This window comes from Protomyctophum bolini (genome assembly GCF_963924005.1).
Source record: "Protomyctophum bolini genome assembly, chromosome: 7".
NCBI lineage: Eukaryota > Metazoa > Chordata > Actinopteri > Myctophiformes > Myctophidae > Protomyctophum > Protomyctophum bolini.
The window spans coordinates 20,358,350-20,646,707 of record NC_137868.1 but is presented as its reverse complement, the minus strand read 5'-3'; the positions used below and the strand labels follow the sequence as shown (position 1 = coordinate 20,646,707).

Genomic DNA, 288,358 nt, shown 5'->3' with positions numbered 1-288,358 from the left:
CGAAGGATACCGAAGGACATACACAACCCACCGAGACGGTTTAAATGGTTGTATGCGGCACAGACGGGCGAGGACCGAAGTCCAAACGCTCGGCAGCCACATCCAGCCAGGACCAAAGCAGAAGGCGCCCCTCTCCCACTCCCTTACGGGTGTAGGCCAGGACGCCTCTACTTTACTGTGGGGCCTTGAGCCCACGCGGGCCGGGCAAAGAGTGGTTGTACGCAGTGTAGATGGGCGAGGGCCGGAGCCCAGACGCCCGCCGACCAAGCACAACCCGGAACTCTAGATTGGTGGTATATTCCCTCCTAACGGAGGAGCCTTACCCGAATCGGGTTACGAGCGTAAGGCGTCCCTGCAGAGCCCAAAGGGTTGCAGTGAACGTTAGGTCACCGCACTGCCCTCCAAGAGGGTGCGCCACAAACGTTGCCTGCGATCCGAAGATCCTAGCAAACATGCGGGCTTCATGCGGATTGACACCGTGCTCTTCCCCCCGACCGAAACGAGGCGAACTGCCGATCGAACAAGGCGGACACCCCCGCACCGACCCCCACGCAAGCCCATGGGTCCCCCACCCGCCATGGCGGGCAGGCGGATCCATGAACGGCATGCCGGATCAAGCAACGAGAGCGCCCCTCGCATCCATCAACAACCCTTGCGGGCACAGTTCGGAAATACCACCAAGAAGGAGCAGAAAACCCCGCTCCGCACCCAAAGAGCACGGGTCGGGGAACTGCTTAAGGGGCCTCGAGCCCCCGCGGGCCGGGCAAAGACTGGTTGTATGCGGCACAGGCGGGCTCGGCCAACTCGGCAGCCACATCCAACCAGGGAAATTGTCTGACTACGCTGCTTCCCATAAGGGATGGCAATGAAGGTCAAATAATTTAGGCACAAGAAGTTTGAGGTGACCTCATGGGTAGGAGGACACCTCGGACCCGCCGGCCACCGCCGCGCCCGCGAGGGACACTGATCGACTGATCGACAGTAACAGTAAAAGGAGACAGGAAACAGCCGTACTGTACTGTACATTATGTGTTGCATGTCGTTATAGGTGAGCCGTACTGTACTGTACTGTACTGTACTGTACATTATGTGTCGCATGTCGTTATAGGTGAGACGTAATGTACTGTACTGTACATTATGTGTCGCATGTCATTATAGGTGAACAGTACTGTACTGTACTGTACATAATGCGTCGCATGTCGTTATAGGTGAACAGTACTGTACTGTACTGTACATTATGTGTCGCATGTCGTTATAGGTGAACAGTACTGTACTGTACTGTACATAATGCGTCGCATGTCGTTATAGGTGAACAGTACTGTACTGTACTGTACATTATGTGTCGCATGTCGTTATAGGTGAACAGTACTGTACTGTACTGTACATTATGTGTCGCATGTCGTTATAGGTGAACAGTACTGTACTGTACTGTACTTAATGCGTCGCATGTCGTTATAGGTGAACAGTACTGTACTGTACATAATGCGTCGCATGTCGTTATAGGTGAACAGTACTGTACTGTACTGTACATAATGCGTCGCATGTCGTTATAGGTGAACAGTACTGTACTGTACTGTACATTATGTGTCGCATGTCGTTATAGGTGAACAGTACTGTACTGTACTGTACATTATGTGTCGCATGTCGTTATAGGTGAATCACTCTACATCTGAAATGAGGGGGACGAAGCTCAGAGGCGCTGCGAACCCCAAAAGCGGAATCACAAGGATTCCGAAGGACAATTCCAATCTGAATTCAAGGGGACGAAGTGCCTAGGCACTGCGACACCCCAAATGCGGAACCACAGGGATTCCGAAGGATACCGAGGGACATACACAACCCACCGAGACGGTTTAAATGGTTGTATGCGGCACAGACGGGCGAGGACCGAAGTCCAAACGCTCGGCAGCCACATCCAGCCAGGACCAAAGCAGAAGGCGCCCCTCTCCCACTCCCTTACGGGTGTAGGCCAGGACGCCTCTACTTTACTGTGGGGCCTTGAGCCCACGCGGGCCGGGCAAAGAGTGGTTGTACGCAGTTTAGATGGGCGAGTGCCGGAGCCCAGACGCCCGCCGACCAAGCACAACCCGGAACTCTAGATTGGTGGTATATTCCCCTCCTAACGGAGGAGCCTTACCCGAATCGGGTTACGAGCGTAAGGCGTCCCTGCAGAGCCCAAAGGGTTGCAGTGAACGTTAGGTCACCGCACTGCCCTCCAAGAGGGTGCGCCACAAACGTTGCCTGCGATCCGAAGATCCTAGCAAACATGCGGGCTTCATGCGGATTGACACCGTGCTCTTCCCCCCGACCGAAACGAGGCGAACTGCCGATCGAACAAGGCGGACGCCCCCGCACCGACCCCCACGCAAGCCCATGGGTCCCCCACCCGCCATGGCGGGCAGGCGGATCCATGAACGGCATGCCGGATCAAGCAACGAGAGCGCCCCTCGCATCCATCAACAACCCTTGCGGGCACAGTTCGGAAATACCACCAAGAAGGAGCAGAAAGCCCCGCTCCGCACCCAAAGAGCACGGGTCGGGGAACTGCTTAAGGGGCCTTGAGCCCCCGCGGGCCGGGCAAAGACTGGTTGTATGCGGCACAGGCGGGCTCGGCCAACTCGGCAGCCACATCCAACCAGGGAAATTGTCTGACTACGCTGCTTCCCATAAGGGATGGCAATGAAGGTCAAATAATTTAGGCACAAGAAGTTTGAGGTGACCTCATGGGTAGGAGGACACCTCGGACCCGCCGGCCACCGCCGCGCCCGCGAGGAACACTGATCGACAGTAACAGTAAAAGGAGACAGGAAACAGTCGTACAGTACTGTACATTATGTGTCGCATGTCGTTATAGGTGAGCCGTACTGTACTGTACATTATGTGTCGCATGTCGTTATAGGTGAACCGTACTGTACTGTACATTATGTGTCGAATGTCGTTAAAGGTGAACCGTACTGTACTGTACTGTACATTATGTGTCGCATGTCGTTAAAGGTGAACCGTACTGTACTGTACTGTACATTATGTCGCATGTCGTTAAAGGTGAACTGTACTGTACTGTACTGTACATTATGTGTCGCATGTCGTTATAGGTGAACCGTACTGTACTGTACTGTACATAATGCGTCGCATGTCGTTATAGGTGAACAGTACTGTACTGTACTGTACATTATGTGTCGCATGTCGTTATAGGTGAACAGTACTGTACTGTACTGTACATTATGTGTTGCATGTCGTTATAGGTGAACAGTACTGTACTGTACTGTACTGTACATAATGCGTCGCATGTCGTTATAGGTGAACAGTACTGTACTGTACTGTACATTATGTGTCGCATGTCGTTATAGGTGAACAGTACTGTACTGTACTGTACATTATGTGTCGCATGTCGTTATAGGTGAACAGTACTGTACTGTACTGTACATTATGTGTCGCATGTCGTTATAGGTGAACAGTACTGTACTGTACATAATGCGTCGCATGTCGTTATAGGTGAACAGTACTGTACTGTACATTATGTGTCGCATGTCGTTAAAGGTGAACCGTACCGTTACTGGGTTAACGATCCCCATTTCCTGTCAGCCTACTTTCTATCCCTTCATAAAAAAATAAATAAAGGCGAAAGACACAAAAAAAAAAAAAAAGAAAAAAAAAAGGCCTGTCTTGGTTTAAAGCCCACTCACCACGACAAGGTGCAGGCCGAGAGTGGGGAACACAGCACAAGAACACATAATAATAATATATTTTTTATTTATAACGCACTTTACATTTGAAGCAAATCTCAAAGTGCTACAGGCAGAAAAATGTAAAAGAAAAATAAGAATAAAACAGTTAAAACAGCACACACTTTATGAGCAGTCCAAGTAGCATGACTGTCATTAGCAATAGTGGTTAGGAGTCATCTGTTGTAGTATGTGATCTGTCACTTAATATATAGCTTCTGTAACCCTGAGAGAAAGAAAGAGAACAAAACAAAAGAAAAATGCTCATTATTAGCAGGTTGTTGTTCTTGCTTACTGTAAATTGTTCTGGATTACGGGCCTCTGTTAAATGCTTAAATTGTACATTGTTGATAAAATATTATAAATATATACAGACCTTGCTGTGTGTGTATATATTTAATATTATTTAATCAACAATGTACAATTTAGGCATTTAGCAGATGCCCTTAATCCATATAGTAAAGGTAATAGTTACCTTGCCATGATGGGAGTCCAATGAATGATGGGAAATTAAATGAAATTCATAGATTGGCTTGAAGAAATGAAATTCGTCAATTGTTTCATTGAATGAAACACACGCACACACTCTCCTATACACGCATGCACGCGTGCATTAACATCCACACCACCACAACGTCCTAATAGCTATAGGGTAATACGGTACGGAGCTGCACTACGGTAATTCATATGTTAATTTATGTCACTAGAAAAGTGACACAAATTCAACGTTTGCCACGTGGAAAGTACTACAAAAGGGGGTTAATCAAACAGAAACTACAACATTTGGCCAACCTGGCGGGAAGGAAAGTACAGGATAGGGAAAACATTTGGCCAACCTGGCGGGAAGGAAACAACCTTGGGAAGGAAACAAGATATTCAACAGTTGGTACTTTGAAGAGATGTGAAGAGATGAAATCTGAAACCTGAAACTAGAGAAGAGAGAAAACTAGACTAAAGACCTTGGTAAGGGAGGCCGGGTAGCAGAGCACAATGGACGGGGGTCGCACGAGGGACCGCTGGGTACGACCCGGTTCCTGCACAACCCAGTTCCTGCACGACCCGCCTGCCCATTATGCCTGATTATCCCAGATTCAACCCATACCCCAGGGAGAACTACACTATAACTGACGTAGATCCAGCGTCGTCCAGCTCGTAGATTTAATGTTGTCAACGTCGGGCCCCAAATTCAACATGCTCGTAGATTACACGTCGCGTCGGGCCAATCAAAAACAGATTCAACACACACACGGCAAACACATGCACGCACACACAGACACAGACAACCCCCCCCCCCACACCCACACACACACCCCCACACACACCCTTAGGCCCATCACCAAGTATTTGTGATAATCGCAATACTTTTGGGATAATAGTCATAATCGCTCCCATGTTAGAAAGTAGTGGAAGTAGCAGATCTAGGAGCTCAAAACTGTTTTGATCTCATAGATCTGCTACTTTCACAATTCATGTATTTGTTTTTGCAATTTAAATAATTTATTAATACTTGTGACAGGCCTAATGTACCTCAATGTACCAGCTTGAGCGGTACATTTGCATGGGGATTCCAGACAACATAGCGCGCCCACTATCGTTGACCGGGCGAGGAGACCCCCCAGGCATCTCGACCCTATCCCCGGCGTTCGGAGGTCACTCCCCTGGCGTTCCCAAGGAGCATTCCAGACATCAAGGACAGCCGGCATAATTTTCCTTAATAAATAATGCCTATAAATAAATAAACAAAAAAACAACAAAAAACAAGTGTTAGAAATGACTACACCTGTACGTGCCCATCGGCCTACTTGAGAACGATGCAACTAGGGAACCTAATAATACCCGTTGTCAACTTGTCATAGCACCCGTTTTAACGGGTCCCTTTTGTGCCCTTACTGTATATGGAGGTCTCTACTGTATCTGTCTGTCTGTGCCTGAAGAGTGCAAACTGACTGGAAAAAGTGGACTGGTTAAGTAATCAATTGGCAAGTGTGGGGTTGCCATGGCAATCAATTGGCTGAGGCAGAGGCTGGAAATTGCACAGGTGAGGCCGGGGGCTGATTGGGCCCACTGGCAGAGCCTGACCAGGTGTGCTATGACAAGTTGAAAATAGCCGATCTACAAGCTCACAACAGCTCGCAGTGCAAGGTATTACCACTGCAATGCTGTAGCTAAAGAAAAAAATACAATCTTTCTAACAGCAATGCAATGATGAATACTATTTAAAGGTATTCATAAGCAGTGTTGGAATAAATACTCTCATTTCTGACTTGAAGGACAACTTTAGTTGTTTTCAACCAAGGTTCATGTTTTAGGCTCTGATTAGAGAAAGTAAAAGATGAGTGTTAATTTGTTCATTTTAATTTGCTGCTTTCTTTCGTTTTAAATTCGAACATGGGGCTAGAAAATGTTATGATGATTTCTTTAATAATATTTACTATAGTCCTACTAGACCCCTGGAAATGGCATCTGGCCTCAGAATATCACGGGATCAACTGAATGTGAAGGAGGATACTGGGGGGGGATGCCATACTGTGTGTCATAGGCTCAATATGTCAGTTTGTCACCTCACCCTTGACATTCAACAGATCCCGTGATCTTTTGTGGCCAGATGTAATTGTATGGGGTCTAGTAGGACTTCACTATAGTGTAGGAAAACAAATCGCTATAACATATTTAGCCCCATGTTCGAATGGCCCCCGCCCATGTCAAAAATAGGTAAAATCGCTAAAACTAAAGAAAGCAGCAAATGAAAGAAAATGTATGCTCATCTTTTACTTTCTCTAATGACCTAAAAAACATGAACATTGGGTGAAAAAATAGTCCAGAATTGTAAATGTACAAAATATTTGGTTTTAAAAATTTACATAAAGTACCAAAAGTAGAAAGTATAGTAATTCTACAGAATGTCCCATTACAAGTTTTCAAATGTGAGCTTGTAGATCGGCTACTTTTGTATACATGTATACAGGACTGAAGTGGTTAATGCATGTTTTGTAATAAATATTTAAAAAAATCTGCAAAGTAACTAGTAACAAATGTTTTCAAATAAATGTAGTGGAGGTAGAAGGATAATATTTGGATCCCAGATGTAGTTGTAAATGAATGATTGTCCTTTTGATCAACGTTTGCCTGTCATCTCTCCTAATAGGTGGTACCAACATCAATACAGAATGGATGGAATTGTGGACAAAATATTTTATAGAAGTGTATATTTGTTAGTCTCTAGTCTAAATGTTCTGGTGAATTGAAAATGGTGGACCCTATTGTAAACAAGTGTAATGCTGTCCACAGTAACAGTCCTTGTGCTTTCATGTGAAATGTAGCCATGCTGCAAAACTGTTACTTCAATCAATTTTATCCGACACAACAAAACATTCTAATAGCCTATATATATAGTTTTGGATCCGAGTAATTCTCATGATCTCATCAAACGGTGGTTCCGTGGCTCAAATGGGTCTGAGAGGCTAAATGTAGCTCTTCTCAACAACATTGACGACACAGGCGGTTCTTTATGAACGGGCATTTATTGGGCATTCTTCTCATCCCAGCTGTTCCATGCCTGGTTAACCATGCCCACACAAAGAAAACAATAAACACACAACACAAACAACCAGCGAAGCGCGTCACGATACAAACATTGACCAAACAAACAACAAATGTAGAAAATGCGCGATGCGCAGGCGAGCGCGTCCATCAAACAAAAACAACGCAACAAACACCAATCCAAACACAACAATATACCTCGTTGGCCGGCGGCCTGTCGCGGAAAAGGCCCCTGCATCCCGAGTTGCTTAGAGTCCTTTGAAATGTCTCTTTGACTTAATGTTCTTATAACTTTAGCAGCGCAAACGCACTACACTGCTGCACGCGTAGCCTACTGCTTCCTTGTGCAGACCAGAGTCTGAATGAGAGAGACACGGCTTATTGCACCACCTGTGTGCAATGGCAGGCAATCACGCATCAATCAGTCAACCATCGTCCAGTGTTGCTACTGAACTGACAGACAGAGAACCTGGCTCTGCCTCAGAAAGTTATCATCACATGTTTTACATTTTAACCTTAAATTAAATCAATTATGAACCACATATTTATTGTAGGCCTACATCGTGAAATTGCTATGAATTATTCTTTATAAACGTATGACCACCATGAGCTGTTGTATCCCAGCTATTCCAAAGCAAACACTTCAATAACAGCACTTACAAATGTCATCAAACGGTGGTCCGTGGCTCAAATGGGTCTGAATTCTGATGGCTAAATGTCATCAAATGGTGGTCCGTGGCTCAAGTGGGTCTGATAGGGCTAAATGTCATCAAACGGTGGTCCGTGGCTCAAATGGGTCTGATATAGGGCTAAATGTCATCAAATGGTGGTCCGTGGCTCAAATGGGTCTGATATAGGGCTATATGTCATCAAATGGTGGTCCGTGGCTCAAAAGCAGAATAAATAGGCTAATGGACCTTGAAAACCCTGAGCTAAATAAGCTAAACAGTAGCGTAGCCCAAGCCAACACCTGCAAACACTCGACCCACCTGATTTTGATAGACCGCAGAACTGAGGACTTAAGTTTCCACAGCTTCTTGTTGTAGAAGATTTTTTTGTTGTTTTTCTCCAGCCTGATAAAAACAACACAGACGGCCTACTCGCTGTCCATGTCAATTAAATGTTATGTTACGAGTTATTCATTAAAACAAACGGCATATTGTAGCAACAAACACTCTAGCAGCGTGGTGGTGTTGGCGTGTGGTTACACCAAAGGGTGGCGTGAGCGACCTGAGGGCGTCCCGTGCACCGCAGCTCAAGGAAACCCCCCCTCCCCGCATGCACGCACAAACGCACGCGCGCGTGCACACACACAAACACAATGTATTTATGTATTTATTCATTCATTCATTTCATGACAGTAAAACTGAATTGGCTGCATTGAAGTGTATGATTCAACTTTTCATGGTATATATTATGGCTTATAGTAAAAAGGCATGACGAAATATTAAAGAAGAGTAAAGCTCCAGTTGCCACGTATATTGCTGTACTGCAATATATTTTGATGAGAAATATTTTTTTATGGAATATTTTATATTGGGTAAAATATACCCGCGTGTTTGGTGATGGTGTATAAAAAATATGTTTAGTGTTCTAGGGTTAATAATAAGGTAACAAACATTATGTCATATGAATGTAACAGTGTTGAACTCTGCTGTCAGATGACAAGTCAACATTGGTGTATGGCGTCTCGCCGAGAGGCTAAAGCGGGGAAACGTTTTAGCTGTCAGACTCGCTCGCTGCTTTAGTCGTTGTCTGCATGAGAATCACTGCTCCAGGCCAGGGTACTGCTTTTGTTATATTTTATTAAACTTAGAACAAATACCACAGTGAATCACAGCATAATGAAAGCGATTGCGGTCAACGAAGTTGGACCTTCCCCGTTCACCCCCTCTCTCCTTCCATTCATGAAATGCCGCCTTGCGAACAGCTGACTTTACTATGAGTGACGTAGGCTAGTAGCACGCAACACCACGTGACCCATATAGCTGTCACCAACAATTGGTTACATCATTAAAGGGACACTTCACCCTATTTGCAAAATAATATATGTTAATGACGTTTAGAGGATTTAGAACACTTTCCTGGGGGTCTTTATGTGTGCAAGAAGCATTCTTTGAATGGATGGTTCTTACTGGCCCACCCATAATGGTTTGAATGGTGCTTACTGGCCCACCCATAATAGTTTACTTTGAATGGTTCTTACTGGCCCACCCATAATGGTTTGAATGGTTGGATGGATGGATGCTATTGGCATCAACAGTAGGATCACATAATATAGGCTGTTGTTTGACCAAACAAACGCAGGCCAAATACAAATCAAACAGTACACACACACACACACACACACACACACACACACACACACACACACACACACACACACACACACACACACACACACACACACACGCGTGTGTAACAAACAAAACAAAAAAATAATAATAATAATAAAACCCTCTGGAGAATTATTTCGTCTATGATCTCCAAGTTTGACCGTCCGGGGGTCACTGCAGGGGGTCAACTTTCAAAATAACTCTTGCGGCATCGTACTCCGATCGGAACTTTGTTAGTTCATGTTCAGCTCAAGACCGTCTCCCAACTTTGCTTCGTTATTTCTGATACTTTGACAGCTTTGAATGAACGGCCAGCGAAACTAGGCCTACTGCTGTTTTCGCTTGTTTTTAAACGTGCGTGTCTGGCAGGCAGCCGCCCTTAAACCCATCGAGAAGTTAAGGGGGTGGATCATGGATGCCATGTTTGTCAAATTACTGTCACTCACAGACAGTGGACTTTCTTATCTCTCCGACAGTAATCAAATAGTCCAACAGCTTTCCTCTGATATAATTTCCTTGTTAGAGGCAACTTTAATTACACACATATTAGATGTCACTGTCACTGTTTAGCTTATATCTCTTACGTCATCACTGAGAGCTAGTCATACATATACACACCATGTACTCTGGTCCCAGTTCTCAACGATGACGTAATGTTGTAACTGGTCTCAGCAAACCAGGCACAGACTTACGGTTGAAAAAAACTTGGCTTCACTTTTTGGAACCAAGTAACCACAGTATACTGCTAATCAAATTACAACTACATACTCTGTATGTAGTTGTAATGTGATTTGTAATTTGTAAATCTGTGCCTGGTCTGCTGGGACCAGACTACACAGATGACCATATCTCTTACGTCATCACTGAGAGCTAGTCATACATATACACACCATGTACTCTGGTCCCAGTTCTCAACGATGACGTAATGTTGTAACTGGTCCCAGCAAACCAGGCACAGACTTACGGTTGAAAAAAACTTGGCTTCACTTTTTGGAACCAAGTAACCACAGTATACTGCTAATCAAATTACAACTACATACTCTGTATGTGGTTGTAATGTGATTTGTAATTTGTAAATCTGTGCCTGGTCTGCTGGGACCAGACTACACAGATGACCATATCTCTTACGTCATCACTGAGAGCTAGTCATACATATACACACCATGTACTCTGGTCCCAGCTCTCAACGATGACGTAATGTTGTAACTGGTCCCAGCAAACCAGGCACAGACTTACGGTTGAAAAAAACTTGGCTTCACTTTTTGGAACCAAGTAACCACAGTATACTGCTAATCAAATTACAACTACATACTCTGTATGTAGTTGTAATGTGATTTGTAATTTGTAAATCTGTGCCTGGTCTGCTGGAACCAGACTACACAGATGACCATATCTCTTACGTCATCACTGAGAGCTAGTCATACATATACACACCGTGTACTCTGGTCCCAGCTCTCAACGATGACGTAATGTGGTATCTGGTGGGACCAGATTACACAGATGACCATTTCTCTTACGTCATCACTGAGATACAAATCCAACTACAGATTTCGGAAGTATTTTAGATCATGTATATTTCAACAAATTTGAAAGTATTATTACAGAAATTGAAGTTAGAGACACATATTACTCTGATCATGATTTAGTATTAATATCACTATAGTACAAAATGAAATACATTTAAAACAATTGACAATTTACAATAAGTAATAAAATAATTATACTGTATAATATATTTTAATTCAGTTTATATACCTTTTTTTTCATCACATATCAATGATTCATTTTTCTGTAAAAAAGTAGTTAGGTAGCAAATAGTTACACGTAATGATTATACATTTCAAACGTTCCTTCACAGAGATACTGAGATGTGATAGTTTCCAGCGGTGCACTCGGCAGAGTGCAGTTCTAGTTATTATTATTATGAGTAGCTGTCTGCCTGCCTGCCCAATTGTCTATGAGTAGCTGTCTGTCTGTCTATGAGTAGCTGTCTGCCTTCCTGCCTGTCCAATTGTCCATGAGTAGCTGTCTGCCTGTCTATGAGTAGCTGTCTGCCTGCCTGCCTAATTGTCCATGAGTAGCTGTCTGTCTGCCTGTCTATGAGTAGCTGTCTGCCTTCCTGCCTGTCCAATTGTCCATGAGTAGCTGTCTGTCTGTCTATGAGAAGCTCATCCATGCCTTTATCTCCTCTAGACTGGACTACTGCAACGCCCTCTTCATCGGGATTCCTGGCAAACATATACAGAAGCTGCAATACATTCAGAACAGCGCTGCCAGGGTCCTGATGAAAGTCCGCAAGCATGACCATATCACACCCATCCTCCTCACATTGCACTGGCTCCCCGTTACAGCCAGGATCCACTACAAGGTCCTGCTGATCACTTACAACTGCATAAACGGACATGCCCCTCCATACCTACAGGAACTAATCACCCCTCCAAAAACATCCTCCACCCGCACCCTCAGATCTGCAAACAAACTCCTACTCCATGTTCCCGATACCAAGCTGCGCACCATGGGGGACCGGGCCTTTTTCTCAGCAGCACCACGTTTGTGGAATGGCCTCCCCATAGACCTGAGAGTGCCACAGACTGTGGAATGTTTTAAAAAAGGCCTGAAAACCTTCCTGTTCCGGAAGGCCTTTTTATGCTGAGCTGTTTTTGCACTGTTTTTTGTTAAACCTGTTTTTAACCTTTTATGATATCATATGTTTTTTAAACCTTGTAGCACTCTGAGATTCCTTGTGAATGAAAAGTGCATTATAAATAAAATTATTATTATTATTATTATTATTATGAGTAGCTGTCTGCCTGCCTGCCCAATTGTCTATGAGTAGCTGTCTGTCTGTCTGTCTATGAGTAGCTGTCTGCCTTCCTGCCTGTCCAATTGTCCATGAGTAGCTGTCTGTCTGTCTATGAGTAGCTGTCTGCCTTCCTGCCTGTCCAATTGTCCATGAGTAGCTGTCTGCCTGCCTGTCCAATTCTCCATGAGTAGCTGTCTGTCTGCCTGTCTATGAGTAGCTGTCTGACTGCCTGCCTGTCCAATTCTCCATGAGTAGCTGTCTGTCTGTCTGCCTGTCTGAGTAGCTGTCTGCCTGCCTGCCAGCCAGCAAGTTGGTTAACAGAAAATAAATTGTTATGGCTGAGTAAAATAAAATACAATAAACACAATTTGCCTGAAAATAGATTACCCAGCTATGACCTTTTTCATGAAAAAAATGAGTAGTGATATGGCTGACTGAGTAAAATAAAACAATCTACCTGAAAATAGATAGCTATAAGTGAAGAGCAATTTCCGCAATTTCCGCAATTACCATTTCCGCAATTTCCATTTCCGCATTTCCGCAATTTCCGCAATTTCCACAATTTCCATTTCCACCATTTCCGCAATTTCCGCAATTTCCATTTCCGCAATTTCCGCAATTACAATTTCCGCAATTTCCATTTCCGCAATTTCCATTTCCATTTCCAACTATTAATGGCAGCTGGGTTTCATCATTCAAATAAAATAGAATTCTGTCCGTTTAGCTATAAAATTATGTCAGGGAATAGGGATACACAGTATATGTCTTTCATTTGCATTGCATCTCCCCCCCCCCCCCCAAGCTTTTATTTTCGTTCGAGTAATAGTACAACTCTAATAGTATTACTTATAATAATGTAATTAAAGATAACTTCATTCAGATTTATTTATTTTTATTTCATTTTCCAGATTTCTTTTTCTTCTTTTTTTTAGATTTTCATTGGTGGGCCAGTCATAATGGTCCCGCGGGCCTGTTGTGGCCCGCGGGCCTGAGGTTGAGTATCACTGGGCTAGGGTAAGTGCTACGGGCCATGATGGAGTCTGAAAAGGTGGCTTTTCAGACTACGGCGGAAGATTGGGAGTGAGGCTGCAGTTATGATTTGTGGTGGATTATTCAGAACCCACGTCAGTCTTTGAGAAATAATCGAGGTAGAGTGGACTGAAACAATGATACTTTATTACAAGGGTTGTTATCCTTAAAATACTACCCCCTTCTCCGCTCCCTCCATTGGCTCCCGCGGTCACTGCCCGCACAGAATACAAAACTGATGCTGGCATTCAAAGCAACCAAAAGTATGGCTCCCCCATATGCACGCATGATCGAATCCTACAAACCCTCCCGCGCACTCGGATCAGCCAACGCGGGGAAGCTGGAAGTACCTTCACAGTACTAAAAACGCCGGGACAACACTCCACACGTCCCAAACTCCTCTCCCTTCTGGCTCAAACTATGGAATGCACTGCCCATTACTGTAATGGGATTTTGAAGATGACAATACTGTCTAACTGCATTAACATGAGTCATCACAGACCACCTATTACTAGAACATTGGACCTTGTTTGACCATGTCTACTTGACCATGTCTACTTTGCATACGTGCACCTCCCTGGGCTTGGTATAGATCTGGTTTCAGCATTAACTCTCAATCACTTATAATACACACATGCTTAGATTTATGGAACTGAACTGGGTAATCGATAAAAGCTGGAATAAGCAAGCACAATCCGAACAGATACCATCCTAATGATACCCCTGCCTTAAGTTCTTAGACACATGGGCAACAGGACCTTTGACCATCTAAAGCCAGCCGTTGCTAGAACCCCCCAAACAAATGTTCTAAAAAGGCATTAATGGATTTTGAGGCACATTTGCCCAACATAAATGTTTGGAACGTCTTCATTCCAATGATGCAGGCATGTAGCATAATGCAATGCAATGTACAAGCTCTATGCAACATGCTTACATAATGTAATCCAAATGACTGATATCAGTCCCACAACCATTAATATTGAGTTGCAAGCAAGTCTTTTCACTGTAACCCAGACAACTGTAGTCGTCATGTAACAGAAATGGCCTATTTGTAAATGTATACAAATGTCTTAACCATGCAGTTAAGTTTAAATTCACCAATGCCAGCCTTCACCCACTTGGTCAATGTTCCTGTTCCTCTGCAAAACTTAAGAAATACACACAATTCTGTTTGCTTAAGTTTTATTAAGCTCTTTTTTTGTTGCCAAAAAGCTGATTTATAAAAGGTCAGTGAACAAACCACAACATATTCAGCCAATGAACTTTAAAGTGGCCGTGCTTAAAACCAGTGACAATTAGTTCAGATGGTGAACTTACAATGTTTTAAAACGGCATCGTAAAAGATTAAACAAATGTATAACATTAAGGACCACTTCACCACTTTTCAACCTATCTTCATATAATAGTTTGTTAGTTTGTGTCTCATAGGAGGGCTGTGGGCAGTTTAGAAACAGTCTCCAGTGACAATCATTAGGCAGATTTTTTTTTAAACAAGATTTGTTACAAAAGGTTTTAGATGTATTATCGAATACGAGAACGATGGCTTCCAGTTTCGCATTGGAACTGTAAGACTAGAAATCCTGCAGTTTCTATTAGCTTGTATTCCCCATCGATGATGTCACTGGAGGATGGTTTCTGAACTGACCACAGCCCTCCCATGAGAGACAGACCGAGTAGAAAAAGAAATAATAATAATAATAATAATAATAATAATAATAATAATAATAAATTTTATTTATAACGCACTTTATATTTGAAACAAATCTCAAAGTGCTACAGATAAAAATAAAAAAATAAAAATAAGAATAAAACAGTTAAAAACAGGGCAGCTTAAGAGTCCGACTGGGCAAATGCCTTACTAAAAAGGAAAGTCTTTAGTCCCTTTTTAAAAACGTCCACGGACTGTGGTGCTCTCAGGTGGTCGGGGAGGGCGTTCCACAGCCGAGGGGCAGCTGAGCAGAAGGCCCGGTCCCCCATGGTGCGGAGTTTGGTTCTTGGTTGTTTGAGAGTGTTAGATGTACCGGAGCGGAGGGAGCGGGTGGAGGCTGGGGGTTCAAGGAGTTCCTTTAAGTAGGGGGGGGGGCGTTGCTGTGGATGCATTGGTGGGTGAGGAGGCAGACCTTGTATTCTATCCTGGAGGAGACGGGAAGCCAGTGAAGGGAGTGGAGTATGGGTGTGATGTGGTCGTATTTTCGCACTCTCACCAGGATCCTAGCAGCACTGTTTTGGATATACTGGAGCCTCTGGATGCTCTTGCTAGGGATCCCGGTGAGAAGTGCATTGCAGTAGTCGAGCCTTGAGGAGACAAAGGCGTGGACAAGTTTTTCAGCATCAGGGAGGGTGAGTGTGGGGCGGAGTCTGGCAATGTTTCGGAGGTGGAAGAAGGAGGTTTTGCAGAGGTGTTTGATATGGGGGTCGAAGGTCAGGTGGGGGTCCATTTTTACACCCAGGTTGGTGACTACAGGTGAGAGGGGGATGTCTTGGCTGGAGAAGGTGATGCTGGTTATTGGGGAGGATTTGACCTGGTGTGGGGTGCCGATGATAATGGCCTCTGTCTTGGAGCTGTTGAGTTGTAGGAAATTGTCGGTCATCCACGCCTTTATCTCCTCAAGGCAGGTGGTTAAAGTGGATGATGGTGAAGATGGTGACGACAGGGGAGCAGAGGGGAGTGGGATAGTCCTGAGGTAGAGTTGAGTGTCATCAGCGTAGCAATGGTAGGATATGCCATGCTGGCTGATGACACGACCAAGGGGGAGCATATAGAGGGTGAAAAGGGTGGGGCCAAGGACGGAACCTTGGGGCACGCCACAGGTGACAGGGTGTGACCGTGAGTGGGCACCGCCCAGGGAGACACGCTCAGTTCTGTCAGTGAGGTAGGAGGTGAACCAGTTAAGTGCAGTGTCGGTGAGTGGAGACGGTTGAGGAGGATGGTGTGGTCGACTGTGTCAAAAGCTGCGGATAAGTCCAGGAGGATGAGGAGGGAGGGGGAACCATTGTCAGCTGCCATCAATGAGGGGGCTTATGGCAGTTATATGGGTTTTTAACAGAGCTGTGGGGAATGGGTCGAGGGCGCACGTGGAGGGTTTCATCTTGTTGATGATGGCCTCGACCTGATGGTGTGATGTGCTGGCCAAGCAGTGGAGAGGCTGGAGGATCCCTGGCTGTAGGGAGGTGGTCGGGGGAGGGGGGGAGGGGCTATGTGGGGTAGTGGTCAAGGCAGGTGGAGTGGATGAGTGAGATAGGGCGGAGCGGATGTTATTGACCTTTGACCTAAATGAATCGAGGATGTTGTTGCACTGGTCCTCTGTGGTGTCATAGCATTGCACCATTTTGTCATGATTATTAGGACCCATTATATGAAGATAGGTTGAAAAGTGGTCCTTTAACATGTTCTGTAATAAACACAATGTTATTATATACTTAAACGAAAATACCATGTTTATAAAACTTTTCCTTTTATCATCCCCAGCCACTTTGTTCTAGCTGCCTCTAGCCGTAGCCAGACCTACCAGACAGCCGCGGCCGTTTTGTCTGTCGGCCAGCGTCTTTTCAGACAGCTGGTGGATGGAAATTAAGCTCCACCCGCTGTCTAAAAACCCAGAAAAGACGCTGGCCGACAGAAAACAGCTGTCGAGTGCCAGATGCCATTTACATAAAATCTACTTAAAATAGGCCTAAGGGTTCAGTTACACTGGTCATGTGGTCGGATTCTGCCAATGCTTTTCAATGGGAAAGGAGCCTTGTTGGGCAGAAATGGTCAGAATGTCAATAAACCGCTTCATTCCCATTGAAAAGCATTGGCAGAATCTGACTGCACAGGCAGAAGCAAAGGCCCCATTTACACTGGCAGCCAAATCCAGCCTGAATCCGATCTGAGCCACATCCAGATTGGAATCAGATTTGTTAAAATGAGTCATGTGACCCGTTACTCATTTAAACCAATCAGATTTCAATCTTGATGTGACAGATCTGATTCAGCCTAGATTTGGCTTCGATGGTGATAAGGCCATACTGGCCCCATTCAACAGTATGATACCGGTTGAATGGGGTGGATTTGCCTGCCAGTGTAAAGGCCTACAGTCTGAAATTCAAAATAAAACATTAAACCAGGCCAAATCCAGTCTCAACTGATCGCAAACAAACCAAGAGGTCTTCTTTTAGAAGCATGTAAGAGGTGTAGTGGTCTGGGATGCGTAAGCGCATCAAGCAAGTACTAGATGATGGCAGGTGGTTACGTCCATTTGACCGGACAATCTCGATTTTGAGGGAGCCGGATGGCACCTGCACCTCCCAGCCGACCCAGAACCTCATAAGGTCCCGCAAAGTATCTGGGGAAGCTGAAGAAAAAGACGACCTTTTATTACAACGAAACATGTAGGTAAATAAATATTATTTATGTTATGTTATGTTATATTATTATATTAACATACCTTCCGCCACAAATGTCCGGAAGAATCCGCAGATGGTGGTCAATGTGCCGCGTGCAACGTCTTCATCACTGTCGTCACTCTCCTCCATTCCTGTAGACTGGCGCTGGGGCCATTTGATAGACTGTAGGACACCCTGAAGAGCATGCACATCCAAACCATTTTAAAAAGCCATGAGCAGGGCAGCAAACAAGAATGAAAATAATTAAAGTCTGCATACTGGAATATGCGCCAAAGGTAAATGGTTTATTATTCTGAGGAAGAGCCACCTGACTTGAAACGTCAGTAACGATGGCAATAAACCATTTGGAGCAATTCCTGAGAGCGATCGGTGAGCAAATATCAAGCGCTTGCTCCATGTGCGCCCAACCATCTAGACTAGAAAGCACGTTGGCTGGGCCAGCTAGCATTAGTGATCATAGTCGATTGTCAACTTACATGTGGAGTGAGGATCACCGCAGACTCTGGAGGGAACAGAAGTGGAGCAACATCTGGCCGCCCAACCAGTAGTGGCATAATGCCGGTGTCCTTCAACCCTCTCCTGAGTTGCCTAATCTGAGCATTTGCTCTGCCAAGCACCTGAAATAGTTAACTATAGTTAGATCACTCTACATTCATTGTTAATAAAAAATAGGGCCAGTTGTGTGTACCAAGCTTAAACTGAACTGTGCTCGCAAAAAACAAGAATCATTGCATTTAATAGAAGGTGCTACCCCAAGTGGTCAAAGGCGGTATTGCTGGTCAGGTGCAGTTTTAACAAAGATGGTTTGACTGAAAGTAGCACATTCTCCAACACATGTAGTAAAAAAAAAAGAACGAACATCTGACAGAAACAGATACATACAGCATGATTGAGCAGCTGCTGGAACAAAAGAAGCCGGTTTGTGTCCTTGGTTGGCACTGGGCAAAACCACTCCCGACACAGGTTTTCTACTCTTGCAGAGTCCTCTTCACTCCACTCTTCCTCCTTCAGCAACTGAAACAAAGTATCATTAACATACATGCGAACAAGAAGGCACTGGAGCAGCGCAGACAATTTAGGCCCTTAGTTTATTATAACAGTTATATCAGTTATATCATTTTACTGGGGCATCTAAAAGAAAAAAACTCAGAATAAGAATTGTGATGTTAATTTTAGAAAAGATCACAATAATTATTCAATCATTTCTTCTTCAATATACTGAATTGATGGTACAATTATAGATATGGGACCCACCCATGTTTTCCTATGAATTATGTTAATCTTATGGAAGATATTGACTCACCAGAGCCATGGTTTCCCTGTGTTCCACTTCTGGACAGTCTTCTAAGCAGAGCTTTGATTTGGCTGTTTCCTTTGTCCCAATCAAGGCATCTACCACTGCAACACTAAGCCCAGACAGGGTAGGACCGCCATGGACTGCAGAATGACCAATTATCCTCCCAGCCATAATAAAGAAGTCACTGTCCACTAGGGCTGTGGCCAGTGAAGGTATGAGGTGGTCGGTCTGTCCCTCGAACAGTGCAGTCACTGGTGCATTTCCTGAACAGTACAGATTAAAAAAAAGTACATCTGTTCAGTCTGGTTCCCATGTCGCTTAAGCCTATTGGTTGTTTATTTAATAATGTGCTAATTAAATGTACAAACCCAAGTTGAGTTGAAATCCATGTTTCAATTTTGAAACGGCTGATGACAGGATGTGTCTCGCAACACCCACCCCAACAGCAGCATCCCCTGCAAGAACACAATTTATATACTAGACAGCCAAGTATTTTTGTCTAACAAAATTCTCCCTCTTGAAAATAATTCACCAACAGGTTAAAATTAATGTAACCACGCAGATGTGGCATTCGTGCCATACATAATACCGTAGGTCAACTATGCCATGATTATCAGGGCATTATAGAAATGATATAGATAGTCAGAATTGGCACGAGGTTCCACAGAAATTGCATATAGAATAATGGAACATGTTACATTTGTCAACCAATACCTATAATGCGGCACTTGAACCGTGCTGTCCACATCTTCTTCTCTCGTGCATCCTTGTAAAAGGAAATGAGGCAGCAGTCCCGGTCCTCATCACTGTCTTTCACATTCAACGCAAGCAGGAGGTCTGGCTGGTTCTCTCCTCCTCGTATATATATATAATATACAGCTGCATGGCTTCTTGTGGTGTATCCGCCGTTTTCCATGCTTTTGAGAGACAAGGATGGAATATATGTAATTAATGCATAATGCAGCCGTTTATCAGGTACAAGAGAGATTTGGCCTCCACTCTACAACAGTGTTGCTTCCTTACCGGCTGCTACTAGCGCTGAAAGTTCACTTGCAGCTGCAGATGAAGAGCTGGAGGCTGCCGACGTGCCTGGGACCTCCCTATCCATTGTGGTGTTGTAGAAGGATCTGTCAACAAAGATAACATAATAATAACAAAATAGGTTGGCTACCCAAACCTCCCCTTTTTCTGTGCATTTAAGTCAAATGGTTAAACTTCTTCCTATGCTAGGGAAAATATAATTTTGTTTTCACATTGAAATACAAAGACAAATGACAGTTCTTACATTTCTGCACAAACACTGCCATGGCTTGGGAGACTAGACATTGGGAACTCCTGCTGGCATATAGGGCACACCTGAGAGAATATTGACACAAGAAAGGTATTAAACATCACACCTTAGTGATGTGTTTCAATTTGTTTCAAGTATATTACATTTAGCAACACTTACTCCTTGCTCTTCCGAGTAATTATGATCAAGGTCCTCGGGCTCCTCCTCCTCCAGTAATACTACACTCTGCTCCTGTTTTGTTACACATTGTTAACTCAATATAGTGCTTTCGTGCATATTATAATAGAGCATTAAAATCAGTTAACATGTTTTTGATTTATTGAGTCAAATTGTCATTGTGACTGCGATCATGGCATTCAAACGTAACGTTACAATCACAACACACAAATCACCTTTGGTGCTGGTTTACACAACTGTGTGTGCAGCTGCAACATAAATGTGCCACAATTGATGCATGGCACTTGTGGCATGCCAGCAAACTCGGCCGCATCCAAAGGAAGCGGACTGGTGTCTAGGTTTTCTTGGAGGGGGACCAAGAACAGCACAATCTTCCCATTATTTGACGCCTTTCGCAGCAGCTTCCCCGTGTAGCCACTGTTGGAGTCCATGAGGACTTGCCCTAGCTTCCGCTGTCCACTGCCTCCTAAACCAAAACATAAAATCATGTCCGTATGATTGCATGCATTCTGCCCATTGCTGAATGGATTCTATGACCCAGGACCTGCAGTTGGTATAAATGTACTTTGCCAGTGCTCTGTGTACTACAGTACCTCCTCATCTTAGTCCTCTAAACAGTTTCTACACCATCATGAACTGACTCCATCATTTGATTGTGTACTGCTCAAGTTATACCATCAATACCACCACATCTACGAGTGGTTCAAACAGACACATTTGTGAACTTGTAGATCTGACTATTTGAACTACATGTATAGTAAATGTGTTTAAAAAAAAGCATAAGTTTAGGCGACATGCAAGATAAGTGTCCTAGACTCTCCTTCCTAGATCCCACGCTGTGGCTTTGAACTCATAAGTGACACTGGATAAGAGCATGTACTAAATATATATATATATATTAAAGAAAACTAATACCTGTTGCCTTGTTTATCAGCCATCTTCCCTGGAGGGGCCGAAGTTTGATAAACTCCTCCTCGATGAGCGACTGTACCTGAAAATATATTAAAGAAATTGTTGTTAAGTGGCATCATCTTAAAATACAAAAAGTTCAATAGTAATAAAGTAATAAAGTAATAAAGTTCAATTAAGCCTATGAAAATGGCATGTTCATGTATTAATTAAGATCAAATTAAGACCTCTGCATGTTTCCCATCCTCTGGATTGGCAATGACCCTTTTGCCTAAACCAGCCTGGACCAGCTCCAGCTCTTGGGCAGGCTTGGGGGTCACATCTGTGGGTCCCGGCAGGACGCATATTGTTAGGTCTAAGACCTTGACAGGAACCCCTGACGCAGGTTTACAAAAGCGGCTTCTTCCTCGCTTCATCTCGCTGAGAGACTGAAGCGACTGACTTGAAAAAGGAGAGAAATATTAAGACAACCATTAATGAAACTGAATTGAAAAACATGTGAAGAGTCTCATACTGGATGGCCATGTCTGAAGTTTGTCATCGTGTTCACTTCGGTCTTACCTCTTCAACTTCTGGTTGACCTGGGTAGGCACTGGTACAGGTAGCATCTGTGTGGAGGTAGCAGAAGGTGTGGTGGTGGTGTGTCCACTTTGAGCGGGTGCAGCAGAAACTGGGAAGAGTTCCTGGGACCTTCTTAATGCCACCAAAAGGGATTGTGCCAATGTCTCCACCTCTTTCTGAAATATTAATTAATATTCAAAATGTTAATACTAATATGAGAATATTGTTCAGTGCAATATAACTGAGCTGCAATCTTGATTTAACCCAAATGTTACCATACATTTATAACTAACAGATCTGAAGTTCAATTCTGTACATGGCTAGAAGAGGTAGGTGCTAAACATGTTTTACCATCAAAAGTGCAGTCTATAAAACTACCTCCCCCTGGCCTGATTGAGGGGAAAGGAACTGGTCAGAATAACGTGTCCCTTCCAGTTCCACGCGCTACGTCCGGCCAGGGACATTCCCCTCTGTCAGGTGAAAAGAAGCAGCTTGGACTCCTCATGCATAGGAAGCATGAGGTCAGTCTGCTGCCCCCCAGGTTGGCAGAGGAAGTGTAGCACACAGGATTACATTAGATAATTGGCACTGGGTGCAAAAACTGGGTTGCAAAATCGTGGGATTAAAATTGAACTGTCTATTGAACTGTTCCAAGTCTCTTCTTAAGACTTTTTTCTATGGCTTTTGATCATTCCTGATTTAGTGAATGAATTCATGTCTTGTTGCCATGTGGGTGCACATGCATACTTGTTTTGATGTTTTTATAAATTATGCATGTTTATATATGCATAATTGTTTCTGGATTATATTGTGTAAAGCACTTTGATCAATCTCCATCATTTTAAGTGCTATATAATAGACTAGCATAATAGCATAATAGACAACATTACTCTGTAAGACACGTGGGCAACAACCAACAGTAGCCAGACCAATGACAACTGTTTGAATGAACAGCCTTAATGACCATTGATAACTCCTTCCGTGTCTGGCTTTGAACAATAAAGCAAGCTGCTTGATTTTATGCAATGCTTCGTGCCAATATCTCTTTTGTATGAAGCATTCAATATTAATGTAAAAGGAGACATTGAACTTGAAGTAGACTAGTAGAATATTGAAGGACTGTAGGCAGGGCCCAGATATCCCTATAGTACCTGCAGTGCATGGTTCTTACTTTTCTATCTTTACTTAAGTTAAAAGAGAGGAACTCAATTCCAAGTAACTACTTACTAATGAAGGCGGTGGTCCCTCCGTCAGTGGTTTCCCTCCTTGTCCAGCCATTTATTCTACAAACTTGGGCAACAAGTTGTATGAAGCATTCAATATTAATGTAAAAGGAGACATTGAACTTGAAGTAGACTAGTAGAATATTGAAGGACTGTAGGCAGGGCCCAGATATCCCTATAGTATACCTGCAGTGCATGGTTCTTACTTTTCTATCTTTACTTAAGTTAAAAGAGAGGAACTCAATTCCAAGTAACTACTTACTAATGAAGGCGGTGGTCCGTCCGTCAGTGGTTTCCCTCCTTGTCCAGCCATTTATTCTACAAACTTGGGCAACAAACTTGGGCAGCGAGTCCGTCCACTCCAGCACTCCTCCAGCGACTTCACTAAGTTGACTGCAGTGGCAAACAGATTCCAACACTACAACCTTGTCGTCAATCTGTTGCTAATTGCATCCAAGTTTTTGGATACGGGAGGCAAACGAATTCCCTCAAAACACAGTTTTCACATTTTCACACATTTCACATTTTCACACATTTCACATTTTCACACATTTCACACATTTCACATTTTCACACATTCACACATTTCACACATTTCACATTTTCACACATTTCAATAAGTTTGTGCTTTTATTCAGATCTATTCTCTTTGCACTAAATTAAACCATAATTTTTATGATAGCACGTATGCATTATGCACGTGTGTGTGCGTGCGTGCGTGCGTACGTTGGCTAGGCCCACATGGGGGAAGGTGTCCATGGTCATGACCGTCTCCTCTCCTGTCCGGTTCTCCAGTTGTCCCTTGAGGATACGAGCAGCCGTGTAGGTGGTAATACCCATACCTGAGACACACACGCACACACACACACACACGCACACGCACGCACACACGCACACACACACACGCACACACACACACACACACACACACACACGCACACACGCACATGCACACGCACACACACACACACACACGCACACACGCACAAAATTATCACACAACTAGAACTGCACTCTGCCGAGTGCATACTTGCTTGTTGCACACTAGTAGGCCATAAATGGCCAACTAGTGCGCAAGCAGAGCGCGCAAGTACTTTCGACCGCTGGAAACTATCACATCTCAGTATCTCTGTGAAGGAACGTTTGAAATGTATAATCATTACGTGTAACTATTTGCTACCTAACTACTTTTTTACAGAAAAATGAATCATTGATATGTGATGAAAAAAAAGGTATATAAACTGAATTAAAATATATTATACAGTATAATTATTTTATTACTTATTGTAAATTGTTTTAAATGTATTTCATTTTGTACTATAGTGATATTAATACTAAATCATGATCAGAGTAATATGTGTCTCTAACTTCAATTTCTGTAATAATACTTTCAAATTTGTTGAAATATACATGATCTAAAATACTTCCGAAATCTGTAGTTGGATTTGTATTTAATTGTTTAAAGCCTAATCTTGACATGAAGGTCTTTATAGTTATATCTTTTTCAGTATAATGGTCTTCATTGAAATCTCCTATTATCATAATTGTGGAAGTCGGAGATGATAGATACTTTACCATTTTTTTGAGAAATGTGTTTAATTCCGAAAGGTTTGTTTTAGGTGATCTGTACATAAGAATGATATATAGATCTTTATCTTTTACATGTATACATACGTGTTCTACTTTTTCTAATATCTCGATTTCTTTTTGAATTATTTCAATGGCAATATCTTATTTTATAGCAAACATAACCCCCCCACCTATATCATATTCTCTGTCATTCCTGATTGTTTTGTAATCTTCCGTATATTTGGATTTTCTAGAGGTGATTGTCGTAATCGTATTATTTTTGATCTTTTTTGGACTAAAGTCAAGTATATATAGAGATCTTATCCTTTTCACTCGACTGAATGCTACATAGGCTTGTCCCGGGTTAAAACGTGAGCCCTTCATAGATACGACAATCTCTTGTATAGTTAAACCTTGAACCTTATGAATAGTTAATCCCCAAGCTAATGTCAACAGGAATTGAAACCTATTTGTTGATCCTGTTCTTCTGCCTCCATGGAAAATTATAGCTTCATGTGCACATGTGCATACACAATGCCAAGGGCAGAACGGAGCAAGGAATGAACCGGTAACCTTTTGGCCACATTTTATCTCTCAAACAGTAAATCTGTGGTCCTGTCCCGGTTGGTGCTGTGAGACAGCTTACTCCTACAGCAGCACAAGCTGACTGGATTATCGTGTGGAAAATTGCATTGCTTCCATTTTCCTGGTGGAGCAATGAAATAATTCGCGATGAAATCGCACACCGAGACGATATCAATCTGTGAGATTTGGATAAAGGCAACGACGGCCATAGAAAACCCAATAACAAACCCAGGGAATGAAGGAAAAAGACATAATTGCATTTTACAATCCCCGACCAGCCCTGTAGAGAGAATGTTTGGCAGCCAGATATAATGCGGCGTTGACCCCACCCTGACTCCTTGGCTTTGGCGAACGGGGACACCCCACAGCAGTGGCGTAACATAGGGCAGTGCAGCCAGTGCAAAGCACTGGGGCCCAGCGCCCCCTAGGGGCCCATGAGGGGAAGGGAAGAAAAGAAAAGAAACAGCTGACGGGCGCTGTTTTGTGAATACACACACACACATACACACAAGCAGAAGGGGCAGCTAGCTGAGCTATGGGAACAGGAGGAAGACATGGAACCTGGTGTCTAGCAAGGCGCTAGGCACAGCTCATTGGTCAGTACTCTTCATAGGCATGCAGCAGAGCCAATCATTATGCAGTATCATATCTTAGCAACTATTTCACCACGCTCCGGTCCACAACATTGAAAAAACAAATGGACGCTGTTGTTGACAGCCAACTTAAGTGCCAACAATCTTATCAGAAAGTTCTAGTAGTGAGATAGAACTAAAAAAAGAAGAAAAACGAAGTGCAGAGCTGAGTGGGAAAAATATTCGGTGTATTTTTATGAAACAAAAGCTTTGCAGTTTCAAAGTGGATATTCAAGCTTTCCCTACAGCTGCAATGTTGGTGAGTTTAATGTTGTTTAATGCAAGCAGATGCAAATTGATGGTCACTTTATATCATTATAATAAATCTAGAGTTGCAAATTGCAAAGGACTGTGCTGTCATGTGCCAGTTAGCCCTGACAGGGACACATATAGTGGCATCATTTACTGATGTTTGCACTGCATTAATGTTATATCTCACCATACCTGTCACTGTAGAGTGCAGAGCACTCATTCTCCAAGCTAAAGTTGATAAAGACTTATTTAAGGAGCAGCATGGGACAAGAGACTCAGTGGACTGGCTACGCTTTCTATTGAGAACTGCAGAGCGAGGGCTTTGGACCTGAGAAGCATCATAAATGACTTTGCTGAGTACAAGGCCCGTAAGGTGACCTTCTAATAAGTGAGTACATCCATTCCATGCTGTGGTTTTATAGTGGCATATAATGAGCTGTGTTTTTTTATTTTTATGTTTGATAGTTTGGAGACATCAGGCTGTGGTAGTTTTGTTTTTGTGCCCAAGTCAGGGCAGGTTGTTTATTGATGAATATACTGTATGGACACTGAGCTTGGCAGCTGGTGCTGTCTGCATGTGGTGCTGAAAGGCTGGTGCTAGTGTGATTGATTGAATTTTTTTTTTTTGCAGAATTACAGTACATTTCAAGCACAAACTCAATACAAAGACTGTTAACTTACTCAATGCTGTACCATATGTTCTCATGCCAATAAAGCCCCTTTGAATTTAATTGAATAATTTAATTGTGTGGCCGGTCACCGTGACCTCACCTGTAATGTTAGTTTATACCTATTGTGTGTGTGTGTGTGTGTGTGTGTGTGCGCGCGCATAGGCACGCGCACGCACACTTGTTTATGGCGGTGCCGCGGTGGTGGGGGGCCTACAAAATATTCTCGCACCGGGGCCCACAATGACCTCATTACGCCCCTGCCCCACAGTGTAAATTCACTCCCCTCCCCTCCCCTCCCTCAACTCTCTCTCTCTCTCTCTCCCCCTGTCCAGCGTCACCACCGGCAGCTGTGCGTGTATGCAGGTGACATCATTACTGGGTGGGTGGACACTGGATCTCGCAGAGCCTCTGACAGCCCCCCCTGACAAGCCACAGGCGTCTCAAACTCCAGGGGCCAGTGGCTCGAGTAGAATATACCAATTCAATATCGGGTTATATTAAGAACCCCCTATGTACTTATTACGGAGCTGCCACGGTGAAGCCTGTCTCCGTTAAGCCAGAGAAGATGAATACACCACATATGGGTGCAATCATACACCCACGGGGAGTTATATTGAACTTCATGTGGTTAGTGTCAGATATATTCTCATCCACAGCACCTTTGCACTAAACCTTACAGTGGATTCCCTATACCGCATTCCAGGCGCAATCTAATAATAGCCATTGATTTAATAATGAAGTCACTTACACAGATATCAGACGCTGAACTGCAGCGAGTTGATAGAGAAGTTGCATTGTGTTTGCATAATATCACGTTACTTAAGGTGTGAGTGTCTGCATGGAGCATAACACATTTATTACAGAAGGAAGAGGAGACAATAATTAACAAAGAGTGCACTCATATTTCTTTTTGGGGGGGTGGTTGCTGATCTACAACTGACAATGCGTCACGATGCGACAACTTGTGGGGATTGTGGATCTGCACTTTTTGGTGAGTTGACACCGTGTGTGAAGTATAAATCAAAATTAACCGTGCTGAATAAACTAGGCCTGTGTTAAATGTTAAATGCCTGTAATTTTCCACTTTCATCCCCGTGGGTGGGCTGGGTTCCTTATACCGGTGTCTTAGATAAGACTGTGGGCTGTTACATATTATGGAAATGAGTTCTTTTCATATAATAACTGCTCCTGCCGTCCATATACCGTACCTCATGGAACTATAATTCCCTGTCGATGGCTTGCACATGACTGCACAATGCTCCTTTTAACTACTGTCCCTGCAGCTCCCAAGTACAGCTTATTAGAACATTTTACAACTCCATTATGGGAGGGGAGTCTTCATAAGTACCACTATAAACAGAAGAGAAGATTATGTGTCCCTGTGATTATGTGCACATCAGGGATAAAAATTATAAAATGTTGTTTCTGTTTCTATAGCTATCTGTATCTGATACAGAAAGGAAGGGACAAAACAGTGAACTAAACATCAGATTGTTTTTATTTTATTATATATTTTTAAATTATTTTACCTTTGTCACTTTCTCAGTGGGAGTTTTTTTTATTCTTATTTTCCTTCTTGGTTTTTTTGGCCTGCCAACACTGAGACTACACCATTTACAGAGGCCCCATAATGGGGGCCGAGAGGACGTAATTAGAGTAGCTACAATATGAATTATGGCCTCATAAATCATTCTGGTGGGAAGGCAATAACATACACCCAGTGAAGTGCCAGCAAACAATGGCCTATAATTATCCGCCAATTACCTGGTTAATAATGCTTTTCCAGGGCCGGTCTGTTGACCTGTCGCTGAGATGACAGCGGCCATAATGGATTCGTTAACGAAGGGGTCTGGGGTGGGGTGGTTGGTGGGGGTGGCTTAGACAGAGATATACACTGGAGAATGAACGCAGTACAAGCCAGAGTGTTGATTTACATAGGAGATGTAGCCAGAGAGTGTGTGTGTGTGTGTGTGCGTGCGCGAGCGCGAGTGAGCGTGTGTGTGTGTGTATTTGTGTATTTGTGTGACAGTGTGCATGCGTGCATGTGCGCGAGTGTGTGTGTGTGTGTGTGTGTGTGTGTGTTTATATATGGTCGTGGGGAATATATCATTGTCACGCTGCCAGGCACACAGCCCACATTCCGTCTGACAACAACGATAGATTTCCAGTGCAGGACATGTCAATGCTTATTGCAGTAGGCTATAGGGGCTGCTTTTTATGTATCGTGAAACTGTCACTCGCACAAAACACGGAGCCCTGCATGTTACAGTAGGCCATATGGTACTTTTTTTTTTAACAGGAATAAAAATGATTTACTTTTGTTCTACTCACTCTCATCTTTATGGAAACATATTTTGTTTTTAGATATTTTATTGGAATCAGAATTTATTCAGCATTTTGTTGTACTTGTGCCTAAAATCGTCATATGGTGTGACATGACAATAATTGTTTATAAAATGAAAATGGAGTACACCTTTCTTAAGTTTCTCACTTTATCAAAGTCCTTTATCATAACTAACCTGTGATCCACTATAGTTTTGTGAAAATTTATTAAATCTGTATATTATTTTCGTAATCAACACTCAATGTGAGGCCCATGTTATCAGTCTTTCAATATATTTTGTATTTATTGTGACAAAACTTTCGCTAAAATTACACAAATATTTGTGACTCTTCCTGATACTATTTGCTATGTAATCCATAAACATTAATGGTCATCATTAATAAAGGTATGATTTTTTCACTATTTGGAACGTCACACCAAATGATTTAGTGTCACACCGTATGATCAGATCTTCATTTTTCAAAGCAAACTGTGTTTTAACCTACTTATTAGTGAGTACTGAACTTTACAGATTGATTAAACAATTACTCAGGAAAAACAGCAACAGGAAAATTGCTTTAACATTGAATAACATGGCAGTGACTGAATAAAACAAAATTAAACACAATTTATTGTGGATAGTTGCAAATTTTAGGTGAAAATGTTTAAAACAAATGTTTAAATGGACAAAAGAAACATGGGACTTTGTTATTTATTGTTCTATCTGTAGGAAAATAAAGTTTGTATCATATGGTGTGACAAAAAAGTCATATGGCGTGACAGGCAGACAGTCACACCATTATGATAAAGTGTCACACCATATTACGTTTTCTGCACTTAACATAACCTTGAGGCTACTAGCTACACATTAGCATGCTAACAACATGCAACAAAGCAACATAGATTTACATGTAATTATGACCAAAAAATCTAATACCTTTAGCTTTTTTAATGAAAAAGGTGTCACACCCATAAACACTCGGAAGAGTCGCATTGGTCAGCGTTCCAACAAGATCGTATTTCATGAAAATGTTAAAATGATAATTCACCACAGACACCTGTCATGCTATTGTAATGCAAGTGCTGAACAGTCTTACTGAAGAAGTACCTCTCTATCCCAATGGGTGTCCAAACAATTGCCTGTTGAAATTTCCCAAAATGGTGTCACACAATATGATTTTGGTTTGGGGGACAAAATCCTTTTGATCAGAAATGACTGAAAACATTATGCTTGGACTTTGAAAAGATTAGGCTCACATAGACATCTATAGCCTATTATATTTATGGATTTTTTCCTTAGTTTTATTTAAGTTCCTACGTTGAGAAACAAGGCTGGGACAGTCGCACCATATGAGTTTTGCTGTGTTTGGTTGAAAATTCTGAAGAAATGAGGAATGAAATGTTTTAATCTTGAGTATGTGCACATGAAGCATAATGTCCTGCACAATATTCAGAAGGTTTTTGACAAATATATTTTTTATTTATACATGAGTGACACTGAGGACAGCCAGGGACACCATGTCACGTCACCCACCCACGTACATTGTGCACATGCCCTTCGGTTTTGAGAAACGGTGAAAACTTGTGGCAGGGCGTGAGTTACATAATACTTTAGTGTGACATTAATTTCATCCAAATAGATTTATTTCTTTATTATTTTGTTCAGAACAACAGCTGGGTCCAATGAGACCCCCCCCCCCCCCCCCCACACGCCACCCAATGGCTGAAAAATCTACGCCCCCTCAACTTCTTTTTTCATGTCCAGAGGAGGAAAACCACCAGTTTATTAATTCATATTTTTAATTGAATTTCTTCCACAATTTCTCCGCTTAGTTAATCTCTGCAGTGGCCTGCGGGCGGATGATTGGCGTGTAATTACTGGCTGTTGGCTCAGACGAGACCCAATATGTGCTTTCTCTACGGTTCCGCTCTCTGTGCGCTCCCCGCTGTTGAGGGAGCAACAATCTCTTTTGTTCATCTGCACCCTTCTCCCCTTGTTCTCCCTTCACCACTCTTCTTTTTTTTTGAGTGGCACTAGCTAGCGCTTTTGGTTACCGTCCACAAACTTCATCTTAAACAAACATTAAATTCCCATTGACAATGAATGGAGAATTCATGAGAAAATAGTCATAGTGGGCTATATCTTGCGCCTCCCCTTAACCCTTATCCCTAAACTTATTTGCCATTTTTTACTATTTTAAAAAACCTTTTAAAATAGTTCAAATAGCTAGTTTAACTTTTTTTTTTTTTTTTCAAAATATAAAAAAATGGCAAATAAGTTTAGGGATAAGGGATAACGGTGGCGCAAGATGGAGCCCAGTGTCTATTTTACCTCATTAAATGATGTACGATGATAAGAGCGCCCATCACTTCACACATGTGTGATTTATTTATTTATTAATTATGTCAGTCGATGTCGATCAAGGTCGATCGATGTCGATGTGCACCAGGGCTGCCGAATCAATAACAACGCAGCTTTGGACGCACATATAGGCAGATGTCTGGAAATCCACCAAAGAGAACTGGGAGGTGAGGCACGTTTCACGAGTAAGTATACATATTGTATGTTGACAACTTCTAGGCTATGTGTCCTTTATATGTATCTTTTCCCTTTTTGCTTCCTATATGATGAATTCCTGTTCTGTTCTTTAACTACATAGAAGTGTCTATTTGTATATATCTAAATGTTTTGATGAATTGAACAATGTGGACCCTGTTGTAAACAAGTGTAACGCTTAATTGGGTCGTCCACTCACAGTTAACAGTCTTTGTATTGAGTTTGTGCTTGAAATGTACTGTAATTCTACAAACTGTTAATAAATATTTCAATATCAATATCAATCAAAAAAAGGGTACAAATATGCTAAACCATGAGTCATCATGGAAAAGGAGTGTCAGGGTTTAGCATTTTGTGTATCAGGTTTTCAGTTTTGTGTGTGCAGTTTTGAGAATGCCATTAGGTTGTGAAAAACGTGTGTTAACAAAAAACTATAAGTTGCTTCCTGATGTTGATTAAACATCATCTCATCATTTTAATATCAATGATCCCGATACATTTTGTCGACAGACCACCATTTTGTATCAACAATTGTGAAACCCCCAATGCCCCATACATGATTTGTGTGCAGGTATTTAAAATGTTTCAAAATCATTTCACTTAATTGTTTCTCTCGCCAAATCTGCACGGTTGTAATAATTTCCTCTGCCAGTCTATCAAGCCGGGCATCAGTCGGAGTGAGAGAGAGGAAGGGGACAAGTTTAAAAACTCCTCCATTCTTAGAGGCCACGTGTTAATAAAAAAGCCCAGTAGATAAGAGTAATTACCTCTCACTGTGCTTCTGCGACCATGCTGGCGTAACGCGTCCACAGAGAGAGGTCTAACTCTAGTCAAGCCTTTACGGCCGAAAGATACATTTTGTTTTTAATTAGTGTACACCCTGAGTGATACACCAAACGCCAGGCAGAAAACCGCCCCCTCCCGCCTCAATAAAACACCCCTCCATATTCCATTCCTCCTCCCTCGCTCACTCACTACGCCTCTCTATCACCTGCCACATTAGCATAAGTAATTAGAGATTCCTATATTTGCCTGCATGGAGCTTCGCAAATTTAAAACGAATGTGTTGATCTCCTTTGATTCGTCTGTAGTCTGAAGCTGCCTGTCATGTACAATTAAGATAAGACGTAGTAGGGGTGCTTGATGGGGGAGGCAGGGACGGAAACGGTGGGGGGTGCTTGGAGTACTGTATAGGCCTACTCTCTGGCGTTCTGCGAAGAATTGTGGAGGAGTAACATAGTATTAGCATGTGCATACTGAAGATTGTGGTGGAATATGTGTAGCAATACCTTATGAAAAAATGGAAGTAAAACTCACTGTTCAAACTTTTACATGGGTAAAAGTACTAGAAAGGTATTATTGGCATCAACACAGTGCCAAATCAAAATATGTAAAAAATTATAAAATTTAACTTAAGTGGCTAACGCATGCTTTCTGTAATAATAATCAAACTAGTAACTAAAGCTGCCCAATTATTGTATACAAGCTATACGTTTGAGAACTTCACATGTCCTGCCATTGGCAATTCAGTAGATTATCAGTGCATTGTCAGAAACAGAACATCGACAGTGAAAAACATGGGCATTTCCAAGGTGTTAAGTATGTTAATTCTATTCACAATTTCTCTGCTGGGCACTTATTTTCAGTAGCAAATTTGTGGAATTAGCAAGGCTAATAAGTGACTATAAAACCTGGAGGGAAAACATGCATTTTCATAAAACCTCCAGGAAAAGATCAGGAAAGCGTGAAGAGTTGGAATGGCACATCTGTATTTGCCTCAGAGATGAACTGGAGTAGAAGTATAAAGTGGAATTACTCAAGTAATGTACAATTCCTGTAGCTACTTTTCATCACCAGTGAAGATTCATGGAGTCGAGGAATGTGGGGCCACAACACAGCAAAGATGAATGTTCTCTGAGACTATGGGATTGTGTTACCACAATCGATTCACTACAGAGGACATTTGCAAGAAACAGAGAGATCTATACTTGCTTAATCTCACAAATAATGGTCCGTTAAAGGGTGGACAGGGGGTGGCTGCCAGAAAGGGGGACTGCCGGCCCCTGAGCCATCTCTGACAAACCACCGTTTTAGCGGTCCAAATCCAACTGCATTAGCATGGCGTTCCACCTCCTGCCCTCATGTAATTGCCTGGATCCAGCTCCCTGAATTGCTTGCTACCCACACCTCCGAACATTCTTGACGATTCAGGGCTTCATGAATAATGAAACGGAGTGAAATGCAAATTTAGTGCTGGAGTATCACGTCGAATGTGAACGCAAAATAATGCCTGGGTACCGAGGCTAGAGTATCACGCAATTATATTAAGTGGTCCTCAGAGAACACCCCTGCCCAGAAAATGCCAGTGAAATGCCACAGTCACAACAAGCAACCACACAAGTTTTATTTCCACTCCCTGGCACAGTCATATGCAGTGGCAGAAAGTAGGCCTACATTACTGTACTGTGTATGGTACTGTACGTTGAAACTTTGTCAATACAGAATCATTTTTAAAACGTTATCCCTTTTGCATGGCAATTCAAATAAATATATAGCAGATCTGCTAGTTTTGAAACTGCATGGGGGTCCCTAGCATGAAACATTTTCAGATGAGGGGTCTGTGGCCAAATACATATCAAATTGGGGGTCCTGGACATGAAAAAGTTTGAGAAGCACTGCTTTAAATAACACGCAAGTAAGACTATCGTGGAAACACATTTCTGTGCAGTGTGCAGACATTGGAGAGCTGCTCTTGGCATGAGAGCAAATATGGTTAATTTACGGAGTTCCGAAATCCCAATTGGAGCCACTAGAAGCGAAATGGTACACAAATTCTACAAAATGGTCTCCTATGTGGGCGCCGCCCGATCTCACGAACGCCCAATGTTTACTAAATCACACAGCAGGAGTGTGTTGCTGGGACAGAGAAAGTTCGATAGTAACATTAGATTTCTCTTGATTTGCCTCTCTGGAAAATGGCAGTGTAGTATAAAAGTCTTGGGATGATTGTGTGGCTTCGTTGTGATCGTTGGGTCCGATATTTAGTTCAGTGACCATAGGGCTAAAGAATGGTTCAGAAGCTGTGTCTCCATTGTGCATTTGTGTGAGCAGCGTGTGTGTGTGTGTGTGTGTGTGTGTGTGTGTGTGTGTGTGAACAAGGGAACCTGCAGGGAGGCTGGAAAAGGTACTTTTTGAATGGCTGTTCTCTGACAACATAATTTGCATTCTGTAATTAACTGTCTCCCCTCACCCCCCATCAAAAAGGCAAAGAAAAGCACACACACACACACACACACACACACACACACACACACACACACACACACACACACACACACACACACACACACACACACACACACACACACACACACACACACACACCTCTATCTTGCCAGTGAATTAGCTCTGTGTTGCCCTGGTAACAGGTCTTTATCAAAGAGCTGCACACTGAGGTGGGAAGCCAATATCTGAAGTACAGCTCTGTGTGTGTGTGTGTGTGTGTGTGTGTGTGTGTGTGTGTGTGTGTGTGCATGCATGCATTTGAGAGAAATACGTGTGTGTGTGTGTGTGTGTGTGTGTGTGTGTGTGTGTGTGTGTGTGTGTGTGTGCATGCGTGCGTGCATGCATGCGTGTAAAACAATGCCATTAGACATGCCAGTGTGATTAATTAGTGCCAGGGTTTCTGACTTATGGCAGAGAGCTGATAACAGCCCAACAACCTACCAACTCTGCAGGTGTCAGTCAGCAAAGCAACCTCACTGCTGCATACTGCCACTGGTGGAAAAAATGCATAGCCACTTAAACCCATTATAGTCCGGCAGCCGACAGGCTTCTTTTGTTTAAAGCGGGAAATTTGGTATATAGTCTTTTTTATTGGCCTAAAATATTGTCTATATACATTTGTGAATCCACTTGCTGACCGGCTGTTAGTATTGGGCAATCTTTTTAAAGGGGTTTCTTGTGACCCTACCACTATGGCTGGCAAAAATGTATTAGCAGCAATAGCCACTTGCCCAAATATGCCCAAAATGTGCTGACCTCATCACATTTGTCATGATGTCTATGGCCGTTTTTAGCCCAAGTGTATTTTGTGCAAAACTAATGCTTGGAATGGATTCAGAATCATGAAACCCCCCTAGTTTGACATGTCACATGCTACTTAAAGCAAAAGGAAAGTTTGACATTTTTGGCATTTTTGCCTGCCATAGGATGTTAATGGTACAAGAAACCCCTATAAAAAAAAGATTGCCCAATACGTTCAGCCGGTCAGCAAGTGGATTCATGAATGTATGTATAGACAATATTTTAGGCCAATAAAAAAAGACTATATACCAAATTTCCCACCCGTCCACCTCGGCTGCCGGACTAATATACTTCACTGACCGGAGTCCCTCAGGGCTCTATACTGGTTACTCTTCTGCTTTCTCTCTACATAAAATATCTCTGCTGAAAATAGTAGATCTAGTCTATTAATATCTTCTAGCTATTGTCTGCGAAGGCCTTCCCGGCAACATGGATGCTATGGTTATAAGAAATACCACAATGTCGTAATCCTCTGCTTCACGTTAAACTATACTGTCTTCAAAGTTTTACTTGATTAAATGTACTGGGCGGCGGTAGCTCAGGGGTAGAGTGGCTGGATGGTGACCGCAAGGTTGCCAGTTCGAACCAGGGCTCCCCCAGAGTTAGTGTCGAAGTGTCCTTGAGAAAGGGGCTTACAAGGGGACCAGCAGTGCAATAAAGACATAATACGGAAAAAAACGCAAAGAGGTATTGTGGCGAGCAATACTATCATCCAATATGAATCAGGCATAAGGCTCTACTCCTGATGGTTTCAAATCTCAGGCATTATACCTATACTGTAGTATGAATTGAAATATGTGATACACATTTTTATTTGGTCTTATTTCATAGGTCAAGCTGGAAGCAGTTCTTTTTTAGTTTTAACAGCTAATTGCAGCGATCCATCATAACTTTTCTGAACTCGGTGTTGAAAGCATTTGTGTGTGTGTGTGTGTGTGTGTGTGTGTGTGTGTGTGTGTGTGTGCGCGCGCGCACATTTATTTTTCTGTCGCAGACAATCGATCATGAGCATGCCGAGACGGGCTCTGAGCAGCGGCTGCGTTTTGAAGGCCAAAGTCTTTTGTGAGCTCACAGCGAACGGCAGCCATGCAGGATTGGAAATGGAAGCCTGGGCCAGGCCACCAGGCCATTAACCAGCAGCCAGGGGAGTGTCTCCATGTAATGGCTATTGAGCGGACTGCTCAAAAAACCCAAGGTAATCAAAGCGCTGCGTAATTACACGCTCCTCTGTGCTCTTCGACAGCCAGGGCCATTGTGGCCCCGAGCTCTCCTCTACTCTCTCTAATGACGCACAGGTAAAGGATCAGCCGGCAGCCACAGCCGGTGAAGGAGGAGCAGAGTCAGACCACTGGTTGCAATTATGTACCAATTGTTGGGCAGTATCGTCTGCAAAGTAGTGTTAGGATGAGTGCTATAGCTAATAAAAGAGACGTAAGTGGTTAGAACCACATGGGGCAGGGAGGTGATGATGCAATGAGCATTAGCCCCACGCTGAAACCACTGAGATGTGTTTTTGGAAAATGAAATGGATTGAGCTTGGGAAAAAAAGATTACTTTTTTCACCTTTTAATGGTTCAGTAACCTATTCATAAGACCCACAGACACACTTCACTTTAACAACAAAAAAATCTTAAACAGCAAAAGTAGCAGATCTACAAGCTCACTGTCATGATACCAATAACTGCCAGATCCAAATGCAGATACAGACAAAGTTCTTAAAGGGCGTTCATTCACACAAACTTGGAACGAGGAGGGAAAGGTGGAAGGCAGGCAAAGCAGAGCAACAGGCAGGCAAGTGGGCAGGCAGGCAGGTGAGATCAGAGGTGGAGGAGAGGACTACAATCAGTACAGGCAAAATCTGACATCCAAAAACTAAATCACTATAGGAATACTGAAGTTCACAGGGAACAATCGACTACAAATAGTTTGCTAGCTAGAAGCATCTGCTACCACTGTGGTTGTTCAACAATCTGGCGGAAGTTTCTCCCGGTTCATCATACATTTAGCATTTATATTGCCTCCCGATAGATGTCACAAACACACCGTTGCTTCAAAAAGAAAAAAAGACAAATAAATACAAACACTTAAACGGGGTGCCTGGTGGCTCAGCAAGTTGGTTGCACAGACCTTGTGAACCATGACAATCGAATCCAAGCTCGACTCCAGCTCCTTAACTTACATGGATCTCCTAATGTATCTCTCCTCCCCGCACTCTCCCATCTAAATCAAATATGGAAATGCTGAAATAACGTCCAACACAATAATATGTGCCGTACACCTGAAAATGTGCTAACAAGCGCACGCATATATTATGCATGAGTAAGAAGTAAGTAGCCTTGGAAACCGGAAAACTGTTTCCTAGCAATGTGGCCCACAGGCCACATTGTGTCCTGTTTCTGTAGCGTGAGATAGCTTGATGTACAAGTACAGTACACCCCCTGGACATGATCAGTGCTGGAAAAAGTACTCAAATGTTTTACTTAAGTAAAAGTATCAATACTGAAATGTAGATGTACTCCGTATTACAAGTAGAAGTCCCGTATTCAAAATGTACTTGAGTCAAACCAGGGAAACTCCCCCCTGTCAGGTGTAAAGGAGCAACTTGGACACTCGGGCATGAAGGAAGCATGAGTTCAAGTCCTTTGCTCTCCCCTTGTCCCCCATATATGGGGACTAGGTTGGTGGAGGGTGTGTAGAGCCCAGGATCACATTAGATAATTGACACAGGGGTGAAAAATGGGTTACAAAATCGTGGGATAAAAAATATATTATTTTTAAAAAAATGTACTCGAGTAAAAGTACAAAAGTATCGGCTTCAAAATGTACTTAAATTACAAAAAGTAAAAGTACTCATATTGCAGAATGTCCCATTTCACAAGTTCAAAATGCGAAAATATCTTTTGAAAGTAGCCGATCTGCAAGTTCACAATGCGTCAATCGCGACACATTGTGAGCTTGTAGATCTGCTATTTTCAAATGGCCGAACTTTATATAGGACCGGCTAATGTGGTTAATCAGGGGGCTTGGGCTTCTATGCACAGTCCTGTGGGCAGAGCAGAGAGAGAGAGCTAGTGACTAATGTATTCAGGTGGGGGAAGAGTGCAGTATGCTCTCCCTTGTGGAGTTCAGTCGGCCTAGGAGGGAGGGAGAGAGAACGTGACCAGGTGAGCCACAATATACGCACAGCACATTCAAGTGGGTCCAAAGGTTTGAGTTAAATCTTGTACTCACTTGGCTATTTAAAAGCTTCTGTTGATTGCCTTACTGGCTGCAGGTGCGTCCATGTCCAGGCACGCACGCACACACACACACACACACACACACACACACACACACACACACACACACACACACACACACACACACACACACACACACACACACACACACACGCAGGAGAAGACATGATCACTGTCCCATACTAAGAATAGACACACTGCACATCTCAATCGTTAATGTCATAAAACTCCGCTCTTAATTGTGACATGCAGTACACATGCACAGAAACCTTGGATCTCCATATTTAAAGATGGAGTGCCGTGATTTTTTTCCACTCTAAAACATGATCATCAGCTATTATTATTAAGGAGGAAGACATGTTTCAAAAAAGTGTACAGTATTTGTCCAAATGTTGTTTTTATGTGCACACGCCCACCAGTTCATTAAGTATGCCTGGGTTGCCTGATGGGTGGTGATCCTCCTGAACTGAAGCCGCACGCACAGCTGTTGTTGTATGATAAAGGGGGAGGGTTTAGGGAAGAGGATATTTGTGATGTCACTGTTTTTTTTCATTGGCACATTTGACTGTCAAGGTTTCAGCCTGCAGGACGAAACTATAATATAAAGGGAAGACATCATTGCACATAGCAACCACACCAAAGGAGTCTATGAAGTACTGTCACTTCATAAACACAAAAATCATGTCACTCCATCTTTAAACTTTTTTTTCTTTTTTTTAAATGAATGCCATACTTCTTCATACAAGAATGTAGAGCAAAAATAGCCGATCTACAAGCTCACAGTCACAGCGCGTCTACGTGAGAGTGAGTTACGTGGTGTAAATTGCTATTTGAGAAAAATAATGAAAAAAAGAAAGTGGTTAATTCTGTCTTTGGGTTTTATAAATATTGGAATATCAGTGAAAAGTATTAACAAAATAAAAACTACAATGGCTGCATTGGAACTGACATCGGAGACATGGGCAGAGGATTGTGTAAAGTAAAGTTCTCAGGTGGTGTCTGCAATCTCTGCATGCGTTGATCTGTCCCCATGGCAGCCACTGAGGACAGTAACGCTGGAGTGTACAAAGTTGCTTTTGCGCCCGACATTCACAGGCTGCTGAGGTAGACATGCGGGGCCTTTGGTTATTTGTGCATGTCGTGTTCTCCTGCATTCTGGGAGGGATATAATACACATACACATGTGCGCTCTCTCACTCACACACACACACACACACACACACACACACACACACACACGCACACACACAATATATATATACTATGTATACTCATGTACGCTTATATGTATGAAGCACAGAACGCACAGGAACTATGCAACCTATAGTCTATAAGTCTGAGTACAGTGCACAGTGTAGGCCTATACTTGACCCTTGCAGCCTGAATAATATGCTGTAGGCCCTACAGTACATGTACTGTATATGCCAAGAACACACGGCTACAATCTTTACGTGGAGAGCGTAATTTATCCTGCTGACTTCTTTCAATAATCCCCAGCTTGCCCTAACATATGGCTAGGCCATGGCTGATTCTAGCCTGCATGGCGCAGCCAGACTTCATCCGCCCCTAATGCACATGCCCCGAGGTGCAGCGCAGTGGTATAGTAGTATCGCAACGAAAGGCTAGGCTGATTCATCGATGTACATCGATGCTCGACTGTCACAGTCCCAGGCAGTGCTGTGTGTTTTCATTGTTGTTCTTCTCGCTTGGAGACGGGACTAATGCGTGAGTGAAGGACGCGAGTGTCGAATTTGGAGTATTGGAATTTGGCTTAGTCTTGGTAGTATCTGTGCTCTGTATGGGCGTAGGTTTGGTACATTTAACAAACCTAGCTCACCGGTTATTCCCAGTCTCCTCATTCTCGCCAGTAAACGCACCTTCCTGCCATCAGTTCATCCGTCTCCCAGTTCTTCACTCCACTCATCGCCAGATCGTTGAACAACCAACAGTGGTAGCTGACGCTTCTAACCTTTATGAACTTCAGTGCTCCCTTGTCATTTGCTTCTCATGCTAGGTTTTGTGCCAGTCGGATGCACCTGTACACCAGATCTCATTCACTCGCCTGACAGCCTGCCTGTTGCTCTGCTCTGCCTGCCTGTCACCATGCCCCCCCTCATTGTGTCAATAAACACCCTTGAGCCTTTATTTTGTGTTTGCATTTGTTAGCCAAAGAGTAAATGTACCGTTTAGAGAAACAAACAGAAAGAAAGACAGAAAGACAGACATGAGATGTGACAGCCTCTCAGCGGGAACCAACTGTGACACATGACTGTGACATTTGTGTGTGCGTATCGTGCGTGCATGTGTGTTTGTTTACCTGTAATAATTGAGAGGGGCACATATCCCCACAAATGTTTTGTGTGTGTGTGTGTGTGTGTGTGTGTGTGTGTGTGTGTGTGTGTGTGTGTGTGGGTGTGTGTGGGTGTGTGTGTCGTGTGTATGATAACCCCATCCTTCAAATACCTTGGCAGTATCCTTTCTGACTGCAGCATCAACTGTGAAATTCAGAACCGGGTCAAGCAGGCGTCGGGTGCCTTTGGGAGACTATGGCGCCGGGTCTTCCAGAGCAACAATCTCCATCTGCACACCAAGGTTTCTGTTTACAAGGCTGTCTGCATCACCATCCTCCTGGCCTCCTCTACAGCATGGAAAAGCATGGACCACATACAGCCGTCACATCAAGACCCTGGAGCGCTTCCATATTGGATGCCTACAGCGCATCCTGGGCCTCACCTGGCGTGATCGTGTGCCACATGTTGAGATTCTGGCAAGAACAATCTGCAGGAGTATAGAGGCTACAATCGCCCAGCACCGACTGCGCTGGCTGACATGTTATCAAGACCGACTTCCCCGCAGAGTGCTGTATGGCCAGTTACACCATGGCCGGCGTGAAGACTTCACTGAAGAAGTGCGAGATCAGGCCTGAGGACCTTAAGGCTGCTGCTGCTGAACGTGACCCGTGGCGACAGCGCTGCCATGAAGGAACTCAGAGGCTGGAGGAGGACAGGACTGCCAGAAGACAGCAACAGAGAACAGAGACAGCAGAGACACAGGTGGAACATATGTGGACTATACCTGTACTATACCTGTGAAGGCCAAATGACACCTCCATTCATCTTTAAAGAGCTGTCAGAGAACATGCCTGTCCCTTTGATAGAGTTGTGTTATTCATATGCCAAGCAGATGCATTCTAATTAATCCATAGCCCTCACGATTGTAGCCGATTGATAGATATCGGCATATACTGTAAGTGATATTACATGATTAAATGGAGTTGTAACAGCAGATGTTCAGGAGGCATAGGAACACAACTTGATCCTGCAACTTTCCTACGGGCTTATTGCATCCAACCTCCACCCCATTAACTTCCATAGTAGCTCCTTTCCCTACTACCCTCAAAGGAACCTTACCGGCACTAGAAAAGCTACATTCACGCTAAAGCAGAACAAACGATTAAAACAAAACTCTCTTTTCTCTGCTACTCTCTCTCCCTCTCCCATTTCTCAGGTTCCTCATGGAGGTGATTGTCCATGTGCGTCGCCATACGACCGCCATACGACATCCTCACCAAAGACTTATTTATTCATTCATTCAGTAATGTAAAAAAAATCCTCAAACTTTCCCTATGGTGTCATTCTTCCGACTAGTGAATATATGTTCTTTATAATTGTTTATCTCCCAAAATCACAAAGGCTAATTTGGTAGTGTGTCCAAAAACGTACAAGTAACTGCACTTTGGCTTTGTAGGGCAGCACACCTACATAGGCTACGCCTACACACCACATCTTTTCGCAGAATGTTCTGCTATTCTGACATGCCTTAGAATAGAGATGCAAAATAAGCATACAGAATATATAGGAATAGGGATGCAGACTAAGAATAGGGATGCAGACTAAGAATAGGGATGCAGACTAGGGATAGAGATTCCAAATAGGAATGCAGAATAGGGATGAATAGTGCGTGCGTGCGTGCGTGTGTCTGAGATGGCATATTTCAGACTGCAGTGACCTTTAGAATGGCTATATGCAGTAGAAGGGCAGCACAGTCTCCAGGATACAGTTCTATCCAAATGTTCTTCCAGCCTTGCAGGGCTTTCCCCCTCCCAGCAGTGCACACAATTCAAAGGGCTTTATTGCACACAAACAACCTGCACCCTGTGCCTGAGGCACTAGAGGGCGCCAGTGCTCTATGTTATCTCTCCAAACCCTCCTGAAGCAGACTCACTGTGACTCTGTGAGGTGAAAGGGGCGCTTCAATGATGTGTTTGTGCACCTTGTGCTTTCAAGCATACTAGCCTATGAATATAGAATGTAGCGTGCGTGCGTGCGTATGCTGCACTGTTGGATGCTGATGTGTAATCTCAGTTGTTCTGTCACCTTTCCATTAATATTATTGATGAGGACCAAATGTCTCCACATTAATTATCGTAGGATATGAGAAGAAGATATATAGTCCGATTAGACTTTGAAGATATGGGGATGCCATACCTTTGGTTGGTTTGAAGGCCAGCATCAGAGATATGTACTCTGTGCGGGCAGCAACGGGGGGAGACACTTGAGAATTTGGGCTGGTTGCACATGCCGGTAGGCCAGTAAGGAGAGAGTTACAATAGTCACATTTTGATATGACTGATGACTGGAATGGAGCAAGACTGACTCCTGGGTGAGGAAGGGTCTAATCCTTCGAATGTTATAGAGTGTAAACCTACAGAATCGAGTGACCGTTGTAATGTGTGCTTTGAATGAGAGGTCACTGGAACCGAAGTCATGAAGACGTTGTCTATGGAAATAGTTAGCTCCTGTATAGTGCAGGACTTAGCTGGGAAGAAGAGAAGCTCAGTCTTGTCTGGGTTCAGCTTGAGGTGGAGAGAAGACATCCACTGTGAGATGTCAGCCAGGCATGCAGTGATGCGCTGAGTAGCAGAGTAGAAGAGGGGGTAGAGTAACTGAGTAGCAGAGGGAGGGAAGGATAGAAACAGTTGAGTATCATCGGCATAGCAGTGATAACATAGATTGTGAGCAGAGATGACAGTGCCAAGAGATTTAGTGTACAGGGAGAAAAGGATCCCTGTGGGACCACAGTTAGGAAGGTTCGGGGGGATGAAAGCAAACCACTTTAGTGCTGCGCCAGCGATGCCTAGGTCAACGAGGGTGTTCAGGAGCAGCTGGTGGTTCACTGTGTCAAATGCTGCTGAATCATACTACAGCGTTCCACCAAAGCATCAAAAGTATCAGATTCAGAAGCTTGAAGCGCGTCACGAAGCAACACGCTTGGAGCTTGTTGATCTGTCTCTTTTGCTATTTTTGAATTTGAACCCTGAAAAGTGACTGTTTTGGAGGTTTCCACCCGACAATTATTACCGTAGATGAACAGTGTCACACATTCACAGACAACAATGTAATTTTGAGCTTGGGTTTTCCACTTGTGGCTTGATTGATGTAACTTTTCTTTTATCGTTTAAGACATTTCCATGGTAACTCAACAAACGGCAGCGCACTGTCCACACCGTGACAATTATATGCTTTGTAGATTTAGAACGCTGCGGTTAATTATACTCCCACTGTGAGGTACCGGAAGATTTCCTTTTAGAGATGATTACTGGGGCAGTTTGACATGCTTTTGTACTTGAGCATCTGGTGAAGGCAGGCTGTTCTGTGGAAGCTAATCATAAATAACACCGAAACAGAAAGAAAGCCTGGCCCTCCCTGGTAGTTTAGAAAACATGCATCCTTTCTTACTGAAAGATGTGTTATATTGCATTCAAATAAGATAGATGGTAAATGAGATTATAAATTAGATGTAATGACCACAAGAAATTCTTCATCTCACCAGCTGCGGCCGTTCTGAATTAGTGCCTGTTTAAATAGTCCCCCAAGGACCATTTTAATCTATCCCCTATCCATCCACCAAGCACTCCATCCTTTTTAAAGCTGCCCTTTCAGGCCAGTTAATACCTCTACTTATTTCAATGTACATCTATTCATTGTGGTGCCTGTCATGACAGAAACCTCAATATCTCCATATTCAAGTTTTTTCATAAATTAATTCACAGCTTGATCATTGTATAGTGTCACACAAAAGTATCAACGCTAGATTCGAGCTTGCATGTGGTTCTGATACTTTTGAATTTGAATCCTGAAAATGTGTGTTACTATTATGAGGCGAGAGCAGGGACACTATATTCAAAATGATGCCAGAGAGACAGAGCTGCAACCAAAGATGGACGGGGATACAGAGGTCAATGTCAGGTTCAAATGTTATCCTTTGTCCTGTATTTGTACATGTTCGTATAGCAGCTATAGTGAAACTCTCTCCCAGTAATGCTATTGCAGGATAATTTTCCTGCTGTAGCCACAATTGGATTTCACAGGAGAAATAAAAGCGGCGAGCTTTCACATCAATGGAATCTGAAATATTTCCGTAAAAGCCTCTTAGAATGGAAGGACTAATGGCTTCTTTTTATAGACTCTCCGTTTTGTACCTGCACTCAGTGATCAAGAAGAAGCAGGAATCTATAATTAAATAGCAGATGTTGTGATTTTCTCAGTGGCAATAGCTTCAGTGATCCATAATGCATCACATCAAGACTGTTCCTCCATTCTGGTACATATTCCACCGATAACATGCAGGCTACTACTGGCCGCACCTTTATTAGCGCTCTGTCTTTTTCAATCAAATTGGCATCCTCTGCCACTGTTTTCCCCTTCTCCTTTGATGTGTTTTGTACAGTATTGTTGACGACATGTATTATTGTGGGTCTGCTCATAATTCCGACATCCCATTATTCCAACCATTAGGATAGTGTGAGGGTTCGGGATAGGGTTAGTAATAATTTGTGTCATCCTTTCAGCCTTAATGTGTGACTGTACCACATGCTGTTTACATTTCTGACTAAGAAAAGTATTCGACCAATCAGAAATGTGGGAGGACATCACAACAATTACAAAAGATGTCACAAAACATTTTGTGACATCTTTTGTAATACAAAATGTGTATATCATTTAAAACTACAAGTGACCTTATCTTTAATAGATAGTTCACCAAAATTACTTTTTTGTAAAGTTTTTGTTGTATTCATAAGACAATAATTTGCCGAGACATTAGGGAATTACTGCTGGATGGTTTAGGAATGCGACAAAAAACGTTGAATGCTGTTGTTTTTTGACTTGCAGATTTGGTATGTGTCCATTGTGTTCAATGCACATCCAATAATAATACATAAATAATAAATAGCCGGATTTCTGTATTTTCATTTGGCAATTCACTGACTTTATATTCTTTATTACTAGTCAAAATAAATGTCATCGGTTTACCCTTTTAGTCAGCTACAGCATTTAAACTCAGCTAGAGTATTTTACCTCGTCATATATAGGCCTGCTAAATTATTTGGGCTGCAAATGTTTGGGCTGCATGTACTATAGGAAGCAGATCATTGTCTGAACGAAAATACGTCGCTTGGATGCACGTGGGACGTATCCTCACTCCTCAGTGATGTATCCCAAGGTCATCAGGGTTACATTATACCCCTCACTCGGGTGACCCAGCCGGGGTGATCAAGTCCCGACTTACGTCCCAGTAGCTACCCTCGATCAGACCCACTAGGGAAAGACCAGGGCCACAATGGCCACAATGGTTCTGCAGGCTCCACCTGGGCAACGGTGGTACTGCAGGCTCCGCCCGCGGCTCGAATGGCCCTCCTAAAGGCCTCATCGAAGGTTCTTGGGCTTCCTCCTCACGGAGGATGCAGGCTGGGGCACCAATCCATACTGCTCCCGGGGTTCCGTCTACATTCCGGCTGTTGAATTATTCCAAAATAACTGCTGTTGCCTATTGCTGGGCTTGTTGACATAATCCAAGAAGGCCAAGGGATCATGCATGCATGCATGGTGACAACTACAACCCCTCCACACCAGAGGATAATTAGCGTTGGCCCGGACTGGCCCCAGTCACCCATCTGCAGTGGGGCTTAAAATTGTGTCTGTGTGAGAAGCAAGCTTGCAATGTGGAGCTGTCATGTATAATGTTAAATCACAACTGCAGTAGGACAAGACAACCCTCTCCTCCCCACCCCAAAACCACCACCCCCGCACCCCTCCCGATTTGGGCCCCATGGCTCCAACAAAAAGTAATTCCAGCACTGCATGGAGTCGCCCTGCTGCTTTGATCCTTTTCCTGCTTTACTTTACTACTGTCTCATTGGATACGCGGTACTACAAGAGTGAAAGTGCCCTACACGCTACTTTTAGAAATTAAACCTACACGTTAATGACTGGGTCACATGAGAAGGATGCGCTTCACAGCCTTACAGAATACATTCTATGTCACAGAGAAGTATACTTATCCCTATGTCAGAAGGAATTATCCTTATTCCTATATGTCAGAAAGAAGTATACTCATTCTTATGTCAGAAGGAAGTATATATCCCTACGTCACAGAGAATTATTGTTATTCTTCCTCTCTGTGTGGACCATGTGCCAGTGCCACAGTATACATTACCCCATGTCACAAGGACTGCTGGTCCGGTTGACATGTTGATACAAGTTAAGAGTGTCTGCTAAATGCCTAAATTGTCTTATTGTAAGAGAGAAAACCAACAAGACAACAATGGTTGTGGTGCATGGTACTGTAGTTGTTGGAGAACACAACCACCCCCGCCCCCCATCCCTTCGAGACAGAGGCAATCCATCCGGTCCGTCACCGTGAACTCCTACCAAGAGGGAGAATTGGCATCTGGCCGCGTCACCGATTGATGTGCGAGGACACCGCGCAGCGCAGCGCGCTGACTCTCCATCACCCAGCTGTTAGCTGGCATGCAGAGAGCTTCTCAGCAGATGTTGCGCAGGATTTCATTAACGTCCCACGTTCCTCATACTTGTCCCCAGGAAGCTATTATCCACAGAGTCGAGGCTGGAGAAGTCTCTAAAAGATAAGATTAAAAAAAGAAACAAAAAAAACAAACGTGTATGTCTAGCCCGGCTGTCCCTGCACTCGCTCTCCTTCCAATACAAAAACAGTTGCCCCGCTTTTACCCACATAGCTGCTGTTTGGGATATATTTTTAATTTCCATGCAAATGCGTTGGGTGGAAGCCCAAAACTGCTACCTTAGTTTCAGGATTCAAGATAATTTTTTTGAAAAGCATCAAATTTACAAACTCAAAACACGTTGCAACATGCCACATTTCGAGCTTGCAGATCTGCTACTTTTGCTGCCTTTGTGTGACGCTGTAGTAGGCCTACATGATCAAGTACGGCGTTATAATTTACGAAAAACACAAAAAGCTAAAGTGTGGAAGAGGTTTCTGCCCAACAGCAATGATATATAGGCTACAGAAGCATTTGGGTGACACGTACAAAGCACTGTCAGAGCTGAATGTTGAGCAGGATGTGACATTTTAATCTTCTCATAACATGCCCTTTTGTCTAAATGAAGTTGTCTTGCAACACATGTCATCGTGTTCTGTATCGATGATACAGTTGAATTAAAAGCATTCAGTAATTGCACACAGAATTGCAAATTGGGCTGAACAAATGCATAATTAAACAAATTTGAATTAAACTTTTAAATTTAAATAGGCTATCACCGTGTCTTGAGATCTGCATAGAAACTGCATGAGAGCAGGGGTTCTCAACGTTTTTGGCTGGGGACCGCCGGAAGTACTTGTTTGGCCATGTCTCGCGATCCCCCCCCCCCCCCCCACCACCACAACCACCACCAATACAAACTGACTGCAAAAATAACCTATCACCTATCTAAAAATAATATATCATAAATGAATACTGAAACCAGATTTAATCATTAAGGAAAGTTTATGCATGCACTATGTGTGTACTATGTAAACTCTTAATTTAAAATTTCCAGCCATTCAGTTGCAAAAAAAGGGGTTGAGAACCCCTGCTATAGAGCATCGCACTGCCCCTGCCAGGGCACCAGAAGAGAATTTCCCATTCATTTTTCCATAGACGTTTCAGAAAGGCTCCAGACAAATCATGACAATAAAATAAAAATAATCAGGCTGAAAAATGTATTAGAAAGAAGGAAAAGGGGCAGGGTACAACACTTAAAAAAAAAAAAATCTTTCTAATAATTTGTTCCGCCCAAAACATTGTGTTCATTGTAATGATTTGTCAGGAGCCGAGTTGGCTTGGTCTGAGGCTTAAAGGTCTTTAAATAAATACTTTCTGTATCAATACTTTCATTTAAAAAAGTATAAAGAAATATGTGGAAAAACTATTAATTAATAATTAATGGTGGCCTATTTCTGTGATCTACTGACGTGCATACATAAAGTCTGACGACCAAACTAGCAGTGTAAGAGATTAGCTCCAGACGTACACGCACGCTGGCACTCACCCTACCTTTCAACAGCGGGCGACGGACAGGCGAATCTTCCGGAAGTGCAATTATATGTCAATGGGACCTCTATCTGGCGATAGAGGCGATAGCAGGCGAATAGGTGATGGTCAAAAAGTGGGCGGGGGAACGTCGGCCGAAAAGATAAAAATAATGAATCTTTTGGGCGCCCGGAGATAGTGGGCGATTGGGCGATAGCCAATGAAATTCTAGCAACGCTCGCCGTGGGTCTCTAAGGTCTCCCGCTGTTACAACGTAGGGTCACACTCGCAAGCACACTGACAAAACTACCACGTTGCCAGTGGCTCTGTGTCACTGTGCTGTCATTGCAAAGCTGTCCATCATCACTAAAAGGCCAAGCAGCAGCTCTACGTGGCCCCAGAGGCCACAGCAAACAGATGGAGAAGAGCAACACGAAATAAACTGCACTCCATAAACACGCTGCACATTTTGCACAGTCTTACTCTACTTCATAAGCATGGTCTTACTTCATATGGGCAGTACATTTTTGTGCTGCTTGTGTGTGGAACAAGCTTCTACTTTTTCTGCCTTGATCTCCTAACCACCTCTCTCCTTCCTTCCCTTTCATTGCTTTATTTTATATATATATATATATATATATGCAAAAATGAATTCCACCCACTTTTCTACTTGTAAAACTGTGTGACACAATAAAGATTATTCTGATTCTGACACTGCTGCTCTGCCCATTAATTAAAGGATGTGAATGAGGCCTGAAAAAAACAAATCAGGAGAAGGTAAATGTACATTCCCACCTCCTTTATAGTGTTTGTATTTGTTCATGACATGTATGTATTATGGAGTACTTTTGTTGATAATTTGAAAATCTATGCGATTTATAAATATTAAACCAAATTCAAAAATAGCAAGAGTTCTGCCACTGTATGATCAAGAAGGGCGTTAATTCACAAAAAAACACAAAAGCCCTGCTAAAATATGAAGATAAGAGGTTTCAATAACAATATAATAACTATACTGAATCTACTGGAATTCATTTTTCCCCCCCTAAAGATTATGGATTTTGGACTGTTTTATCCGACAGTGACGATATGTGTGTCTTTGTATGTAAGTGCTTTCATGTGTGTGACGAAGAAGCAGACGGCTGATTTGACTGGAATCGTTACATTTTCACAGTTTACGTTCATGCCTTTCCTCTTATTGCACAACAGCCCATGTGGTGCTGTCATTAGAGTGTCTTTACCACTGCCGTTTCTTAAAAAACAAACTCAGTAGGCAGTATGCTGAGATGAGGAGCCAGAAAATCTTATGCCTTTTTTAATGCCACAATACTTCACATGTTTTGGTCAAGCAACACTGATATGCAATCAAGAATAATTGAGCCACGCCATACCTGTCTGTGTGTGTGTGTGTGTGTGTGTGTGTGTGTGTGTGTGTGTGTGTGTGTGTGTGTGTGTGTGTGTGTGTGTGCGTGTGTGCGTGCGTACACACACTACTGGATGCTAATGTGTAATCCCAGTTGTTATGTCACCTTTCCAGCTGAGTCATTCCTGCCCACCCCCCCCACCCCCCCACCCCACACACACACACACACACACACACACACACACACACACACACACACACACCCAGATCAAATCCCTGCAGACAAGGGATGCCAGGGATTAGTCCCGTCTAAATACACTAAGCTCGTTTGGTAATCGCAGCTCCACTCCCCCCAATCTCAGCTAATTAACAATGGATGTGACGAAACTAATCTAAATGACTGTGTGTGTGTTAACCATCAGCGCAGCTAATGCACACGAAAAGTATTTACAATCCCCTTTGGATTCACACCGCCTGCATGGACCTCAACAGGCTTTCATCTGTATCTGCAATTCTGCACTTTCACGCAACACGTACACTGCATTGTCTGCAACTGAATAATTACAAACTCTGAAAACAACTTCGTGGTTAGCAAACTTTGCAAGCTTGCTGATATTCAACGTTCTTGTTTCCCCTTAACAGGTTGAATGCCAACAATATACGGGCATCATTCAGGCTAGACTGCCTATGTTTAAAGTTACCTTTGAACAGCCAGTGCACCGATAGCTGAGTTGCTTGTCATGAAAATCCACTTTAAAACGCTGTAATCGCTTGTTGTAGTGTAGACAAGTATTCCATAGCGGCGATCACAACAACAGCCCGGGCAGCACACGGCTACTTCCTCCGGCAGATTCGCCATTGTAAACAATGGGACTCAATTTCCCATAACCCTTTGCACGCCGGCGCGACAGACCTTTTTGCGATGAAACGTCAAACATCAAAAAAATCAGCCTATAAAAAGTCCACACATCTTGTTGGACTGCCCAAGCCTGTAATATAATCCACTTCATTTCAATTTGCGGCATGCGTGATAAACAATCTGTATAACGTCCCTGAAGTGGCCTAATCTTCTTACGACACAGAGAGAGAGAGAGTGGAGACGGGTGCATGACGGCAGAGGGGGTTATGGGTAAACGGCATGTAGTTATTTTAATCAAAATGGCCGCTGACGGTGTGCGGGTGTCTGGGGCTGCGGCCCACTGGAAGGTAGGAAGTATGGGCCCATCCATCTTTATCCTGTCTCATAGCAGCGGATCCCCACTCCCACCACTTGCACACCATAATGACTTAACTCAATTATCCCTCCCACCATCAGACAAACAGCCACAATGTCCACAGCCGGGAGTAGCATGATCTTGGCCTCTTCTGTCTGTGTCTCTCTCTCTGTGTGTGTGTGTGTGTGTGTGTGTGTGTGTGTGTGTGTGTGTGTGTGTGTGTGTGTGTGTGTGCGTGTGTGTGTGTGTGTGTGTGCGTGCATATGTTGTGATAGTGATAGAGAGAAAAAGATGGAGTCACACATAAATAGACTATATTGTGTGCTCCCTCATGAAGGAGGCATTCTGTTGATTTCAAAACAGGATGTTTCACAGAAATTCCACTCCCACTTCACCAGAGAATGTGATGTTTGTCACCGAGAGGTGCAATCATACTGTTGTTGTGGAGGACGAAAGGCACAGAGGACCAAAGGCCTTGTTACTCAGTCAGTGACACACACACACACACACACACACACACACACACACACTTCAGCGCTTTTACGAATGGCAAATTAAATAGGACAGAAACTTCTTATCTTCATATTGTAACCGTTTGTGTGTTGTTTTTTTACTTTATCATACTACAGTGTCACAGGAAAGCATCACATGTGCATTTTGAGCTTGATCTGCTGATTAGAGAAAGTATTACTTTCTCTAATAACAACCTAAAACATGAACCATGTTGAACGTTGTCCTTTAAATCGAATACTGAAAAGTAACACTTTTGGACACATGAGGTTTGCACCCAACCAAGGCAAATTATAACTCTTTTTTTGTCTTCATCAATAGTTCTGTTTCTTTTATTTTCCCTTTCTTTTTTCTCTGTTTTTTTCATTCCTGTGTGGTTTCTTCTTCTTATAATTTTTTTTTTCAGGAACGTTAGTTTTTTTCTTTCATATCTGTGTTGTCTTAACTGTGTATGTGAATAATTTAGTGGTCATGAAATTTTCAGACCCCCCCCCCCCCCCCTGCGACTCGTGAAGAACAAGTAAAGTCACTCTGGCTGCTGCATAACGTGGCCCTGCCGTCATCCAGGACCAGGACGCGACATCATCATTTATTCATCAGGTGTTGCCACGTGGATAACAAGTTGTTGCGCAGAAACCTCTTATCTCCATATTTTAACTTTTTGTGGGGTTTTTTCTGAAATTAATCTATACTGCCTACTTGGTCATATACTACAGCGTCACACAATAGCATCAAACGTAGCAGATCTACAAGCTCGAAACCTCGTGATGCGTTGAAAAATGCTACACGTAGGCTACTAGATTACGTGTAGCATTAAATATCGGTATAGGGTCCAAAGTCACAAAGTCCAATTTCTTCAAAGTTTGCAGGTGTTAGGACCCAAGTGCACTAGGAACAACTCATACTCAGATGAGAAGATAACTTGACTTTACTTGGAAAAATACATAGGATAACAGAAGTACAATACACATAGAATCTGACACTAACTCCAACACTGAACAAACACAAGGACAGGGTTTAAATAGTGACTGGAGCTCATCACCCAAACAGGCTCAGCTGGTTCACACAGGTGATGGCACTCAGGGCACTCAGAGTTAGAGGAGCAGGACGTGGGAGGGGCAGAGCAGAATCATGGGCAAACAGGGAGGGACTGAGTGACCATGACAAATGTTTGTGGGCATTGCTCCCCCAATGCCGGGTTGTAGCCCTGGCCTGCCCCTACTGAAATAACCGTTATTATTTGCAAATTCCTAGACATAATCGTTATTATTTATACCTCCCTATAGAGTTAGCTGCCTTGAAGAGTCAAGCGCAGAACAGGTGATATAAGTTAAAAGAAAGAAAATGTCACAGTTAAATTAACACTAAGGATTTGGCCAGACCTTTGCAGGGCATTTTTTGTTACATTCTCAGAGGTAAGGTATATTGACACTAAGGACTTTGCTGTTTAGTGCTGTTGTGAGCAACTCAAGGGACTTGTACGTCCAATAGGGACATATACTGAAGCAATTCCCACCGGGAGCACTAGTAAAAGCTTCGGGAAGTAAATGAAAAACACGAGTGGAAATACTACTGTTCTTTCTTTCTACGGTACCAGCATGGCTTTCCATCTTGTGTAAGTGATTTTGGGGAAACTGGAGGGGTTCTCTAGGGACAAAGATAAAGCAGGATTAATCCATTTCTGTCCACAGTGCAGACTAGGAAGCACCATGTACGTGCCATGCATGAGACAAGCCCAGATGTGTGTGTGCGACTGTGAGTACATGCATCTGATGCATGCATGCATGTGTGTGATTGTGTGTATATGTCCATGTTGCGCATGTGCGTGTGAGGCCGACTCAAACATCTCTGTAATTTTCCTTGTTCAGATATCAAACAGTATTTTATGTGTTGAGCTGCTTTCTCACTCCCATCTTAACCTTAATTTCTTTCTGCTGTGGAAAGTGCTGTTTGACAGTTCGAGTGCCCAACCTTTTAGCGGCGGTGACCCATAATTTTCCCTGTCGTCTATGCTGGCAGCTACAGCTGTTCCAAAAAGTCAAATCGACGGTTTGAGGTTTCCCCCCTCTCCTCAACCACCTTTTTAGCGTTCCCAATTAGCCCCATGTATTTGAATTTGAATGGTCTTTCAAACGAATGCGTCAAATTCTGTCATCTGCTGGTGTCTCACCTATTTCACAGTGCCTCTGATAGGCCATTAACGCTAATGATCTGTCTGGAAGACAGAGTGAAGTCTCTCCCTTTCTGCGTGATGACCCAGATGACTTGACACAGACTGCCAGCCAGCATAGACGTTTCACCTCTGTATTGGGAAATTATAGTTGTATACCGTATATTGCAATAATAATATGTGGTGTCACAAAACATATTTCACTACGCACCACCAAATAATGAAGTTTAATGCCTTTATGTATGGGTGGAGGTGACTTTTGGAGGTGGCTAGATAGGAGGTGGAGGTAGCTGGATTGTAGGTGTGGTCCATGCTCCTGAACTTCAGCTATAAGCTCCAGACAGCGGATCTACAAGCACGAGAGCTTGTAGATCAGCTATGAGAAGGAATGACTGGGTTCCTTGAGAGATACTGTGAGAGGTGCTGTGGGAAGCAATATGGGGTGACGGGGTCCTTGTTGAGGGCCATCTAATCTCTGTACGCCCATAGCGAAAGCTGTGTCCGTGTGCTGGGCTGCGTGTGGTCACCTATCCAGTTTGTCATATTCATGGACAGGATCTCGAGACGCAGTCGTGGCGGAGAAGGTATACGGTTCAGGGAGCAGGGGAGAAGTTCAGTCATATGTGAGTATAGAGCCGCTGCTCTGTGTGTGTGTGTGTGTGTGTGTGTGTGTGTATATATATATATATATATATATATTGTGGAGTGTGTCAGGTCTCGCCGCAGGGGAAGGGGCGCGTTCCCATGACAACCAGACAAGCGCCGACACGGCACGCCCACGGCCGTGTCATAGACGCAGTATTCTACCCCAGAGCAATCTTAAATCAGCTGTGTCTAATTCCGGCCGCCGCCCTGGTTAGCAATTAACGGCAGCCGCAACCTGTCAGCCGCGCCCTTTATAAACAACCCGCACGCCTAGCAGTATCAGATCACTGCTACACACACCAAGACGCGCAGGCAGCATATGCCGTCCACTCGGCGTTGGATGGCTTGTAGGAGTGGGGCTGGAAGCACACACAGGAGCGTGTGCCCCCCCTAGACAAGTGTACACTGGAGAGCCGTGCACCTGCTGAGAAATAAAGCAAGGGGCGCCATCGTGTGTCAAAGCAATACTGCACTCTGAGTTGTATTTCCCACCCGACCTCCCACAATATATATATATATATATATATATATATATATATATATATATATATAAAGTTACATGACACCACAGAAGGACTCAAGGACCAGAATGGAAACAATTCCCAATTACGTTTTGGCATTATCCTTTTTGCCTTAATGTCTTACTGTACCACATGTTTACATTTCTGTGTAATAAATGATCAGTCAATAAATCAAAGGACAGACAGACTGTTGATTGTTTGGACGTGACATTATAGCCTCCTTCACAGTGGGACATCCGCCTGATGAGGGTGGGTAATGCGACTATGTCTCATAACACTGACAAGCAGCATCCCCCTACCCGACCCCCCTCGGCGTCCCCCTACCCGACCCCCCTCGGCATCCCCCTACCCGACCCCCCTCGGCGTCCCCCTACCCGACCCCCCTCGGCGTCCCCCTACCCGACCCCCCTCGGCGTCCCCCTACCCGACCCCCCTCGGCGTCCCCCTACCCGCCCCCCCTCGGCGTCCCCCTACCCGACCCCCCTCGGCATCCCCCTACCCGCCCCCCCTCGGCATCCCCCTACCCGCCCCCCCTCAGCATCCCCCTACCCGACCCCCCTCAGCATCCCCCTACCCGCCCCCCCTCAGCATCCCCCTACCCGCCCCCCCTCAGCATCCCCCTACCCGACCCCCCTCAGCATCCCCCTACCCGACCCCCCTCAGCGTCCCCCTACCCGACCCCCCTCAGCGTCCCCCTACCCGACCCCCCTCGGCGTCCCCCTACCCGACCCCCCTCGGCATCCCCCTACCCGACCCCCCTCAGCATCCCCCTACCCGACCCCCCTCAGCATCCCCCTACCCGACCCCCCTCAGCATCCCCCTACCCGACCCCCCTCAGCAACAGCAAATCAACAGCGATCATCGACGACGTGGCCACAGTTTGTCTGAGTGTGTGTGTGTGTGCACGAGAGAGAGAGTGTGAGTGGCTAGGGCTGTCATGGGAGTATAAACAGCATGGGTTTGCCAATTGGCTGCAACGGTGCCTTTTATAGCGTTCACTGTGTGTGTGTGTGTGTGTGTGTGTGTGTGTGTGTGTGTGTGTGTGTGTGTGTGTGTGTGTGTGTGTGTGTGTGTGTGTGTGTGCGTGCATGCGTGTGTGCATGTGTAATCCGTATGTGGTGAGCGTGTTTACGTCACAAAATGGAGAGAGAGAGAGAGAGAGAGAGAGCATTTTCCGGCACCGGCGTTAGCCGCGTCAGTGTTTCCGCATTAGTCCGACACCTTACCCCTAACCCTAACCCTAACCTCACAGGGAAGCCAAGGGTGGTTTTTAACCGGCAGTGCATGTCGGGATCGGGAACCACGGTACACTGCCGGTCTGCCACCTGGACTGGAGGATGCTGCACGGACCGACACTGCTGCGGCACGGAGCAGTGAAGTGTCATAAGGAGCCATGGGGCCATGTCCAGTCGATAAAACAATAAATACTGTACATGTTTTATTAACAGAGGTCCACTTTGGATGTTATGTCCACAGCACTCGCATGCATGACATACGCACAGCGTTCGAACCGGAAACCATTCCTGGCTGTTGTGAGTAAGTCATTGTCATTTAGATATTTCGTAATTGTTTCGTTATTTTGCAAGCACTGCAAGCTTCTACATCTGCTATTTTTGAGATATAGCGAAAATGTTTGCACAAAACATTTTCAGATGGGGGTTCCGCGCCCAAATACATATCAATTTGTGGGTTCTGGACATGAAAAGGTTTGAGAACAACTGCCCTAGGGTGCATACGGCACCACGGGAGTGAGAAACCTGCATGGCCTTACAGGTGTGTAGTTCTTCAATGAACAGAGGTTTGAAGGCAGAGCGCTGCAGATGAATGCTGATTGGAGCTGATGCAGGTCGTTAATCATGTGTAATGTAAAATGCCTCTTATTCAGACACTTAATTGGTTTCCCCTCTGCTCACTGTGGTGACAATAGAGCTGAGCATGAGCTTATCCGTGCGTGTGTGAGCAACGTGTGTGAGTATGTTTGAGTGGGCAAAATAGAGGTGCATACATAATAGTACATGTTCCTTCCATGTGTTTGTGTGCGTGTGTGTGTGTGTGTGTGTGTGTGTGTGTGTGTGTGTGTGCGCACGTGCGTGCGTGCCAACACCATCTGTAATTACCCATGCCAGTCACATACACTCGCGCACTCTCTCTCTCGCACACACACACACACACACGCACACACACAGACAGACACACACACACACACACACACACACGTAAACATGGTCTACTCACAACTCCAGGGAAAATGCGATTAACCCCATCTGTTGTGGTTCACGGCTAGTGGACAGGAGACTGGAGGTACAGGTACTGTAGGAGGAGGAGGGGTGTGTGTGTGTGTGTGTGTGTGTGTGTATGTGTGTGTTTGTGTGTGTGCGTGTGTGTGTGTGTGTCAGGTAGAAAGGTGGATAAGCGATAAGCACAGTTGTTCAGGCAGTAAGCGACATTCAGGCCCCTTTTCCACCAAAATAACTCTGGTTCTAGAACTGGTTCTGTTCATAATATAATAGACAGTGCTTCCGTTCTGGATTGTTGGAACGTTGGTGCTTTTACGGAACCGGCGGCCATGTTTTGGTTCCAGTTCAGAACCAACTTTTAGGGTTCTGAACCAATTCATTTTCAGTGGAAACACTGAAGTCTGAACTACTCTATAGTGTGTTTTCTGTTATTGTGGGGAAGCTTTCCCCACAATAAGGACTTATGGTTTAAGTGGTTAAGATCAGTCAAGTGGATACAGGGATGGTCTTTATACTGTAGGTGCACATTTTCATTTTTACATCATTTTCTCACAATGTATTCCTTGTGCCAATTCCCAATTGTTTTTGTGTCACTGATAGCCTTTCAGTTTGGTTTGGTGGTATGGTGTAGATCAAACTTTTTAACTCAAGACCCAAAAGAGTTGGGTTGAGTTAGACGAGTTGAGTTAGACAAGTGAAAATAGCAGATCTACAAGCTTACAACGCATAGCTTTGTGCCGCGTTGCAAGCTAGATCGACTGTTTTCACAATTTCCTAAACATTTATTTCTCCTTCTTTTAGTTCTTATATAAGCGACCCATAAAAATGTGTCGCTATAGCTGCTTTTTACCCGACAGTGAAGTTTCACCAGGATAACACACACACACACACACACACACACACACACACACACACACGTTGAAAAACACCAATGAAAAAACCTTTGAAAGGGAAAGAAAAAGGATGAAAGAAACCCCCATAAAGGACCACAAAAGAGGGGCCCATATTCACTCTGTAAAATGGAAGAAAACTCACTTATTGTTCGACAGCACACTACTATACGTATGCACTAGGCAGCGGATTATTCTAAGGTTACATTTAGCAGCTAGATGTGTACGGTTTGTGCTGTAGTCTCAGTGTTTTTTGGCGAGTCAGGAGGAGAGCTGCAGTGGAACTTGGCGCTGAGCCATGAGGTGAGTATAGTAGGAATAGAGGAGCGGGACAGGCTGCAGACAGACTGAGCCCAGTGCCAGCCTAATCACACCATCAGCCCAGGTTTACAACATTATTGCAGACATGCCTGGCAACCACCGGCCCTCTGCAAAACCCACAAGACATTCCTGTAGCCCGCAGAACATTCTGATAGCCCATTAAGACCTGCAGAGGCCTGTTCCACAAAATGTCAGTTTTCAGAAAAACGTAATGTTGATATATCAGTGGTGATATAGCTGATGCTTCATGTCAAGGACCGCCTAAATCATACGTATTTGGCCGCCGACCCCCCAATGTTTGTTTTAGAAGAAATATATATATATACCGGTATATCAAAGATTTTTGAATAGACAAAGTAGCCTATAAAGTGATGGTTGAAGTGGTTAAAATTATACTATATTAACTACTAGAATTATATGCTTTCGCGGTAATAATGTGTTAAAGGAATATTGCTTGTTTTTCTTTTTTCCTCCAGTCTTTTCTCCAGTTCTTTATTGTAGCCTACTGTATGAAGCTGATACCCAAAGAACAAGCACCACCTATATACAGACTGTTTCAACATTCTGCCGTTGCTAGGATATGTTAAGCCGTGTCAGCAGTATATGTGTTAGTTGTTTACACCAATAGCGAATTTACAATAATGCTACTAATAATGCTAATAAGGAATTAAACATCATGCAATACAAGAATCAGACCGTACAGAACGAGGATGAATGAATCAATGAATATCGCTGTACTAGTCCAGTAGAAGATATTAGTGCTCAAAATACTAGTACCAGTAAGACGCCTGAGGGTGAGGCCGCTTGCACACATCCGCCTAGGTGACAGCAGACGGGGGGTCAGTGTCTGAGTGTACAATGTTTGATGAGGTCAGATCAACATATATGTATTGTCAGAACAGGTCAGCTCCATATGGAGATCTAAGGCTGGCAGCGGGGGCAGTGTCTAGAGTGTAGAGTTTGATGAGGGCTCAGTTAGGGCCGGGCCTTAATTTTTGGGCCTGGTGAGAACTCTAGTGTGGCAGCGGGGGCAGTGTCTTGAGTGTACAGGGTTTGATGAGGGCCCAGGTAGGACCGGGCCTTAATTTTCGGCTGCCGAGCGCGGCTGCATAAATAACTTTGGGGCAGGCCCGTCTAGATTTTAAATGGAGACATCGAAGAGGTCAGTTGCTGGCCAATATTGATGACATCAGGGATCTCCATTCTCCATCCCTGATGATGTCAAGTGATGGCTCATGCCTGGGGTGACCAACCAACTGACTGACTGACTGACTGACTGACTGACTGACTGACTGAATAAGAGTATCAATACTGCAATGTAGAAATACTCTCAGTTACAAGTGGAAGTCCGTAATTCGGAATAAAAGTACAAAAGTATTGGTATTAAAAGTAGAAACAGTAGAAAGTACTCATTATGCAGAATGTCCCGTTTCACGAGTTTTCAAATGTATGAAATGTATAAATCTTTTGAAAATTAGCAGATCTACAGGCTCACTATGTGTTGCGATGCTTGTAGATCGTCTATTTTCAAATGGCCAAAATGTATAGGGCTGAAGTTTTGTATAATAATAATAAAAGGGTCTACCTAAGTAACTAATAACTCAAGTTTTCAAATAATTGTAGTGGAGTAAAAGTATAGGCCTAATATTTGCCTCTGAGAAGTAAAAAGTATTGACAATTGGAAATACTCCAGTAAATACCTAAACATTTTACTTAATTACAGTACTTGAATAAATGTACTTAGTTACTTTACACCACTGGGACTACATAGTATAATAGCACTGAATACATCTGCGTTGCACAGCACCCAGCTATCCTGGGGGTGAGAGGAAGGAAGGTGTTACAGTATATCTGCAAGTAGACTTAGCTTATGTCTCCCAAACATGTCATATTGTTGCTTTAACTTTAACCTCCAAAATTACAAAGGCAGACACTGACAGACAGTTTACAGTTGTATTTACATATTGGGTTGCCTAGGGTGAACAGATCCGATCTGTTCATTTGAGGAACAGTTGTTATTTAAGCAGAAGGCCTATTTTGCCACAGGCAGCCATTGTTTTCCTCTTCCAAGGGTATCAGAGACAAGCAGCCCCCCTCGACCCATGCTGAGAAGAATTCTACCAGTACCACATCAGATGTGCGCCTGTCGGTTCAACATATTTTTGTCGGTATTTAAATTAGTGATAAGCCTAAGGGGAATTTGAACAATTATTATTAGTGAAAGTTAGTTTCAGTAGTATGTTGCTCCGTCAGAGCAGAACAGCTATATAGATAGATACCCTTTACCACTTTTATTGACAGTAAACTGACGAGGGGGTGTCGCCAGTTTATTGTGATTACTTTAACCTTGAACATGTAGAGTTTTGAAATATAAAAAAATTATAATGGAACATGTCCTAAATACGTATAGAATTTTAAATATATATTTTGAACACAGTATCATACTTGTTTTGGTAAATTGGCCTTCTTTTGAAGTAAAGCAGGGGTTGGAGACGACAATGTATTGTTTAAATGGATTGTCTGATATACTGAGGGCGTGTATGAGTTAGCTTGAAGCGAATGAGAAACAGACAGGCTGTGATTAGTGGGAGTATATATTAATTAACTATTAGCGAATTAATGGGAGGTCCAGGGAGATAATTAGAAGTAGCCTCCTGACTTCCGTGGTTCCATGAACTATCACTGCATTGGATTATAGAAGTATTGAAAATATCCATAAATAAACAAACACTCATCATTTTGCTGTGAAAACCACACTATTGTGTACTACCACTACTATTACTACCACTACTACTACTACTACTACTAGGCCTACTACAGTTCAAGCAGCACATGATTGGAAATATATATTTCCTTTCAAGTGCTGCATTTCAAAGTCAAATTTGATTTGAAGAGGGATGCCTAATGGTGCAGTGAAGGATGCCTAATTGCCTAATGGTGCCAGTGGTGAGTGTTGACTCAATTATTCAGGCAGGGCGACAGGGCCGCGTGCCAGTGGGGGGTCATTAGGGAGCCTGCCTCCGCCTAATGAACTTACAGTAAGTGCCACACCTCCGGACATATACAAATTATATATATATATATATATGTATATGTATATGTGTATGTATTGTGGGAGGTCGGGTGGGAAATACAACTCAGAGTGCAGTTTCAGGGGTTAGACACACGATGGCGCCCCTTGCTTTATTTCTCCAACAGGTTCAAACAAAGTCAGTTTTCACAAACAGAACTCAGACAGTAATATTCTTTGCATGAGGTCCCGGCTCCGAGGCGGGAGTCGTCACTGCAGAGGATGAGAGGGGATGTTAGCATACGGTCAGAGCACAAGGTAAGTACAAAGTTGGGGCCTGAGACACCCGGTCTAGGCAGTCTACCAACTGGACCTTTGTATAACTCTTTCTCTTCTTCTTTTCCAGGTTCCAGAGGAGGCCAGGAGGCTCCCCCGGAGGTAGGTAAGGGGGTGCGTATCTTTCTCTATCCACAAGGCACAGAAGAGTACTTTAGAGTAGAAGTACTCGGATACGGGGTGGTGAGTAATTAGAGTAAAAGTACTTGGTATGGTACCGGGCGGGGATGGTACGGAGGGCCCCTTAGGCTCGGCCAACAGGAAGATACACAAGCATTTATATTCTTATTTCTCTCTATCTACTGGGTGGCCGTGTCGGTACGACAACGGCAGTCAGGGGGTTAACACAAAGTAAGCGCTCTAGTTTCTAACGGTCTTCTTTCACCGGGCCTGGCGGCGCAAGCCAACTTAAAGTCTCTTCAAGGGTGAAATAAACATAACACGGGCCTGTCTTCTTTCACAGGGTGTACGTGACACTTTATCTAGAGCCTGCTAGCTTCCATTAGTCTCTACGGGGTTATCTTCATTCAACAATCTTCAGTGTACAACACCACGGTGACACTCTTCATTCACAGTCTTCATTTAGCATCGACAGGGTGACTTCCTTCATTCACAATCTTCGTTATTATCCTTAGCTGCTCATTTGCCACTATGAGTGCCTCTTCTTAATAACACGGGTGATAGATAGTGAACGGTTTGTCTTACTGCGACCTTATGGAGCTGTGGGGCTGCCGTTTCCATACGGGGGTCCCGTCTTCCGCACTCGTCCCCGATACGAGCCAGGTGGGTCTCCAGTATGCATGCGGCTCTCCGTGTATACTTGTCTATGGGGGGCACACGCTCCTGCGTGTGCTTCCAGCCCCACTCCTACAAGCCTGGTGATGTGAGAATATAAGAGAGCAATTGAGTGGTGATACAAACAATCAAACAATAAACATAGTCCATACGTGAGAGTCCATAAGTGAGAGGAGTGTGGACTTACCATCCAACGCCGAGTGGACGGCATATGCTGCGCGAGCGTCTGTGTGTAGCAGGGATCTGATACTGCTAGGTGCGCAGGCTGTTTATAAAGGGCGCGGCTGACAGGCTGCGGCTGTCCTTAATTGCTAACCAGGGCGGCGGCCGGAATGAGGCGCAGCTGATTTAGAATTGCTCTGGGATAATACACTGAGTCTATGACCCGGCCATGGGCGTGCCTGGTTGTCATGGTAACTCGCCCCTCCCCCTGAGGTGAGACCTGACAGACTCCACACACTCCCCCCCTAAGTTTCTTGCTACCGCAAGGAGCTTGACTACTTCCCTCGTCTTCGTACAGTCTTGAGAGCGCGTCCGCGTGTTTCATCTTGGTCCCGGGCCGGTGCTCTATCTCGAACTTGTAGCTCTGGAGCTCGACGAACCAGCGGGTGACACGGTCGTTGCGGTCTTTGTTCGCCGCCATCCACTTGAGTGGCGCGTGGTCGGTCACGAGGGTGAACTGTCTGCCCCATAAGTAGTACCGGAGGTGATGGATGGCCCATTTCACGGCCAGGCACTCCTTCTCGACAGTGGAGTAGTTACGCTCGTGCTTCAGCAGCTTCCTGCTGATGTACAGTACGGGATGCTCATCTCCGTCTAGCGGCTGGGACAGGACAGCGCCGACCCCGGTGTTGGACGCATCCGTGGCGAGGATGAAGGGCCTTGTGAAGTCCGGCGCCACGAGCACCGGCTCGCTGCACAGGGCGGTCTTCAACGTGCGGAAGGCTTCGTCCGCCTCGTCCGTCCACTGGACGTGGTGGGGAAGGTTCTTCTTGGTCAAGTCGTGGAGGGGGGCCGCGATCGTGGCGAAGTTCTGGACGAACTTCTGGTAATAGGCGATCAGGCCGAGGAAGGACTTGACCTGCTTCTTGGTCACCGGGCGTGGCCAGGTCTGGATCTTCTCCACCTTCCTCGTCTGTGGTCGGATGCACCCTCGGCCGATGGTGTAGCCGAGGTAGTCCGTCTCGGTCCAACCAATGCGGCACTTCTTTGCGTTGGCGGTCAGGCCGGCCGCCCGTAGGGTGGCTAGGACTGTGTCGACCCGCTCCAGGTGCTGTCCCCAGGTGGCGCTGTGGATGATTACATCGTCCAGGTAGGCCGCCGCGAAGGCCTGGTGGGGTCGCAGTATCCGGTCCATCAGCCGTTGGAACGTGGCGGGGGCCCCGTGTACTCCGAAGGGCATCACTCGGTACTGGAAGAGTCCATCGGGAGTGATGAAGGCCGTCTTCTGCTTGGCTCTCTCCGTGAGGGGAACCTGCCAGTACCCTTTAGTCAGGTCGAGGGTACTGATGAACCGGGCGGGCCCCAGCCGGTCAATCAGCTCATCGACGCGGGCCATGGGATACGCGTCGAACACGGAGATCTCATTTAACTTCCGGAAATCATTGCAGAAGCGGAGTGTGCCGTCGGGTTTGGGGACAATCACGATCGGGCTCGACCAGGCACTGTGGGACTCCTCGATGACCCCCAGCTCGAGCATCTTCTGGACCTCTTCTCTGATTGCCTTCCTTCGTGCCTCCGGGATCCGGTACGGCCGTAGTCTCACTACCTGGCCGTTAGGGGTGTCGATGTCATGCTTTAGCACGGAGGTGTGGCCCGGTAACTCTGAGAATACGTCGCGGTTCCGATCGAGTAGCTCCCGCAAGTCCTGTGTCTGCTGGGGCGTCAGATCCTCACCAAGGGCCACGGCCGGGGCCTGCGGGGAGACAAAGGTTACTAAAGCGGGTAGGGGCACTTCCTCCGGCGTATGCCACCGTTTCAGTATGTTCACGTGGTAGATCTGGTGTCCGCGTCTTCTACCTGGCTGACTCACCCGGTAGTTCACGTCTCCTTTCCTCTCTACGACTTCATATGGGCCCTTCCATCGGGCCAGGAACTTACATTCGCTGGTGGGGACCAACACCAGCACTTTATCGCCGGGGGCGAACTCTCGGATCTTGGCACCCTTATTGTAGGTGCGCGCCTGGGCCGTCTGGGCTGCGGCCATGTGCTCTCTTACGATGGGCCAGATGCGTTTGGCGCGCTCCTGGAGCGCGTCGACGTGTTCGATGACGCTGCGGAGGGGGGACGGCTGGCTCTCCCAGGCTTCTTTAGCCAGGTCGAGGAGGCCACGCGGTTTCCTCCCGTACAGGAGCTCAAAGGGCGAAAACCCGGTTGACGCTTGGGGTACTTCGCGAATGGCGAAGAGTACAAACGGGATGAGGCGGTCCCAGTCTTTGGCGTCCTCTTCCGTGACGCGTTTTAACATTTTCTTTAGCGTTTGGTTGAACCGTTCGACCAAACCATCCGTCTCAGGGTGGTAGGCGGAGGTCCGTATACGCTTGACCTTCAGCCATTTATACAGGGATGCTAGGACTCTGGACATGAAGCACGTGCCCTGGTCGGTCAGGATTTCGTCCGCTATGCCGACGTGGCTGAATAGCATCAGCAGCTCGTGGGCGATGGCCCGGGCGTTGGCGGTGCGGAGGGGGATGGCCTCCGGATAGCGCGTCGCATAATCCATGATGACTAGGATGTACCGGTGGCCCCGGGCGGACTTAGGGAGGGGTCCGACAATATCCATGGCGATACGGGAGAACGGTACATCGATAATTGGCATTGGAATTAGGGGGCTATGGGGCACGCCGCGGGGGGCGGTTAGCTGACACTCGGCACAGGAGCGGCAAAACTCCTCAATGGCCTTCTTAACGCCTGGCCAATAGAAGCGGGCGGCGACCCGGTCGTAAGTCTTTTGTACGGCCAGGTGGGCCCCTAACTGGTGGGAGTGGGCGAGATACATTACTCGGGACACATACGGTTTGGGGACGAGTAATTGTTCGACGACCTCCCCAGCGGGGTCCTTGCAAGCGCGGTACAGCAAGTCGTGTTGGACGAAGAAGTGTGGGAAAGGTTTCTCACTCACCCCCGGGTTCAGCTTCCCGTCGACGGCCACGACGTTCCGCCTGGCGCCAGCCAGGTTGGGGTCGGCCCACTGAGCGGTGGCGAACGATCCTTGCCGCCGGGGGGGCGGCGCGTCTATTCTGGGGAACTCTAGGAAGGGGTCTTCACCGAGGGCCGGCGTGTCGTCTGCGTCGGAGGCCTCCGCTTCTTCCGGCCCGGGTTCTGGCTGGGGACTTCCTCGGCCGCTGCTGGTGGACGAGGTCCCGTCTTCGCGGAGGGCGGGGCAGGCGACGAGGGGTACGCTACTTCGGCGGCGTCGGCGGCGCCGCGTCCTGGGGGGCCCTCGTCGTCCCGGGTTCCAGTATTTCTCGAACAGCGGACAGTCCGTTCCGATCAAGAGGGGGACGGGGAGTTCGGGGACCACTCCGGCGGCGACCAACGCGGAGCCACGGGGGGTCTGTACGGTCACGTGGGCGACGGGGTACCGCCGGACATCTCCGTGGACACACGTGACCGGGATGGTGGGTCCATTGGTGGCGGAGGCGAGGTCACCCCGGACCAGCGTCACCACGCTGCCTGAGTCCAGCAAGGCATGGGTGTCGGTCCCATCAACCCGGGCGGGGAGGGTGGTCTGTCGTCGGCTCTCACTTCCGGTGTGGAGGCAGGGGCGGGGCCCTCTCATGCTGTCCGCGGAGGGCATGGAGACATCGGGGCCGGGGGGCCGCTCTGGGCAGGCCCAGGACAGGTGGTCCTCCCGATTACAGACGTAGCACCTGCGGATCCGCGGGCTGCGGTCGGGGGGGCCGGAGGCACGGGGCCGGACCGGGGCCGGCGGGGTCGGCGGGGCTGGTCGGCGTCGGTCTCGGCGGTCGTCTGTCTTGGGGACGGCGTCGCTCTTGGTCTGGCGGAGCATATCCGAGCAGACGTGGTGGTTCTCCAGGAGGGCGATCAGGGCGTCCACGGATGTGGGGCTGACTCGGGCAACATATTTCTTGGCGTCGGATGGCAGGGCACGGACACACCGGTCTATGACTAATCTCTCAATCCACGGGGTCTCTCCGCCCGTGGTCAGCCAGCTCTGCGTCAGGCGGTAGAGGTCGGCGACCTGAGCGCGAGGGGGCTGGGCCTGCTGATAGGCCCACATGTGGTACAGCTGGGCCCGGGCGGGCAGGCTGTAGCCGAGGGTGGACAAGATGGCGGCCTTCAGTGTCTCGTAGTCTCGAGCGTCTCTGGCGGGAAGGTCCCGACATGCGCGTTGAGCCTCTCCCGAGAGGTAGGGCGCCAGTATGCCGGCCCAGTCGGCGGCGGGCCACTGCTCGCGGTCGGCGGTGCGTTCGAAGAGTTCGAGGTACGCCTCGATGTCATCCTCGGGGGTCTGCTTGGAGAGGACGGCGTTGGGGGTCCTAGGGACATCACCGTGTCGGTCTAGCCTGCGGACAACTTCACGCACAGCGTTCTGTAGTTCAGTCTGACTTCGGAGAAGGGCGGCCAATTCGGGGCTGGCCATGTTTAGGCGGTGGTTGAGATCAGATGAATACCCACATTCTCCACCATATGTGGGAGGTCGGGTGGGAAATACAACTCAGAGTGCAGTTTCAGGGGTTAGACACACGATGGCGCCCCTTGCTTTATTTCTCCAACAGGTTCAAACAAAGTCAGTTTTCACAAACAGAACTCAGACAGTAATATTCTTTGCATGAGGTCCCGGCTCCGAGGCGGGAGTCGTCACTGCAGAGGATGAGAGGGGATGTTAGCATACGGTCAGAGCACAAGGTAAGTACAAAGTTGGGGCCTGAGACACCCGGTCTAGGCAGTCTACCAACTGGACCTTTGTATAACTCTTTCTCTTCTTCTTTTCCAGGTTCCAGAGGAGGCCAGGAGGCTCCCCCGGAGGTAGGTAAGGGGGTGCGTATCTTTCTCTATCCACAAGGCACAGAAGAGTACTTTAGAGTAGAAGTACTCGGATACGGGGTGGTGAGTAATTAGAGTAAAAGTACTTGGTATGGTACCGGGCGGGGATGGTACGGAGGGCCCCTTAGGCTCGGCCAACAGGAAGATACACAAGCATTTATATTCTTATTTCTCTCTATCTACTGGGTGGCCGTGTCGGTACGACAACGGCAGTCAGGGGGTTAACACAAAGTAAGCGCTCTAGTTTCTAACGGTCTTCTTTCACCGGGCCTGGCGGCGCAAGCCAACTTAAAGTCTCTTCAAGGGTGAAATAAACATAACACGGGCCTGTCTTCTTTCACAGGGTGTACGTGACACTTTATCTAGAGCCTGCTAGCTTCCATTAGTCTCTACGGGGTTATCTTCATTCAACAATCTTCAGTGTACAACACCACGGTGACACTCTTCATTCACAGTCTTCATTTAGCATCGACAGGGTGACTTCCTTCATTCACAATCTTCGTTATTATCCTTAGCTGCTCATTTGCCACTATGAGTGCCTCTTCTTAATAACACGGGTGATAGATAGTGAACGGTTTGTCTTACTGCGACCTTATGGAGCTGCCGTTTCCATACGGGGGTCCCGTCTTCCGCACTCGTCCCCGATACGAGCCAGGTGGGTCTCCAGTATGCATGCGGCTCTCCGTGTATACTTGTCTATGGGGGGCACACGCTCCTGCGTGTGCTTCCAGCCCCACTCCTACAAGCCTGGTGATGTGAGAATATAAGAGAGCAATTGAGTGGTGATACAAACAATCAAACAATAAACATAGTCCATACGTGAGAGTCCATAAGTGAGAGGAGTGTGGACTTACCATCCAACGCCGAGTGGACGGCATATGCTGCGCGAGCGTCTGTGTGTAGCAGGGATCTGATACTGCTAGGTGCGCAGGCTGTTTATAAAGGGCGCGGCTGACAGGCTGCGGCTGTCCTTAATTGCTAACCAGGGCGGCGGCCGGAATGAGGCGCAGCTGATTTAGAATTGCTCTGGGATAATACACTGAGTCTATGACCCGGCCATGGGCGTGCCTGGTTGTCATGGTAACTCGCCCCTCCCCCTGAGGTGAGACCTGACAGACTCCACAGTATGTATTGTTGTTGCTCCTTTACATGCTAACGTTCTCTCAGTGGGATCTGATTTGACACATCTGATATGGTCTTTACATTGTTTTAATATATTACCCAAACACACGTAACACATTTTCACTTTGAAAGGTTTTCAATCTCACAACAACGCTCACAACGCATGCACTACAAGCTCACTCTACAACACACTCCAATTAACGCTCAAGCTCACTGCACGCTCACAAGGCCAGCTTGTAGATCGTCTACTTTTTACGACAAAGTATCAGCCATCCACCCCCCCCTCGAAGAAACATGCCATGAGCATTGTGTGCAGCTGAACACCCACGTCCATGGAGATCAGAGGGAGAGCACCTCTGTATAGACATTCTATAGACTATACCGTATGTTGTGTGGTTGGAACTACAACGATTCATACTAGAATAATATTATTTGTTTAGGTTTACGTAGGGTTGGCCAGGCCCGGCTTAATGCACAGGCGTTAGAGCTGCAAACCAGGGAAACAAATGCCTATGGGGAAAATAAACTTGGCACTCGATCAGCAGCACCACTCTCCCTGTGGGCACCATAATGGTTTAATCCGGCCCTGGGGTTGGCTTATCCATATTGTAGCCTTTGTATACTGTATGTTCAAGCAGTCTCTGTGTACAAAGGCTCTGATATATTTGAGGCTAAAATGGTTTGCAGAAGAAGTTTTGAAGCAGACATGCAGATGGGAGATGTTCCAGAGTTCTGGCTGGCAGGGAGTGCCATTAGGCTGCGCATGTGCCCGGCAGTAAATTAGTTAAGCAGTCACTATTCTGCGTTCACTATTCTAACTGACACAGCGTTCAAATTCCATCCACCTCCCCGGCCTCCTCCCTGTGGCAATTAGTTCTGTAATGTGTGATTCTGTGATTATAATGTGATTTATTATGGGTTGTGGTATGTAGTTCTGTAATGGGCGATTCTGTGATTGTAATGTGATTTATGGATTGTTCTACACTCTACAGTAGACTACAGTATATGTGTCATGTAATGTCTTTATCTCGTGCACTGCTCTGGCTCTGGGGGATTTGTGATCTCATATTGTGTATGTTGCACAGGTAATCTGGAATATCACATGCAGAGCCACACCGCCAAACTAAACGCAATATCATTGAAATAAAATGGTAAATGATTAACCATGAGCTGAAGTGTACTATCAATGAAATTCTTTAAAACAATCTTTTGAAATATTTATATATTTTTAAATGTAGGAACAACACTCATGTCATAACAATTGGTCTGTGACCCACAAATGGGTCTCGACCCACTGTTTGGGAAACAGTGCACCACCACACAGGCACACACAAGCATAACTCCAAGGAGAGGGAAACAGTGCACCACCACACAGGCACACACAAGCATAACTCCATACCCGTTGTTGTTGTGTGTCAGGTCAGGAAGATCCTTGAATTCTTGGACGGGAAATTAATAATAAAGGGTACTACCATTATCAGTTTGAGAGAGGAAAGAAAATGATTTCCTATGCTATGGCTTTTCGCCGTGGTCTACACACCATCCCGCATGCCAGGATATTGCTTTCTGTTTGGTCAGGGAGACACAGGACCTTTTCTCTTATTTCTACCCGCTTATATGGAGATGGGAGATAGTCTCCTATACCTATAGGAGAAATCAAATTAGGTATTCATATTCGCTCAACAACGCTCTGATAAATGTCTGTACCTGTACTGTGCACTTGGAAAACATGCCCACGCACACGAATATGCGCACAGGCACGAACACACTCACAGAGAGCACTCTTTAATTTCCTTCACAGCATGGGCGGCATTAATATACCGGGTCTCAAAATGAGACCGAAAAGACATGCTGTTAACTCTGATATGTTCAAACATTAATACCGGACCCCTTGTTGGGCCAATTGCCAAGAAGTAAAGAGGACCCATGCTGCGTGTGTTATTTACGGTACAGAACTTCTGCCGTACTCTCGGTGGCACACGGCGCATGCAGCGCACTCCTGTGGCGTCGGGTCGCAGCAGCTTTTATGCCGGAGCAGGGTCAGGGGAGAGAATGGAGCTTCAGATGAAAGAGCCAGAAAATACCATTATAGCTGGGGGTTAAAGACTTGTACCCTTTGAACCGGGGAGATAGTGAAGGGAGGATATAATGCTTTAAAGCCTTTAACTGTACTGTGCCTTCTTACACCCCTTCCCGCACGTCCCGTTGTTGTGCACTCACAGCGAAATGTAAAACCCCACATGCTTTTGTGTGTGTTTTACGGTGCATTCGCATAATAAGGGAGTAGGGATTTTCAAGAAGAATACCACCAGAAATGTACACTTGGATATGGCAGATAAATCCATAAATACCTGTGGTGAACAGGCAAAACATCCACCTGTTCGTATTACATACTGTACATGTATCACTTCAGCCCATGATGGACAAACAAATGCAACAAAATGCAACAGGTTAATGGACAATATTGCTTTTTTTTATGTTTATTTTTTCGCCTTTTTATTTTATATTTTTTATGGAGGGACAGAGTAGGCTGACAGGAAATTGGGAGAGAGATGGGGGGGGGGGTGACATGCAGTAAAGGCTGTCGGGATCGGGAGTCGAACCTGCGGCACACTGCCAGGCTGAATTACCAGCCAAGGTGCCTGGACCACTGAGCCACGGCCCAGGCCAGTTAAAACACATTTAGTACCGGAACTGCATCAAAATAAAGGCGTTGCTTGCGCCAGAGTAATCGCCAGAGTAGTGATCGCTTTTATTTTGAAAGCCATGAACCGGAAATACTTTCTTAAAAAAGTTGACTGACAAAGTGACCTCACAATTTCCGATCATCTTAATATATTTATATACGCTCCAAAAAGAGTTCATATTTTGCGGGAGAGACGGATGAGGAGCAGAAATGCAGCGCCAGCATATCGATCCATTCATCACCACGGAGAGCGCCCTGGATCAGGAGATAGGAGAGTCATTCTTTCCGCCGCGCTAACATGGGAGTCAATGACAAGCTAATAGTTGCACAGAGCGTTAGCATACGGCAAGCGAAAAGCGAAATGCCAAAAAAAAAATAGGAATAATTCTGAATATTCTTATCTCGCCCCGTGTCGTTTGGACGTCCACAGACGTCTAAGGCACCTCTCGGTTCCAATCCTTATGACGTTTCAGGACGTATTATGTACTAAATGGGTTAATGGACAATATTATTCCCACTGTATATGTAGGCCTATGTACGTACGTGTGTGTGTGTGTGTGTATATGTATGCATGTATTTTTTTCTTTTCCATAAATATTCTGTCTGTGTGTAATCTCCTACTAATATAGCATTTATCTTCTATTTTATTTCTTAATTCACAACACCCGCAATATGACTTCAGTCCATGACAATCTGGAAGAGAGGTCAGGTGTATGAGCACCAGGTTATTCAATGCTCTGAATGGCCTTATACTGAGCAAATTACTTCAAGAGAAATTCCTCCATTTCGGGCTTAATGACTAAGCATGACTGGCTCAAGGACTGTGATCCAGCAGATAACGCTATAACGGACCATCAGCTTTGAGGCTTAGCCTCATGGTTGACCAGGTAACTAGACAGAATCATCATCTTTTTTATTTGCTTTCCCTACGAGGCAGGCCTTGTGAAGACCTTTTAGCGGTGTCTCTACATCCGTGTTTTTTTCCTCATCTGTGACTATAGAGCACAACCATGGCCCGCAGCAGCCAGCGAGGCTCAGTCTATTCAGACAGAGCTAATCCGTGCAATGCGGGCCTTTGCTAATACCATCGGCCTGTGGGTTTCTGCAGACTGCCAGGCTGGGAATAATTACATTTTTAAATCACTGCACATTCACACCAAACAGCCACCGCATTACCGTTTTAATGCAGGTCAATCACTGTGGTTAAAAAAAAAGAAATCATAATATAAAAACAAGAAAACAATAAGAAACTCTCTCGACACTTCCACAGCGACAGCTAAGCCCTGGGTGACCATTTATGACATTTTGGTTGTTTATTTACTCCGCCCCTCTCTCCACTCCCGACAAGGAATCTGCATAATCATTTTGGCTATAGGTCATGTGCGAACACGACCGAAAGAGCTCCCAGCTATACCCACATGGATGCATTATTCATGATGGGCTGAGGACGCAGTGCGAGCGCCAGAGGTTTACAATATATGGGAGTGAGATTTACCAAAGTCGTCCTTTTCTTTATCGCACAAAAGCTTCTCGGATGAGTGTGAACAGTGGGTGCCGTCAGCCGGAGACGGAATTGTGTAACGAGCAAAAAAAATGTAAAGAAGATGAGGTAACCCAGATAAATAAATGACTCAGACTGTCCTGTTATACCCCCGTATTATATTCTGGCCATTTGACTTCAGCGTGAAATCTCTTTTCTTTATGGCCCGTAGTGGTGATAGTAGATAACTTTGGAGGAATAATGAACTGCTTCTCGATCTAACGGTGTCTCTATTAGTATACTTTAACAAATATGTTTTTTATAGTAGATCTAGAAAGTTCACAACATTGTGAGCTTGCAAATTGGCTATTTTCAAATAGTTTTATACTGTAGGGATAATAATGAGGGCACAAAAAGGGACATGCCCATACAGTATGGGCCTGAACCTCTAGTGTATACCGTATATACTTTTTTTGACCTTGTTGAATCATGCCTCTGACTAATCCAGTTTCACTCGTGTGAAGTGAGGGGCGCCTGGTTATGTTGCAATTAGGCATAATTTTGACTTAAAAGTCTGAACATATAACCTGCCTAACCCTTGACTGGCACACAGGTCAATTAACATGGTAAAATGGTAAATGGTGCATTTATATAGCGCCTTTATCCAAGGCGCTTTACATAGATTGTGCATTACTTGCTCGACTCCAGCTAGTCCAAAACTCAGCCGCTCGTCTGCTCACAGGGAATCGCAGACGTGAGCATATCACACCTGTCTTGGCCTCCCTTCATTGGCTCCCTGTCCGCTTCAGAGTGGATTTTTAAATTCTTCTATTTGTCTTTAAATCTATAAATGGTCTGGCTCCTCTTTATCTGTCTGAACTTATTGAGGTTTATACTCCTACTAGGTCACTGCGGTCTGAGGGCCAGCTAAACCTCAGGGTCACAAAGAAGACCCGCTTGAAGTCCAGAGGCGACCGAGCCTTTTCCGTTGTAGCCCCTAAACTTTGGAACGCACTCCCCTCCCACGTCAAATCGGCCCCCTCCATTGAGACTTTTAAATCTCGCCTAAAGACCCACCTCTTTACCTTGGCTTTTAACCCCGCTTGAGTTCCTTCGGTCCTTGTATATGTTGTATATAATGTATATTGTCTCATTTGTTTTCACTGTTTGTACTTTGTTTTCTCGCTGTTGTTTTTCTGTGTGGTAGCTGTAGTGCATTTGTTTTTATTTTCTCCTGTACAGCACTTTGTAAACTCTTGAGTTTTGAAACGTGCTATATAAATAAAGTGGATTGGATTGGATTGGATTACATTCACCCATTCACACACCGATGGCAGCGGAAACCATGCAAGGCACCAACTAGCACATCGGGAGCAATTAGGGGTTCAGTGTCTTGCTCAAGGACACTTCGACAGTAACTCTGGGGGAGCCCGGGTTCGAACTGGCAACCTTGCGGTTCCCATCCAGGCACTCTACCCCTGAGCCACCGCCTGAGCCACCGCCCCCCCTTGCTTACATGCTTACATAGGCCCATATAGGCCCTGCCCTGTCCAGCTCACATTAGAGATAGAGATAGAGATATACTTTATTAGTCTCCCGAGGAAGAAATTTGTCTTAGACAAAGGGCCCGCATGCAAGCGTAGCCCTAGTCCATGTCGCCACAGTGCAGCGCCAAATACATCTTTCTTGCATCATAGAAAAAAAGAGGAAGAAGAAGGATAGGGGGGGTGGAGAGGGGGGGGGGTTGTAAGAAGACTTGGGTGGGGGGGGGGGGGGGGGGGGTAATGACAGATAGGGAGGGGGGGGGGTAGGGGCAGATTATCACACACATTACAGTTGCATTGTGCAGGCACGAAATGACTTGGGTGGGGGTGGGGTTGACATTAGGTAGGTACTGTAACTGACTGACAGACAGCCTATAGGAACAATCTGTCGCATCTATCACAGAGTGTGAAGATTGCACAGCATCTGCTGCAGTGGACAGAGTAGACACAACAACATGGCGAAGCAGCAGAAACGCATTGTACGCATTTCTTTCACCTGGACCAATTTAAACCAAACAACACAACAGAGGCAGATGCCGTTATTATTATTGACTCGGAGGAGGACACAGGAGGCAATGAAAATAACAACACGGTGACAGCGATAACTAACACAACAGTAACATGTGGGTGTTAGAAAAATGTTTTTTTCTTTTTCTTGCAAAGCTGTACATGCATATGTCCTAAATAACTCATTGTTAGGCCAATAAGACCATTCTAGAAAACAAAAATGCTGCACGACACCAATTCCCATGTGTAATCCACATACCTCGAGAACTGTTCACCCCACAGACTTCAAATTCGACACGGGTTCCACAGTGCAGTGCCCAGTGTCGAGTCGGTCGGACGCACGGTTGTCCAGGACCGCCCCAAAAAACCCTCTGACTAGGCTTTGGACAGGGCCCCTGCCCAGGGTCCATATACAGTATGGAACTCCATATACAGTATGGTCATAAAAGGGACACAGACATAATATCTGGGTGATGCATGCATTTCCAACTAAGTAGGCCATTGCCCAACGAACCGCTGTAGAGGCCCCATGGGCACTGCTCTAGTACCAGTAAGACGCGCAAACGCGGGAAGCGAACGCAACTCGTGTGTGTGCATGTCTGTCTTTCTGTCTGTCTGTCCCGCTGTTACTGTATATGTGGACCTGGCCCCTTCTGTGCCCATATATGGAGCTGAGTGATTCACAAATCACCCAGCTCCATATATGGGCACAAAGGGGACACACACACACGGACACCATCTTAGCTGTCCATCGTGTCCGATGATGACGCTTGCTTCGGGTCGGGTGGGGTGGGGGGGGGGGGTCAGCGGTGTTGCCGCTGGTGCCACTTGGTGTGGCTGTCGAGGCCGATGCGCGAGCCGCAGATCTTTCCACAGGCGGGGCAGGGGATTCCGTCTGTTGGAGGAACGCCGGCTTCCCTCCGGTGTCTCTGGACGCGTCTCTCGGACCTCCTCTGGTTGTTGCTGTCGCTTATGTGCGAAATTGCCCTGGCACATGTGACCCGCCAGGCTGAGCGGTCATGTGCCAGAGTTTCGAGCTCCATGGGGCTGATGGTAGTGCGCTTTAGGAGATCCTTAGTATAGTCCTTGTAGCGCCTCTTTTGTCCACCAGGGGCACGCTTTGCAGCATGCAGTTGGCCGTAGAGGACTTGGCGGGGCAGGCGGTGGTCAGGCATGCGGATGGTGTGTCCTATCCACCGCAGATGTTTTTTGGCCACAGCTGCTTCCATGCAGGTGGATTTAGTACTGTTAAGAATCTCCGTATGTGGGACTCTGTCTTCCCAGGATAGGCCCAGGATCCTCTGAAGGCAGCGGATGTTGAAGGCTTCCAGGTTGGTGAAGTGCCGTCTATATGGAGTCCATGTCTCCGCCCCATATAGTAGGGTAGACACACAAACCGCATTATAGACAGCAACCTTGGTGCTGACCTTCAGGTTACGGTTTTCAAAAACCCTGCTGCGCAGTCGTCCGAAGGCTGAAGAGGCTTTGTTGATGCGGGTGTGTATTTCGGTGTCGAGGGAGCAGTGTGTGGACAGTGTGGAGCCAAGGTAGGTGAAGTGATCGACGGTTTTGATGGGGGTACCGTTTATGTGGAAGCTGGGGGGTGAAGAGGACTGGGTAGTGAGTTGGGACATGACTTCAGTTTTTTTAATGTTGACCTGAAGTCCGAAGGATTGGTACAGAGTGGAGACTGTGTTGAGGGCCTGCTGCATGGATTCTGGGCTGTGTGCTAAGATTGCGCAATCATCAGCATACTGTAGCTCACAGATTTGGCAGGTCTTTGTCCTGGTGTGGGCCTGGAGGCGTCGGATATTAAAAAGATTTCCATCCAAGCGGTACTGTATTTGGACACCGTCTTCGTGTCCTAGGGCACGGTGGAAGAGAGAAGTGACGGCAGAGAGGAGGAGATTAAATAGTACTGGTGCCAGGACACAGCCTTGCTTCACCCCAACATTTACTCCGAAAAACTCAGACTGGAGTTCTCCTGTGAGGACTCTGGCTTTCATCCCGTCGTGCAGTTGCTGCAGGACAGAAAGAAACTTGGGTGGTACCCCAAGTTTGGAGAGTTGTTTCCAGAGCATTTCTCGATTGATGGTATCGAATGCTTTGCTGAGGTCAATGAAGGCTATGTGTAGGTCTTTGCGCTGCTCTCTGCTCTTCTCAAGTAGCTGCCTTAGGACAAAGACCATGTCAGTGGTAGATCTGCTCTTCCTGAAGCCACATTGTGTCTCCGGGAGAGCAGCTTCTGAGATGTGTTCCACCAGCCGGTTGAGCATGATTTTTGCCAGCACTTTCCCAGCGATGGAGAGGAGAGATATTCCGCGGCTGTTCCCACAGACTGCTCTGTCACCTTTGTTTTTATAGATGACCACGATGTTGGCATCCTTCCAGTCCTGTGGGAGGGTCTCATGTTCCCAGATGTTGCAGATGAGGAGGTGCAGGCGACGCTTGAGGAGGTATCCTCCGCGTTTGAACACCTCTGCCGGGATGCCATCAGCGCCTGGACTTTTATTGTTCTTCAGGCTGCTGATGGCTTGGCGGGTTTCGGAGTACTGTGGTGGAGTGTCGAGGTGCATGAGTGGTGGGAGGTCTGGGAGGTTGTCCAGAATGTGGGGGTCAGTGGGGTTATTGTGATTAAGGAGAGTCTCAAAGTGATTTGCCCAGCGGCCGAGGATCTCTTGGCGGTCCTTGTAAAGGGTGGATCCATCATCTGAGCGGACAGGGGCAATTGTCCGCTTCCTAGGGCCGTACAGAGTTTTGATGGCATCATAAAAGCCCTGGGTGTTGTTACAGTCTGCCAAGTTTTGGATCTCTTGTGCCTTCTGCGTCCACCATGTGTCTTCCATATTCCGGAGAGCACGTTGGGTTGCAGATCTTGCCGCAGCAAAAGTGGCTTTCAGAGTGGAAGATCCAGGGCAGGACAGGAGAGCTTTATGTGCTTGGCCTGTGCTCATCCTTGGCCTGTGCCTGCCGCCATTCCATATCGCCACAGGGCTTCTTGGGGGGTGGGGGAAGGTAAGGGGGGTGGGGGGGGTGAGGCAAGAAGCTTGCGCAGAGGTGGGGATTAAGGTGAAGGTGTGGGTGCGCAGTCCTCACTTCCACCATCTTCGCTCCAACCAGGTGTACTTCCAGTGGCATGAGAAACCCATGACGACCTTCAATCTGGCTGGAGTTGCAGGGGACTGCCGGTGATCCGGTATTTTGGACTCCGCCTATGCCTGTCCCCATGTGCAGAGGGGCAGTGGTGTGTTGGTGGGGCCCACTGCTGCCCGGCGATCCCCTTCCTTTTAGCCTGAAGTCGCGAGACTCCAGTTACCGTGTGCTGCCACGAGGAGGCAAGGGAGGGGTCTTGGTGAAGGAGAGGCTATGTACTGACCTCGGAAGACTTACACACTCAGCTTCCTTTACCCAAACTGGGTTGGTCAGCGGCAGGAACTAAGGGAGGGTGGTCACATGCATCCCTACATGCAACGTCTCTCTAGCATGCTGCACAGACGCATCACTACACCCTGCGGGCAGGCCGCAACACACGGACACACACACAGACACACAGACATGATCTGCTAGGTCTCATAGTAAGTGCTCACTGCGTTCGCAACAAAGCCACATGTTGGAGCGGTTAGCACCACTCAAAAATAATTAACTAACACTAACACAAAAACAAACAAATAAACAAACAAAAAATATAAAAACATAATGAAAGATTCTAAAACTATAATGGCCGTGGTTGTTCTGGAAGAACGGGTTCCTTCAGCCACTCTCAGTGCAATGGGAGTCAACGAAGGTGGCACAACTTGCCATAAAGTATGTCTATACCATATGTGGCGTCTTCTTTCCATTAGGCCCAGCAGTAATAGAGGAAGTCTATAATAAAAGGGTATAAGGGAGTCATATGAGTGTGCGTGTCCATGGGAGTGTTTAGTGCGTGTTTGACTATGTGGTACGGAAATTAAGTCTTGATACACCTTTATTGCTACTGGTCTTCCAGCACAGTGGTTCTCAAAGTTGCTTGTGTGAAAGAGCCCTAAATTGATGCATATTTGGACTCACATAAGATAAGCTTTGTCTATAAAACATAAAACATTTTATTCTGTGTCGAAATTAAGTATTTGGAAACTGCAGAAAGGGCAAAAATGTTTTATTGTGACCAAAAATGTTTATGGTCATATAGGAACCTGGATGGCTTGGTTCCAGGCTTAAAATAATTAATATAAATAGTTTTGGAAATCACACATGGGCGGAATGGGAATGGGCTTTATATTGTGGAACCAGAGCCGGTAAACCAAATGGCCATGCACCACTGCTATATGCTCCATTATGTTTTATTTCCTATAACCCAATAGTAGTTGAACTACTTTTACTAATAGCTAGTAACTATAGCCTAACTAGAAATGTTTTTTGGTCGAACTACTGCCATGGTGACAAGTAGTTATAGCTTCCCAAGCTACGCTTTCCAAGTAGCTTCCCAAACAACATGAACAGAGATGGAGAGGAATAGACAATCAATATGTGTGCGTGTGAGAAGCAGTCATTGAATATGTGTTACAAACAGGTGCTCTCGGTTACTGCTGCTCTTCTCCACTCCATTGACAGCCCATTCCCCTTTAGTTTCCCCAATGGCCTCCCTCGAGTCACCCAGGAGGTCCCAGGAACAAGGCGGCGCGTGGCCACCAGACATGCCAGCAAGGAGGTCGAGAGAATGACGAGCAACGTTGGCAGCATTATCAAAGTAATGAAGGGGAAATACTGGACAATCTCCCCAGTCAACACATCAGTATGAGATAATCTTGAGAAGGAGGAAGCTGGACAGAAAGGTGAATCTGAGGATGAATATTATGTATGAATATTCTTTTTATTAAGGGCCTTCCTGCCCCACCCTGTATTTTTGTAAGGGCTGGACAGACATAAGGAAAAACAAGAAAGGAATCACTGAGTATTTGTGTGGAAGAGTTTGTGTGGTAAGTGTGTGACGTCACTGCCCGTGTGAGTGTGTGTGGGTGTAGTGTGTAAGATGGTGTTGTGGGTGTTGCAATAGCGACGTAGCTGTTGTGGCTTTGGGTTTCTTCTTGGTACAACGTATTGCGTACAGCTTTTTGGGTACAGCTTTTTGGGTACCACTTCTCCAATGTATAATAGATGTATGTAATGTATAGCCTCTGTATTTGTATGGAAGAGTGTGAGTATGTAGCCTCTGTGTGTGTGTGTGTGTGTGCGTGCGGGTGCATGCATGAGCCATGTGTGTATGAGCTTGCGTGCATGCATCACGTATGTAAGGGGTGATAGGAGCACCTTAGATCCGAGATAAATGACTTCATTAAACCATGAATCTCAGAAAACCGGAATGAGGCGCATCTCCTCCCCCTCCGTGCCATGGCACATTATGAACTCCATAAATCAATACATTTCTGTAACGGCATAATGTCCCCCCCACCACCACCACCCTCTGATGCTGGGCTGACACAGCTAAGGACGTTTACATTCTGTCATGATTTCTTGTTTTAAGGGCGATGAAGAACTCTGCAATAAAACAGTATACTCCGGCTGAGGTGGTCGAACAGGTGCTTTGGTTGTTCACAGCTGAGGTGATTTGTTAGTTTTATATTGTCTTTGTATTTTCTACAGAGGCGGGGGCGGGGGGGTATAGATAGAGCAAAGATGGAGGGTATAGTCATTAGGATGAGGCATTGGCTATATTGCTGTCTAGAGTGGGATGGCTTGGCCAATAATTGACAGGCCAATAACAGCAGGATGAGGGAAAATGGCTGCTAATGAGGGACAACTAACCACTGTGGTATAATATGGGCTTCTGTGGGTGACCTTGATGTATGGCACTGGTTCTCAACCTGTGGACCAGGGCACCCTTGTGGGACGTAAGGAAGGTAAGTGGGGCCCCCATTCTTGTGTGGCAAAATAAGATTTTAATGATAATATATTCACAGTAAAATAACAAATTATTATATAATAATAAAATGTATCTAATATATATATATATATCTAATATAATATATATATAAATATTTAAAAAAATTGTCTGTAAAAGCTTGAACACCTTGTTCACGGATCATTTCTTACCTTAAACTAGACCTAGATAATGGCAGGAAGAGTGATTATAATAAAGATGAATGTTCTATCTCCGTTTTGTGTACCTGTTTCAAGCACTACCAATATTTAAACCTGTATCTTTTTTCCGTAACTTGGACAAACTCATGTTATCATTTATATGGGGAGGTAAATCTCAGAGAATCAAGAAAGAATACCAACAAAGATCTAGACCTGATGGGGGACTTGCCCTCCCCAACTTCAAATACTACCACTGGGCTGCTAATATATATAAGTTGGTCAGTTGGGTTCACAATCCTGGTGCCAAAATGAAGCCAGTTCATGCTTGGACACATCTCTATTGGCTCTTATTACATCCAACCTACCCATTTCCATGAACCACTACACCTCCAACCCTATTGTTACAGTAGGAACACATTGGAAATATGGACTGCACATTCAGATCCTCGTTCAACCTCAGAGAACTTTCTCCCTATATAGCCCGGTACGTAACAACCACCTGTTCACCCCCGCAATGTCAGACACAACTTACTCTATGTGGTCTAGATCAGGACTCGTTAGACTGGAGGATCTTTATGTCAACGGTATTTTCGTTGTTTCGTATTTGTTTAGATATTTCTAGATCCGTCACTTCGCCCAGTCATACAATCCTTCTTTCCCTAACATCTCCCCCAAATCAGGAATTGAATCCATCTTAGAATAGATGCCCCGTTGCAAGTAAAAGACCATTTGTATCTATAATATTATTTCCAATTTAAGGACCACCTCTCTTGATAGAACCAAATCAGGCTGGGAAGTGGAACTCGGTGAAATCATATCAGATGAGACATGGAGTAATGCTCTCTCTCAAGTAAATGGTAGTATCTCATGTGCCAGGCTAAACCTGATCCAACTCAAAGTTCTACACCGCTCTCATTACTGCAAAGCTAAACTAGCTAGATTCTAGCTATAGTTTAGCTTTGCAGTAATGAGAGAGAGTAATGTTTTTTTTTTTAATCATGTCGCGGGCTGCATTGGACCTCTCCGCGGACCGCAAATTGCCCGCGGTCACCAGTTTGACACCCCTGAACTAGAATGTATACCAGTGTTGACAGATAGATGTCACACATCCCCTCCCCAGCTAATTTAACACATGTTTTGGTCATGCTCTCGATTAACACAATACTGGACTGCCATATGTCGATCCCTATCAGAAATGTTCAGTATATCCTTACTTCCCTGTCCTGAAGTGGCATTCTTTGGTGTACTTCCAAAAAATATTAAGTGTAATAAAAAGGTTCATAACGGTATAGCCTTTCTATCATTACTCGACTGAGAATACTCCTAGACTGGAAATCTCCAATCCCCCCTAAATCAGACCTTTGGCTGAAAGATGCCATGTTATTCTTGAACCTCGAGAAAATTAAATATGCCCTGCGTTGCTCTCCAGGAGGATTTACCTCCTCCTGGGGTCCCGCAATAACCTACCTCAAGAATCTGTCAAGTCTTCCGAACACAGGGCATTAATTATCAATCTTGGTATTCCCCTCCTACTCCGCACAGGCGCACACCAACCCCATTCCCTTCCTTAACTCTTAACCCCCTCATTCCTTCTGCACACTGAGCTACAGAGCATGCAATGCAACATTGTGGGTTTGGATGTGCTGGTAGCTGACCGGATAGTGTACTTGACCACATGATTGCAATGGCCCTTGTCTGATTCTGGGCCCAATGTTGTGTCCTGTCTCTCCTGTACCCTCTCCTCACTGAGTTAATTAACGGGGCAAAACAGATTGAAGTCAATTAAACCATTCGTCTCTCCTGGACTGAATGTTTTATGTTTTTGGTTTGGAACAACCAGACACGGGCAGATTCAAACTGAGTTATCAGCTAAAGTAAAAAAAGTAAAATAATGGGGCAGCCTCATTATACTGACACTACATATTTGTATTAAGATTATGGGGCTTGTGGGAGCAACGAACTGTAGCATCTTTATGCACATAAACTTATACTGTTAAACTTGCAGTGGCGACAAATGGTTCTGATTTGTAAAGAAGACAAGACACATTAGACAGTTGTGTTCTTGCCATATTTACAAGCCTCAGCTCTCCAATGCAACCATAACAGGTTGTTTCGACCAGTAGTGATGTCAAAAGTCCTCTTATTCAATTAATGTCTTTCTCCTTGTAGACTGCCTCCCTCTCGGTTGTGCACAGCCCCTGCTGTGTCGTACCACTCGGACAGAAGTGTTCATTCCAGATAATGATGATCGAGACGGCACCGATCGCCTGAGCAAATTTCTGGAGGTTTAGGATTGGATCTTTGAACCCTACATTACTAGAGGATAATCTTGCCTGATATTCACTCCTGATCTATAGGCCCCAATTTTCAGGAGGGGCGTTCCCGATTAACTGATAGTGTCAACAGGGCATTACTGAATAAAGTCAGCAGTCAGGTTCGACACGCACATATCCTGGGAGATGTGTACTCAATTCAATTCAACCAAAGGCCAAATTCGTTTACAAAAGCAGCACCTCAAACCACGAGTTCCCACCACTGGCGTGATGAATTCGCACTGCCTTCCATTCCTAGAACGACATCCCCCAAGATCAGACAATGCTGTGCAGTGTTGAGTGGTGCACCCGTGGCTATATGCGCTGATCGAACTGAAACTTGTGTGTAATTGCATAGAGCTCTTCTCTCGACCTTCTCTGTCAAGAGGGAAATAGGGGCCATCATTCATCCCTGCCATTACCGGCCTGCCTGCCGTGAATAATGCAATTTGTATCCTCTATGGAGTGCATCCAGAACAACAGGCACGCCAATAAACAAACGCATCGCAGTAGAAAATCCACTTACTGGAGGGATGGCCCGGGCAAATCCTGGGGCCATTAGGATCCCACTCAGCTCCCATGATTTCAGTTCCGATAGATCAGAACCGCAACTGCTTTTTAAGGGGCGTGCCTATGATAATGAGGCTGGCAGCTCCATTCTGCTGCATCTAAAGACGATCACGTCCCAGATGGAGATTGTGCAACAGAGCACATCGATAAATGTTGGGAACATGGGTGCATTGGTGCGCACTTGCAGCCGTGTATCTGTGCAGGTGGACGTGTAAGCACACTGACCTGCATGCCCCACACTCATACACTGCAAGATCCTGAGTGGTGATTTAGTGTCGAAATCTTCTAGTTAAAGGGTAAGACCACTTTTTTTGAGGTTTGGGTTGTGTAGTTACTTTGCCATGATGCAACTCCAAATGTGGACAAGAAATAAAAAATTACTGCTCCAGTGATTAGAAATTGATAATTCAAAATATGCTCCTCATTGACTTACATTGTAGCTAAAACAGCTCTCAAAGTCACTATTTTAGTACGTAAACAAACAGATTCAGACAATATAGAGCATCACCAAAACTCATGTAGTTTTATTTTTTCATAAAAATGTTAGATTCCTGTTGCTTTTACTATTTGAAGATCTGGATCCGGATCCACGGATCCAGTCCGGGTTTTCTTCCCAATAAAATGGACAAATCAACACACACACACACACACACACACACACACACACACACACACACACACACACACACACACACACACACACACACACACACACACACACACACACACACACACACACACACACACACACACACACACACACACACACACACACACACACACACACACACACACACACAGTGTCACAGTGTCACACACAAACACACACACACACACAGTAGTATAAGCTCCCATATCGGATGGGGTGTTATATCTGCAGTATACCTGGAGTTGTAAAGGTCAGACTTTGCCCTTTTTGGGGCACTAACAGCATCTGCTGGGCCCGGGCTGAAATGGATCCGTCAGCCAGCAGGCCATGGATGGAGATGAATGGAGAGAGGGGAGGGGACGATGTATGGGGGAGTGCAAAGGACAGGGACAAGCAGGGGTTAATTTACAGCAGGACCCCATTATGAGATGTTGGTGTAAATCATAGCCATGTCATAAATCAGTGGCACCTAATGTATGGCTTTTGTCCCCATGGATAAGTGCTTTATGAACGACACGGTGTGTGTGCGTGCGCATGTGATGTGACTATGTACACATGCACACACAGATGTGTACATTCACAATATGTTTGCACGTGTACATCATATACTGTATGTCAGCACATAGTCTGTGACAGTTTTTCTAATTTACTTAATGAACACAATATCTGGGGTGTTTGGAATGTCTTGCAGTGAATTGACATGTGTGTCGTGATCAAACCAGTCTAGTATTACAGTGCTGTGTTTACTGTTAATACATTGTTGTTGTCCTGGGGCCTGTTTCACAAAACTTGGATTATGGATTAGACAGATAATGATATCCTGACATGAACTCATAATAATTGAATAATTGTGGAAAAAATCATTGGTTTGCGTCAGATCAGATCAGATTGACTGCTTAATGAACAGTAAAGACATCAGGATTAGGTTAAACATGGCTGTTAGCTAAATCCACAGCATTACCGTACTTTGGTAAGTAATGTGGCATTGCATTCATGAAACCGAATCAAGCCTCAACATATCCAGGTTAACTGGCTGAATTAATATAGCAAGATTAACCACCACACACACACACACACACACACACACACACACACACACACACACACACACACACAGCTAGATGATGGTACTGCCAAGACAGGAAGTGTTGTAAAGGCATTATCTCTCCTTCATCGGGCACAACATGATGGCTCTCAACGCGTGCCAAGCTCAGCCAGGAAGAGAGGAGTGTGTGGAGAGCACACCTTCTTGATGCCTCGCTGGGTTCCACACAACACTGGAGAACACAAACTAAAGGCTTCATTTCTAGGGTTCGATTTGCTGGCAGAAGGGGGCAGAGGATCCAATGATGCTTTTGATACACCCCCAAGTCCAAGTGTATCTTGTAAATCCAAGACTGAATTAAATACTTTGTATTTCTTGTAGGTCAAAACATTTAGACAGCTAGACATCCAAGTCCACTGGACCCTGATGAAGACCCCTCAGCCAAAATGCATTGGTCAAACCCATGGCAAAATAAAGGCTTTTTAGTCTAAAGTATAAAGTTAGTGTAAAGTTACAGTATGTTCAATCTAATGGAAACAGATATTTTCTCAATTTTTCCTTGTGACATAACTGGGAAGGATTTTCATATTTATGACATAAATTCAGGGGTGCCGTGGATGAAAAGGTTTGTTATTTCCAGGTGTTACCTATACGGACGGCTGCAATCTGAAACTGGCCCCCATAAAAAAAGTCACTCCCACCCCTTTCCCCTCACTGTAGTGTATATGTTTTTTTTCCCTTACCTCAATTTATGATGATTTCCTGTTTTTTGTTATAAAGAAGTGTATATAATTTGTCTAAATGTTCTGATGAATTGAAAATGCTGGACCCTATTGTAAAAAAGTGTAATGCTTAGTTTATGGTGTCGTGATGTCCACAGTTAACAGTTTTTGTATTGAGTTGTGCTTGAAATGTACCTATTGTGCATTCTGTTAATAAATACTTCAATCAATCAATCAATGTTCATGTTTTTAACTGAACCCTGTTCATTTCTTTCTACCTCATCAGTTTGATTCCAACAGAGTGGAGATTCAACATGAAGTGGCGGCAGTGAGGTGCATGTGTGTGTGTGTGTGTGTGTGTGTGTGTGTGTGTGTGTGTGTGTGTGTGTGTGTGTGTGCGTGCGTGCATGTGTGTGTGTGTGGGAGAGAGGCCATCTATCTGATGTGACGAGGAGCATCTATCACTGTGTTAGAGCAGGATGGATGGCTGTAGCCCCGCAGCCTTGGTGTGATGTGCACAAACATGCACGGCCATAGTTCCAGCTGGATGTTGTTGTGTGACGCTGTCAGTATGTATTTCCACATTTAAACTTTTTGTGATTTTTTTTTTTGGGGGGGGTGGTCCTTTGGGAGGTCCTTTGGCAGCTCTAAGCACTCAGCGTGACATAACATTGAGAGCTTGTAGATCAGCTATATTTTCAGCAAAAAATATTTAATTTAGAGCAAAAACGGTAAAGCCCTGAGGGACTCCGGTCAACCATAGAGTGTAGAGTGTAAGGGCTCCATCTTATGCCATGCTTTATCCTCAAGTAATAAACATTTTCCGTGAATTATGCATTTAGGAGCTTCCACTATGCGTAAACGTTATCTTGCGGCCACTCAACCCACTATTCATTTTTCAGACTCATATATTTGCGGGTTTAGGACAATGGAAAGTGCCTCTTCAAACCACTCATAATGCGAATTCTGTTTGATAAAAGAATGCGCTTCTGACTCTGAGACAGTGAGACCTGAGTTGGAGCTGCCTCGGCTTGAGTCATGTTGACTCTGAGACGGTGAGACCTGAGTTGGAGCTGCCTCGGCTTGAGTCATGTTGCACAACATTCACAGCTCAGAGGTCTCGTTCTGTCTTAATTCTCCACACATCTCTGTGATTGGAAGTGTACTATAATCAGCAGTGTCAATTCCTTGTGCTTATTGTCTAGTCAAAGAAGTTATTAGATTTGCACGAGTGAGGCTGTGTTGGAGCTACTGGACACAAAACAACCCGGCCGCTTTATCAAATATAAATAGACTAAATTTCAAGGCAGCAACGTGTGTCGCTCTTCCATGGCCATGGGCCATAGTGTAAATCACTGGGCATAATGTTAAATGGATAATGGATCTCTTAAAGGCAATGGCAGGTGGCATGGTGATTGGTTTAATCATTATAACACCCAAACCACACATATGCATAATGTAAGGCGTAATGGAGGTGTTTTAGGGACTTAGGCTGTGGCACAAGATAACAAATTTTACGGAGCCACACCTCTCACACAATACTAAATCCACAAATGAAGGAAAAGGGGCCCCTGCCACAAGATGGAGCCCTAAGTGTTTAATGCCCTCTTTGCACTACAGTGTCATACAACACTCATGTCACATTACAATGCTTTTTTAAGTGGAAGTGAAAGTGGGTCTGTGGGTTTTTATAAATAGTTAACCATGCAATGAAAAGTTCAGCATCTCCTGAAAACCTATGTCCGCTTTGGACATAGGTTTTCACCCAACATTATCGATGTGCAGTAAAGTTACTGTAAGCTAGTAAGGCTACATGTATGGCTATGCAGCACGCACGTACAAAGCAACAAGGGGCCGAGAGATCTTGAGCATTTGGAGAGCACAAATGAGTTGCAATATTGGACAGTGTCCAATGCCCAATTCATTTGCTTCCCAAATAAATATAATTGAGTGCTGTCAACCATAGCTTTTTTCAATCAATTTATAGGAGACAGTCTTCTTCCATGTAATGGCTATTTCGTATGATGCACAAAAACTGCCTTCCCAATTGTAACCGGCGGAGCGTTGGAAAGTAAGTATTGGTGGGTACATTTACTCAAGTACATTGTTGGGGTACTTTTACTACAAGCTCATAACGTTTTGCAATGTGACACAGTTTGTAGATCTGCTAATTGAAAATCAAAAGAAGAAAAAGAAAAACACGTTTTGAAAACGTTTTGTGAAATGGGTCTGTAGAATCAGTACTTTTAGTATGAGTACTGAAAGTATATTTTGGTGCCAAAAATGTTGTAATAATAATAATAATAATACCGGCCTTTAACTTAAAAGGCCCACTTCACCCATTCCTATGTTCATATAGGCGGATATTGGTGCTCACTAATGGCCATTACAAGATTATAACGACCATTAGTGTGGAGCAATTTTATGAAGGTAAGGTTGAAAATGGGCGCTTTAAGCACGTCTCTCACCACTGCCCCAGCCAAATACCCCCCCCCCCCCCCACACACACACACAAACACACACACACACACACATTTAATTTCTCCCATGCCGCTGCTCACCTTCATACTTCATGCCCCCCCACCCCTGTCTGTGGGTTATTCCTGCACTCAACCTCAGTCCCTGTACCTTCATCCATTCCACGGCACAGCCCCACACTTCAAGCATGCTTCTGGCGACGCACACACGCACGCACGCTGGTCAATTCAGAGCCTTTACAGCCTGTCTTCTCTTATCACACATCACACACATCTTCTAGCATCCTCCATTCACCATCCACCCCCCCCCAACCCCCAGCACCATCCTCGTCTTTCACCATCACCCCCTCTCCGCTTCTTTCCCTTTTTCCATTTTCTTTCGCCTCAGTCCCACCCTCCCACCCCCCGCCCAATCATACCGAGTGTCCAGGGCAGTCTGCCCTCCGTGTGTACATGCCCACAATCAGCTTGCGTGGGCTTGTGCACACGTGTGTGCGTGCGTGCGAAAACCTCTTAACTCCATTTGACCCTCAAACTGTCCATGCACCACATCTCCCCCTCTCATGCAAGTAATTGACAAATTATATAAAATTATATAAATTATATATATTATATATATCAAAATGTCAAGTTTAATGGGGCATTATTGCTTTGTTTTCAAAATATAAGGTTTTCATCATCAAAATGTCAAGTTTAATGGGGCATTATTGCTTTGTTTTCAAAATATAAGGTTTTCATCATTTCCTGAAAAAATAAGTTTCATTTTCAGAAAAAAATAACATTTTGGAGTTAGGTGGTTTCTTCTTCACAGCAAAGATATTTGAGTAATACTCAAAAGGACTTAATGGTTGTTTTATGATACATAAATAAAATCACAATTGTGTGAAGTGAGGCACGCTCTTATGATCTGATCATCAGACATCGATATTCTGTGCTCATACACACAAAACTGTGCATTCTGGGTCCATTCCGCGCGCGCGCACACACACAGCACACACACACGTCATTCCGGCCAATCACTTTTGGTGTCTTCACTTTTCTGCCCTCAGCTAAAAAAACATTTTTGGTCTATAAATTACCCAACTTTGGGCATACAGTAGGCCACGAACAAGAGCTTTCCATGCATCCTGCCTACCCTATGAATACAGTCGGGCAATTACTATAGTCTGGTTGCCCTAAGCCTAAGGCAACCACACTGATTAGGAAATGTTCAGGTTGGGGTTAGGTTTAGGATTATAGGCATTGAGGTTAAGTTTAGGGGTTAATGTTGGAGTTGTCTTCTTTTTTATATAAGACTCCTCACAAAAGGTTTGGGAACTGTATAGTTTGGTTGATTGTTTCTCCCCATTCATAATATCAATTGGTATTGTATTTTATATTGATTGTATTGTTTATTAGTCACCTTTATAATGTGGTACAGCTTGTAAGGACCAGGCATTTGTGGAATGAGCAACACAGCTAAACGTGTGGGGAGCGCCCCACATAAATATTGTTGTTGGCTTTCACCCTTGTTTTGAGTTGCTTTAGATGACTGCACTCTCCCACAGTATTAAGGGAAAAACAACACATAATATTGGCAATTTTTACACTATTAATTATACACTCAGTGACAGGGAACTCAGTAGCCACATGTTGCTGTGGGATGGGGATGGCATCCCATTCCTCAACGAGGATTTATAGTGAGCCAATGTCGTTCTGTTGGTCACTCTAGCACGTACAGCATGCCCAAGCTGATCCCACAAGGGTTCAATTGGGTTGAGTTCAGGACTCACGGCAGGCCAGGGTTGCCGGGGAATGCCAACAGAACACATGGTTTGGCAATGAGGGGGGGTAGCTGTGTTGCTCATTCCACAAATGCCTGATCTTTACAAGCTGTAGCTCGTTGTAAAGGTGACTAGTCGACAATATAAAACCGATATAAAATACAATACCAATTGGTATTATTAAAGGTGATAACTAACAGACCAAAGTTATGTTTCTAAACGGTTTGTGTGGAGTTATGTCCCATCCGGAAAATAGCATTGTGAGCTTGTACTGTAGATTCTCAGATGCTATTCTCAGCTTTAGAGTTAAGGTTAAAAATGATCACTCAGTCTGAAGATGATGTGGATGAGAGGAGTGGAGACCAGAACCAAGTCGATTGATACTTTTTATAGCAGCAAAGGACAATGATACACCCTGGAACAAACTGAAGTCCGAGTTCAATATATTCTCTGTTGAAGGATATACAGTTAAGTCACCAGTATTTATAGGTTACCACTTACCACACATGTTCAAACAGGAGTTACACGATATATAACGTGGGCTGACAATACGTCTACATGAAATATAGAATAGAATATACAGAATACGTTTTTGAGGCAGACATATCCGAGAGTGGAAACAACTGGGGAAATCTCGAATGAACGGCCTATGCACCCTATAGAGCAGTGGTTCTGTAAATGAGCATTATGTTCGTGTGTCTGTGTGTGTGTGTGTGTGTGTGTGTGTGTGTGTGTGTGCGCGCGTGCGTGTGCATTCATATTTGAATCTGTATGTGTGTGTGGAGGTACTGGCCACAGACAGCACTGAGATGGGTTTGTGGTCCTCTGCCTCTATCTCTGTGAAACAGACGCATGCAGGAATACCTTCCAGTTCCAACCTTAACACTTTTCTTTTGTGCTGCACTGGCCACAAGAGGGAGGAAAATGTGTGTGTGTGTGTGTGTGTGTGTGTGTGTGTGTGTGTGTGTGTGTGTGTGTGTGTGTGTGTGTGTGTGTGTGTGTGTGTGCGCGCGTGCGTGGCATGCTCCTGCATACTAAAGTGCACACTAAAGTGTTATATGTAACCAAATGAGAAAATAAAGTTCCTATTTCCATCTGTAGCTGTGAACTGACATCATGGAGCATGATGCTGTCCATATCTCCCATGTGGAGGGTGCTGGACTCTCTCTCTCTCTGTCTCTCCTTTCAGAGAACTTATTGTACCAAAGAGAAGGCAGGATGTGAGTCCTAATTGGTGATGAGAATGGCTCCTATAATGACCCTCATACACTTTCATGGTGAGGGTGGTATAAGGGCCGATTCATACTCCTATTTTACGCTGTTTCAGCACTGCAGTGCCGAAATGATTTCGGCTCGTCAGAAATTTTCAGTAGCATCGAAGAGCCGACTTTAAGACGGTACCCGCCCCCCCGAACCTCAAATGACGTCAAATTGTAGGCTCTACAGAGCCGAACCGACTTTTATTAGGCTCTAAAATAGGAGTATGAATCGGCCCTTAGTTGGTGGTTGAGTAGTAGGTGTTTGGGTGCTATATAGTGCTACCATTCACTGCCTCACTGTGCTCTGAATGCATAACCGAGAGAGACACGGCCAAAGCATTTCCGGGGGTCTCCAGCCAAAGACATTGAGAACCCCTGCGTTAGCCGACGCTGTGGTCTGTGAACGCTATTGGCATCAAGAGCTATATGATTGATTGGAACAGTGCACGTGTCAATGTGCATGCACGGCCTATGGAAAAGGATATGTGTGGCCCTCCTCCACACCTCCTTAATGTTCATGTATGTGCAGGGGCTATGCAAGAACGCCCCCCCCCCCCCCCCCCCACTCCACAAAAAAAAAAAAAACATCTTTGCGTGCGTGTGTTTGTGTGCGTGAGTGTGCAAGAGAGAGACATGTAATACAGAGAAAGGGAGACATGGACTTGGCTAGCGAGGCAGATTGATTACCAAGCTTAATTAGAGCTAATTAACTTAAATGTCGGGTTATATAATTGATTCATATGTCGTCACCTGGTACTGTAGCCATAATTATAAGTGACTGGCCTGCATGTGTCCAGTCCAAGACCCCAAAAAATACATAAATAAATCACACCCGTGTGAAGTGAGGGGCGCTATTATCATCATACATCATCTCATGCTTTAAATCAGCACATTTAACACTAATACTGCTTTAAATCATTTAACACTTAGCACATTTAACACTTCTACTGCTTTAAATGAGACCATTTAACACTTCTACTGCTTTAAATTAGACCAGTCTTATACTGCTTTAAATGAGACCATTTAACACTTCTACTGCTTTAAATCAGCACATTTAACACTTCTACTGCTTTAAATTAGACCATTTAACACTTCTACTGCTTCAAATGAGACCATTTAACACTTCTACTGCTTCAAATGAGACCATTTAACACTTCTACTGCTTCAAATGAGACCATTTAACACTTATACTGCTTTAAATGAGACCATTTAACACTTCTACTGCTTTAAATCAGCACATTTAACACTTCTACTGCTTTAAATGAGACCATTTAACACTTCTACTGCTTTAAATTAGACCAGGATATTGGTGTGCTTTCTGTATCTTAAAACAGTGTTTTAAGGATATTGGTATGCTTTCTGTATCTAAAAACAGTGTTTTAATGATATTGGTGTGCTTTCTGTATCTAAAAACAGTGTTTTAAGGATATTGGTGTGCTTTATGTATCCAAAAACAGTGTTTTAAGGATATTGGTGTGTTTTCTGTATCTAAAAACAGTGTTTTAAGGATATTGGTGTGCTTTCTGTATCTAAAAACAGTGTTTTGAGGATATTGGTGTGCTTTCTGTATCTAAAAAAAGTGTTTTAAGGATATTGGTTTTCGGTTATTGCTTTGAATGAGACCATTTAACACTTCTACTGCTTTAAATTAGACCATTTAACACTTCTACTGCTTTAACTCAGCACATTTAACACTTATACTGCTTTAAATGAGACCATTTAACACTTCTACTGCTTTAAATCAGACCATTTAACACTTCTACTGCTTTAAATGAGACCATTTAACACTTCTACTGCTTTAAATCAGACCATTTAACACTTATACTGCTTTGAATCAGACCATTTAACACTTATACTGCTTTAAATCAGCACATTTAACACTTCTACTGCTTTAAATGAGACCATTTAACACTTCTACTGCTTCATACCGTACTTGTATTATTTATTTCCCACCACGGAGTAACCTCGCATCAGACTATCCAGCATAGCTATATCCACCTCGGAGGACAGTCAAGATGGGCAGTGTCGGTAGGCCAATCAGAGGCAGGCTGGGCGTTACCATGCCTATGCCCGGACGCAAACAAGATTCAAGCATTGGAGAGGGGTGGGGCCGGGAAAGGCCTTTATTGGCTTGTTTGGAAGTGCCTCTTGTGGCTCAAGTCCTCTTCAGACGGCGCATTTCTGTCATTTTTAAGCGGAGCAGTTAAGCGATGCACCCCAGCCCATAGGATAAGTGCGGTGACATCACCCTCCCCGCCCGGCGGCTTCCCTCCCCTGAACACATCAACAGTTTGACGCTTGGTCACATCCGGTCCCATGCCGTCACTATCCCGCTTGAGAATAACATTGAACATTTTCACTTTTTCCAATGAGCCAAATCGGTCTGGTCTTTTTGATGGTGTTAAAATGACAGCAGGGCCACTGGGATAGCTGCTAAAGAGTAGAGAGAGAACCAGCTCCGTTTCATCCGTCATCTCTAATTCAACTTTGAACATTGTACAGTGATAACATTTTTATCATCCCCCCCCCCCCCCAGTGTCTGCCAATGATATTGTATAACCTAAATACTGAATGAGCAAAAGGAGAGAAAAGATATACTGTACATATATTCTACCGTGAGTAAGTGGAAATTGAATTGATTTCATTCTGGGGCTATGCAGAGTCTGAGGATGGGGAAGGTGCAGGATAAAATAGAGGCTCTATATAAGAGCACCCGGGGACACAGTGTCTGAAGGAGTGAACCTAATTCTCTACTGATGAAAATTAACAGCCAAGGCAAGCCTTCCCTTCCTTCATCTCCTCTCTCTCTATCCCTCTGGGAGCTGTATCTCTCCCAATGGTAGTTCACCTTGCCCCCCCCCACCCGATTAGAATGCAGTACTTCACAAGGCTCAGAATCTCCACTTGGTCCTCCATTTCCACCCCGCCAGGACCCCGACAGGACCCCGAGGTAGTGAAGGAGCTGCCAATAAAACACAACCTCTCTCTATCAGAGACCCTTCATACAGCTCTCCTATAGGAGCTGTATCTCTCCTCTTGCCTGTCCCCCCACCCACCGCTGTTCGGATTCCTGGTTATCTGCATGCAGAACTTCACGAGACGCCGTATCTCCATGTACACGCCCCACACGCGCCCCATTTCCAGCCTGACCCACCCCGTCGACCCCCCAGGGTGGCGAGGAGGGAGGAGCAAATAAAACACGATCTAAAGAGAATCGATAAATGTTTCATCAGACTTTAAAAGACGGCGTTAGCCTCAGTTTTATGGGCGGCACGATACAGTCTCAGGGTGGCCGAGTCCTTGGGTTTAAAAGAAAGGTTTATGGTGCTGTAAACATTGCCCAATTCTCTTTTCCATTTCGACCGCATAAAGTCGGGACAGATCAGTAAATCTACAAGGGAGATTGGAAGCTCTTGCCCTCTGTCTCTCTTTCATTTCTCTCCCTTTTCCTGTGGTCTCTCCACATGGCCTTGCAGGAGCGGAGGAGAGACAGTGGGCAATGATTCTATCCCAAGTAATGATGGAACCTATTATTTCTCAAATTAACAACGAGATACAGACTTAACAACTCATTTTCCAACAGTTGTTTGTTCTATATAGCCTTGAAGCTGAAGATAAAGTGTTCCAATTAAGGGGTATAACGGTATAGTAACTGTATCAAAATATCGATTTGTATTGTATCGTTTTGCAGTGGAAAGAATCGGTATCGAATAGTTACCAATACTAAGCACTATTTAGCAATTTTAAGAAAAAAGAAAAATATGGGTTTAATTACTTTTCCATCCATATAGCTACACTTGGTCTATCGATAAATGTGTGTTCATGTCAAGGCGTGGGTTTGTCCATCATGTGTTCAAATACAATGTCCATCAATTTGCCAGAGAATCACTGTGTTTATTTATATCCATAATAATACATGTTTCCCTTAAAAAATCTGCACTATCCAAAAGTTTCACACATTCTATTTAATGTATTTGCTAAATAGTTCGATTTCAAATCATTGAATCGTATCGTATCATATCGCCATGAATGAACCAATATCGTCCATGTATCGTATCGTCAACCATGTATCGTGATACATATCGTATCGCTGTTAAAATGTATCGTTACACCCCTAGTTCCAATTAATCAAATGTCGCTAATATTAACCCACAACTCATAAACTCTTAATGCTTTAAAACCCACAAATAAGTGAAGCTTAGGTGAAAGCTCAGTAGAGAGATATTTTCTGTCATACTTTCTGCTTTATTTTTTCTTTATGGGGAATTCCACTGTCAGTTCAATTCCCATGCTGTCAAAACCTTTCATAGTTTAATTCACAAGTATAAGCATGAGCACTCCTAGCATGCTGGGCTTTCAATTTACAGAATAGCCAATTAGGCTCCATGGTCTACGTCAGGGATGTGCTGTGGATTCTTTACAGCGCTACGTCACACGCACGTGAGCCATTGCAGATTGAAATAACCTTTTTAATGTGTAGGCGTATTCATTACTTTAACCCACAATTATACATCAATTCATGTTCCTCGATGGGGATAAAATGGGGATTGGGGAAACTTTGCTGTTGTCATAACTTTACATTTACCTCGCAGTCACCTCTGTAATGTAATTAGTTCATGAATCCATCAGCCTCTATTGACTGCTTCTAACAGAACATCTGACACATGTATTATGCTTAGTGGAGTATAATGTGGGTTTTAACCCATTCTGACCTGAGATCAGATTCATACGAGGTTTCCACGGGACACACACTGGTCTGATTAACCCATTCTGACCTGAGATCAGATTCTAAAAATGTCAGTCGTTCTTCGAATTTTTCAAAAATAGCAGACCTACAAGCTCGTATCGCGCCACTCGGTGGCGCGATATGAGCTTGTAGATCTGCTATTTTTCAATAGCTAAAGCATAACATGATGCCAACACCAAAATGGGTGCCCGGTCAGAATGGGTTAAGTATACATTTGAAAGTATAAATTGCTATTGGACTATATGCAAATTCAGAAGTAGGTGAAAAGCTGGAGGAATCAAATTATATTGAATTAGGCCTACTCAGGAGACCGAAGTGCAGAAATGCATGTATTGAGATAAAATTAAACAAAAGTAAACAATACTGATGGTTCATCACAACCTAAAAAACGATCCAAACCCTTTAGCAGCTTGAGGTATAGTCAAAGTATCTTATCAATGGTCAGAGGACAATGGCAACGTGAAGGGCAGTGTGGATGTGTGAGGGCCGATTCATACTCCTGTTTCGGCGCTGTAGTGCCGAAATGATTTCGGCTCGTCAGAAAATTTCAGTAGCACCGAAGAGCCGACTTTAGGACGGTACCCGCCCCGCCGAACCTCAAATGACGTCAAATTGTAGGCTCTACAGCGCCGAACCGACTTTTATTCGGCTCTAAAATAGGAGTATGAATCGACCCTGAGAATTGGGGGGGGGGGGGTCTATGGCTGCTGTTGCGGTACTTTGGCCTACCCGCCCCGGCAGGACAATTTCTTTGTCTCTCTGGGTACATCTGATTAGCTCACCATCAGGATGTTCATTTCAGCAAAAACAAATCTGGCATGTGCATGTAAAAAGGCCAAATGAATACAAAATAACCAAATTCAACAAGATCGCATCAGTGAACGAATAGGATCCATCACCGTGACCCCAGCACCGCCTCCCCCTTCTAGACCAGAAATCACGCTGGCTGAGCCAGGCTATTCAACTGCAGGCTGGCACCATTTTATACCAGGGTCTGGCTGGTGTTCAGTGATTGCCAATTGCAATCACTGCTGTGACTAGTCAGTGACTAGATTGCTGTGACTGCGACTGACTGACTGACTGACTGACTGACTGACTGAAAGCTAGTGGCTTTGAAGCTCCACTGGCAGCCCATGCCCCCCTAAATTCTACAAATAAAACTGTGTCTCTGAACCTGTCATACTCTGTCAGACTGTACGTTTGTACAGCTTTGGGAGACAGATGAATGCTATGCAGACCACTACTTAAGAGGAAACCGTTTATGTGTGTGAATGTCAGTGGTGGAAAGTACTTTTACTTAAGTACTGTACTTAAGTAAAATTTGAGGTATTTGTACTTTACTTGAGTATTTCCAATTTCCTGTACTTTTACTTCTACTCCACTACATCTCAGAGCCAAAGTTTGTACTTTTACTTCACTACAATTATTTGAAAACTTTAGTTACTAGTTACTTTGGCGATTTTAATTGTGATTAGAAAACATACATTAACCACTTCAACCCTTTACATTTTGGCCATTTGAAAATAGCCGACACATTTTGAACTTGTGAAGTGGGACATTCTGCAATATGAGTACTTTTACTTTTAGTACTTTAAGTACATTTTGATGCCGATACTTTTGTACTTTTACTCAAGTACATTTTCAAATCCGTATACTTTTACTTGTAACAGAGTAGTTCTAAATTGCAGTATTGGTACTGTTACTTAAGTAAAACAATTCCACCACTGGTGAATGTGCGTGTGTGTGATAGTGTATGTAATGCATGCTACAAAAAAGTAAATATATTGTTAAAAAAGGGAGTTTGCAAATCAAACTGACTTGTTACAGCTAATACTTCAGTCTGATGTCCAGCAAGAGGCAATAATACTTTGGATTTCTGCCCGATGATCAGGTGTGTATCATATCGTGTATTGTCAGACCCCTAAACTGACCTTTCTTGCAGAAAGAAATGCTTAATAAACGCAAACGGCCATACATGGTAAACACAGTAGATGGAGGTGGCCTCGATCCGCTCTCCAAGGGTGCCTATAGCTCTCCATGCGGTACCACATGAGCAGCAGAGGGCTATGAGTTAGATTTGGGTCAGCACTTTATTAAGTGTAACAGATGCCTCCGTCTGTCTACCCTGGGGTATGGGAATTGCATTTGCGGTCCACCCTGACAGAAAAAGCAGACAGTTATGATAAGAGAGCGGCAGGGTGGAATCCATTTAACCCACAAGCACCGCAGTGGGGAACCGGCCAGTGGATTTGATCAGGCTCCCCTGGCAGGCTGTGTGAAAGACGGGCCGACGGCGAGGAAACAGGTGGTAAAGGAGAGAGGTTTCCCAGCACTGGGGAACGCGCCGCAACCCCCCTAGCCCCTCCTCGCCTCACCACCCCAATTTCTCCATCATTAACCTCACTCAGCTACCACAACACCACGGGAAGCGATTAGGAAGCCGCACTCGTCTGAGGCCGTATCTGTCAAAATCTAAATTAAATCCCTGCCTGCTTGCAGTGATTACAGTGTATTTTCCATACGGTGCACATGATTGCATCATTGAGTATATTCATGCTAAGCTTTAACCCATTCTGACCTGAGATCAGATTCATACGAGGTTTCCACTGGACACACACTGGTCTGATTAACCCATTCTGACCTGAGATCAGATTTTTAAAAATGTCAGTCGTTCTTCGATTTTTCAAAAATAGCAGACCTACAAGCTCATAGCGCGCCACCGAGTGGCGCGCTATGAGCTTGTAGATCTGCTATTTTTCAATAGCTAAAGCATAACATGATGCTGAACACCAAAACGGGTTCCCGGTCAGAATGGGTTAAGAGATGGTTCCAGCTCACAATTCTCAAGACATCATGGTGACCTTATTTTTCTTATAACCACTTAAATCAAATATACTTTGCTGTATGTCAAATCATGGAAAAAAAGCTCATACTATTTTTGACAAATGGTCGCCTATTATGACATGCCCACAATAGGGATAAGGCTTTGTGTGGTTAATAGATTCCACAACATCATATTTGAGATTTATTTGTGTTTACTGTAATCCACCAAATAATAATCCCTAATCCATGAAAAAAGCAGACCCGACTACTGGTCGTTTTGTCTCAAACAAAAAAACTAAAAACAGTCCACTAACTGTCAGGTATTTGTCGAGACTAAACTTGGCCCGAAGCCACGGCCTCCCGCAGCTCGCCATTCACGTGACCAGCTGGAGCCTCCAGATGTGTCTGTGGATCCTGGGTGCCGAGCGATCCGACTGCTGTTCGGATTCATGAGCGGTGGCCGATTGACTGCTGCCTGCTAGCGTGCATAAGCCGCGTGATTGACTGCTGTTGGCACAATAGCTGCCAGTGGAGCAAGTGGCGTCTGACAAACGACAGAGTGGAGGTGGCAGCGAGGGAAATTACCCCGGCTCACTGCGAAGCCGCTCTGGCAATCATTCCCCCCAACATCCTGCCTATGTCTCTCTCTCTCAGCGGCCGTTTTACTGCCACACTCCATCACCACAAAACAGATAATACAAGACCAAACACCAGTGGAAAGGATGGTGTGTAAATGTGCATATGAGTGTGGGGCTTATTACACCCATCACTTGCGGTTGTTACATACTGTAGGCTGAGAGGTTTCGGTCTCCTCCTACAGAGAAGAGAGAGACATTCCACTGACACTCTCCTTTTCTGAAGCTTTCCTTTATAGTTGGCATGAACAAAGGACAAAGACAAGACATGCCAACATGGACGATTATGAACATCTGTGCTTTCAGAAACCGGTGACATCCCATTAAGGAGTGAGAGAAATAATCTGACTCAGAGAAATTGTAAAATCCCATCAATTATGATTCCCTGGTGTCTTTTTTTTTTTGCACTTAATTATCACTATTGAGGGAGAATAAAAAGCCAAGTCGCTGAGCACCAACTGCTTAACTCACATTTGTATTATGTTTTAATTGGCTGTTGCAGCAGGCAGACGGCAGGCGTTGTGAGGGGGCGAGGAAAACACCACTTTACACATTGCTTTAAACTCAATTAGTTGAAAAAAGAAAAAGTCCTTGGTGAGGCAGCACACTCCTGTGATGACTTGTTCCGCCCCTTCTACGAGCTTTTTATAGTGTCGTACTATTGAAGAAAATAAACGTTTCATAATTCCAATTGATGTTGTGACAGTCTGCAGCATGTATGCGAGGCAGGTGGTAGGACATGTTGGAAGGCAGAGGGTCTTTCTTGAATGGAGCTTTTTGTTTATTTGTCTCCTCCCGACTGTCAAGACATTTCATCTGTAAGAACCTGGCAGACGTAATTGCATCATGGTTGCCTATACTTTCCCCTTTCGTGATCTCTCCACTTTATCCAGTCTTATTCAGCTATTATTTGAACCATTATTAGGCGTTATCCAGTGAACAGACTAAAGAGCATATCGTGCTGTCCAGAGACTCTTGCATCCATGACACAATGAATGCTTTTTTTTATTTTTGGCTTTCGCCTGTATTAAATGTTTTTATGGAGGGATAGACAGTAGGCTCACAGGAAGTGGGGAGAGATGGGGGCGTGACATGCAGTACAAGGCCGTCGGGATCGGCGGCACACTGCCAGACTGGATTACCAGCCAAGGTGCCTGGACCGCTGAGCCACGGCTCAGGCCACACACAATGAATGCTTGACTGATGCTCTCATTTAGACAGCTAAACGTGTGATTGCTGCGAGCCACTGTAGCAATGTTTTTTTTCTTCTTTTTTTATGAGGCTCTGGTGCCTGCTCATTAAAAGAGCCGTCAAACAGTGGCTGTGTATATATGAGCCATGCAGTACAACCACAATACTCTGACCACAGCACTGTTGTGGAGGACTCCAGAGGCCAACAGATAACTAATGTAATGTATAAATTGACGACCAGGCTCCTGTGCGACTGTGTGCTCTGAGGTAGAGCTGCATAGTAAAGCAATCACCCCCCTTTTTTAGTTCCCCTTATTTTCCCCCCTGAAGCTCAATTACAAACAATGGACACAGGATCAATTTGATTGACTGGAGCCTGATTTGCTCCACTGCTCGTGGCAGCCAATTAAATTGAGCTACTGCAGCTGGCTGCCACTGATATGTGGGGGAAGGGGGGGGGGACAGTTTTCAGACAGCAGTCCCCTCGCACCGTACTGTTCACAGTCAAATATAGATCTAGCATTACTATGTTCATCCCTACTCCATCTCCGTCTCACACTGGGCCTTGATGATGCGACAACAGAGAAGGAATTCAATTAAGTCTAATCAAAATGCTCGTGGCCAAGTAGAGGCGTCGCCGTCGTCGATTGGTGCCGACCAACCGGCATGTTGGTGACGTTGCTATAACGGAATGGTGGGGTGTCGTGTCACAGAATGTTTTTGTTGCATGTCACAAGAAAGGTTGGAATTTATTTTGTTCTCTTTCGGCTGCTCGATGATTGAGTTATTGTTACTACCTTACCTACCTGTACCTACCTACCTATATCTACCTACCTACCTGTGTGTTTGTTGTTGTATTGTTTATTTCCGTTTTTGTGCAGTCTGTGTTTTTATTTATTTATTTCACAGCTGCCCCCCTTTGCCAACTTGTAGACTTTTGTACTGTTCTTTATGAACTTTTAATCTGTTTAAACCAATGACCTCTTCCATACAGGAAAGGATTCCAAATAAGCCAGCTGGCTTCTTCCCTTCCTTGCATTGTATTTTTGTTCTTTGATGTGTTTTTGTACTACGTGCTGAATAAATAAACCTAAACCTAAACCTAGCTACCTACCTAAATACCTATACCTACACCCCTGCTGTATGCTGTATAATTCCTGTAGCCATGTCTTTCTTGTGACTCTGTGTCCATCTGTCTCTCTGTGGGAGAGGAAATAAAAACATCTTTCTCCCTGCCTGTATGCAGTATGTGCACTCGATCTCAGTCTGCCTAAGTGCCTGGTGCACAATAAGCATATACATGTATGAAGACTGAAGAGACAAATAGAGATGAGCACACACGCAAATGGCTATACAGTATGTTTGAGGACATCACAATGTTGTGCACACACACCATGTAGGCTCACGCACGCACACACACACACTAACCTATGATAGTGACCTTGCAAAAAAAGAAAAAAAAGGTCTCATGCAATTTGTTTTGGGCTGGTTCAGGGAAAGGATGACGCAGAGAGAGAGAGAGAGAGAGAGAGAGAGAGAGAGAGACAGAGGGAGGGTAGGGGGTGGGATGGAGAAAGAGAGAGACAGAGAGAGAGAGAGTGACAGAGGGAGAAAGGTGAAGAGTGAAAGACAAAGATAACGGCACCCTCCCTACACTACAATTTTTTCGGCAGAGTAAGATAAAAGCATGACGCCGATAACATGCATGTGGACACAAGAAACCGAATGGCAAATCCAAAACCCAGACAAGCAGTCCCTGTTTTCTAGAGTCAAACATCCACCTCCCGTGCACCTCCACAGTCAAATCCACTGTGTCCATTTACTATTAGAGGTTACAAATGGATACATGAGACACTAAGCATCTCATTTCGTAAGTTTACACAGAATCTTACACTTTCATTCATACCTCAGACTAGGCGCATGGATGCCAGGCCACTTGAGTGTAAAGTATGCGTGTGTGTGCGCATGTGCACGTGTGTGTGTGTGTGTGTGTGTGTGTGTGTGTGTGTGTGTGTGTGTGTGTGTGTGTGCGCGTGTTTGTGCGTGTGTGACTGTACAGTATACACTCCAAATGTGCAAGAGCCTTTTCTTGCGTAGGAATGCGAGATAATGAGGGAACAAATGACAATAGAGAGAACATGATGATAGAATGGGTCCATGCCCATTATGTGACCCCCATAGCTTTACAAAGCCTCCCTCCCTCCATAAAATTACGTTTTTGGTTTGTTTAATTAATGGAACCTGGATACTACGGTCCAAGTGGTGAAGGTAAAACAAATGACTCAGTCATAACTGCCAGGCGCAACACGCTCTTGTAGCACCCATTTTCGTTGGTTGGTTCACTGTGTTTTGTTATGGCTTTCCTCTAGCTCCAGTTAGCTCATAACATTAGCTTTGCTCTGCGTTGTGGAGTATGGGTTTTTATGCTGTTCAGACTATGGGTTTCCCATTGGCTTAGAGGCAGCCTAGAGGCAGCCAATCATGAAAAAGTGGGCACTACGGTGGTCTTTAAATGTAGGTGATTTTCAGGCACAACTAAGGAAGGGCCTGACAAGTGGCTTTGTAGAGATGTACCATTTTTAATAAGGCGTAGTGTTTTAAAATCTGTTGTGTAAAATGTTACCGTCACTTTCAATTTCACATTATCCCCTACCTACTGTAGCCACTATTCCCCGGATCCCTGACCGAGAGTAATGTGAACAAGACTCTTTAATTATGAAGGTGGGTCAGGCTTTTAATGGAGTGTTGCTTGCGTGCGTGCGTGTGTGCTGCCCAAGTCCTCAGGGCTGTGTATTCACCTTGGTGTCTGCGTAGTGAATTAGTAAACTGGCTATTTCCGGCTTTAGGCTTGCAGTAAAAATGGGAAAAGCAGCATTCATAGAATCACTGTCCCGTGTGTGTGTGTGTGTGTGTGTGTGTGTGTGTGCGTGCGCGTGTGACTCGACTGTGTATTATGGGTGTCCACCCTCACCTCCCAATCTTCCAGTAAGATTGTGTGTGTGTGTGTGTGTGTGTGTGTGTGTGTGAACTGAATAACAAGGCAGTGCGCTTGGTGAGGGGCTGGTTCTGTCTCAATACTCACTCCACCCGTGCCATACTGTTTCAGCCCATCAGAGATGGTGGTCTGGGTGTACCGAATATTGAGTGGGTTTACACCGCCACCAGAACCAGTCACCTTATAAATATGCTCAACAGCGACGACCCCACGGTCAGGGAAATGGCTCGTGAGTCACTCATTCAACATATGCAGCGACGTAAAGTACCACCCGCGCTGGAGAATGAGACGCAGTTCCTTGGATTCAAGACTAAGGCGAATGGTAAATTGGACATTAAAGCCGCTGGATTCGGTGTGCGGTCCGACTGGATGGATCTTAATGATCTATGCCAGCGATCAGGATTACAGTTAAAGTGGGTGGCGCCTGATACAACAATTGCTGCGCTCAACAACAGCATCATCATAGATCCGCGTGTCCGTGCATGTGCGACCTACGAGCAAGACGGTGCGCACCATGAACTGTCAATCAAATCCGCGACCGCAAGAGCCACCATTCTAGGAATGAAGCGATCAGAAAGTGCACAACACTGGACCAGTCTGAGGCTGCAGGGAAAACTGGCTCTTCTTCCCTTTGCAAACCACTCATTATCACACTCTATACTGTCAAATAACACCATAGGTGAGGACATTCTCATTTTCACTATTAAAGCCCGTTTACAGGTGTTGCCGACCAAGTTCAACTTGGCAACCTGGTACCCATCAGCACACGACCCACACTGCATCCTACATCCAGTACCACATGACAAAGAAACAGTCGCACACATCTTAAATGGTTGCAGCCACTATAAAGGACTGTACATTGCCAGACATGACCGTCTGGTGGACCTGGTCTCAGACAAGATCAGAGGAGTACAGGACAGGACAACAAGAATGTATAAACACAGCACTGTAAAATAGACTGGTTTGATCACAATGACACGCATGTCAATTCACTACAAAATATTCCAAATACCCCAGATATTGTGTTCATCAATGAAATTAGAAAAACTGACACTATATTTTAAATAGGCTGCCCATTTGATTTGTATATGGACACTTGTTTTACATCCAAACTTATGAAATATCAGCTTCTGGTGGAACGTATTATGGCCTTGGGATATAACTGTCAACTTATTGTCCTTTGGAAGTCTGGGCCATGTCCATAAACTTGTGCTCAGGGGTTTGCAATTGGGTGGATTGCTAAAAACAAATGCAAAAAAGCTGGCTAAATACTGTTCTGTCTCAGCTACTATGGGCAGTCTGTCTGTCTGGAGAAGGCGTTGTTTCATTTATCCCTAGGTGGCTTAAAAAACCCAAAACAAACATCCTGTCTAGTAGTATCAAGTATATAGTATGGCAACAATGTGCTATATATATATATATATATATATATTTTTTTTTTTATATATACTTTCTCTTCTTTTCCCTCTGTGTGTTAAGCGCATGTGCAGCAGCTTGGTTGGACCATGTAACATATAACCTTATTCTGACCAGTGTTTGGGTCTATTCTGTATACGCCTCTTGTGCAGATCCAAATAAAATAATTCAAATGTGTGTGTGTGTGTGTGTGTGTGTGTGTGTGTGTGTGTGTGTGTGTGTGTGCGTGCGTGTGCATGTGTTTAGGAACACTCTTACCTCATGCTCGGTCCAAGAGGTCAGAGACTGGTCACTGTTGTTGATGTCTCCATCTCGTTGCCAAGCGCTATCTTATAAAGGCCTCCAGTGCCCTAGGGAGACCACAGCGAGGGGAGAGGAGGATGCTGGGAAGAGAACGAGAGGGGCTTTAATGACCATGAATGAAAAGGCACTGCCGAAGAAATGGTCGGTATATAAGCCCCTGCATCTCTGCCATCTCAGATTTTCCAGATATTGTCCCTTTGTTTGAGACTTCGGCTTCAATAATATCGAAGCACCAGGGCAGTTTGATGATGAAAGACGGGAAAGGAGTGTGCATCCCCCCCCCCCCCCCCCCCCCAACACACACACACACACACACACACACGCAGGCTAGCGGCCACTGTAATAAAAATCTCTGTATGTAGGCCAGTGTATTGGATTGTCATCAGCCTGTGGAGTGGCTGGCTGGCTTGCGTGGGTGAGATTGTTTAGGGAGGATAAGACCGGAGTACAGCACTGACAATGAGCTGCCATATAGTGGAGCACTGCCACGGACCCGTACACATTATCCCATTTAGACCTGAGGCCCATCTTACAAAACATGCACCAACTCTCTGTCTGTATGTATGGGTGTACGTACATTTGTAATCCACGTAACGTGAGAACTATTCGCCCCACCGACTTCAAATTTGATAAACGCGTTCCACACCACCACAGGGAGTATAGGGCCCGGCCTTGAGTAGGTCAATTCACACGGTTGTCCAGAACCGCCAGAAAGCCTCTGGTCAGGCTCTGCCAGTGGACCTAATGAGCCTACATGTTGTCTCAGTAAGACAGCCTTATGGGAATTGTAGTCCAGGAAGGAAGTGAACCCATTTGGAATACTAAAATATCTAAATCACATATTACCCACATAAAAACCCCAGTAAAGTGTTTCTTGTCTCCCAAACATTATAATTAGATCTGGTTGCAAAAGGGATGAAGAGTAGTGTAACATATACAACGTTTCAGCCTCTGTGGCCGTCGTACCTGACGGAGGCAGGCATACCTGACGTCAGGTATACCTGACGTCAGGTATACGTCAGGCATAGAAAAAAAACGTTTCCCGCAGGGGCTGTGTTAAAACGGTGTGCAGAATTCCTTTCAGTTTATTTCTTTTGTTGAATTTACTGGGATGTGTGTGTACCTCCTGACCACTACACATTATACAATATTCTTTTACAGGGAGCCCCATAGCTGTGTCTGGCATTCTAGCTGACACTGGCAGAAGAAATAAAACATAATTACTGTTCACTGGAGAAAAATGAGGGATTCTGAGTGTCACCGTGTGAGCAATCTGGGAACCTACTTTGTAAAGAAAAACAAACAAACAAGCAAAACAAAAAAAATGATTTTTTTCCCCTCTGGGGTCGCAACCACCTTTTCCGTGTTAAACAGGAACTGGGTTTGGTTATTCCTACTAACAACATCAGATGTTAAACTCAAGACACACGCACGAAGCACACACGCACGCTTCAAAGTATAACAGACATGCTCACTCACACACAGTCACACACACACACACACAGTGGAGCACACGTGAATACTTGTAATTTCCGTGTCGGTGGTAACATTAAACTTTCTAACTCAGGTCTGATGAATAGGATAATGTGGTACCATAGACATTACACACACATTAGGGTGCCGTTAGGAAGATTTATGACATAATGAAACGGCTTGTGGATGAAATAAACGTAATTTAGGTTCCATACCATATGTGCTTCCATTAATGTTTAAAAAGCATAACATAAAGGGAGTATATAATTATTTGTACCATTTCTCTGCCTTATCGTTAAATTGCCAGCTGTAGGGGCGGAGTCATTCATGTTATGACGTTCAGGTTGTTGCAGACCAGAGGTCCTCAAACATTTTCATTTCAAGGACCCCCAATCAGTTTCCCATTGCTCTGCTTGATTGACTCTGCAGCAAGATTTGAACTGGAAACGCATAATGAACGTGTATCAGGTTCAAACTTGTCGACATTCAACCAGCGCATGTCGGACCATCGCGGATCACAGGGGCAACAGTTCCAGCAGAGAGCACCAGACTTACCTCTCCAGAGCAACATTAGTAACTTCCGCCAGTAATACAATGTAACCAACTTGCGCAAATGGGTTTTAATTGTCGGGTAATGGAAAATAACATAAAAACAATCTATTTAGTTACTTTTCTCAGAATGTAATTTGTAATTTAACGAGTTTAGTTTTATGGGCAGTAATCCAGTAACCTAACGATGTAGTAACGATGCCCAACACTGCTCATGTTCCCTGGTCGTGTGGTGTTGTCATCTGGTCCTTGATCTGCCCAGCTAACTTTAACCTAACTCCTACTCCTCCTACAAAAATAAACGCTACCCACCACAAACAAACACGGCTGTTGAAAGCTCTATTATGTTGTGTGTGAATAAAATGTGGTGGTTCTATTTGGTCTCTGTGCTCTCCTTTCGGAACAATTTTGAGCCCTCAGTGTTTAGACTGGCAGCCAAATCCAGCCTAAATCAGATTTTGCCATATCCAGATTGGAATCCATTTCATGAAGTCTGAACAGAAGACACACGTATCATTAACAGCAAGGTGAAACAAGAGTTTTCCGTTTGGCATCTGTCCCCCTTTTCTGTGGCGTTACAGACTCTGGGTTGAGACCACCATATCCGCTATTCACTTCAATAGACGTCTGGGGGCTTGGTTGAGACTTCCGCGCAGCGTTTCAGAGTATGGGGTCAGACGGCCATTGTCTTAGGCGACGTTTCAGAGAATGGGGTCAGACTCAGGACTAGGTCGCGCAAAGGGACTAGGTTGCGCAAAGGTCCTCATAGCCATCAGCAGCTATCATAAGCCAGGTTTCACCTAGCAAAAAGTCACATGGAATCAGATTTTTACAAATCCGACTTGAGCCACATTCAGAGGCTCCAGAGCTGGGGGAAAAAAAGAGTGTGCCAGGTAGGCAGCGAACAGGCAGCACCACCTTTCAGTTGGTCCACTGGAATGGAATGCAAACTGGATGCAGTGAGGCTGAAGACCGACCGGAGGTAGATTCTGATCGGTGACGACCTGGATGTTGTTCATCGCGTCTCGGGTGGGCTAGTGGGACAGAGAGCTCAGAGCATGCGTATGAGATGCAGTCGTTTTATAGTCGGAGCACGTCACGTGAACAGCTGGCTGGGCGTACCTGCTCGGCTATAGGACAGGGCTGAGAACACCTGGAAAAGTGAAGTAGGGATGTAATGAAATCTACCTCAGTCGCAAATTAACATTCATCTTTCAAAATGGCAACTAAAAAATACGGGGAAGCAGCTTTTTGCTTCTACGGGCATGGAACAAGCTCCCACTGTACCTTCGTCAGGGAGCCTCTGTAGACATTTTTAAAGCACAGCTCAAGACCCACTTCTACAACATTGCTTTTAATTGATCTTTTATGTTTTGTTATTCATGTCCTCACTGTATTGCATTACTGCTTGTTTTTCGTTTTTTAATGTCGTTGCCTTGCTTTTCTTTTTTATTCGCCATTGTTCTGTAAAGGACTTTGAGCTGCATTTCATGTCATGAAAGGTGCTATACAAATAAAGTTTTATTATTATTATCTACGTGCACATCATCTTTGATGATAAACTTGCAAACGCAATGCAGCAACCAAAAGGCGCACACACACCTTCAGACACAGCCCGCCACGAGGCAAACACGCGCCGGGTCTTCTTTGTGGAAATCAGAGCATATCCATTCCTGATTTGCGCCGTAATGAAATATGACTAGTGATTTATGTCTAGCATTTATTATGCGTTGGGAGGCAATTTGTTAGAGTGAGAACGCGCAGGCGTCGTCCCACTTTGTAATTGAATCACACAAAAAAATAATGAATATCCCGCATTGTCTATTCAGGCTGTTTGTCTTTGTTCTCCACGCTGTTTTGTTGGCTCCTGGAAATTAATTATCCCATCCATAATGTGTGGGGTACCTTTGATTAAACTCCGGGTGATAATTCTGCCATAGTTTTGAGCTGAGAAAACTTGAGGCTGATTTATACTTTAGTTCCTGGCCGGTATCGCTCACCTACAGTACAACAGTGGATCTACCAGCTCACAGCATGTCTCGCGGCACCAGTCACGGCGCGTTGCGAGCTTGTAGATTGGCTATTTTTGTTGTGATGAACATATCAAGCCGTCTGCAATGAAGCGGTGATGCTGAGCACGGCACTTTTTCATCAGCAGGTGCTTGTCACGTGGTGTACAGTGGAGACAACATTCACAGCAGTGCATTTATGAATCATGCAAAGCTACTCAAGTGGAAGTCCCAGAATAAAAAGAATATGTAAAGACTGGAAATGAGCAGAACATTGCTGTCGGGCAGAAACCTTTGCATCTCCATATTCCAAATAACACGCTTGTACAATAAAGCAGGGCATTAATCATGAATTCACAGCGGTGGCCTAAAGGTTAGAGGAGCACACTTCATGTTGCCGAAAGGTTCCCGGTACGATCTCCCCGGACGAACCAGCAGGGAAAAATCTGGGTGGGGAAGTAAACGATCATCACTCACCCGGCCTCCCCCAGCACCGCGGAAGTGCCCTTGAGCCAGGCACTCAACCCCACTGTTCCAGTGGAGCTGCTCAGCTCGCAGGTTTTAATGTGCTACGTTTACTTAAGTAAAAGAGATTGGATTATATCTTCCAGTATGGGGTATATTACAATAGGTGGTGGGTGCAGAGGCAGGCACGGGATGGGATGGGGGTGCTGCAGCCTGGTCTGTCTGGCACCATTATCGTGGTTGGAGGTTATGGATTTGGCAGTGGGACAGTGCTGGGCCTGCGTGCGTGCATGCATGCGTGTGTGCAGAAAAAGGGCAATCGCACTCGGCATAAAACCCTACCCTTGGTAAAGGTATATAGTAGGGATGCATGGGTCCGATTAGTCGATTAATCGATTATTGTTAATAGGACCCGCAATCGATTATGAAAATTAATAATCGATAATCGTTTTTTCTTTTTTTTTAATGACAATCTGTTGGAAAGGCAATATTGTCATCCAAACAGGACAGGGCTATAGGCCTACCAAAGTGTGCCTGGGATGTGTCTGTGTAGCTGCATGACAGAGAGGAGTGTGAGTGACTGAGTGTGAGTGGAGATTGATTCCAATCAAGATACAGGTTTGGAGGATTTAGCAGGTGTTGGGAATTTACCTAATCAGGCCTAGGCTGGGGTTGCTATGGTGATCAATTGGCTCAACACTGGTCCAGGGACCACCAGTGGTCCTCATTAGAAAGATGGAGTTAGTAACCAAATGGACCCCCAAATGGAGTTAAAATGATTGTTAATCATCTACTTCAGGGGTTCCCAAACTTTTTTGACTTAGGTACCCCTTGGGGGGAAGATTGTTTTTATTTGTAGGTTTCATTAAAAAAAAATAAGAAAATCTTAAAAAAGAAAAGAAAAGAAAAGAAAATTGCCCGCCCCACCCCCAAACGATTAATCGTTAATATTGAATTATACAAATCGATTTTCATTTTGGACACATTTACACATCCCTAGTATATAGGCTATATTTAAAAAAAACACATTGAATTACCTTGTATTGGTGTAACAAATTAAGCAGCATTAGGAATAAGGGATTGTCCTTGGTGTAATATTTCCCCTTGTTTCTCCTTTGATGCTATCAGCACTGACTCCACTGCTGTAGGACACATGCTTCTAAGAGCTCTCTGCCTTTGTGATTACTCCCACACTATCAAAGCTCTGCTCCCTTTTAACCCCAAATTAATGAAACTTTAATTAAAGGCTGACTCATTTATCACTGATTGACTATTCCACACAGATGCATCGTCTTTGCCCCATTATCGTAACATGGAGATCAATGGGCCCAAACAGTGGCGTAGAGTGGGGATATGAATTAGCTGTGGTGGGGCTCTATTTCAGCGATGTCACGTGCCTGCACACGTGCACACTCATGCACGGATTGGACAAATTGGAATAACTTCTTATGGGTTGTACTGTATTTATACAATGTAGTTTCAGGAGTAGAGACCACCCTCTGCTTGTCACTGCCACTCTGTTATTTGTTATTTGTTCTGCTTCACGACAGACCAAACATGGGTTGTGACTTGTGAGTACTGCGCTTGTAGATCGGCTATTTTTGCTATTTCCCAAATTTCCCATCCTCCTCCACCCCAACCTCCTCCTTCCGCCTCGATTCTCTAGGAATCTAGGGAGGCAGTGACGGAGCAGAGACGACCAACCACTCATCCCGAGTAGAGCAAAGATGGGTGTCGGCTCCAGAGACTACGCCCCCACCCTGAGTTTCGCCTTACATTGGGTTACTCACTTAAGTAGAGGTGTGGTCTCTTACTAGTGAAAGGATGTTGTTGTCGGACGGAAACCATGTGAATGCCATACTTGATCATCCTACGGGTGCATGTGTTTGGTCCGACATAACATTGGTCCGAACGGCAACCTACCTCAAACCCTAACCTAACCATAACCGCAAGCACGGAGCAGCTCACCCCTCACCAACCTTAATCCCGTCGTATTAACGGACCCCTCACCAACCTTAATTTGGTCGTGTTAACGGACCCCTCACCAATCTTAATCCAGTCAGACCAATGGTATGTCAAACCAAAGTCTGCCTCCCCATCCTACGGCGTCACTCAAAAGTAGCAGATCTCGGAATGCACCGCAAAACGACACCGTGTTTTGAGCCTGATCCGCTGAATTTGTATTTTCTGTTTATTAAAGAGCTGGAGAGACACTCTATAGCAACACTATAGCAATGATTACCACCATCAGAATATATAATGATGTAACCTTTTAACAAAAATACTTTTTGTTTTAACCAAAGAAAATATCACTTACCCTACCGTTATCTTAATATCACTTACGCCTACCGTTAAATATAGCTTATAGCTTACTTACAGTATATCTTAGTGAAAACACGCAGTTGTAACAGATGAGGCAATGACATATAACGTTCTTCCCATTCTGCCCGGAAGCAGTACAGGCTATGTTGTTGCCTCATTAGCCTATAGCAGTAACTACAGTAGCCTATTAAACAGGTCACACACCAGACCTTTGATATGCAGCCAGGGCCAAACCTATATGTGAATTTGCACAGTTGCCACGTGCCAGCTTTTGAGTGAGGACGTAGTTGATCACAGGGTTGTCTTGCGGGTACGTGCACGTATCCGTGCATTTACATGGTGAGTGCGTGCATCTCAAACAGCTGTGGGGTCACTGAATACCACTACACCCCTGTGACCACACCTGTGAAGAGACCGCAGCAGAGGTCGCCGCTGATTGGCTGGCAAACACGGCTGCCGCACCCGTGCATGATTGACACATTGACTGACAGCACAGGAGCCTCTTTTCTCCCGGTCAGATAAGTGCCCTCGCGAGTACAGATTTTGCTGTCAGAGTCTCAGAACGGACTGTGATGGCCACATCATGTAGCTTGCCGGAGGGGGGCGAAATCTCATTAAAAATGACATAGGGATTATTATTGCATATTAAACGCACACAGCGACGCTAAACCTCATTAATCTGCACGTCTGTCTCTGTCCCTGTCATCACTGAGGATGAGCGACTGTCGGTGTGTGTATAGATGCCTTGATGAAGAATAAGATGGATAGATATTTGGAACAAACTTCTTGTAACTGGAGAAAAAGTGGTCTGTGTTCCTGAAACAAATTGATGAAAAAGAAAATCAATCTCATACCCATACTGAACTAAAGGACACTGTAATTATTTTAGCCACAGCAACGTCACGCCCCTAGTACAGGCCAATAGGGGAAGGGAATCGACGATAGATGTGCAAACGAAGGCGGCTTGAAAAACAAATAGCCTATTTGGATATCCTGTCTTCATTTTACATTTTGTAGATACTGTACTACGATTACGATACTCAAACTGTAACACTGTCTGTATGTTCCGTTTAGCAATCTCAATGGTTATACCCGTGTTGTTGTTTGATTGAATACTTTACTAACAGTTAACACACATATCTCGGAAGTACCACCAGCATATCCACACTGGAGAGAGACCTCACCACTGTAAACAGTGTGGAAAGAGTTTCTTTAGGTTAGGTCATCTGAGGAGACACCAGATAATCCACACTGGAGAGAGACCTCACCACTGTAAACAGTGTGGAAAGAGTTTCTTTAGGTTAGGTTATCTGAGGAGACACCAGATAATCCACACTGGAGAGAGACCTCACCACTGTAAACAGTGTGGAAAGAGTTTCTTTAGGTTAGGTTATCTGAAGAGACACCAGAGAATCCACACTGGAGAATAGTGAAAGAGTTTCAATCATTCAAATAGTATGAAGTCACACAAGTGTATCCACATTGGATATAAATCTGTAAGGAAAATCAGCGTCTCCAAATTCCATTTATGTCTACCAGAGGGCGCTAAAATACACAATTCAAGTTGCAAATGACATGGCTGCTAAGTTTCTCTAAAGATGGCTACATACTTCACAAAGTCCAACTGAACAGGGGCGCTATAGCCCCTCCTATGCACGGCTTTGTGTGTATGTGTGTCTGTCCGTTTGAGCACGGAATGTGATATATATATGAGTGCGATATCTTTTGGATGACCGAACTGATAAACCCTCGGACAGACACATGCTAAAGAATACTGCCACCGAACTCTTCTGTGTTATGAACGCCAGAACCCGCCTACTCAGTATCTACCCAGCAACACTGTGGGCTCGTCATTCATTTCTGTCCACAAAAGTGGAACGCACCAACACAAACATAGTCACAAGTAGCCAATACGGTAGCTGGTGAGTTACTCTGAAGACGGCTACATACTGTACTTCATTGAGAGTCCAACCGAGAAAGAATATGTACCCCATAACGATGATTTTATGATTTTGAGGGTTTAAAGTGAGGATAAAGTGAGCATAAAAATTGAGGACAGAAAAGTGAAGATGCCAAAAGTGATTGGCCGGAATGTGGTGATGTATGATGTTAAGAGCGCGCCCCTCACTTCACACAAGTGTGATTTTCTTTCTGATGTCCGAACCAAGAAAACTTCGGACAGACAACACATACTGTTTATGGGTGGTCACTAGAGGTGGTGGATTACAGAGGTGTTAGTACCTCCTGGAGGTCGGCTTGTGACTAGTACTTCTCCCCTGCTGACATTTCTTTAAAAAAAACGTTGCTGCTTTCACTGCTGGCAGAATTAAGCTGGACTGCGGACACAACCCTAATTAATATATCACAGCCACTTTGAACGTCTGACAAACTTCAGCAAATCACATTAGTCTGAGACATGTTATTTTGTAGTTATTTTGCCTTGCTGAACTGAAGACAATTTAACTGTTCGGCTGAAGTATGCAGCGCACTAGCTCTGGTCCATAGCTTTAAGGACTCCTTAAATCCATGTTACTCTCGACTTCCTGCCACCGCATGGAGACTGCTGTCGACTTCTGCAGAAATAAAAAGAACGATTTAGCTATACTCTCCAAAACAAAGGCGGTTTTGTGGCGGTGAAAGCCTACTTTCCCTAGTGGACGCACTCTGAGCCCCCCCCACCACATGCACCAAAATGCACTTTTTGGCCAGAAAAGAAAATATTTCACCGGAAGGTCTTGTCAATGAGATTTTCTTTTGACAATATCTGTAGACTAGAGGGTACAGTGGCGTAACTAAAACTATAATTTCTTTTGGTGGAAACAAATTCCTTGTTGTGCATGCTGCTATTAGGTCAAGGAAGTAACTGCACACTTTTTCAGGGGAGCCCCTCCAAAGTCTGGCTTTCAGACATGACATTGTGTTGCAGCCAAGTCTGTGGACTTTTAATGTTTGTCTTATTAATGTGCCCCCAAAAATCAGCAAGCCCCACCTCCCCTGTGTGTGTGTGTGTGTGTGTGTGTGTGTGTGTGCGTGTGCGTGCGTATGTCAGTCTGTCCATCCGTCCGTCTGTGTACAGTTAATCTGTTGGTCGTTGGCCACCCTTTTAACATTGCCTTATTATAGAGCTACCATGCATGTTTTGCAAAAAAGAAAATAACTTTTTTTTTGTAATATTTATTTCATGTTTTCTATTACTCCTACACATTTTGTCCAAACATCACACAGAAGTAAACTGTCCTTTATTGAATGTGTTGCCTATGTCACTACTGAATCACTGAATATACATTTAATGTGTTGCCTAAGTCACTGAATATACCTTTAATGTGTTGCCTAAGCTCATTGAATTGCCTTGTTGTGGAAATATGCCATGCAAATAAACTTGCCTTGCCTTCTGTGACAGTGTATAGGGACATAATAAATCTATATTAAATGGATGGCAGTGTTTGCTGAGGGGTGCGAGTCTCTCAGTCTCTTAGTCAGAGCTGAATGCTTATTCCCCGCGGCTGTTGACTTATGGTTGTGTGTCTGGTAATTATGCCGGGTAATAGCCTACTGTGAGATAGAACTGGCCGTGATTGCAGCCAGCGAATGTGTCTTGTTTGCAGGGGTGCAACCTGACCATCCCCCCTTAACTCCTCATAGGCAGGGTCTGCATTTGCAGCGGTGGCATTTGAGGCACTTTTTACTTTACTTGAGTGCAGTATGTATGTCCATTTTTCAATACTTTGATAGCCGATCTGCAAGAAAGTTGTGAGCTTAGATCAGCTATATTTTCGAAAGAGATTGACAATGTTGAAGACTTGTGATAACAAGAAATATTATTACATAGTCATATTTGTCAGGTGAAACAAACGCTGGCTCCGCATCTTTCCTGCATGCTCTCCAGTTTGCTCATAACGCTAGGCGGTGTTATCAGGTGCTCCCCTGCGATGTTTAATTGTTTATATATGTTTATGGTAGAGAGTGTAGTCTCTGGGCATTGCAGATTTGCAGACTGCCTGTGTCATAGTTTAGGAGGCAGCCAAACGGGCCAGTTTTGTCAAGTTTCACCTGACAAAAACTTGGGAATTGGGACAGTACAGTAGCCTATGTATATTATTAGTAATTTTACTTCATTCATTCATATTTTACACTGTAACATTTTGAATAGGACTTTCTCCATTGTATTTCTCATGGTATATTTCTACTTTTACTTAAGTAAAAGAGATTGGATTACATCTCCCAGTATGGGGTATATTACATTAGGTGGTGGGAGCAGAGGCAGGAACGGGATGGGATGGGATGGGGGTGCTGCAGCCTGGTCTGTCTGGCACCATTATCGTGGTTGGAGGTTATGGATTTGGCAGTGGGACAGTGCTGGGCCTGGAAAACAGGTTGTGTTTGCTGCATGCACTGTGTGTGTGTGTGTGTGTGTGTGTGTGTGTGTGTGTGTGTGTGTGTGTGTGTGTGTGTGTGTGCGTGTGTGCGTTGTGCATAGGGGCTGGCTTATGATTGAACGGTTGGCAGGCGGCATGGGTGCAGTGGGCCATGTAACAGCGAGCGCCAGGGGAGAATGATGAGCTGTGTGCGACAGCAGTGTGTGCGAACGGCAGCTATCCACAGGAGAAAATGAACTCGCTGCAACACCTCCATTGTCATGAATTTTCTTTAAGGCTGTCAAACAACAGCTGAATGTGAACAAAGCATTTTTCCTTGCAAGGTTGATCAAAAATACCTTTACCATTTTGTGACATGTGGTGTCATGTCTACAGTCATTATGAAAGAAGAGCAGATGCTGCTGGTTTTGTCTTCCGTAATGAGTGACTCATTTAAACCATGCAACACCAAGGGAAATGTAATGAACTAAGTGAAGACTACTAACTACATTACTCAGTGGTGGAAAGTGACAGAGTACATTTACTAAAGTATTGTATTCAAGAACAGTGTTGAGGTACTTTTTATACATCACTACTACAACATCTACAAATGATTTTACTCCACAAAAATGATCAGACTGCTTTAGGTACTAGTTACATTTCAGATTGTAATTATCTTTTTCAAAACATTAGTCGTCATCACAAATGTGATGCGGTCAGATTGGGAAAGGTTGCTATGGCCGTTTTTACTCCAAGGAGTGTTTTTCGTGAAAACGAATTCTTGCAATGGATTCAGAATCATGAAGAACCCATAGTTTGACACATCACATGCTATTTAAAGCAGAATAACATTTTGATTAATTTGTATTACTTGCGCAAGCAGGGCGCGCAAGTAGGCTACTGTAATGTAATGTCATCTGTAGGTGTACTGTCCAAAAACTTGTTTTGCACAAAGCAGCCTCCTGGTGGCGCTACAACAGGCCGTTCTGGACATTTTGGGGCAGAGGTTCATCGTTGGCATCCAGGGAGTGTGTGTGCAAAATTTGGCATCGACCGGGTTAACGGTGCAGGAGGTTAGCTGTTCACAGACGGAAGGACGGACGGACAAACACACACACACACACACACACACACACACACACACACACGGACGGACAGACGGACGGAGTGCAAAATATACTCTCTCCCCATGCCTTCGGCCTGGTGGAGACAATTAATGTATTGTATGTATTGTATGTATTGTATGACTTCCCAGCAAAGTCCCAGCTAAGTCCTGCCCTATGCGGGAGCTAACTATCTCCGTAGACAGCGCCCTGGTAACGTCTGTCCCAACAGCCAGGAATCTTGGTGTTGTCCTGGACAGTCAGCTCTCGTTCAAAACTCACATCACAGCTGCCACTTGATCCTGTAGGTTCACACTCTATAACATACGACGAATTAGCCCGTTCCTCACCCAGGAATCAGCCCAGCTCCTAATCCAGACAACAGTCTTGCCAAAACTTGACTATTGTAACTCCCTCCTTACTGGCCTACCAGCATGTGCACTTAAGCCTCTCCAGCTGATCCAAAATGCCGCAGCTCTTCAACCCGCCAAAGTCTTCAACCAGCCAAAATTCTCACATGTCTCCCCCCTGCTCCGCTCCCTCCACTGGCTCCCGGTCGCTGCCCGCACAGAATACAAAACTCTGATGCTGGCATTCAAAGCAACCAAAGGTATGGCTCCCCCATATCTTGCAAGTATGATCGAACCCTACAAACCCTCCCGCTCACTCAGATCAGCCAACGCAGGGAAGCTGGAAGTACCCTCACTAAAAACGCCGGGACAACACTCCACACGTCCCAAACTCTTCTCCCTTCTGGCTCCAAAACTGTGGAATGCACTTCCCATTGCAGTCAGAACTGCAGCATCACTCCCAATCTTCCGCCGTAGTCTGAAAACCCACCTTTTCAGACTCCATCATGGCCCATAGCACTTACCCCACCCCCTTAGATAGCAATTCTGTAGACTTAGATAGCATTTGATACAGACTTATAGCATGTTATGTAGACAGCATAAATGCATTGTATGTAGTCATAGCACGTCATAGTACATATGTATAGCATAGTAGTATAGATGTATAGATTATATGTTTAGTTTCATTATAGATATTCCACTGTTACTTTCTTAGCTTACGCATGTTTCATGATAAATGTTTTTATGTGATGTATTCCCATGCTTTTTTGTTCTTGCTTAATGTAAGTCGCTCTGGATTAAGAGCGTCTGCTAAATGCCTAAATTGTAAATTGGTAAAGAATGTATTCCCAGATTGGACATTGTTCTGATAGTAATCCCTGACTATGAATGAAGGTCTTATTGGGTTCATTCTGCACCACTCCGTGACCAGCTAAAGGCCTCATTATCAGCTGTCTCACTGCAGTGCACTGCTATCTAATTGGTTTACTGCAGGGGTTTTCAACCGGTGGTCCGCGGCCCCCTGGTGGTCCGCGGAGGTACTGCTGGTGGTCCGCAGCCAGGCATTCAGAAAAGTTTTATTTTTGCCTTTTTACCTTTCTAATATATATATAAAACTTTTTTGCACTCTTTTAACTTGTTTGTGAATAATAATAACTTAAGTCGAATCTAACATTTCAAAAAGTCAAGTGCTCAAAAAAAAAAGAAAGAAGAAAACTCACGGTGTAAACATTATCACGCACAGAATTTGTTTCTGCAGCAGCTGACGGAGCTGTTGCAGCGGAAAACCATCCTGCTCTTCCACCCAACGCATGTTGTGCTTACCGTGCTAGTTGCTGCCCAAGGCAAGCACGGTAAGACGTTGCCATAAGTTATTCATCCAGTTCATAATAATACATTTGGGAAAGTCAAATCTCCCTGCCATAGAGTTATATCTGCCGCGGATCGATTGAATAGTCTCACATAATACGTGACGTGTTCAATGTACAACTTCTGAGTCTATCGTTGCCGAAAAGGCAGAGCTACAAGCTCACAACGCGATGCAACCAGGTGCGATGTGAGCTGGTAGATTGGCTATTTTTGGTGCGTGACACCGTCGTACGATGATGTATACAACTATACATTACGCTTTTAAAGTGACGGTACACAATGAACAGTTCCCTCTGTCTGTTAGAGAGGTACTATTCTCCTCTTGCACAAAGTCTAGTAAGGGGCGGAGTCTAGCCAACTACACAGGCCGGGGCTTCCGCTTTACTTCTGCGTCTATGCAAAACAGATGGGGATTGCTTCAGTAATATCATAGCTTTATTCCGATACTGTTTTAACTAAGCTAAATTGTTCGTTTTTGTTGTACTTTTTTTTGTCCAAGTCTGTGTTTATGTTGTTAATGTACGTACCGTTCGTTTTCATCGTTTGTTTTGTCAGTTTCTCAGTTATTTATTAGTTTTAAGTGTAGTAACGTAGCCAGTCAGTCAGCCAGCTACAAGCTACCACTGGGTAACAGGTCCGGTGCCGGCCGGTCGCCACAATTCCATCTCGCCCCAGCTTTTTTCCGCCGACCCAGAGACTCGCTGTTAGCACTGGACCAGGGCTAAGGTTAGGCATAGTTTTACTGGGGGTAGGTTTAAGAATAGGGTTAGGTTTAGGCATCGTTTTACTGAGGTGTAGCTACTTCGTTCAGCCATGGCTGCCGCAGCTGTGTTCTTCTACACAAGATGCTTGGACGAACTGCCAAAAATGAAAGTGACTGAGGGAAGACTGGGGGAAGCCACTTTGCTTGTCCCCGTGGATTGGAAATAGGATTTAAAATGCTATCCGATGATAGCGTGGATTACAGCACAGTTGTGTGCAATTATTCAACAAAGAATTCACATATCACCGCGCCTCGTCAAGCCTCCAGTATCGGCTCAATGCGAAACATGTTGCACCTAGCCTAGCCTGGAAGCTAACGTCAATCAACAACAGTAGCTCTGGTCGATAGCGTAGTTAGGACTCAGGAGTTCTATGGTACTTAATTTGATCCTTTCCCCTCACTCACACCCGCTGCCTCGTTTTTAACATAAAAAAAGATGTGAAAGCCTACTTTCCTCCTTCTAACACTATGGATCAGAGAGCTAATGTTATTCCAACTCCCAGTAGCAGTTCAAGTACCCGACCAGATGACATGGTTTCTAACTAAACGGTTATGGCCAAATAAAATGTAAAATCTGCTATGGCTATTACTGTATGTCCATCCACGGAAGAAACACAGAGCTGTTTTCTTATGGTCAACTCATGTCACATATTTGCTGCACCAATTGAACCCCCCCCACCAACCCTGTGGAATGCATACCCCAAAACTCTCAGAGACATGCCCCCACCATCCAAAACCTTCAATATTACTTTCCCCAGATATATATTTTTATTTACTTAGTGTTTTTCCTTTAATAAAGTTGTTTTTGATTTATCATGTCCCCCTTGTAATTGTAAAGCATTTTTCGGTACTCAAAAAAGCTCTATATAAATTATTAATTTTGAGATATTATTACTACAAAAACAATGTTTTATTGCTTAAACTTATGTATTCACTATTCATTGATTCACTAGTATACCAAAATCCATAAAAAAATGGCTCTCACAGTTCTTGGGTCAAATAATGATATGCGATTAAAATGCGATTAATCGAGATTTATTAACTACAAAGCCTCTGATTAATTAGATTTTTTTTTAAATCGAGTCCCAGCTCTAATTAATACCTGTACGCTATAGACATTTTATTTAAAGACATTTTAAAAAAAATGACAAACTGGACTAAAACCTTTTACTAAAATGACTAAAACTGACTAAAACCCTTAGGAGTTTCCGTCGACTAAAACTATCAAGGATAGAAATGACTAAGACTGACTAAGACTAATTAAGCATTTTTCCAAATGACTAAGACTAATTAAGCATTTTTCCAAAAGACTAAGACTGACTAAATCTAAAAAATGCCTGCCAAAAACAACACTGGTTCCACCCAGTGTTGTTTTTGGCAGGCATTTTTTATATAAAAAAATAAAATATATATCTGGGGAAAGTAATATTGAAGGTTTTGGATGGTGGGGGCATGTCTCTGAGAGTTTTGGGGTATGCATTCCACAGGGTTGGTGGGGGGGGTTCAATTGGTGCAGCAAATATGTGACATGAGTTGACCATAAGAAAACAGCTCTGTGTTTCTTCCGTGGATGGACATACAGTAATAGCCATAGCAGATTTTACATTTTATTTGGCCATAACCGTTTAGTTAGAAACCATGTCATCTGGTCGGGTACTTGAACTGCTACTGGGAGTTGGAATAACATTAGCTCTCTGATCCATAGTGTTAGAAGGAGGAAAGTAGGCTTTCACATCTTTTTTTATGTTAAAAACGAGGCAGCGGGTGTGAGTGAGGGGAAAGGATCAAATTAAGTACCATAGAACTCCTGAGTCCTAACTACGCTATCGACCAGAGCTACTGTTGTTGATTGACGTTAGCTTCCAGGCTAGGCTAGGTGCAACATGTTTCGCATTGAGCCGATACTGGAGGCTTGACGAGGCGCGGTGATATGTGAATTCTTTGTTGAATAATTGCACACAACTGTGCTGTAATCCACGCTATCATCGGATAGCATTTTAAATCCTATTTCCAATCCACGGGGACAAGCAAAGTGGCTTCCCCCAGTCTTCCCTCAGTCACTTTCATTTTTGGCAGTTCGTCCAAGCATCTTGTGTAGAAGAACACAGCTGCGGCAGCCATGGCTGAACGAAGTAGCTACACCTCAGTAAAACGATGCCTAAACCTAACCCTATTCTTAAACCTACCCCCAGTAAAACTATGCCTAACCTTAGCCCTGGTCCAGTGCTAACAGCGAGTCTCTGGGTCGGCGGAAAAAAGCTGGGGCGAGATGGAATTGTGGCGACCGGCCGGCACCGGACCTGTTACCCAGTGGTAGCTTGTAGCTGGCTGACTGACTGGCTACGTTACTACACTTAAAACTAATAAATAACTGAGAAACTGACAAAACAAACGATGAAAACGAACGGTACGTACATTAACAACATAAACACAGACTTGGACAAAAAAAAGTACAACAAAAACGAACAATTTAGCTTAGTTAAAACAGTATCGGAATAAAGCTATGATATTACTGAAGCAATCCCCATCTGTTTTGCATAGACGCAGAAGTAAAGCGGAAGCCCCGGCCTGTGTAGTTGGCTAGACTCCGCCCCTTACTAGACTTTGTGCAAGAGGAGAATAAGGCCTATAGTAAAATGTAGTGCAGGTTGTAGGTTGGTTAAAATAAAGAGAAGATAATTAAAATAGAATAATATAATATAAAAAATATAGATTCTGTTTCTGTGTGTGTGTGTGTGTGTGTGTGTGTGTGTGTGTGTGTGTGTGTGTGTGTGGGGGGGGGGTCAAATGTGTCTTCAGTGTTTGGGTGATTCACTGAAATGGATTATTATTTTGAGACTTATTTTGAGTCATGCTTAGTACAAGTAAAAAACACTAGTTTTTTTTGTCCAGCTCATGAATGTAGCCTGTGTTAGTGTGATTAGTGAGTAACAAGTAAGAAGAAAACAAAAACAATCTTAACCCAACATGGTGCATGAATGCCCCACCACTATTGTGTCGGGTGGGTCCATCATAGATCTACGATGAACCCACCCGACACAATAGTGGTGGTCCCCAGGCTGCTGCTAGTCAGAATGGTGGTCCCTGGGTCAAAACCAGTTGAAAACCCCTGGTTTACTGGACTGCCATTGGAGGCTCTAAGGTCACAACACACAACCTCCTACTGAGTGTCTGCCACCCACAAAGCACTGACTTCTACCTTCATAATTTAAAGTCATGAGAAAATATAGTGCATTTGTGTGAATTATTCCATTTCATCAATACTTCATACTTCTACTCCCTACATCTTACGTGGAAATTATGGTTATTTTTTAAACGTTCATTATACGTTTATTTGAAAACTTTAGTCACTAGTTACTTTGGAGTGGCGCAAGCCCCTCCTATGTCCAGCTTTGAGAGTTTGTTTTATTATATAATATTGTGTTAACACAAACATTGAATGCCATGGACAATTTTACGTCATAGTGTAAACACAAACATTGCGTAACACAATTAAACGAAGATGAGGACGCAAATTGTGATTGGCCGGAAAGAGATGATGTACAGTATGACGTGCGATGATAATCACACCCTCACTTCAAACGGGTGTGATTTTCTTTTTATTCTTATTACACAACATAGATTAACCAGTTAAGCCCTATGTTATGATTCAGCTATTAAAATATGACATTTGAGTTTATAGATAGGCTATTTTCAAAAAAGTTTGACGAATCTTTGAAAAAATATTGATGCCAATAGTTTTGTACTGGCATACATTTGAATAGAGTATTTCTACATAGTGGTGTTGCTACATTTACTTAAGTATAGCCTACACAATCGGAGTACCACCACTGCTCATTTGTTCTGTCTTTCAAGCGGACGGGGAAAAAAAGTATCATAACGTCCCTGGTCTGGATATTGATTGCGTTCGATTTGCACAAATTGATCTTCGACTCACTGTTTTGTTCCGAGCCCCTCGCTAGCACACAGCACTTTGATCATCAAGGGATGGACCAAAACGGAGAAAAATGGTGGAGGCACTCACAGTTTAAGGGCAATGACTGTACCTACCTGTGTGCTGTGCTCCAACAATGCTGTAATCATAAGACAACAAAAGAAAAAGCCTATTCTCCAAGGAGGGGAGACTGTCAGAACCCCACCTTTTGTGTAAACTCAACTTTTTGAAAGAAACTGTTGCACGCCACTGTCGTATGACAAAGTAGGTACTACTAAAGGCCTATTCATAGTCTGGATTTTCGGTGATGAGGTGACCACCGCTCCAGTGGTGAGCTGACCACCGGAGCTGAAATAACGTTGCGCGGTGGTGAGTAAAAACAGAGAGAAGGGCTGGAGCGGTGGCGGTGGTTTGCTCTTCACCGCGGCTCGTGACGTCATGTTTTATCCCACGATTTTGTAACCCATTTTTCACCCCTGTGTCAATCATCTAATGTGATCCTGGGCCCTACACACCCTCCACCAACCTAGTCCCCATATATGGGGGACAAGGGGAGAACAACGGACTTGAACTCATGCTTCCTTCATGCCTGAGTGTCCAAGTTGCTCCTTAACACCTGACAGGGGGGAGTTTCCCTGGTTGGACGTAGCGCGTGGAAGGAACACGTTATTCCAACCAGTTCCTTTCCCCTCCATCAGGCACCCCGGCTGGCCAGAGGGAGGCATGTGAAATATTGTTGTTATGATTTTCGTTTCCAGGAATCCAAACTGGCAGGCGAGAGAGGTAGTTGTTTGAGGGAGTAGGCAACATTATGTTCATAAATGTACAATAATAATGTCAGCAGTCAGGAACGGTGAATCCACATCATCCTGATAAAATGTTGTGCCATGTCGGAAGAGCAATGCTGCATGCCACAAATCCAGAGAAACGTCACAATAGCCGGGGAGCCAGTCACCCAATATTTGAGAGGACCTAGTGATGTCATGACATACTTTCTATTTGACGTTTACGCCGCGGACAAAGCCAACTCTTGTCGTGACAAATCATGACAACAAACACAATCTTTCGGGCCAAACAAAGAATTAGAAAGTAGAAAAAAAACGGCAGGTTACTTTTTTTGTTGTTTTTCTTCTTTGTAATTATTTGTTTGGTGTGCGTTGTCATGATTTGTCACGACAAGAGTTGACTTCGTACGACGCTTAAAAAGTCTTTAAATAAATACGTTTTGAAATGCCTTTGGGATTCATTTTCTGGGCCTGGCGTCACCATGAAAGGGGGCGGGACTGCGACGCTCTATTGATAAAACACAAATAAACACACATCACAGGTTAATGTCTATTCCTTGAGCTTTTGGGCCTGTGGCTCCCCGGCTACAACAAGGAACGGAAGTGCAGCATTCACTCACCCAAGAACTAAAAACTTTGGATTAACGAGGAACATCATTCATGAAGCTTAAAAAGAACAAAGTTCTCGGTGTTTACATATACCGTCGCTGTTGGGTGGAAATGTCCTCAATGGTTTACTTTCAGGATTCAAATTCAAAAGTATAGCAAAAGTAGCAGATCTACATCCTCAAAATGCATCACGATGATCTTATAATGAATATAAACATAAGCACGGATCAAACATTATATGAAGATATGTTGAAGATGTGTGAAGTGATCCTTCAAGCACCATTTTATAGCTACTCCATTCATTGTCCCAGCTTGTAGACCGGCTATTTCAGCTGTTTTAGCAGTTTCTGCTTCAAAATGTTGAAGTAAATAGTTGAAAGTAAGGGTTGTGTAGTTTTCACAGATTGTCTTCAAAGAACATCCGTGGCAGACACTTCCACTCGCTGGCATTTCAGAGACAGACTGCTAATGGACCATTAAGCCCTACAACAACAATAGAGGTAACGATGAAAATCGTGATTGTTTCACTTTAAGAGTAGTGCCAATGAAAAGAAACACCTAATCTCTTTTCCATCACAGAATACCATGCTTTCTCTAATAATGACTATCGACTGTAGCGCTCAGAACATGATCTCAAGGGGCTCATTTCCCCACCCTGCACAGCACGTCCACTCCCTGATGACCTGCTGTATAACTTCACCCCTGATATTCATGAAGCGCCCTGTGCACCGCTCCCATAGTCACATCCCTGACAGCCCATCACATGACAATAGGCGGCGGTATTATGCCGGAAATAACCTTGACTTCTCTTTTGGAATGGTGATTAGACTTTGGAGTGAAACTTTAGCTGGTGTTTCTTGAGAAGAACGGTCAAAATGCTCATGACAAAAAAAAAATAATCCCGGCTCTCTTTATGTGCGGGTAAGAAAGGCTCTCTCTCTCTCTCTCTCTCTCTCTCTCTCTCTCTCTCTGCAATCACACCTCCGCACTCTGCGGGGGCAAAGAGCAAGGAGGAGGGGGCAGCGGAGGTACAGGCGCTAGCCCCCCAAAAAAGGGATTTACAGTTCAGAAAAGACAGGCGGCTTCAAAAGCAGAGCGGAGCCATTGTCAGAGAGTAATTCCATTTCATGAATAAGCGCTTGACTGCTTACAGTGACAGCCTGGTCCTTGTGCTGCCGTCTCCTCGGCTGGCACCGCGCCCTGACACCAGCCAATGACAGAATGTCATTTCCACCGGCCAGGAGGACGGAGCGTATGTGCACACGGTGAAAAGCAGCGAGTTTTAATTTAACCCAGAGAGTGGTAGGAATTGGAACCCTGGAGTTAAATGAAAACGGAGGATTTCTACTGTGCAACAAGCTGAATCTGTGCCGACCCTGACGGGCATCCAAAAGGGAATGTAATGGGATTGGATCGCGTGAGGTCAACTTCTCCATTGTGGCGGGGAGCCATTTTGGGACACGCTCAGGGTGGGAGACAAATGTTGAGGTTAGATTTCTAGGGCAAACCGGTGGGTAGAATTTGTGATTCCCACGGCTGTCGCTTTCAGAGAGTATCAGCGGCTATTCTTTGCTAGCTCAGGGCCCACACAAAATAAGAATAAAGCAATAACACAGTCCAGTGGTTCTCAGCCAAGTTCATAATGTCAAGTTTATGTTTACCAACATTTTAATTTTCCTCCAAATGGCTGACAAGTAAAGTGTTGAATGGACTGAGGTGTTAAGACACTGGTGCAACTATCTGCTCTGTGTCCCGACTTTGCCTCATCTCAGCTGGCACAGAGTACACACACACACACACACACACACACACACACACACACACACACACACACACACACACACACACACACACACACACACACACACACACACACACACACACACACACACACAGTATAAAGACAGACTGTATTTTCCTACTTATATATTTTCAATCTCCCATGCGGTAGCCCCTCCCCAAACTGCTTTGGTCCAATCACAGATAAGCATAACATGGGTTAGACAAACCTCTCCACCAATAGTTTTCCTATATGATGAAACATTGTTTAAAAAAGAAAATGCCACGGCACACACATATTTTTCCAGTGCATATGGCAGGCCTCGTTGACGGATTTGGAAGATATTTTGAAGGTCTGTTTCCAGAGGAAAAATAAAGGGAAGCTCCGCACACTCAGATCTGCGCACAATCTATTTATTTATTTAGCAAGGTTTCGGTCTACTGACCTTCTTCAGGCCTGGAAGGTCCGTTTCCAAAAATGAACCAGTATTTAATGTGTAAAATCCATGATATTTACATTGGAATGAATGAGCCCGTCTGGAAAGTGTCCAAGTGGGAGAGGGCGGGGCTTAGCTAAAGGTTCATTGCACCAAAACAGTTCAGAAACTCACCTACCAGCTTCTACCTATTTTATTATTATGCAAGAACAATGGCGTCTATTTATAGCATGCTAACCTTTCAGGAATAGAAAGCCTGCAGTTTCTATTATCTTGGATTCCCCATTGATGATGTCACTGGTGGGCTGATTTCTGAATTGAAGTCTGAACTGGGTGAAGTCATGGGTGCAGTTGTGCTTTAAATATTTATTTTAAAAAAGACACATATTTGACCACTTTCAATTTCACTTTCAAAATCTTTCAAAAATAGCCAATCAATAAGTTCAATCAATGCGTCACATCATTGCTACTTTTGTGCGACACCCAACAAGTAAGGCCATTGATTTATGGAAAAAAGCAGAAATAAGGAAGGCGTGCTGCTGAAGATGCAAGCCAGGGGCCCGTGATGAGGATGGACGCCTTAATGTTTTGGAGCCGGCCGAGGCGAGGGGCCGAGTGAGCGGGAACGGAACGCAGGCGAGACGCGGCAGGCGGACGCGGGCCTAACCGGGAGAGACAGCTCCCTCTTTTTAAAAGAGACGGTAAGACTTCATGCATTAAGCATGAGCTGCCTGTGTTCCACCAGTCACGGTGCTGCGCTGCGCTGGCACGACAACACCTTCACACACCGGGTGCATGTGTTTGGTCAGACGTACTAACACTTCTACAGTTATGATTCCGACACTCTACCCAAAACCCAACCCTAAACCTAACCTCACAGGAAGCCACAGGTTAGTTTCAACCTGCCACGGGTTAGCTGTAACCTGCCACACATGTTGGGAGCCACGGGTTAGTTTTAACCCGCCACGGGTTAGTTTCAACCTGCCGCACATGTCGGGAGCCACGGATTAGTTGTAACCGGCCATTAATGCCTGTCGGAATGTTAGGCCTATGTCGAACATATGCACCCCCACACACTGGTGGAAGAAGTTGGCCTATTCAGATGCGTTACTTAAAGCAGCACTATGTAACTTTCCTCTTCTACTCCACTCCAATAGTGCCGACATTTTTTACCACTAAGCCAATAGAGCCTATAGCTTGTTCATAACTTGAATCGTGAGACATGACCTTTGACATGATCTAAATGCCCCAATAGAAGAGCAAGGAGACAAAATACAACCACCCCAATTGTATAAGTTATATTGTATTAATGCCCTACTTGATCATATTACAGTGTCACACAAAAGCATCAAAAGTATAGCAGATCCACAAGCCAGAAATGCAGTGCGAAGCAACTGCCCTGAGCTCATCATTGGCGGGAGAAGCACGACCGGTGTGGAGCGGGTGACAACATGACATAGTGTGTGTGCTCCAAAACGTGTCCTATTGCCTGTTGGATAATGGGTTATTTTAAGGCACAGAGATTAATCTTTCACATCATTAAGTTGTGGGAGGGGGGGGGTGTCTTGGCTAGCGGGCAAGACACAAATGAGGAACGTGACAGGTATAGCCTGAGAGGCGACATTTCAGTAACAGAGAGAGAGGGAGATTGAATGTGACCGCTGACTATGCAATTGTAATGTAGGCTACTATCTACTGTACATACCATGCAAAAAAGGGAAAAAAAAGGTCTGGCTTTTTATAGGTACGGCTGGCTGACTGCACCACTGTGGGATGTTCTGGAGGCTTAAATATTACAACGTGCACGCAGTGGTATTATAATTATGCCAGACTGTGTGTTTTGTGTCCTTGAGAAAGAGAAGGGTGGGGGGTGTATTAGATGGAGATGACTCCCTGTGGCTTTAATTAGAGTGTCATTGATTTCATTATGCATCTGTGAAGTGGCCCTGTGCCTTTTGGATCAGAGATTCATTCACATATATACTGTACTGTAGTAGGCTATGTAGCCCATTTTGTTTTTCCCTGGAGACCCACTTACATTTGACACAAGCTGATGACGGCCCCCTGGACCTTTTGTCAGGGTTCGGTGTGTGAGTGATTACCGCCTAACCAGTTTCCAATGCAGTGCTGGTTTGGAGGGTGGAGCCAGCGACAATCGCAGAAAGGGGAGACACCTGGTCATTGTCTCCTCAATCACTATAGACCATTATTTACACGGCAGCCATCTTGCCATTATAGGAGAATTCCATGCTAGAAGGCTTTCTTACCTTTCTTTGTAGTCGTTACGTCCCCACCAAAGAGGTCCAGGTATTCTTTTGTGCAAAAGCGCGTTATTGGCTACCATAAGCCCTTTTTTTTATATATCCTCTCTTCATAGTGTAAATAGTATCCCAAGCGGCACACTTTAATTATTTCGATGGAAATAAGCGATTTAGCACAAAAACCCAACACCATTGAGGGCTTATATTAGGGGAAATAGCCAATAATGCACTTTTGCACAACATAACACCTGGACCTCTTTGGTGGGGACGCAACAACTACAAAATAAAAGGTAAGAAAGCCTTCTAACATGGAATTCTCTGAATAATGGACTATTGATGAATCCATGGAGCGGTGCCCTGTAGGCCAGGTGTATAGACAACTTAGACAAGCAATGCTGAGGTGTCAAGCTGCGCCATGAGGTGTCGCAGCCATATAGTTGCACCCAGGCAGTAAGTAAGTACTTTACACTAGCAGGGGCTGAGCGTTTTTTCGAGCATTTTCACACGGAAAAGTGGCTTTTACTTTCTCTCTCCAAACGCAAGTTATATGAACAAACTGACAAAATGCATCATAAAAAGGCAAAGGCCTATTTAGGCTACACATGACATTGGCAAGGCGCCGATATCAAAACAAAACATTTAAGTTATAGCCCGGCCCTTATTATACAACAGACGAGCTGACAGCGCAGCGCACTTGGGCTCGGCGACCCGGTTGTTGTATCGTCATCATTCATCATAGATCCCTCCCCGTCAGAATCTAATATCCAACATTAAATTGCAGCAGCATTCAGCAGTTCAGTTGGCACGGTGGCCATAGTAAATACTATATTATTTCTCACTGCAATAGTGACTATTAGAGAAATAATATAGTTAAATAGTAAATGCTTTACCTTAAACCCCAAATGTGCTCTTGCGCTCCCGGGGTGGTTAATTCCCTCATCATGGCAGTTACTGTATATATCCAACGTAATACTTGTCCAGAATGTCATTATGTACGTGAGGGTAATAACAGTAGTCGCCTGGCTCATGGCTGCAGGTGCAGGGGCCGTGGCCACCCGGGCGTGCCGGTAGACTCGAGCTCGGCCCTGGCTGAACACTGCTGCTGGTTTTATTATTGTCCTCCTCCGGCGACAACTTCACGACATTCACTTGCACTTTTCTTTTCCTGTTTTGTCTTTTTCTTGCACTATAGATGTTTGTTTATGTCCTGTGTATGTAAGACTGAGAGTGCTCTGAGCAAAATAATTTTCATTGTATGTATACTCTGTATCTATACAAATGACAAATAAACCTGAACCTGAACAGTGGCTGATGGATTCACAAAATAATTGAATTACAGAGGTGACATTTCCAAGGTAAATGCATAATTATGACAACACTAAAGTTTGCCCAGCATGCAAGTAAATAGAATACAATTTGATATAGGGCCTACAGTATATTGTGGGCTAATAAATAGGTCTACAATTAAGAGGTTATTTCAATCGGTGTTCGCACGTGCGTGCGACATAGCCCACTAAATCCACAGCACATCGCTGCGTACCGCCCGAACTGCTGCACCACCCTGAGACGAGTCACTTCCACTCAGTGGGTCTATACATCAGTGTTTGTGGATTTGTATTATGTGACATTTTGATGATATTTAAGAGGCGGACGAGAGGGCTAAGAGGAATGAGCGCCGGGGAGGCGGGACGCGCCCCCGAGAGGAGCATGGGAATACCCCGCGGAGACATTCGTATTCCATATGTCAGTGATAAGAGGCGTCCTGTCACAGCACTTCATCCGCCACGTATTCACAACATCCCCGCTGACAGCGCGTGCCACTGGCTTCTTCACATGATCAGTGCCGCGCTGCCAGAGCGTGCGGGCGATGATAACGGGAAGGAAGGCCCTTCTCATTCGGACTGTAGATTTTGTGTGGGCGCGCGCGTGCGTGTGTGTATTTTTAGTTAATATAATCAGACAGACATTCAGATCACAGAAGACAGGTGTGTGAGTGTGAGAGGGAATGCCTGGTGTGGGTCATAAACATGGCCACAACATGTCGATGTTTATGTCAGTGATTGAGATTGGGGGCTGTATTTTGCGTGTCTTAAGTACCAGGTCTTATTACTTAACTTAAGACCTGGAGGCGTGGTCAATGCTCTTTGGACACTCAGAATAGCCAAATGGCATTGATCACGCCTCCAGGTCTTAAGTTAAGTAATAAGACCTGGTACTTAAGACACGCAAGATACAGCGCTGACAGTCCTATGATCGCGGTCGTTGCATGTCCGAAGCTGTACATTTTCATTAAATCAAACAAAGAAGAAAAAGTCCCGTGTCTCCAATTGAGTTTAATTATTTGTATTGGCTAACGGTTACCATTTTGAATCTGACATCTCTATTTTGGAAATGTTTAGATGGAAAATATTAAAAAAAAAAATAGCAAGCATTTTAAATGTATAAGTTCACACTGTGTCACTCACAACCCAACACGTTGTAACTTGTGAACTTGTGATTTTTGAAAGGAAAATAGTATGGAATATCGAAACCTTGGTTGACAGCCAACTCAGGACCATTTGTAGGCTACTTAATTTGGCTACAAACAGTGACATTTGTAGCATTTGTGGTGTCCCCTATCGGGCCCTATGGGTGGAAGTGAAATCTTTTGGCTGTACATTGTATAGAGGCGTCTCGATGGCGATGCGTGATTCAAATTTGGGGCAGATCGGATGCTGCGTTCAGAACTTTTCACCATTGTTGCTCACCACTAGTGAGCAGAAATAATCAATAATAAGCAGATTTCACTATAGGAAATACGGCTTAAGTTGATCATGTACGTTTTTCCTTCCTAGAAATGTACTGGAGTCAAAAGTACGATATGTGCCGTTGAAATGTAATTCAGTGATAGTATCCAAAAATACAAATATTCAAGTAAAGTATACAAACTCAAAAGATGAACCACATTACTCAAGTAAATAAATGTCCGCCACTGTTCTTTTCTAATCAGGTGCAGTGGAATGCACGGTACTTTATATTGTCCAAATAAGTTGCAAAGATGCTAGTATTTCGAGTATTTCTTTCGAGTATTTCTTCTCGATCAATCTTGATACCAGTATTAAAACATTGTAAGCTAAGTGGCAGCAACAGTACATCATTAGCTACTCTCTCTCTCTTCAGAGCCCGAGGAGAGGCAGATAAATCAACATGTTATAGCTCCCGGGGGGCCCATGGATCACACCGGGTTCTGCACTGAGAAATTGAAGGCTTTCTAATGGGCCACCCAGCAGAAACATATCGCTGGATCTGGTGGGAAGGTGTGTCCTAGTTTGGATTCTATCTCTTGTCAGATGGCAGCTGATGGAACATGTAGGCCCTACAGACAAACGCAAGAGCCTCCTATACTGTGCACCAGTGGTTCAACATTTTCATGTCAAGGAACCCCAACTGAAAAGATTTTGTGCCAGGGGGACCTAAACAATGCTCACAAAATGTGTTGTGAGCTTGTGGATAAACTGAGCGTGACATAATATATTAACTAATTTAGCTGGTCACCCCTGGGAACTCCCTCCAAGGACCACCATGGGGGTCCCCAGACCCCACTTTGAGAAACACTGACCTAAACCAACAAATACTTGACAAAATGTCGACATTCAGAAGAATGAAAATAAAAAAGTGTTTGTTTGTGTGTGTGTGTGTGTGTGTGTGTGTGTGTGTGTGTGTGTGTGTGTGTGTGTGTGTGTGTGTGTGTGTGTGTGTGTGTGTGTGTGTGTGCGCATGTGCTTGTCAGAATGTGACAGGGTTAAAAGTTATAGCAGGAATTCTGCACTTAGAGCCCCAATTTATCATTAGACACCCGTGGAGCATTTGTCAGCAACATGCTACATGCACTGGAAGAACAGGCCCGGGACGCTCTGTCACTTGAATTTTAACGAGGTCCCCTCGCCACTTCTCTTTACTTTGAATTCAGTCTGAGCACTGTGTCCTTGATGTCAATGCTGTGCTTTGCATGGGGGAGAGAGAGGAAAAAAGGAAAACGCCTTTCGATTTACCATACCCGCATGTAACCTTTTAAACGGACATGTCCACATGTGTGACCGTGATGGATAGCCACATGGTTCTGTCACGCTGGGAGTGCACCTGTACCAATAGGACCTACTGTTCATCAATCTGCTTTACAAATCGGGAGATGCATATCGGCGCTCTGAAGGGCGATGAGCCCCCATGGACAGCACTCTAAAGATCCCTGTGACGCTGTGTTCAGCGCTAATGGGCTGTCCGGTTCTTTTCAACTTGCCAGGCACCCCCTGCCTACCTCTTTCCTCCTGCTATATCACAAGCTCTGTACGGTTTGGCTGCATGATTACTGTGCGGCTGCAACTACTGAGTGCTGGGGGACACAACCTGAAAGGAAGTGTAATCAGCCCCTAACAAAGACATCGCCATTACTTGTGGTAACATCAAAGTCAAAGCCTTCCGGATCCACCAAGCACTTAAGGGGATGTGGTTTATCCTTGGCCAGAAAGGAAAGAAAATGAAGAGAAATTATTGCCATCTAGATGACGTTCAAACTTTAAATTGTGTCTCTGCCTTGTTGGTCGGATATGTCTTTCATCTATAATTCTTTTCATCTCGGGTATGGTCACGGTGCCCTTATTTCAGCCTTGGTGAGTCAATCTATAAATCCACCAGCCAAGAGGTCACCTACGGACGTACATTAAGTTATTCTCCAGCCTCAGTGTTTTGTATGAAAGACTTCAATGGAGAGACGCAGCCAGAGGTCAACCTGTATTCACACTATGCACCCTTTCAGGTGTTTTCTATTACACACAGTCCGTCACACACCGTTGTAAATTTGTACGCTCAAATGAACTTGTACAGCATGTGCATGCTGTGTGTGTATTGATTGTACCTACATGAATTACTTTCTATTGTTGTACATGTACTGTATAGTGTCTGTGATTGTGTGTACTGCATGTGTACTGTACATCTACCCGATCTGCCATTAGGTGCTGTGTAATCTGAGTTCCCAGGTGCTGTGTGCATGGGACCTGCCTAAGTGTGTCTGTATGTGTGTGCGTGCATACGTGCGTCAAGTGATCTAAAAAACACACACTATGTATCTCCATATCATCAAGGCTATGAAGACTATGTTTTCACCACTGCGTCTGTCTGTTAAATTAATCTCAGACACCGCTGGACCTATCGGTGCGTGCATATCTTTGGTCCGACGTACTAACAGTCGACACGCAATAGTCCTACACCCTTCCCCAAACCCTAACTTAACCCTAACCCCAACCGCACGCGGAAGCCACGGTTGAGTCTAAACTGGCCACGTACGTTGGACCAATGTATGCAGACCCTTTTCGGGGGGAAACTTTACATGCACTACCAGGTCCAGGAGGCCACGGAAGAATCCACCCCAAATGTTTAAAATTGGCCCCATGGTGCAATTATAGCAGTCAAGATATTATTATAACCCTCAAGAAGGAAGCCAAGCCATTCTGCTGAGAAAATATCTTACAGTGACCAGGTAGGAGCTGCAATCACTTTCTGGCATGTGGCAGTAATGGCCTTTTACTGGTGTGATTTGGCTATGTTTGAAATATAACCGTCATAATGAAGTCATTTCTAGGCAGAAACAAGCTTTGAGTTAGCAGGTAGAAGGCACAGCTGCATTCACTTTCTGGCAGGAGCCCAGCAAGCACCGTCAGGTCAAATTAGTGACGTCTCCATTGGGGCCAGATCAAGTCAAACCAAGACGAGTCAGATCTGGCCCAGAATATCACGTGATTTCAACCAACATAAATTCTGCCCACTCAGTCAAATTGAGGCCAGATCAACTTAAGTGATATCATGATCCAAATTATCATTATCCCTACCTACTGTGTTCTTTGTGTATAAGCCTATACTGTAACCTAGCAACCTATTACATGTATTGTTTATCTGATGAAGCTCAATCTATCAAAACCTCACCAATGTTAGTAATAAAGCCCAGTAAAATGATTGTTTTTACCTGAGGCAGTGTCTCCCCTGGTCCTCCTGTCTAGTAATGTCACCGTTGACCCAACAGCCTCCTCTGGTCTCTGAACCGACTCTTGTTCCTCTTTAATCTCTGAAGGTTCTGTTTTCTCCTGGACCAGACTGGCGTTTCTCTCCTGCTGTTCAGGGAAAACCTCCTCTTTACACGTAGGAAGGAGTGTGACATCTAGGAGGAAAGAGGCAGTAACATCAGCAGACAGAGATAAACCCAATTTGTATGTTTTTTTTATTGGATATTGATTATTCTACTTGTTGATGATTTGTTTTCTAATAATCAAGAATGCGTCATCTTTTGAAACGACACATCTAAATGATCATGAACCAACTATGAATTAGTGTTTACATTTACAATAAAAAATTCAGAGGCACGTATACTAATCCAAACGGTCATACCTGTGTTTCCAATAGTCTACTTAATTGAGATAATCACCAACTATGTTTCAATCTCTAAAGTCAAAGAACTTGATTTAATTAAATAATCTCTATTAATCTGAATAAAAACATTGGTCCAATTTAAAGTGTCTCCAATAGTTCTGTAACTAAATAAAAATGTACTGTAGCCTATGCACTGGATTAGAAGAATATAATTATATATATAAAAGCCCATACTGTATTACTGAATAAAGCATATTATATGTATGTGCGTTTTATATCAAATAATGCCGATATACCCTATTTCACTGCATAAAGATGTACTGTTATGCTATGTACTGTTTCCATCCATTGAATCTGCATTGATATAATATTCAGTTCAATGGGTGTTCTGGGAATATTGGCTGAAAACAAGGTGGATTAAAATAATGTTTAGTTAGTTTCACAATTCATGCAATTATTTAGATTTAATACAAATGTGATGTGTGTGTCATGTCAGTCATATTTTGAATGACCACAGTAGAATTTCAAAGACACATTCATACAGTTTGAAATATTGAATTGTTCTGTGACTATTTCTGGTTAACTTATTTGGTGTTTACTACAACAGAACAATGACAACCACAATGGTGGTTAGGTTTTCTATTTAAACCAAGGCCTTTCATCTGAGCTACTAAAGAACCTAGCCTACTTTGTATATATCTTCTAAACAACTCGAGTTGCTTAAAAACAGTTTACTATAACTGTTGAAAATGGGGACTGTAGGGGTTTGCAATGCTGTGGAACCATATGTATTACTGTTTTTGAAAAAAGAATTAAATGCTGTGTGTATCTGATAATATGGAGCTTCAATTGGTGGAGACTGGAGTTTTAGGTGAGCTGCACATAATACTATGTGAAGTGGCTAACGTTAGCAGCTAATGATAGTAATGTGATCTCTCAAGACAGATTTAAATTAAAATGACGTGTTGTTTTCACTGCAGTACGTGTTTGTTCCCAGTGCACTGGGATTAAACCAGGAGGACAGAGAGAGCTGCTGGTGTTTAAACTGGTCTTAAGCCTACAGTGTGGTGATGATACCAACCTGCTCTGTGTAGTTTGATGACTGGTTGTAAAAGCAGCTCAGTGTTCTGCGTTTTTGCCTTATTTGTTGTTTGAGGCAGACAGCTTCTTCTTCATCATCTCTAATAGTTCTTTCAACCTCACAAAAAATCTCTTCAGCAACCACAGCTAGTCTGTGGTTGATAAATGACTTCACTGTTTGTAGTAAAGCCATAGTTGAAGACTATAATAGTCTCAGAAGAGACTACAGAAGCTACTTAGTTCTCAGTGTGTGGCGCTGGTGTGATAGTGGACACGTTTCTGTCACGTCAGGTCAAAGTAATATTACAATTCATGGAGGTGCTTTGATGCTTACTGCCACCTGCTGGTGAAGATCTGCTCCCGAGAAAATCAACTGTTTTAAATGACCAGTGGTGACTCGACTTAAGTCAAAGTATCAGTAATAGTTCAATGTAAAAGTGCTTGCAGCTGTTACGAGTAAAAGTCTGGAATTAAATTAATTTTACTTGAGTTAATTGATTTCAAGTTTACAAATGTATTAAAAAAATCATTTGAAAATTGTGAGCTTGTAGATTGACTATTTTCCAATGGCGGCCCGTAAAAAACTGTTCTAGAACAGTGATACAGAGTTATATACACATTATGGTGTTATGTCTGGCGTCATCACGTCAGCCATCACGACTTGCTTATAGTTCCCCGGGCAACCAGTTGCTGTGACATTTTAAGCTGCGTCCAAGGTTAACCTGCTATCTATTATTGTTGACATACCAGGAGGTATGCCCATCCCATCAGACGACAACAAGACCAACAGTGTTTGTGAGTTGCAAACACTTACAAATAACCATGCATACACATAGCCTACAAAATAAAAATGCATAGTCAGTCCAAGATGACATAGCCGAGGATGTCAACGAAATTATCCATAACTAATCAATAAATTGATTAGATCACGATCTAGCAGCTTCCATCCTGATCACGGCCAGCTCTTGGTAGTGTCACTCTCTTACGTCATTGTTCTGTTGCACCACTTTATGGATGCTTTCCTTTTAAGTAATAATTGTTGATTCATTGTGAACTGCGTTGAACAAAATCCATTTCACTCTCGGCCATACTCTATTTGTTTTGATGACACTGATGATAACAAAGAGCAATGTTAGCAGAATTACATTTTACTGTCTAGCGCTGATAACACTTTAGCCCCGTGGGATGAAATTGTGTGAAAGTGTGTGTATCGTCTTATATAAAACAGATAACTAAAATGTTGAAAAAATAAAATAACTTTCAAACTCACACAAGCGAACCCAGAGGTTGAAAGTAACTAAATACGTACAGTTTATACTTTTACTTTACTGGAGCATTTTCAATTTGTTATACTTTTACAACCAAATATTGTCTAATGTTGTATAATTCTTTACTCCACTACTCGACTACGATGGATAGACCAGCTTAGTGGCCTTGTGGTTAGAGTGTCCGCCCTGAGACTGGGAGGTCGGGGACTCAAAAAATGGGACCCGGTGCCTCCCTGCTTGACACACATCAAGGGTTGGATTGGGGGTAAGTCCCTGCGACATACTAGCGTCATGTCCAGGGGGTGTACTTGTACATCAAGCTGCCTCACGCTACAGAAACAGGAGATAGGCTCCTGCCCTATGGGCCTCATGGCTCGGCAAGGCTACTTACTTACTCGACTACGACTTTGTAGATTTGGATTATTATTACAAAACTATACATTACCCACTTCAGCCCTATATACATGTCCACCATTTGAAAATAGACAATCTACAAGCTCACAATGTGTCGCATTGTGAGCTTGTAGATCGGCTATTTTCAAAAGTAAACCAGACCGGATCCACTGTAATGATGTACAGTGCTGCAAAAGCAATACTGACCCAGATGATGTTGTTTACTGTCATAGGTGAAGTATGGCAGTGATGCTTCATTGTAATTTACTACTTTACTGTGCGCCATGCTTGCGGTTATGGTTAGGGTAAGGGTTTGGATTAGAGTGTCCTGCCACGTGAAACACTACCGCCTGCAACGGGTGTTCCGCGGCTCATGCCGTTGCCGTAAAATTGCGGCAATCTGCGAACAGGAACGAGAAAATTGCGGCAATCTGCGAACAGGAACGAGTTGCAGTCACGAGCTGATGTCATGTTCTTTACATATATTAGTGTGCTTCCTTGTGGAACACGTACCACAGCTCACTGGAAGGGGGGGGGGGGGGGGGGGCAGTGTTCTGTTCACCTCCACCATCTGTTCTCTCCCCTCCAGGTAGGATTGCATCCAGCTCACTGATGTCACGTGCTATCAAAACCAATTGCTTTTAGCTTGTTAACCAGTATGTTGGTTCACAGTGTGAACCAAGTTCACAGTGTCAAAAGCCTTTTGGAGGTCCAGCATGAGCATGCCACAGTATTTGTCAGCATCCACCTCGTGTTTGATGTGGTCGCTCAAATAGAGGAGGCATGTGTCAGTGGCGTGAGATGTGATAAACTGCCAAAAAACATCCGACCCCATTTCTTTAGCGGACCGCTCACTGAGATTAAGGTTAGGAATAAGGTTAGGTTTAGGCCCAGTTTTACTGAGGTTAGATTTAGAAATCAGGTTAGGTTTTACTTAGGTTACATAATAGGTCGCCCGTCGCCGGATTTGACCTTGGGCGAACAAGTTGTGAGTCGAGCATTCTTGTAATCTGTGAAATCAGTCATGTCTGACTCTATCTAAATGCATGAAATCTTCGTGTGAGTGTGTCTGGATGCCACAGAGGACCAGAGGAAGTTATATGCAGAGTGCATGGAAGTCGGTCGGCTCGGCATATTATTTGGAAAGAATGTTCACCTATTACGACATGCCCAGAATAGGGACACATGGGGGTAGAATTTGTGGGCACATTCTTTCTAAAGGGTTGGCACAAAACCGGTGCCTTCTATGGACTCTATCAATCACTATAAAACCACAGTCTGCTGATGATGTTACACACGTTTGCTTGGAGGACACTTAGTAAAAGTGGGCTATTATACCCTGTTGATTTATAATACGCTTCAAAACTGTGTATTGGTGTCTTTAGAATTCTTGGCATGACTTCATAATTTTCAGAAAATCCTGTATTAGAAGCACGATCATCCACGCAGGCAGGCAGGCACACACGCACGCAAGCACATACTGTACGTACGCAAGCAAGCAAGCAAGCCATTTGTATGCCATTCCCAATCATTTGAGAATACAGTGAGCTCTTAAAATGACAAAAATCTACGCATAAAGAATATCACAGAAATATTGCGAACCAGAAAAACACTTTAAAGGCCATAATGTGGAGACCTTTCTCTAAATGGTTATGCAATCCTTTTAAAAAGGTACAGTATATAATACTGGTGGGGCCTGCATGGGCTCTTTCTCTCTCTGGCTTTGCAACAGGACAAGCTAATCGTACCCAAGTGCAGACTTCACATGATTAAGATTCATGAGGTTGAAACAGGGAGAGCAAATTATCAGAGCCATTGTTCCATTGTTCAAAAAGCAATACATTACTCTGGGTCTTGATTGTTAGAGAGAGAGGGAGAAATAAAAAGACTCTCTTCACTTTTCCTCTCCTTATTCTCCCATTTAGGTCTGCAAGAATGCTTTGAAAGAGACTTCGTGACATGCCGAGTTATTTGACTGAGTTAATATAAAAAAAATACTTTATGTGTTTCTGTCCTGTGGTTACCTTCCTAGAAATGCAGTGGAGTCAATAGTACAATATTTATCTTTAAAATGTAGTGTAATGTAAGCTTTCAAAAAACAACACAAAACAAATACTCAAGTAAAATACAAAAATGCTGTTACTTTAATTACAGTATAGGCTACTATAAGTAAATCTGCCACTACACTGTCCACCACTGCTTTCAAGGCTGAACTACATCAGAGTTTAGTGGTTTTACCACCAGGTGTCAAGACATACAATCAATGGATACAGTATCCCATTAACAACCATCACTGTGACACTGTCCCAGTAATCTATGGAGTGATGTGTACTTAACCCCTGAAACCCGACATCCGTAATCTGAGAAAAACTTTAGCAGAAAATTGAAAATCGAGGTACTCCGCTCGGCTTAACAATGGGTTTAATGTCCTACATGTGTGTTCATTCAGTATGTGTGTTCATTCAGTTATTCAGTATGGCGACAGTGAACTAAAATGCTGCAGATAAGTGCTTTCAGTGTATTTCAGACACATTCAAAGCTCAAACAGTGCTCCCAGCCCACATTTTCCACCAAACAGGGCTTGTGTTTCCTTTCAAAGAGACTTCATTAGGATTCCAGACATTGACCAAGGTGTGATAACTGCTCCAACGTATACCATTGAAATTCCCCTCAGTGTTGGTTCTCTGGGGGGGATTTATCAGCTTGTTCTTTGCTGTACACAGACAGCTGTTTGTCTGAGAGCACACCGCTGTGGGCCACTGAGACCCTAAAGTCCATGACAAGTATAGCTTGTTCAGTACCCCACCATGGGAGACCCCACAGCATGGAAAAACAAACCTTCATTTCATCGATGGTTCGAACCCACAACCAGTGGTGGGCAGACTCTTTACCACTGCGCCACCCTAGGGCTTGAAACATTGCTGTTTCAGTGTGTTCCAATGGATCCAATGTCATTATAAAAACAAAATAGCAGATCTACAAGCTCAACAATGTGTTGCATTGTGACAGGTTGTGAGCTTGTATAGATATGGGCTACTTTTGTGTGACACTAGTGTAGTATGACAAAGTAGAGCATTCATTTATGAAAAAACAAGCTTTCTGCCCGACACTAATATGATTCCATGATCAGAGCAATTTCTCTTCATCAAGCTCTTCTTCTTCTTCTTTGGAGGAATCAGAAAATGAGGAGATGAGAATGGCATTACAATGGAAGTAGTGATTGTAGTACGACCGAGGAAGCGAGCACTGAAAAGGACCAAATAACACACACTTTTTTGTGTGTTTTTTGATTTCTTTGTTTCTTCCACCTACTAATAACCACAATGAGACATTTACGGTGCAGTGAGTCAGCATTAGAGGCATTTCTGATTTAAATGTAACCACAGTGTGTGTAGGCGCCCGCAGCATAGGGAGGATGAGCTATGATGAAGTGACACAAAAAGGAAAGTCTGAAACACATTTGCAAACACCACTCAGGGAAAAAGTGAAGGATGCAAAATAAATCGGTAAAACATTATATTAAGGTTAAGTAATGGTAGTTACTGTACGTGCTTATATAATGCATTATTCGCACTTATAATACTACAATGAACCTTGTGATAAATTATACAGGATTATAACTATTTGAGTGTTATGAAGCTGCATTATAATGCATTACAAATGGGCTTATAATGCATTATAGAGACAACCTTTAAACCTTTATCCTTTAAACGCACACAAAGAAATCACCAAAGCAATGCTGGGACACTGTCATTGGTTCTCAACGTGGGGCCCGGGGACACTGGTCTGTCCTGCAGCGTCACAAAAGTGCAAACAATATCAGATCTACAAGCTCAAAGCACCATGTGGGGCGACATGTTTCAAGCTTATATACTGTAGATCTGCTACTTTTTACGTTTTCGAATAAGAAATAATGATAAATAACCGTTTTGGATATATGAGGTTTCCACCCGACAGAGACGATATGTATGTACTAGCAGGTAGACTACTGTATGTTATGAGGTTAGACCAATATAGCACCGCATGCAGACGTGTAGTCGTGCACATAATAAAGGCGAGATTAAAAGTCTAGCACGTATACTTCTCTCTGTGCTGCCGCCGAGAGACAAGAAAACAGCCCAGGGAGAATGAACACATGCATGCACAACATAATCGCCGCTCTTAGAGATCAAATTAAGCCTATTACTATCTCTGCAAATAAGTCACCCTGCAGATGAATGTAAATGCGAGGGGCAATTCGGCAGGGTGGGAGAGTGCCTGCATGGCTGCTATTGATTAGCCCACGGATGAGTGCTCTGAGCCATCACAAACCTGCAATTGATGTGTCCGAGGCGCTCCGCTTTGACGCTGTGTGTGTGTGTGTGTGTGTGTGTGTGTGTGTGTGTGTGTGTGTGTGTGTGCGTGTGTGTGTGTGTGTATGTGTGTGTGTGTGTGTGTGTGTGTGTGTGTGTGTAACTGTGTATGTGCAAGCTGCATGCATGTCCAGTCCTCATTGGCCATATGACAAAACACAGACACACACACACACACACACACACACACACATCATTTTATGTTGTTGTTCAGTGATGACTTTTATATTGTCCAACATTGCTTTTCCATTGATAATTTCAACCAAAACTAAAATACAGAGATAAATACAGATAATAGATGCTCAACTAACAGATAAATTATGTTATCAGTCGATAAAAATACACAGAGGAAAGCCCCAGAAGAGAATATAAGTACATGAATACACTAAAGCTCTGGCTGCCCGGCCTCACCCTGACGCTAATCTGCCGTCGTCTGTTTGTTCCGTCAACGTCGCCAACAGGTTACGAGAGTCAAGGGTGTCTTACACTTAGTCGTGCACCGTAAATAGCAGATCTACAAACTCGCAGCGTGTCGCGGGTGCTACACGTTGTGAGCTTGTAGATCGCTGGATGTAGCTGAGAAGTGGTCTAAGTTAAGTGTCCCTGAGCAAGACACTTAACCCATTTTGGGCGGGAACCCGTTTTGGTGTTAGCATTACGTTATGCTTTAGCTATTTAAAAATAGCAGATCTACAAGCTCATAGTGCTCCACCGAGTGGCGCTACGAGCTTGTAGGTCTGCTATTTTTGAAAAGTCGAAGAACCACTGACATAGAAACATAGCTTTTTCAGAAAACTGTCAGGATGTAGAAGACATTTTTAGAATCTGATCCCCGGTTCAGACTGGGTTAAAGGGGAATTCCGAATTGGGAATACCACTGCAACTCCGTACGACGGCAAATTGGGCTGCAACCCAATTTGTCCTTCGGGGACACTAAATAAACTTGAACCGTGAACCACTCATTTTCAACATTGACTACTACTCAAGTACTTCAGTTTTCCCCACTCGGAGGAGGCTCACACTAGCTATCTTTCTCAAGAAACGTTTATGTTTCGATCGCGATGTGATGAAAAATTAGATCCGAACCTAGGATGTCTGATCAGCAGCAACTACAGTGACGTAGTTTTCGAGTAAAGAGCCATATAGAATATCCAATGATAACAGTAGTCTTACGCATGCGTGAGCACGTGCGTGGGTGAGCAAGGTGCTGCCTATCAACCGGCTCAGGGTTACAAAAAGTAACCTACTACAAAAAGTATTTTTTTTGCGGTGCCGTTTCAAATCCATATAAAGCGATATAAATCATATATATACGTAAATCGCAGACAACAGATGACTATTAAAACAAGGATATATACGTCAATAGCAGACAACGTGGCATAGTTCAATGTTGAAAATGAGTGGTATTCTCCTTAAACCCCTAACAACTCCTCAAGCGCTGTGTTAATAACACTGTGCTAATAGCACTCACTCACTGCTCCTCCTAATAGCGTTAAAGGATGGGTAAATGCAGAGGACAAATTTCACGTACATGTGCAAATACAGTATATGTACAGAGATACAAATACTCCAAAGGAGTATATCAAATGTATTAGGGCTATTTCCGGTGCGTGAGACGGTGTGCTAAACCAAGTAAAAATCAGGCATCACAGTGTCCACGAGGTAGCAGCGCGTCAATCAATTATTCATTGGGGAAAGAAATAACAACCAAAATCAACAGAACCTACCCCACTGAGACTTCCGAATGCAGCCAGAAATGCATGCACACACACACACACACACACACACTGGTGAGCACGCCGAGACGCACGCACAACCCCATCGGATGCCAGAGAACAGACAGAAAGAAAGAAAGGCCTCTCTCTTTTCCCGGGACGGATAAACATGTAAACACGAGGGTGGGACATGATGGAGTAGGGGTGTCGTCGCAGGGCAGCTCTCTCCTGTTGGAAGCCAGCTGCTGGGGGTCAAGGGTCAGATGGAGTAGAAGCAGTGTGGCCACACAGGTGCCGGCACCACGACAGCTATACCTGTACAACACAAGAACCCCAGACAACACGCATCAATCATCAGTCCAGCCGGGACTGCTGTCAGAAATTGTGACCCCATTTTTGAGTGGTGCAACCACTCCAAGGAACAGCAATGTCTGTGTTAACCTATGTGGCTATGTGACTATGTGACTACCTATGTGACTATGTATGTGACTACCGGTTTGTGACTTTAATGAGTACCAGTAGGGGCGCTGTTGTGCCAGAAACAGAGAGAGAGAGATAGCGCTGCACTGTTGCCTGCTAATGAGAGAGGGGGGGGGGGGGGGGGGGGGGGGGGGGGGGGGAGTTGCAACACTCAGTTCACTCAGTGATTTTTTTTTTTCTACAACTGCACATTTTGAAATCATTGTTTTAAAACATTTTCACAAATACAAAAAAATCTAATCATTTTCAAAAATGAATGTCAAACATTTTTCAAAAATATACTTTAAATGCATAAAAAAAGAATAGTGAAGATTGCCAATCTAAAAGTCTTCACTCCACGGCATGTTGTGAGGTTGTAGAGCAGCTATTTTCATTTTTTTAAATGGGACATAAGTGGATATATCCCCACCAAGCACTATAACGATAACTATATTGTTCACCATTGTCTTTGTTATAAAATAAAATTGTATTTTGCGTCACGAGTTGAAAACCGTTGGGAACCCCTGGTGTAAACCATCACCACGCACAGGGTGGTGATGCTCCAGTTTGAGTCATCGCTCTGGTCTGGATGAATGAATCATGCCGTCTTTATTAATAGCAACCAAAGTGGGAGAGTTAGCACAAGCTAGTTCACAGTACGAGCTAGTTCGGAAAGTAAATACATCTACGTAGGTGTGCTGAGGTGACTGGTGAGACTCTCATCACCATGGCTCATTTTGTAGTATTCCCTATAACTATTAAGATTAAAGCCGATTCTACGGCTTCAAAACCAGTAGTTCTCAAACTTTGTGTTTAAAATACTTTCAAGATTTTTCAAAAATAGCAGATGTGATGTGCATGTGCTGTGAGCTTGTAGATCTTCTATTTTTAAATAGCCAACACTAAAATCTAAAATGACACTTAATGGGTTAAGCAGCTATCTCCAAAAACCACCTTGTACTACTGTCAGGCTGCTTTCCTCCTTGGACCTGCGTTGGCTTTCCTTTTATGAATCTTTAATTGGTAAAGAACCAATTTGTACTTTTTATTCTCAAAGTGCCACAGGGTTTGTGGGAGGTATAATTTATGATTGGTGGTCAATGTTGGGGCTTTAATTAAGTCCGGGCCAGAGGTCAGCGAGCAGGAGAGATTGGAAGTGGTTCATTAATCACCAACAAGCCAACTAGGCCAGTCCCTGAAAGGCCAAAGAGCATCACTTTTATCTGGAATTAGACTTGCTTGTTGGCCACCAGTAAAGGTATAAGTAAATTAAACCAAGGCATTAGGAATATGAATACACTAGGTGTGTTTGAAGGAGCATGGTTATTTTGTAACATGGACTGGTGTCCATTGTCAACTTTTGTTCAGGCATTTTGCTGCTAGCTTTCAGTACTGGCTACTTGGGTATAATATGTATACACTTTTTAATCACTTAAACCCCAGCATCTGTATTATGGGGAAAGCTTTTGCAGAAAATAGCATAGATCGGTTATTTTCAGCAGAACCTTTTCCCACAATAAGATAAAACAGAAAGGACACCTATAGAGCCCTGAGGTCAACCATGTAGGGTTTATTGTCGGTGCCGACACCGACAATATGACACTTTCACAAAATGTGAACTAAGATTGGCACATTTGGCAGTTGTCAGAGGAAGCTATTTACTGTGTGAAACTTCAATAACCTTTCAGTCCAACCTTGCATCAACAAAGTGTAATAATAGAGTTTAAGTGGCAGACTAATCGATGCAAAAAAATAATAAATATTTTTTTTTTGCGTCGATTCATTGATGTATAACTAATTACAAAAACATTACATATAAAAACACGCTTCAAGATGATTTGAGCATAACAAATCAATAGTTGCTCCATATCAGCCCTAATCAGATGTCTTCTGGCCACGTGTAGGAGAGCTCTGCCAGTCATACCCATCAAGCTCTGCCTCAATGCCACATACGGGATCTGCTTGTAATTACGATGGCGCATTAGTGCAACAACATGGCTTCGCGTGTGGTTAGGCTTAGGGACAGGGTTAGTAGTGGTACGAGTCGGACCAACGTACCGTCGGAATAATGACACATGAAGTGAGCACAGGCACCACCCAAAGCTGGTCACTCACCGTTTTATTTATCACTAATTCTTATGAAGGAAAAAACATTTGAGGGAAACTTCCATGATCAAAATAACTCCAAATGAAATAGTGACGCACCACAGATATCTCTTTGTTGCAATGATACTACTACTGTACAGCAGTACTTTGTCTGACCAAATGTGTCTGGGAGATTTAGAGGTCTCAATCCGCGAGTGCGGTCGATTTGTAGTTGGTGGGCTGGGGTACTTTCCTGGCATCCGTCTCGCTCCACTTCCAGAGCACAGCATCCAGATGCAGGGGGGTGATAGCTCATATCAATCATGGGCAAAACTGTCTCGGAAGCAGGGCCATCGATTGTCAGTCAGTGGTTGGATGAATGGCACCTCTGTGCCGTCACGGGGACTTGAGCCAAGAAGCCAGGTGGGAGAGAGAAGGCGCTGGAGAAGACTTTAATAGGGGCCTATCTCTAACACCCGGCACAAAACGGTGCAGAGCAATGACAGCTAGTTTACAAGTGACGCAGTTATCATTTTCACGCCCGGCGCCCATTGTGTACAGTAAGTGCCAGATGTATATACTTGTGCGGCTGCCCATGGGTGTGCTCATCTTAACCACCTAAACCCCTATATACTTGACCGGGGTCCCCCACGGATATACTTGGTATACTTGGCCTCCTCTTTTTTCCCCTCAACGCAAGGTGTAGGCAGGGAAATCTGTTGGCGCAGATTTGACCTGTCCAGTGCAGTCCCTCTGCACAATATTTCCCTGCTTTGTAGATTGATACAATACTGTTTAGGCAGGTTCCATCAGAATTCAACATGGTAGATGACATTGCTGAAAGACTGACACTGAGGTAAAAAAAAATAATTAATGTTGGCCAGATTATCTATATTGAATTGTGCGAGTGCCCAGTGGCTTCAATTTGCTGTGCTGGGGGTCACCAAAAACATAAATCAATAAACCATTTTCAAAGCACTTGATTTAGCTTTTATTTATCATCATTCTAATTAATAAGAATATAGCTAATAAGAAATAAGAAAAGTGAAGAGAGCGATTATCTCCTCACAATAAGTCCAGTGAGGAGAGATAATGACAGAGATAGGGAGAGAAAAGGATATGCAATTTATTTCAATTACGTTTAGAATATGTTCAAAGACCTTCTGTGTTTTTCTTCCTCTTTGTGCAGTAACAGGTCATCAATATCAATTTCTTGGCTCCGGCACATTTAACAGGTGTATTATGAAGAACCTGACTAAGAGGATGGGCATGTGATTATTAAGTTGATATGTCAATATGTCATCTTGGACAACAAGGAGGAGACAGTACAGGAGCAAAATATGCCATCAGGAGGGCCACAGAGTATATGTGACCGGGGACAGTGGTTTAATATACAAGGGGGCCATGGTCATTTTTCAGTTCTTTACATATTATGAAACTGCACACTGCACACTATAACCTTTCATATGATGTATTGCTCATTGAAATTGAAAAATGAAGAAGATATGACCATTTGAAACTTGTTGAACTGGAAACTCCAAAGTACAGTATTTGCCATTCTAAGATTTCAAAGTATTTAGCATCTCTGAGCCCAGGAATGGGTGTGACAATAGATACTTGTCTCCACCCCTATATACTTGCATAAACACTCCCCCCATCCACTAACCACTCCCCCCACTTAGCTGTCAACTGCACAGAATGACTTGAGTGGACACTTAGTAAAACCAAGTGGGCTCTTAGAATAAGAATAAATAGAGATGAGAATGAGTTTGTTTATTTTCACATACTTGAAATTTGCATACTGTGACAATGACAAATAAGAGTGGCATAAGAATAAAATACAACAGTTTAACATTGCACTTTCCCTGTGACTAAATACATATATACAGTTTAAATTTGCACTTTCCCTGGGACTAAAAAGTATAAAAGTTTAAAATTGCACTTTGCCTGGGACTAAAGAGTATACAGAATATAAAGTTTAAAATCTCACTTTGTCTGTGGACTAAATAAATATATACAGTTTCAAATTGCACTTTGCCTGGGACTAAAGAGTATACAGAATATAAAGTTTAAAATCTCACTTTGTCTGTGGACTAAAGCAATATATACAGTTTCAAATTGCACTTTGCCTGGGACTAAAGAGTATACAGAATATAAAGTTTAAAATCTCACTTTGTCTGCGGACTAAACAAATGTATACAGTTTCAAATTGCACTTTGCCTAGTGTGGTCAACAATGTTCAATCAATAATATGACACACGTAATGAATGTTCAGGCATGCAACACAATAGCTAGGCAGTTTATAAATGTTACACTCGGACAGTCTTCTTTGGTGCTGTGGACTTTGGTTTGGGGCACGTTGTGTCTTGTGCATCATCACGACAGAATTTTCTGATTTCTTTAAAAAGATATTCCTGACGGGCTGTGTCCAGTCCAGGTGGGGGTTGTACTGGAAGACCATGTACTGGGGGTAAGACCTTGGGATCTTTGAGCAGCTGAAACGCCACTTGTGGTTGAAATCACTGGGAGCGGTCACATATGTACAGGTATATACATACTGTATATATACACATACCGGTATACAATACATACATCAAATTTCTACTTTGATATTTCTGTTTGATTGGCAGGCTTTTGTTTCATCCCATTATCATTATATTGCACCCCTTTCTTCAACATGAATCGGTTTTTAATCGGTTTTTAATCGTTTAACTCCAACCCACTATAATAAGTGAGGGGCGCTCTTATCATCGTACATCATCCATTCATTGTCAATGGGAATTTGTGTATAGGACAAAAATAGCCGTTTTGCACATCCACATATGGCATAATTTCTCCATTCATTGTCAAGGGGTATGTAATGTTTGTGTAAGACAAAAATCTACACTATAGCTGAATAAGAATAATTATAGGAATGCGCAAGGTGTAGGCACACCTGACTTTAAAAGGGAATGGAATAAATCAAACTGGCTTAATTCAGGTCAAACCTAAAACACACTGATGGGCAATCCAGAGACTAAATACAACTATGTGCCTTACATTGTGGCCAGAGTATCCACCGTGTAACCAGCAATATTGGAGTTATAGCCACGCCACCAGGAGGCACTTGTGCCATGCACTTTAGACCTTGGTCTTCGTTGCACCATAGATCATCTAAATGGGGCCCTAAAATCCGGGAATACCTGTCCTTGACTGTGCTCGGTTTAGAGTGCCAAAGTACTATTATGACAGAGTGAACACAGTTGGTACGTACAGTACGCTGATGGCAGTCTGTCAGGAGTGATCCACCGTACCGTGTCTAATGTAAAACACTATTGCATTTATGAATTCCCAGCACTGGCTGATACGCAGGTCTGATTGAAGTGAGACTGGCTTGATCAGACTGGGTGAGACAGCTGTAAGCCAATCCAAAGGAAGACGCCATGAATCTCGCCAAATAAAAGGGCCACCAATCAGCTTTAAGTAATCCCAGATCTCCCTGAAAACCACTGGCAGCTAGCACGTGCCTGCTGGGAGGTGAGGAGACAGCCAGTCAAGCGTGTATCTGTGTGTTCAATGTGTGTGTGTGTGTGTGTGTGTGTGTGTGTGTGTGTGTGTGTGTGTGTGTGTGTGTGTGTGTGTGTGTGTGTGTGTGTGCGTGCGTGCGGGCATGCATGTGGCCGCACATGTGTGTTTCATTTAGATTTGACAGGAGTAATGACCACGGAGAAGCATTTTAAATATTTCCCCTCAACTTGTACTAATCATTTCCCCACAGCTTCGGGAGCTAAAGAGGCAGGCAGGCATAGGTTCCAGATCACCCCTGTCACACTGTTGTCTCCCAGGATGATAGTCACAATTTAGCCCACTCCAGTAATCCCCCAGCAACAAAGTTTGGAAGTTAGGTGAAGACATGGAAAGAGATAAATAAGGATTTTCATTCTAACTCTCTGCAACGGAACATTTATCAAGCTCACTTTACTGTATGTCCCTCTACTAGTTGTACAGTACCTCCCACTAAAAACTAAAAACCTTATGGACACAATCATTGTACACAATCATTGGTCAATCAATCACTATTTAGTTTTAGGGAAGAAACAATCTGAACCATAAATCAGTATATAATTCACCAAAACACCAAAACAATCGGGAAACTCTCATTATGCTCTCACGGACTAAATTCAACTTAGCCAGTGGTGAGAAATGTGTAAACCCCGGCAAAGTTTGGAAACTGTTCCAGCCGTGACAGGTTGACTGAGTAACACATCTGCGAGCGCAAGAAACTTCTCCTACTTAGAGGAGAGAGATTGAGAACGTCAGTGACAAATGTCTTGCATTAACTTTGTTGTTTATTTTCCCCCGGAAGAAGTGAAATAACCCTATTAAATCAAGTAGTCACTCGGCCATTAATCTCAATGCGGCCGACTAGTCCCTCAAAGCTAATGGGGTTTAGAATTTGCATGAGGCGAGTTTACCCACAAAGCTTGTGCCTATAAGAGGATTGCTGTTTCAGACAGAGAGCTTATTGTCACACTTGTTCACGGACATGGATTAACGGTACTAGGCCCAAAGAACTCCACTAACTCTGCCTGCACGTTTCCCTTCACTGGAACAGATCTCTGTTTCAAGGGAGTGATTTTCAAATTAAACCGGTAACAGTTATATATGCACCCCTTCCATTTCTCCTCTCGCACTCGCTCAGTGATGTTGGGGCTTTGTTCACTAGCTTGAAGAGCATTCATCCTTGTGTGTGTGATAAATAACTCTAGTCACTTAAAAAAAAGTTAGAACAACAACAGCTTCTGGCTACTGCTAGTGGCTCAGTGAAAGCTAAAAAGCAACTCTAGGGTTTGGGAGATTGACCACTTAAACTCTATATACTTCATTGACCATGGTCCCCCAAGGGCTCTGTACTTGTGTCCCTCCTTTGTTCCCTATACACCATATCTCCTATAACAAAAATAGCTGCTCATAACATGTCACAATGCGTTGAGTTTGTAGTCTTTTTTCCCAGAATAGGGATGTTAGGGTTCATATGGTTAATGCAGCATGGGTGGAAAAAACACCCGCTAATAATTCAGCATCTCATAAATATGAAATAATGTCTAATTTATTTGCGGTGTCGCATCATTCCTGCATTCCTGTTCTGTGGTGTCAACTTAGCTTATTTTTTTACATGATTTGAATAAGCCTCTTTCAGTATGAGCCTGTCTGCTGTGTTTCATAGTGACTAAAGCAGCTTTGGATGCTAAATTTAACATGCATCCACTGCATTAATTCTTCAATATTTACCAGCTGTAAAAGGTGCTTGAAATGTGGATTGATCCATGTTTAAAATTCAGCATGGAAAATGACATAAAAGAGTCGTGGACAAGTTTTTTGACAAAGTTTCATTTCATTTTTTTTCTCTCTCGATGCAAAGGAAATACTAAAAGACTATGTTGTGAAATCCACTTTCCATAGCCAGTGTCTTGATCTGCAATATAAGCTCCGAGGCTCAATTTAATTCAAGTTAACAGCGCATTTTGAGAGTTGGTCCTGGATTGCATAATAGCAGCTCAAACAGTACAAACTGCTGTGACACAACATCAAAGCAAAAATATTATTCTCCAGATAAATGCGGTGTCTGTGATATGGATGAGGTACAGTATAATATAGATAGACTGCCAACAAAACCTGTTTTTAATCCCCCTTAATTTACCTTGTGTAAATAAGAGAGGCAAAGCACAATAGCTATCCAAGGCTTCTACAGTGTCAAAGCTGCTTTTTCAACGTAGTATTAGTGTGACCAAGTACACGTCTTTATGTTGTTTACTCTCACAGTAATGAATTTGTACAGTTTTCAATCTTCAACACAATGTGGATATTAAAGCTGCAATCTCATTCTCTATCCGGAGTTTGGGTCCCTGCGTGAGCATACAGCTGTTTATTCTGTTATACAGTATTTACCTGCTTTCCTTTGCCTTGCATTTCATTAATTTGCACACAACTAACGACTACAGTGACAAGGACTGATTTAGTGACCAATTGCACCCTGATCCAGGTACCTTGATCTCTCAAGAGAAGACACGGCAACAGACTAAAGCCACTGGGAATGCATCATTTCAACTGGGGAAGGTTGTGAATTTAACCCTAGAACACTAAACTTAATCTGTCTTGAGAAATTAGTCTACACAGACATTCAGTCACAAACAATACAGCGATGCTGTAATGATGGGATGGTTCTGTATACAGTTGGGACCTCATCTTTTTGTATTGTCTTGGTGTTATGTGCTGCTCATGAGTTGTTTTTGATGTGGGTGTTTGAACAGACTGTGAAGACATTGACAAATATCCTTCGGGACAATAAAGATTATTATTATGGCTGTATACTGTAAACCTGATGTAACCTACTGTACATGTTTCATGGCGGTCTCCTACATCTCTGTGTCTCATTATAGCAACATCAGTATTTATTTAATAATTTTAATAAGAATTTGAAGGTTTTCAGAAAACCTTAGGTTAGGTTTTAGAAGGCGTTTTTAGAATCCGTCTCAGGTTTAAATGGGTTAACAAACAACATTCTCGATATGTTCACATTCTAAGTGCTCACGTGTTAGTCCTGTCTCCCTAATATTGTGTCTGGTGGAGTTGACATAACCCATTTAGACCTGAGACAGATTGATGTTAGGAAGACAAATATTTCAACTCAAAAACGCAGAAGAACTGGGATTTTTTTGGTGTCTTAAAAAAACCCGCTTGTGAGTAGTAGAGGCATCAAACAGCAGCTGATAAGGAGCATACTGTCATTCTCAGGCAGTGCTAAAGGGCACACTAATAAAAGCTCTCACAGCAATTACTGACAACGTGATAACAAATAATGTGTCATCTCACTGCCTAATTACAGTCAACACCATGCAGAGACATAAGGCCTACAGGCTTCTCAATAACCACACAGTCATACATTACTGTATTACATACTGTATAATCATCAGTGGTGGGAAAAAGTATACTCCCTTTTTTTCTTTGCTTAAATAAAAGTAGGCTATCAATATTGCAATGTAGAAATACCTGTACTGTCTGTTACAAGTATAAAGGTCTGGAATTCAAAATGTGGTTGAGTAATAGCAGCCTACAACAGTACTTGTTTGTGCAGAATGTCCCGTTACAGGTTTTCAAATGTATAATAATATTTTGAAAATAGCAGATCTACAAGCTCACAATGCGTCGCGATCGGCTATTTTCAAATGGCCGAAATGTAAATAGGGCTGAAGTGGTTAATGTATGTTATGTAATAATCAAAATCTACAACGTCGTAACTAGTAACTCAAGTTTTCAAATAAATCAATCTAAAACCTCAAAAATGGAGTTAGGTGGTTTCTTTCGGACAGCACCGATCCAAAAGCGTGGGGGGGGGGGGGGGGGGCAGACGAAGTGAGAAACTTTTGACATTTCAATAGCAAAAACCATTAAAAATGTTAAGAACAACAAGTCATAGATTTATATAGCAAAAGTGTGACTGCTGGTAAAACGTATTTGCTGCTTCCACGGAAAATCGCATGATATCCGGACGAGGCTACACACCCCTGTTGATAATTGCTATTTTGTACAGTAGGACAGTGATTCTAAATCCCCAAATAAAAATGCTCATGGTATACATTATTTGTAATCATTGATTGTATGGACAATTTCTGCAATGTAGTCAGCCAACAGTTGCTTCTCTGATACATTACAGGATTGCAAAACATACAGTATGTTCACCAATGCTGGAATGCTCAGGGCAGCTGTTATCATTTCAGCCTGAAATCTGACATACACAGGGTAGTCTTCCCAGTTCCAAGTACCTAAAATGAAAGGCACAAGTTAATCTAAATTCTGTAATGAATAGGACTGTAGTCACCCGGTAAATCCACCAGCTGAATCGTGGCATCAACAGAAAAGGAGCAGGAGCAGAATGAAAGCCTCAAAAAGGGGGGAGGGGGGATGGGGGGGTTGTCAAATGCCCACTGTACTGTACTGTACTATACTTTTCATATCTCGATTTCAAGAGGAGCTGCTTTCGAGCAAAGTAAAGTCATGAAAACGAATTGGCAAGAATGAAAAGATCCCAGAGTGGTTGGAAGAAAGACCCGGTAGAAAGACTTAGAAACACATAGAGGCCTAAATCTTCAATGGCGATTGAGTCCACATAAACAAGTGAGTTAAAATGCAGTATGTTCCACCAATTTTCCTTTGTATTAAATCTGATACATTAAAAGCCTTAAAAAAATACAAAACTTTTAACCATAAAAATTTTTTATCCACTTTCCTCGCTATCCATTATCCCAAAGTCATTATGATAGAATAAATGGAATCTGAAAGAAGTCTCCTGCCTTGCCATTCCTTCTGTCACTAGCCTTGAGAGAGGAACACCCTCTTTCTCATCTTCACAATTTGCCTCGTACCTAATGTCCCTGTTCCTTCTTCTTTATCACCATAGACAGACCGCCACATAATGCAGAGTCACAGAGCATGGTGTGCTAATTTGGCACATGAACTTATAACTGTGCCATATGACACATCGCGTTTTTGAGGGAATCTTTAGGAAATTCTTAGGAAATCACTGTTCTTTTTTGTCCCCTAAATTTGATCCCACAATTTTGTAAGCCATTTTTATCACCTGTAATCCTGGGCACTACTCTCCCTCTGCCAACCTGGGGAGAGCCCTGAACTTAGCTAATGTTTCCTTCAATGCATGAGGAGTGAGCATGCAGGGCGCTTCATATCACCTGACAGGGGGAGTTTCCCCTAAGGTTGGACGTAGCCCGTGGAAGGAACACGTTATTCCAAAGTCCAAACAGATACTTTCCCCATCCATAGGCACCCTGACTGACTAGGGGGAGGCTACTGTTCTTGTAGTGGTTTATACAAGCTCACAGCACGTCACTGTGTGCTGCACTTTGAGCTTGTACAACTCAGCTATATTCTCTTCTGGGGGTCCCTGGCACAAAACATTTCCAGATGGGCTCAGTGGCCACATACTATTACCTTTTGGCACGAACAAGTTTGAGAACTAGTGATTTAGAAGGCCTCAGGCCTATAAGTGTAATAATAAGTTTGAGAACTAGTGATTTAGAAGGCTTCAGGCCTATAAGTGCGGAGCCATCAGCACCAAGCATATCTGTATTGCTGTATTGTATTTGTTGCAATAAAATGGTTACATTTATGGTGACTGTTAAAAACAGAACTATAAAAACTTTCACTTAACTTTTTTGGTCCTTTACCTGGCATGTCCTGGTTTACTTTGATCACACTTTAAGGACAGCTTGCAGTGCAAGCATTTAACTGCCTGCAATGCTGCTGCTAGCTGTATTGCCTGCATGTGGCGAGTAAAAAAGTTCCAATGATTCAGGGGCGTAATGAGGTCATTGTGGGCCCCGGTGCGAGAATATTTTGTAGGCCCCCCACCACCGCGGCACCGCCATAAACAAGTGTGCGTGCGCGTGCCTATGCGCGCACACACACACACACACACACACACACACACACACACACACACACACACACACACACACACACACACACAATAGGTATAAACTAACATTACAGGTGAGGTGACCGGCCACACAATTAAATTATTCAATTAAATTCAAAGGGGCTTTATTGGCATGAGAACATATGGTACAGCATTGAGTAAGTTAACAGTCTTTGTATTGAGTTTGTGCTTGAAATGTACTGTAATTCTGCAAAAAAAATAATTAAATCAATCACACTAGCACCAGCCTTTCAGCACCACATGCAGACAGCACCAGCTGCCAAGCTCAGTGTCCATACAGTATATTCATCAATAAACAACCTGCCCTGACTTGGGCACAAAAACAAAACTACCACAGCCTGATGTCTCCAAACTATCAAACATAAAAATAAAAAAACACAGTTCATTATATGCCACTATAAAACTCACTTATTAGATGGTCACCTTACGGGCCTTGTACTCAGCAAAGTCATTTATGATGCTTCTCAGGTCCAAAGCCCTCGCTCTGCAGTTCTCAATAGAAAGCGTAGCCAGTCCACTGAGTCTCTTGTCCCATGCTGCTCCTTAAATAAGTCTTTATCAACTTTAGCTTGGAGAATGAGTGCTCTACACTCTACAGTGACAGGTATGGTGAGATATAACATTAATGCAGTGCAAACATCAGTAAATGATGCCACTATATGTGTCCCTGTCAGGGCTAACTGGCACATGACAGCACAGTCCTTTGCAATTTGCAACTCTAGATTTATTATAATGATATAAAGTGACCATCAATTTGCATCTGCTTGCATTAAACAACATTAAACTCACCAACATTGCAGCTGTAGGGAAAGCTTGAATATCCACTTTGAAACTGCAAAGCTTTTGTTTCATAAAAATACACCGAATATTTTTCCCACTCAGCTCTGCACTTCGTTTTCTTCTTTTTTTAGTTCTATCTCACTACTAGAACTTTCTGATAAGATTGTTGGCACTTAAGTTGGCTGTCAACAACAGCGTCCATTTGTTTTTTCAATGTTGTGGACCGGAGCGTGGTGAAATAGTTGCTAAGATATGATACTGCATAATGATTGGCTCTGCTGCATGCCTATGAAGAGTACTGGCCAATGAGCTGTGCCTAGCGCCTTGCTAGACACCAGGTTCCATGTCTTCCTCCTGTTCCCATAGCTCAGCTAGCTGCCCCTTCTGCTTGTGTGTATGTGTGTGTGTGTATTCACAAAACAGCGCCCGTCAGCTGTTTCTTTTCTTTTCTTCCCTTCCCCTCATGGGCCCCTAGGGGGCGCTGGGCCCCAGTGCTTTGCACTGGCTGCACTGCCCTATGTTACGCCACTGCAATGATTTATTGCCAACATTCTTCTACAACATCTTTGATTTTGAATAATGTTTCGGTGCATGTGAATACCACAATACAATGCACACATTACTACTGTAAATTTGCTATAATGTAAAAAAAGAAATTCTATAAAGAAAAAACAGACAGATAGGTACTGTAGAATAGCACAACACAACGCCATCTTGTATCTCTCTCTCTCTCGTTGAGGGCATACTGTATACTGTACTGTAGCTCTTCAGTACTGTTGTGGAGGTGTCTGTAATCCTCTGTGGGCAGCCATGCATAAAAAAGCCCATCTGATCCCAATCTCCGGCGTCTTTATGTTAGTGACACTGCAGTAAAGCAGCGACCTCTGATCTCCATCATTAATGGTATATCATTATCACTCTATTTCAAGAGAAAACTCTGCAACACCGCTACACTCATTACTGGGCGAGAACAACCTGATTATCCAGTGGCCTTAGAGATTGGCCAATCAGAGACAGCGCAATAGCCTGTTCTGAGAACAATACGACCTCTGAACACAAGTGACTTGCAGCGGTCAGTTAGCCATTATGACACTGACACTGTTCTGTTTCACTTTTTATTTTATTTTTTACTTTAAAATCAGCTGTCGCAGTGATGTAAAGTAACTATAAGTACATTTATTCAAGTACTGTACTTAACACTTTCTTGACGGAGAATTCTTCAAAATAATGGCCCAGAGTGTCAGCAGATGAGGCAGATTTTACTGTGAAAAGCGCCACCATCCATTTCTCCCCAAAACCGTGAGGTATAATCTTCCATATTAACGCTGTCACATCTAAGGTCTCTCTAGAAGTGTTTATATTCCAAACGAGACGCTTCCTGAAGTCAGAAATGAAGACAGAACATTGCCCTTTTGGTCGTCGTAGATTTAGTCAGCCCGTAAACAAGGAAGTGAACGGCATTGCCCATGCGCGAAACATAAAGAGATCGCTGAAGAAGGAAAGGCAAAAAACAAAAAAAAAAAAAAAATGGTTTGATATCAATAAAATACCTAAAGACTCCTATACAAATTACACGTCCAAGGTTTTGATTCTAAAGACGTGTATACACTTCATTAGCATAATTAGTGATAATTGTATTTCCAATTTTCAGTACTTCTACTCCACTAGGCCTACAGTAAAGTACATCTCAAAGGATATTGTATGTTTACTCCACTACGACTGTGGCTCAGGAGGTAGAGCAGGTCGTCCAATGATCCATGGGTCGGCGGTTCGAATCCCAGCTCCTCCTGTCTACATGTTGAAGTGTCCTTGGGCAAGACACTGAACCCCAAATTGCTCCCGATGTGCTGGCTGGTACCTTGCATGGCTTCCGCCGCAATCGGTGTATGTACTACGATTATTTGAAAACTTTACTAGTTATTAGTACATGAGCCACTTCAGCCCCATATACCGGTATGGCACAATGATTTGTATATATTTTATACATTTGAAAACTTGTGAAATGGGACATTCTGTATAATGAGCACTTCCTACTTTTGGGATTCTTATAGCAATAATTTTTTACTTTTACTCAAGTAAATATTGGATTCCGTACCATTAGAATTTCTACATTGCAGTATGATATTTTTACTTAGTAAAAAAAATGTAAACTTTTTTCACCGCTGCCTGTTTCGGCATGGCTGCATTTAGTGGCTCCCATAAACACAGAAAAGACAGAGTGCCGTTTGCACATGGCACTGACATGCATATTGAGAAATCTCACTCTCCAAATGACTCTGTAAACAAGATGTGAGGGTGGCGCCGGTAACATAATTCGGGGGGAATAAGTGTCAGGGTGCAGTTACTGCGTTATTTAGTGCACAATAAAGAGCCAGCCTATTGATTTGAGAGCAGAAGCGGCTCCCCAGTTATTCCTGTCATCGTCACTCTCATTAAACTGATGTATGGCACTTTGCTATTCTCCTCTCTGCCTCTGCTCTGTCTCCTCCTCCCTCTCTCTTTCACTCTTTGTGTCGTGTCCCCAGTTTTACTTTGTTGAAGATAGAGTGAAAAGTACATTTTCGCTTCAAGGACCTGTGCAGTTATAAGACAACAATCACATAATAATTTAATCGCTTGAAATATATATGGCGGAGAATAAATGAATGATGGCTTTAATAGATATGTAAAAAGTAAAAAGCTCAATATTATTTATTGTCTTATAATCCACATTAACTCTGGTGTATTATAATGTTATTATAGGAAAAACATTTTCATCTTCCATGCGTTTTCTGGTGGTGAAATAATTGAAATACTACCACTTATTCAACTGCAATTATAATAAAACTATAGGTTGAGGTGGCCCTCACAGTTCAGGCTGCTATATGCGGCCCTCACACCTACATCGCACCACTGATCCGACTGACCGGTATGTCTGAATCACAGTGTCAGTGGATTTGTACCCAACTGTCTGTGTCCCTTTTGTGCCCACATAATTATGGAGATCTCTGGAGATGGGCTTGTTTATGGTTGTGTTTGAGTCTGTGAGTCAGAGTGATGTGGCTGTGGTCCCTTAAGCCAATTTTAATATATGAAGGTAATGTTTCATGCTGTGGTAAAAGAAAGGCCCAGGGAAACTAAATATATGTTGATGTTTGTGCAGACCTCAGACAAAAACCTGCTCAAGCCCAGGTTGGACGGTCTCTGTTCCAAACAAAGAGTGAAACAAAGGCTTATGGATGCATCTGCTGTGCTACTGAATACCCCCTGACGATTCTGCAAAGTTTATATGGTAGGGTGTCGGACTAATGTGTAAACACTGCCGTGCATGGCTGTTATTGGCAGTTGGCGGCGACACCACAGCTAGCGCGGCTGCCGGAAAATGCACTCGTGCTCTCGCGAAAATTGATCAATAAGCATGAGCAGTTACCTATAAAAATACACTATGTATGCAAAGGTCAATGTTTTCTTTTCCTTTGAAAACATGTGAATAGTCTTTAGTTTACGGACACAGCTTGGGGGAACATTTTCCACAATACCCCATTCTTTGTGCAGACAAGACTCTCTTGCTGAGATAATCAGTGATGTCTCGTCTCCCCAACGAAGACCACCTGTGGAATGCCACTAGTATAGAATCAACTTGGCCTCAATGCTTTTTCAGCTCCAATCAAAAGGAGTAATCAGACATGTGGAGACGAGAGAACATCGATTTGGCTCGCTCTTTTTATGAACAGAATGCTTTATTCCACAAGTTTTCAATTTCCTCCCACCTGGCGGAGAGTAGGTTATGATCGATAAGTGATGCAAGCAAAGTATTGAATGCCAAGTAATCTGCTTTTTAATGTTTAACTTCAGATAGCTCTTAAATCATTTCTGGCTTTCGGCGATGCAGAGTGCAAATGACTTATTTCTCTGTGAATTTATCTCCGTCATCAACTGAAGTGACAGCTGATAAGAAAGCAAGGCTTCATAGCAGCTTCAACAGACAGCTAGATTATTGTGTATAGAGGCAGCAAATAGAAATGTTTGACTTAGTTGATAAAAAAGTACAGCACATCTAAAATCCATCTTCAGAACAGAGTGTCTGTCGGTATGTCCAGCCATCCTATTAAAACCATTTGCCATTTTAGATTTCTTTGGCTATTCAAAAATAGAAGTGTGTTGTGCAAGTTTGTAGATCTTTTGGAAAAGTGTGACAATTAGTGCAAATATTTGAATATATATATACACACTGTATATATATATATATATATATATATATATATTTATATAGTCTTTGGCCTGACAGCGCATTGCGTGTTCGAGTCCCGTTCATGACGACCTTTGCTGCATGTCTCTCCCCTTCTCTCTCTCCCCCTTCAGTCTTCACTTGATACTATCAATAAAGGCAGGAAAGGCTACTTATAATTGTGAGGGTCCTTGACATGAACAAGTTTGTGCACCAATGATTTTTTTCAGAAAACTGTTTAGAAAAAAAGAAGGAAAACAAAAAGACACTTATAGAATCAGCCTCAGGTCTGAATACATGTTTAAACCCTATGTGTTTTTCCTCTACAGTCTACACCAATATATCGCTTGCTGAAAATAGGTGATCTACAAATTCACAATGCATTACAATACTACAACATATTTTCACAGAATGTTTGCCCCCAGAAAATGCTAGGGTTATAGTGTTACATTTGTTCTTTTTTTTCACGATTTTGCAACCCAGTTTTTTCACCCAGTGCCAATTATCTAATGTAATCCTGGGCGCAACACTTCCTCTACCAACCTGGGGGGGCAGCGGTCTGACCTCATGCCTCCTTCTATGCATAAGGAGTCCAAGCTGCTTCTTTTCACCTGACAGGGGGGAATTTCCCTGGCCGGACGTAGTGCGTGGAAGGAACACGTTATTCCGACCAGTTCCTTTCCCCTCCATCAGGCGCCCCGGCTGGCCAGGGGGAGGTAGTTTTAGAGACCAGGATTACTGCATGTTTTTGTGAGGGTACCTACCCTAGGGGACACGAGGAGAACATGCAAACTCCACAAAGAAAGGCCCTTTAAGAGAGGCCTGAGGCCTACCATTGCGTGGCACATCTATGCACGGAATGTCTATGTTCACAGGCTTCTGTGTGCGGCCTAGAGGGCATCTGAGCATGTACTACACCATACCTCTTACACCATGTGTCCTTTGGGAAACTGGGCCATTAAAAGAAGTGTGATTATGTCCCACTCATTCGTGACTCACTGTGAATCATTCAGAGCATTAGTGGAGTGGGACATTTCCACTTGCTACGGCTGTTACCATTGAGCAATCTTTTTTCTATAGGGGGTGATATGTGACCATACCTCTGTCTAATCGTATTCAATTACTGCATGATATTTTGTTTTTGTAAAGGTGTTTTTTTAGGTCATTGAACATGCCAAATGAGAATAAACCTTTCTCTAGTTAATGTGTGCAACGTGTAGTCCAACCTGCATGACGGTTAGACATCAACTTCTTCCCCCTCAAAATATTTGCCTTGGAGTTGCTTTATTTTCTCATTGTTGCAAACAGATCTCCCTTGACATTTGCAAAACACAAGCCAGGTTGGCTGATGCACAACTTTTGCATGGGGTTTATGCTGCACATGCACAACACACTATCTTCATGATAGCAGGTTGTCTGGTAAATGGTAATGTGACTGACCGGAGGGACTTAAGTTTCGTTATTCCTCTCCAACCCATACTCAGTTGGATCAGCATTGTGTGGCTCATGAAGAGCTATTCTCAAGGTGGCCCATTGGAGAAGGCCATCTTGGCATTTTAGATTTTGTCTTTCTCCCCGTCTTTTCCGTCCATGCCTTCACCGTAGTACCGGTCATTGAGGTATCATCAATAGTACCATAGCAAGCACAAATGTATTTTGTTGCTTGCGATATGACAGCTTCAACAGCAGTCATAGCTTCTATGTCTGCTGTTGATTTCAAATCATGGTTTGAAGCGAGCAGCTTGGTCCGCACCAGCTGACAGTGAAAAGTCACTAAGTGGATATGTAACAGGCATGTCTGCTGTTGATCAACTATTACCAGTTCATGCTGTGATTGGAGTTCCAATTCACCATGGAATTGTCCGGAACCGGAATTGTTGTTTTTAAAAGCGCGGTCCTCTTGAATTGAGTTGTAAGAAACATCATAATTCATACTGTGCAATTAATTTGTGCTTGCTATAGAGTGTCGCAGTCTCGCCCCCCTTTCAGAACAAATAATTAGTAAGAAGAAAAACAAAACAAAAAGTGTAACCTGCCTTTTTCTTCTTCTTTCTAATTATTTGATCTGCCCAAAACATTGTGTTCATTGTCATGATTTGTCAAGAGCTGAGTTGGCTTTTTCCGCTGTGTAAACGTCATTAAATAAATACTTTTTAAAAAGCCTATAGGGGAAATGAAAGGGTAATTATTTCCTGGGCCACTTGTCGTTCTGAAAGGGGGCGGGACTGCAACGCTAGTCTAGACTATGGCATTGATGATGTTACCTCAATGGCTGGTGCTATGGTGAAGAAAAGACAGGGATAAAGACAACTAAATCTAAATTACCAAAGCTCTGCTCTCTGCCACCAACAGAGGCCTTCAAGGAAAACGTGAAAAGAGCCCATTTCCAAACAAATCTTAAAAAAAAAAAAGATAATAATAATAAGCGCCCAGGATATATATATATTTTGTAATACAGAGGTATATGGTCACATATAACCCCCTATAAAGAAATTGCTCAATGCTGATGGTGGATTCATGAATGTATTTATGTATATAGAAAACTACATACCCCTATATAACTATACAGTATTTCCCACTTTGAAACAAAAAAAGCCTGTTGGCTGCTGGACTACATTATCACTCTCCAGTCCAGCCTGGGAGGTAGAATGCTGCTGGCTCGGAGCAAGATTAGATAAGATTAAGGTGTAAGATTAGGCGTTTGAAAGATGTGTGGCCATCTCCTCCCTGATCTACTGTGATCACTGAATCCAACGTTTTCACTTAGAGCCGGACCCGTGACAGATTATTTTTAAGACTGATGACAATCCCAATTGTTGGAGAGTCCTAGACCATTGGTTCTCAAAGTGGGGTCCGAGGACCCCCAGGGGTCTTCGAGAGGATCCAAGGGGGCCCCAGCTAAATGATTGATAGTTAGGAACCAAGAGGACTTTAACAGGTCTGTAACTTTGACAGTGTGTAGATGGAACCGAGTTAATGGACTCGTAACAGTTATGGAGGTCCGTGGCCTAATGAATACCAAACTTGGGGTCGCTCAGGCTCCTTTTTTCAGTGCAATCTTAACAGTCTGAGGAGCAGAAGATGAAGGGTCTTACCATACGCTTTGCTTATTCTCATTTTCTTGCAGAGGCAGCGATGATGATGACGATGACGATGAGGATGAAGACTCCGCCCGCAAGCAGGTAGCACTTCCTCTTCCTGAGCTGCCTCTGCAAGGATAAAGCACAGATATAAGAGGAGGTAGGTGGACATCAAATAATATATTGTTGCTGTCGGGAGGAAACCTCATAACTCCAAAGTGTTCATTTTTTCAGGAAATTGGTGGTGTTGGTGGTGTTGGTGTTGTAACTTTATATATTGTCAATTACTTCCATGAGAGGTGGTGGAGTTAGTTGCTTTAGCAGACATTTTGAGGGTCCAATGGAATGAAGAGGTTTCGTCCAAAGCATTTTTTACTACTTTCCATTGGTTCAATATTTTCAAAACACACAGTTATGAGGTTTCCTCCCGACAGCAGAGATATCCTTTTGACCAAAAATGCGCAATCATTTGTTTTGTGCAAATATATTGTTATTGCGAACGCAGTGAGCACTTACTATGAGACCTAGCAGATCATGTCTGTCTGTGTGTCTGTGTGTGTGTCTGTCCCGCTATCCAAATATGGAGTGTGTTGCATCAGCAATCACTCAGCTCCATATATGGGCACAAAAGGGGCCAGGTCCACTCAGCTCCATATATGGGCACAAATGGGGCCAGGTCCACATATACAGTAACAGCGGAACAGACACACAGACAGACAGACAGACAGACAGACAGACAGACAGACAGACAGACAGACATGATCTGCAGGGTCTCAGCTGCATTCGCTTCCCGCATTTGCGCGTCTTACTGGTAACATAACATAATTAATTATATGTAATCTATGAATCCCGTATAACCCACAGCTTTTCAAAGAGGGGGCCACCATTTTTCCAAATTTGACCAACATTTTAAAAATAGCAAACATAACACATCTAAGTTCACACATCGGCAGGAGATGTTGGGAGCTTTTTAGGGACAGAGGGTAATGGTTATGGCTTTTTGGGGGTCCTTGGCATGTAAAAGTCTGGGAATGCTTGGTTATAACCAGTAAAAGCAGAGGTTATAATCAGGGGTCTGATCTCTTATGGTATTTTAACACACCGTGGGCGTGCAGCGGTTATTGATGATAAGCACTTTCTTCCAGTTCACAAGCCCAAGGCAACCAAGGAATTCCCATTAAGGAAGAAATGAAGAATTGCTTTCTGACATATCCATCGCTTTAAAAAGAAAACACAAAAAAAAGATACCTTATCTTTTAAAATGATTGCTGCCAGGAAAAGTAACGCTCAGCAGAGATTATTATTAAAATTAATTTGCCAACTAAAGACCTGCGGGTTATAAAACAGTGATGGCATAATAATTTCATCACTTGAAATATTCTGAGCATTAATGAATGATGGCTAACATTAAGCCACGTAAATCAGTACTTTTTGGTTATTCTTTTTGAGAAATTTGTTAAATGATACGTGTCAAGTAAGACATTTTCATTCCAGACGTGCGCGTACCATAGAAATGATTCAAATGATGAAAGGAAGAACGGAAGTGCTCTCAATCAGAGAAAACAAATCTCTCAAGTCCCTCGAGTTGAGTGTACATTTGGAAATACCATTCAGGGTTTGCATCATTGCATTCACACGTGTCAATTCTAATACCTCCAGCGCTAGAATATGGACTTCAAATGCTTGAGATGCTTTCCTTTGCACACGGCACGCATGCATTTTATTCTTCCATGTCAATTATTTGCTCCGTTTGAAGGGAGGGGAGGGATTCATGAATAAAAAAGAAAGGTTCTAGCAGAAAAATAAATAAATATTATAGTAAACAGTGTGTGAGTGAGTCTCCTCCGGCAGCAACGATGTTTCGGCTCACAGAAGAGAGCACAGAATCTGTGTTGTTGTTGTTTTTTTCAAATGCTTTTCCCTCTCTCTCTCTCTCTCTTTTTTCTCAGACCCGTTTTTCCGCCATGCACAAAGGCTATAGAACGGCGCCGCTAGACCGGCGCTGGGACTGGAGTCTTTAAATCCTGACGCGCTTCAAAGCGCAGAGAGAGCAATTCATCTTCTTATCAGAGACTCAAAACAGGCTTTCTATGTGGAGAGAGAGAGAGAGAGAGAGAGAGAGAGAGAGAGAGAGAGAGAGAGGGTGGGGGGTTGGGGGGGCTGGTGGGAGAGAGAAAGAGAGAGAGAGTAGAGGGGAAAAAAAGAAACTGCTGTCGAGTAATTTTCCGTTTAAACGTTCCACTCCACAACAATTTGCATAAGCAGCCCTGCGTCTGTGATAAGAAGATTGGTAATTTTCAAAGGCTCTGTGGGGATTGAGAATTAAAAGCCTTCCTCCGCTATCTCCTCTCTTGCAGCTGGCCACCACAGATTCCCCGGCTTCTCGCACACATTTCCTCCCTAAACTACGCCTTATAAACTTTCTCTGCCACCCTCTTCCTCTCTCTGCTTCCTCTCCGTCTGACAGAGCCTAGTATCTTTCTCTTTCTATATACCCCCTCCCTTCTCTCTCTTTCTCTCTCTCTTTCTCTCTCTCTCTCTCTCTCTCTCTCAACCTTTATCTTTCTCTCTCTCTCTCTCTGACGCCTTCTCTCCTCCCAGAGCTGCCGTTATTTAGGGAGAACAGGAACAAATAAATAAGATAGAGAGGGAACAAAAGTGACTTAGCATCACAAAGGGATGTGTTGCAGTATTTGTGGGGGAGAGAGAGAGAGAGAGAGAGAGAGAGAGAGAGAGAGAGAGAGAGAGAACTGCTGTTATCACCAGTGCCTTAATCTCTCACAGAATGTGTCCTTTGTGAATGGGAGAGGATAGAATCTCCCACAGACTCAAGGCATTATGACAGACAGTTTGTAACAGTCTATCTGTGTTTTTTTCTTTTTGTGACGGTTTGCATCGTCACAAAAGTTATCTCCGTCTGACGTTTTGTTGCTGCTCCAGAGTCTGTCAGGTTTGCCAGTTTGACAGTGATGGTACGTCACTGTTCTTGGGCATTCTGTGCCAGCACACTTCCCCTGTCGGCCCACCCGCCACTTCTTGCATGGCATTGACATTCATTCAAGGATGTGTAGATTTGGTGTTAACATTGGGTTGGGACATATTCTTCTTTAATACCATGACTATGCATGTGCTGTAGATGTGCACACGCAGCAAGAAGTTGGCAATAGTGACAGCCTGAGCAGTGTGTACTAGTAGAGAGATGGTGCTAAGAATGTGTAGCATTGCCTCTATATACAGTATGCCTGCTGTTTTTGGCAAACATTACCCAAAGAATATTGGTGCCATTGTAAGACCTCACCTGACACCTGTGTGGCTTCACGTTGTATTTATAGGCCTAATGACAGGCCCATTAGCGATTCTTCATATTCTTGATTATTGATCAAGTTTCAGTGTGGAAAAATAGTATAGGCATAATCGGCATATATAACAGTTTTACTATCTCTGAGAAATGTAGTGTAGAAAAGTAATGGGATGCATGACCGCCTTTTCGACCATGTTCAATTACAATGCTGATCCTTATCTTTTCCTTTTCAGCAGCGGAGACACAATGTCGTTGTTTTGCAACGAGAGAGAAAACTGTCCGAAAAACATGGTGACATTGATAAAAGGAAATTGATAAAGCTTGGGAAGCATTGATTGTCGATTCTCGGCAATTCCGATTCTCTACAACACAGTGTTTCTCAAAGTGGGCTCCGGGTGCGCCCAGGCGTCGTGACATGTATTAAGGGCTACTCAACTTAAGATGGCTCAGGGGCCACTCAGCTAAATACCAAATGTCCAAGGGCTGCAAGCCCAAATAATGTTGGTCCTATATTGGATTTTTTGTCAGTGGTTTTCTAACACACTACGAGTACCGGTAGTCTAAAAATTGAGGAAACACACAGAAAACGGCCTACATTTCCATCTAGGACAGGCCAAACCTCATTGAACAAAATGATTGTCATGCCATGGATGAATGATTAATAATGAAATGAGTTACAAAGTTACAAAATGAGGCTTTTATTCACAAAATGTGAAGAGAACATGAACAGATTACCGTTGCAAATAAAACAAATATCAGAGGTAGACCAAAATGCCAATACTACTGACATTAATAAGCCATACCACAGTCTCATGTACTGGTACAAATAATAACATACAGTTTTGGAAACAAACATATACTTTTATGTTTTTTTCGTTTCCAGTGACATTCAGTCACACGAATTACTGCTTACAAATTAAAACGAATAGTTTTATAAATCAGCTCAGCTAAATCAGGTTTGATTTGGGCAACATCTGTTAAAGAGCACCGAAGTCCTGACGTCACTGTCAGTAGAGGGCGCCAGTCCTCTACTGTACTTTTTATTTGCATTGTAATCCCCATACGGATTTTAGATCTCTTCATATAAGAACTGTATTTGAAATATAAACCGATCCCGGCCTTTTCACTCATATGGATATGAAGCATCGACTGAAGGTGGAAATGTACAATTAGCCCTTCACTAAGTCCAAATTAATTCCATTTTCTCCAGAAACTGGCTGTATCAAATATGAATGGACATCATTAACGACGCACAGCCACCCCCCTGACAGAAAGGCTGGGATGATCGGTTCATTTTTCAAACACAGTTCTTATATGAAGCGACCAAAAATCCCCCTATGGGGATTACAATGCAAATAAAAAAAGTACATGAACCTGTGTACTGGCGCCCTCTACTGAAAGTGACGTCAGACTTTGGTGCTCCATACATGACGAGAGAGAGAGAGAGAGAGATGGGAAAGGAGAGAGCGAGAGAGGGAGGGGGAGAGAAAGATGGAGAGAGAGGGAGGGATGGAGAGAGAGACAGCGTGAGAGATTTCTTACTTAATGTGACACTGCAATTTCGCCACTCAGGTGGTCTAGCTCGTATATGGACTTTATAGACGTTCTGCTGTGGACAGTCGCAGACAGTCGCGCATGCAATTAAATTCAATTCAATGGGCTTTATTGGCATGAGAAAACATGCACCAGAGCGTTGCACTGTTTTGACATGCGCGACTGCAGCGTTGCGCTGATAATTCCCATTGTTCAGAAGGTACTTTCACACACATACCGGTAGTTTGATCCGAAAACAAGCCAGGAGGATCTTCTTTGCACAAAGCACAAAACATGCTGTTTTCTGTCCGCGCCCGTAACTTGTTTTGCATATGCCGGTGTTGTTTACCGAATGCGAGCCGATCTGTTCTGCTCAACGCGCCGTGGATGCATGCAGGCTGCAGCTGTGCTTATGTGGACTTGTAAATCGACAACAACATGACCACTTTTTGTCAGGTAGAACATATACAGCTCAGTAGCGCATCGTGTGGTTAGAAATGCTAGAAATGACTTTTCACACTGAAAGCACAACAACAATATTTTTGACCATGACGGGCTGGCGTGGCACACAGACATATGTTGCACGTGCCGCATGCGGCCCGCGGGTCCTGGGTTGAGTAGTGCTTATAGCATCTAAAATGGTTTAACCACTCCCTACTTATCTACATAATATGTAGATATCATATGAGCTTGATATATTATATCAAGCTCAGATATCAAGATATCAGATATCAAGCTCAGAGCTTGATATATTATATCAAGCTCAGAAGACACCACACCGCGATACCCTGTGATCATGTAGATCTGTTATTCTCAAAACAATGTTGAAAGAAACGTAATGTTTGTAAATATTTTTTTTTAAGATTTTAACATCAAATAACTATGGGGTGCCTGCCACAAAATATTTACAGATGGGGTCCTCATCCAAATACATATTAATGTGGGGGTTCTGAGAACAAGGAACCCCAATTTCAGTCGTATACCACTCATAGCCATTTCTCCATTAAATACAGAGGTTCTGGAATACACACATGTATTGCCAACTCATCATCTTCACTCTCTAACTTCAGCCAGCCAGCCAGCCAGCCTGATGAATCAAGCCTCTCCACTTGCTTCTACCATAATAATGCAGCTTTATTATGCATAGCCTACACATAATATGTCTGTATATTATACAGACTCACAGACTCACGCACCCACACATTCAACTGCACACAAGTGTATTTGTTGTTGTATTTGCTGTTTATCATACCTTATGTTTGATTAATTTGTCTAACTTACTATTTGTTTATTATTTTAAGTGAGAACCATGCATAAGCACTTTATGGGTTTCTTTTCTCACCTTTTTTTGTACTGTTCTTGATTCCTGTCCATCTACTGGTACAAGTAAAAAGTTTCTCCCGGTAACGATGCATGACATTCAGAAACAATTACCTGCCTATGCCTAATATGCATATAAATTGCATTAATGAAGTTTACATTAATACACTGAATAGGTCTACATTTATACAGTTAATGAATTTCCCTTCTCTTTTGCCATTGCTCGTCTCTTCTGAAACTGACATTGATGATCCACTCGAACATGTCGACTACAATTTAACTTAGAATAGAATAGAATGGACAGTTTGGACAGCATCCCAAAACAGAGACCAACCGGCTGCATTCCGTCAGAAAAACATGACACACCATCATGCAGTATTAAATGACGTGCATTTGACGCATGTTTATATTGGGGGAAAAAAACTAAAACTAAATAACTAAACAACGCAACACAGTAAATCTGACAGGCACTCAGTGTGGACGGCCCCATACAGCTGAGCTGCAGAATACATGACAATGAAATGGGAGTGCATGGATGGAGCAGCAGGAATGTTATTTCATCCTCAAGGGACTTGTTTTGAGAGGCAAAACTAGAATTATGTTTTATTTTGTACAAGATACAATTGGATTGTCCATTAACCACATGAAGCCTCTATTCTGGGCATGCCATAATAATAGAGGACCATTCAGCCAGAATAGTAGTGCTATACGAGCTCCTGTGGGCCATGACGTGTTATTGATCGGCACATTCTTTGGTGAAGAGATTTTATGTAGAGTGAAAAAAGGAGGGACAAGTATAGACCACCGGAAGTATTGTATATTGTTGCTGTTGGTTGGACACCTCCCAAAACTGGTACTTTTCAGGAAAAAAAAAAAGAAAAGGCTAAACATTGCAGACACTAAAGCTCAAAACGGGCCTCGTTGCGGCACATTTTGAGCTTATAGATCTGCTATTTCTTCTAGATGTTGCTATTCTAATTTACGGGGGAAAATAAACTAAAATATGGAGATAAGAGGTTTATGCAGCAATAGAGGGTTTAAGTGTGTTTACCATTGGCTCCGTCACTCGCTAACTAAACCCATACGGCTGTGCACCGACTACATCTCTCTCTGCACTTCACATTCCAACGTCCTCCACTTTACACCGCCACAGCACACCGGCTGGCCTGCCAGCCCTCGCCATCAAAGTGGCGTCATCTTTGTCAAAAGAAACCACTCTCGTCAGCACAAAGGTCTGCACCGCTGGTCAAGGACGAGGAGAGGATCCGAGTTTGAATGAATGGAAGACAAGACAGTAGGAAAGAGTGAGAGTGTCAACACAGCATGTGACAGTCATGTCATTGCTTCTGATTCTGTCTCTGAAGGATAGCTCACACACGGTCATGTGAAATGTTCTTCTATATGTTCACTGAATGTTCTTCTATTTTCACCAGATATTCTTCTAGCTTTGCAAAAATGTTATTCTATTTTGCAGAACTTCACATTTTTGCCAGATATCCTTCAATCTTTGCCAAAGGTTATTCCATTTTCGCCGAATGTTCTGTTCAATATTTCACGATTCTGAAATGCCCAAAATGGGGTCAGTATAGGGTTCATTCATGCGGTTAAAGATAGTAAACCATTTGGAAACATGCAGATTGTTTTATCCCAGGGTACAGGACGGGTGAAATAACTGTACTCTAAGCCTCGTAAACATAATGGGACTGCTGTGTGAGCCCACCATCTATCTCAAAAATCATCTCAATACATCTCTGGCCGAGGACAAATTCACAGTGCGTGTCCCAGGAGGCTGTATTTACCTCGCATGACATGAGCAATGTCTTCATAATACAATAATAATGCAAAGCGATGATTACTGACATAATATTATTCTCCCTTTATCGCATCTGGTTGTGAAAATTGGAAGTCCATAAAATAAATAATGTTTGCAGCGCTACTGCCTCGCTGGTAATCGGCTTATGTGCAATTTACATAAAATTCACAGTTCTGTGCAGTCACCCTGATTATGATATTTAAAAGGAGCAGCGAATATGAAAAAAAAAGAATTCATGGCCAATCCCAGCTTCTTAACACTACTGCTAGGGGTGGAAAGTAACTAATTACAAGTATTCTAGTTATACTTTAAAGTTTTTTGTGCATCCAATTTTTTTTAATATATATATATATATATATATATATATATATTATTTAGCTTAACCACTTAAACCCATTCTGGGGGGCGAACATTCTGCAATATTAGGTGATCAATAAGCTTGTTGTACAGTAGATCACAGAGTCAAAACAGCCTGGGGCGACTCCAGTCAAATAGGGATTAAGTGGTTTAAGTAGATTTTTGAATGAGTTTTGTACTCTACTCTACTTTTAGAAAAGGCAAGGATTACAGTGTAGCCTATGGTTATGCTCTTCTAATCAGGAGGGTACATTAACTGGCTTTGAACCTCTTTTCCCCTCGTAAGGACATTTTTGAGAAAAGCTCTCCTCATAAAGAAAACATGCTCACCACTTTGGAGAGCATTGCTCAGTGTGAAGCCTGGTTCATACTCTGTCATACAACACTGTCACGCCAAAAATAGCCGACCCATGCAGGCTCACAGCATGTCGCGGTGCGGCGCTTTGTGAGCTTGCTGGTCTGCTATTGTCAGCTTGTGCCACCACCATACGACGTAAGCATGTAACGATACACTCAACTCACGATATGATACGTATCACAATATGAGGTTCAGGATACGATTTTTCACAATATTTTCAACACACTTATTTTCCAGACATTTTTTTTGTAATGATTTATCTTTCCCGATATATCGTTACATGCCTATACGACGGAGCATAAATTAGGGACATATTCATATTGAAATGTTAGCGTCTAGGAGTTCAGGTCTTTTCATGGTGCAACTGATCTACCAAATACCAGGTTTTGGTGTTTGTCTTTTTGTTGTTGATGTTGTTGTTGGGCAGTTTTCAACACAATAATAAAGTCTGCCTTGTCCGGACCTACCACAGGTCACGGACAAAGTCAGAGAGAGAAGGATGAGGCTGGCAGGGCACTGCGTCAGGCACCCAGAACTTGAGGTAAGTAAATTTACCCTATGGAAGCCAACCCAGGGCAAAGCCAGGAGGGGAAAGAAGCGTACCACCTATGTAGACGTGCTACGGCGCGACAGCTTGGCTGACAACACTTAAGAGCTCAAGAACCTGGTGTTGGATAGGACATTTTGGAGGGCAGCAATCCAGGAATCCCGAGTTGGTGTTGGCTAGACCTCACTCTCGCAGCAACTACCATTATGTAAAGTGCCTTGATTTGCTACTACTGCATACATACAATACATTCAAATGTAAGTGATTTAACAGTGCTTCTACTTGAACAGAATATGCCAACCCCTCTCATGATGAACTCTGGAAACACTGATCAAAAAGTTTACTACAAAGCACAGGTTGTGTTTTTAGAATATTAAGTATTAATATAATACTTCTTAAATATCTTATGCTGCAGAGAGAGAGAGAGAGAGAGAGAGAGAGAGAGAGAGAGTACTTAGCTAGAGTTGTACCGATTTGATTCCTCTGAGATCCAACAATGAAGGCTGCTCTTCCGTTTCCGCTCTACCAACTATTTGAGGCTAAATCACATGAGCTGTAGCTTCGAATGAGTGGGTGGGTTGACATTCATTGAAAACAGACAACCTTAAAACTCACAATACATCACACACTGTGAGCTATTTTCGCCAAAGGGATTTGGTGTAGAGCAAAAAAAATAAACCAGTAAAAGAATGCATTCGCCTGGGTGACAGCAGACCGCTGGGCGAGTGCTGGCACTTTGGCATGGGGGGGTCAGACCCGTCTAGAGTTTGAATGGACAGGTATCAGTCAAAAGGGAGACATCGAAGAGGAAGGATGGATGGGGAAGGATCAACATATGGAATGTCAGAACAGGTCAGCTCCATATATGAAGATCTAAGGGTTTGAGATGTCAGATGTAGAGTTGCTGGCCAATAGAGCGCCGCAGTCCCTCCCCCTTTCAGAAAAACGAGTGGCCCAGGAAATGAAACCCCAATGCATTCTCCCATAGGCACTTATTTATTTAATTTATTTAAAGACGGTTACGCCGCGGACAAAGCCAACTCGGATCGTGACAAATCATGACAATGAACACAATGTTTTGGGCCGATCAAATAATTTATAAGACGAAAAACAAAACAAATAGTGTTGTCTCCTTTCTTTTCTTCTTTCTAATGATTTGATCGGCCCAAAACAATAAAAACGTGTTCATTGTCATGATTTGTCACGATCCGAGTTGGCTTTGTCCGCGGCGTAACCGTCTTTAAATAAATTAAATAAATAAGTGCCTATGGGAGAATGCATTGGGTTTTGATTTCCTGGGCCACTCGTTTTTCTGAAAGGGGGAGGGACTGCGGCGCTCTATATTGATGAGGGGCTAGCTAACTTTGCATGGGCAAGCTAACTACAGAGGGAATAATGCAGGGTGCAATGATGCTGGACGAAGTAGGGGAAGGCTTTCTTTGTCAGGTCATTCCCTTCACATCTGTAAAGGTGTGGGTGGCAGTCAAACATCATCTGAGAAGGTGGTGGCGAGTCAAACAACATTTGACAACAGAATAGTATAGTTCTCTCGTTGATTCGTTGATAACAATATCAAAAACTATATCTAATGATGCTCAAAAGCAATAAGAAAAAATTTAAAGATTTTGATTATTCGAGTAAGTAATCAATAGAGTAATTGCTAAGAAGATAAACGGTAGTTGCAGCCCTAAAGATGTGGGTGGGAGTGAAACATCATGTCTGTGAAGGTGTGGGAGTCAAACACGCTGTGGCTGGAGAAGCTGTAAGCGCGCTGCAGTGGAACTAGTCTCTGCAGGCTCCGATGAGCACATATACAGCCATTATGTTATGGCTGTGGGGAGCGTGTCTAACATCATACGTCCAAATGCCCAGGCTTAGAAGTACGCATGCACACAAGACAGAGACAGACTGACATGCATGCACACGCACGCACGCACACGCACACACACACACACACACACACACACACACACACACACACACACAATTATATATATAGTCCACTGTTACGTTCTTAGCTTACGTATGATTCATGATAACTATTTTTTATGTATATGATGTATTGCCATGTTTTTTGTTCTTGTTTAATGTAAGTCGCTCTGGATAAAGAGAGTCTTCTAAATGCCTAAATTGAAAATTGTAATACGCAAAATGGTGTCAGACCCCGGGCGATTAAAAGGAACCGGGGGCGGCTATTTGAGGCAGGGGTACTATTTGGAAACATACAGTAATGAATCCTTGTTTCAGATATTAGTCTTGGCAATGGCAGTTAAAGTGGAAAACGGAGCATGGAGAATGTCAGTGACATGAACCTGGGTATATTAACACTGACATTTTCACTCCATATCCCTGTGAGGAGGTCCAAGGATGGGGGGAGGGGAGGGGGTGGGGATTGAACAGGCATGGAAATCAGGTTGCCTTCAATCTGTCAGGGTTAACTGATTCCACTGAGCACACTTATCAGTCACAGGTTTAGCACTATGCTCAGGTGATTCGTTTTCATTATCCTATTTGGAAAAGGGCAATGATTTGTGCATGTGTGTGTGTGTGTGTGTGTGTGTGTGTGTGTGTGTGTGTGTGTGTGTGTGTGTGTGTGTGTGTGTGTGTGCGTGTGTGTGTGTGTGTGTGTGTGTGTGTGTGTGTGTGTGTGTGTGTTGTTTGTGTGACAGAGAGAGAGAGAGAGAGCACTGAGGAATGGATCCATCCATCCCTACACTCATTCAACTAAAATCACTCTCCCCCCAAAAATGCAGCACCAAACCCACCCCACACCCACACTTCACAACTGCCACAGCCACTACTATATTATCCCCAATTTCACCAGAGAAAAAACTACGTTACATTGATTTCTGGATACACAGAAGGATGCAGTCGCTCACAAGCAGATAGATCAATTTCCCTGCTGGAAACGGATGGACTTTTGAGCCTTGGCTGCGATGTCACTACGGAAAGGGCACATGACTTCCTTATCATAATTATTCCCGTTTGTTTCTTTGTTTATTTGTATGTCTGAAATGTTACAGTAACAGCCAGCGGCACTGTCTGACATTCTTGTTTGCAGAAGGACTATGTTTAATCAGTGATGATGGGGCATATTTGCATGACAATTACCAACCCGCCTTCGTTTTGGTTCAGTGAGCATAGCCGAAGTGATGCAACATCGTTAATGTGAAGAGCCCACAGTAATCTTCCACCAGATAATGGATTAGAGATTCAATTTATTTTCCAGTGTAAAGTCGAGCGAAGCCAACGAAGAAAATGACGTACACTCTTAATTGGCCGCTGGTAGAAGTTGTTCACTGGTGCACGCATGCTGAAATCAAAGCTCTGTCCAAATTAACATGGCTCAACTGCCATGAGCTTCTTCCCTCTATAAATGCTCCAGCTCAGAACTTATTTTCGTAAAAAAAAAAGGTTATTTTGTTATCTGCATGACAGAGTAAGTGAATGCAATACAACTAGTCCATCTGCGGTGGTGGACGTGGTCTCCCGTTAAAGCAGTGTAGACCCTGGTGTCAGGTAGGTCACCTACTGGTTGACGAGCAGTACTGCATGACGCTCAAGTCCAATATATCCCCCTAGCCAAGCGGGACAAAGCAGCTTTAAAGAGAAATGCTGCTGATATTTAAAGGGGAAAACCTCAACATTGAACAATGTCAATAATATACCTTAGAGTTGTTGTGTAATACAAAATCCCCCCTTATGTGTAGCCCATATAACTGGAGGTCTAGAACTTGAGGTCATGTGATCAGTGACATCACGAAGCTGTACTCTGCAAGCCAAAAAGTACATCTTTGTGATGTCACTGACTTTAAAAAGGGACTGACATTCAGAAACTTTCCACACTGATGAAGGCTGGATAGCCGAAACTATTATTCACTATGGAAGAATAAAAACTAAAGCAGTTCTTGGTGTGTGCGACCCATCACCGTTATGTCTATTGCATGATTTGCAAATGATTGGTAACGCACCATGAGTCAAGAGTGCATTGGTCACAAAGAAAAATGAGGAGGATGTGCAAATCTGACATGTTGTTGAGTCTATTCATGCCAGCAAAGGTTTCCCTCTAATTCAAAACCTTGCTTGACATTTGCCTACTTCTCATTCTTTGTCACTGGTACACGGAAATGTTTGTTTCTCTCTAAGTGTTAAAGGTTAAAAGTGATATTTTAAGGTTATTTCTTTTTTGTGAAAAAGTTTAAGCTCTATATTCAGATATTAATAATGAACGTGCAATATAGTGTTTGTTCAATATCAGGGGTGTGTCCGTTTTTCAGCTCTTTAATAAAATGAAAGTACATTTTCAGGTGGGGATTCCAATTTCTTTTTTTGTTTCGCCTTTATTTTATATTTGTTATGGAGGGACAGACAGTAGGCTAACAGGAACTGGGGAGAGAGATGGGGGGCAAAGGCCGTCGGGATCTGGAGTCGAACCCCACACTGCCAGACTGGATTACCAGCCACGGTGCCTGGACCACTGACCCATGGCCCAGGCCGGGGATTCCAATTTCATCCAATAATGTGTTTCAGTTTCTATTTTGTCGGCTTGTTTCTTTGTGTCATCACTTCCATTTGTTTATCCAGGATCATAAGCTCTCCTGATTTAAAGAGCTGGAGAGACAAGGAGACCACTGTTATTGAACAAATACTCCATAGCAATGACTACTGTCAGAAAATAGAGCTATGTAACACAGATTTTGCCCCCAAAAAAAGAAAATCTCCACTGTGTGACCAAAAGAAAACAAACAAAAGTAATGTATGCATTTGTAACTCCATGTGTGACCCATATGGGTCCATTTGGTTACATTTGTATACTCTCAGAATAAAAATACCACTCAGGGTTGTTTGTAGTGTATCTCTAGTATAGCCACCTCCCCTCCTCGTCACACACTGCTGTGGCTCTATCTCTAGGTGCAGAGGAGGAGGACAGCCTTTTCACTTGGTGGCGAGTTAAATTGCTCAGCGTGAGCTTGGTCACGGCTCAGCTCTCCTTGACATAATGAAATAACTATTAATTGGAAAGCATTGGTCACGCACACAACAGTCACACGTCTTTGAGCGAAGCATATTGTTCCATTGTGTTTTCCTTTTTCCTTTTCTTTTTAGGGTGGAGACTAAATATGAAACAGAACATGAGGGACCAGGGTGCAGTTTGACGTGAATTGCTTGATGCCAGTTTGCAGTCTAAAACCAGTGGGTGGGTGGACCACAGATGTCACACATGTAACAGCCGGACTTTCGAGACGTGAGACACACCATTACCATCGATCTGTACCAAACTTGCCACAAACATTGTTCAGGCGACTGTCATCAGAATAGGGACACCTATACCCCCCCAGGCAGCTGGGTGCCACAGGTAGACTGTTGCTCCAATCTGCACAAAACACTGTTCAGAGGTCTGTCACATCAGGCCACAGGCCCCCTGACTAGGGTTGGGATTCGGAACCGGGTCCATTTAAGACCCGGTTCCGACATTGCGGATCCGGAGCCGGTTCCATCGTTTTCGTATTAACGGTTCCCCAAACGGTTCTCATCAGTCGTCATTTAGCTCCGCTGTGTCTGTGCATGCATGCAAGCAGAGCCTGTGGTGACGTCACCCCACCTACATGAGAGAGTGGGGTCGGGGAGGATACGCCCACTGTTCTGTGCATTCAGCGACCGCCGCAGAGCGAGTGGGACAGTTAAGAGATCTCCATAGTGTGGTTAACAGAGAGGGAAATGACTGAGGCTGAGCACGCAACGTGCAATAAATGCTATATGCTATAGTTCCCTGCAAAGGTTGTTGCAACTTGTAGGCTACCAGTTGCACCACGTCCACGAGTTCTCAAAATCAATATGTCTACACGAGTCCACAACTCACGAGAATAATCTACAGTAGGCACATCGCGTTTGAGAGCCATGCGGAAAGCCGTGCCTGCACTCCCCGCAGCTCCACCACAGCCGGCGGGGGACGAGGATGATGCAAGGCTCGTTCACTTTCCCCAGGCTAGTAACGTAATAGAAAATAAAAACTACTAAACTTCTACAGAGCTTTTCATTAGGCGTGTTGTAGCCTACAACTGTTGTTAATGGTGTTAATTTAGACCGCCAATGACTCGACGTCCTTCTGTCTGATATTATATGAATCACGTTAAATATCACTATCAATGCTTTTGATTTGTCTCTAAATTAATCGCGTGACTGTTGAGCCCAGCGTTTAGGTGCATATACCTCCATAGATTGATTACTTTATAAAGAGTTTGCAGAAAAAAGCACAGGAACGTAGCCTACAGTTCAATTTTTATAATCCAAGAAAGCACTATTTGTTTCCATTAGGGTAAGGGCCCAGGGGTCCTTCATATTAAATTAATCTGAACATTAAAGACAACATTTGTCACCACAACAATATCATTATTGCAATGTGTATGTACTGTATATTTACTATACAGTACAAATTGCAATATACAGTACAAATTGCAACAATGATATTGTTGTGGTGGCTAGCTGGTGGTGGTGAAATTAAAATAATAGTGCCACCTCATAATTGTAAAGAGCATTTTCAATAATTGAATTAATGAATTTGTGTTTATTATGTACTTGGTTAGGTTAGTTATAATATAAGCATAATCTATGTCAGAAAAAAAGAGGAAAAAATTATATTGGGATCCGTTAAGGGAACCGTTAGGAACCGGAACCGTTAAGAGGGATCCGGGAAGGATTCGGAACCGTTAAAATCCTAACGAATCCCAACCCTACTGACCAGCATCTGCTGTGATAGTTAGAACCATGGACAGCTGCTACAGCTACTTCAGGACCATGGACAGCAGCTGCAGCTACTTCAGGACCATGGATAGCAGCTGCAGCTACTTCAGGACCATGGACAGCAGCTGCAGCTACTTCAGGACCATGGACAGCAGCTGCAGCTACTTCAGGACCATGGATAGCAGCTGCAGCTACTTCAGGACCATGGACAGCAGCTGCAGCTACGTCAGGACCACGGATAGCAGCTGCAGCTACTTTGAGACTATGGACCGCTGCTACAGCTACTTCAGAACCTTGGACAGCTGCTACATACAAATCTGCTATGTTCTGCTATGTTGTAGATAACAGTAGCACAATTTGAAATTTGCACCCTGTGGCCAGAAAAGTAATGAAGTCTGTGTGTTTGACTAGGGTTTGACTGGATTGTTGAAATCCCATAATGCTTTCGTGAACTTCCCCTCCTTATTGAGAGTGGGGAGGCTGCATGGAGGTGTGACTTTGTAATAATAAAAGAATAAACATATTACACACATAAAAGGAAAGTGTTTCTTGTGTCCTAAACATCATTAAAATAAGCTTTGGTTGCAAAAGGGGTGAAGTGGCCCTTTAAGTTAATGAAATGCCAACCCACACATGACGTGAGAGCAAAATGGCCGCTGTGTGTCTATTTCTGCCAAATGTTTTCACCCACAGAATAATGCTGGGGTTCATGTGGTTAACCCAGTGACAGATAAGTCAATCCATTATTTACAATAGCCAAGGGGCTACACTGAGACCAAACCTACTTGCATAATCCCGAATGAAGGACATAATATATATACAGTATATATATACACACACACACACACACACACACACACTGGTACTGACTGCTGATCCACGCACGCACACGCACACACACACAAACACGCACGAGCATGCACATATATGAATTATATAACCGACAAAGTGCCCTTGGGACATTTCATCAAATGTCTCTCCAATATGAGCTATGAAGAGGAAATTGTAGACATACAGGGAAAACATCACAAAAAACAACACCACAATTTTCTGTCTGCAGTGTGTTGCACATTATTATGTTTCCATGTAGGATAGAATTGCTAATTCATAACCGTTATCTCGCCAGGAGAGATAGAATTGTTACTCTCGTCATATAGTCAATACAGATGAAAGCTAATGCTACTAAAGTATGACATGAAATTAGATTATCTGCGTTTTTTATCCTTGTGTGGGACATGATGAAGAAATGTAATCTGGTTAGCAAACTCTCTGTTCGCCCGACTGATCACGCTAACATGTGTGTGTGTGTGTGTGTGTGTGTGTGCGCGCGTGCGTGTGTGTGTGTGTGTGTGTGTGTAGCAGCAGTCAGTGCCAGTGCATGTGTGTGTGTGTGTGTGTGTGTGTATAAATATATATATATATTACATCCTTCTTCTGTGTACCTGGTGATGGCTGGCTTTCGCGAGTTCCTGATTGGCTGTTTCCACGTTGGATGAGGCGGTCTGGATGTAGTCCTCAATGCTGTCTGTTGAGAGAGGACACATGATTGGTTGTTAAGTGTTCACAATATTAAGGAGTCAGCCAGCAGCAGTGTCAAAGTGAGACTTCATGCAGCAATCGTATGGTGCAAACACCTTTAATTTATTAATGGAGTTTTGGTCACCTTTTGGGTACCTGCTTCAGAATTCTCTACTTTATTTGCATTAGCTAATTTTGCACCCATTATAGGCTACTATTTTCTTTGCAACTTTGAGTAACAGTCAAAGAGTGACAAAGACAGACTTGAGCACAAATAGCTTAACAGCTAGCTTATTTATTAACCACTTAAAACTTTGTTGACCGTTTTTTACTTGGTCCCTTCCTTTTTCCTACTACACAAAATCTGTTTGTCAAAAATAGCCAATCTACAAGCTCACAATGTGTCGCAAAACACTGTGCTTGAGCTTATAGATGCCAAATGTTTGCATATTATGAGGGTTCATAATGGTTAATGTATATGATTATCACACACACACACACACACACACACACACACACACACACACACACACACACACACACACAGATTGATTGATTGATTGATTGATTGATTGATGCCTTGCATGGTTTCCTCTGCCATCGGTGTGTGAATGGGATGTATGTGAAGTACAATGTAATGTAGGCTAAAGCGCTTTGGAGAAAAGCACTATATAAATGCAGTCCATTTACCATGCAGTCCATTTGATTGAACATTTTATTGACGATTTAAAAGGTTCAGAAAAAGCAAAACGAAGAAAAAAACAAAAAAAACAAAGGCTATACTCCATTGTGACCCATAAACATTCAAACATCTTCTAGACAAACAACCGTACAATAAAAACAAATTGTGGACCATACAGTATGTGTGTTGGGGGGCAGGGGGGTCGGGTATTCCTCCCATTATCTCGTCTCCTGGTCCGTTAATCAGATCAGAGTGAAGAATGTGACATTAAGTGAGTAATTTCCTGCTATTCTTTGTGTGTCCTTAGTGGCCTCTGTCACAAGTGGCTAAGTCATCTGAGAGCTGAATGAAGGAGGTAATTACGCTGGTTGCTGTCTGTGCACTCGCAGCCTTGACAACCACACTCAGAACCGCATCTATTGACCACTTTGCCCTCGTGTTGCCAAGCGCCTTTCAAAACACTGCTGCATTCTCTTAACCCATTGAGACCTGAGAACCCCATTCTATACAAATGTTTCTATGTCAGTGGTTCTCAAACTTTTTCATATCATGGACCCCGAGAATCACATGTATTTGCCCACAGACCAGCTGCACCATCTCAAACATTTTGTTCCAGGGACCCCCTGAAGCAAAGATTTGATTTAAAGGTAGGGTAAGTGATATTGTTTGGTTAAAACAAAAAGTTTGTTTTTGTTACAAGGTCAAAGCACTATATTCTTATAGTAATCATTGCTGTTTGTTCAGTAACAGAGGTTTTCAGGTACGGTATAGGTGACACAATTTCAGCCAATCAGGAGAGAGTAGCCATGCATCAGATTAATATATTCCAATTTTGTCTGATCATTTCTAATCTGTATCCTGACTGCATTCTCTATCCTGATTGGATAAAATTGGTATCCCGGCCTGAAAATGCATTTTCTGTTTAATAAAAGCTGGAGACTCCTGTTACTGAATGAACACTATCAAATCAAATCTATTTATATAGCACATTTAAAAACAACTCTCATTGTACCAAAGTGCTTCACAAGGCAGAATATAGTGGAGTGCACTATAGCAATGAGTTCTATGACTCACAACATAGAGCTTTTTAACACTTATTTAAACCAACCACTTTTAGAAATGTTTGCTGTGAAAGAATATATATTCAAAGTTTTGCACACATGTTAACGATTCTTCAAAAATAGCAGATCTACAAGCTTGTAGCGCAGCACTTCATGGTGCCACGCTACACTTTTCGTCTGTTGTTTGCTCTCATTTATACCAGTATAAAGCAATTATGGCTTGACATCCCCCCCCCCACTAAAAAAAAAGGGGTACAAGGATGCCTTAGGTTGTGACTTATTCCAGTGACGGCATCACTTGTGCTCGTGGTGAATAATATGTTGAATGTTGAACAAACACAACATTCCTCTAGCCAGAGGTTGAATGAATGATGCCGCGCCCAGATGTTAATTAAATGCATGCGCTCCTTGGGGCCTGTGAGAAATTAGGCTCATTAAAACTCTACCAAATGACAAACAGCGTTTGGCTCCGACACCCGGCAACGCAACATAACACAAATACTTCTCCCGCTCTCTCACTTTCTCTCTCCCCCAACGTTGACTATAGTAATCTATAAATAATTAGATAGTATAACATAGTCTATTATTTTCGACTGGATGAAGCAGTAGTTTCTCTGGCGTTCTCCCCGTTTCTTTCTCAGCCCTCTTTTATCTTTCTCACTGTACTGTTATTTGCGTTGATGTAAATGGTGCACTGTCAGCAGACTACAGTATAATGCATGACTCAGTTCAATCTGAGGAGGGGAGTGACAGAAAGAACAGGTTTGAGGGATCTGGTGGCGCTGCACTGGGCTTTAACACTTCAAACTAAAATTAGTCTTGCTTACTGGCGTTAATTAATAACACATTAACATATTTATCAAACATTAAAGGGACACTTCACCCTTTTTGCATAAAAATACATGTTGACAGGAGTCAACCCACAGAGCCTAGTCCTGCCATGCGCCAGGGCTGGGAGTAGTTCCAACGGATTGTGTGGCCCTGGTTTTGCCCTAATGGGACTGATTGAGGGTAGCTACTGGGACGTAAGTCGGGACTTGATCACCCCGGCTGGTTTGCCTGAGCCTTGGGATACGTCACTGAGGATACGTCCCAGGTGCATCCATGCGATGTTTTATGTTATAGAACCAGTGGCGTCGACTCCGGGGGTGCTTGAGGGCTGAAGCACCCACTGACACAATAGTAACCCACTGACACAACTCTGCACCTTTACGGGGGTGTTCCCTGTTCACAGAACAGGTATTCAAATGCTATGGTGGCCTTTCAGCTTATATGATTGACAACTTGGTATGTCTGTAAACGTCATACTTCCAGTCGCATTGTAGCAAACGGTAGCATGCGCTGGTTTGTTTTGGAAAACAGCAAAAAGCAAAATGGATATAGCCCATACTGTACTATGCCCTACAGTCTTTTTCAAGGCAAAGAAAGTAATTCCGAAGAAGCTGTGAGTTGGCTGTCACTGTCAGCAGCACCAGTGACCGCACGGTTCATTCACACTCCTGCAGCAACACTGACACAGTCAGGGGAGAGGCTGCTGTCTGTGTGCCGTCGGCCCATCTGTAAAGAGCCATGCGCCGGGAGGGAGGGGAGAGGCAGAAACACCACCGGGTAATCTCCACACTGACTTGAGACTTGAGAAAAAGACCCATCTCAGCCAAAATATCCCAAAACAATGTCCAGGGAACAGAACTGTTCCTTTTCCTCAGACTACTTTTACTTTAATTAAAAGGTAGGATGCAGTGGCTATAATTGGGTCAAGGATATTGCTTTCGTGAGCAATGGTGTACTAGATTGGTAATAAATTGGTCAAATCATGAAACTTTTAGACCATCTGGGGGAAATAAATATTTTAGTAGTGAGCCCGGTCTCTGACACTGGGCACACTTCCTTCCTGGACTACAATTCCCATAATGCTTTGGTGCACTGCTCCTCCTTGTGGATAGGGGGAGGGCTGTCTTACTGAGACAACATGTAATTCAGGAAGTATGTGGGCCCAGTGTCCATGACATCAGAGACACTGCTAAAATCTAAAATATCTAAAACCACATATTACACACATAAAGACCCCCAGGAAAGTGTTCTAAATCTTCTAAACGTCATTAACATACATGTTTTTGCAAAAAGGGTGAAGTTTCTCCTTTAAGGAATGATATTTCCCAGGAAATGTTGCAGTGTGTATTAACTATTAACACAGCACCTTCACTCTAGGCTAGCCCAGGTGCTGGACAAAAGGCAGTACAACAGGAAGAAATAGAGTCTGCAACACACACACACGCACACACACGCACACACACACACACACACACACACACACACACACGCTTTTTCAGAGAATATGTTATACCACGCGACGCATTGCCAAGGACAAGTGTTACAGCCAAAGTCAAATTTAACAGACTCATCTGCTCCAACACGTCCAACACTATTTTACTACACACATTTAATGAGGATCTAATAATCGCTGATTTGTTTGTCCACTATAAAAAACGGTCCAATCAAAACGAATCTGTCTCCCAAACAAACATCAACGGTAAAAGTTTTCCTGCATGCGCTATATTTTTGTATACAAATAACAAACGAGTGCAGTGCAAGAATGCAAATTACATGCAAATGAGCAACCATCCCCCCCCCCCCCCCCAACAGGTGAATTAATTCCACCCAAAGAGGGGGAAAAAAATACAAATCAAACCTGTCAGAGTTTGTGTGCCTGCATGGTAAATAAGCCCAAATTGTTGAGTGATTGTGTGCGCAAGCGCGTGTGCATGTGCGTGTGCGCGTGCGCGTGCGTGCAGTACTCATGGGTGATTATGTGCGTCCCCAGCTCGGTATGTGCTGGGTGTCACGACATGGCAGCAGTCAAGGCTTTGTCACAGAAAAGCCACTTTTATCACAGTGCAGCACAACAGTGCTAATCCCAACTATGGGAGTTGTGCGTTAATAATTTTGTTGAGTGTGTGTGGATGTGTGCTGCTGTTCTCGAGCCACTGCTTTGGACACTGCGGCAACAACACAGATTATTCATATTATCTGCCTTGGTGCTACAGTGAAAAAGGGGGGGGGGGGACTAAACAAAACATATGGGGTTCAAGTTATGGGGGCTGAGGTTAACTGTAGTGCATCTATTTTTAAAACCCATTTAGACCGTACGACGTGGTCAAACGTCATAACTAATCCAACCAACGGGTTGCTAGGACATGTACACACGTCCTAGCGCATTTTCATTGAGATTATATTCAGATTTCTTTTTTCTTTTTTTGGAGTTGGCATCCAAGGCCACCATACTCCTTGCTCTTCGCACACGCGTGTTGTTGTTCACTTCCCTGTATACGGATCAGAAAGAATGCCTTATATCTGCTAATCTAGGGAGCTCTCCATGGTTTTGACCAGATGGATATACTAAGCTCTTCATTTCTGACTTCTGACCTGCCTCTCGTTCAAAATATGAACGCAAGGGATCATTCAGCGATTTTATCGTAACGATAGCGAGGTAAGAAAGCAAAAATATGTCTCCCGGTTTTTGTCCGGAACGGAAGGGGGGGCTTTGCAGAGTCAGAGCGGCCATATATCTTCCCGGCAGCCCTAGCTTCTATTTTGAAAGAAATCCCGGCGCTGATTGTGTTAAAAGGAGAATGTTTCCATTCTCTGCAGCTCTTTACTAGATTCTAAAGGAGACTGGAGACTACACAGTATTATTCTTTCTTTATGTGTGTCCCCAGCGCTCTAATTTGGTCTTTAACCCATTCTGACCTGAGACCAGATTCTAACGCACAGAAGAATGGTGGTTCTTTAAGCCAATAAAAGGATGCCCCTATGTGTAAATATACAAATGTGAATGTACGTGCATGTGGTTTGAAATATGCAGTCAAGTACTATATATTAGGAAAATAACAGCAAAGGTTTTTTAAAGTGAACAAAAGTTAAGCATCGTAATTGAAAAAGCCAGTGAAGATGTTGGCACTAGATAGAGGGTCATGGGATGACCCAGGGAGCATGGACGCATGCGTTCAGCAAGAATAATGGCAATTTGCCCATTGATGTTTAGATATCCTGTTTGAAAGAGGAAATCTTGGCCTACATACCAGGGGCAATTTGTTTGTGTGATTTATTTGCACATTAACATATATTTGTTAGCATACATCCAGTCACAGCAACAATAAAGACCAGTTTTTGATCAATGAAGTTGTGGTATTTATTTTTTGTCTGGTTTGGAAAAAACACAGATGGTGTGGGAAAAGAAAGTCTTCACGAGAGCTTTGCTCTGACAAGTATTTGACTAAACAGTGTCAGTCGGTTTGGCCGAAACATTGTACCTGATGTACTGACACCTTTGTCAGAGCATAGCTGTTAAACATTGTATACCTGATGTACTGACACCTTTGTCAGAGCATAGCTGTTAAGTGGACATTTTTCATTTTAAACGGTTACTCATTGTGTCCAGCACCAGCAACCAACTGGATGTGGGCAACCTTCACCTTTGAAATGAATATGAGAGATGCACATAGGCTTTTGTGTGAGAAAGAATAGTGGCAACAAAAGGATATGGATGCGGTCTTTTTCAGAGCAGTGCACTATATTCAGGAGGTACATTAACCCTCTTAACTTGCCTCATATCCACTGACTGCCTTAAGTAAGAAATATGGCCAGAACGGCAGTACAGCAGTAAAGACAATTAATCACCTAAATTCCTCATTATTCTGTTTTGTAGCCGTTATTTCGGTTCAAATGATGCTGACATCGTTCTGATTATTGTGAACATTCATCTTGGCCTTTTACTCTAAAGCAATCAAGTGAGGCAGTGGTTCTCAATGTGGGGTCCGGGGACCCCCAGGGGTCTGAAGTGGTTTCATGGGTCCTCAGCTAAATGTCACCATTTCACCAGCTTATAACATAAAAACAAAAATGACTGTTCAGATTATAGGTTTTCACGCTCTCCAATGTTATCTCCCTACCTACAGTAAAGACCAACGTTTCCTAAACAGTGGGTCGGGACGTGTTTGTGGGTCGCAGGCCGAATTTTATGGGTCGTAACTTGTAATTATGGGGGGAAATACTTAAGAATAAGAATACTTAAGAATAAGAAGCAGTGAATCTACTGTACAAGCTCACAACACTTCGTCGTCGCATCTCAACATGTTATGTTATTTTCACTAGTTTGGGTCCCGGGTAAATGTCAAATTTCTCTTTTGGGTCTCGAGCTAAACATTTTGGGAACCACTGGTATAGACAGTTGTAGTTACTTGAAGAAGAGATATGTGAAGTGATCGCAAGTAGCTCCCTGCTGGTAAAACCAAAGGCTGAATAAATTAACCCATTTTGGGCGGGAACCCCTTTTGGTGTCATGTTACGCTTTAGCTATTGAAAAATAGCAGATCTACAAGCTCATAGCACGCCACCGAGTGGCGCGCTACGAGCTTGTAGGTCTGCTATTTTTTTTAAATCGAAGAACGACTGACATAGAAACATAGCTTTTTCAGAAAACTGTCAGGATTTAGAAGATTTTTTTTATAAATTTCGACGTCAGGTCTAAATAAATGAAGGTCCGGAAGCTTCTGCCGATACCCTGTTACCGCGGGCTCCTGATAATCCACCATCATCTCCACCTGGTCCCCCTCTGTATATTGTAAGAAATCGTTGAATTATGCAGGTCGTATTCTGCAGCCGTTATTCCACGTTCTCCTCTGTAAATATACAGTAGCTGGCTGTATTTGTTGATGACATCTATTAGGGTAAGGTCACACCTAACTTTGATTCTGCCCATGTGTGTGTATGAATTATATATGCGCCAGGTGAGAAAAAGTATATTTGAAGCAGATAAATGTGCAATTGAATGAGTCCAAGACGGACAGCGCTGAAAGCTACTGCATTTGAGAGAATATGATAATATTATATCTCTGCTGTCGGGAAGTATAACCACCTAACTCCAAAATGTAAATTTTTCAGGAAATGGAAAATAAAAAATTTGAAAACCTTATATTTTGAAAACAAAGCAATACTGCCTCATCAAAGTTGCATGGTCTTATGACATATTGTTAATTACTTACATGAGAGGGGGAGAGGTGGTGAAGTTAGTTGCTTTAGCAGACAGTTTGAGGGTCCAATGGAGTTAAGAGGTTTTGCCCAAATTGTTTTTACTACTTTCCATCGCTTCAATATTTTTGAAACAACACACAGACATAAAGGGTGTTCAATAGCACTGATTTATGCATGGAGGGAAAACATCTAAAACCTCAAGAATATAGTTAGGAGGTTTCCTCCCGACAGTAATGATTATGCCCTCTTGATTAATTGTTAATTGTTAATTAAGTGTATTAATAGGCTCTGTTAGACCACAATGGAGTCCCCAGGCTTTTTTTGTTTACTGTACTGTGCTGTTTGACTAATAGAGTAATAGACAATCAATCAATCAATCAATCAATCAAGACCATCCACCCATTCCATTTCGATGTATCTTCTAGGAACTAATTTGTTGGACAAATAGCCTATATAACTAATTAAATCAACTAAATCAAATCAATCAACAAAAAAATCCATTTTGAAAAACAAAAACATTTTCTTCAAAGGACAGATATCATTTATATGGAAACTAAGGCAGTCCGAATGCAGTCCCAAACACTTCTGAAAATGCCACCTCTACATATTTGTGCATTATTCACTGGTCTAAATGTTAACCGCTCTAATTATACACAGAGCACTGGGGAAGCTGCAGTGTAAAAAGCCCTGTTAGTTGTGCGTCACCAGCGTCCAACTAAGTATATGAATCACCCTTTACTCTCCCACTCCTGTGGAATGGGGGTGAGGCGATGTGAGTGTGAAGACTGACTCCAAAGCCTATTTAAAGGGCATCTACATTAGACTGACTGAAGGCAGCAGACATGAGGACACTCCAAAACACAAAGGCGGTAATTAGTACATGGTGCTGCTCCCCATTTTACTCTAGAGGACCTCTCTAAGGGGACACGCACCCACGCACACACACACACACACACACACACACACACACACACACACACACACACACAGACACAGACACAGACACAGACACACACACACACACACACACCAGAGTAATATGAACAAGATATATCTACTGTACTGACTGAGGCCATACATTTCAGAGTTTTAAGGCGGCGTGTCTTCTCAGAGGTTCAGAACTTATTTGCCTGTCTGACCTAGTACAGTATGTCAATGCATCCAGTTTCAATGTTGTTGATATGAGTGAGGCATTCATTTGATGATGGATACAATAACATCAATGTTGTTTCTGCTCCTTAAAAGCATAATCGTTTGGATTTTCTTCTAAGAGTAGGTGGATTGGATGAAAGTAAAGTTTGTTTTGTAGCTATAGGACATCAATTGGAGAGTCTATGATATAGACACTGCTCTATAGTGTGTGGGGTTGGGCTCTATGGTGGGGCGGGGCATGCTCTATGGTGGGACTCGTCTGTGTGTTTATTACGAACAGATGATACAGGGTTTGTTTCGTTCGTTCAAGTCTGAATCCCACTCTTCTTTACATTGGTAAGAAGAAAAAACATACATAAGATGTATATATATATTTCCTATTTGAAGCCTATACAGAGGACATGGTGATGGTCACATTATTTATTGTGGCTCCTCTGTCCTAATAAAGTCTATCTGCAGCATGCAAGGACTGCTGGAGGTGCTTGGCACTGTATGGAGACAGCAGTGCTGTAGCTCATTTGCATAGCAGTTCATTTTTAGTCTGGTTGGAGGGAGAAGGTCATGTAGTGGGAGGGAATGGTTCATCATATATTGCAGCTTTGACGTCGTTAGTGTATCCACACAGAAGGACACGTCCGTATCAAGCCCTGATCCAATAAATGCAAAGACAATCAGCAGTATAGCTCGTCTACTGACATGCGTTTTTATTCAGGTAGAGACGCCTTCAGCACCATGTCCTGTCCCATGTACTCAACAGTGGTGGCATAATGTTTGCTCGTACGTGTTTGCCCTGCTGGTTATAGCCAGCATGGGGCGAGCGGCTACTGGAGTGTGTTATGTGTAGGCGCTCACTTCCAGTGATCTCATCTCATCTCTGCATCGGGAAGCTGTCACAGAGACTTGGTGAATATGATTGTGATGTGGCATCGCCTCCGCCATATCTCATGTCCTCCATATCAATAACACCACTCAGGAAGCTGCATGATGTGGTTGAAGACAGGCTGTTGTGTTTGCTGCATGATGGGACGTTCACACCTAGACGCTACAGGCACAGACGCTTCAGAAGCCCCTTGGCAAACAAACAGTGGCTGCTTCCAACAGAATTGTTTTTGTTGCGTGTGTTTGCTGCCATGATACCACTGCAGCTGGTGCTCTTGATTAAAAGCAGTCAGACTCTGCGGCTTTTGCTGAAATGTTGAAAATATTGTAATCTTTAAGTGTTAACCATTATTATGAAGAATGGTTGACCGAAAAACAAATACAACAGTCCTCTGAACCCCGCCCCCACCCCTCCTTGCTCTGTAAATACTGTAGATGCTTCTGAGTTTTCTACTAATATGTCTTGTATTGTATTGCATGTATCGTATTTAGCATCTTTGACTGAACTACCTGAAACTAACTTTTTCAATCAAGTATGCAATCAAATACACTGCGAGGAGTTAACGGGCAATTATGGGCATTGTATTTTGCCCGTAAACCTCAAGTTGATGGTACAATAGGGGAGTTTACCGGAGTTTGTTGTAAAGTTTAACAGGAGTTTCCTGTAATAAACACATCCGTATTTCATGCTTTTTGCGCAGTGATATTGCCGCAAAAATGACAAAAACTAACCCCCACCTCTTCATAACCACCTTTTTCCCCAAACCTAATTGTGATGATTAGAAATGTGTTCTTATTTTCATGTAATGATGAAGGACATTTTCAGTCAATCAATCAATCAATCAATCAATCAATCAATCAATCAATCAATCAAAGTCCTAGCTGCAGAAATGTCAGCAGGTGCTGCTTCTAGTTGGTGGAGATGTTGTAGATCCTCACATTTGTTGAAGGTGGCAGAAAATCTATGGAGCTGGGCCTTGGCCAACCTCCTCAGAGCATGCCAGTCCAGCTGAATGTCGGGGGCCAACATAATGTCCTGAGGAGGAGACTGCACCCTGAGATTGTGAGCCAAATTTGTGGATCTATTTGTCAAAGAAAAACATGCACTGCCTACTTTGATTGTTGTTGACACCAACCAAGGACCAACCATTGGAATGAGCATGTTTGCGCACACATACTATGGTCGAAAAGGCTGGAGAGTGAGTGGAACTACTAAATGTTTGTTTGACCTCAATCCCACAGGGAGAGAGGAAGTTAATGCTCAATGTACACATTGGCATAGAGTATGCAGAACCCACAGCCATGATAAGGTGGACACAACAGCTTTTCATCTATTGTGCAGAAAAGTGGGCCGGCATAAACCCTGTCGATACAGAAGCTCATTCACTGGCTTACAGAGGCATTTCACAAGCCTATGCTGCCGTGAAGCCACGGCCACTAGACATTTCTGAACTATATCTCTACATGGAAATGCCATTTCGTTTCTGTCTGGAGAAACCCAACATTAGTCCATGTTGTGGCTTCATTGTATCCACCAGGTTGACCCTGACCCCATGTGTGGGGGGGATGAAGACCACTTTGTTCAGTGGAACAGGTGTGGAGGAGATTTGTGCAGTGGTGTTTTTGATCGACATAGTGCCCCTACATCAGGTTCGATCTATTGAAAGTGTCAGGGTCTTTTTCCGGGTATGAGATCAGTCGGGCTACCCCTTCAACCTGCTGTCCAAGTGAGCAGCGAGGGCCAGAAGGTACCGGTGTTACAGCACTATGTGTGCTTTAAGTGTCAGTTGCAACCCACACCTGTAGTTAACCTTCTGTTCTGCCCAACATGCTCACGTATTCACAGTAGAGGATGACATTTTTTCGGGATTCAAGAATGAAAAGTTGACGGGAGCGGGAGGGAGAGGGAAAATCATCAATTAGCCTCATCATATTACCACAGATTAACTGTTCCTGGTGCCATATCTTTTGCATTAAAACTGCATGAAATCTACAAAGAACACAAAGTCCGGTGCGGGATGGGATCGGGAGTCATTATACCAGGAGTGGGACGTTTTTCCTTTCTTTTCTGTTCTTTTTTCTTTTTCCTCTGGCCTGGGATTGGGAGGGGATGGGTTTTTCTCTGTGGTTGTGGGATGGGACGGCCCTGGGGGAGGAAATCCACTCCTGTGTCATCCTCTAATTCGCAGTATAGTGCGAGTGGCTGCCCTCCTGTCTGCTGCTAAGGCAGATGGACGGACACGGATTGGCAGTTCACTCTGGGAGTGACTTCACAGTTTTGGCATCGGGTCAGAGTCCCAGAAAGGCAGGTAATAGGAAAGAAATAATTCACTGTAGCAGTGCAGACTGTGGAAGGTTTAATGTTTTTGAGGGGCGCTAGCCCCTCCTATAGTATATCCAGCTTTTAGTGTATGTTAACAAACATTAAATTCCCATTGACAATGAATGGAGAATTTCAGTGTCTGAGCAAATCAGCATAGTGTCTATTTTACGTCATGATGATGTACGATACTAAGAGCGCCCCTCACTGCACACAGTTGTGGGTTTTTTAATACCGATAATAGGTGCAAATTACAAAGATCCTAATGTTCCGATGTTCACTACATCTTCATCAGAGTCATGACTTTGACTTTTGCGCTAAAACCATAAAACTGTTTGAGCTGCTCCAGTGAATTCTTCCTGATCTGTTGCTGCTGTGTCCAACTCCCCTGACACACCAGACATGCCAAACCTACCTAGAGGTGGTGGACAGGGTAGAAGTATTAAACCTACCTAGAGGTGGTGGACAGGGTAGAAGTAGTGGGCTTAAACCTACCTAGAGGTGGTGGACAGGGTAGAAGTATTGGGCTTAAACCTACCTAGAGGTGGTGGACAGGGTAGAAGTATTGGGCTTAAACCTACCTAGAGGTGGTGGACAGGGTAGAAGTATTGGGCTTAAACCTACCTAGAGGTGGTGGACAGGGTAGAAGTATTGGGCTTAAACCTACCTAGAGGTGGTGGACAGGGTAGAAGTATTGGGCTTCACTCCCTAAGCACATAGCCGTGTGAAAAATAAAGGTTGCAATCCTGGTCACTGACGACAATGATGAGTTCTACAAGTCCTTGTAGGGATAGTCACCATATAGTATGTATAGTATAGACCATGTATATACTATACAGTAACAGTATAGACTCATCCTGATGGCTAATGCATATTTTTTAGGGCCTCCTATGTCCAACTTTTAGTGTGTGTGTGTGTGTGTGTGTGTGTGTGTGTGTGTGTGTGTGTGTGTGTAAACACAAACTTTGTCATAACACAAACATTAAATGCCATTGACAATGGACAATTTTGAGTGTTTGTGTAAACACAAACATTGCGTAACACTAACACTGAAGACGAAGGTGAGAGCGCAAATTCTGATGTACGATGATAAGAGCGCCCCTCACTTCACACGGGTGTGATTCTTTCATCTCAATATGAATGTGTGTGGTTAAACCCATGGACTCCAGATGGGATCATAGAACTAGAGTTATAAGACTGCTGTAGACATACACAGACATACAGCACACATGTACAGTACTTACCTATGGCGTCTCCCTGTTCATGCACCATGCTTGCCAGGTCCTTCATAATTTGGCTGATGTCCAGCATGTCTCTCTATATAAAGAAACAAAAAAAAAGAGTTGTTTTACCCATCATTGCTGATCATACATTACTGACCAGGGATCACTAACTTCACTAGAGCTCCATCTATTAAACTATTGCCTATAGTTGTGCTACCTTAATTGCTCAGCGGAATCCAGCAAAATTACATAATTAATAATGCAGCAAATAAAAGTGCCTAAAACAAGTTTCCGTTCAATTATTTCTCTGTCAGGGCACTGAGAGAACTGTTGGGGCTACGGTTGACCGGAGCTAATTCTCCACACTCTCCAAGCTTTAAATCTGTTCTCTGTGTATCAGCTCAGAGCAATATGGAGGCTTATAAAACCTGTGTCTATCTCCCTCTCACAGGTCCCCCCTTCTCCTCCATTATTGCACCGTGCAATCACAGCTGCGTTTGTATAGCCTAACGCAGTGGGCCATCCATCACAGGTGTCTGAGATTGCTGTGGAAACTGGCAGCCATTCTGGTCCTTGGCAAATGCCATCTGGACGGAGCCAAAATGGCCCCTGGCAAACGTCACAAATGCTAAAGACTTTTTGCATTCGTCTTTGGGCAACGCTGTCCGTCACTCGGGAATAGAATAACAACACATTTATTTTACCTGGCAAAGCGCTTTGGCAACCGTAACTCATTTCATTATAATGACAGAATGGTGTGTAACAAATGTATGAAACGCTGAGTGTAAGTGAAAAGAGAGAGAGAGAGATGGGATGGTCTTAGCTGGGACCTCTGCCTGAGGGGAGAGTGCGTGGGCAGGCTTAGGGCCAAAAGTGTGCCATCTTCTATATATCATTGAGTTTATATTCTATGGCCACTTTATTGGCCCTACTGCCATGGGACCAGGCTCTCTGAATTTTACTCTAAATTACCAGCAGTTCATTTTCATATTGCTTCATCCAGTGACATATACAGTACCTCTGAGATGAGTATGTGCGTGCGTGCATAGGTGCATGCATGCTGTTCTGAATAGTAACGTTTTTGACATAAATTAACAACATCCTCCAAATAGCCATATCCTCTGACAAAAACTTGTTGTTAGCCCTGGTCGAGTGCGTTAGCGAACTTTTTTGAAAGTTTTAACGGTAATATTGTATATTGTATCGATATTAGAATATTTGGCATAAATACAGAGATATGACATGTTGTCCATATGGTGTAGCCCTAATGTGAACGGTCAGATTGACTATAATAAACGTTTCTGACAATAATGGCTTGCACAATGTCAGGTATATGGATTAAACTGGCAAAAATAATCTACAAATTGACTTTGAATTTAAACTCCCTGGTTGCCCCCTGGTGGACTGTGTTTATGAGGGCCACAGCATTTTCTTCCAAGCCACAGTCAGTCAGCCTCACATCGTCCTCTGACAACCTGTCAATCCCGCCGCAGCTGGTATTGTGTGTCTTGTTGATGGGAAGAATGCACTTGAACAAACGGTGGACATGGCATGGTTAAAGGGGCCCGGCGTTTGTTCGTAATAAAATGTCAGTTGGAGATTCCGTACATCTGTTCCATCTGACATCGAGGCCACAGCGGAGACGGCGAAAACACAATTAAACTCTGGCCAAGATAGAAAAAATAAAAAAGAAGAAATCTACAAAAACAAGCCTGCCAGCGGCATCTTGATTGACAGCCCTGTCGGCAAGCGGGGCACGCCTCACGTTTCTGCAGTTGTAAGACGGCTGACTGATAGCGGCAGATATGAATGCTAAGATTACAGGTCCATCCAAAGACTTGGAACACGGCAGATTGCCTGATAAGAGAAGACGAGCGCAAAGTGTGTGTGTGTGTGTGTGAGAGAGAGAGAGAGAGACTTCTTCTGTGGATGTTGGCTGTCACATTTCATCGTATTGCCTGTATCACACCAGAGATTCTTCACCTCTCCGTAATCTTGCAGAAATAAGTAGCAGGTTTCCCCCCTCCTGCATGATGAAACTAATTTACCTCTTTAGGAAAGTAGAAGAGTGGTAGCATAAGAAGTGAACAGTTTCTTGATATTCGCAAACAAACTCCTCTTGAAGATGAATTGTATCACATAAGGTAGCAGAGATAACAAATAAAGGAAATATAAAGCAGGCTACAGCAAAAGTAAATCGCTTGGATTTTCTCAAAGGATTCCACACGTTTGCACTGTTGTTATCAAACCCTAATAGACAAGCACAGCGGAATGAACAGAAGTGGATTCTTTCAGTTTGTGAGATAGTACCACATATACAGTACTGTAGTGCAGAATCAGCTCCATGCACATAGTATTGGCAGACAAATTATTGTGGTAATTCAGAGGGGCCAGCAAGAGCCAAGCTAGTAAACCTACAGAGCAGTGGTGAAATGAACTAAGTACATTTACTCAAGTATAGTGTACTTTGAATTCTAATATCTTGAATATAGGGCCTATTACCTCCAGCACTAGTAGTATTGCTACACGGTGGTATAATGCTACTAACTACTTCATTACTTAACCACCGATGCAGAGTTGGTGAAGAGAACAGAATATAACATTTTATAGTCTTTTGAATAACACACCATTTAGTTTTAGTCCTATTTAGTCTTCTGAAGAACCTTTGTCTTTTAGTCTTAGTGTTAGTCAACAAAATGAACACAGTGGTGGTGATCACCTCTCGTGCCTGCAGAGGGAACTGTGGCACAAGGAAGTGTGTGTCTGCTGCATCGCCCGCCTCCTACAGGTGCCTGTCGACTGGCTCCGGTAATGGGAGCCTATTAGGTATGCAGATCAGACACAGGCGCAGAGGGGGAGGTGCCGGGCCACATGGCTCACAGCTCCCCTTCCGAAGGTGTCTGGGCGATGCAGTGCCCGCACTGTCACCCTCCAACAGGTGAGTCTGACACCCCCACAGCGGGGAACATTGACACATCTGACAACGACGGCCGAGTGGGGGGAGGGTGGAGGAAGGACAGGAGGGGCGGTTTGAAGGAGAGGAAGAAACTAAGAAAGCCTAAGGATGCATCTCGTGTCCTCTTATCTCTATCCTCGCTTGTCTATATACTGTATTAAGTGGAAAAAGTCGGTCTGCCATTTTGCCTGCCGTGCCTCTAATTCCTGCTCCAAGCCAATGAGCTACAGTACAGGAGTGAGGATTAGGAGGCACCACTGAGGAGCTGTGAGTGAGGGAACATAAAGTGCATCGTTCCAGGAAGACTTCCTCAACTGAACAGCATGACGCCCCTAGCTAGCAATGATATTTTACATTTGTGTGTGTGTGTGTGTGTGTGTGTGTGTGTGTGTGTGTGTGTGTGTGTGGCCGCTGGGGACATCGATGTGAAACTGTAGTGGGGCAAATTAACTGTGGCAAAGACTGTTCTGCCATCAATGATTTTTTTTGTGTGAGTGTCTAAGCAGAGTTATTAAGTTGGGGGAGAGGGGGGGGGGGGGCTCAGCTCAGTGGGCATCGCAAATAAATAAATGTTTCCTCTCTCCTTGTCTTGTTTATTCCATGCACCTCTGGTGGGAGGGACTAGTCACTATAAGACACAAGGAAAGGACTCGGAAGGAAATTACAGAATTACGATTGAGACACAGGATGCATCCTCATAAACTCAAAAACTCAAACAGCCGGGTTAGAAATGCACAAAATGCATGTGACGCCGGGCCAACGTGCTGTGAATGTGTACATACAGAGCAGAGCCTCTGCCTGAAGACCAAAAGCCTAATATCTCCCCTGGCCAAGCAAGGGGGATGCCCTGTAGGGCAGTGGATAACATGTTTGGCTTCGGTGTCCCTTGGCTGCACGACCACATTAGCCGGTGCGGCCGTGACAATTCTTATCTGACACCATGCAGTCCCCTCTCCACAGGCAACATTAGTCATCATCTGCTGTCAACGCTTGTCATTTCAATTCCCTTCTGTTTGCATTGCAGGGCAGGTCAGCCCATATACTGTAGCCTGTTAACCGTTTAAGCCCCATACACTTCACCCATATATCATACTGTCAATAGATTTATCGTTATATTAATTTGTATCTGTATTTACAAGAACTTGGCGTTTGTTTTTTGCTTTTTAATGGCAAAAATGTATAGGGTATTAGATTAAAAAAAAGTTTTCTTTTTATTGGAAAAGTTTAAAAAAATATTGCCAATAATGACATGAAAAATTACCAGATTAAAGAAAACTTCCCATCAAAATTAATTCAGATACTATTGTTATTGGATTGCTACCACATGCCAAAGTAAATAATTTGTGTCCTTTAGTTACATTGGAATTGCAACACCAGTGTGCCCGTTACCTCCCGCCCTCTGCTAAATAATCTCATGTCATGCATCCCAGGAAACATTTATTTGCGAGTAGCCGACAACTTGCCTCGTAAAAAGTGAGGGAAGCTAGGTGACTCTGGTATTAACTTTGAAAAGTAAGGACATCAGAACACATGACTCGTCGTTAAATTGCAACTCAGGACAATGCTAGACATTTATGGCTCTTTTTTACTATGAAGGGTAACGCCAAACCTTCTGTAACATGAAACTTTCCAGAACCAGCGAAGTTCTGTCATAGTTTTAATGGGTGGCTCTGCAAGAGGCTGACCGTTTATGACGCAACACAGTTTTCTGTCCTCCCTTTGTGGGCAGACCCTCCCTTTGTGGTGCAGAAAACGGCGTTGTGTATGTGTGTTTGTTTGTTTGTTTGTTTGTTTGTTTATTTGTTTGTTTGCGTTCGTGCGTGCGTGTGTGCGTGCGTGTCTATATTTTAACGCTAAATTATAATACAATTTCCCCCAGTTTAGCTGATATGCAAATTCCCCTTGAACAATGAACTCAATTGGGTTACCTGCCAGCCTTTAGATGATAAGCTTTATTGTTAACTTCAAGTTATCCATCAAGAGAAAAAGAGCATGTTGAAATTGTATATATAAATAATAAATGGAAATAAGCTCTCAAGCTACTTGGTGAATTATCTAATACCCTATGCATTTTGCCAATAAAAACATTGATCAACTGGTAAGCCCCACTTGTTCTGGGGAGGGTGTAGACAAGCACCTCTGCTACGCATGGAGTCACCAGCTGCTTCTCTTTACGCGATGGTGAGGACGCGACACATACGGAGGAACACATTATCCAAGTTCACTCAGAGTGCAGTGACTCCTAAACAAACCTTTGGGAGTCACCAGTGTTGGGACAGAGAACACATCCATTCAAGCTGAAGCCATGGAGGAATTGAATCCCATGCTCCACTGTGGGAGGCAGGTAGTCCCTGCAGCCCGTATTTTAACTGTACAATAATACAAATTAACTCACAGCACTTTGAGTTTATTTGCCATGAGATCAGGCTCACCGCTGATTGAAATATCAGTCATGATTCCACCAATCTCTGTACAGCTTTGATTTAGCAGCAGCATTGTAGGGGGCTAATTTTGACCATTGCTTCTTCATTCTAATATAATCAAATTCACCTGTGTGTAGATTAACACATGTATAACATATACCGGATTGTTCCAAACAACAGAACAGACTGACAAACCAAAATACATGTTGCTGTTCTCACTCAAGCTCTCTCAATATCAACTTGCCCCTCTCTCTCTCTCGCTCTCCCCAAAATAAATGTGTTTAATGCTGATATGAGATTCTCTCCCACCCGGGCCCATAGGCATCGGGCAACAGGACACAGTGTCACCGCCGCGGCAGAACAACTCTTAAGCAGATTTATACGCATGCTTACTGGTGAGAAAAGGGGAGGGGACAATGACATTTTTGCCCACACCACCGCCGGCAAAGGACTTGAACATGAGATGTCTCTTTTTTGCCCTTGCTGAATAAACGGTTTATAATGTAAAATCAAATGTTTCCTCTCAGGCAGCAGCCCAAGGACCTATAAAGTCCTTACCAAGAGCGCAGCCTGAAGGGCAGTGCGGGAGATATAGCTTCTGACAGCAAGAGGAACAGTGGGTTGATGTTGCAGGAGTTCAACTCTCTCCCGTACTCAACATTTTGTAATGGAGCCTTCCCTCCCTTATTTTACACAAACCTCACTCCACTTGACATAATTTATTCTCATTTGTACTGATGGCAAAAAAATCTAATGTATTATTTTATAATAGGAGCCTGAGATGTCTCTTATCAACTCTTGAATGTATTCAAGTGTGCTCATGAATTCAGATGACTGCATTCTTACAGAGTGCCGGTGTGCTCATCACTTTGACAAACGCGGCGAACAATAATCGATCAGAACATCAAGACTTTTGTTCCAGTGTGTGCAGTAGAAACAAACAAAGCAAAACCAATATGGCATTTGATCGGCAACATGGTGTGATAATAAATGGTCAATTATTATGAGGTGATTTCTATATAGAGTCCTGCGTTTTCCTCCTCGTATGCCGTCTACACTGAAGGGTAACACTGAAAGAGAAAGCGGTGTGGTTCCATGCATCATCTATGGTGAGGAGCGTATGATGTTTCACACGGTTTGTGCACACGCTTTTAGTGCATGGGGAAACTAACTAAGTTTGAATTTGGCATAAGTCATCTAAGTAAACAGTCTCATGTTTCCGTAGCTTGAGGCAGCTTCATGTACAAGTGGACCCCGGGGACAAGACGCTATATGTCACAGGGATTTACCCCAGAGCCCTTGATGTAGAGTGCCAAGCAGGGATTGAGTGCCATTTTCGTATGACTCTGCCAGGGATTGAACCTCGACCTCCCAATCTCAGGGAGGTCGAGGTTCTAACCACAAGACCACTGAGCCTACAGTATCTTATTCAAATCCACCGTGTTTTAGTGTGTAGAGAGTGTACAAATGTAAACAAACGGAACTGTGCTGGTCCATTTTGTTACATTTGTATACTGTACTCTCTGTAGTTACAAAGGGATAAGTTAACACTTATTATGCTAATGAAATGTATACTGTACACGTCCTCTGAATTAAAACCACAGGGTGCGTTGGACATGTATACACGTCTTTAGGTCCTTTTTAATGATATAAAACGGGATCACTGAATCAATCTTTTGACAGCGGCCGTTGCTAACTTACTAGGCAACACTGCTCAGAGCTCCTGGACATGTTTTGCAGATGAGCGCAGCCATTCACTTCCTTGTTTACGGGCCGACAAAACTATTGTCCTAATTTCTGATTTAAGCAAGCATCTCGTTTTGGAATATTAACACTTATAAAGAGAGATCAGACTTATTAGCGCGAGGTAGTAATGAACCCTCCCGGTTTTTGGAGGAAATGGAAGGCGGGGCCTTCCAGAGTAAACTCTGCCCATCTGCTTGGCACTCTAGTGCCTTTATTCTGAAAAATGTATAGTTAGTTAACACTAGAAAGGATTATACAGTGTCGAATAGATACTGTCCCAAGGATGCATTTGATAGGACAGACACTGTGCACTGCCAGATGTTGTATTCACATTCCCCTTGAATGCTGTCCCCTGCCATTGTTTTCTTTAGTGTTTATTTTTTTTGTATCACTCTTTTATGAATTAATTTAGGATGCAATGATGATGATAGGACCAAAGCCAGGAGGGGATGGTGTGAAAGGGTCGGTTATAGGGGACAAGTGGAGGGGGTTGATTGGGGGCACAGAATCCGTCACAGGAGCGCCGATACCAAATGTTCTGCCTCCATGCATTCCCCTTGTCAGAAGGTTCCAGAATGAACACGGTGACACTCAAGGACGATACGCTTGAATTCAATTACCCGTCCCGGGAAAGAGAGAGGGGTGGGAGGGGTGATGGCAGTGAGGTGAGGTGAGGTGGTGGGCTGTCGGTTCCGCCCCAGACTGGTTCTCCTGGGGGGGGGGGGGGGGGGGTTGGGGGGGGACTACAACCACTGTAGAAAACCAAAAAAATAAACAGCATCCCTGGTGTGCAGGAGCATGGAGAGGAGGTCCCGACCTCTGCGTCCCCCCATAGACGTCACGTCCCATCAGGGCACCACACAGCGTGGCTCTAGTCATCTGCAGAAACCACGAGACACACTCCCTCCTCTCCCTCCCTCTGAAGAAGAGTAAACTACAGCAACCCCAGCCCCAGGTCAACTGTTATCCAGAGAGAGAGAGAGAGAGAGAGAGAGAGAGAGAGAGAGAGAGAGACAGAGAGACAGAGAGACAGAGAGACAGAGAGACAGAGACAGACAGAGAGAGAGAGAGAGAGAGAGAGAGAGAGAGAGAGAGAAAAGCTGGTAGACATGACAGACACAGGTCTCTCGGTCTTGGGGCCTGGGGAGACGGAGAGAGAGAGAGATAGAGAGGGAGCCAGACAGAGAGAGGAGGGGCATGACCCGCTGCAAACAATGTTGATTTAGTGGAATGGAACAACCAGAGAGGGATGTTTACAGTTTACAGTGTGTGTGTGTGTGTGTGTGTGTGTGTGTGTGTGTGTGTGTGTGTGTGTGTGTGTGTGTGTGTGTTTGTGTGTGTGTGTTGGGGGGAGGGGACGTGGGGTCCAGAGAGACAGAGAGAGATGCAGAAAGCACACTGTCAGATGCTATCAGCCTCCTGGAAGGAAGGAAGCACATCAAGCTCTTCAGCACCTTGCAGAACGCTGCCTATGACATCCATCCATGGCCGTATGACTAACGCACGGCCTGAGAGGCCATCAAGTTATCCACCTCGCCAGCTCCGCTGAGATGAGGCTGTCACTTGGCATTGGGGCCTTTTCAGCGGCTTTCACAGCCACTTCTGTAAGGGGAGATTGATGCTCGTCCATTTTTCCTTTCTTTATCCCCCCCCCCCGACACCCAGCCGGCTCCCTCTCAACCGCGGCCACCGCGGTGGGATTAGCTGATTTGAACATTGATGATGTTCCGACAGCTCTGACTAGGCAGAGAGATGTGTCTTCATTAACCGGCAGAGTGCTCTAAAAACATTATCATTAGTCTTCAGAACCACTGGATGGTGAGCTTCCAGCCATGGGCCCGCCACTGCCTCTCACAAGCTTGTCATCGCGGAGAAAAATAATAATAAAGCATCCTGGGCTGCCACGCCATGTGTCAGGTTCTTATCACTTTGATTTAGCCATATGGCTGTGAGACGGCCAATGAAGTTTATCAGTCGTCAAAAGTTTCATCACCGGGATCCCGCAGAAAGCCGACTGGCAACTTCAATAAATCCGACATCAGGGAGTGTCGTTCAAGATGACAAACAGCCCAAGACAGGCACCCCTTTTTGTCGGCATTGTGTGGGCCTGGCCGTCAAAACATAATCTGACTCACATCAGAGCAGAGACGTGCGTGCGCGTGTGTGTGTGTGTGTGTGTGTGTGTGTGTGTGTGTGTGTGTGTGTGTGTTTTATATAGTAGTCGCACTCCCCTACACCTGAAAGTGAGCATGGAAAACATCATGATTCCATTACCCATTATGATTCCATACACATGTTTCCCAGGTAACACAACAAGTCCATAAAAGCACCTTAGTAATTGGGTAGGATTCAATATCCTGCAGCAGCATGAAGGCACCGTGACAAAATACTAATAAGCTTTTGGAGGAGGGAGGAACCAGACAGGGACTGTCTGATTTCTTATTTACTGACGTGGTCTGCGCACGCCCGGCAGATGTCTGCCTATTTATTTGGGTATATTGTATATTAAACCGACGTCCTGCTGGTATCTCAGATGTCGGGCTGATTTAACCCATTTAGACCTGAGGCTGATTCTAAAAAAATGGCTTCTAAATCCTAACAGTTTTCTGAAAAACGTAAGTTTCTATGTCAGTGGTGCTCAACCTTTTTCAGTATTTGGCCGCGGACCCCCATCTGAAAATATGTAGTTCCAGGGACCCCACCGAAGCAAAGATTTGAGTTAAAAACTTTCGCACTGAAAGAACATAATATTCAAAGATTTGGGGCACATTTTCAGAATGTTACAAAAATAGCAGATCTACAAGCTTGTAGATCTGCAATTCTTTTAAATAGCTAAAGTATAACATAATGCTTAAAACACCAAAAGGGTTTCCCGTCCTAAATGGATTAAAGGCAAGTTTAGTGGCTTGTGCAAGAGAGCAAGACTATAAGGAAAGCCTCATACACAGAAAAGCCATTATGGAAAACTGCTGCGTTCTCTTTGATCTAGACTAGACTAGATGGAAGCTAGTAGGCTCTGTGCTCTGTACCGTACTGTATCTGTGTCCCAGTCTTCCAAAAGGTCTGTGCTCTGTACCGTACTGTATCTGTGTCCCAGTCTTCCAAAAGGTCTGTGCTCTGTACCGTACTGTATCTGTGTCCCAGTCTTCCAAAAGGTGGCATATTCGCATTTCCTGTTCCAGTTTTGTGTTTTCAGTTCCAGTGGTAGAAAGTAAATCATGCATTTAAGTTTCTGTACTTAAGTACAATTTTGAGGTACTTTTACTGTACGTGAGCATTTTTCAATACTTCATTAAAGTGTACTATATATCACTACATCTGAGAGACCAATATTGTATTTTTTTTACTCCACCATATTTGACAGCTTTAGTTACTGGTTACTTTGCAGGTTTTGATTATTAATACAAAACACACGTTAACCAACAGCTTTGGCTAATCGGAAATAAAGCTCATAATGCAACTCATCACGACATGTTGTTTACTTGTAGATCTGTAGATTTCCACTATATCCTGTATATACAGATTATATCTTAATAATTGTTCATTAATCGCGATCGCGGCTAAAGCATAATCGTGCTGCCGGTGCTGTTTCTATAACATGAAGTGTGTTTTTCTCACCTCGATGTGAAGCAGCGCCTCCTCTCTCTCTCGGAGCACCTCCACATCCTCCTCGCTGATCTCAGACAAGAAGGCCTGAGAGTCTTCCGCCGGCTCCGCGGCGTCTGCTTCTCCAAAAAGAGGACCCTCCTCACACAGCTCTGTGAAGGGTGTCTGGGGACTCTGTGGCACACACACCCACGCATGCACGCAGACACACAGGCGCACACATGCAAACACAGAAGGAAAGAGAAGGAATTAAGAGTAATAAGCAAGATATATTTTTGTTGGTTTATTTTTGCATTCCTAATGTATCCCACCTCTCCCTGGCTGACTGCACATACAGTGCAGTAGAAGGCATGCTAGTGGGCCAGTGTATAGGTCCAAAGCACAACTAACTGAGTCACAGTTGGCTGTGTGTATACTGGCCCTCAACTGACTCACCTTTACTGAGTCACAGCAGCCTATATGCTCCCTCTTCCACATGCACCTCCACAACAACACAAACAAGCAAACCTGACACCGTCAGGACACTGTTCACCAGTCAGATGGGGCAAAGCCACATTCAACCTTGCACACCTGTTTTGGTATTGGTATTAGTGATTTTTTTTTTTATATATGTAGGCCTATAATTTTAAAAGAACGGCGAAACAAAGTACCCACATTTCCATTTCTTTATTGGCACACACCAAAAAGGAACGCTTGCGCGTTTCGGCTATGCAGCCTTCATCAGAGCAAACTAAAACAACCTTCACTGCATTTATACTGTGGCCTTCTGTTTCAGAGTGTACTGCAGACACAAAGGTAACGACGACAGGCTCCATTATGTTACGGGTTACAGTACTTTTCCCTGAATCGCCCACACATATGACAAATTCTCATGAATGTGCTCTGTTTTCTCTAAATGAACTCACTGTTCACTGAACCCACCGTGCACCGCTGCGATAATCACGGTTCCATAATCTGTCCTCCCCTCTCCTCTAAAGCTTGGCAGCGTATAAGACTTTCAGCAGGTTGAAAGATCTTCACTATGCATAAGGCCCTTCACACTTTATTAAATAAAAAATAAAAAAGACGGCCTCGTTCAAGGTTCTTTGTGAGCGAAACCGCACTTAATATGAATCATTCATTAACCGAACTCTTTCAATGGCTGTCCACAGAGCGATAAGTGGCAGGCACCTTGAGGACTGATATGGTATATAAGGCTTCTATATAGAACAATATAACCTTTCATGAGTCTAAACTGAAATGTAAGCTTTGTGTACTGTAGAGTCTTCCATACCACTTTCAACCAGATCTGGAGGAAATGTGTCTCTAACACCAGTGGTGAAATGGTCCATGCATGGCCACTGATGACCCGCGTTTGAACCCAATTCGCTAAAATGAGCTGAATATTAGCAGCAAGCTTTTCAGGGAGGGATAACGAACCGTGCAGTCCAGAGATGGTGATATAGAGCGTCGCAGTCCCGCCCCCTACCAGGGCCCAGGAAATGATTCCCCGTTCAAAGTATTTATTTAAAGACCTTGTACAAAGCCAACTCGAGTTGTGACAAATCATGACAACAAACACAACAGAACGGCAGGTTACAACACTTGTTTTGTTGTTTTTCTTCTTTGTAATTATTTGTTCGGCCGACAATGTTGTTGTGTGTTGTGTTTATTGTCATGATTTGTCACAACTCCAGTTGGCTTTGTCCGCGGCATAAACGTCTTTAAATAAATACTTTTTGAAAAGCCTATGGATAAAATGAACGGGGAATTCACTTGTGAATTCACTTGTGAATGTCACGAGGCGTGACCATAATATGGAAGCGTAATGTCATGAGGCGTGACCATACTGTATAATGTATATGGAGGTGTGATGTCACAAGGCGTCATGTCACAAGGCTTGGCCATATATGGAGGCATGGTTGACGCAACAAACGAACAAATGGGAAATGCAGGTTTTCATAGTAAATGCGACATACAGTACACAATGCTTGTGTAAAGGATTATTAATGCAACAGCACAACACTGCATCGCTTAATAGCCTACAATACAATGTAACAATAACAGCACACCAGGTCTGTCTGGATCAGCAGGAGATACATGTGCATTTTCATATCTTTCTTTATTAGGTTCTTTGAGTATCAACCAACATCCTCTAAGGCGCCAGTCACACCTATCAGACAAGCGTCTTATCAATGTTTTATGGTTTTATCTGTCTTGTCGTTTGTCGCATCAATTGACCACAATGCTTTGCGGAATCTGGGCGGTGCGTGGGCGGTGCGAGGACATGCGGAAACAGATCCACGTGTTGCCTGTTGTTGTCCTTACGCTGTTAGCTGCGGGACACAGTAGCTAGTAGCTTGTTGGTTGTGTCAACGTGTTGCGTCTCCACTTTATCAGTACCACTACCACAGTAGGTGCCAAGTCTGGCACTGATTCCGTGTGTATGTATATAGCCTCCAGGTACGCAGACTAAGCATGGCATCATTGTGGAAAATTAATATTTTCTGTTAGCAACGACTCCATTATTTTTAATAAAGCGCATCCATTTTACCACAACACACGACTTGCTGCATTTCAGGCTGTTAGCCATGACGCAGACGTCGATGCAGGCTATAGGCGAAATATAGGATAAGAGATGACATGCGTCTCCAAGTTGGAGCCTATAGTTGCGCCTGGGCGCACAGCTCTCTCCTATCTGCAGTCCGACCGTTCAGCGTTACTTCAGGAGAGGAGACGACAGATTGAAGAGTGCATGCCACTGCTTTGGCATTGCCAGTGGACACCTCGATGTTAATGTTATTAAAAGAAATGAGAGGAGAAAAAAAAGGGGGGGAATCATATAAGCATTAGGCTATATAGACCAGAGCTAGGTTAGGAGTGAATGATAAAATGCATGCACCTTGAATTATAACGTTTGTTTTAATTTTCTGTTCGGCCACGACGGGCAGGGATTATATTTTCCTGTTGAATTGCTTACTGGAACAGACCAAACTACTTTACTTAACAATAAAATCATTTTCGTTACGAAAGTGCATAGGCTCTTTCCTCTTCCGTGTCTGCACTGAGTGCACTCTGCAGAAAAAAAACAACAGAGTGTGAAAAGACCGCCCAGTGCAGCGTAACAAACGGACCTTCTCTCCTATTGGTTGGCGGGTAAACCCAACCCTTTTTGTCTTGTCTGAAGTCCCGCCTTGTTCTTCAGCTTGTCGCCTACAAAATGTTTTCTGTCTTGTGTCTTGCCCCCCCCCCCCCCCCCCCCCCCCCACATGAAACACGTTTGTCTGATGAAACCACGTGACTCCCATTAGAAATGCATTGGGAGCTGTCTTGTCTGATGCTTTTCATCAGACAACCATAAGACGCTTGTCTGATAGATGTGACTGCGGCCTAAAGTTGTAGAAAATGTGAAACTGTCTCCAAAGTGCAGTGACAGACTCACTTTTAAAATAATTTGCTATTCATTCAGCTGTGGCTCGTGTGGCAAATGAGTTGAGAGTATATTGCAGTATTTAATTTGATCGTCAGCGGCCTTATCGGTGAGAGACAAACTCCTCCCCTTCTTGAGTGCAAAGAACATTTTCTAATCAGAAAATCAAGATTGTGATACTGTATATATATTTTTAATAATAATAACAACCAACAGAGTCTATTTGTGACAATCTTGCTCATTTGTCTTCATTGATTGCTGATTTATTGCTTACCATATTATCCATTTGGCAATGTGTATTATACAGTAGCCTACATCATGCTACAAATGCACACATCTGACGCACTACATTTTTCTCACTGCAAAATATACATCTGCTAAATTCCTATATTGTAAATTGTAAGACATTGACATCAACAAAAAACACAGAATAGTGACGAATGGCCAGGTGATCTATATAGCAGATCTATGGTCCTGGATATTACAGAATTATTAAAGTATATTGAGGTTCATGTTGTTTGTTCTCATCTCTCTGTCTATAGACATGTGTGCTGTTTGGAGTGCTCTATGATGTGCATGAATATGAAATGTGGACGTTGAGTTTTCTGAAGAGTTTGCCCTTATTTGAAAAGTTGAGTGAGTGTCAAAGCAGGCTTGAAATCCAAAGGGACTGTCAATGAAAGTCTGATAAAACCCTTAAAATATGGTAATACTTGCAATCTATTTCAATCTTTTTTTATAACTGATTTTTCCACCTAGATTATTTTCTTTTTTATCAGTATTAACCACACAGAGGGGGTGAAACTTAATTTAATTAACTTAGCTCTATCTCCCATATCTGTGGCTCAAAGTGAACCTCAGCCTCTCTCGCCTCCTCGGCTCTAATATTTCCAGTACTGAAATAGAGAAGGATGATCACATTGTATAATGTTTCTATTCTCCTTCTCCTCGAGGGATGAGGGGAATGAGAATTGCCAGTGAATTAGGTGTATCTATCAATCCCTATAAGTACCATCGTCTCACTTTATGAAACATATGAAAGAGGACCTAGCTGCATCAAGGCGTATAATCAAAACTAACAAACAAATCATGTGTTCATGTGTGAAACTCCAGCCAGTACTGTCACTTAACGTGGACCTGCAAGGAAAACAGAAATGACGGTGCATGTTTTAGCTAGAGACTAAAGTCAAGCTGTGACTCAAGCAGGATAAGAAAGAGCAATTTCCTCTAAAAGGAAGTGACACTGAAGCTTCCCAGTGAATAGATTTGCTTCGGCGCAGCAGAGTGGAAAACACTACACAGTTGGTCCTTGCAAGGATGCAATCTCACACGGAGAGACCTATCTTATCATGCTGCTCTTTTATGGCTAAAAGGCTGAACAAAGGACAGACTCTCACCTGTTTCTTGTCTTTCTGTGCTGCGGGTAGCAAGGCCCTCGAGCGGTCAGCAATTTTCTGAACAAGGAAGCAATGGAGAGGAGGGAGTGTCAAACTGTGTGGGCAACTGATCACAGAACAGAGAACCTCTGCGTATTACACGCGCCCGAAATTGGGAAACTTCAACGCATCGTCTTTGGTCTGAACTAGGTAATGCTACCATATATATATCAGAGGGAATAAAGAATGAGTAATCCATATTTGTGAGCATATTAAATGCACAACATTTCAAAGGTTATTGTGAAATATCTGCCTTGAAGATCTTTCTGGAAATTTTAATTACATTTTAACCAATCTGTATGGCAGCGTACTGTATGTAAATACACAAACTAACACGACTGCAGTTGTCAAGAAATGCCTAGTCTGTAGGACAACAACTGTTGACAAGCGGCATTGCATCAATTATCTCTTCTGCTCAAACAGGCTTTCCATTTTAGCTCAGCAGAAGACACGTTGCTCTGAGACCAGGTTTCAAACTAAGTATACTTTTGGAAACCTGTGCTGTACATGTCTGTCTTTTTGGAAACTTGGGGGACTAAGGGTATGCATATATATAAAGTGAGCGGAAAATCGAATGGCAAAGTGAGTTTAACGTAATTTGACGTTGTTTAATGTAAACAGATAGGACTTTTCTGTTTGGATGTATGGACTGTCAAAGCCAGAAAGTAGGTTTTTGGCCACTTAGTAGGCCTTCCCGCATACTTCTGGGTATGATGATGATGATATCACATCCATACCCTCTATTTGTATTGTTTGTCTTGTTGAAGGACAATCTGAAGCAGTCAAACCAAATGAATCACAATAATATTTTCAAATGCACGTTTGCAACAATTTACACGGTCCATGGATTACAAGGCAGTGAAAACAAACCAAAAGACTAAACTAATCTTATAATGATAGAGTTTCGGTTATGGTTGGGAGTTATTCATGCTCAAAATATTAATTTGTCTTATAATTAATTCTTCACTTATGCATTAATGCCATTATTGTCAGGGGAATGGCTAACCTGAGTGTATATGTATAGGTATTACCTTTTGTAGATCCCCATAACGCTGGACAGACTCTGAGAGCTCAGTCTTTAGTCTCGTCAGGCGTAAACGGTCTTGCTGTGAGAATAACAAACACAAGATTGGGTTTAATCATGTGAATTTTTTGCTTATTCCTCCATTTCTTCTTCGAAATGAGAGCGAATGATTGAGGGGGTGAGTGTGAAATACCCGTGAAGAGCCGCTGATTATATCAGAGAGCTGTTTGACGAGTTGGCTTGTGGTAGTGATGACTTTATTGGTTTGCTGCTGTATGGAGTGTCTGCAATGACAAAAAGTGTGAAAAAGCACAAGTTAGAGATGTGCACAGGCATACATACCATTAAAAGACAGGTAGTTCCAAGGAAGCAATCTGATTGGTTGAAATAGCTCTCTATCCGTGCTTCAAACAAGCATGATGGCACACCTAATCAAAACATAAAAATCAGCTGTGCAGGGCAGTCCCCGGTTGAGTGGCTACTACAGGACATTTTCAGTCGTAGTGTGGCTATACATCATTACATCATTAAATTAAATTGAGTTGACTTCTGTGCTGCCTACGTAACTCGCCTATCGGCTTGTTCCTGCAGCAACGCAGGCGTGCCATTAATAACGGTAATGCACACCCTCGAGTGTAATATTGCTTAAATAAAAGACAGACAGACACAAAGGAACAGCACGTCATCGTGCTTATGGTTATATAAGGCTTAAGCTATTCCCAACCTGTGGGTCTGGGACCACTGGTGGAGCATGAGATTATTGTAAGTGGGCCCCAAATAACTGGCAAAAAATGGCATTTTAATGAAATTTTAATTAAAATATTGTAAAAAATAACAATGTAAAAGACATATATTTTTTTGTTTAACCTTGAATAGCTTGTTTTCATTGTGATACCCTTAAAAAGGATCATACTATACTAAGTTCCATTGGTCCAAGCTGAAAGCTTTTAGAATATTAGTTTCAGAAAAGGTTGGGAACCACTGGCTTATATCCTGTGTACTACCACGAGTTAGCTCAGGGGTTTCAACTGATTTTGACACAGGGACCACCATCCTGATTCCTGACTAAGAGCAACCTATTGTGTCGGGTGGGTCCGACTCCATCATAGACCCACAACAGTGGTGGGGGTTCATGCACCATTTCATGGGTTAAGTTTATTCATTCATCCATCCATCCATCCATCCATCCATTCATTCATTCTTCCTTGTTCCTCACTAATCACACTATCACAGACTACATTAGTTTGACAAAACAAATCTAGTTTTCAAAGCATTGTATTACCAGTAAAAAGCAGGTATAGATATCATTTGGCTATATTTTTTGTTGTATACAACAACATTTGAATGCATCAACTATTTGCAAAAGTATATTTTCCTGGACCAAACAGGACAGTAGAGGACACCCCAAATCCTCTCTCAAAATTATATTATTCACATGCAAACAAGAAACAACAAACTTTTTTTAAAGTGTGCTCCAGAGACCAACCAACATGTGTGAATCAATATTAACGACTGTCAGACAAAGGCGTAGAGTGAGAGCTCTTCATGTTCTCTGGAACACTGCGTGGACAGGACACCGTGAGAGATCTCTGAGTAGGAGGTTGATAAAAGAAGTACTCCGATTTTGTTAACTTAAGTAAAAGTAGCAATACATTTGACACTGGGTGAAAAAAATCAGTTATATATAGCCTACATCGTGGGATAAAACAAATACATATATGACATTTTAGAATTACAGCAGAGCAAAAAAGCCAAAGTATAACGGCTTAATCGTTGAATGTTTTCCGCTAAGTAACTATAGTAATTAAAGCTCAAAGTAAAAGCACCTCAAAATTGTACTACATATACTTAATATACTAATAGTTACTTTTCACCATTGATGTGGAGGAAGTTCCTTTTATGTTCTCAGAAACACTGTGTGGAAGATAGGAGGTTGATAAAAGTACACGCCCGCCCAGTGACCTGGGCAAGCATCCAGATATTCCTACTATGTATTCACCAAATCCTTTAGATGCACAGTTTAAGACACTGATTAAATGTATATGCACTCTCCGGTCGTCTGGGGGTTTACTCCTCACATAGGCCCAGTCCACGCCCGCCAGCCCTGACACAACCACGCACGGGCTGCTCCGTAGAGATAGGCGAGAAACACAAACAGACTCTAGTCCCTCATACTCAAATATTGATCCGGAGCTGTTGGGAGGGACAGGGGCAGAGGAGCAGACGTCCGACGGTGCACTGGGGACGGCGGGGGCATGTCACTGTAATTCTCTGTGCGCTGCGAGAGGAACCAAAGCAATGTGGTGGAAAAATTGTTGATGGAAACTGCATCTATTCAGGCGGAGAGAGCGTGGTGGGGAGGTCAAGGGGCTGCAGGCGACACTGTAACTTGATGCAATGGCTAGAAGGTACGGAAGATGAAGGAGAAAGTAGAGCTGGCACAGAGGTATAATGGATTTATTAGTAATAGTCAAATTACATTCTATACAAATGATGCATTTGGTCTAACTTGGCAGCCAGTACTTTATGCCCCTGCCTCTTTCTTTACTACGTCCATGTACAGTAGGTATAGATGTGGGTTCATGATCGATGCCCTTGTGTTATTTCCCACAGCACCACTTTGCTGGCTGGGAGCTCCTGGTGTCTACAGGCAGCCTCACTATAGCTGCTATCTTCTCACTCACTCTAGTAGTTCTCTCACCTCTCCCATCAAAGGAACCAGAGAGGCATCAGTCCCTACATAGCCTCGGAAACCGCAGGCGCTTTGTTAAAAAGAAATAAAGAAAAGGTTGCTTTAGTGGTATCTTTCCTACTGATCATTACCACCAAGTTAATGAAAATCTGTCTCTCTAATCCATTCTCTAACAATCATATCCAGACACATGTGCATGTGTGAGCGAACACACACACACACACACACACACACACACACACAGGAGTGATTACAATAACCCACCCACAGCGATCCATGGCAGGGTAATTAAAGACTAATATTCCGCCAGAACATCCAATTCATCACAACCACATACACTCCAAATGCAATCACTTATTTCATTCAACTCAAAATGAATCACATAACGAACTGATTTAAACAAAATAAAGAATGCAAATGATGCAAATTCACAGTGGGCACATGCTGCTTAGGCATGTACTTTCACACGATACCACGCTGCTAGAATTTATAATGTTACTGAAGAGAAAAATCACCCACTATAGTTAATGTATTTGTTATAAGTTATATAGTACCCTTGACTTGTCATGTAAAGTACATGTTCAACTATAGCTACTAGGCTAGGTATTTATGTAGGACTATGCATTATTAAGAAGTTATATAGGAACCTTGACTATACAGTAGCTAATTAGGCTATTTATGTATTTATTATTTTACAGTAAGTTGTATGGTAACCTTCACTTGTCAAGTGTCAAGTTGTCAAGTGTCAAGTTGTATGGTAAGTTGGTAACCAATATTGTGATTTGTGATTATTTGCAGACTGTGTAGCTAGCTAAGGTGGCATATTCACAGATGCACTGTATAATGACGCTCACTCACTCACTCACACACACACACACACACACACACACACACACACACACACACACACACACACACACACACACACACACACACACACACACACACACACACACACACACACACACACACACACACACACACACACACACACACACAGATTAAAAAGTGGTAAATCCTATACGTGATGTGTCATCATTTAGCTCTGCTGTAGTAGCAGATTTTTCACACATCTAAAGGATTCATTTTAAATCATGACTAGCTCCAGCATGTATGTACAGTATGTCTGGCAGTCTGCATTGCGCATCAGAAGGCTTGTATAACCCGCTATCAAGCTAGGGATGTCAAGTTCCGGATTTGTCATCACTGTACAAATGAATCTTGGAAACACTCCGAATGCATGATGATGCATTGCGAGAAAAAATAAAGTGTCCATGCTATAAGCAAAGGAAGGTCAATGGAACTGTGAAAGTGAAGGAGCTATTCTACTTTGTCTCGGTATCACAGCAGTCAGATTTGCAAACACCAAGACGATAAAACATTGCACAATAAGAAATAACCCATCATCACTGCAGCCATCTGGTAAGAAACAAAAGCAACAACAACCACGACAACACAGCTCCGGCAGCAGCAGCACCTGTTCTGGTGCGCTGCGACGGATCATCCTTCACTCAGCGCAGCCACGCCCACTAATAATATAATGGTGCCAAACTCTGTCCGCTCACCCACCTTGCCGGGCCCCCTCACAGACCTCTGCTGCATGCAGCGCAGCGATACATCTGTTAGTCACTCTCATCCCCCGCACACACACACATGCAGTCTGAAGAGCCGGGGCGGACGGAACAGCATGCGAAAGAATGGAATTGCTCACACTGTGAATTTCAATCAGTTACCTCCGTTGTCTGTTTCTCCCGAGTGTTTTGGTATTCGTCAGAGATGGGCTGATTGGGGCCCGGGCGCGGGGGAGCGGGGAGACCTGGGATACGTGTGGGAGCAGCTGTGGCTGCCGGGCGACCGGGGTGTGTGTGTGTGTGTGTGTGTGCGTGCGTGTGTGTGCGTGGGGGAAGGGGCTGTTGTGTCGTCCCCCGTGGGCTGCATGGAGGGGCTGGCAGGATGCGGCCCGCAGGACGACGGGTGCTTACTTGACGGCGATAAGGATTATCTCCCGCTCAGCTGAGTCGCCTCATTCACACTCGTTGACAACGACTCGCCGGGGCTGAGCAGCTGACAGTGTGGAACCTTTGCGAAACTCAGCAACGGCCTAAAAATGTCAAAGCCGGCACCTGCGCTCGCACACATGGGTGGGAGGGGTGCGCGCCGGCAGCACCTGTTCGTTAAAACTAGCACATGTGCACGCCCACGCGCTCACCTCCTCGTTCAAAAACAATGCCCGGAAGTCCATGTGACATCTAAGCTAAGGTTGTGCTACGTAAGTTATGCTGTACACTGTATGCACAGAACAATGTGTGGCAGCAATACTTATTCATTACCGTACTGCAGATGTCTTTGAGAGTGTGTGGGTGGAATAGCTGAATAATTGCTGCCAGACAGTCATGCTTATCAGTATGAAACACAGTCTCAGTTACACGGTCTCAGTTACATTATTGTACTTTCCAGTACACAGTAAAATCCTCCATGCTCATGTATTAATTTTAAACTCTGTGAGTGTTACGTTATCTACTCAGGATTTTACTGTGTATTCTTTACAACAAGCCAAGACAAGGTTTCATGTGGTTTTACCATTTGTTTTGTAGGTGGGTTTTTCAAAGGTGTTTTCTTTGTGCTTCTTGTGCAGGAAAAAATACTGTATATCGCAAAAGAATAAGATTAAAATAAATAAACAGGTATAAAAACGTGTGATATAAGAGCACCAGGCATATAACGTCCCTTAACAATCACCAGTGTCACAAATAAGATCAGGGTTGCAGATTAGAGGAGCCTGCCCTTGACCACAAGGTTGCCAGATTGAATCAAGAAAAGCGCAGAAATGTGGAGGCACTCTGACATGCCCTTGAAGTGCCCTCTTCTGGACAGATGACCGCATAAATGTGCTAATAATATAAGCAAACACGGATAAATGAAGTGGTGCCAGGCACCACACAGCCTAGCCCACTATAACAGAATAAATACCAGGTGGGCTCCAGCTTTGTGCGCAGGTGGTGAGGTGGGTCAGGCCAGTTATGTTCTGAGTTTGAAGAAAATTGGACTCTTCTTTGTTTTTGCTTTTTGTTTTTTTGACAAAGTTATAGTTGGAAAATGACTTTGATCTTTCTTGTAACCTTTTAGCTTGACCCAAATTCCCAATAGAGTTCTACAGTTAGTTTCTGAAGCCTTTTAATGAGTTCACTACCCCTTGCGATGCTTTTTTTCCTGCACTACGCAGTGTGCAGAAAATAATGGTTGGTGGTTACTATGAGCTCCATGTTTTGTTGTACAACAAAAAATATACTAATATCTCAAGTTCACAACTAATCCATTTTAGAGCTAATGTGTTATTAGGATTTCTACCTAATTGCAAAATATTGTAAATCTACAAAAAGACATCATAGCATGGTGGAGTCTAGGGGCTGTATTTTGCGTGTCTTAAGTACCAGGTCTTATTCCCTATAACTTGAGTAAACTAAAGACCTGGAGGCATGGTCAATGCTCTTTGGCCACTCAGAATAGCCAAATGGCATTGATCACGCACGCCTCCAGGTCTTTAGTTTACTCAAGTTAGGGAATAAGACCTGGTACTTAAGACACGCAAAATACAGCTCTATGCTATGGGTTTGAATCCTCTGTGGGTTATCTGGCCTGGCCGGGTGTTCCAACTAACACAATTGGCTGTGTCTTCCCTGTAAAACTCTTCACCGTCAAGTAATTTCACACTTCATATTGTGTAAACTTGTGATTTGACAATACAGTTATTCTTGAGTCAATAGCAAATTACACCCACTTAATCAACACTTTACAATAATACCGTCTGGATCGAGATATAGAACGTTGAGATGGGGACAGGTTTTCTTTAGTAGGAGTTTAGTCCACTCAGCCATTGCAGCATTAAACAAACTGCCTCGCTGATATGTTTGTGTTAGGAATGTATGGATTTATTTACAGATTACAGATTCTATGTACTGCCTTTACTGTATGTTGTTCTTATTACACTGTATGTGTGACACAACTGGCTGTGAAACCAAATATCCCTCTTGGACAATAGAATGTAATATAATCTAATAGGGAACTGACTAAATTGGAATACATTGTCAGGTTTCACATCTTTCTGTTCAAGATATTTTCCCATAAAGACAGACAATCGATCATAGATGGGGGACAAAAAGCACACATGCTCTGACAAATGAAGTTTATCAAAGTATTTTATGGATATGAGTATGTCTCTCAGTTTCTAACAAGTCTACCACAGTGTGACTCTGAGACTGCAAGAATCACCAGACTGTATGATCACACACCACCATCAAATCTCATTATGAAAATATCATCTACGTCTAATTAGGCAGGAAGAAATCCCAAGCCTTTAATTCATTATCTCAGTGTTACTCTTAGTTAATGGATGTCTCGCCATGGTACATTTTTCAGCAACAAATGTTGGCATATTTGGCATGTTGGCTTTATGAATAATATATTTCATAGCCCATTAGCTTTGTGATAAAAAAAAAATGGCATGTGAAATTAACTGAGTTTTCTGGCAGTCCATGTCACAGTGCATCTGTATGTTAGGGTTATTGAACCACTGCTAATCTGACTAGATGGCTCACAATTTTGCTCCTCATCAAAACAGTGTATTTAATTATTTCAAACCCATGGGCGAAACAAATGAGACTAATAGAGTGCGAATGGTTATAGAATAGAATCTATCGAAAGAGTTATGGAAGTCACCAGATGGAGATAATGGTCATTTGGACGCGGAGAAAGAAAGAAAACGATAAATGGAGGTTTTTAACCAGTTCACAGTCAAATTCTCAGTGTTAATTCATCCATTTGTAACCCTGAGAATGCACAAAAGTAACAAAATGGACACATTAACATTCGTACAATCTTGGAGTTAAACTAACTGAGCATATTCCTCGAGTTTGGCAGATTGTTCCCGTGGATGTTCACTTCCTGCCGCAGCTCCCTCCTGCTCGCCAGCGCCATGCCGTTAGCGGGGAGGGGGGGCTGCCAGCAGAAGGCGCGCCGTATGGCATGGGGAGCCCTCTGGAGGTGACACGCAGGCGTCTCAGTCTGCTATAGGGGTGCTCTTCTCTCCAAACATGGCCACGTTGTGTCCTCTGGTGGGTTACGGACGCGAGCTTCACAGAATGCCTAATGCGCTAACAAAGACAATGACACTCAGAGGGTGCCCGGCGAACTAATCCACTTTAGACTTTTGCCGCGTGCATTTCCACGATTACTGTGGGGGAGGACGAGGGGGTGCGTAAGGGGTGGGTCAAATTCTATTAACCGTGAGATTTGAAGTTTTTCAGAAAAATAGGACGGCATGCATTTGGCGGGTTAACTTCACAGACGGTATTTACTTTCATTTTAGAAAGTGCATCTTGCATTTCTTTGCCACTGAGTGCTCTTCATGGATGTTTTTATTTTTACATTTTTTTACCTGTGTGTTTTACCTGAGATAAACACACGGTTGTTTTGGGTGTATACTGCAATAATTCGAAAAAGTAGCATTCCTCCACCCCTGGATATGCCTCTGTAATCTATAAGATTAATGGGATGTGGAGGCTAGGGTAAAGGGAGCATAAGTTAAGACTCCGGTGTTTGCTGTGGCGAACAAGGTGCCTGCTGGGAGGTTTGACCTCCATGAGTTTGGAGGCTACTGAGAAAACACAGAGTAATAGAATCACAGCTGGAGGCCCGTAGAAGGGCAGGAAGGTGAGGAACAGAGAGGATGAGCGACAGACACACAGATGAAGAGAGAGATGGAGGAGCGGGGGGGACAGAAAGAAGAGAGACAGAGGGTAAGAGAAAGACAGTGAAGAGTGACTTTAAGACAATGACGTGAAGAGCAGGGGTGGACAAAGTACTCAACCCAAAGTATGCATCCAGTGCTCGATGTGTACAACGTGAGCTTGTAGATCTATACTATTTTCACCGTCACATTGTAATTAGGGCTTAGGTGATTCATGCATATACCATACTGTACTTTATCCAAATAAGTATCCAAATAAGACTTAAAGGACTTAAAGACTTAACCTGGCATCTAAAAAATACGTTCTCAAATGTTGTCATGTCAAGGACCTGATAAATATGTATTTGGCCACGGACCCCATCTGACATTTGTTTTGCGGCAGGGACCCCCATATTATGCAAACGTGCAGTAATGCTGTAACGCCAACGCTCAAGCCAGTCACATCACACTCTTCATCTAATGCTGCCCCCCCCCCCCCCCCCCACACACACACACACACAAACATGCTGGGGGGCATACCTCTGAACAACCCCTGAGGTTTTCATTCTGTGTTCCTGGTTCGTCCAACTTGCCGTTATTCGGGGGAGGTCATGAAGGATTTATCTCTGTGTCTCTGAAAAGTGCTTATTTTCCCTTTGTTTCATCGCCTTCTTTTCATATCGATTATTCTTTTCTTTTTTAGTTGAGCTAGCCAGCAATTACCAAATTCCGCACAGATGACAAAGCGGCCAATCTGCGATGATTGCATCTGTTTAAAATGCATTACATCCCACTGTGTGAGGCTGGCATGTCATCAATTCTATCGAACCTTTTTATGATCGCCTTGGAAACTTACTGACACTTCAGACACTGGGCTGGCTGTTTTATTTTTCAACTTTCTGTTCATCAATATTGATGCTGGACGGCGGCCTGTAATATATGGCGCATCTGGCCCGCTCAGGCCGAAAGCAAATGAGTTCCCACGTGATGCTTTTGTGTTATTTAATGGCTGCTAGTGTCTTGACAGATTGCTCCCTTCAAGGCAGTGACTAGAGCCTGTGTGTGTGTGTGTGTGTGTGTGTGTGTGTTACTTACAGACTCTCTCGTAGCTCAGCAGTATCTCTGGATGTTCCCAGTGATTGTAAATTCTTCTCCAACGTGACAACTAGAGAACCACATGACATATAATGAGCGCTACTAAAGTGAAAAATAACACATGCATGAAACATAAAACACGTACGTACGTACATACACACACACACACACACACACACACACACACGGCTCAAAGCCTCTTCCTGAAGACCAATAGCCTAATACTGTATCTGCATGCCCCAACCAAGCGGGACCTGCCTTTAGGCTAGTAGTTAAGATGGTTTTAGTGTTCCTTTTAGTGTCCCTTTCCGTGCGAGAAACCAGGTTCAAATCCAGGGCATTACAAATGCATACATGCAATGCACACAGAGACAAAATCTCTCTCTCTCTCTCTCTCTCTCTCATATCTTACCATTGGCATTGATCTGGAAGATATTGGAGGAGGTCTCCTGAAACACATCTTGCAGTTCTGAGGGGCTCACCTGAGTGGCTGGGAGACAAACGACATGGACAGCACAACATTACCTGCCGTGTCACCTCCCAGTGGAACATGATGGAACAGTATTACTATTCACACAACTGTATCCACACAGCTGTTAACATGATAGAAGAGTATTCTCACAGCTGTTAACATGATAGAAGAGTATCCTCACAGCTGTTAACATGATAGAAGAGTATTCACACAGCTGTTAACATGATAGAACAGTATTCACACAGGTGTTAACCATTTGCAACACTAGCATTCCAATTCTGGTGGAAATATTGGGTGAAACGAACCGATCTACAAGCAAGTTTTGTGTAGGGAGAGGGAAAGAGCAGAAAGTATTGAGGGTTTATTAGCATGATGGAACAGTACAGAACAAAGCTGTTAACCTAAACATAATTAGTAGCAGAACTGTAAGCTACTACTACTACTCTACTCATCATCATCATCATCGTAACAACCATCTTATTATAATCTTTCATTACATTGTCATTATAAAATAATACTTGTCATTGTCAACAATAATCCCAAACTTTATTGGCATGCAGTAGCACTGTTCATATGAATTTGCTTCACCGTATAAAGCAGCACAGAGACATAATCGTAACAATAAAAGAAAACCTGCATACATAACATAAAATCACAATGATCAATTGCCGGGAAATTACAGCCTCTGTCACAACCTGTGAGAGTGCCGGGCGTAAGCTGGCGTCTAACTGCCAGCGGTCACGGTACAGCGAACAAGGGAAATAGAATGGCGCCAAGCCATGGTGCTGGGAGCGAACAGCGGTAAGTCGTAAGTCCCTCTGTCTGATGAGTTATGTGGGCTGGGCCATTTTCCCCCATCAAAAGAAGAAAGGGAAAAAAACATGTCATCACCATTGACAAGAACAAGGAGGGGGGTTAATGGCACAGAGCCATTAGAGCAGGATGAGATCAACGCCATGCATTGCATGAGCCCTGACACACCAGGACCCACTTTACTCTCCTGACTCACCAGGACCCACTTTACTCTCCTGACTCACCAGGACCCACTTTACTCTCCTGACTCACCAGGACCCACTTTACTCTCCTGACACACCAGGACCCACTTTACTCTCCTGACACACCAGGACCCACTTTACTCTCCTGACTCACCAGGACCCACTTTACTCTCCTGACACACCAGGACCCACTTTACTCTCCTGATTCACCAGGACCCACTTTACTCTCCTGACTCACCAGGACCCACTTTACTCTCCTGATTCACCAGGACCCACTTTACTCTCCTGATTCACCAGGACCCACTTTACTCTTCTGATTCACCAGGACCCACTTTACTCTCCTGATTCACCAGGACCCACTTTACTCTCCTGACTCACCAGGACCCACTTTACTCTCCTGACACACCAGGACCCACTTTACTCTCCTGACTCACCAGGACCCACTTTACTCTCCTGACTCACCAGGACCCACTTTACTCTCCTGATTCACCAGGACCCACTTTACTCTCCTGATTCACCAGGACCCACTTTACTCTCCTGACTCACCAGGACCCACTTTACTCTCCTGATTCACCAGGACCCACTTTACTCTCCTGATTCACCAGGACCCACTTTACTCTCCTGATTCACCAGGACCCACTTTACTCTCCTGATTCACCAGGACCCACTTTACTCTCCTGACACACCAGGACCCACTTTACTCTCCTGATTCACCAGGACCCACTTTACTCTCCTGACTCACCAGGACCCACTTTACTCTCCTGATTCACCAGGACCCACTTTACTCTCCTGATTCACCAGGACCCACTTTACTCTCCTGATTCACCAGGACCCACTTTACTCTCCTGATTCACCAGGACCCACTTTACTCTCCTGACACACCAGGACCCACTTTACTCTCCTGATTCACCAGGACCCACTTTACTCTCCTGACTCACCAGGACCCACTTTACTCTCCTGATTCACCAGGACCCACTTTACTCTCCTGACTCACCAGGACCCACTTTACTCTCCTGATTCACCAGGACCCACTTTACTCTCCTGACTCACCAGGACCCACTTTAACACCAGTGGTGGGGGAAAGTATATTTTCAATAGCTGAAATTTATATAGGTTTGAAGTGGTTAATGTATGGCAGGGAGCCATACAAATCTCCCCCGTAATAATGTGATTGCAAGCAGTCAAAGGTGTGCTGTAACAGCTATAGTGGTACATTCAGAGATGGGTCATTTTTCAACTGAACAACCTTTAGTGCCTTGTTTTGATATCACCATTCTCTCACCTTTTTACACCTACTCTGCTCACCTCGTTCTTTCACTGTGATTGATGAATCGCCGGAATTCACACAAGTCTACAATGACTTGGCGTTTGCGTAAATGTGGGACTGGTTGGGTGCCTGCGCTCGTGTGTGTGTGTGTGTGTGTGTGTGTGTGTGTGTGTGTGTGTGTGTGTGTGTGTGTGTGTGTCTGTGTGTGTGTGTGCGTGCGGGCGGTGGACGACCAGTGCTAACTTAAAGAAGCACTTCATCCATTTTCAACAGTATCTTCATTATCTACTGTGGAAAGTTAACACACTGAAATACCGTGGAAGACATTGTTTTTGCATAAATAGTGGCCTGTTCAGTGCTGTATATGTGATCCTTCAGATCAGGACCCGCAAGGTGAGCAAGCTTTCCAATACGACAGCTATCACATGTGGGCTTTACACCATTATTTTCATAAATGTTGGCTGTGTAAGATAATCAATCTTTGGAAATTGTGCACATAAAACAAGACAAGCATCTTTTATTAAGTGAGTTGTCAACATTGCACTGCGTGTAGAGTGCTGTTGAAACAGAGACGAATCCCATCACTCTCTCTCAGTATGACACATCACTGTCCTAATGTGCAGCACACATGAATATCCAAACAATTAAAGTACATCAATGTAATGAGTAAAGGGTCATTAGTCCATGTGAAATGAGCTTGAGCTGTATGAATTCAACGCCATGCATCACTGGAAAATTATAATGTTTCAAGCTGTTATGCCACTTAATAATAATAATTTAGTTGAGTTGCAGCTGATGATGCTTAGCAAGTAACGAAGGTACTAAATATGATATAAAATATAAAAGTGCTCTCCCGCCTCTTCCATGCAAATAATATTCAATTTTATAGGATATTTGTTTTCCTTTTTCTCCCAACGTAGGTGTTACAGTAGGTGCAAATTAACAATTCTTGCCGGTACTGTAGTCCCTGTCACTGCTGACCCTTAATTACTGCCAATGCTTGGTCTTGTCTTTGGGAGGATGTAGACAACCACGCGTGTCCTCCGATACACATGGAGTCGCCAGCCGCTTCCTTTCACCCGACAGTAAACAGTCAGAGTCACTGGGAGGGCGTAATGCATGCGGAGGAACACACTAAACCTCCCAGTTCAGCTCCCTGCTAAGCCGAATAGACCAACCTGCAGAGTATTCAGAAATCACCCTCCCATTGTACACATTGGAACTTTACCCCCTTTGATTACATAAATATTGCATGTTTGTTTTTTTTATAGTAGGAGGATAATGAGAATAGTCAAGCTTAATTGGCCATGATCGTAGAAAGAGCTTCTGCCATGCACATATGAACTAATCCAAATTAAAATAAATTAGCCGCTTAATCGGGATAATATTATCCCAGTTTTAAAAGCAAAAGTGTTGCACATCTTATCTGGGTCCGTGAAAACAGACCTGCAAGAAGTAAGTTGTTATACGTTGGGGTGGCAGTGGCCCAGGGGTAGAGTGGCCGGATGGAAATGTGAGGTTCCCAGTTCGATCCTGGGTTCCTCCAGAGTTAGTGTCAAAGTGTCCTCCTTGAGCAAGACACTGAATCCTAATTGCTGCCGATGTGCAGGTTGGTGCCTTTGGTGTTTTTCTTCTTCTTTTTTGAGAGGCTATAGACTCATTATGTATTTTTATTATCATTTAAAATTGTACTGTATGTGTGCATGGAACATGCATGTACTGTATGTGCGCATGGAACATGCATGTGCCAGACTGCCAGTGCAGTGAAAGTAGACATGTGGCAGATGAAGGACAATAGTCTAAATTGAAAGAAACGTTGAGCAATCCGACACATAACAAGGACACATTGCACACAAGGTCCTATATGCTTGCATGGTTGCGCTGCAATATCATTAGTGTAATATCTTTTTTCAGACCTTGAGAAGGTCTCAAGATAGTCGGCGAAAGTGATGTTCAAGTCAATATCAGCGCCCGCAATCCTATTTATTTTCTAATATTTACCCCTCATGTATGGACAGAAACACAACGATGTTTTCCTTCCCTTAGTCGTATGTCCAACCATTTTGACCACAATTGCCTGCCTCCAGCACAAAGGTGTTTTTTTCTCATCTTAAACCCATTTACTGCTATCATTTATTGAAAAATTAGGACCTAATTCACGCCAGCATTTATTTCAGTCGAGCTCTTATTTTGAAAAGCCACATTTTCCCTCGACCGGAAGTGTATTATCTCTGCCAGCTAGACGTTGCCAAGACAACCTTTGTTGACAATGTGAATGCAGACCGGAGCTCTATGGAGCTCCACATCGTCGGCTCTGTGCCGTCAAAGAAACGCTGTTTTGACCAAAATGCCATCTGGGACAAGGAATAGGAGATACGTACAGGCGATTGAAAGAAACGGATAGAATGGATTATTATGGCGACGACGATCTAAGATGAACGATCCAGTGCTGTGCTAAAAACACAGCTAGCTAACCGGCTAACGTGAGTAGCATTATGGCTTAGGCATTAGGCTTCAATTGCCGAAGGGCTTCGGCAATGGCACGGAAACGGTTAAGCTCCAGGTATTCAAATGCAATGAATTCTGGGATATATATAGGTCTAGCTAGAGATTACTGGGCAGTGGGCACAGAATACTTTTTGTTACATTCCACCTAAAACCAATAAGGATTGGAAGTTGGAACTGATCAAGTTCCAGGCTGAGAACATGACGTATTGAACTAACATACATTATCAATAAAAACATCAAACCATCAATCAATCAATGAACCTTGCATAATGTATTGTTTTCATATATTTTCATACAGTAGGTTTATGATTCAACCGACTTACACCAAACAAAGATTTCTATCTTAATCGTAACCATGACCAAATAATGCTTAAAAAAAAAAAAAAAATCTAAATTGTTTATGAATTCAAGTGAACGTCTTATGACAGAAAGAAAGCAGTCTTGACGGAACTAATAAGCTATGGTACACACGTGCAAATCATAAGTCATTCCAACTTTTGACCAAGCTGACTAATGTATGTAAACACCACCGAACACCGGTTACATAACCTTCAAAACCAGCCACAACATAACCATGGACGTACACACATGCATGCCTGTCATACTGTATGTTGTATTTTTATAAATGGATGTTGGCGTTAGTCAGATGTGTGTTTGAACTGATCTCTGTGTATGTGTGTGTGTGTGTGTGTGTGTGTGTGTGTGTGTGTGCATCAGCAGGCACCACAGCATGTGTGCAAGAGAGGCAACGTGATGGATAATCAACCTGAATTTTCTCAAGGAAAATGCCGGCAGCATCCTGTGTGCTGCAAAAACAAACTGAGTCATAACTTCAGTAACGCCACTTCCTTCTGGTGCTGACGCGACCAAGTGCTTCACTTCTGAACCTCTTCAATCATTGCACCACTTGCATTCGGCACAGCTCTCGCCTCAATTATCACATTAAACACCCACACCTGCTCTCTAAGCACTCTTGTGTCACATCAACACACTTCACATAGCACTCTGGCATAAACATGTAGACTTTCCTTCCATGCACGGCCGCCTCAGAACCCACTCTGCCTTTCCACTTCAGAACAGGACTAATATACTATGCACAACTGCTTCAGAGAAAAACACTTTTTGCCTCAAAATTCGATCTCCACATCCCCCATTCGCCTCCCACATTCTTATCCTCCTTTGCTCTCTTCTATATTCTGTCTCGCTGCTATGAAGTCAGAGGAGTGTATTTGACATAGCCATTATTCAGGTGTCACCTGTGTCGCAACAACTTGGTCTTGGACTCCTGGCCCTGAGCCCTGGCTCTCCGCCCTACAAACTGCCATACAGTCAGGTAGCAAGGCTACAACAAGGGTGACATACCGGGAGCGACTGAAGACTGATGACATATGAGATAAGGGACACGAATGAAAGCGGAGGGAGGGGTTATAAGAAAGCTGAGACGAGAAAATCACTTAGCATATATTTTACTATTCCTAAGGTTAAATCCCAGCAAACTGCTTATAGATGCAATCAGCAGCTACCACAGGTTTTTCAGAACTGCTGAATAACCGATACAAAATGCCCCAATTTCTCCATCAGTAATGAGTGAGAATCCCTCTGCAGCACACCGGGGACGAATTAACATCTTGCCCCCACCGAGACACTTGTCGATAGCACAAATGCGCGTTCTGCAACATGTTCAATTATACTCTCAAATCAGAGAGGAACTTAATCAAGAGCTCCCATCTCATTATCCCTGAGGTCACCGTATGTCTTTCTGAGCTGAATCGAAAGGGATAGGGTGGGGGGGTACAGAAGGTTCACAAAATATACAATTTAGGGACTCAGCAGTTCATTAAAAAAAAAGAAAAGATATGTGGAGTTTTAGTGTCTGGGTTTGTCTTGGAGGAATGAACAGGCAGCTGAGGCAGTGTATAAACAGTTTGGTGACAGTTTTCACGCCTTTGAATACTGATGGGTGGCTCGATCGATGGATACAGGGCACACAGCTCCTGAAAGAATCACACCCAATATACACTATATAGAAACCGGCTCTTTTCCGTTTAACAAATTTGCTAAACCCGCACAAACCGTGCTATTTCTAGCAAGTCTCAAAGACAATGGACAGCAGAGTGAGAAAATCAACACATTCATAAAAGATTCACCTTGAGTTGACTGAAGAGGGCTTTGCACTACCCCTCCCTGCGCACATGCACGCACACGCACACGCACACACACACACACACACACACACACACACACACACACACACACACACACACACCCCTGTCTGGAGGCGTTCCGCTCTGTTTAGTGTGCTATCACGCCCCTCACAGCCAGAAAGCACAGCAAAAATGCAGAACCGCATTAAATCACTATCATGAAAAGCTCGCCCCAGTTTCTATGCACTTTGAATGCACCATGCTGTTCAGATACTACAATTTGTCAGGCATTTTTCTTTTCAGATGATTATTTCCCCACAATTTTCACTTATTCTGCTCAGTGTGAGGGGGAACATTTGCAAACAGTAAGTCAGCATTCCATACTTTCTGTATATGTTCCTATGTTGTACTGTACATTCTACAAGGATAATCACCTCCAATTACTGTTTGGATAAGGGAGATATTTTTTGAAGCAAACATTGGTTTCTGCTTTACACATGCAGTGTTGCCATGCCATCATGATTCATGAGACTCAAGTTACTTTCAAATGTGTAGGATAAAACACTAAAAATATCAAGCTGCCCACATTACTTGGCACGATGCAGAATTGACGTAAATCATGACCTTTTCACATAAGTCAGATACCGACCGTAGGTATGACAAATGGAGTCATTACACTGAAGGTGTGCTCAGTAGAGCACATATCTCCACCAGGAGGCATGCCTTAATGATAATACTGATTTATGCAGTCAAATGTCTAGCCATATGAAAGAGTAGCGTGCTATGTGATTAGCACTTGTACATCATCTTCTCTCTTCATCCATATCTTTCTCAAACACTTTCATTGTCTGTTTCTCTCTCTCTCGCTCCATCTTTCTTTCTGTATCAACCATGCAATGGCAATTTTTGGGGCCGCACATTTAAAAAGGGACAATGGGTTCTATAATAAAGGATTGTGATAAAATTATGTCTTAGGCATTTATGATTATGAGAGAGGAAAGGCCATAGAGGGGGTGGCATGCATGCTGTCATCACTCACTACTACGACAAACAAGTTAGTCAGTAACATAATATAATTCTGTAACATATAATTCTGAGCAGATTTAAGACAGTCATTACAATTTCTGTTGCCTTGTGTCCAAGTAACAGTCAATCAAAGGTTGCAATTTGAAATGTAAGTGTGGGGTGTGAATCCTTCTGTGTGTGGCACAACACTTATCTTATGATTATAAATTCCTAAAAATGACATAATTACATTTGTTGACTGATTTGACAAATATTCTAGAATTGCCTGCTGTCAGCGTTCACAAGACATGATACTGGACCCCTATGGGTCTGTAACTCCAAGAGGGTTATAGGAAGAACCAAATATACCCCAATCTACACTATATGCTCATTTAACTGTACCACAAATTGGAACAAAAGTACACCTGAAAGTATAAAAATAGAACCAAATGAGTTACAGACGCATAATGGTCCATTTGGACATCAGTTCAAATCAACACATTTGTGCATGCATATCTTTTAAGCAACCAGAGCAGGAGAGGGGACAACTGTATGGTATAATGTATTATGAGCTGCCTGGCATTCCACAGTGTTCTCTCCACTGGACCAGCACATGGCTGCTGTGCTGGGCTCTCTCCACTGACAGCTGTCGGTGTCCAGGGGCTGACAGCGGACGGCCGGACGCCCAGAACTTTATTTGGAAACATATTGTGCATCCATTCATGAAACGATTTGCACCAGCAGGGAAAGTGCATCAAACCAAAGAGAAATGTACATTTAATCTCAAATTAAAATTCTATAAATTAGCATATTCTCATCTGATCTTGAACAGAATATGTCAATTTAAAAGGCACATACATTAATGTTGCTGAGCTAGCTCAGAACACACTGCATGTCACTGCGAGTATAAGACAAAATATAGTATTGTACATGTATAATTGTTTGTGTATGATCTCTCGTTGTGACTCTTTGTATTCTATGTGGAAAGATATGCACTTTCTCACGTTAAGTTTATTTTAATGCATGTCGATCTTTGCCAAGGTTATTGCTCCTGAAAATGTATGCGTTCAAATTCATAAGTAAGAGTAACCTGACTCTGTCAGATGGAAGATGCTTGCATCATTTTTATTGTGACCTCAATACCGACCCCATCTGGCGGAGTCAGGTTAACATAAGAGGGCATTGCTCCCTCAAATATACTCAAGTTTGCTCAAATAGCAATAGCAGCAAATGTTTATCTTGCCGTTGAACATAGACCACCAATGTCATGTTCTCATTCCATGTCTTATGAATAACCTCCAGTTGCTGTATTATTTAACATTGTTAGAGACAATGAACAGGATTTGTAGAATATTTTCAAACATGTAGGCTACATGAAACCAATTAACAGATTATGTAGGCCACTGTTAACATTGTCTGCTAAAAACGTACAGTACTGTATGTATGCGTTTATTAATAGCTATCTATGTTGTCTGCGATTGACATATAATATACAGATTTTATATCGCATTATATGGATCTTCTATATGGCTCTTTAATCGAAAACTAAACCGCTGTCCGTTGTGCTGATTTCTGAAGTTTCAAATATTTCCGTTTCTCGAGAAAGATAGCTAGTGTGAGCTAAAGCTAATGTAGCATTGCACAAAGCGGGGATTGAACCCGAGACTCCCACTTGCCAGACCAACACGCAACCTACTGTACCGTGCCAATAGGGCTGAGCCAATAGGGCTGAGCCCGATTGGCAGGGCTGTTGTGGGCTGGGTCTTGGCTGGGAGCTAATATCACCCCCCCAGTCGCTGTACATAGAGGGATCTCTTTTCGGCGATTTCCTCTCTCAAGTCCATCATGCTGTAGTGGTGTGGAAACACATTTTGAAAACAGGGATCCATAGCAATGATCCGAGACCCTGCTGCAAGCGTGGGATCATTAACTAACCGTTAGATCGCCTGTGATTATTCAATTAACATTAGGGTAAATGTGTTTGTAACTAATTGGTGCGTGTTAGGGGAGAGACAGGCAGAAAGGCATGGCAGTTGTTTCTCTGTGAATATCGTGTGTCCGAGTTCGACACACACACAAAGCATACATTTTGAACGAAGGCAGACAGTGACGTGTCTTTGGCCACTGGCCGTGTTTTTTCCGTACTCACTGCAATCGCTCCATATTTGCATCACAGAAAGGGAAACTGCAAAAGCTGGCTCTGCTGTGGGAAAGTAAAGCTGTGCGTGGTTGTAAACGCAGAGGTAAAGTCAGTGATGTATCACGGCCACAACGCACAGGCGAAAACGGCAGTTCAGCAGTCTATGACTTGGCCACCCGAACTGTGCACAAACTTGTCAATATAGAGCACTATAGGGCACAAAAACTTTCTAGAACTAAAGGATGAATCAAAACAATAGCCATAACTGTTGTTGGAATTTGGCAGAAACATGTTAAGCTGTAACAATTTACTTCAATTTAGAGCTCTGCCCAGCAGATACACTAACATTTAGCATCCTGCTCAGTTGTAATTAGACCGAAATTAGTCAATACTTTCTGTGTAAGACAAAATAGGCATGATTGTGTGGATTCTTAGATATTTTCTGAATTTGTGCATCAATTGCAGAGGTTTCCTCAAATGTTTTGTATAGGAAAAAAAAACTAAATCTTAGCTACTTATTGGGAAATGCTGGGATAGTAACATTATTATTATGAATTATGAATTATTATTATCACATAATGTTTGTTCTGCAGTGTCCAACCCTGATAACCTTACAAAAATAACAATCAGAAAGAAAGAAAGAAAAAAAAAAAAGAAAAAAGATTTGAGTAGCCACATTTGCCAGGTGCATCCACTGCGTTCACACAATGGTGCGTGGTGGAGCTCCGTGGCTGGGGTGGGGAGCAAAGAACAAGAGTTCTAACTACGGTTGTATACATTCTGGATGACTGCCAGAGGCACTGTTAAGCACTGCCCCTGGCAGTCAGGAAGAATGAAATAGAACTGACGTTTCCATTAACTTTTGCTTTCTCACAGTAAGGCTGTATTAAAGTATTAATAACTTATTAGATGTTGTTCAATATGTTATCTTGTTGGGGGGGAAAGGTTTAAAATAGATATTTTTTTCTTCTTTTTTTTACAATTTGCCTGTGAGGCAATGCTTGGCAGTGACTCAGTGAGGCAGAAAGCCTGTTAGCATAATGCTGTTTATATAAAATCCCTGCTTATCCTGAATGTTTGCTTCAATTTAACTTGATGCATAGTTTATAGTGAAGGTTTCATGTTAAGGTCTAATGTGCAATAACTTGTAATGCAATTTGTTAAAATCAATTTTTATCAAATTGACATCAAACAAAGTATTGTTCAGAAACCAGTATCAAAGTCGAGTCGATCAATATAAAAAAACTCATACCCAGCACCTACACCTACCGTCAATTCCATACTGTCCAAACCACGAGCATTTATGTCTACCATTACTATTCATGTCTACCATTACTATTCATGTCTATTGCATTACTGATGAACAAACTGAAAGAAAACTCCACCAGGCCAGGTCAGTTTGTGGCCTCCTGGTGGTGCCAATGTGCCAATGTGCCTTTGATGGCAATTGGACGATTTGAGGCATTTTGTTCCAAAAATGTGTTTTGCAAAACAGGCCAATAGCCAAAGGGTGGGATATATTCCTCAGTCTAGTAGGAAAGTGCGTGAAAGATTTCACGTAAATTGCACGTTCATGATTTGAGGCTTTTTGTTCAAAACGGGCCAATCCTGCAAACTTGCCGATGTTAGCCAATTAGGATGGAATATGAAATATCGGACAGATCCGTCTTGAGCACATGAGAGATACTGTGAAACAATTTGTGAGATTTTTGGACAAAATCTGGAGTAATAGCAAAAAAATTGGTTTACAAAAGTCGGCCTCCTGGTGGCGCTATAACAGGCCGTTCTGGAAAATTTGGCGCAGAGGTTCATCGTTGGCATCTAGGGATTGTGTGTGCAAAGTTTGGCATCGACCAGGTTAACGGTGCCTGAAATTAGCTGGTAACTAACGGACGGACGGACACACGGACTGACGGAGTGCAAAACATACTCTCTCCCCAAGCCTGTCGGCCTGGTGGAGACAACAACTGCAAATATAAAGGCAAAAAGCTATAGAACGAAAATACATCGCTTGGATGCACCTGCACCAAGGACCTATCCTCAGTGATGTATCCCAAGGTCATCAGGGTTTTGGGTCTCGCGAACAACAAACATCATACCCCTCTTGGGTGACCCAGCCGGGGTGATCAAGTCCCGACTTACGTCCCAGTAGCTACCCTCGATCAGACCCACTAGGGAAAGACCAGGGCCACACAATCCGTTGGATCCACTCCGGAACTACTCTGCCGGGACTGGGAGGTACAATTCTGGCATGTGGAGGGACTAGGCTCTGTGGGTTGACTCCTGTCCGGGCCCCTCCTGTGTCTCACCAGGTCCACTCCTGCTCTCACCAGGAGTACCGCGTTGCACCAGACTCCCAGCACCAGACGTGATTTCTTGAGCTGCAATGGTTCTGCAGGCTCCACCTGGGCAACAGTGGTATACAGTATACTACTATACAAAATGGTGTTCCATGCAGTTAATTTGGCTATTACAAAACATTGGTAGATTCAGCCATCACTCCCTAGCAAAGTTCCTCGATACTTAAGAAAGTTCAGAGTGCATGCACAGAGATCTTATATTCTACAAAGACTTGTTTTATTTTACAGAAAAGGAAATTGACCCTTTAAGTTACTACAGGGGGTCTGCCAAATCCTTTGTGTGATAGGATAGGAACTTCTTTAATTATCACCTAAAGTTCTGTCATGTTCTTTCATTTGTCTGAAACTTTTAAGACATGAATATATGTTTCCCTAGCACAATAATCGTAATTAAATGTAACAAAAGGGGCTTTGTACCGACTAATCTCTGGCCAGACCCTTATCCAGAAATGATTCCCCTTTGTTTGTGCTGGAGGCAAGCAATTATTTCTTAGTGTGGGTGGATACAATTAAGAATAAGGGAAGGAAATACTTTATTGTCAGAGATGTCAATAACATAAAGATATATGTTGAATTTCACTGCCACCAGGATGCCTGATGGCAATGCCAGTTCACTAATACCACATAAAACTTGTGAGTTGTAAAAAAACAAAAAAACAAACAAATCTAAAGCCAAGTTCAGAGCTTCAGACCAAAGATTTTCAATGAGACAAAACCGTTTTAGAATGTCACAGAGGTCTGGATTACCCTGTTGCAGGTAAGCTGATACCCACCGACTGAGTCACATGAGATTTGACTTGAGACGTCGTAAATAACAAGTTTTCAGAACATCCTTTGTCAACTGTTATCTATCACTTTTAGGTGATAAGCACTTCAGAATAACAAATATGCGTTCAATTACTTTTTGGCTGTTCAATATTCTATCAGTTATTACACTGGCTTACTCCAAGGATTTGTAGACCAAAAAGCTAGAATCAAAAGTGAGTGCGCCCATATCAAATAGGTGCTGATTCTGGAGAAACTCACATGGTTTACTTAAATGGCAACTTGGTTTTTTTTAACCAAGGTTCATATTTTATGTTGTTATTGGAGAAAGTAAAAGATGAGTGTCTTTCTTTCTTTTACAAAATTGTACAGCGATGTCTTTATTTTCATTTACTATAGTCCTACTAGACCCAAATAAATTACATTATGGCCAAACTATAGTTGTCACAAATGTTACTCTTGAGAGGGAAGTCTGGAGCACTCTGGTGGAGCTGTTGCCCCCGTGACCCGACTACGGATAAGCGCGGTTGAAGATGGATGGATGGATGATCTGACCCACCATATTCAACGGGGGGGGAAAGCATAAAGTTTGTTTCCATTGCGGTCCTTAGTATGAGGTGTGTATGATGTCATGTTCTTGTGGTGAGTGCATGAAATGTATAGAGTTCATGATGTGCCAATCTGGGAACTAATCGGCAAAAAAAGGATAAAACCATCTGCTGTTTGTGGCCTTTGCATTTACCTCTGGGGAATGTGGATAACAGGATGTTGGCCCGTTTGTTCCACCCTCAGCCCCACTGTTCCGGCGGGGCGCCTGTTTTCATTCCCACTAACAACAATGTATACAAGTGCTGAATGCCCCTTCAGCATTCAGTAGCGCAGCTCGGTATCTGTTCTTGAGAGATTAATAATATGCTAATGCAATCCTGGGAACATGTGAAGAAGTCTCTTGAGTGGATGCGTGGGTGTACCTGCCACAAAGTACCTGCCCCCCAAAGCGTGGAAGTGAATGGAATGCAAATGTTTCAGTCAACATGCGCGAGACTGCACCCTTACACGCGACACCTCCCGTTTTCTTTTTTTAACTAAAGTATTATCACACGATTTTGCAACCCATTTTTTTCACCCAGTGTCAATTATCTAATGTAATCCTGGGCACTACACTTCCGGTGGGGGCAGCGGACTGACCTCATGCTTCTATGCATGAGGAGTCCAAGCTGCTTCTTTTCACCTGACAGGGGAGAGTTTCCCCGGCCAGACATAGCGGGTGGAAGGAACACGTTATTCCGACCAGATCCTTTCCCCTCCATCGGGCGCCCCGGCTGGCCAGGGGGAGGTAGTTTAGAGACCAGGATTACTGCATGTTTTTTGTGAGGGTACTACCTACCCTAGGGGACACAGGGAGAACATGCAAACTCCACACAGTTAAGGCCCTTTCGCCAACCCCGCCTCGGGTATGGGCACTGATGACGCGGAAGAGGGAACACGCCCCCAGCCCCCATAGCATCCTCAGCGGGAATCGAACCCAGTACCTTAGCTGTGAGGCGACAGCACTACTGACTGTGCCACCATGCCCCTCGACACCTACTGTTTTCAAGAGGTAACAGTGGGTCTTTTCAGTGGGAACCATTTTTAGAGCCAGTGATATATTTGGGGTGAATAGTGACAAAGATGACTGTGGCAGTAGAGCATGGTCTAGACACTGTCTGCCAGCGGGGGACACGCCACGGAGGGTTGCTCTGCAAACTCACCGGCGCACCTGCAGCTGATCACTGCAATTAGGTCACACAGGCAGGTTATGGTGTCGAGCAGAAACCTTGTATGACCAAAGCCATTACTTTGGGGGGGGGGGCTCCAAAACTGCGGTAGAACATTGAAGCTGCCGTCGCCTGGTGGTCAAATCTGAGATTGCAGGACTTCCGCATTTAGGGGGGGGGGGGGGATCTTCTTGTCATAATATCATAAAAGGTTGAACAGGGGAGAAGATGCAAGGTTTGTGCCCGACCAAGAAACGTGTCCTCTAACCCACAGTCTGTCTGTTGCCGAGAGGCAAGACACACACAGTCTGATTTAATCAGTCAAACTAACTGCACTCTGGGCTGGGTGTGTCTATATGCACCTGTTGTGTATCGATGCACACAGGATGAGTCAGCCATCCACTGAGTACTGACACGCGCACACCCTGGAGAGCCTCTTCGACTCAGGCCAGTTGTGACTGCTTAAATCAGTTAATACCTATGCTGCAATGACAAGACCAAAAACCCAGTTTTGAGCAAGAGAGAGGCTTATAATTTACCGTTGAAAGGAGCCTTGGTTTACCCTATAGAATGTTGCCGAGGGTAATAATATCTTATGGAATCGGGTAAAGTGCATAAAATAGCATTTCTCAGTCAAATGCACAAAATCAATAACACACTGGCCTCCATAATTTCATAACGTGGAGGAAATAACACCTACCCTGCATGTGATGGCCGTTTGGTATGTGGAATTTATTATGATTATGCAGTAGTGGAAAAGCTTATACCAAAAATAAAATATATGCTCAGACAAAGGAGGTGTGCAGCCATGCTGAGTTGGGGGGTTGAAAGGTTCGCCAGAGAGTAGAGAGGGAGAGCTTAACCTAACCGACAGCTCCAATAGAGTCTTAACCTGGGCTTTGATCATTTCCTGAGCTGCTCTTTAGATCGCGCAATGGAACAGACGCCACACACCACAAATCTGACAGGCTCCTACTCTGCGCGCGCGCACACATGCACGGACACACACACTCTGCACACACACACACACACACACACACACACACACACACACGCGCACGCACACACAGACACACACACACACACACACACACACCCCCAACACTGCCGCTTGTGCCCAGGCTTCAACTGTGATCAAAGCCCCCCTCTCTCACACAAGTGAGGCTCCCATCTGTCTACCCACAATACAAACACATAGAGGGGTATAGCGAGTGGAGCGAGAGTGGCGGGGTGGGATGGGGGAGCGTGGCTTGTCAGTTTGAGTGAAAGAGCATATTTTACTCCTCACAGGAGTACAGTATGTGGGAGTTTGTGGAGACAAAAAGCTTATGTGATGTTTGTTTTTTTCCCCTGTCAAATCCCCTCTTCCTTCACTGTGTGTTTGTGAAATGCAATATAATGGCTTACGCCAACTACCCCCCTCGCGTGTCAAGCGGTATCGGCGCGAGACATACATTCTGTATGTCGCAGCGCGGCACAAACACACATGAAAGTGAATACTCTTTCTTTGCATGCTGGCCAACGGAGGAAGTTCTTCTAAGAGCCATTAATGTTTGTTCTTCTCCTCTCCTTTCCTCCTCTCCTCATTCAGGGTGCTTTGGCGTGACATATTGGCATATGGCAAGAGCGTTAACATCGCTAATGCATTAACCCTCTCTCTAAATGTCTCCCTCTCCCATTCACACACACGCACAGGCAGAGGTTGAAAACATGCCCTGCCTCAGGGGTCGAGCCTTACCTCTTACCCAATTACAAGACTAATGTAGTCAGTGGAAAGATCAAGCCAATGAACCTGCTATTCACACAGCTTAACCCTGGCGCAAACCTGATGCTGCACATAAGGTCAGACATGGGACGGCACTGCTGGGTTTGCATTTATGCGTAGGTAGCCAGCATCGACATGTAGCATAATACACAGGAAATAGGAAAATAAATGCATTAAAAAAAGAAAATAAATATATAGACATTTTAATTTCAATTCAAATTCAATTGGGAAGCGTTGTGCCACTGCCTGGTGTCCGCATGGCATTATTGTCAAAATTATATAAAAAAAAAAAAAAAAATGCTATTTATTTACTTTATTATTTTTTTTTCATTGATTTTACATTGCCTTGGAAATGTTTGGGGAGCGCCATACTGAGGTCTTGACACAGCTGAAGTCATGGCTTTGCATTCATTTATGTGCCGCCAGTATCATCATGGAATACATGATGACACACACACACACACACACACACACACACACACACTAGATTATGCAGCCGAACACAAACACACACAAACACACATCGTTACAGAGTCATGAGCCGTCTGATTGCTCTCGCCAGGGGGTTGGAGACAGTCAGTTCATTCACAGCCTGCCGCCACGGGGGGCAGATTTTCACTGATCTAAAGCGACTGCTCACCTCGCTCCCCCTCTCTGTTCACTGTAAGAACGTATACATGTACAGTACGTGACATTAATGAGGTCTCCGCAGTAGTAGGCTATATGGCTGCAACGGTTACTCGATATAATGGATTAGAACAAACAATCGATAGGCCTAATTGATAATTTCATAAAATAATGAATACATATTCTATCCCTAGTTTAGGCAAATCATCATGTAGGTAAAATGTTTTGTTTGCGATCTACAAGTCCACAATGGGGCGCAATGCGACGTGCTCTGATCGCTCCGAGTATAATAACGCTTTGAATGAATTGATTCACTGACATTACATTTTTAAATATATACAACAATTACACTTATCGGTTATTTGATTGATCAAAAAGTAATTGATAGAATGACCAAAAACAAAATAATCAATAATTGCAGGCCTAAATTATAGACGAATCCGCAGAGCGCTGTTGAGAAATCATAATTGCGGTGTCAAGATGCACCGCAACAAACCACAGTCATTGGGCAGTTACAGGACAGGATCCAACAGGCAACAAGGCTACGTAGTATGAACGTTTCTGTATTTACCTACTGGCTGGTAGCCCCGACTCGTCGGGCCTCCGAATGGATTCCGGCCACCAAAGGTGCCCCCGTCGATGGACCCGTATGACATCCTGCTCCACAATTAGCTGTGTCTGAGCTTCAGGCGCCTGGAGGAAGAAAACAAAGCCGGGAATCAATGACATGACAGAATGCATTCATGCTCGGGTCAATAGCACACACGTGTGCTATTGACCCAATCTTTTTCTAACTCTAACTTCCTCAAAAAACACTTGTTCTTTCTTTAAATTAATGTCCCACTCGGTCATACATCAGAGTCACACAAAAGCATGAAAAGCAGACGCTTGAAGCGACACGTTTTCAGCTTTTGCAATGTTTGAATTTGAATCCTGAAAAGTAACACTTCTTTGTTTGTTTCCACCCGACAGAGACAATAATATACCATTGGTTCCCAAACATTTTCAGTTGAGACCCAAAAGTAACATTTGTCTCCCCATGACTTGGGGAGACAACTTACCAAAAAGGAATGTACCATTTGAATTGTGTAAAGAGCCAATCTACAAGCTCAGTGTGTTGCAAACTCACAATGTGATGTGAGCTTGTAGATCTTTATTTTCACTACTAACGCTTTTTCTTGGGACCCACACAAGACGAATGTAGTCAGTGGAAAGATCAAACCAATGAACACTCCCAAGTGGAAAACACTCCAATATACTACTATACTATCTCTACACAAAATTTCCTCGACAAAATGGGTCACATTGCAACACATACAGTAGCGTGTGACTTTGTAGGTGTGCTGTTTTTGCCGAATGTTCACCCCCGTATAGGGTAGCTACATGTTAACAAACAACGCCGGTCTCAATCACTGCATAGATCCATCCCAGTCAGAGATGTCACATTATGCAGAGGTCATAAATAACTGCACAGAAAGAGAGGGTGTCAAGTAACGAAGATGTGATCTGTGACATACAGCAAGTCAACACCACTTGATCAGCATCCCACGACACAGCGTATTTGTGTCATGTGTGTGTGTGTGTGTGTGTGTGTGTGTGTGTGTGTGCATATGCGTGTGGGTGCGGAGCATGGGTGTGTCTGGGCGTGCATGGCCTTATTACTGTACATATTGCTATGCTTGTGGGGACACGATAGAATCACAAACATCGACTTAATGGGATCATAAAATAAATGTTCCGTCATTTATTTTGGAGATTTTTTGAAGATTAGTTTTTTGCTTTTGTGCCTTTTTATTTGATAGTTACAGTCAAGACGGACAGGAAAGAGGAAGAGAGAGAAGGGGAGAGATATGCAGAAAAGGTGAAAAATCATGAACGGGACTCGAACACGCAACACGCTGTCAGGCCAGAGCATATATATGTGGCAAGCGCCTGGACCACTATAGGCCAGCGGGCGCTCCAGGAGAAACATTATTTTGTGGAAGTTAGAGTTAGAAAAAGATTGGGGCTTTGGCATGTATCGGTTAGGGTTAGGGGGGCTTCCGGGTGGCTCATACATGTTGGTCGGGTTCCTGTTCTGTTCAGCAGGGAGCGGAAGGCTCCATACATGTTGGTCAGGTTCCTGTTCTGTTCAGCGGGGAGCGGAAGGCTCCATACATGTTGGTCAGGTTCCTGTTCTGTTCAGCGGGGAGCCGAAGGCTCCATACATGTTGGTCAGGTTCCTGTTCTGTTCAGCAGGGAGCGGAAGGAGGGCAGGAGGGATAGTGTGTTGCTCGGCGTGTGTTAACACCCTCCCGGTGAAACCCCTCGCTGTCATGTGAAAGCAAGCGGCTGGTGACTCCATGCGTGTCGGAGCTGACATGTGGTCGTACACACCAAATACAAGACCAAAACAGTTTGGGTTGGCAAGTTACAAGAGTATGTATACTGTACGTATGTATAGTGTACATGGGGTGGGATTGGATGAACAATCAACCACAATGGGGAGAACTTGAAAATAAGAACACAACACACAAAAAAACAAGGTGTTTCAGTAGACAAGGTTGGCTTTAGTTTTAGAGTTAGGGATGTTTAGGTTGAAGGTAGGATTAGATTGGGCCAGTATACAATGCGGTGTTGAGGTCGCCAACAGTATAGTAATACAAACCCGTGTGTGACATGACGTCAATGTGGCGATTATTTTCTTTATTGCTTTATTTCTGATTGTCTTTAATGCTTTGTTCAAAGCAATCAGTGAATCACTATATAGAAAGTGAAGTAGAAAGTAGACAAATGTGCAGAGATGGCCATGGAAATAATAATGCACGCCTTCCCACTCAGCTTTCCACGTAATAAAATAAAATAAAATATAATAGGGATGAGGTCTAACCACTCTCTCATTAGTATTTATGGTAATATTATTGACCACTCATTTTGTATGTCTGTGGCAAAAAACTAATGTTTGAGGAAAATGTACATCACAAGCCGGCATGTTGATTAGCCCTGGTGTGTGTGTGTGTGTGTGTGTGTGTGTGTGTGTGTGTGTGCGGTGCATGCATGCATGTGTGTGTGTGTGTGTTGTTAGTTATTATACACAAATAAGAGTGTGAGTGTTCGTGTAAATACAAATGAAATCCATCAATGGATCATGGTGTGGTCGGGGCTTGGCATCAGAGATGTGCGCCAGCTCCTGCTGAAAAAGGTTAAATAATGTGAATGAGCCGACATGTGTTTGGCCCGTGGCGAACGCATCCAGATGTCACAGATCAACACAACATCCCTCTGAGAAGAAACTCTCTCTATCAAAAGGTCATATGGTACTACACAGTAAAACCCTCTGTGTTCACTGATACATAATGGTCGCTGTGAAACCTTGCATGATATATCTCCATTTTTCAGCTTCATGTTTTTTACTTTCTTTTTCATAGGCCTAAATAAATGCCGTTTTTACTTGCGTATCAGAAATAGCCAATTTACAAGCTCACAGTTTATAGATTGTGATGCTGTGAGCTTGTTGCTTCTTGAGAGCTTGCACGAATGATGACACGCCAGTTTGAAAAGGATTGAGTCTGTCCATAAATGGTAAATGGTGCATAGCACCTTTATCCAAGGCGCTTTACAGAGATTGTGCATTACATTCACCCATTAACACACACATTCATACACCGATTGCGGCGGAAGCCATGCAAGGTACCAACCAGCAGGGAGACATTTGGGGTTCAGTGTCTTGCTCAAGGACACTTCAACATGTAGACAGCCGGGAGGAGCCGGGATTCGAACCACCGACGGATCATTGGACGACCTGCTCTACCTCCTGAGCCGCATGCAGTCGTCACAGTATCCATACATTTTACAAATATTTATCTAATAAAAATCATCACTTAGACAGTGTGACTGACTAAATTATAATAACTACATTGGATCGTTTTGGAACATTACTTTTTCCCCATTTCCTGAACAGTAGCCTAATGGTTCAGTACATACTGCATAAAATCCCCAGTACATTCATTCATCCATTCGTAACTCTGAGTGAGTAGAATTCTTTAAATTTTTTTGATCGATTGAACACATTAGTCAGAAATATAAACAGCACGTCAGACATCCCTGTAAAGTGGCTTGGATAAAGACGCTATACATTATAAATGCACCATTTACTATGAACAAAGGAGAAAGAGGAAAAATGCCAGCAGTGAATTACCACTGCGTGAAAAGAGGAGTTAACGGGAAATTATGGGCACTGTATTTTGCCCGTAAACCTCAAGTTTAGCGAGCATATACAGTAATATACGGTAATATACAGGTGTGATGGTACAATTCGGGAGTTTACCGGAGTTTGTTGGAAAGTTTAACGGGAGTTTCCTGTAATACACACATCCGTATTCCATGTTTTTTGCGAATGACACCTCCTTTCGATGGGAATCTACATTTACCTCCTCTTGTGGTTTCCTGATAGTGATACATGTTTTGATGTTTGGTTTTTTATTATTATTATCTTTTTAGGTACATTTTGAAAAGAAAACCAGTGATTCATGTCCGTTAATGGATGGTGACAGGGCATTCTACATTTTGGTGTCAGAGTAGTATAATGAGAACTTTCCCATTTGGTTCCATTTGCACACACTCAGAGTTGCATGTAGAGGACCCCCGTCACCACTGTGTCTTTGTCTGCGGCAGTGAATGAATGACAGCTATTCAAATGAGAAGGCCATCGTTATTACAATACTTATTTGTCCTATTGTGTATCGGGTGCGATTGTGAATTTGTGACGGGTCTGTGGCATGTGCATGCATGCAGACTGGCATCTGTGACTTTCTGGGATGGGGGTGCACGACAGAGGACAGCGGGGAAGAGATGTGTTCTCGCAGCCGACATCAGAGGGAGACAGATTCACTGGGCCACAAGCACAAGGATGTTTAATCCGATTAATTTCCATAGAGGAGGGAGATTAATTACTTTTGGCAGTCCATAAACAATCTTCTCTCCGGTTGATTTGGAGCCCAGTGACTGTGGTGTAAATCCACACACTACAAACAAACACACACACACACACACACACACACACACACACACACACACACACACACACACACACACACACACACACACACACACACACACACACACACACACACACACACACACACACACACACACACACACACACACACACACACACACACACACACACACACACACACACACACACACGATTTGCTTTGTGTGCACTTTTATTTATCAAACACTGGGTGGGGTGCTGGGGCACACATCGGATGATGTCAAAGGAATAGGACATAAGCAGTGGTCATGCAGGGGGGGGGGATCCTGCTTAAACGCGTGTTCACATGAATTCCATGAGGGCTTGAGGGCTGTCCCATTTTGAAATAGTCAAGTCAGTGAGGGCTAGCTGGCCCTTTATGCACCTTTCTGTATAAAAGGTCCTTACAGACGGGCATCAATTAACGCAGACGTTGTCGCCTGGATCATACGACAGGTCTGCTCCAGGTCTAGAGAGCTGTCAGTTGCGGGCGGATGGTTGAAACGAGCATGCGCGGCCGCGCGTCAATTTCACCGGACCGCGCCCACGTAAGTCTGCTTGCGTTGTCGCCCCTCGACTTCTCTGCGCGTACAGAAACAAAAATGCAGGTCTCATTGAAAATGAATTACTAGGCGCTTTAATCGCTGCCCGTTTGATAGGACCTGAAGTCTGCATCGATGCAGACTTTGCCTAAGGGAATTACCCACAATTCATAACGTTGTTGCAACATCAAATACGGGGATACCAGGGGAATCATCCGATCCTCCCGATCAGAATGGCAACAAACAGTAGTGTTTTCTCACCATTCTCAAAGACTGGCACAATGGAGGAGAGATACATCTGCTTTTGATATCCCCCATCCATGGGCATTCATTTTGGCTGGTGGAGATATGTTTTATCCCCATGGTTCTGGTCAGATTTAATTAAATAATATGGATTTCGTTTAAAAAAAGTAACCCGTCTGCCCGGTATGTTTGATAGTCATGCACGCAGGCGCACGCAGGCGCACACACACACACACACACACACACACACACACACACACACACACACACACACACACACACACACACACACACACACACACACACACACACACACACACACACACACACACACACACACACACACACACGACCTTACTGTTCAGTACAGTGTTGGACTATAAATCGCCCCATGTTTGTGTTTTAGTTACTCACACTAGTGGAAATTGAGGTCATCAGAGCAGCACAGAAACACAATAAATAGTTGGTATACCACTGTGTCGTTACTCACAGCCACGACGCAGGGCTGGAAGAAGTACTCCCAGTACTTTTTACGTAAGTAAAAGTAGCAATACCACAATGCAGAAATACTCTGTGATGAATAAAAAAAAATTGGCATCAAAACATTACCAAACAAAGGACCAAATAAAAAGCACCTGACCACTTCAAAAGTTGTCAAACGCTTATTAAAATGGCGGTGCAAAAAGATCACAACACGTTGCGACGTGAGCATATACTGTACATATGTTACTTTCAAATACTGTAGGCCTAGATGAAGTATAATCTAAATAAATATTATGAGCATACTTTTCCAATACGGTAATTGGCAGTGAAATAACAAAAAGTGCCATAGACGTATGAAGTATCAAAAAATGGAAATAAAAGTACCTCAAAACTGAACTTAAGTAAAGATACTTGAGTACTTCCCACACTGCCTGAAACACAATAAGTAGTGGGCATAGCATTGTGTTGTTAGTCACAGCCATGATGACACTGTGGCTCTCTGCACCTGCTCTCTGCACCTGCTCTCTGCACCTGCTCTATGCACCTGCTCTCTGACCGGAACTCTGCACCTGCTCTGACTGGCTCTCTGATCGGCTCTCTGATCGGCTCTCTGACCGGAACTCTGCACCTGCTCTGACTGGCTCTCTGACCGGCTCTCTGACCGGCTCTCTGCACCTGCTCTGCACCGGCTCTCTGCACACTCACCCGTCCACCAAGGCCAGAGGCCCACATGATGATGTCATCAACACTCACCCTGGCCTCTCTGACTCAGAGCTTACGCAGCATGGACTTCCTCCATTAGCACAGTGACAGAGGGTAAAACCACACACACTCAAAACCATTATCACATAAGAATCATCTGTTACATTGCGGTAAAGATGTGTCAGTGAATGCAGAATCGTCCGTCCGTCTGTCTGTCCGTCCGTCCTTCCGTATGCCCGCCCGCCCGTCTCTGTCTGTATCGCTAAATGTAGTCAAAGCTTACCCACATGTTTTTTCTTCCAAGCCCAAAGCCAGGCATTATGCATTGTAATAACATTTTAATACTCTTTAAATGTATGTAGCCCATATCCTGAATGTCCTTTCTTTCGGCTCTTAACACACTTCCTGGCAAATGACAATAATGGAAAATAACAATGGCAATGAGATAGCCAGCAAACAATATTCTACCTCAAAAGCAAAGAGAAGTTTACAATGTAGCTCCTCTCGCCTATTTAAATATGGATGCACTGATAGACGCTGTGAGAGACCAATAAGTGAAGTGTCCGTCATGTGAACAACACAGATCTTTCATTCCAGTACAATTAATGTGTTGGCCAGAGAGTCTAATTAGTATTCAGTCTCTTCGAATCAAAAAATAATGTGTGAGAGAGAGAGAGAGAGAGAGAGAGAGAGAGAGAGAGAGAGAGAGAGAGAGATGGGGGGGGGGGGTTCAAATAACACATGAAATCTACTATTTACTGTATATGAGACAGTAATATATTGTATGTGCAGTGTAAAAGTGGTGAGTACAAACACATTTGCAGCCATACAACAGCCAGCTACACAGACTGCCAAGTGAGTCGAAGGCAGCTTGCAGCCCTGTGTGGCACTGCATCACTACAATGAACCTAGAGGGCGAGCAGGGTGGAGGGACTGTGTACCCCCATTCTGCTCACAGCTTTCATTATCAGCAGAGCAAGGCTTAGCTTAGCCAGAGAGCCAAGCAAATGAGCAGAAATAAGCTAGTGCGTGCCCTGGACGCAAGCGATGGGCGAAGGTTTCATATGTCTGTGTGTGTGTGTGTGTGTGTGTGTGTGTGTGTGTGTGTGTGTGTGTGTGTGTGTGTGTGTGTGTGTGCGTGCAAGATATACATATGCACGTATTCATGTCTGCCCACACAGTGGGCGCCCGTACGCGGCAGGTTATTCATTTCGACAGCTATACATTAAAGGTGACATCTTACGAGGGAATAGTGAACCTTACAGTAAGACCCATTTTAGATTTCACCGTCTCTTCCCTTCATGAACACGACATGTGTTGCCTGCGCACTCGTTGGTGCACACGTGTGTCTGTGTTTGTGCATAATCTGTGTCTTTGCCAGAGCCTATATTCGACCGATCACATGATGACGGGACATTCTGAAATTGAACAATGACCCGAGGACCCATTTTCAACCGTCCCGAGCTACTGTCTGCTCCTGCGCCAGAATCAGATCCTCGAGACACGATTATTAACAGTGACGATACTCGTCTCACACAGGCCAAACAGCGACCCTTAATCAGCCAGTGACCGGGTCACTCCGACCAATCTGCTCCTTCTGTCGTCAGACATCAAGACGTCCCGATTCCAGCGCGAGTAGAACGACCCTGTCGAGTTGCGGCATCTCAGAACCACACGATCCAATTAAGCGCATCTATCAGGTCTATGGATACACTGTACGAACGTGTTACGATACGATTCCTTCACCCACCCAGAAATGTCTGTTGGAATTATTCCCATGTCCCATAATAATGTGAAATAATAACGGCCCCCCCGTTTCTGATCCTAACGCGTATCTGTAGCCCTGCGGTCCTGTCCTATGTCAGAAGCAGATCTGTGGCCCTGCGGGCCTGTCCTGTCAGAAGCAGATCTGTGGCCACGGTGTCAACATGGTCAATAGTCGCCATGCATGCCAGATAAAACAAAAACCCAGTGGAGGAAAATCATTACAGCCAGGCCACCCCAAGGCAGTCTTTAGATATCTCCATAGGACGCTAAATGGATCAATAGTGAGGTATTACAGAGCACTTAGCACTTTGCAATTTGATATTGAAGGAGAGATAATGTTTCTTTCATTTATTTTTTATGGCACTACAGAAGCTGATCAAAGCCGTCGTCTGGTTTGATGTGCGTTTAGAGACCAGACGCATGCCCGCTGCGAGACGGGATGATGGGATCAAAAGGATTGCATTTTTTTTATATATATGTCTGCTGTATTTTGATGTTGTGATGTTTGAACGTTTTACAGAAAACTACTTGATAAAGGGAACGACAACTCTTCAAATACTTTACTTATGTTTAGCTGCATGCTGGTGTTGCACACAAACAATAGCAGATGTACAAAACGCTGCTCGTGAGCTTGTTGTAGATCTGCTATTTTTGGGTGTGAGACACGATGCGTAACCTATACTGCTCAGGCTGAAAGCCTCTGTGTGTATGCGTGTGTGATGCCCTCTCTCCCCAGATGAGGGACTGAGCACACAGTGACAGTGACTGAGAAGTGGCTGTGCTTTCATCTCTTCTCATATTCTCACCTTCAGTTGACACAGACAAAACCCAGGGATTGTTCATGTGAGTTTACAGAGAAGCTCTCTCTCTCTCTCTCTCTCTCTCTGATTCCATCAGCACTATTTAAAAAGGCAAACAAAAAAACAACATCCTACGCATCACAATGTATCAGAACAGTCAGGGAAGGGCAATGTGTGTGTGTGTGTGTGTGTGTGTGTGTGTGTGTGTGTGTGTGTGTGTGTGTGTGTGTGTGTGTGTATGTGTGTGTGCGTGCCGTGCATGCGTGCGTATGTGTGCATGCGTGCGTGCGGGCGTGTGTGAGAGAGACAAGGGGAGAAATCTAACAACAACAAAAAAACTACGGAAAAAGAAAATAAGCCCACACCTTTGGGGATAGGGGGGTGAAATTGCCTTGTCACACAAAAAAAACAAAAGACTCATTATTGAGATAAATCACTCCATTCTGTTCCAAATATAAACTCTGCCTCAACTCACCTGGTAGCTGTCATCCAGAGAGAGCCTCCACAGGCCCTACACTTTGCTCTCAGGAGTGCACCGTGTCAGGGTGAGGGTATACAGGGGTTGGCTCTAAAATTATAGCTCTAAAATTATAATTTTAGAGCTGAACAGATTATGTTCAGCCCGTGGCACTTGACCTATAGCCTTGACCACCATGCTGATTTGCCTTCTTGTGCTAAAGGACCCACAAATTGATATGTATTTGACTGCGGCACTCCATCTGAAAATGTGTTGTGCCAGGGACCCCCAGAATAATTCAATTCATAATTCATAATCTTCCAACACTTCCCCGCACGCGCACTCACACACGCACAGGCACGCACACACACACACACACACACACACACACACACACACGCATAACTAAACAAACACCCAGCTGGCTGGAGGAGGACGACACATGCACTGTGCCACATACTGTATGTATCCGCGGTGCAAAGATCAGGCTCAAGGCCACAAAATATATTCATGTCGAGGACCTCCAATATTTACAAGCAACTTCGGCGCTAGCCATGAGGGAGTATGAATTTAATTTTATAGATCTAAATTCGACCCTAGGACCTTTCCAGAACCGACTTCGTTTCTGCTCTAAAGTAGCAGTATATGAATCGGCCCTTAGGGTTAACCTGGTCCAGTGTTCTCTAACGCCCTGCCAGGCGCTCCTCTGCTGCACATGGACAGAAAATTCCACTGCACAAACAACATAACACCAAGACAATAGATGAAGTCCCCAGTATACACAGAACCATATCAGCAAGGCAGTGTGTTTAGTGCAGCAATGGCTGAAGAGATAAAACTATTGGCATGGCAAGTCTGATATGACGATTTAAGAGATGATCAGTGTCAAATGTGCTAGTGCTAATTAAACGTGTGACTTGTTGTCAGTGTGTATTTAGTTTAAACTCTCTCTGAGTAACGTGTAATGTGGATAAATTAAAGTGTACAGTATTTGTTAAAATGTCGCTTTATTGTAGACACGCCCACCAGTTAATTAACACCTTGATTGCCCGGGGTTATTTAATCCATTAAATCAGTGTGCCCAGCGATTTATAGCAGAGCACTTTTACCGACGAACCGGATGTTATCCCGGATGGAGCAGCTAAAGGCGATCAACAACAACGGGAGGTATGATTACATCTACCGCCGCTAGCGACTGGACCGCGGTGGGCCGTCTAACACATAAGCTTAGAATTAGACGTTATGATGTAGATCAAGAGTTATTAACGTTTTAAGATTTTCAGTCTCGTCGGCTAAACGGGGGGAACATTTTCGATGGCGTCCCACTGTTGCGCAACATTGAATGTTGCGCAACAGGCGTTCCCAGCCTGCAGCGGTTTTCATATCAATAATCTCCGTCCTATTAATCAATCTCTGTCTAGGGCATCAGACTGTACTAATTAATAGGACGGAGACCTCCCTCTGGGGCCCTTAAACTGTAAGTATGCCTGGTTTGCCTGGTGGGTGGAGATGGGTGGTGAACTGAAGCCGCAAGGGGGAGGGGTTAGGGGAGGGGTGATATTGCGATGTCAGTATATCACTGTTTTTTTTCTTTGGCACGTTTGACTGTCAAGCTTTCAGCCTCCAGGAAAAAACCCTAAATACAAAGGGAAGACATCATTGCACATAACCACACCAAGGGGTCTAATAAAGTCAACTCATAAACACATACATAATCACGGCACTCCATCTTTAACTATGATTACTTACTATATTTTACTAAGATGTTTTCATGGGTGGAAGGTTAATTGTGTGATTATGGTGAACTTCTACATCGTCCTGGAGAAATTGTAGCGAAACTGTTTTGTTTGTCAAAAGCTTCTCCAAGACTTCACTTTACAGTCGACCAAGTTAAATGTTACGCTGAAGCGAGGTACTAATTAGCTTCATGAGCTCCAGCACTCAGCAGCAACCCTCACCAAACCAGAATTTGTGCAACAAACAAAACACAAACAAAATAAGCCAAAGAAAAGGGTGAATGAACCAAACTTTACATACCGTAACAACTAACCAAGCAGTAAATTAGCCTCACCCTACTGTATAATTTTTGGTTCAGGAGGACACAATATGCTGTAATCCTAGCGCTCTGGAAGAATTCATTTACAGTGTGTGCCGTATTATTTGAGAGGCAGGCCCCCACATTGCCATTATTGTTCTCTGGCTATAGGGATTCATAATGAGATTGTAACATTTTATAATCAAACAAAGCAGTGTTTACTGCATGATGATGTGATAAAGAAAAACATGATCCCATTACACCCTCCCTTATGAAAACAGCTGCCTATTTGCGCCGCCAAAACATTCCTTTTCTCTGTTCTAGCTAATGGCTAATCTTCGATCAATGGCTAATGTGCGTCTGAGATGTATCTCTAGCCTCTACACAAACATGTTTTCCAGTGATTACAAGCATGATGCTGCAAAAAAAAGAACGCCAGCTAATGATGACACGGTAGTGTGAGTGAACCAGCAGTATCATTGTCTCTTTCTCTCTGCTTATCGGCCCATGATGGTACGCTCCATATCACTGACTGATTCTGATCTCGCCCATCTACGGATAGGTCTCCTCTGTTTCCAGCAAGGAGTGTACTAGGTTGGAGGGAATAATGTGTGTGTATACGTGCGTGTGTGCAGAAGGCTCTCTTTGAACGGAGCACAAAAGAGAGCGTTATCTCTGTTTGTTCTCTGTCGCAGCTTTGTCCCTGGGGAGGTAAATAGTAACAGCAATCTGACCTATAAGTCACAAGGACAGGGTTGGAATACATAGCGCGCGCCACTGCTTTCATGTAGGTTGATGTCTGGTATGCTCTGAGAGACTTCGGGTTACAGTTACACGTGTATGCATTGTGGTATCACATGCAGACACATGTTGCTGACGGCTCACCTGCCTTCAACAGAGAAATAAGTGGTCATTCGATATTGAACTAGCATCGTTTAAACCAGACCAGACACCGGATTATTTTGTCACAGGCTTTTGAGCCATCCACTGCCTACTACTACACACTGGAAAAGGTACCAAAATCACACTTGTGTAAAATGAGGGGCGCTCTTATCATCATAAATCGCACATTCTGTGCTCAGCCACTCAAATCAACGCTATGGGGTACACACATTGCTCAGCCAATCAAATCATCGCTATGGGGTACACATAAACACAACGCTGGGCATAGGAGGGGCTAGCGCTCCTCAAAAAACAATTATATATAAAATATATAGCTCAAGCTTAATTGAAATGTGTGTGGCGGGGTTCCCTACACCTAGAAATGCACTTGGCCACTGTCCACCACTGCTTGTGGCAGCCGACAGAACGTGTCAACTCATGGATGTATAGAGCGTCGCAGTCCCGCCCCCTTTCATGACGACGCCAGGTCCAGGAAATAATTCCCAATGCATTTTTCCCATAGACATTTCAAAAAGTATTTATTTAAAATACCTTTTAAGCGTCGTACAAAGCCAACTCGAGTTGTGACAAATATGACAATAAACACAATATTTTGGACCAAACATAATTACAAAGAAGAAAAACAAGAAAAAAAAGTGTTGTAACCTGCCGTTTTTTTCTTCTTTCTAATTATTTGTTCGGCCCGAAGATTTTTGTTTGTTGTCATGATTTCTCACAACTCGAGTTGGCTTTGTACGAGGCTTAAAAGGTCTTTAAATAAATACTTTTTGAAATGTCTATCAATTCCTGGGCCCTAGGGCGGGACTGCGACACTCTATAGGGCAGGTCTATAAAGGAATTAGAAAACCAAAATACGGTGAGCAGTCAGACAGCTAAGGGCCAGGAGTGAAGTGAGCTGATCACTTAACGGGGGAAAAGGCAGGGGTCATCACGAGTAACTTCCCTGTCACACGCCAGCTCTCCATGTTGCCTAATTGGAACAACCGCTTTAATTGGGTATGGGAGCCATGGAGACGGCCGTACTGTCTGCAAGTTAATTGGCTGAAGGGGAACCCTTCAGCAGGAGAGGTGGGCCAGAATGAGACGGCTGTGCTAGTGCCTCGACCGAGGCGTCAATCTGCGCTCTACGACTGACACTGAGGCCTTTGAGTGGCCCCCGGCAAACCTTGCAGACATCGCTATAGACCGACAGAGGATGCAGGTTTAGGAGAAAATAAACATTGCAGCTTCCTTTAATCATTTGTAACTCTCACCGCAACGTTACGGGGAGGTGAAGTGCATTCATGGCCTTTTCATATGTGCAGACAAGCGTCTAAAATAATTAATTATCAGTCAACGACGCGCGAGGACCTCAAATGAGATCTTGTCAGTCATGATCGATCAGTGTGGTGTTCGTTTTGTCTGTCTCTCTGTCTGTCTGTCTATCTGTCTGTAAGACACTCAGTCAGTCTTTTGGTCCTTCTCAGCCTGTCTGTCCGAATTTCAACAGAAGTGCTGAATGGCATTACATTCTCATTCTGCTCTGCTGATTGCTGTCTGAATGGTACATCAAAAACTGTCTAGCCTAAAGTAAGTTATTATACCTTTCAGGTCAGGAGAACCTCTGTGTATGGATGTTGCTAAGAAGTTGAAGTTTTTCAGAAAACTTAGGGGAGGATTTAGCACTTTTTTTAAGGACGTGTATAGACGTCCTGGGATTCAAAACCACGGGATGCCTTGGACGTGTACTGTATGTCCTTATGTATGTTTTATACAGCATATTTTTTATGCAGCATACTTGTGTTTGGCGCATGCGCACTGCCGTTCACTTCCTTGATTACGGCTCCATTAGAGAATGGCTCATAACTCTAAATCTAGGGCGCCCTCCATGGTTTTGACCAAAAGGTCAATATTCTGTCTTCATTGATGAGTTCAGGAATATAAATGCTTCTAGAGAGACTTTAGATGAATCAGCATGAGGTAAGAACTGAAGATTATGCCTCCCGGTTTTGGGGGGGAACAGTTTTAAAGTGTGTGTGTGTGTGTGTGTGTGTGTGTGTGTGTGTGTGTGTGTGTGTGTGTGTGTGTGTGTGTGTGTGTGTGTGTGTGTGTGCGCGCGCGCGTGCGTGCAGGCCAGCATCATCACCTTACAATAGCAACAACTATAGTAATAATCATTATAATGATAGTAGGGCCTATCATATTGTTAAGCTAAATGTCACGTAGTAAAAGATGCCATGAATATAAGGTGCTAGAGTGAAAAGTAACAATGCAATTTAGGGGTGCTGTGGATGACAAAAGAAAATGTATAGGGGCTCGCTGAGCCCAGAACCACTGCTCTAAAGGAACAAAAAATACATTTTAGGTGACAGGAAGTCTCACCTTTCTTGGGAGTGAGTGAAAAATAAACTGTAGATATTAGTTTTTTCCCCCTTCGCTTCTCCAATCTGATGGGCTCTCAAATTGACAACGGGTCGACAGAAAAGGCAAAGATTTAGGACACGGTGTGACAGGCCAGATGAGATACAGCCGGTGCTTTGAAAGATGACATGGCCATTAATGTCCAATGTCCATTGATAAAAAGTTAGACACCGCGCACCTCTATTAAAGGCATGACTTTGCGGGGCCGATTCCCCCGAAATGATTTATGTGCTTTTGTTGTGTCTGAAAGGAAACAGCTGTGTCTTTATTAGCAAGGCAGGTGTCTGGGCTGAGGAGACAGATTGGCTCGGCGATTGTCAATAGCACTTTGGAGACGCGTTGAGTCCACATGATCCGCAGCGAGACGTGGATGCTTACTGAGTGACCTTCACTCGCCGGGGCAGGACTCTCATGTGCTCTCATTTGTTTGAAAGGACCTGAAAAGGTGGCGTTTTAATGCACTCATTTGATTGGATTGCCAATGACAGATTGGGGAGATAAGACAAACAGGGTTTTCTGTAGTGCATACACGGCTGTCTAGCATGCATACGAATGACACGGCGCGGAGCAGGAGATAGTCCTGGGACCTAGGGGGAAGCTGCTCGTTATTCCACAAACTCTTCTCACTAATCTGTGCTTAGCCGTATACTCTCTCGCTCCTCCTTCTCTTTTTCTCTCTATCACTCTTTCACTGATTCCCTATATCTATCTCCACCCCTTTCCTCCATCTGCATGTCTCTTATTTACTCTCGCTCTCTCTCCATATGGCAGTCGTGTCTCAAATGGAAAGCGGAACACGAGGTAGACTTTATGTGACCTCCTTTTCACATGACCTTTCAAGGAAAGAAAAACAAGGCAGCTTTGTTCGTTATACGTTCACGCCAGGGTTTGTGGAACGAGCATCCACACACCTACTGTCTCTCTTTTTTTTTAAGTTATTGTCAGCCAAATGAGCCAATTATATTTTTAGGGTGGCGGCTCTTCAGAAAAAAATAAAGGGAAACTCCGCACACTCAGATCTGCGCACAATCAATGTATTTATTTAGCAAGGTTTCGGCCTGAAGAAGGTCAGTAGACCGAAAGCTTGCTAAATAAATACATTGATTGTGCGCAGATCTGAGTGTGCGGAGCTTCCCTTTATTTTATTCTCATGTTCCCTTTGTGGCTCCAGCACCTTTCTTAAGTTTTTTCAGCGGATGAGCGGTGGTTCTTTTTCCAGGGTGGCGGCTCTTGAAAGACCGTGAAAGTAAAAAGTGTGCAGGATACTTCAAGACCCGTGATTGAAGTTGCAATAATGTCCGCGAGGATGACTTCATGGTCAAAGTGAAACGCACCCTGGTCTCATCTGCCGCTGGAGTAATTTACGGTCCAGGGGCTATGGAGAAATCCATAGGTTCACACAGTTCTGGGGCTGTGGACCCCAAGGGGAAACATTAGACAGGGGAAAAACATTATATATATATATATATATATATATATATATATATATATATATATATATATATATATATATATATATATATATATATACACTTGGTCGTTAATTTCCAAATTTGAAATACACATAAATAAATAATAATAATAAAAATAGCAAAAATAGTGTTGTTAATCCATTTTGCAATAGTTAGCAACAGGAGAGCTATGGCTTTTAGGGGTCCTTGACACAAATGTTTTGGGAAATCCAGAGCTAAAGTCAACATGGTGTATACACTGCAGTGAGACTCTGATACCTAAATAGGATTTCTCTGCTTTTGTGGCCGATAAATAAGACAAATAAGACAAATAAGACAAAAATAAACTGTGTAATTCTCACAGCACCCCGCAAAGGGTGAAATGCACCCCTAACTGTGCTGCAAATGAAATAGCATCTCTGTGCTATTTGCAAGTATTTAAATGAGGTAATATGCATACATTTGGCGACAAATAGCCTCTTTCTATGCAAATGAGCGTCACTGCAAAAGAAAGAAAGGCAAATTCTCAAACACCAGCACTAAAATCCACACGGTTAGAAGAGTGAAAGTTATTAGCATCTTCAGAGAGCTTGTGGTAACAGAAGCTCATTTATAAAGAAGTGTCACGCGTAGACATTGTGGTGATTATGGCAGTGGTCATTATAGCCAGGCAAAGGCATTGCCATGCCCACTCACGTCAGGCACGTCTGTGAGCAGATATTTCAAGCCTCCATTACTGCGGTGTCACTTTGCTAGTCTGGAAAGGGTCCTAGTCAAAAAGGACCCTTTCCAGACTGAATATAATAGCGAAGTGACAACACAAATCACAAATGTCGCAAATCAGGCTGTATGGACATGGTTGTGCTATAGGGCAATACATTTTGTGAATCAGTGTGTGTGTGTGTGTGCGACGTGCGTGCGTGCGATTGTGTGTACTATATACTACTGTGAACATGAGCAGTGACATAGAGTCTGTGGGGGCCGGGGGGCCAGGGCCCCCATGAGGAATTGGACCAGGGATCTCGGCCCCATGAGGAATTGGACCTGAATATATATTCGCCTCGGTTCGTCCCGTTTGTACGCACCAGGTCGCGCCCGTTCGCGCAATTCTCGTCTTGCATTGACTTTGTATGTAATCGCTCCGCTCTAACCATCCAAGTCTGGCACCTTAACACGTCTGGCCGGCCCCCATGACGATTATAAAAACATTTCGTCTCTGAACATTCCAGAGAATCAACTACATTTGAACCATGTTTTTTCCATCATAATGGGCCTTCTTTGTTATAGTTGGAATATGGACTCTGACATCCACAAATGTATATCTTTACGGATTGCCTAGGGTGATTGGCTGACTTGACCGTGTCGTGAATCGAAAATAGCCGATCTACAAGTCCACAAAGTGCCATGGCATGACGCGCCGCAAGCTTGTAGATCAGCCATTTCCAGAGTGCGATGCGGCACACAACCAAATATAAATCAGGCATAAAGCCTTCTGGAGGAGCCTCCAGTAACATGCTCTGGTAATGGTGTCCCAGACTGCAGCATATATAGTGTGGATGCAGCCTGTGGACTTGGCGGCGAGTGGGGCCGAGTAATGGTCTTTGGCCGGTGACTGAGGGCCTGCTGGTGCCTCTTCCACTCCAACACCCACATTCTGTACGAGGAACAAACGAACCGCATGAGGGCATGACTCCGAAAGGGAGGACGTTCTCCCGGTAGTCCTGGTTACAGCCACTGAAATCTGTCTGGGATGTGTGACGGTAGGACGCAGTGGTGGAAAGTATATTTACTCAACTGCTGGGTACTAAAACAAAATACGTTATTTGAGAATGTTAATTTTTCAATACTTTATGCATGCTCTACCACATCTCAGAGGCAAATATTATACTTTTTTACTCGAAAACGTAATCCATTTAGACTGGGGCCTTCTTTTCAGAAAATGTTAAGAAAAGTTACGTATAGGGGTTCCCGGTCTAAATGGGATAAATTAAGTACACTCTCCAATTACGGTAAACCACATTTTATATTAATCTACAGGGACAAACGATGTGACACAGTGTGGGCTAGTAGATCTGCTATTTTCATATTCACACACCTTTTTACTTCTGGTAGCCTACTTTAAGCATATTTTGATGCCAATGCCAATACCTTTACTCACGTAACATTAAAAAAATCAAGTCAACAGTATTGCTACTTTTACTTAAGTAAAATACAGTAGAGTACATCCCATGTGTAATCCGGAGTAGCCTACTTCTTCCAACCACTGGGTAGGGTAGGGGGGGCGATGATTGGGCACCACAGTGGTGTCCTGGGCTTTGGCATTTGGAAAACGCTGTCCTCCTTTCCTGCGGCTGCCCGCGTTGGTTGGGGTTGTTGTGTATGGAGCTTCCTGGCCCTGGCTGTATGGGGAACAGATGGCCAACTGGACATCCTCGATGCCACAGCCTTCTGGTGTGCTCCTCCTGCCACATATGCTTCACCCTGCGGCTATTGCTTCCTGGAGATCGCTTTCCCACAATCCCTCACAGCCGTCACCATGGCTACACGATCCCCCGCTGCGTGCGGTGGATGGTGAATGTGCAAACTCATTCGTGGGCTCACGCACACATGACACACGCACATGTACGCACACATGCGATATACCATATAGCACATACCATATGGCCATATACGTCTGCTTATAATAACACACATAAAAACACGTCCTTCAGTGCTAATTCAACTCTGATAGCATATAAGGCAGTGGTTTTCAACCAGTGGTCTGGGGACCACCAGTGGTCCTTGAGGGGGTTCCAGCTAAATGATGGAGAGTTGATAACGAAAGGACCCTTATTGGATCTTTAACTCTTGAGAGCGTATAATGAAAGCAAATGGACCCTCACGGGTCTATTTGGTTTCATTATACGCTCTCAAGAGTTACATTATTGTTAAACATCGGCCTTACTTAATTTATAAAATATTCAACGTTGTGGGTCTAAGAGGCTACATTTCATCAAATGGTGGTCCGTGGCTCAAATGCCAAATAAATAATGGACCTTGACATGAAAATGGTTGAAAAACACTGGTATAAGGCTCTGTTTCTATACGTCGGGTCCGGGGACCACCGGGGGTTGTGTAACTCTTTTTTGTTTGTTTTACAGTGTAGATTGGGATGCCAAGGATATCAAATGTGGGTCTGTGGACTAATGTATATCCAAACTGGGGGTTCTTAAATGTTGAGAAACAATGGTAAAAGGATACAAACCTTAACTATTTTAGTTAAATTAACTCTAAGGATTTTATGATAAACGTTCAGACACTCTGGGGACTCGAGATTATCACAGACAATACAACATTTTCCAAAGAATCCACAACTGTAATTTTTTTCTCTCTCAGCAACAACTTCCTTTTCCCCGCATTATATTCAGATTGTCATCACAAAGTAAACATCAGGAACGGATGATAGAATCTCCTCTCAGAAAAGTGTTGACAAAAGCCTATTCTAGTATAAATGGATTGCACTTATTGGATATGACAGGATAATCACAGACTTGCAGCAAAGCACAATACACACACACGCATTCAACGCGTTGCGATCTTGTACATCTGCCATGTTATTGTTCGCCATGCTATGCCGTCGTGCGACAAATTAGAAATCAGGCTTTAGGCCAACCTCGTGGAGCACTTTACAGACAAATGAAAGTGACTGATTAGGAATCGCCACGATGGCACTGCAGGACAGGAAGGACGAGAGAGAGACATGAATGAGAGACACAGTCAGGGTGTCGGACGGAAGGAAGCAAGAGGAAGTGTTGAGAGTGCCATTCTTCCAGCTGGCTGGCGATGGCTCACACATCAGGCTCTGAGTATCTGACATTTCGATGTCACTTCAGGGCCCTAACAGATGGTGGCAAACACGTAGCCGTCGGTCCACCGATATCAGTAGCGACCGCCACTGCAATGGGGACACTTTTTTCCCACGTTTATTTCATGTCAGTACGCCATATACTATTTCGCCCAGACAAAAATGACTAATCCCGAACAGACGATACAAGCACACCGCCTGATTATCTACATTCTGTCGTCTCATCCTCTGCGCTCTCCAGAGAAAGCAAACTGGGCATCTCTGTGCCCTTGCCAATACTTTGAGGAACAAACAAAGTTGCGAGGCAGAACCAGGAACTAATTTCATTAGCGACTGCCACTCGTGACTGATTACAGGCTGTCCTCGCTTGCCGGCACGTGGGTCCAAAGTTCTGGGAGGTTAATAACCAGTAACAATCAATTACTTAACCAATCTGATATGATCAATGGGAACCCTCCAATCCGGTGGACGGCGAGATGAGGGGTGGAATACGATAAAGCTCTCCGATACACGCTCGGTGCTCACCAAACGGCGATGAGATGTGGCTAAACTGTTTACACTGCAATGGATGTTAGATAATGCTAATTATATGTTAGATAATTTACTTTTCCACATAAGGATAAGGCAGAAAATACTTTCTCATCTTCCTGTTAAACCTGGGTCGGGACAACAGAATTGGTCTATTTGTATATTTTTTTATATATATTATTTCTATCTCTGCAGTGGTCCAGGTGAAACAGCCACAGTAGACAAGAAGAACATATAATACAATAAAATGTATTTCAATAGTACTGCACAACACCAGAAGAATGAAAGTTTGAGCGCAAATCAGAATTTAATGTTACTGTCTTAACTGCCTTCTTGGATGAGTAGAATAAGTTATGTCAAAGACTTCAGACTTAATTCTGTTCCATTATCCAGTACACCCCAGACACATCGAGAGGTTGCATCGACTTTGACACAGAACAATTCTGTGTCCTGGGGGAAAGAAAGAAAAGAAATTACACCAGCGGTGGGTTAATTGTCCCATCAACCATTAGTAGGCCTCCCATGTATCCAGTGCATCTCCATCTGCATCAGGGCTGATTATTCTAATGATGTCTAAACCTCTGTCCAGCCATTATTCACACATCACAGAGCCTGGCCTTGTTATCTCTGATGGCAAGGGGGTCTAGTCTTCCTCAATCCACAAATTAAATCCAATCCATCCCCCCCCCCCCCCCCCTCTTTCTCCCTCTCTCTCACACACACACACACACACACACACACACACACACACACACACACACACACACACACACATTCACAAGCTTCTCTCTCTATTCTATCTCACCTCTCCCTCTCTCTCTCTCTCTCTCTCCCCCTCAATTACAGCCCGGGTATCAAGCCATTTACTTATGCTATCAGGCAATTACAAACCAATCTGACCCCTGCTCATCCTCAACATGACTTTCTGATCAGCCGTAGCAAATAGTTTTTAATTGAGTGCTAATGTTATTGTTTTTTCTTGAAAAGCATGGCGTTTAATTACAATTAGAATTACTATTGTGAAAAAAAAATACGTTTCTTGCGTGTTTTTCTTTTTTCACCCCTCATTGGTAATCTAATCAAGTAAGAGAGTAATGGACCACACAACAACCTGGGCTAGCAACGAGAAGGGAAGGTCTTCTTTATGGTGGAGGGGTTGTTGAATGATAATGAGAAAGCACTCGCATCACAGCTATTAGTTATGAGGGCGAAACAAGTGAATACAAAACATGAGCATGCCATCCAATGTACTGCAAAACATTTGAGTGTCTGCCAAGGGAAGATACTATATTTTACTTTTCACTCATACTACAGCAGATGGCTGTTCTGACTCTGTGCCAGAGGGACGTGTTATTCGACAATGTGAAGGAGACTGTAATTCACAGGTTGCTCGATGATCTTGAGAGTTCTGGCTGCCTGCAATGTGTCCCACATATCCCCCCCCCCCCCCCCCCTGCACGGAGCTGTCGGCAATACATTCAGCATCACACAGTAAACCTACAAGCAGATCAGCACCATGGACAGAGACACTTCTCTACTACTGTACCTGCTTGCTGCTGCCATTGCCAGATCCATTTGGTTTTGTTATCTGCAGTTCACTGACACTGACACACTCACTGTAACTGATGATACCCGCAGGATCTTCATCTAAGCTCAAGTGAGACTGTGCTTAAATTGGTGATCAAGTAGGCGTAGTCAGGCGTAGTCACCATTATGTTTGCAATCACAAAGTTCAATCTCTACGAGTACGATAGTCTCGTGGAATGCGTTTGTGCATTCTCAAAGTGTGAGAACCCCATGGGTCCTTGAGGGGTTCCAGGAGGTCCTGTTTTAATATTTAAATCTTGAAATAATGTGAAAAATGTGGAATATATGTGAAACACACATCCTTTGCATCCTCATTACCTATTTTAATCTTCCATTCCATTCTCTATGATCATCAGCAGAATACAGACAAGGATCTGCCCTCGTTGGCTGACATGGCAACGGGTGACAGCCAGTCCATGGTGATGGAATGAGAGATGAGTCATCAAGTGGGACCAGCACCCACTACTTCAAACCATCTTACATGAATTGCGGAAGACATGATGCCATGTTTCTTAAACTCTACCAAAGGTACAGTTTAAGAAAGTAAATGCAACACTAATAATACCACGACTACTAATACTACTACTACTACTACTACTACTACTAATAATAATAATAATAATAATAATAAAAATAATAAAAATAATAATAATAAAACAATCAGTATTATCAACCATTATAAACTTGTTATCCTCCTCATCATCATCCTCTGCATCATCATAATCACCACCACAGTATTATCACAATAACAAAAACAATAATCTAATCATCATAGAAAAGAATGGTGACACATCCAGTAATTCATTATAGCCCTAAATGGCTGATATTCCATATATTGCATGTATTATACCACAGAACAGCCAATGCATTTTCATGGAGGGAACCATTGTGACTGATCTGTGTGAAGTTCTGTGAACTCACGGTTCTGGAAGAGAATTTAGTCAAATATCTCAACTTTTCCACGAGATTCACAACATTGTACGTGAAGGGATGACATTCACAGCAGCACCAAACACATATGTACGGGACAAACAAATTGACAGGTGCGTTGTGGTTAGTGCAGGGTAATTAATCACACCTGTCAATTTGTGTGCCCTGTTTGTACGTATAGGGCCCAGCAAAATATCCCAAAAGGGGGAGTAAACATGTGGGGAAAGTAGGACCCTAGAGACACAGATCAATCACTTTGATAGTGACATGATGAGCTTGTAGCCTAAACAGTGACTTTACCATGCTATTACACTACTTTAATGGTGCAGAATTTCTCGGTTCATACTTGTGCCATAACAGAAGGACTTTAGAAAGAAAGATTTTATTGTCTGGACTTTCTATCAAACAATCAAGTATCAAGCAAATGTGCACTGACGGCGCACAGAACCATGGATGCATAATAGCCAAGCACTGGTCATTTAATTAAGCCACATACGCATTTATATAATCAATGAGGTTTCTATTTTAATTGGGTGTCCAGCTGGTCATGTCATGATTTTATTTATATATTTATATATCACTATTAGTATTGTAATCCATCTATTCTACAGTAGTGAGCTTGCAGATCAGCTATTTTCAATGAACAGATTTAACTTTAAAAACCACCCGATCAACATTGTATTGTATCTTGTTAAAGTGTTCTTGATTAATGTATTCATTCATTTAAATGAACACCCAGAAAATAGCCAAAACGTCACTGCTCTGCAAAAGACGTAAAAGTAGGTCATTAAAAGAGCCAATCTATACCCTGGGCCTGGTGAGCTGCAGATAAGCTAATTGCAATGAACAGAGTTAACGTGGAGATTAATAAGTGTAAGTGTTCTTGGATCATAGCCTACCATGTGTTATCATAGGCAAATGGGCAATCGAATACAATACTGTAGCCTACATTGTCAACATTTGAGCACCCACCAGCACACCACCAAACATGGGGCAAGAAAGATTTCTGCAAATGTTTCGCTAAGCAATTATACATGTATAATAGTTTCTTTCTTCAATAAGGTATCAGTTGTTGTAGCCTTGAAAGTGGGGCAGTAGCTGTCAAAATCATCTTTCCATTCTGTGTGTGAGTGTGTTCATAATAGCCCCGATTTTGCGGAGATAAAGCTCTCTTCCTAATAGCTGTACGTATGTTGAGTGTAAGCCTTATCTTTCCATTAGTTTTCCGTTCAATCTTTAGTCGGCAAATGAGTAATTTTACAAATGCAAAGCGTGTGAATTGTCATTCACACCGTTCAGCTCTGCATGGTTCAGTTTGTCCCACAACAAGGCTAGGGGGCGGAGATCAGAGATCTATGACGAGTCGTTGCTGGAAAATATTGTATGTGTGTTCATTGAAGGAAGTTCACATGTTCAGTGCTGCTGTAAATGTCATCCTGTCGTACAGAGAATGTCATCAGTGTAAATCTTGTGGAAAGGTAGAGATATTTTTACTACATTTTGCCAGAACTTTCAAATGGATACGAGATGACAAGAGCTGACCCGAAGTCAGTGGCAGCAAATGGGTGAGTACACACCTACAAAGTAGAATGCTGGCAAGATTAATTCCTTCACGGAAATGCATTGAGTTTTCTATGGATGTGTATGAAAAGTTATCCAAAGTGGGGTCCAGGGAGGGTCCCTCAGGGTTCCTTGAAGGGGTGTTAAAATGGACCCGTACAGGTCTGTAACTATGAGAGGAGGAGGGATGGAATGTTGCAAAACAACACATTCAAAACCATGAGCAACGGGACAGAGACAATGAACAGCATATAACAGTATATGCCGACAACGAACGGATAGCAACCAATGCTATAATCCAATAACACCGTACAGTAACTGCATACAGTAACTACATAATCACTTCCTCCTCTTTTCCTTCTTCCTCCTCAGCTTACATTGTGCCATCACACTGTGCACAGTACACACACACACACACACACACACCCACACAATGTGTTCAAATACACAGCACATTGCTTCCTGGCTGGTTATCTAGAGAGAGGAACGGAAGAGCTGCAGAGCATCCCTGCCGGCCTCCCATCCCCCCTCATCCCTCCTCCCTATGTTCTGCCCCTCTTGTTTCTCCCCTCCCCTCCCCTCCTCTGCTCTCCTCTCATCCTCAGTATGTGTAGCTGCTGCTGCAGCGGTCATCATCACAACCAACAATGAAAACACGGTGGACAAAGATGCAGAGTGTTGCTCAGTATTACCTTTCAGTGGAGAGTGCAGTGCTGTGCAGTGATTGTGCTAGGCTGTAGCTGCTCCCAGTCTGCCCACGGCTAACAACATCACGTGACCCTGAGCCACCTGCTCCTAGAGTCTGGTCACGTGACCGAGACAGCCCTGGCAAAGATCTCTGGGAGATGTAGTTCAGGGTAGAGCCAAGGAGTACCTGATTAAATGCAGATAATGTTGGTAGCTTCTTCTTATTTTTCCTGCAAATTATAAATGGTGAAAGATGTGTGGTTTTTTAACACAGTGATATACTGTAATTGCAACAAACAATAATAGTCTACTACTAATAATAATAATAATAATAATAATAGCCTAATAATAATAGTCTAATAATAATAACAACAACAACAACAACAACAACAACAACAACTAGATGCAAATTCACAAGATTTAACACAGCAATTTCTCCAAATGACAAATTGTTTAGGATAGCATTTGCCTGGGACTAATTCAACCTTGGGATCAGGACCCAGTACATTGAAAACCCTCACTGCACAGCCAGCCTGTGCCAAAACAAACACACAAGCCATTGTATAGCACTGTGTCAGACCACTACTGCACTCAAACAGATGGCAGACCCCACTCCTATCTTTTACACAGCAGCAGTTTTAACAAGTAGCCTAGAACAGGTTCTCAAAGTGGGATCCGAGTGTAAATGGAACCAAGTGGACCCTTGTTTTTTTCTATTTGGTACACCCAATACACTGTCAGTTATGCGTGTATTGAAATTAAAACGTTTGAGAACCACTGAGGTAGTAGGCTACACAGTGGGTTAATGATAATGATTTAGATTTGTGTTCCAATCACTCAAAACAGAGTCCGCTGGGTGGGTGATATTGTTAATTGGTAGCCTATCATACTGTACGTAGGTCTTTGATAACACCTGTGTTCTTGTCGTGTATGTCAATGCAATGTGCTACAGCTGTGCTTGTCTAGACTATAATTAAATATGCGCAAAACCAGCATAGAAATGTAAGTTCAATTTCTTACCTTTATTTCTCTTCCTTGTTCTTGTAGGGCTGTAGGCTATAGGCTTATATGGCCAATAGGCTAGGCTACTTCATCAAAGTTCATGTCACGATGGCTGAAGACCATGATTCAGATAGCAATAGGCTAATGTAATTTAAGTAGGCTACATAGCCTATAGTCTACAATAATATGTTGTTGTGTAATGTTGAAATGAAAAGGAATGCTTTTCCAACATGCTTTTTTCCGCCTTTCGTTTTGCATGAACTTGTAGTGGTCTCTGCAGACCACCGTCCGTAGACGGTGTGGCGAGCTAATATACAGCAGATCTACAAGCCCAGAGCGCGTCGCAGATATGTGCAATGTGGGTTTGTAGCTTTGATATTCTCAGGGCGCACCGACATCTCGAACGTCACTTCTGGTCACATTAGCTATAATCTGATTGGCCTGACGCCTCTTTACAAATTTGTATCGACGTTTTATTTTATGTAAAATGTAATATTTAGCATACAAAATTACAAATTGATATTATAGCTACAGATACAGTATCATCTACAATGCACAATATTTACTTTCTGATCAATTAATATTCACATTTAGATATTCTGTTCAATTGATTGATATTTTGTATTGACAAAAAAAAACATATACCTATAATACCTGTAGCCTACATTTTTAGGACATAATTAAGGGTACAGAAAATGAACTATAGGTGTGTTAAATCGCTTCCCGTTTGAAAGGCCCTTTAGACTGTCATTATTGTTAGGGATAATATTGTATGTGAGGGTTTGAAGCTTAGAGCTTGCCTGTGATGCAAGCTTGTCGTTATGAGCTTGTTGGCCAACTTATTTATTATATATATATATATATATATATATATATATATATATATATATATATATATATATATATATATATATATAATTTTTAAATAATATATATATTATTTTAAATTGATCGATCCACTTGGTAACAATTGTCACGGGTCACTCCCGGTTCGGTCTGTCATTTTGAAAAAATCTCGGAACCAATCGGGTCTTGGAACAAATTTCACGGCCCATTAAAGGTTGGGAAGCAGGGACATTTATTTTTTTAAAGTAATGATGCATATGGCATATCTATCAAATACTCCCTAAGGATGTCCAGTTAAAAAAATATATTTAGAAAAATAAAAGACTTAGGGTACAGTTATAAACACAACTCCCTCTAGAGAAAAGCTAGAGGATAGCCTCTAGAGGGCGCGATTTCCCTGATGTGATCAAGGATAGTAGTAGGAGATAAACATTTTCTTCAAGCTCTGCTTTTCGCTGGAGTGATGCAACGTCGCTTGTCGCCACCACCACGCACCATGTCTATGGACAATATTAAGGTCACGATGACTATATTTGTGGGGTTTGATTCCTCCATGGTGGCTGTGTCTTTGGGTGGGCAGCCATAAGGGGAGGGAGTTTTACCACTTGAGCCATATTCCATCAGCTATTTGAAAATAGCAGATCGACAAGCTCACACCCTAATGTGACACATTGTGAGCTTAAATGCTATTTCCAAATCACATTACAAAGAATCGTGAAAGAAATGTAACAACACCAATCTTGTAGGCCAATGGTTCATGGCACAATTTAAATCTTTTTAAATCGGGGTCCGGTGGTCCGCAGACAAATGCATATTAATCTGGGGGTCCTTGACATGAATGGTTTAAACAACCTCTAGGAAGCAAGCCCAACTAAGCTGCACTTCAGAAACAACTCGCAACTACCAATATTAACAAGTGTGACTTTACAAGAAAAACAAAAGCCCAAAGTTGCTTATAATAAGCAGTCTCGGCAAGACTGGTGGGGGCGCATGCCTGCCTGGTAAGCAGGGAGGGGTCTGTCAGATGAACCGAAACAGCTGGCAACTCCATGTGTGTCTGAGTAGACCCAGACCAACAGTCGCGTTTGGCAGTGACAGAGACTATACAATGGTGGGAAATTGGCAGAAAAAAGAAAAACAAAGAACTAGTTGATTTAAAAAGAATGCTTTCCAGTGACCTCATGCAGAGTGTGTGTGTGTGTGTGTGTGTGTGTGTGTGTGTGTGTGTGTGTGTGCCCCTTTTTGTTGTGTGTAAAACGGTGGGCCTTTATCCAAGGCACTTTACATAGATTGTGCACAGTGTTGGGGAGTATTAAGCTACATGTAGCTGAGCTACGTAGCTTAGCTACATTTTGCTGTAGCTTGTGGTATTTTAGCTACATTCATATTTGTGTACCTCGTCAAGTAGCTCAGCTACTTTTTGGGTCATTTTTTGTAGCTTAGCTACTCAAGTTACAAGCTACAATTGTGGGTCTCCCAGAGGGGAGGAGGGGTCTCCCAGAGGGGAGCAGGGGTCTCCCAGAGGGGAGGAGGGGTCTCCCAGAGGGGAGCAGGGTGGGGGGGTCTCCCAGAGGGGAGGAGGGGTCTCCCAGAGGGGAGCAGGGGTCTCCCAGAGGGGAGCAGGGTGGGAGGGGTCTCCCAGAGGGGAGCAGGGTGGGAGGAGGGGTCTCCCAGAGGGGAGCAGGGTGGGAGGGGTCTCCCAGAGGGGAGCAGGGGGAGGAGGGGTCTCCCAGATGGGAGTAGGGTGGGAGGAGGGGTCTCCCAGAGGGGAGCAGGGTGGGAGGGGTCTCCCAGAGGGGAGCAGGGGTCTCCCAGAGGGGAGCAGGGGTCTCCCAGAGGGGAGGAGGGGTCTCCCGCATGTACATTCTCAATTTAACGCTGAAAAATAAAAAGTAGCTTTTAGCTACTTTTCCTATGTAGCTGTAGCTTTACAAGCTACATTTCTCCAGGGGTAGCTATGTAGCTTGATCAAGCTACTGCCATGGTGAGCTACTTGTAGCTTTACAAGCTACGCTTTCAAAGTAACTTCCCCAACACTGATTGTGCATTACATTCACCCATCGACACACACACATCCATACACCGATGGCGGCAGAAACCGCATGCAAGGTACGTATACCTGCTCATTGGGAGCAATTAGGGGCTCAAGGACATTTTGACACTAACTCTGGGGGAGCCCGGGTTCGAACTGGGAACCTTGTGGTTCCCATCCAGCCACTCTAACCCTGAGCCACCACCAGCCTGTGTACAGGAGTGCATTTCAACATATTTTATTATTATATTATTAACCAATAATATCGAAACCGATCCACTCAAGTAGGCTAATATAGGCTTTTTTCAATATCATATTTTTTATAGTATCAAGTAACCAACACAAACTAATTATTTTTAAATATTTCATAATCGACTGCATCGATTAGTCTGATTAACCACTTATTGATATGTATGATACTTGAATTGTAGCATTTAAATAAAAAAAACTGCGGAAATAGAAAAAGCTCACAACTGAGCTTGCAGTTCTGCTATTTTCACAATCCATTTGATTGTTCAATTTCGTAATTGAAGCAAAGGTTTGGCGATGTTGATTTGAAGTCATGTCGCCAAGCCCTAACAGACAGGCTGCTGGAATGTTTTCCTTTAATCTGCGAACAAGTGACCTCCCCAGTCAGGGTTATGCCCAGTCCAACAGAGCTGACGTGAAGTCTACATTAATATTGCATGATTCTGTCTAACATGGGGTCAGGAGCACATCTCCTCCTGAGACAAGATGTGATAGTCCCCAGCAAGGTGTGTGTGTGTGTGTGTGTGTGTGTGTGTGTGTGTGTGTGTGTGTGTGTGTGTGTGTGTGTGTCACACTATACTGACTGCAGTTGGTTGGTTGAGCAGATCACAGACAGCCCCTCTCTTTCCAGAGCATTACATGGTGTCCATACATACATACATACATACAGTACAGTACAGTACAGTACAGACATCTCTCTCTTTGACACCACTGTCACCTTGTCACCCTGCCACTGTCAGAGGACCACAGTTCATGAGGAATCGAAAAGGGACTTTGGCCGGCAGTGTTACCCTTAATCTTTGATACTCCCTTGTATAGTGGTGTTGTGCACAAAGGTTGAATCAAACTTTGGTCTCAGAGAGGTCATGCATATACATAAAATAAAATTGTGCTAAACAGCACTAAAAGTAGTTATTTCTGTTGTATCTTTCTGTTGTATGAACATAAGGCTTCTACTTTTGACCTCATACTAAGCATTAATTTAAACTAAGTATGAGGCATAAAGTACAGCAGCCTTGTGTTCATACAACAGAAATATTGGGTATTGGGTAAGACTAACCTTATGTATCTTTCAGGACCTTTCAGCTCCATAGTACAGTATGGACATCAGGATTTGATGTTTGAGGTCAGATGTAGAGTTGCTGGCCGGCTCCATAATGCAGATCTAGGTGATGATCCAGTCTTTTCCATGCATGGCTATCCATGCAGCATTTGATGAGGTCAGTGTCGTGATCTTCATATGGAGACGGCCATATATGGAGCGTCGACCATGGCTATATGAAGCGTCGCTGGTGGTGTGACTTGACGGATGGGATTTGTAGGTTTTCATAGTAATCTGCGAGACTGCGACCTACAGTCACAATAACCATTACAAATGATTAAATTAAGCTGAAGAAGAGACCCACGTAGCCTGCGAATTATACCCGGGTGAAAGCCAACATCTTAACCACTACAAGGGGCTTAACATGTTCTTTGTACCAGCGGTGCTATAACACCTCAACCTCCACGAGCTGCTGAAAAACCAATATTTTTCTGTGTGCTGTTTATCATCTGGCTATGTCAGGGACTACTATGCTCTACATACATTATATCATCATATGGCATCCGCATTCCCCGCAGATAAGAAATCCAAAGTGATTGAACTGAAAAATAGGCTTGTCGACCGTACAGCCTATGAGTAAAACTCAACACTTCATGGCGAGTCATATACGTGCGTGCGTGCGTGCGTGCGTGCGTGCGTGCGTGCGTGCGTGCGTGCGTGCGTGCGTGCGTGCGTGCGTGCGTGTGTGACTGTGTGTGTCTTCACAGGGAGAGGGAAGGAGGGGGTTTCAACTAATACAACTGATAGGTACTTTGGGGTGGGCCCATATCCGCCCCTCCCCAAGGCAACAATCCTCTGGTTCTGTCCGGTGATGAGACGGGAAGAGAAACAGCAGGAAACTGCCTCCAGACTGAATTATGCATGTCTCCATCTGCTGACAGAGGACACGTCTGTCAGGGCTGCTCAGTGTCACTGCGCTCTGGATGCATGAGGATGTGTTATACACAGAACACACGCACAGATACACACCAAGATCCATAACTCACTGGCCCCGTGCCCTACAGTAATAACCAAGGCAATCCTCCCCTAGACTGACAGTGCCGTTCACCAGTGGAGGAAAGTAATTGTGCATTTACTCAAGTACTGTAGGCCTAGTGTGACGTCAGCCGGCCGGACCTCCCTTACGTACAACATAACCTTTTACTTCAGATTGTTTCATCTGATCTGGAAGCTCACATGCATAGCATCGTGGCGTGTATAGTGAGCATGTATAGATGTGCTATTTCTGAAAACTTTTGAAACACTTTTAACAGGGTATTTCTGCATTGTGGTCTTGCTACTTTTACTTAAGTACAAAATATACGGAGTACTCCATCCACCACTGCCATTCACTGCGCTTCAGTTGGTTGTCATTCAGGCACATGGGCCTGAATGACACTCAACTGATTTAGGGCCAAACGCTGCAGAATGCATCCATCAGTGTCCCCAGCAGGGCATGTGTTTGTGGATGTGAATGCAGATCACGGTCAGCTGAACCTCTCACATCCCCAAAGAGTTCCATGAGTCATTGCTGGGTGTGTAAAGCAGGGTGAAATCACTGTCCCAGGCCAAGAGAATCCATAGTATAGTGCTGTGACCTGACAGCTGCCATTCCTATTGACCTGCACACATTCAGGACCAGTCGTTCCCAAACCTTTCACACAGAGACCACTCTATTTGTTAAAAAAATAAATATATATATATATAATATATAATATAATATAATTTTGGAATAATACTCTTTTAACATTTTTCGTGTTTGGCAAAGGACGGGTTTAATACAGGTATTCTCGAAATTTCTCAAGTTTGGAATAGATTGTGTAAAAGTTCTGTAACACTGAGAGGATACAAATGGAACCATTTTATGGCTTAAGGACCATGCTGGTGGTCCCGGACCATATGTTCTAACTTCTACACCCACACATATGGCAGAAGCTTGAGCAATCATTCACAATGCAATGATCCTTGAGACGTCTGCATAACCAATGGGAGAGAGAGAGAGAGAGAGTGAGAGTAAAATGACTGCTATAATGCTCAGCTTGGTCATACAAAAATATCCGATCATCAAGCTTGCAACGAGTTTGCGATGCTGCGCGTAATGGGCTTGTAGATCGGCTATTTTCAGCGACCATACAATGGAAGTATAAATCACGCTTGGCTTTATAGGGAAGCGCTCGGCTGGATTAACGAGGACTGGAATTATCCTTTGAATGAGTGTCGGTCTCTCTCGCCGACCCACCCCCTCCATAACTCTGTATAGTGTGAGAGGTACCATTGTGCTGATTATGGCGCGGCATAAAATGAAAGCCATGTTATTTGATGGACCTTGCACATTTTCTAGCTACTCCGTTTAATGAGAGCATTTTCAGTGTAGCAAAGTAGTGGGGTTGCATTTTATTGAGGTAGCACAAGCAGTCAACTTATACATTGTACAGACCTGGTGTGCATGCGTGCGTGCGTGCGTGTGTGCATGCGTGACGACAAGAAGACTAATATCTCCCTTGACCAGGGGTGGGACAATGTTCCCCTGGTATTTGTTTTCACGTAATCTCTCAAGAACAGATTTGGTGCTGTGCTACTGAATCTGTCAGCAGGAGCATCAGGTGTACATTGGGGAATAGTGGAAATGAATATGCGGCCCACTGGAAGAGGAGGGCTGAGGGAGGACCAAACGGGCCGACATCCTGTTATCCACGCAGCGGGGTGAAATCAGCCCTCAACTGCTTACTAGGGGCGAGGCTTCCCTCACTTTGAGTGGCACCGAACACGGAAGCCACGGGTGTCTTTCTGACAGAATTACCAGTGTGGTAACTGCCTTTTTGACCATGATTGTCCTCCTGTCGATGCCGGTGGGTCTGGTCATCTGTGGGTCTTCAGATGGCTGTAGAGGCCGATCCTTGCCTTCCTTCCCCGTCCCCTCCCCATATTTATGTCAGAAGCCATTGAGGGCTGATTTGACCCTTTTGCCACTTTTGCATTATTTACATTCTATTGGGTGGTGCCCTAGATTCAAATTCAAGGAAACAAACAGCAGAGGGTGCTGTTTTTTTTGCTGATGGGTTCCCAGATTGGTTTTCACTTAGAAGTCAGGGATAAAATCCAGGTGGTTACATTCAAGTCTCCTCTGGAGCCAATAGTCTAATGTACTGTAGCACAGTAGCCACACCTGCAGACCAGAAGCCTATCTCTCTTGGACAAGGAGGCAATCCCCTTTGTGCCCTTGCATGTGTATTTGTGCATGTGCATGCCTTGCACCTGCTCTATGTACCTCCTGAGCCACAGCCGCCCAGCCGCACATCCGTGTGTGTGTGCGTGTGTGTGTGTGTGTGTGTGTGTGTGTGTGTGTGTGTGCGTGTGTGCGTGCGTGCGTGCGTGCGTGCGTGCGTGCGTGCGTGCGTGCGTGCGTGCGCATGTGTGTATTTCTTACCTGCAGAATACAATGTGATGCAATAAACCATCTAAAGACATCAAGTAATTCTCTGCAGGCTTGTCAGTTATAGTTCCTTCAGTGCATTTGGCACCAGCTGCCTGCAGTGACTTAAATGATCTCTTGGCACAGGATCCCAACCTAAAGCACCATCTTAACATAGTCAATTTGGCTCTATAATCCTGCACGATGGAGCATAAAAAACGATTCCTTCATCTGACCCCCTGCGTAGCACCTTAAACTTTAAACAGTCGACTTGAAAAGTGCTGCTGGCAAAAACACTCCTCCCTCCTCTCGTCCATGTCTTCCTCATACCAAGTTTAACATTTTATTCCAATCAGCCAAAGGGTCAAATGTTCCCACTGGCGACCATTACTTTGTGATTGTCCCAAAGAATGCTGACTCAATTAGGAAATGGGAGGGGAGGGAATTAGATGGCATTAATTAAAAAGAATTAAAGTGAAAGCGGGTTAGTGTACTGTGGTGCCGGGCGCCAGCAGTGATGCTGTGATTTACATGAGTGCAGTACTAAAGGCATCTGTGTGGAAGAGGCCGGCACCGCCCTGGCTGAGACCAGCCGTATAGAAAATAAATATAGGCCTAATGTAAGTACATTTACTCAAGTGCTGTACATAAATTCTCTATTTTACATTTCTCAATGCTGTCTTACTTTATAATACGTATATACTTACACTACATATACTACTTATCAGAGGTAAAATCTTTACTCCATATACAATTATTTGAAGAGTTTAGTTATTATTTGCTTTGTATGTATATGATATCATTGTTACGAAACATATCAATAAGGCCTAACGTTGATGATTCCAATACATTTTTGGCATTGCTAATTTTACTTACCGTTAAGTAAAACAAATCCACTGGCTGTGAACAGTCTCTGGATTGAGCCTCACACATACTGTAACAGGCAGGCTCCTGGATCAGTTTGGGAATGTGCTTGGTAATGAATGAGGCCCAGCTGCAGTCCACTCCTGGGCCATGTAAAAAACATTTCCATTTTTTCCTCCGACTGTCCTGAATTTGTAGTACTATTTCTTTTTTTTAATGTATTTATTACATTTTTACTGTTTCTACTGTAGAGGGTATGTGCATGCATAAAGTGAGTGTCAAATCGAGTGGCAAAGTGAGTGGCAAAGTGAGTTTAACGTCATTTAATGCAATCAGATAGGACTTTTCTGTTTGGATGTATTGACAGTCAAGGCCAGAAAGTAGTTTTTTTCCCACTCAGTAGGCGTTCCAGCATAACTTCCGGTTACATACAGTATGAGAGAGTATAAGTATGAGTCATACTTGTATAATGGGATGAGAGATAATAAAGCATCTTGACAATTTATGTGACTGCCTGCCGGTTTGCACAAATAATGACAATAATAATCTTTATATGCTCTAGCACTTTAGGTGGAAAAAATACTATACTATAGAAGATTATGTTATAGCATTCAGCTCACAGCAGAGAGAGCTAGATCTGTGTCTCCCCCATGATGGTCAACTCACCTTGTGGCCTCAGCCAGTCGATTCCCACACACTTTGAATAAATGGCCTGTTGTTTTGCACCTTACAACTTTGTCTGCCTCTTATTCCTCATGGCTAGGTGCCACAAAATGTTTTAAAAGAGGACACCAAGTTTGCAGGTTGTTCCAAAGTCCTGTCCGAGTGCAAAAGAAACTGATGTGTGCATGTGTGCGCGTGCGTGTGCACGTGCGCGCGTGCGTGCATGTGTGTGCATGCACTTGCATGTGTAAGTGAGACACCATTTGCTTGCAAAGTGTGAAATGCCAAAGGTTTAACTACTTTGTCTTTGTTAAAAATGTATGACTTCCTCCTCTCCGACTAACTGTTTGAGAAGCAAAAGTGAAAACCTCATGAATGATTCACGTATGAGAAGACTTCTAGTAATAAATAAGTTAAACGTGAGACCTGCATTGCCCTCTTTTCTAAGAAATTAGTGTCCAACATAAACACACACCGTTGCGGGTCCATTTTTACCCTCTCGGATAAATTGACACTCTGGATTTTACTGTGCAGATATTCAAACGCATGAGTGATTTAGGTGTATATGTTGTGAGCTTACTGTCTATTTTTGTTGTGTGATGCCCACACACGACTAAGCATGACTCAGGCTTTAGAAGAAAGCTACGCACTGTGACTGTTATGACTTCAAGTCAAGGTCTTTCATGTTCTCTACCACAGGTGAGGTGACCAGCTGTGGCTCAGGAGGAAGACTGATAGTTTGGGAACCGAGCAAAACACTGAACTCCTAATTTAAATTGGTTACCAGTGTTGGTATGTAAATGTGGCACGCACACACACACACACACACACACACACACACACACACACACACACACACACACACACACACACACACACACACACACCTATAGATGGCCGGGGTGCCCCAGCTATACACTCAGTACTTGGTCTACTCTTTTTTTCCCTCTACACCAAATCTCTTCACCAACAACGATCACGATCAACGCATTATGAGCTTGTAGGTCTGCTATTTTTGCAGGATGTACTCCCTCAATATGTGTCTTAAATCCTCCACTATAGGGATGCTATGGGAATAGGGTTCATGATAACATTTTGGATAAAGGCACTATAGAAAGTCTATTTCCCAAAATGTGCAAATGTGAACAGCGTGAGCACCACTCTGCAATCCAGGCAGCTTTTTTTTAGATGCTTAATCAGAGTCAGAGCGACTGAGCTGCGTGTGTCTATTAGTCATGTTACCAGCTTTTGATACACTTCACTCCCACTCACACAGCGTACAACATTCCAATAAAGTGGAAAAACTTGAAATTACTTGAATCACATAAGTGTGAAATAAACTTGTGATTGATGATTGCACACATCATGGGTGTTGTAAAGTTTTTTTTGTTGTGGTCATTGAAAATTGATGTCTGTTGACGTCTTCAGATTGTCTATTGCGTTTTTAAGTTGTCAATCAATCAATGGCATTTTCACTAGGAAAGACCAAGCATCAGACATAGGAACCCTTTAAGATGGTTTATTGAATAAACGTGGAGTATGGTCATTGTGGTCACAAATGCAGAGGCGTGAAGTATAAATGCGGGGTATGGTCGTCTATGGGTGCGTGGCATGCGCAGCATGGGACGCGCGGCATAAACGGCCATGGCATGGAATACATGGTGAGGCCAGCGTGGTCGCCTATGGACACACCGCATGCGAAGCATGGGACGCGAGGCATAAACGGCCAGGGCATAGAATACATGGTGAAGCAGCATAGTCGTCTATGGTGCGCCGCATGCGCAGCATGGATTGCGCAGCATAAACGGCCAAAGCTTAAATACATGGTGAAGCCAGCAGGGTCGCCTATGGACACGAAGCATGGGACGCGAGGCATAAACAGCCAAGGCATATAGAATACATGGTGAAGCCATAGTACCAGTGCCAGTTCTAGGCCTTTTGAGGCCCTATAGGCAACATATTATACAAATCACAAATGTTTATAAACAAATCACAAATGTTTATAAACAAATCACAAATGTTTATAAACAAATACCAAAATGTTTATAAACAAATCCAAAATCCCTTGGTCCTACCCCCCCGACCATGAGACTTACTACAGGTAAACTGGTAGTGGTCCTACCCCCCCCATGAGACTTACAAATCCCAAATGTTTATAAACAAATCCCAAATGTTTGTAAACAAATCCCAAATGTTTATAAACAAATCCCAAATGTTTATAAACAAATCCCAAAATGTTTATAAACAAATCACAAATGTTTATAAACAAATACCAAAATGTTTATAAACAAATCCCAAATCCCTTGGTCCTACCCCCCCCGACCATGAGACTTACTACAGGTCAACTGGTAGTGGTCCTACCCCCCCCATGAGACTTACAAATCCCAAATGTTTATAAACAAATCCCAAATGTTTGTAAACAAATCCCAAATGTTTATAAACAAATCCCAAAATGTTTATAAATAAATCACAAATGTTTATAAACAAATCACAAATGTTTATAAACAAATACCAAAATGTTTATAAACAAATCCCAAATCCCTTGGTCCTACCCCCCCGACCAATAGTACATATGTATAGCATAGTAGTATATATGTATAGTTTATATGTATAGTTTCATTATATACTTTCTTAGCTTACGCATGTTTCATGATAAATGCTTTTATGTGATGTATTCCCATGCTTTTGTTCTTGCTTAATGTAAATCGCTCTGGATTAAGAGCGTCTGCTAAAATGCCTAAATTGTAAATTGCTGCGCTTCTCCTGTTCTCCTGGGCTTGGAGGACGACTCGTGACGTCATGACGGTGCGACGGACCCGCGACGGCTGGCGAGGCTGGTGTTGTTGTTGTTGTTGTGGTGCTGTTGCTTCGTTGTGCGATGCGGTTGGTCGTGAGCAAATTGAACAAGCTGGGTTTCCTGGCGGTCCTGCTGAAGGGGATGCCTTTAGCGGTGAGCGCCCGTTGGAGACCGACGACAGTGCAGTCCGACATGATAGTAGGTGCCGAGCCGCGCGAGGAGGCGACGGGACGGTTCTGCTGTAGGGCTGGAGAGGGACGTGAATCCTCACGAAATTCCCGGGGTGTCCTGTTGAGGTCGGACGCGGCGGAACGAGGAGGTGCTTCTGCTGCTGACCTGGAGCCCTGCTGGTCCGGTGGCGTGTCGGGCACTGCGTTCGGATCGGCGTCCTGGTGAGTACCGAGGAAGAGGTCCTCGTCCTCCTCGGCGTGGATGTAGAGCAACCTGTTCAGGTCGGGCACTCTTTGTGTTGACATGCTGAGAGAGTTGCTGGTTATGCTAGGCTATGATAACTTGAGAAAAAATGCGCGATTTATTCTCGTGTAACGTTAGGGTGTGCGTGTTTACTGGAAACTAGCACACTGGCATTTTTGACACTTGAGTCCCACGGTTATGGGCGAGGTAGGAGTGGCCAGGTTAGTTGGAGGTGGGTGAGTGGTTTGCATGGTTGGCAAGGTTGGAGTTTGGTTGGCAAGGGTGGAGATGGCAGGCAGGTGGGTTGTCTTCTGCTTGGCCAAACCTCCCGAACCTTAGTTGTTCCAACTCCATATCCCAGCTAACATGTCCATATGGGCCCCACTTGGGTTTTGATATGGGCTATGGGCTATGGGTTTTACCTGGGCCGTGCACCCACTTTTTGCACAGCACCCACCTGTGTTAGCCCATATGGGCTTACGTGGGTTTCTAACTGGGTCTTAGGTCATATCCAAATGGGCCATTTGATGTCAGAACCATGTGTGCGCCACCTGTGTTTGCCTATATGGGTTTGAACTGGGATCTGACTGGGCCTTAAGTGGGTACCAGCAGGGTGAATTATATTTTACCCATGTAGGCCACACTTGTGTCTGCCCATTAAGGGCTCCAAGTGGGCCGTGCACCCACTTTTCACAAAGCACCCACCTGTGTTAGCCCATATGGGCTTACGTGGGTTTCTAACTGGGTCTTAGGTGGTATCCAAATGGGCCATTTGATGTCAGAACCATGTGTGCGCCACCTGTGTTTGCCTATATGGGTTTGAACTGGGATCTGACTGGGCCTTAAGTGGGTACCAGCTGGGTGAATTATATTTGACCCATGTAGGCCACACTTGTGTCCGCCCATTAAGGGCTCCAAGTGGGCCGTGCACCCACTTTTCACAAAGCACCCACCTGTGTTAGCCCATATGGGCTTACGTGGGTTTCTAACTGGGTCTTAGGTGGTATCCAAATGGGCCATTTGATGTCAGAACCATGTGTGCGCCACCTGTGTTTGCCTATATGGGTTTGAACCGGGAACTGAATGGGCCTTAAGTGGGTTCCAGCTGGGCGAATTATATGCGACCCATGTAGGCCAGACTTGTGTCCGCCCATTAAGGGCTCCAAGTGGGCCGTGCACCCACTTTTCACAAAGCACCCACCTGTGTTAGCCCATATGGGCTTACGTGGGTTTCTAGCTGGGTCTTAGGTGGTGTCCAAATGGGCCATTTGATGTCAGAACCATGTGTGCGTCACCTGTGTTTGCCTATATGGGTTTGAACCGGGATCTGAATGTGGGTTCCAGCTGGGCGAATTAAATGCGACCCATGTAGGCCAGACTTGTATCTGCCCATTAAGGGCTCCAAGTGGGTTTTCACCCAGTATACACTCAGGGCCCAGCTGTGGGTTTTAGGTGGGGTCCAAATTGGCAATTGTATCTCAAACCCATGTAGGCCTCACCTGTGTTTACCTATATAGGCTTGAAGTGGGATCTGAATGGGCCTTTAGTGGAGTCCAACTGGGCACTTTGAGACCGATGTAGATCCCACTTCCAGCAGCACAAGTGGGTAACACCCGGGAACTTTGCCAAAATGGGTTTCAAGTTGGTCCTGAAGGGATTTAAATGGAAGAATTTAGCAGTATATTGACATGAACCCTGTTTAACAACTGCAAACACATTGACACAAGATGTAAAAAGTGCCTAAGGTTTAGCCAATTTAAATTTTACCAGAGTGAAAAAGCTATATCAGAGAATATATCTTTTGACAAAGTTTATTGAAAACATGGTCACATGGAATCTATTGGTTGCAATATAAAGACAAGCTTTGTTCTTTCAGACCAATTTTCTGTTAATGTTTTAACATAACTGTCATAAATGAAACATATGAAAAACAAATTATTCACAAATTGTGTAAATAACACTTGTGTGAAGTGATGGGCGATCATATCATACATCACATTCCGTGCTCAGCCAATCAAATCATCGTACACATTGTTCAGCCAATCAAATTGTCGCAATGGGGTACACACATTGCTACGCCAATCAAATAATAGTTATGTGGAACACACAAACCTGGGCATAGGACGGGCTAGCACCCCTCAAAATAAATAAATAAAACACTATTGCAAGCTTATTGGGCAATGTTGATCATTTTCAAGAACTTGAACCATCAAGTGAAGATAGGGTTAAATTAAAGGATATTTAACTCTCAAACATGTTTGGGGTCATTCTAGCATTGTGGTGTTTTTTGTCACTGTACCCATCCTTTAACAACTAGGAGTAAGGAGCAGCCATTATCTCTGGGAGCTGGCGCTCAGGCAGCAATTAGGGGTTACGAATTTTGCTCAGGGACACTTTGACACATCGCTGGCCTAGCATCGTGCCAGGGACAACCAGGGGCTCTGGGTCCCCAGGCACGTTCACTAACTTGTGAGCACCCAGTTAAGTTGCTTGATTCAGTATTTAAATATTTGATATTCATATTATCAGACACGCCTCCTTCCTATGTAAACCTATGGTAACGTTAAAATCCATTTTAATCATGTTAGATTAATTGAAAACAACACTTAACCTACTGCAAGACATAGATACATTGACAGACAATATGGAGGAAGCACTTATAGAAACCCCAACTGAAGTACTAGGGCAGGACTGGACGAAAAACAAACCATGGGCCACTGATAACATCCTAGATCTACCGGGAGGCAGTTAAGTGGATCACATAATCCACGTGTGGAAGCATAGATGCAGGGAGAAGACAGGGCAACAATAAAGCAGCCTAGAAAACACAAAATAAACTGAGGAGGACACAACAACATACAGCCACAATAATAGAAGACAAGCATGACTCTACTAACCGAGAAGGATCTTGAAAAAGGAGATATTCAAAGTCAGAATACTGATTGAGAAGCACCTTTAGCACCAGCACAACCTGTACCACAACAGGTAATCCAAGCACTATACCCAAGCAGTGCAGTTCTTATAAACAACATCATGGCGGAAGCACTCATAGAATATAACACCACCATATCCATCAGAGGAAGACCCTACCATCTCCAATGACATCAAACTTATGGCATGGAGATGAAGAGAAAAGTAATAACCTGGTCACCAGCCACAGCCATACAGTACATATATCACCAAGGAACAGGCCACTTGCCTGAAGGAAGTAAAGGGCTTGGGTCCTTTGTGAGTGAAGATGGCAGCTCCACAAAAGATAAAAGCAATAATTGGGATAGCAACATCAGCTATGACTAGACTATACAGTATTTGGAAACATAACAAATAATAAATCAGCTTCTCAGTGAAGCTGAGATTACAAGTCACTTGTAATCTCCACCCTATTCCATTGGCTCTGAAAGCTGGACACTTACAGCGGACACCGAGCACAGGATACAGTCATTTTAAAGCAAGTGTGACAGAAGAATGCTACATATATCGTATAAGAAGACCAGTCAAATGATTATGTTAAGACAGTTTAGCTACCACCCATGCTGGAGAACAGGAGCCTCTACTCTCATGGTCATGTCACAAGACATACCCTCCCTGTCAAAGACAATAGTACAGGGGACAGTGGAGGGAAAGTGGAGAAGAGGCAGACAGACAGATTAAGTCCTGAGTGGACAACATCAAGGAGTGGACTGGCTGCAGCTTTAAAACCCTGATATGCACAACAGAAGATCGAAAAGCACTGGAGAGTGCCCAAGCATCCACCATGACACCTGTACAACCCCCTAGGCCATGGGATGAGTGAGTGAAAGCAATTTAAACTGTATGGGGCGTTCACAGAAGCCTGTGTAGGCGTTACATTGAGCCCAAACATGTTTGAAATGAAACTCCCCATAACTATTGTAAACAATAATTTTAGAATAGTGTATAAATTGGCAAACTACATGAGGAACTTAAATATTCGGAACACAAAAAGTAAGAGGAACCTGACACAATCACGACTTGACGATCATTTAAAATTGAACACAAAAAAGCCAACTGGAGAAAGAGACAGATTAAACTTGAACTCTCAACTTGAACTAAAATAAGAGGGTTCTTATGAGGAGGTAGTTGTTTGCGTGCGTGTGTTGGTGTGTGTGTTACCAAGACTGTGTCAGATGGTGTTTTTTCTATTGGGGCTGTGCCCCATTGTCCTATGTGTTCTCAAGTGCTCCCTCTCCCTCCTTCTGCTGAATGTCCTGTGTGACTGCCACTGTGTTCTTCTTTAGTGTCCCTAAAAATAAATAACAAGAAGCTGACTTAGTAATGCTAGCTTGATTCTTACATTATGAAACATCATGAGACATGTGTATATTTAAAAAAAATATATATAATAGAGTGTGATTAGGGACTAATGGATTGGCCACCACAACCATCTTATTAAAGGCCTATTCATAGTCTGGATTTTCAGTGGTGAGGTGACCACCGGAGCTGTAATAACGCAGAGCGGTGGTGAGTAAAAACAGCAAGAAGGGCTCTTCACTGCGGCTCTGTGACGTCATGTTGTAGTTGCGGGGTCACCTCACCACCAATAAATCAGACTGAATAACGCTTAAGAATTTATCATGAAAGTTGTACTACAATCTAATCACACGGCCAAGTGCTACAATAAATTACATGATTAATTATACATCAATAATAGCTATGATCTGTAAAGATATTTTTGCTGCATATTGAGGATTATTTTCTGAACAGAAAATTAAAAACAAACCAAAAAACTGTAATTTTAAATGTCTTGAGCTATGGTGGCAAATTTGTTTTCTATGTGAAATACATGGTGGCAAATTTGTTTTCGGTGGCCTCTGTTCAGAATTGTGATCCCTTTTCAGCAGCTACAGCTGTAATACTGTGGCATGCTTCTACTTGTGTACATCAAACATCAAATGTTTTGCCAAACACCATTTCAAGTTAGAATGACAAGAGGAAAGTTCAAGATAAATTTACAGTGGAGCAACCATTATGTGCATGCAATCAAAGGGCCAGATTCTATCGACTATGCATGTGATTGTGATTCGAAACTACATTTTGAAGTGAATATATTTCAACTTACAACTGGTTCCAGTAGGGCGGCTCTGTGTCCCACATTCAGTTGCTCACATTCAGGGTTCCAGCAGCTGATCAGAGTTTCAGTTGGGCAGCAATTCCACTGTGACCCAGGGTTCCTACACATAATTTTACATTTCAAGATGTCAAATTCTCAGTATGTTTATGTTTTTTTTAAATGAAATAAATCTAATTCCATAGTTTACATACTTGCATGAGAACCTCCAGGACACACACTGGGGCTGCTGGTCATACTAAAGTGGCGGACACAGTTGTCTCTCTGGGACACAGTAGTCAGTCCAACGCTGTTCATTCCACAGGGAGGTGTAGGTCACATGTCTTTGCGATGGCCTACAGTACATTCAATAAAGAAAACGTACATTTTAGCAAACATAAAAAACTAACTTTAAGCAGTAGCATGGTGTGGGCCACAATGTCAAACAGCTCAGGAGAAATACAGCATCACATCACATGACATGTGGAGGAGTGAGCGAGCAGGAGTGTGCAGAATTGGAATGTGGCAGCCTGTCAGTCCAACCTACTTGATTCATGCAGACTCACATTTAATCCTCACTTCCTTGCTCAGATCGAGGTGGGACTTATGCGTCTAATAATAGAAGGGAAATTCCAGGTTGTGTGCCAATGTACTTGGCAAACACCCCAACACAGTGGTTTTTAAAGTGGGGTCTGGGGATCCCCAGGGGTCCTTGAGGGGATTCCAGGGGTCTCTACATAAATTATGGATAGTTGCGATCCGAATGGACCCTAATGTTGCTGCAACTCCGAGAACCAAATCCATTTTGTTTGACCACCATAACTGTACACTCTCAGATAATTATGGTGGTCCATATTCTAATGCAGGGGTTCTCAAAGTGGGGTGCGATGACCCCCACGGCCCTATATTGCCACAAAATATTATTAGAACCACTGCCCTAAAACAGCCATTGTTACCTCCTCGGTCGTTTCAACATCAGTCTGTACATCAGATGGAGTCTCTGCTTCTGACGCATGTGTCTTAAAAAGAAAGATCACAAAAACAGGGGAAAGAGACATTAAAGTTAAAGCAATATTATGCCGAACCTTTGAATAGCATAGGGCTATCATACGCCTATCATATAGCCTCTCATTGCCTACTTACTTACACACTTGTAAAAGCTTAAAAGCTACTGGTGGGAAACTTGTCAAAAGTAACAAGTTGGGTTTATGATGACAATATTAAAAAACTATGTGAAACGCTAACGGTGGCCTATTTACAGATCTGTCGCACTCCCTATTCCACCAGTTACATAGCAGCTGTATGCTGTGGCATGCTTTTACTAGTGTACATCAAATGTTTTGCAAAATTACATCATTAACTCATTCTAGGCGGGAACCCCTTTTTGTAACGCTACCCTTCTGGTCAGGAACCCCTTTTGTGTTTCTCTACACTATATGTAGGGGAGAGCCGCCACGGATGTAACATTTTGCACGTTTCATTTTTTTACTCTGAGATCCGTTTGTATATATTATACATTGATTAAACAAACGTTTGATTGATTGAGTTGTACAATGTTATACAACCCTAAACTAATTTTAGAATACACTACACAATACAATACAATTTTAGAACATATAATATTGGCCAATATGTCAAATATGTAAATATTACTTATAATGGCATTGAATGGAAGCGGACCATTTGTAACACATGTTACAATTGACTCTCCCTCCGAAGTTTTCTTTGCCGTTGCTTACAGACCAGAATGAACGTGAATTCCGTCTAAACACGATGCAAACTAATGAAGAACATAAGCATGAAGACATCCATGTGGATTTTTATTCACCAACACCAAAGAAAAAACTTGTAGCACACAAATACTCCAGGTGTAAAATTATACGCATTTTGAAAAAAGTCAGTTTTTCGCCAATAGCTCCCCGCAGGATGAAGGTAAACACTTCAAACTTCCTGGGCACGTAGAGTACGTTGCTGTACACATACTGACGCGATGGCGTCATGGTGGCGTTGACCAATCAAGAGATAACGTCCATGTTACAACCGTGACGCGTTACATCCAAGGCGGCTCTCCCCTACAGTATTCAAAAAATCAAAAAAAAAATGATGCCCCTATATAAATATTTGAAGTTTTTCACAAAACTTGGGTCAGGATTTACAAGGATTTTTTTTAATCGGCCTCAGACCAAAATGGGTTAATCCATTAAGATCCGTCACTTTAGTGTTTAACCACATTAACAATTATTTTATACTTTAGCTAATGAGAGGAAAGCTGAGTGACAACGTTTCAGTCTAAAGCTGAAATAAACTGCGGCTCTATAAATGAATACAGTGTGCGGGACATCTTTCCTCTCATTATTTGCATTTTTTTGCCAGCTCTGTCCTTGTAGGTGTCCTTGTAGGTGTGCGCAAGGACTTTTCTCTACATACTTTAGCTAATGAAAAATAGCAGATATGCAAGCTTATAGATTTGCTATTTTTGGAAGAAAATGTAAGTCTTTGAATATATATTCACGATTTTAACTCAAA

At 43.6% G+C, this 288,358-nt stretch overlaps 1 protein-coding gene across 1 annotated transcript; it reads right to left on the bottom strand.

Moving 5' to 3' along the window:
* Positions 1–145,662: 145,662 nt before the first annotated feature.
* tsnare1 (T-SNARE Domain Containing 1) lies at positions 145,663–267,461 on the bottom strand. Its single transcript, XM_080767205.1, has 12 exons — positions 267,413–267,461; positions 242,046–242,167; positions 224,082–224,159; positions 223,670–223,739; positions 214,351–214,441; positions 214,165–214,239; positions 213,095–213,151; positions 208,301–208,462; positions 197,579–197,651; positions 184,135–184,217; positions 166,738–166,851; positions 145,663–146,933 (listed from the first exon to the last, which is right to left on the bottom strand). Exons 2-11 carry the CDS (start codon positions 242,128–242,130, stop codon positions 166,756–166,758), a joined length of 870 nt encoding a protein of 289 aa, XP_080623331.1. The 5' UTR covers positions 242,131–242,167; positions 267,413–267,461; the 3' UTR covers positions 145,663–146,933; positions 166,738–166,755.
* Between the last annotated feature and the right edge of the window lie 20,897 nt (positions 267,462–288,358).

Bases quoted from the DNA above. Each gene is read 5' to 3' on its own strand.
- tsnare1 (XM_080767205.1), bottom strand. From the start codon at position 242,130: ATGTCATACGGGTCCATCGACGGGGGCACCTTTGGTGGCCGGAATCCA. The intron at 224,160-242,045 runs GTAAATACAGAA...TTTGTCTCCCAG, and splicing joins TCGGGGCTACCAGCCAGTAG to CCACTCAGGTGAGCCCCTCA. The intron at 197,652-208,300 runs GTGAGAAAAACA...TTCTTTATATAG, and splicing joins AGGCGCTGCTTCACATCGAG to AGAGACATGCTGGACATCAG.